Raw genomic sequence first — 249471 nt, 5'->3', positions numbered from 1 at the left:
ATGGAGATCTCACATCAGCACGTCCTCAGATATTTACTATCCAGAAATATTCATAGTTTCCCAAACATGTAGGTTATGAGGGAAAGAAAGTCCATGCTGGCATTTATGTGACCCGGCTCATTATCGTCACTGACTGCTGAGCTGTTGCGTGGCTGGGTGTTATTATGAAAAAGTGTGAGCATCAGAGGTCAAAGGTCAAACGCCTCGGTGTAAACAGCTGGGGGATAATTATAGGCCTCCTTCAGGAGGGGGTCTGCCCGGGCTCGTACCCGCCTCTCAGGGGAGTCTGCTCAGGAAAGAAAAAGATGTTTGATCTGCTCACGCTTTATGGCCTTCATGGAGTGTTTGATCCCGACCAGCACATCTCGGTAAACTCCACCATTCTTGTGCGTGTATGCAGGCGTGTGTGTGAGTGTGTGTTTGTTCTTTATACTTGACAGGCTTCTCACCTAACAGCTCCGCCCCCTGTCGTGCGGTCACTGCTCACGCTACAGTCATTGCCGGGGCAACCAGGATCAGGAAAAACAACATGAAACAATTTAAGAACCATGTCAGCGAGAGAGGGAAAGAGATTATCTTATTTCTTTCACCACTTGTCATGCAAACAGAAACTTTCCCCTCGGCCTGTGGGGGGCGGCAGAGAGGGGGTCAACAGAGATCAGTCTGAAGCAAAAAGTTCACATACCAACGAGACAAAGGATCTGTCCGCCACCCACTCAACAGAAACTGTCCCGCCAAACATTTACTCCTTATTACCTGGCCGATATTTATCTGTTATCTTTTTAAATTCTTCAGACAATCATATCTGTGACATGAGAAGTTCTGATCCAGGCGGCCCTGCAGGTGCCAGACTGTGCTGATGCTGCACTACTGTGAAAAAGAGTTGTGTAACTATTTGCTGGCATATTTAGATGAGAATAAAGACACAACAGATAAAATTTGCCCAGATGTTTCCTAGTATGAGAAGAATTTCCGCACTGGCACACTATGGCCATCCATAAATACACGTCATGCACGGCAGAGCTGTCATTAAAGACACAGTCTGGACGTTTAGATTGTGTGTGTGTGTGTGTGTTTAATATGTGTGCGTCTATATTTGGAGGAATGTGTGTATGTGTGTGTACATGCAGAACTGTGTGTTGGAAATGCATATGTGCTGTTTAATTGCTCGTTCAGTTGAAGGAACACTGTTATTAAGAGCTCTTCTGTTGATCTGCATGTTTTATTTTTCTCTCTGCCTTTCATTCAGAATAACATTAAAATATTCTTCTTTAGTCAGAAAGATTCTGAGTCAGTGTCTCCAGTTATGAGAAAGCCTTGATCACGTTTTCATGTATTTAGGGATTGATAGATGAGCCACCATTTCACAGTATTACAGCAAAGGAAGACGTTTGTCCTGACATCAGTTAACGTCGAGATTTAAGTTTAAGTTAAAAAGAGAAATCAGAAATAAGGTGCATTGACTTAAAGAACGACAGAAGAAAAACAGAATTTTGTCATATTTGAATATTCGATGGGATCATTCAGTCCTGATATAAATTCTCACGTTGACATGAAGAACTTGTGATATTATTTTTATGTGGCTTTCCTGAAGCTTCCCTGAATTCTCACTGTCGCCCCTCCAAGAAACTAAGCAGAGAAATATTCTTCAGTCTTCAAACAGCAGCAGCATGAGTACAGAAAGCACAGATTATTGGACGTGGGGCCCATCTCGGTCAGATCGGCCTTCATCACCCACAGAAATCCCAGATATGACAAAATGATGTTTGGACTGTGGGGCTTCGGGAGAATCTGAGACTAGTCAGTCAGGTTGGGCCTGAACTTCACGCACGCAACAAAATTTTCCCGGAATAAAATTCTCTGAATTTGAAATCTCATCCATCTGCAGGATAAAAAAAAAAAAAATGGGACTGAAATACAAGCAGAGATGAAATGTGATAGTTTTAACGCCACACTAATTAACATTTTTATATTTATAATGGAACAAATTAGAAGGAGTAATGCTAAAGGATTTTCTCTGTGATAAATTCATCTCCACAGTTTCAGATCATATTTCAGATCAAAATTGTTGGATTTTCCAGCAATGCATCAACTTCTGGCAGCTGGCAGTTATTACCAGAAAAAAAACATTGTTGATGCCCTGCAGTTGTGTGTTTTCACACTCAGACCAGGTTCAGGTTTCAGCTCTGCTTATTCAGAGTGGTATAAAATAATAATCAGTGTGAGAAATTGCGTCATAATTGCTGCATGAAGAGTCGTGAGCTTTGGCAAAAAAAAAAAAAACCCAAAAAAAAACAGACTGACAAAGAAGAAGCACAGCTGTGGTGTTATTAGGTTGTCTATCATGGAAAAAACAAAACAAAAAAAAAAACCAAAAAAAAGGGCAACGCACCAGCTGGCAGAGAGAAAGTAGACAACAACCTGACTCTTTGTTATTTTCACTCTGTCATTTGTTGAAATTTGAGATTTCAACTTGACAGGAAGTAGATTTTAGTAGATTTCGCATGCTGGGGCATCTTTCACCTACACGTTGGGAGGGATTGGGAGGGGTCACCAAATATGGCTTTTATTACGATGTGAGAAATTATGAACCACTTAAATATAAACATTGCTCAATCACAGCTGGATGTGATAGTCGGAGGTGACAGAAATGTTTCAGTTTATATAAACAAGTTTAATTTGCCACCATGAGAGCGAGGAAGCCGGCCGGCCGAGCAGGTGAGCAACTGCACGTCCTCACAAATATTTAGGTGTCTCCTGGGTAAGTGACGGCCGTCCATCATCGCTGGGGTATGCAGATGCGTGCAACAAGAAGAGGGTGCACACAAGCTTATAAACATGTCCTCCTATCTAACATGCAGCCACACACGCAAAAACGATCTGCACAAAACGCAGGCATGCCACAGAACACCTGACAGGTGCAGGCGTGGTCTGCTGCAAGACACGCTATCTTGACACGCTAACTCATTCTTAAATCTGAGTTACATGCCTGAGGCTGAGTTCTACGAACTCTAGTTTACTCTCTGAAGCCTGTTCCTCTTCCAGCCCTTGTCTCTTGACACACCTTCTTCCGATTGTAGGCTGACTTCTGTCACTCTCCTCATAATGGAGCTGCTAAGAGGCCTGAGAATCAGAGCTTGTCTGATGAGTAATGGACTTATTAGCCGTGTCAAAAGCACGGCACCGATCCCATGATCAGCATGTATTATCTGCTGTCCGGCAGGTGTCTGCAAAAGGGGCTGCTGGATGAGGCTCTCCTCCTGTCGACACGCTCTAAAAGTCTCTGAGAAGTTCTTTGGTTGAAACACTCAGAATGGATCAATGCAAACATTTTTAAGGTCAAGGGCACATTTTCTCACAGTTAGCAGAACCAAGTGATTTGAGCTGATTCTCCACTTGGCAGAATTAGCGTAAATGCAAAATCACATCTTCCAAGAATGCAGTCAGAGAGTTGTTCTTCTCTGCTTCACAGGACAGTTGCACTTGATTGGCACGGCTATGGCAGAATAGGATAGAAAAATCTGAGAGGGCGGATTAATGGCAACACGCTGTGTAAACTCCCCTGGCCTCGGGCGCTCGGTCTTTATACACCTTGGCTTCCTCTGTCATTTACAAGGTGTTCGCATGCACGTAGCAGAGCCCAGAGTTTGGAAAACCGGACGAGCGAGTCTTCAGAGGGAAGAGAGAGCGGTGCCTCTGGTTGCAGATTGCCTTGCGTGAGGACAACAGCTTCATCTTTTCAGTCTCATTGACCTGCTGACCCGACCTGTGGCAGCAGCATTTTTACAAGTCGTCTTCTTTCTTTAAAAAAAACAAAACAAAAAGCATGCTTACAGGCACACAAATTCAGGCAGACAGGCTAAACATGCACTGCAGGCACCGACTCCGTGACGGATGCAGCTTCGCACTGAGAAATAAAGACGTCCAGCCCCTGTTGTCTTTCTTGTTGAAGCCAATTCTTCGACCTGCTGCAGACATAACTGCATATTTTCATTATAAAGGCCCTTGAGGGTCCAAGTGAGGGTCGTGATTTTCAGTATGTCTTAGAGCAGGTCGATGAAGACACATTTGACAGAAGAGCCTGCCCTGTGTCACTGAATTTCCCCTCATGGCTCTGCTGTGCTGATTTCTATCTGTTGTTCTGTTGTTATGATCGCCGAGATTACAATTTTGTTTGACAGCCACTTTAAGATGAATATCAGCTCAGCTAAAAAGCCAGATATTTAACGGTGAAGAGTTCAAAACATGTAAAAACAGTAGTTTTTGTAGTTGTGTAGTGAAGAGCTGTTTCATGGGGGTGAAAATATTGATTATATAATGCACAATCAAAACAATAACATGCGTTTCCCCCTTTGGGCATCTTTTTAGTTGACGTGGACATTTTTCTGCTGACAAAAATCCCTTAAATGATTTAACTTGGCATCAGTGCTGCAAAGTTGGATCCCCAAAGGCGTTTCAGTCGCAGAGAATTTAGGAGTTTAGAGGCCAAGTGGTGTAAATACAGCACAGGGAGGCACAGCAGATGGGGGGCAGTAGCTCTGGAGGTCACTCGGATCCGACCCGGTGGGGACGGCCGGGCCTCTTGGATGGAGAGACTGTTACATAATCCAATCCAATGGTCGTGACCTAATGCTTCACAAATGAGCAGCCTGAATTTTAACAGCGTGTTTGTCAGGCACTCCCTCCCTCCGTGCACATATCAGCTATTGCTAAATTAGTTAAATTAGCACTTGCTGTGCCTCCTCCTCAGGTCGTCCAAACATCTGTAGGCCAATTTCACGGTGATGACGAACACTGAACAATGTGGGGAAATTAACTTTGTTCAAACAGCAGCCGCTCTGTCACTCATTTTCCTGTCAGCGTGCTTTACATCGGTGTGTTTTATGGTTTAAGAAAATAGCAATATCACTTTAATGATCTGTATACCTGCAGTCTCCACATTCTTCCAAACAAATGCAAGTCGTAACATCTCCTGACATCAGTGTTTGGCTTTGCAAAGGCAGTTAATCTTCTGTGTGCGTCCCAGTCGCTCGCTGTGTGAAACTTTGGGGCTTGTTGATATTTTTGGGCCAAACCACAGCCGGATAGCTGCAACGGCACGAACCACTAAATCAACTGATGGCACTCAAGTGGGCAACGACTCTGTTTAACACACCTGGAGCATTCAATCTCAGTACAAATCACTTTGATTTGAATTTATTTTATTTTATTTATTTTTTCACTTTGAATCACTTTGCCAATGCTGATACATGCACACGCACGCACACTGCAGTATCACAAACTGTTGTTTTTGGCCCAGGCAGGCCGGGCTTCTGGCATGATAATGGTATCTATAAAAGTGGAATTTCCAAATGGCCTCCTTTGGAAAACAGGCTGATAATTCAATTTGAGCTTGGCAAACGATGTGCAGACAGCAGTAGCGTTATGAAATGACTCCCACCATAACAAAGGTCTTGCTTAGACAGCAGTCGCCTGGAACTGACTGGACAGAGACCAGAGAGTCCAGCGTCCTTTTATGAACTGTTATTTATCCAGCAGGAGGCATTCACAACCCAACTGCTGGCCTGGACTTCTCGTCATTGGCAAAATGATACTCAAACAAAAAAAAAAAAAAAAAAGGAAGTATATTACGTTACCTGCTCGACTTGCTCATAATCCGTAGTTGATCTCTGTAAAGTAAATATCTGTCAATGCCGTCAGAAAAAACAAAAAAGTCAAAAAGTTCCTCAATTTCCTGATATCAAGAAGGTCTGTATGTGATGTTAAAGAATGTCAAATGTTTGTTGTTTGGGTTTTTTTTTTTTTTTTATTACTTTCCAGGCAGTTTACTTGTAAAAAAAAAAAATCATCTTGCAGAGACTTGACGTCTGTTTAATCTGGCCGCTCCTTTAGTGAATTCATCTTGTTTGAATTTTCATCAAACGTTGCCTGCTGGCACAATAATTAAAAGAGGATGTAAAGGGGGAATAATGTGAATTTGACAGCTCCTTCAAGGTAAAAGCAGGAACTATGATGCATTTGCTGAAAAGGAAGATCCTCATCGCTTTCATCTGAAGAACAACCAGCATGTTAGTCAGCATTAAATATATTCATATTTGTTTCATGAAGTTGAATTTAGTTGAACTGAATTGAAGTAACTGTCCATCATTACATTATCATGCTTTTACAGTGAGCACACCTCTAAAAAAAGCAAGCTATGATATTGAAGATAGAGAAACATCATTATGTTAACTCAGGCCTCCTGAGTTTCATGTTCAGGTGAAGCTATCACTATTCATGCAATTCAGGCTTTTATTTTGTTAATGTGACCTTGTGGCGTGCAAATGTGCAGCTCTGTGAGCACGTCCTCCATCAACAGGTGTGCAGATTGACTTTCCTGGGTGGAGACGGAGGCACGATACGTTGCTCTTATAAAAATGTGTGACAGACAGTTAAAAAGGAGCTTTGATTTATAGTCCATCATGGAAATCATCAACACCACCAGGCTGTGGTGGCGTTTCATTATGTGCCTTTGATGGATTGTTCCTGAGGCCACAGTGGCATTTCCTCTGCAGTTTGATCTATGAAGGGGTTGACTTTCACACTCAAATTGGAGAAAAATAAAAGTAAATCAGTGCCGTCGGTCAATCAGATGTTCGTGGCTTTCTGTCTTTCTTCCTCTCTTTCTTTCATTTGGCCAAATGTCATACATTGGACCGTATTAGCACTTATTCTCTCTCTCACACACACAGAGAGCTCCTATTGATAATAGTTTAGGTAACAGCAGAGCAGTGCCTGCTGGGTCATGAAAATTTGTTAACAACACAACACTGTGTAATTAAAGCTGGCACAGCTCTCCGTGCTATTTAACCCTCTCTGACTGTTACCGTCATCCCCGTGTGCATTTTTCTGTTTCAGAGCTGAGAATTACTCAAGGTGACGAGAATACGATACATTTTTATTTCTCTTATGCAAAGGGGGCGTTTAGTGGGAGATGACAGCATTGTTGTTGATTTTTTGTGCCTGCATTTTGTTTATTTCCACCTTTAAAACATCCTCAGGATGCGTGTTAGTTGAAGGCTGAATTATGTGAGAGACACCTGTTGTCTTCTCTGCTCCGACACCTCGAAAGCCAAGTCGGACCTCCAAAAGTCTTTTGGTGAAAGGCGGCAGGAACAGAAGAGAGATTTGGATGAATTCATCTGATGAGCACAATATGAGCAGGTTCAAAGAGGTCTAACACTCCAGCTATCCTCATGGATGCTGTATATTTGGAAAACATCAGCAGAGACGCTGAGGCTGTTCAGACATCAGGTTTTCGACACGTCCATGTCACACTCTAACCAACGGGGACCGTTCAAAACAAAACCAAATGCAAAGTTTGCATCAGGACAACCGCTGCCAGTTACAAGTTAAACAGCACAGTGTTTGCTCCGTTCAGATTTTGGTGACAACCAAATCCACATCAGAGTCTGAGTCAAACCTTCAAGTGAAACAAAATACGGATCACTTAAATGTTTCTGGAGAGGAACTTTTTTTCATAAAAACTGGAGGTTCCACATAAAAAACTAAAGGGTATAAGGTCGTTAGGATTCATTCTGAATGCGGATGTCTCCACTTAAAGCCATCGTAATACATCCATTATGCTTTCAGTCTGCAGGAAGGTGATGGATTTATTGGCACATGCAGGTAATATCTTGCTGCAGCGAGACGTTTATTTCCTGAAAGCTGGAAGAAGGAGCTGCTGTATATTTACATTCTTGGCGGGAACTCAGGCATGTGGAGGACGGGGACTGGATTGTGACAAGGATGTCGCCTGTGTCGTTTGTGTTATTGGTGAATAGATAAACAGTCATTTAATTGGAGCAGACCTCAACATGCTGCCATGTTGATGTTCCCTTCGCAGCTGAAAAACACTCATGCTCACCGTTCTCATGGTTTGTGAGTTTCAAGAAACAAAATTTGTCAGGCTCAGTCAGTTTCCAGATCCTGAATCCTGCTGCGATTTGATCTCTGCACATTTCGCTTTCACCATCTGATAATGACACCAAATAAACATGACTTGTTCAATCATGTGTGCCATAGTTAGTATTATATAGTGAGTATTTTAAATGCAGAGTGAGATCTGGGTCCAGTCCTGTCTGCCGGGCCTCTGGCTCCACTCAGCATGACGAGCGGTTTTTGTGGGTGGCAAGCCCAGATGAGAATTTGTGTTTTTGTTGCAGCAGTCACTCCCCACTGCATGGCAAACATGCAAAGGCTCAGCGTTTGACTGAAAATAAAATAAAAGCTGGAAATCATCTGTAATATAGTAAACACTGTTGTGTAATCAGCTGCAGAGAAAGATTTGGGGAAAAAAGCTTCTACAAACCTCCAAAGATCCAGGCGGTGGTGCTAAAACGTCAATATTTAATACATGAAGTTAGATTTCATATATTTATATGCTTAATATTGCATTATTTTTGCTAATTTAATCGAGACTTCTTCAAGCATCTACTTCAAAACAGTTCAGTCTCCAAACACCAAACACCCAAACTTTGGTTTTGTCTCTGTGCTCTGATACACTGCAGGTACTCTGAATTATCTTCAGATCGAATTTATTTCCCAGTTAAAATAATAACCAAGGGTTAGAGGTCGATCATCCAAAACCTGTACGACCATAAACATTTCAGACTCCAGTCATCAGAACAGTCAATGAAAAATAAGTTTGGAGGTGCAAGCCATAGAAATCTCTGAGCTGGAGACACATTAGTCGTCAGCAGTCGACAGAACAGAGCCAACTTTTTAGGAAGAGATTACACTTATTCCACTCAACTGATTTCTTTCGGCAGCTCTCTCCCAGACACACACACCGGGAGCCAGAAGAGCGACGTGTTGGTTTTAAAGTGGTACTGAAATCACACAACAAAGCGGGACCCTGTGTGGTCTTTGTGCGTCTTTATTTTCATGGAGTGGTTACAACACAACTGACAAAAAAAAAAAAAAACAGCTTGTGAAAAATCCTGAGTGACAGACGGACAGAAATGACACTTTGTCATTCACAAAAAAAGCTTTTTCATTCATCTGTGGCTGGGAGTGGCACCGAGATTGTTTATGTGCTCACCACGAAGCCCGGAGAGCTGAGATTACTCACATCCTTCGGTTTAAATTTAAAACGGAAAAGGAAAATGGGAAATAATATGTGATGTATTTTTCCCGGCCGGTGTCAGCTGCACATCTGGAGCTTTTCTCCCGATTCTATTTTATTCATCTATGTTTGTACATTTGTACACGAGAGGCCGAGGCGTATGCTGGTGCTCACCCCTGCACGCACATCTGTGCTCTTGATTCACGTCCAGTAAAAGTTTTTCCAATAAAGGATATTTAATGTTGAATTACAAATATTTCATGGGACGTGTCTTTAAATCTCTCGTTGTGCTGCAGCTGCTTTAAACGTGTGAACCCAAAGGAACCGTTCCAGTCAAGCTAACGTAGCGCTGCTTTAAAGCTGCAGTGTGGAATTGTGGGAGATGTGGCTGGAGTTGCGTCGTGGTATTCTGAATGAACCTCATGCAGCTTCCAGCTCAGCTCAGCGCTGTCACTTTTTTCTGTTAGTCGACCTCTTACACTGTCAAGTTGTGTGATTGTGTCACGTTGCAAAGTGTCGTCGCTGAGTCTGTGGAGAGAGTTTGTGAGAAACGCAGCAATTGATACTTTTGGTGAATCTTCTGCAGTCACGCACAGAAATATTTCTTCATCTCCAAACACGCCATGATGATATTATTATTAAAAAGGGTGACTTTTGACAGGGACATTTTGCAGAAACAGCCAGCGTCCTAAGAAGAACATGTTTTCAGTCAGGGAGAGCGATTTTATCGACTCACCTGAGCCGTAGTCTCCATCTTTTCTGCTGATGTCAGAACTGGATCACCTAAAGGAGTGATGATCACAGCGGAAACCGAAGCCTCGTTACAGACTGAACGGTGGAGAAGAAGATCTTTTGGGCCTGTCTGTCACTTTAGATGACGTAGGCAGCAGACGAGCTCGTCGTGGTATCGACTCGCTTCTTGGAAGCACGTAAACATCAAAGAGGCTGAAAAGCTGCTCTACATTAACCTGAGGACAAGCACTAACATTTTTTTTCTAACTGCTACAATTATGATTGCTCATAAATTACATTTGGAGGATGAGAACTGGCTTGAGATCAAATCAGAGCAATTTCTGACTTGACAGCCAGGGTAATGGGCTGTTGGCAGATCTATTTGTAACCTCATTTGATGAAGCACTGGCGGGCAGACTGTGTGAACTTCACCAAATGGGACATGACAGCTCATCAGATGGTCTTCACCGACCCCCCCACACCCCCACTGACCGGGATTTCCAGCTCCATCGTCGGCTCGGAGGTTTTCCTGAATGCAGACTGTGGACGGATGGATGTTGTGTAAACATGAAGGCGAAGGAGATGAGGAGAGAATTTTTTGGCAGCGGTGTTTATGAGATGCTCTCATCCCAGAGATGGGTGGATGACAGGCAGTGCTGCCCTGCAGGGATCAAAATTTATTTAAGCCAGGTTACACCCATTGGCAACAAACAGCCAGACTCACCCCCCTGTCATTCTCACACAAAACCCGCGTCTCCTGCTCACAGTACACCCAACCGGGCCTACAACAGCAGACAAGCTCGCATGCCGACATGCATTGCGACACATTTAAATGCCCGGCGTGGCAGATCCCTCAGTGGTTTGTGTCGTGCCTCTTTAACATTCCCTTATCATGACCGCCACCTTTAATCTCCTGCTGTGTGAGGGCCTGCAAGCTAACAAGCTGCTGGATTACTGCCCTCACTTATCACACATGCCAGCACGGCACTCAGCAGCCAGGACAGTCAACGCACGTTTTCCTAATTTGTATGAAATATAAAAATATAAAAAAAACCATCCGCTTGTGACGGTTACTATATCCACACTCCTCCTTGTCACTCACTGTGCTGCATAAAAGAGCATGTTCAGACGCAGGGATCAGTTGGAGTGCTTCACAATGCACACCATTAAATCCATTCCCCCTGGTACAAAAGGAGGGCCAATGACTGTGCTGTGCAATTTACACCGCTGTCAAATCAGCATTATTAGGAACTGTGCCGTCATCCCGCCTCTGTTCTGCCACTGTGTGTAATGAATCCAATGTGTCTGCGCCCTGGCATGCACAAACGATCGGTGAATGAACGAGTGGCAAACAGAACTGGCACACGATAGCCAGAGCGCCCCGTGAGTACCTGCATAACCAGAGCTTCCTCACGTGGGGGAATTATTCATCTCTGCCAATCATTCTTTTCCGATCCTTAGACCCTCCACGACATCTCCACACACAGGAGGCAGAACGCTCACAAACATCTGCGCCTCAGAAATGACCAATAGTGGGGAAGATCAGGCAGGATTAAAATCTGCAGCGAGTTCATTTGGGCCACAAAATCTTAAACTGCTTAACGAGACGGAGAGGGAGTTTAAAGTTGAACTTCTTTGTTGAGGGAGGAATAAAAAAAAAAAAGGCTACGCAATACATGCATGAGCTCTGTGTGTGTTACAGACTGAACCTGGAGTGCAGTAAAAACAGATTTTTGGGAAACCAGGAGGCAGAACACGAACTGACGCCAGGTGGGCATTATCAGTCTTTATCAGTGGGAGCGTTCACAGGCTGGAAACAAGCACTGACACTCACACGTGTCCTCTCAGCCCCTCGAAAAGCTGAATAATGCCGAATAATCACCGAGAGGCGAGTCTGGGAAAGCTTCTGTTATGATGGAATGCAAACGTCAGTGATTAATAGTGATGATAGCAGCTGTTGTAGCTCAGTGGGAGTTAAATATTGATACTGTGAAGATTGGAGACTCGGCCTGTGAGGAGTCAAATCACAGGTCAAAGGTCACTGTATTCTAACAGTTGTTAATGTACACCTGCAGGTATTCGTTGGTTTTGCTCTTTTTCACCACCGTGGGGAGAAATGCTGCGTTTAATGTTCTTTAATTGGAATCTGACAGCGTCACAGCTTAAATTGTAGATCATCACTACTCGATAACTGAATCACAGATCTGGACAACATTCCTGCAGACTCATCCTGTTTTCTACAGAATCTTCCAGCAAGTACGGTTGTGAAATCAAGATCACTCGGAAAAGAAGTTCACACCAGAGAGGTTTTGTTTTTCCCATTTTCTGAAACACTCTGCACACCAGCAGTTGTGTTGTTTTTGGCTCAACGTGTGTACAGCAAGAGAACAAAATAGTTAATTGGCTTGTGTGTTCGATCCCACAGCTTTAAAACAAGCTCTGATTTGACATGTTCAAACACACAATTTGAGCTTAGATTTCAGTAAAGAGATGTGATGGATGGAGGAGCAGAGTGTCCTGACTGGAGACAAAAGAACCCCAAACCTCCATTCAGGGTTTTAGTTTGTACGTTTTATTATTAAAGAGGTGAAACATCACAAAGCACATAGATTTCACTCATAATCTTTGTGTTTATTTATTCCACATCACAATGGTCTTCGTGTTCCCTGAAAAGTCAGTGAAGACGTGAGAGAGTTCAGCTACAAAGTGCACTTATTTGTCCTCGAAATGCAAAAGTGCAAACTTTTTTTTTTTTTTTTTTTTGCACAACTTAGCGTGCTGTCTAAAAAAACCGCCGGTTGATTGTTTTGATAGAAAAGGGTGCCCGATACCTCCCTCAACTCTTTCTGTACACAACCTCCCGACCCTTGGCTCTGTCCGAGCAAACACAGTCTGCACGCAATGCACAATGATTAACCCGCAGATCGCCTCTGCAGGGAGGAACCACTCTGCAGGAGAAAAGACTGCTGCAGCCTGAAGCCTCCCTTCTCGTCTCTGCATGTTGCTGTCTCTGATATTTATTCCTCCACGCTATTTCAAAGAGACACTGACTCCTCTGGGATTGGATACACTCCCTCAAACGCCTTAATGACCACCAGTTGTTATCAGTCTGTTTTTATCACTTATTTAACTTGCTTCATGTTTTTGCTGACCTCTGTGGGTTTAGATAACAGCAGGGTGGTGTGTCTTTCACTTTCTGACAACCTGCCAACAGTCTTCAATCACTGACCCTGGAACCTGAAAAGACAGATTAGAAATGATTCCTGTGGATTTTGAGCTCCAGTAATAATAATAACAATTTAAAAAGTTGTGAGCTTGAATTATCATCCACAGGCAGGATTCAGCTCCTTATAGCTCCTGAAAACCGGTCGGAGTGAGACCTCTTCTCTGACATCACTGTCTGTGGATCAACCCTTATGATAGGCTGATGGTCTGCAGTGCAGGGAGAATGAAGGTTGTGGTTGGGGCAATGTGTGTGTGTGTGTGTGTGGAGGGCAGGAGGGGTTAATTTCTCTCATGCATGACTTGTTTTGCGTGCCAAGCTTATCCATATCTTATTTCCCCATTGAAAAAAAAAGAAGAGAGAGATTGGCTACTGGAACAAATTCCATAACAATAAAAAAATGATATTTACACTTTAGAGAAGAAATGATGCAACATAAACAGAACCTACTGACTATTAAACACCTGAAACATCTGATTTATTTTGGGGGGAAGTAAATGCATCCAAAACATTCGTTTTGACATCTTCAACTGCACTGATCCATATTATAAAAATATAAATATATTTATATACAACACCACGCCATTGAGGTGTGTGTGTGTGTGTGAGAGTGTGTGCAGAGTAGATTTATTGTCGATACTTTCTTCCTGCAGTGTGGGTCATGACTCTCCTCAGTCACGCAGCCGTCTTGGGGGATTCCTCTGGGTGATCTCTGGCTCCTTGGCTCAGCTCAGCTGTGACACCTTCGTGCGCCTCCAGAGAGGGAGAGGTGACAGAAAGATGGATGACCGAGATATTTCCACACGCAACTATTGTTATTGCCGCGCAGAGCAAATACTGGGGCTGGGGCTTGCATAAGGCCCGAGGAGGCTTGTTGGGAGTGGAGGGGAAGGAGGGGGGGGGGGCCATTAGCTCAGTTACTAATCTGGTATTCACGCCTGGTCAGGAAGGGAAGGTGATCCAGTGCCCCCCACCCACCCATACACTCACTCACTCACTCACTCGCTCACTCACTCGCTCACACGCACTCCATGAGAAAAGGTCAGGTTTTTGTTTCTCCTCTGGTTGCACACACTGCAGCTTTTGGATTGCGTGTGAGAGTCTTATCAGCTGATTTTAGCTGTGAGGTGTCGACCTCGGCTATTGATCACCCTGACTTCGGTTCTGGTTTGAGTTCAGTCTGTCCTCCAACATGTGTAGCAGCCTGAGACAAACCAAGTTCCATCCTATAATTCAGTTTCATCAATTAGAAATAAAAAAAAAATGACTTTATTCTTATTTCTCTGAACCTTCTCCAGTTGTTTGGTGTCTGTAAATACGTCACGTTGCTTTTTTTGGTATTAAACCTTGATGATCTGTACCATTACAAAAAAAAAAAAAACAAGAAAACATTTATCCCAGGACCGAATCCAGCAGTACACGGACATTATTTAACTGCAGTCTGAAACTGCAGGAAGTGCACATCATACTAAACTTGATTTGTCTTTCCTGAAAAGAGAAACAACACCTTCTGTGTGCGTTCAAAAACCACAAGGAAGCCATCTTCAGTTGTTACATATGAGTTAATGACGGAAATATAAAGTTATTTCAGGAATTTCCAGGAATGAGACGACTCCTACTTGAAGGTTTGACGTCCCAACATGACTGTGCTCGTGGTGGAAAATTGCTAAATATATTGACTCAATTGCTTCACCTCAGCACAGTTTGGTGGTTATTTGCACGTAACTTGAGTATTTTCCATTTTATGCTGCTTTATACTCTCAGTCTTCTGCATTTCCGAGGAGATGTTGTGGCATTGTTCACTTCACCTCAAAATAAGAGTGATGTTGCGATATTAACACTATAGACCTGAAGAGAAAGAATACAACATCAATAATTAATCAAACATAATCAAAGCGACTCCCAGCAGGAGAGGCTGCTGCACGTTGGAGCCACGACGTACTCTTTATAGCTGTATATCGTTTTACTGTCAGGCGGAGGACTTTGACCACAGAGCATGCAAAGTATTACCTAATAACGTGCACACGAAAACAGTGAAGGAAGATTTACAGCTAACAGTCATCCCCATTTCAGCTCCGTTCGAATCCTGCCCCAAAACGCAGTGAGTGGGATATTCTGTAAGTTTTTATTTGGTCATAGGCAACATTCATGTGAGGTGTCATGACCTGCAGCCCAAAATAATCCTATTAAAGTTTGCTCAATGGGCCACACGCAAGGCCAGGAGGCTGGTGAGCGACGTCTGACCGGACGAACCGCCGTCCCCTTCGATGTGTGTTTCTGTTGTTTTTCTGTTTGTTTTGAATTCACTTTTAAATGTGCAATTTAGGCAACAGCAGAGAAAACTTTAAAGCTGCATCAATAATCACTGACTTCACCCAGATTCAGTTCATCAGAGGAGCCAGCCCAGGCCTCTGGCAAGAGATTCATTCATTCATCAACAGTTTGACCCAAACTGGACACAAACAGCTGACACAGCTCAGTGATCACATTACAGACAGACATACTCTCTCTTTCTCTCACTTTCAGCTCAGTACGGTGGCCCGGAAGGTTCAAAGCTCTGCAACGCAGCAAAACAATGCAGGACAGCAAGCAAACACACAAAGGGGGCACAAATAAGTGATGGATACACGGCCATGGACATATTGTAATATTTATGCAGCCAAAAGTGTTTTTCAAAATGCTGGACAACAGGTGCGTCGCTTTTTGTGTCCCCTGGAAACACTTCCGCTGTGTTGAGAGTATTTTCTGCACAGGTTTGTGCTGCCAAATGTTTATATTTATTGAACTGTAGTGTGTTGATCTGTTGAGCTGCTCAGGAATTCCTTCATCCACCAAGTTACAGCGAAGACTGATGGTCAAAGCTCCTGCTGTAACAGGTGAAATAAAGACTGATGCTTATTGTTGCCGTTTTTGTTTTCCCACTTCCTTGAAATTCATCAGTTCACAAACATTTCAACACATAAATGAGTAAACATTAAAATGGCTGTTCAAAAATAATCTGAAATGATAATCTGACCATCTTTTGTTTTTGGTTTTTGGTTCACAGACTAGCGTTTTCTTAAATCTCACATATTCAAATCACATATTTTGAAAAGATTTTAGAGCATATATTCCTTCGTTAGCTGATACTAAATCATGAGAAAAGACTAGAAGTTCCTGACAGCGCCGGTATGCAAACAGAAGACATTCACACACGGCAGCAGAGGAACACACCTGCTCTGAAGGTGTGTGCGTGACAGCCTTTGCGTGAGTAGGAACTAACAGCCTTTACAGTCATTACACCTGCTTTTATGTTCAAGAATTCTTTAAGAGGTAATGGCTCTGGGCAAAACATATTTTTCCTGCCCCCCCCCTCCTCTGTTCTGTTTAATGGACATGGACAAACACTAACAACAAAACTCTGCAGGCCGGTGTCCAGGTCCTGCAGCCTGAGCTCGGCCACCTTGGTGCTCTACCTGCGGTCAGCTCTGGATCAGCAGCCCGGCCGCCAGCTTCCTGTAGTAGCCTGTGATCTCTTCAATCATTTTAATAAGTGGAGAATTGAACTGCTGACTCACATCCGGGCTTCCTCTGCTGCTGCTTCCTGCTTCTCTCTGCGAAAGAAAAGAATCACGATCGCATCAGCTTTTGCTTCCTTTTTCTTTTTTTCATTTCTTCAACCTGCTTTTCTTTTGTCTTGCATCAGATTTAATACCAAGAAACAGACTTTGTCTGGACGGCCTGATAAAGAGACTGATTGGTGCAGTGCAGTTTGGTTGTTTGTTTTTTGTTTTTACATCTCGAGCTGTGAACGCTGCTCACCTGCTGTGATCTGACATCCACTCCTGCAGCCTGAGGCCTCACTGAGAATGCAGCCGGTCTGCACACCGTCACCTTCGTCTTTTATCAGATTCAGTTTCATCTCCAGGAGGACACAATCACGCTCAGCAACAACACAACAACACAACCTTCAAATGCAACCAAGTTTAAAGAGCATGTGTCTAAAAATCTGTAAAATTTCAGGTTATAAACATTTACAGACAGAAATATAACTCACGTCTGCTTAAATATTTCTATCTACATTTACTTTAATCCACAATTGAATCAACACAATATTATAGCTTCTTCTTAAAACGGTGAGAAGTTAACTGAACTTTAGGAAAGTTGATGAATCGGAGTCATTGCTGAGTTGAATATTGAACTAAGTTCTGATTTTAAAAGAGAATGCTCTGCACGTCAAATGAAGAACTGTGACTTTGTGAAAACTGTTTAACTCCAAACCTCCATTATGGTTTTCATTGTTATGACAAGAAACAAAAAGTCAGATACATTCAAAGGCATTTGAAGACGCACAGCGAGTTTACATCATCAAACTACAAAAAAAAAAAAAAAAAACAACACAAAAACAACAACTACAGAGAACTGTGTCTGGACAGCTTCAAACTCCAACCAGTGTGCGCTGGGACGTCTGTTTATGTGATTGTTTTGTTTCTTTCTGTAGAATTAAATGAACATTCAACAGTTTAGTCATTCAGTTCAAAGTCAGAGGAGCTCATGTTGGATCAGCTTGTGTTTCTAAGTTTTAGAGTCTGACTGAGGAGACTAAACACTCAGAGCTGAATAAACTTCAGACGACAAAATGTATATATTTAAATTTGATATATTTAAGTTTTTTAAGAAAAAATGATTTGATTCGATTGAATTGGTGCTTGATTTTTTTTTTCTGTTTGGACCATGTGTAGACTTCAGGTTTATACATGTTCACTACACTTCAGTGAATTTAGTCTGATGTTCTGCCAACTAATCCTCATTTCATTCATATATCTGTAACAGTATCAGACTCCTTTACTGGCACACACCAACAACATGATGTTACACATGCACATCCCAGTGCCAAAAACAACGATTCCTATCATTTCTGAATTATGACATGTGCATTAGCAACATAAACAGTTTTTAGTCAGAGTTATAATGCTTTCTCCGTTTCCTCGTTTCTAATCGTTGGCTGATGTTACACACACAAAAAAGGGAAGAAGATCAACATGATGTGTGCTTTATTTTTTATGTAGCATTAAAATGCATGTGCAGAGAGGGAAACTAGAGTTGAGACGGTGCAGCCACGATCATCCTGACAAACAGTGGATGACAGCGGCTCGTTCCTCGGTGGCTGGCCGGTTCACCTTCTGTCAGAAAGCGCCACTTTTCCGAACTTGTTTTGCTGTTTGGTGGGCTCCCGCCTCCGTGGCTGCTCAGTCCGGCCCCACCGTGTTGCATGACTGCAATGAATGAAGCCTGAGTGGCAGATTGCATGACTCCAAAGCCCCAAGATCCTCGCATTTAGAGAAGCTATAGCGCGCAAATATGTGCACCTTCGTGCCCAGGCAGGGAGGGGGGGAGAGGGGAGTCTCGCGTCCTGCGCTCTTTGTTCTGCAAGTTTAAGACCCTTGTGTCTTTTCCAGAGGCTGCTGCCTTCGCGTGACTTGACCAAGCAGATTTAGGATTGTCCAGAAGACCGGGACCCTCCCCTCCGGACGGCAGCTCCGCTTCTCACGCAACCTGCAGCAGCAGTGGCGCACGGCGAGAGTTCTCCGGAGAGCCGGCACACAGTCCGGGAGGACCAGCACCGCGCCGAGCCGCCGGATTACTCCAAATACACAACTTTTCCTTCTTCATCCAGATCTTCTCCTGACACTGAGCTTTACTGCAGCAGCAGCTCTCTGCCTGCCAGATGGATCTTTATAAGCAGACAAATAACGTTGAGTTCGAATATACATTTCTGTTATACAAAAAAAAATAAAAAATAAAAAATAAAATAAAATAAATGTAATATTCACCCACAATGACCTTTTTTCCTCCTGAATGTGAAAAACATTTCTTGGACACACTCTGGTGAGGAGACCTTATTATAATTTGCTGCTCATGAATCAGGTTCCTCTGCTTTTACTCATCTCAGAGGACTTGGTGTCTTTCTGTCTTTTCTTTCTTTGAATGATCAGATAATACAGAAACTCAGCCACACCAGAAAACTCACAATTAAAAAATATTCAAGGAAAAATCAGGATGGGAAAGACAGTCCAACACCTGCCTGCTCCCCTCAAGCTAATTGTTAATTGGCTTGAACTTTTTATCCAGCAAATGAGAAATTAACATATTTTATTTGTTTTGTTGTAATACAACCTCCATATTTTAAACTTTATTAGAAGTTATTTCCTTCATTTATGAGAGAGATTCACTTTTCAAAACTGGGTGATTGGGTGTGACTGATGTTTTCTCTCAAAGTGACATTTAAATTCAGGAATACTTTAACTTCCATGTGAACGTGGCCTGAACCAAATGTCAAAATTCATTTGAAACACATTTATTGTCCACAAATCCAGTGTGACCAAAACTGGAGGAAACATTAGCTGATTTAGCAGTAAAACTAAATAACTGAATCTTTCTTTTCTAATTCACTCTAATTGATGATTTTATTTTTGAAAATGCATTTACACTTCACCTGTGGCCAACCACATCTTAAGTAAAGACTCTGAAACAATTAGCTGACAAAGACAAGTGTGATGAGATGGAGATTTTTGTGAAAGGAGAAAAAAAAAAGATCGAACTTTTCGCGTAAAAGCTGGTGCGTCCAGGAACATGGAGGAAGAGAAATAATACATGAGTGTGTGTGTCTGGGGTCACATTTCCATCATGACCTCACAGAAACTCATTCTGCCACACACACATCTATGCCGCAGACATAAAACTTTTAAGCTTGATGAAATTAATAACGCTTGTTTGGATAAATATTCTTCTTTTGATTAATGAAATGTTGCGCTGATTTCTGATGATAAAAAAAAAACAAAACAACTGTTGGATTCTTACAACCCATGTCTAATCAAAGCATCAGGAATCCAGCCTCGGAGATGGCACGAATCCTGCTGAGGTGAGGCGGTGCTGCGCAGCGAATACTCGGAAAAAGTTCTCCAGGGTTGAAAAAGGGACAAAGAGGACTGGTATTGAACTCATCTACCCTTGCACTCCAGCAGTGCTGCCCGATTGCCCCACCACCACCACCACCACCCTCCTTCCCTCCCCAGCATCCTCTTCAAAGGGGAGGTGAGGGTTTGATCACTGCGCTCTCACGCAACTGGTCAATCTTTAACTCCAGCGGAGAACCGACAGGTACAAGCACGCAATGGCATTTTACTGTTTTATCAGGACTTAAAGCTGCCTCTCTCTCACACACACAAACTCCTATTCTCACAGCAAACACAGAGAACAAAGCAAATAAGAGTCAAGACACAGAGAATTAAATTAATCAACTTTCCTGTCCTCCTCCTCTTTATGTTTTCAGGAGAAATAAACCTGCCTGGCTGAAATGTCCGCTATTAAGCGATGACCCATTTGACATTTTTCACACACCCTCCTCCCAAAAAACAAATCGACTCAAGCCGGTTTGGAATCACATCATCGCCTCAGCTGAGCTCAACTCACGACTCTGCGTGATTAACAGGAAATCAGTTGAACTCACTGATGAAACTAATGAAGATTTTGATTCTCAGCAGTGGGAATGTCATGCGCAGCTCATAAGATAAGACTTTTGATAGTTTGATTGTTTGAGCAACAGGCAAACCCAACAATGCCACAGATGGGTTCCAGTTCATGATAATAAAATTATATTTATACATTTGTTTATATTGACCTAAACACAAAAGTCTGGATCTCCAAATCCGTTCAGAAGAACCTGCAGAACAGTAGGACGCATTAAACTGAATATTGTTTTATAGTGGAGGGAGTTAAACTCGGCTGTGTTGGCTGTAATGTCTTATCTGCCAATAAAACATCAACCAATGAGCTATTAGGTGCTTTCTAACTCTCCGTGAAGAAAATAAAGTTGTATAAAATAAACACACACACGCACACACACACCCACCCACACACACACCTTCTTCTCTGAATTCATTCATGAGAGTGAGAGAGTGAGAGAGAGGACAAAAAGGGGGATGGCTTACGTCATGCACAGCAGCCAATGAAGCTGTGGAGCGCGCTATAAAGCCGGAGCCCATTCTCTGTTTTGGGGACATGAGGAGAGTAAACTAGGACAACAACACAACTCAGCTAGAGTATTTACTATTATTATTATTATTATTATTAAATTTTTCTGTGAAGCACCTCTGGGACCGCAGCTCCATCCAGTTCAGGTAAGACCAGCATGTTCGACATGAGAGCAGACTGATTTGGATGTGAAGTTTGTTTGTGTGTGCAGACAGAAGTGTGAGAAGACTCGTTCTTGTTCATTTGCCTGTTGCATTTTCATTCATGGCTTTTTCTGTGAGACTCACAGAGCATTGCATTCTGAACAGACTATCACCTGAAGTCATTCTGCATTTATAGTAATCAGCACAAATGATAGCACAGATTGTATAGCAGCTGTCTCTCGCCCTCTCTATCTCTCTATATATTTATATTTATATATTTATATTTATATATATGTATAGGTGTTGCACTTTCCTTCATGATGATGTAGAGCGTATCAAAAAATAATTCAAACTAAACAGGATGTAAATATGAGATCAAAGAAATGTAACTACTCACAGACATGTTATTAATAAGACCAATGCATTAAACCCTACAGAGTAAACTTGACAACAAATACATGGCAGTGTTAAGTTACTCCAAATTTCAATGCTTGTGTAGTCAACATGTTGCACAACACCTCTTTTCCTCCCTGCCTTCACTAATGCTAATGCTCCTCCTATTTAATTTCCAGGTTGCATTGAAGCCAAAAAAAAAAAAAAAAGCCAAAAACCTGTAGGCATCATGGTTCTTATGATACTCCCATTCATCGGATCAGTGTCCGTATCTGAAGGTCTGGTGGCCATAACCACAGTGTGTCTGGTCTATTTGATCCTCAAGTTATTCCACACTGAGATTCCTGAGGGGCTTCGTCGACTGCCCGGGCCAAAGCCCCTGCCAATCATTGGGAACGTGTTAGAGGTGGGCAGCAAGCCTTACCTGAGCCTCACTGCTATGAGCAAGCAATACGGAGACGTCTTCCAGATTCAGATCGGCATGCGGCCTGTGGTGGTGCTGAGCGGCAGTGAAACTATCAGGCAGGCTCTCATTAAGCAGGGGGAGGAGTTTTCAGGCAGACCTGACCTCTACAGCTTCCGGTTCATCAATGATGGCAAGAGTCTGGCCTTCAGTACGGACCAGGCCGGGGTCTGGCGTGCCCGAAGAAAGCTGGCCTACAATGCTCTGCGCTCCTTCTCCACCCTGGACGGAACGACCCCTGAATACTCATGCATGCTGGAGGAACACATTTCCAAAGAGGGGGCGTATCTGATCAAACAGCTCAACAGCGTCATGAAGGACAAGGGCAGCTTCGACCCGTTTCGTTACATCGTGGTCTCTGTGGCCAACGTGATCTGTGGAATGTGCTTCGGCCGACGTTACGACCACAGTGATCAGGAGCTGCTCAGCCTGGTGAACCTCAGCGATGAGTTTGGCCAGGTGGTGGGGAGCGGCAACCCCGCAGACTTCATCCCTATCCTTCAGTTCCTGCCCAGCAAAACAATGAAGAATTTTGTGAGCATCAACGATCGCTTCAACAAGTTTGTTAAAAAGATTGTCATAGAGCATTACGTCACCTACGACAAGGTACACACCACACCACAACATTCCTAAATTCCTTCATTTGTCCGTCCTTGTTGAGAAAGTCTGCAATGAGATTGTCCAATCTTCTTTCAGGACAACATCCGGGACATTACTGACTCCCTCATCGATCACTGCGAGGACAGAAAGCTGGACGAGAACTGCAATATCCAGATGTCAGATGAAAAGATAGTAGGAATCGTCAACGACCTGTTTGGAGCTGGTAGGCTGATCAGTGTTGGCCTCGGCATCAATGCATTTATCCAGGCAGAGTCCTAATTGTGTTGTGTTTCTCTGTCCAGGCTTTGACACCATCTCCACGGCCCTGTCGTGGTCAGTGATGTACATGGTGGCTTACCCAGAGGTCCAGGAGAGGCTTCATGAAGAACTGAGTAAGTCCAGCTATTTTTATTCAAGACAATCCTTTGGGCATTACACATATTTTACACAAGTGATACAAATGCATAGTTTTGATGAACACAAAATATTTGAAGTCTTGCACTCAAACCTAACCCAAGGCCAAACAGCTGACTGTGAGATAGGACAACAGTCTCCATCTTCACCCTGGAGTGCTATTGACAGCACTCTTTATTTTTCAGAGAATAAAGTGGGCCTGGACCGCAGCCCTCGTCTCTCTGATAAACCCAACCTGCCTTTCCTGGAGGCTTTCATCCTGGAGGTCTTTCGCCACTCTTCATTCCTGCCCTTCACTATCCCACACTGGTGAGGTTCATCTAAGTGCTGGAACCACACAAAGACCACCACAAACGTGATTAAAAAGAAAAGTTGTAAATACACAATAGACTGACACTTTGTTCTTTTTCAGCACCTCAAAAGACACATCTCTGAATGGATACTTCATTCCCAAAGACACGTGTGTCTTCATCAATCAGTGGCAGATCAACCACGACCCGTAAGTTCTTAGTTTTTATTATTTAAAATAAAACCAAACTGGAATTTATTATTTAGACATCTCAACCTCCATAGCTGGTTCAGGGTTAGGGTTAGCAATAGAGGAAGGTTAGATCCTGACTGAACCAAAGAGATTAAACCCAAGATTGATCACAATCCACGCCCCATCTTACTTCTTCCTTCTGTCTACTTTTCAGTAAGCTGTGGAAAGATCCATCTTCCTTCATCCCAGATCGCTTTCTGAGTGCTGATGGCACTGAGCTCAACAAGCTGGAGGGGGAGAAGGTGATGGCTTTCGGCATGGGAAAGCGGCGTTGTATCGGTGAGGTCATTGCACGAAATGAAGTCTACCTCTTCTTGGCAATCATTGTCCAGAAGCTGCTCTTCGACTCGATGCCCGGACAGCTGGTGGACATGACACCAGAATACGGTCTCACGATGAAAAGCAAACGCTGCCACCTGAGAGCCACCATGCGAGTGAAGAGTGAGCAATGAACTTATTTACCTGCTGTGATGAGTCAACAGGTGGTTTCAAATAATCAACACTGTCTGGGTCACAGTCAGGTTACAGTACCAGTGTCAGTGGAGGAATTATCTTTCTCAGAATGTAAGGCACTGGAAATGCAAATGGCACCGAAGCAAAAGGAAAAGTGCTTCCTGCTGATATGTCAGAGATGAGAGCGAGAAAAGGAGGGAGGTTTGTGTGGAGGTATCTCTGTCATGTTTTTTGTTCTCTAAGAGATACTCCTGCACACAGTTATCGCTTCTCAGTGACATGAAATAAAATGCTTAATTCTTTTATTGTGCTGTTGTGTAACAAACTGCTCCCAAAATAAACAGAAACTAAGTTGCCTTGTTCAACTGTGGGACAAACCGTATGCTTTCCTGGATAGGCATTATTATTTACACCATCACAACCTATTTTTTTCTGTGACACAGAACAGATATTAGCCATTCCCTTATGATTTATTTTGTAAGCTATTTTTATTCCATTATTATGTGGATCCAAGACACTGAAGATTTATTTGTATCCCAAAATGTGACAATGTGTGTATATCAAGCTCTCCCTATTTTGTAATAATTTCTTACCTGCCTAGCGTTTGTATATATTTGAGGTTCAATGATTTTGCTGTGCATCTGTGCGATTTATCAAGATACCAAATGAACTCCAGTGATTTTTGTCTTCTTTTTTTTTTTTTTGGACTATTTTTAGTAAGCTATAACAATTTTGTATTTTCATCTCTAATGTATCAATGATTGTATGACGTGACTCAACCACACAAATAAAAAAATAAACTAAAATCCAAAAATGATCAACCTGTTTTTTTGCTTGTTTGTTTGTTTGTTATTCGACAGAAAATGAACACATTCACCGATGAATGAGGAATAATAATAAGATGACACACACGAACGTGTCTTCAGGAGGAGGGGGGGACGACAACAAACCCACGTGGCAGAGACGGAAGTGACGTCGCTGGTGACTCAACCCGGAAGTGTGCAGAAACGACAGCTGGAGCTCACCGGGCAGTTTGAGCTCGACTTGGCTGACTTTAACCGGCACCTCGCTGCAGATTTACCGACAAGGTACCGACATCCCTGAATGTACTCGGGCTGGAGAAAGAGTAAACACTGCTCACCTGTTCACAAAAACAAACAAACAAGCGCGGACAGATTGGGAGCTAACGTTAGCCGTTGAGCTAGCTAACGATGCGTACTGGTTGTTGTGATTTTCTTTCCTTTTATTTTACATCTGAAATATTAGCCGTACATGGATATAACATTTAAAGGTATTACAACGCCAAGTTTGTGATGCCATTATTTATTTTTCAACACCATTAATACATTTTGGGCTTCATGTGAAATCCCTCTGAAGGTTAGGTGGCGTTAGCTTTGGCTAAAACAGCAACGTTGACTTTAAAATTGAATGAGAATAATTTTGACACTAAGAAGTTGTTGAGTTAGAAGAGTAGAATATGTTAATTTGAAGTAACTTTAACCGGCCCCCCTTTAATCCAAACCACAACAGTCTTCAGCCTGATCGTGACAGTAGTTGTTTAATTCTCATGGAAGGAAAGCTGAGCGTCATCTGTTTGTGTTTTTGAACCACAGGGAGCAGAATGGCTGCAGACTGGTTGGGCAGCGTTGTATCCATCGACTGCGGCCTGGAACTGGGAGTTTACCAGGGAGAGGTGTCTTCTGTCGATCATGCCAGCCAAACCATCTCACTACGACAGCCCTATCACAATGGGGTCAAGTGTCCTGTTTCTGAGGTCACCTTCAGGTAAGAAAGGGCATCCACTAACACCATCCATCCATCTTCTTTGTTAGACATGCCTGTCTTTGGATGGTGGGAGGAAACCCACGCAGACACCTTCTTATGGTGGGGTGACAGCACGAACCACTACCCCAAATAATACCAGTTTTAATGAATGTCCTTATGCAATTTTTAAAAACTCACTTAGTTTTCTATTTTTTGTTGATCTCTCGACTAAAAGCTTAAAAGAGCATCTGTCTCTGTGCTGTTTAGGGGAAGGTTGGGTCCAACTTTCTAGAGATTTTGACAATTTTTATATCAAATCAAATCAGATTTATTTGTATAGCGCCAAATCATAACAAAGTTACATCAAGGCACTTTACATATAGAGCAGGTCTAGACCAAACTCTTTATAAATTTATTTAAAGAGACCCAACAGATCCCCCTGATATCTCCTACTGTAATTGAGAAGAAAAATTGTGTCAAAGACGCAGTCTTGGCAATTGTAATACTTATTCTGTATAAGATCAAGTTGTAGACACATTAAATTCATCACTGTCAGTCTCCTTTGACTATTATATAAAATTCTAGACAATATAAAGAGGCACACCACACAGTCACTTAGAAACTTGGAGCAGACAGTTCATTGCTTTCCATGAACGTTCTTTTTGATCTAATGAGATTTCGGTTTCTAATATAGATATTTGTTTGTTGTTTTTGGCCTCTTCCTGAACAAGGAACTGCACAAACAGTTGCCTGAAAGAAATTCTAAATATTAAGCCACATGAATCAAATCTGTTTACTTTTGCATTATGACTGAAAATAAATCCATACACCTAAACAATGGCTTATTCAAATACATCATTAAGGTTCAGTACGGTTTATTTTGCTGGTAATGTCCGTATTTTGTTTGCCTTCTAGTGTCATGGATATCAAAGAGCTGAAGTTCCTGGATATCCAGAATATCGTCAGCAAGCCCATTTCTGGTCAGAGAGCGGCAAAACAACCCAGCATCCCATCAACAGTGTGCCATAGCCAGAGTAGCAGAAGCACTCAGCCTCCTGTAACAGGCAGCAGCTCTCACTTCAGTACTGCTCCAATCACCATCTTGCGCAGAGGTGGGTAAATGTTGGAGTGGGGTTTATTGAGCCCTGAATTCTTTTGATTTGGTGAAGACCAAAGTCAAAAAACATTGTGTAGAGTTTCATAGAGCCACTTGTCATGAATGAGGCAGGATTTAATTCTGGGTCATTTTATCTGGTTCAAGGGGATAAATTGTAGGGGCTTAAACTATAGTCTCTCTTATTTAAGATGATCTGGCATGACTGAGGTGTAAGTAATTCATAGATAGTTATTGTAACTTTACTTAGAATTACTGATTCATTCACTGATCTAAACTCTCCAAATACTGCTTGAATTTGGTGAATTCTTCTGTGTGGAAAACAGAAACTGATTCCGCACTAAAAACTAAGGCCTTTTCATTCGCTACACTGCAAATGCCAATCAAATCATCAACTGAATAGAGTGGGACTACGTAATGGAAAATTAAACGATCGACATGACATTTAATAAATTTTCCCGTGTGAAGTTTCATGACAAATAAATGATTATTTGTAGCTTGTGCTTAATCATTATGAAGCTGTATTTCCTAGTTGTGACCTCACACAAGCAGGCTGTTGCAATCGTATTGGGAGTATGATACAATACATTTCTGTTGATGAACAGAAAATATTTATTGTTCTTCCACTTCAGGAAATGTGACAGAGCACATTGTCATGTATTACTCAGTTTTCTTTTCCTATTCAAAGTTAATGCTGAAAAAAGAAGGAAAATGCAAAGTCACCAGACGTTTTGATTGTATAACAGAAAATGGTGATTGCTGCTAATCTTTGGTGTAAAGGCTCAAGTTCTAAAGAACTCACTGCATGTTTAACACGCAGTAACTTGTAACAAAAATAAGCAAAATGTCTCAGACATCATCCACTTACTTCAAATTTAATAGTTAAATCTTCAAAGATGCAGATTTTCTTTGCTCTTACCAGGATGGGCAGGACAGACTCAAAAACATGACCAGGGGCCTTGTTCATGGTAATTAAAGAATGTATTGTATTTTATTGGCTTGGACAATTACTGGCCAGAAATTCCATATTTTCTAATTATGAGTGCACTGATAAAATCATTAATTTAAAAATACACAATTTTGACTACGATGTAGCCACCCACTCACAGATTCATCTGATTGGTTACACGTTAAGAGGCATAACCTATCGATGCTGCAGGCCGAGTCAAAAGTTAGAGAGCAGGAGTCACTGAAATTGTAAACATGATCTGCTGCTCAGATAGAAAATCCAAAGAAAAGTCTTTAAAAATCAGTATTTTTACAGCGAACGTCGGTTCCAAATATCAGTTATTGGTCTCAATGATTACTAATAAACCAGAAAAAACCAATATTGATTGAGCTCTGTTCAGTATGTATCTTCTTCCGGGGGGCTAACGAGAAAAGACTCACACTATCATGCCAATTCATCAATCCGTCTATTATCTATCTGGCTTATCTGTCAGGGTAAGAGGGCAAGAACGAAGTCCGACCCAGAAAGTTCACCAGTCTATCGCAGGGTTCACAGAGATGTACAAAGACAAACAACCATTCACGCTCACAACACCAAATGTGAGTGTTTTTGGACTGTGGGAGGAAGCCTCAATACTCAGGGGGGATTCATGAACTGTACTGTGTCACGCAAGAACAATTCAGTTGGTCTGTGTGCTGCCTCACGTAACATAAAGACGAGTTAGATGAGCCTTGGACTCCGTTCTGCTTTTGGGAACATTCCTTTCTTGAGCACACTGGGTGATGTCATGTTGTGTATGGCTTCTCTCTAACCACAAAAGAGTATCAGGTAATTAATAATGTGACATAGCAAAACACAGTTTCGCATTCTGCCATCGAGAGGCTGATATTATTATTCAATCTGGAGCTTAGAGTGCATTAGAGGGATTGATTCAACTCAGAAATATAATAATAGTAATTTATGTATGTGTTGATGTGCAGTAGTCTTGTCAGGTGTTTTTAAGTCATTATGATGAGGTTCAACTTGTGACCAGTGTTCATCCTTTGGCAAGGAGTCGTGAATCACTTTAGTCAGCTGCCTTAGTTATTTCTTACTTAATGTCAAGTATTTAATACTTCTTTTGCTGTTTTCATTGGTTTGTGTGTCCACACTGTTTGGTTAGGGTTAGGTGATATTTTAACAATAAAATAGTCATAATAATCTCTTAGAATATGATGTTAGTCATGGGTTAGTGTTACTTTTATTAATTTCATTTTTTATATAAAATGCAAATGAAGAAAAAACCCTCATACTCATTAAAATGTGGTCAAATTAAAATAAAAAAGGAGATTATCAGGAACTGCTGCATCACACACAGCTGCAATGTTGATACTGAAAAGCACATCTGCATTCTGCTGTTTCAAGTTGTGCGTGTAGCTGTAAAAATGTGAATGTGTTGCTCAACCTTCCTGATTAGATAAGGGTTAAAAACAGCATTTCCTCTCATCAACATCCAGTCAGCAGGAAGTCTGCTTGGACAGCTCTGTGGCCTCTGCCGGAATCAGTTAAAGTCAGTTCACTTTCACACTCAGATCACCAAACAATGGAAAGGTCAGAGGGCAAGAGAATTGGCTAACATACACTGTCCAATAATCTTCTGCCTGGTTGTAAAAATGACCTCTACCACAGTGCTCTTTCCTGTAGATAGATGATGAAGCTTGAACAATAGGATGCCAGCCTTCTTTTATTGTAGCATTATATATATTATATATATATATATTATATATGTGTGTATATGTAAAAGAAAAATGTTGAAGTCAGAGCTTGTAGTTTTTGTTTGTGTCATAAAGACTGGTAGCCCATTGACCCAGTCTGTTCCTTCTTCCTGTGTGCCATTAGCTCCTGTTTAGTGCTTGAGCATATAACCAAACACAAGTCTGCCCCCCCCAAAGATTCCCATAGCGTGCTAAGGGCTTGTACCAAAGTTCCTCTTTACAATATGTGTGTGACTAAGATCAATAAACATTCCCCCTCCCTCCCTGTGTCTGCTCCTAAAGAGAACGTTATGCAAAGCCTGGCTTTCATGCCTCTGTGCCCTCCTATCCTCTCTCTCCCTCTCTCCCTCCCCATCTCCTCGACCTCCCTCGTTCCTGCTCTACACAGGAAACCACCACCCACACCCACCCCACCGACAGGAAGCCATGTTGTCCCAGTGTGCTCGGAAGGCCAAAGCGATATCAATTGTGGAAGTAATGTTTACCTTTTGAGTTTTTATTTTAATCTCCAGCTCTCAGACTGGTGGCCAGGGAGCCAATGCCCAAATTGCATAGGGGCCAAAGTGCTGAGTGGCTTGGGCAGGGCTGGGGCTTTCACACGCAATGCCATGCTCCCAAGAAGCCCCAAGCCACAAAGAAGGGAAGGCAGGGTGGCCCGGTGCTTATACAAGATCACAAATTCCAGAAACGCTCTTTGAATATCTTTTGCTGATCTTTCTGGGAGAGTAGGATGCGAATTAAGAAAAGAACTGCTTTTGTGATGCAGCGACCTCCAGAAGCAGAGTTGAATTTCATTAGACCCAAATAGATCTCATTAGAAGATGCTTCTGTAAATGGAGTGAAATTGTGTGCAGCCAAGTGTTCTGTGTTTTTGAACTGGTCACTTTATTAGAAGCACTTGTTCACCTGCTCATTTGTGCACTGATCCAGGCAGACGATGGTGTGGCTGCAGTATGCAGTATAAATCATACAGATGCAGGTCGGTATGTTCATTTCATGATCACGTCAAACATCAGATCGCAGTGACATTGATGTAGCACGATGGTTGATGGAGCACTCATGATCTGCCGGTCTCTGGGAACAAAAAGTAAGCAGTTAGTGTTAGTATGTATTAATATTCCCGATAAATTCCACAATGAGTGTAGATTCATGCATCTTCATGCACGCATACTTCAAGCTTTCCTCTTGTGATTGTGGTGCACGTTTAACATCAGCAGTGAGTCAGTCTGAAATATTCCTGGCCACTGACGTTGGACTAATTTGTGGTGGTGAGTTGGTCCAAACTGAAGTCAGTGAAGTTCACTCCGTCTCACTACTTGGTATTCATTAGCCTGTTTGACTTGGAGCCCTGCCCAGTTCATTCAGATGATTGATTCATAGCATTACAAAATGCTTCCGTGTAAATTAAGACATTGTTGGCTTGTGATAATAAGCATGCTGTCTTTTATCTCTGTTCACACAGTTGGGCACACTAACCCACCAACTTTCTGCCTTATTTTCTGGATATTCAATTTCTGTTTAATAGATTAATGGAAATACCCAGTAGTGTAATTGTCTGCAAAATGAGGAACAAAAATGTTAGTTTATGTTTTGTCAGAGCATTGGTGGAAACTTGGACTGCACACTGATACAAAGACTCACTGCTGAATGAAACACAAAGGGGGAAAAAACTGACTCCCGTCCCGTCTGTCCCTGAGTGGCTGGATTGTGATATTGAGGCAGGTCCCAAATTGGCTGACAGCTGGCTAGTGGTTTTGTATCATTGCCAGTGTATGATGACTGAGCCTCCCAGTGTCTTGCGTGAGAGTTTAAGGCACCTTAGCTGTCATTGTGACAGTAGCGTGCGACTGAGTCTCTCTGTCTCCTGGTTAGCGTGAGAGCTCAAGATGATTGGGGTTGAAGGCCAGGTTTTTCCGGTTTTTCTTTCTTTTCTTTTCTCTCTTTCATTTTTTTTGTTCTCAGTTCATTTTATTTTTTGTTTTTGCACACATGTATGTAAACTTTATTGAGTGCTATCCATTGTATGTTTGGCGTGTCAGCTGTGTTTTGTTCTCAGCAGGTTATAGTAACTACCCATGAGAGGATGAGAGGAGTTGCAGAGTACACCCTAGCCAGAATACGAAAGTGCTGAGTACAGGAATTTATTGTGTATGGATTACACCATTAAAACAGGATGATGTATAGTATGACAGCCTGTAGCTCCTCTCAAAGGTGATTAGAATGTGGAGATTTCTGAGTAATCTGTGCTTTTTCCTCTATAAGTGACCCAACGTTTTATGTTATGAATTTAATTTGTACATCCTGGCCTATTGCTTTGTTCAAATATTACCCCATTAATTCTATTCAGAGAAAAGTTAATTTTCTCCAGACCCTTTTCACTACTGTACACATTCAGTAGAATATCATAATGATAGATGAAGCTGTCTCTGTATATACATGCATTTAAACTTCTTTTGAATGTTAATTGATGTGCGGTATTTAATAGGAATTATAACTGCTACTGTAAAGAGATAAGCTTTTGTTATATTATGTTATTAACAGTTGTAGTTGTCCACTAAAAGTTTTAAAACGTTAATAACATGAGATTGAATGTTTTAACTATTTACAATAAAATAATAATTAAAAAAATATGTGCAGTGATTGCAGGAGGACTTATGAACAAAATTTAGTTTCATTTATTTATAATTGAATATATAAATTCAATGATTTTATTTGTGTTTGTGCATCAATATTTTAATTAGTACTCCAACCGCATTCAGTCAGATGGTAGGAATCGTTACCAAAGTAACTGTTTATCTGGCAGAAGTGTTGTAGTAGATGTTAGTCCAGATTATGATTTCTTTTCATCAACTCCCTCACAAATCACGAACATGTGTTTATTTTCTGCTCATTTTCAAATTGAATATTGGCCACCATTGGCCCACACAATACTGCATTTTCCGTGAGTGTTCACCAAATCAAAAAACTCTTTTGTGCAGAAAGTTTCATGGTTTTTGTCATCTCATGAAGTTTTCTCCAAACGTCTACAGGTTCATCCAACAGTAAAGCAGTGTCGCTGACCACAGCAAAGAAAAACAGCGTGCGGAACGGCGGCTCTGGAGGGCAGCTGAGGTCCAAGAATGATGAGTGCTTTGGAGTCGGGCCTGACGAAGACCTGGACACCGACTTTGACTTTGAGGGAAATTTGAAACTGTTTGACAAAGCTGCTGTGTTCTCCCAGATCGATGGAACGAGTAGCCAGAGGAGCAGGACTCAACATCACAGCACAGAGTCCGGACAGAAGCCGCTGTCTTATCGCCACGATGAGAATATTCTGGAGGGGAAGCCTGTCGTATACAGACAGATAACTGTGCCACAGCAGGAGGGCAAGGAATATTATACTGGTGAGAGCAAGATGCATGTTCATACTTGGACACAGACACTACTTCATTTACACAGACTCTTGCAAGAATTTGTTATGCACAATTCATGACAATCCTTGAGGATGACAATTCAGCAGCTTTTAAGTAATAGTGAAAACCTGCAATATCCCTTAGTCCCTGTTAGTGTAACATTAAACTGTAACTTACAGCTTTGATGCTTCAGAAAATGTTGAAAATGTTAAAAAGTTGAACTCACTATATTTGACCTTGTTTTATAGATATAATCTCAGTAGGAATCAAAGTAGGCTTACGGTTGAAAGTTGCAGTTGCAGAAGGTTAATTTTTGATTTGTGAAATTATATTCTTCTGGTATTTAAATATAACCTTTTACTGTTAGCTCAGAATTTACAGTCACATGACTAGTGTGTAAAATAAGGCACCTCTCACCAACACCTTAGTTTGTAGGTGTGATATGAAGAAGGCCAAAGAATATTTAGAGTAGGTCAGAAGGTATTTCTGGACCCACTTAGATGACCTGCCGTTACTCACCTGGTCCTCCCACAGTTTCAAGGATGATTTATCGGTATCTATTCACCATTATTTATTTTCTTACGCAATGTTTAGTATTGTGTTTCTTGTGCTGGGAATGACCTTTAAATGGAGTATCATCCCTCTTTGGAATATGTTATCAGTGAGCATGTTGGTGTTGTGAGCACAGTGTTTGTTTTGGACAGTTTTTTTTCCCAGCGTTGTCTGTTAAATAACGGTTACAGCTGCTGCCAAAAGCTGTAATAATTTAATCTGTTTTCACACTTCAATCTGGGGCTCTGTGGTGTAATGTGCCGCAGTGTCTCTTTTCATTTAACACAATGAGAGAGAGGTCAGCATGGGGCAGGCTGCCTGGCAGTATATACCCATTGGTTGCATAAGGTGTGCAGGAAGGTGACCTTTGACCCACTCCCCCTGCCGTAAGCCAACAGAACCCATCCTTTCTTACTTTTAAGAGTTGCATAACTAGTTAATAGAGACACAAGATAAGTAAACTGCACGCCAGCACAGACCGGCGGGCCCAAGGCCTAAGAGAACTGGCTCGTTCAAACTGGAGCAGTAAGAAGGGGGAGAGTGGGCGGAATTGGAGAAACGACATGTGTAGGTGTTACGGTACAACTCGAGTGATCAAATTCCACCTTTTTCTGTTCTGTTGAGTCGTGTACAGGCCATAAGTGAAGTAATATGGGGCAAAACATTCCCATTGTCATGCTGAGTAAAAGTCCTTCTTTTTGGTTAAAGATGATTTCTGCCGACAGCACGAGGAGGTGGAATAATGAGCCCAATGGATATGTAAAACATGGGGCATGAATTATTTTTACTTTTACTGTGTTGGCATTTGGTACCAAATTAATTTGAGTCTTATTTTTCTGAGCCTTCAGTGTGTCCTGGCTGTATCTCTCTTGTGCTGGGGAATAGTTGGACATTGATGGCAGCAGATGAGCCCCAGTTGCATCATTCCCAGGTTGTGCACAGTAGATGATGGGCAGGCTGTAATGCTAATAGTGTTTCTAGGATTTGCATCCCAGACTGGTGACACAGTGCAGCTCAGCGGGGGCAGCTGTCTACCAATCAGTGGACAGATGCCAAGCTGAGTCTCTTTTTCTTACAGCAGGCAGATCTGCTTCCCAGGGCTGTCATCATAATCCCTATCCACTGCACTCTGTAATTAGCATGCCGCTGTACAGCCTTACGTAAACATCACCTCTGAAGCGGGAACAAACCACGGTGCTCTTGACCTGGAATCTTTGCCAGTAAACAGATAAATCAACAATGCAAGAATAGCGAAAGAAAAACCAAGTGCCCAGCTGTAAGTTAGAGTTGCCATAATGCACCGGCAGGAGCCTGTTTCTATCACGTACTGTTTACTGTAAAGATTGCAGTCTGTGTTAGTTTAGTTTTGCTATTGTCTTGCTTTCCTCTGCAGTGATTGACTCCAGCTGTGCAGTGAAACCTCTCCAGTGCAAACAAGCCAGGCCGCAACACAAATGGCCAGCCTGTTTTCCGCGTTTGCTTTCTGTTTGTTTTATGCTGCATCACTTTGCTGGAAGCAAACTTGAAAATCTCTGCCCTTGTAAAATATTTTACCCAGTTTCCTCCAGTGACCTTGGGACAGATGGGACCACCAAATATGTGTTATGATCTCTTGAAACTGCATGCTGTCAGGTGAAGAGGAGTCTACTACGGGGGACGTGATCTACTGCAGTGAAAGGATTAAAAATGTGCGCCTCATTTACCACCAATCCTTCTCTCCACTTTCATCTTCACCTCATATAGCTAACATTCATGTCGGCAGTGACAAAAAGGTCTGTGACCAGTTTGGCTCCTTCACTCAATGAAGGCCAAATATATCGTAATTAAAGTGACTGTCTGAAGATTATGTTTTTCTTCACAGTTAACTGTTTTTGATCCAACTCAGTAAGAATTTACATTCTCCAAGAAACTTGTATGAAGTTTCCTGCAAAGAGCATCTTAAACTGATAAACTGACACAAGCAACCGTGCTCACTGTGGTTAAAGAAAAAAATTATCAGACAATCCAGAGGCCAATTGTTAAGAGATTTTTACAAAACTGAGTTTAGAGAGACACAATGAGTTTCTGCTAGCAGAGATATATTACCAAAGGAATCTGAAAGATTACCACATTAAGATCCTTTCCTTTGTCTGAGTGAACCTTCTGCTGTTCTTGCGCTGCAGAAAAGGAAGAGCCCCGTCGCGTTCTCCACATCCCAGCACAAGCCCTAAGTTGCACATGGCCCACATCTCGCCAGCATGTATTGCTTTCAGATCCTTTGGTTCTCTCGTCATGTTTGAAGGATTGCTTCCAGCTCAGTTTATTTTAGAGCCGCTGAATGCTGATGGCTACCACGTTTAGTTAGTCTAGTTTGTTTCACACCACATTGTGTGTGTAGAATTGGCAGTAGCAAGTTCAGAGTTTCAGCAAGCGAGTTAGTTAGAAGCACACCTGGTTACATGTTTGAAAAGCAGTTAGTGCATACTAGTGCTACTCCTGCTTCCCGTGAGCTTGGCACTCAAGGCAGCAGTTTGCATGACAAGAGGCAGTTGACTTTCCTGTGCTTATCGCTCACATGAGGACTGGCATGCTCCAGATTTCTTTTGCCCGCTGAAACATATTAGCAGTCTTTGTGTGGTATCAATAAAAGAATAGTGGGAGGGGAGCAGGACCAACTTAAAGATAAGCCCGAATTTCAGTCAGACACGGCATGAGCCTGCTGTGTTTATGCATAGTTATCTGGTGTAAGAGGGTGTGTGCGTGTGCGTGCGTGCGTGCCTGCCTGCCACCCCGTTGAGCGTGTAAGGGAAGATGAGGTGCGTGCGTGTGTGTCAATTTGTGCACGCCAATGAGGCCACCAAGTTCTCAGCTACCAGGACAGATATCTGTTGGAGGCCATTAAGGACTTAACTGCCTCACAGCAGCTTTACTTATCAAAGGGATCCTGAGCCGTGCAGTTCCCCCAGCTTGACTTTCATTACCCTTCTAATATGCCACAGGCAATAGACAGCCAAAGATTAGCACAGGCTCTTTAAAGGTTTCTACACACTTCAGTTTGTATAGTGATAAAAGGCCTGAACTGTAGTTATGTAATAAAGCAATAAAAAAGAAATACACAAGAGACACAATTCGTACAAGGTTCGGTTGCTTGACACGAGCGCACACATGAAAACAAAGAACTGCTCAAAATTTAATTAATTTCTACCTTTCAAAAAGTAATAATAAAGTGAAAGTTCCAGAGGCAGAGAGTAGAAATGTAGAAATGATGAAATATATCCACTCCACATAAAGTCGCTGTGTTTTACCTGCAAAGAACATTCTCCATGCCACAGGTAAAGACCTGCACAATACGTAGGACGGTGTCAGTATTCCGACAGTGAAGCATTTTAAAATGTGGAGTTCAATAATTACATTGATGAAGCAAGATTTCTGCACAAGTCAGCAGTTTAATATCAGAGATGGAACTGAATCTGTTCTTCATGCCGGCCTCCACCATGCCTCCACCATGTTTGGTCCTCCCCCCAATCTTTCACCACAAACCGCTGGGATACAGGTACAGGTGTTCATATGTATATGATGTTTGCCCCCTTTTTTTGTCACGCTAACCTGCTGTGTGTTTTGACTGAGACGGCAGCCAATGTGGGGGGTCCAGGGCAGCGCCGCCCCATCCTTGAGCTAAGGGGTGGGAGATTGGTCAGAGACCATGTGATGGTGCGTGTGAACTCGGGCCCTGCGGGGAATAGGCGTCTCACTCTAGCCGCCTCATGTTTGTCATGTTTTGTAAAGGCTGCCAATCTTTCCTTTGTTGCTGCAGACAGTAGTGACAAAACAGGAGAGGAAATGGAGAATCTTCCGTGATGGGAACAAGATCAGGTCATGAGGAGGAGGAAGGGCTTTTCCCTGGGGAATGGGTTCCTCACATCTGTGTTACTTAAACATAACTTCCACCCCTGAGAACCTGGGAGCATATTTATCTGTAGCCCAGTCTGCTCTTATCTGAGAGGGCAGTTTCTGAGTTTTACCTCTGCTCCAGCTTTTGTTTTTCAAAGTGCACTGATGAAAATAAGTTGCTTATACAACCCAGGAAAAATATTAAAGCAGCTTTTTTTTTTTTTTTTTTTTTTTTTTGGTGGAACTTGAAACCGATCATCCAAATATGTCTATTAATATTCATCAGCCTTTTTTTTTCCCGTTTTGATACATGCGGTTCAGTCTTTCTCAGTTCCAGAGGGAGATGCTGGAGGTTGTGAGATTTAAGATTTATGAATATGTAGCCTGCACATGATTATTTGGTCTGTTCATCATGTGATCATTTCTGTAGGGCAAGACTCTGTTGACTGGGTTGGCTCGGAGCTTGACATGACTTGGATCGTTATGGAGGAATGTTAATCACAGTGCTAATTGCTAATGGAGAAATGTGTGCTTGTGTGCTTTCTGTGCTCGTTTAATTAATGACACGGCATCTCGCCAGATGTTTGTAAGATGAAGGAAGCAGCAGCTGGCCTAATCTCACTTAATGTTGTCCCATTGCAGACTCAGGCCTGGTGGTGCCCAGCATCTCCTTTGAGCATCATAAGCGTCTTCTAGCAGCTGCAGAGCAGTGGGGCCTGTCACCAGGGCGAAGGCTGGAGACCGTCGGTGTCTGCTCCAGTCAGATGGCTCTCACCCTGCTGGGTGGACCAAACAGGTGAGGAGCACCTATCTGGATACTGGTATGATTTATAAGGCCTGAAAGAACTAATAACTGTGTCAAGGCAGAAGGTTGATCAGTGTCTATGATACAGTTCGATGCAACAGAACCTCCGGTGTGTGAAATAGAGAATCCCCTAACTCAAGCTACTCTGCCTACATATTTTGTTTCCGTGTAATGTTTTCCAGTTTCCATGACAATCATCTTTACTGCCATGTTTCTACATGAGTACATTGATGTTGACCTTGACTCCCCTCAGGGTTTATTATGTCAGGAAAGCAGTTCCGTGAGCGGTCACACTGCAGGTCGAGAACATCCTCATCGACTGAATACATCCCATGATTGGTATTGTTTACCTGCACCTTTATGAGCCATGAAGGCGTATTTTAAAATCAAAGGAGCACAGATCAGTGTTTTAGAGAACAAACAGGATTATTGTCTCAAGTTTGAATTCACTGTTCAGTTCAGATCTGCTTTAATTTTGTATTGTTATCACACTTTCACAGGAACTATGCTGGTTTTTCACTGACAGGCAAAAAATCTCTGCAAACACACAACAAAAATGAAACCTCTAATTGTGTGTAAGATGTTTTGTGTCCTGACCTTTAGCCAAACTTTTAGCTTAGCACGATCAATATTGACCTCTAATTATCTTTTTAATGTTTATCAGTCATTTATAAAATGTTTTATTAGCTAGTTTATTGGCAACACAATTTTGCAAGTGCATAGTGGTTGTGTTTTTAACCATCGCAAAGTGACTGAATGAACAACACAGATCTTTCCCAACTGCATAGTCTCAAAAGCTACGTACTTCTGAAGTTATGCAGGTGGGAAAGTGAAGTCCTCGTGTCATGAACCTCTTTTCCAACCAACATTTGCAGTAAAAAAACACCAAAAACATTAAATTGTCTTTAATAGGCTTCGTGGACTTTATTGTGTTATTAAGTGTGAACAAGGCACCAACTGTGACAATTATACATAATCCTGACTCAACAGGTTGAGTACTATTGTCCCCCAAACACACAGCCACACCCAAAAGAGCAATTGGAGTCCGCAAATAGTGATAATGATGATTTTGTTATTTGGTTTAGTTGGCTTTTTGTGGCATAATATCTCTTTTTGCATGTCTTGACTGTTGCCAGACTCACACCAAAGAATGTCCATCAGAGGCCCACTGTTGTCCTCCTGTGCGGGCCCCATCTGCAGGGAGCCCAGGGCATCAGCTGTGGTCGACACTTGGCCAACCATGAAGTGGAAGTCGTCCTCTTCCTGCCCAGATTTGTTAAGATACCGGAATCTGTCGCCAGTGAGGTCAACCTTTACAGCGGGACGAGTGGCAAACAAGTGTTCCAGCATCAAAGGTGAAACACACCAGCAGCAAGTTTGGAGATGATTAAGAGCCTGTGTACTCAGGATTCAGTGGCAGAGATGGAAGAAAGTCTGACTGATTTCCTGTGTAAGCATTTGTCATGTTGGAGCAGACAAGCACAGACAAATGTTGCCCTCTAGTGGAGTAGAGTCATTTCACATGCTCATTTTGTACGTCAAAGCTGGAACCCACTGATGTTTTTGATGGTGTGCTGGTTGAGTTACAGGGAACAGTTACCTGACCAAGTGGAGCTTTGGGTTTCAGCCTGTGCATTATTTTGGACACTTGTTGAGATAGATTGTTTTCTAGTATCTCCAAAGTGCAGCATCCAGCTTGATGAGACAACTTTTGAACAACGCATCCATCATCAGTTTCTTGTTCTTCTGCCACTTTAGACCTTCCTACGAGCCCAGTCGATCTGCTCATCAACTGCCTGGACTGCCACGAGAACCCACTGCTAAGAGAACAGTCCTGGTACCGATCAGCCGCTGACTGGGCCAACCAGAACCGGGCCCCAGTCCTCAGTATCGACCCTCCAGTCGGGCAGCAGCGTCAAACTGTTGAGGCCAAGTGGACTCTCTCTTTAGGACTTCCTCTACCTTTTGCTGACACAGAGAGCAGTCTCTACCTCTGTGACATTGGCATCCCAAAGCTGGTGTTCCAGGAAGTTGGAATCAGATACCACTCACCCTTTGGATGTAAATTTGTCATTCCTCTGCACCGAGCGTAACAGAGTATCCACTCATTTCTTATTGCGGGGTGGTGTTTGTTTTTCCACTGGGATTCTATGGCCCCCTGTATGTGGCAGCTCGATGACCCTGTCCAGCCACAGAGTTTACAGAACTCAATGACATGTTCTGCTGCAGGTTTCTCCTCACACGCTGGATACTCCTCGGGGCTGCAGCACATTGCGTGCAGCACCTCTTGTTTTTGAGAGGGAAAGGTTTCCTGCTCTTTGGTGTGTTATGATAAGGGCTCTGTGAATATGTTTACAAAATGCTGACCACTGTGAGTCTACATGACCTCTGACCCTGTGACCAGTCAGAGCAGCAGAGACTTAGTTCCTGTTTCCTCCTTTAGATTGGAGGTCGAGTTGGGCGCTGAACCGGTGAACTGGGCCACAGATCTAAAGCTGCCATTCATCTGACCCACAGTTTATTCTCACCTGCTGTGTCTTCAGAGCGAATGGAGATTTGTTTTGTAACACAAATGGCCAGTTTTGTACAGCACTGGCTGCAGCATGTTACATTGAAAAGGCAGCGTTACTCAGAGTTTATATTTGTATTTATTTTTAACTACGCCTCAGGAACAATCTAGAGATGAGACTCTTTCTGCACTGTTGGTTGTTTTGAATTCATAACTACTGACATTTAAAATGAGAAGTGGTGGCAAAAGCCCCAGAGGATTAATTTTCTGTATATCTGAAGTTGAGCAGATTGGACAGGAATTTGAAGCACACATTCCAAGAACCCAAAAACCATCTTCATCTCCAGGGATTACAGCGAGGCAGGTGCAGTGAAACATTCTGATGCATCAGATTCTGCCACATTCACTGAAATAACCACTCCAACCACCTTCCTCTCCTTCTGTCAGCATTGGGATCTTGTGTAAGAACTTTGTATCAGCAAATGTCAAGTTTACAAGAACAAGTAAAACAGCCTTATTTTTAGACTGGCAGCTGTGCACTTTTGAAATTATGCAGGTGGGATTTTTTTAATGTTTAGTCCTCATTAACTTTGTTTCTAGCCAACACTTGAAGTATAAAAAAAAACAAACAAACAATGAAAACAGCAAATTTGCTTTAATTGGGTTTCTGGACATTACTGTGTTACTAAGTGTGAACAAGGCAACAACTGTGACAATTGTACTTCATCTCTTACTCAAAACCATAAACTGCCCAAAACCCGGTCTGAAAATCTGGTGGAAGGAAGAAGAAAAGCTTAAACTACTGTCAGTTCTTCATAAGAGACTTATATTATTAATATAAGTGACACAACATTTGTATATGACTTTAAAAAGAACAGCCAAATTATTTTGGAAAATACCAGATTGTAGCTGAACTTTAGGCGTCTTTGTTTGCAGCCTTCTTGGTTAAAGCTGACATTACTGACAGGTCATTTTGTAAAGATGTCCGACTGAAAACCTAAATGAGAGTTGTGGTGTTTTTTTGTTGTTGTAGTTGTTGTTTTTTTATGTATCTTTGGGTAAATGTGAGAGGCACAAAATATCTCTTTGGTAAACATTCAGGCTAGATCTTGATGACAGTAGGTGCTCATTTATATGCAAATGAAATAAAAAAATGGTGGTCACTGAAAAAATGCCACACCTACAGCTGAGTGAGCTCAGTTCTGTTTTGAAACGCTACATTCAACAGATAAATATCAGTTTTTGGCAGTAGTGGGTTCTTCTCACTACGCTGTGCAATCAGATCTGGATTTATCGGGTTATTCACTCAAACTACTCTGATTGGAACCATTTTGCTTCGTGAGTTACTTTACTTCTGATATTTGTCTCAACTTTTTCATTAAACTTTTGTGAGACTACTTGTATCAGAGTTTGTAACACTGAAATAAGTCTGAATAAAAGAAATATGGCCATTACTTTGATATACATGCAAGGTAAGACCCAGGCCCAATCCTTTGGTTTGCAGCAGACATTTAACACAAGCATAATAAGCATCATGAAAACGACTTTGTGTGAAGTAAGTCCGTAAAAATCTCCATATATCCAGTTAAGAGGACACATTCAGACAGATGCATAGATATTGACATCAGAGTCCTTATTTATTTAGCCAGAGTAAAAATTGTGTGGTTTTATAAAGTTCAATCAAACATATAATATGCAACAAATGTTAAAAAATGAAAAGCTCAGCCGTAAGGAGAACAAATGAATCTGAGGCAGTCAGTACACACATCTACTAAAATAGTTCAACAGACCTTTCTAAGTACACAAAGTTAGAGTTCTGTGGTGTTCAGTCCCTTCAATCATCGCTTCAATATATTAGTATGTTTCAAGTCAGTGAGTGCAAACTCAGTTTGAGCTGGTAGACTCAGCACGATCTGGAGAGGAGTGATGTGAATAATATGACGCTGAGCTTACTTATCTCTTTCTGTTGATGATATATCTAATGTTCAGTGATCATGTGTCACTGTAATTGAGGTTTGAAGCCAGTGTCAGTAACAGCATGACTGAGGCTCAGGATGTGCTTTTATTTATTTGTGCTAACTGGTTATACATATTTATGGCGTGCTCATCTTGATATAAGCCCCCTCAGCTGTAATGTAATAATGTATTCCCTAAGAAATTTGCTATGAATATTAACACAAAGCAAGTGGCAAGGCAAGGGAAGTTTATTTATAAAGCACATTTCACCAACAAGACAATTCAGAGTGCTTTACATAAACACATAAGGCATCAGCAAAGCAGTACAACGACAACATTAGAAAATGCAAAGTTACAGTACAGCTTCAATTAGACAGGGTTAGGAAACTAAAAACTAAAAATGAAATATTAAAATATAATAAAAGATAGGAAATGTAAAGGTAAAAGATTTAGTGAAGTGTGTGATTTAATGAAAGGCGTTTTGATTTAAAAGAACTGAGAGCACACCTGCAAGTTTTGTGGGGGGTACCAAGCCGACCTGAGCAATCTGGACTATTCAGAAATAAAGCTTACCATTCACCTCCCATCTGGTAGGAAATCCAGGACCACACATGCCACACAAATGGTTCCTAGACTCCAACCACGGTGCAACACCTCATCTGTTATTGTACATTATATATTGGCTCCAGCATTTATTTTTTTAACTTAAATAGTTTCTTATATTTAAGGTGTTTGTTTTCCGTTTATGATATTTACTGTCAGACAGCAGCGCATTCACAATAAAGCCTATTATGTCTGATGAGCATTTTTCAGTTTATATGATACTGTATTATACTAACACAATGAGGAATATTCATCTGTTTACACGGCTGAGCTAACAGGTGATTTTACCTGCTGAGCTGTAACAGGTGGAGTCTCACCTGTTGTGTCCACACGGCTGCGCTCACACACCGTCAGCCCCGCCGGCCGCGCCGCTGCTCTGCGCATGCGTGCGGCGGTGACGGAGCGGAGACCATTTCCTCCCAGCAGCAGGCCTCCTCGCACACACATACACACACACACTGTCACACACTCACACACACATGCAGACACACTACCGACAACCGTCCAAAGCAGAGCCACGTTTGGGATTGTCTAACCCCGCTGCAAAGAGCCCTGGATGCCCCCCACCCGCAGGAAGACACCCGGAGGGGCCTCCGCCGCTAACCTACCGCCACATCTGGGCCACTCCGCCGGGGTATCTGGGTATCTGTCCGGGGTGAGTTACCCCCCCGGCGCCGTCTCTGTTTTTGTCTCCGTTGTGTTGTTGTTGCTGCTGCTGCAGCGTTCTTAGCCGTGGGAGGTTGTTGTGTTGTTTTGTTTTGTTTGTGAACAGAAAACGAGGCTGGAGATGCCGCCTGTTCTCTGGGACGGTTAACCGTTAAGCTAACGGAGCTAACGGAGCTAACGGTTAAGAAGGAAAAAAAAAAGGAGCGTTAGCCGTGTGCTGCTAGTTAACGCACAATGTAACGTCACGAGTTCCATTATCGGACACTGTTTATGCTAAGCCCTCGGTCGGTCGGCTCCCTGTAACACAGTCTGACATACAACACGGCTGTAAAATGACTATTGTGTGGTTCCTCTGTGTTTATAATTATGGGCTTCCCCCCCCCCCCCCCCCTCCAAAAAAAAAAAAAAAGCCTCCCCCTTTGCCACCCCTTTGCTGCGTCCATAGTCGGACACTCCGGTCGCTGCTAACGCCTTGTGGTCTTTTTAAAAATGATTATTTATTTAAACGCCTTCTTCTGTTTTAGCTTGGACCCTTTGGACTCTCTATCTTTGGTAAATATTTGTTAGCAGACTGTAGCTCAGCTCTCACACTGACAGACTGTCTTTTATAGTCCATTACACAGGGAAAACGTGCAGCTGTGTTTTGGATTTGCAGTGGAAAATTAAACTGAAAATGGAAACCTGCAGACACCGTGGCCTGGCCTCCTGCCTTTGCTTTGTGTTTTGATGCGGCAGGCTCTGTCCGATAATGGACCCACTGTACTTGTAGCCGCCGCCTCCTCCAGGACAGGGCTGGAGCTGGGGTTCAGCCCCTGAGCCTGAGGAAACACTGATCAGTATCTTTCCACCGATATTGGGTCTATGATTTCATTCTTTTGCATTGGTCCCTGTCCCAGTCTTACACAAGAGTTGTCCCGTTCATGGAAACACTGTTGTGATTATGTGAAAGTGTGTTTATCCCAGAGGGGAACCCGTTTCTTCTTACACTGCTCCATGGCAAGGTCAGAGGTCAGGTTAAGTTACATACCACCATCATTGAGCCGGTGAGATCCCCAGTGTCTTGCTCAAGGACACTTGAGCAGGGCGGATGCTCGTAAACACAGATGTTTTCAGGTTAAGGAGCATGAACGACAAACAGCTGTGGTATTTCTAAATGTTGTCAGTGTTTAATGAATCAGAGCCCGAGCAGACCGTGTTCTCCCTGCAGCTTTAGCCTTGTTTGTTAGTGTCCCAGTCAGAGCTTGAAGGTGAAAGTATGACTGAAATGTTGAAATGTGCATACTTTAGCAAGCTGTGGCATGGCTGACACGACCAATGTAGCCTTTGAAGTGTTTAGTTGCTTTCCACAACACCTAATCACTTTCAATCTCACTTCTGGGTTGTTTGGTCTTGCGATTAGTTAGGCTGACTATGACAATTTGTGATAGTTTCATTATTGTTCAAATAGAGATATTAATGACTGGGCAGTCTGACATGAGATATAATTACTGTATGCAGATAGGTTTCATTCACACAGATCAGTTGTTATTGTTGTGTCTACATTGTATATAAGATCTAATATTGGTTCCTAAATTGGGTTTTAAAAGAAGCAACGATCAGCTCTAACAGTTGGCATCGCCTTTTTATTTCTTTGCTACCACATTGTTATCTTACTTTGCAGCCCACCTGTTTTAGCTGTTGTGCTGAGTGCTGATAAAGCAGTGTGGAAGCTTTGAGTTTTCTATTAGAGAAATCTGTCACCAGGACTGGCTGGAGCGAGGTGGGGGTGTGAGGGTTTGGCATCCATTATCCCCGGAGGAATCTGTTGAACCAGACTGCAACATGTTACATATCCGTATGCTGCGTCTGTCAGGGCTAACCTGCTGCCGGTGTGCGAGGATGTCCAACACAGTGGCTTGAGGGTCTGTGCAAAGAGTGACTGCAATTAATACCTTTTTTCCTCTCTGTGCAAAAATTTGTGGCATTTTTATGGAGGGAGAAAAATGGCACATAATTTTTCACTGTAGCACACTGTACTAGTCCTCTAAACACAGCATGACTCATCTCAGGTTTAAGTAGTGAGCCTGTTCAGCTTCAGCTCCATCTGTGAAGTCAGACCCATTCAGTGACGTATCAGAAGACTCAGATTAAATCCTCAGCCTTGCTAAATTCTTTGCCTTGTCTGTCTTCTGCTTGTCAATAGCTCTCTTCCCATCTCACTGACTGAATGATGGTTAGATAGTAGTCTAATAGAGGTGCAGCTTGACAACGACTAGAGGTGACGGGACAAGTCTGGAGGGTTTCGTCACATGCCAAGCCTTTTATTTTTGGCGATGAGTTATTAGGAGAGAGGAAAAAATGGCTCTGATCGATCCTTGGAGCTGCTTAGAGCTGAGCTCTGTTACTGTCTTGTGTTAAGCTCTGAGCTTGGTTTATGGGCTCAGCTGGGAAGTAATGGCTCCTCTGTCTGTACGCTGACCATCTCATTGCACATTTGAAGCCTGTCCAAGGCCCTGCTGACCTCAACACAATGACCGTGTTTAGTTCGTTTTTCTCTTCCAGCCTCTTTTCTCCAGCATCCACTGTCCCTTTAATCAGCAAGAGCAATACCAGAGGAGGGATTTAACATGGTGCCTTTGGTGCAGAGCTTAACAGTATACTGACACTCATGAGCAAAAGGACATCACAGATGGTGCGAGACTTACTCTGCACAGTAGGCTATATCACTCTGCATAGATACATCGACAGCCATTTACTCATGGCTGTCTGCATTTCAGCAGCCTGGGATACGCGTGTTTATTACCTGGAAAGGGAAGTGCACTGAGTTTCTAGCAGTGTGACTCTTTATAGCCAAATGTACAAAGTACAGAGTGTAATGTATTTTGCAGTATCTGATAGGATCTTTGCACACACTAATACAGGTTTACTGTTGCGATTGCAAGATGCAAAGTGGCAAGCAATGGCATGGTCCACTTATTCAGAAATGATGATGGAAAGTGAAATTGGCAACAGATCTGCACTGCACCTGCACTGCTTCCTCTTTTCAAACACTTGCAGAGACACCACTGCACCGAGTTGGCCGTGAGGTCTCAGTGTCTTAAACTGATAAATGGACTCAATGCGATTTGTGTAAATTAGACACTTCCGATTAAAGAACTTACTGTGCCATAAATAAGCTATGTCGAACTTTTTCAGTACTCACATTTGCTGTGTAAAGTCTGTAAGTGTCTTCTCGCTGACAAATACTGCAACCTGTGGTCGTCTATAAGGTTTACTGCAAGGATCTACATGGTGCACTCAAAATGGTTAAAATGAGTGTGGGTGTGTTTGTCGCCATCAATGGTCTAAGGGCAGTGTGTTTTTTTTAATCTTTGTTAATAATATCATTTAGTTTATCACAGAGTGATATAAATCAGTATAAATCAAGTGTTTGTGAAAACACAATTTGCAGCATACTAGTTTTAAGTCAATTCTCTCCCATTGTAATTATAATGAACAGAAACATCAACAGTTGGGACCAAATTTTTTCGTCTTATTTTGTACTTTGTATTTATTATTAATCTTCTTATCTGTCTGGCCCCTGCTGAGCTGTGATTGTGGCTAACTCCCCGCTTCATACACTCCCTCTTGGTGATCATGCTTCCCAGTAGAATAGTGGCATTGTGGCTGCCATCTTGTGTGCAAACTCAGCGGAGGCTGCTCCATCTGGGCAGCGGCTGGTCAGTCAGGCAGCTCCTTGAAGGCGGGAGGCTTCTAATGCCACGCCTGCTGACTAGCTGCACAATGTAGGCAATGAGCAGGGCCGAGGCCCTAACACATGGCTGGTCTTTCACTACACCCACGGCCTCCAGAGAGTCCCCACTGAAAAGCTTTTCACACTATGATTTTGTTAATCCAGTATTTTTAACATTTCCAGAACAAGATATGTTTCAGTCGTTAGGATCACTATCAATGCCTCTAAGTCAATTGTTTTTATTTCCAAGACATTGGGAATACAGTAAAGATATAATACAAATGTCTGAATCAGCAGCTTTTTTCTGGAAAATGTCTAAATTTCTTTCAAAAATTGTGTGGTAGCTAATTTCCAACGTTTACAAGGCAATGATATAAATGGAGCCTGACCTGTCAGATGACAGCCTGACACCCTCCACCCATTCCTGTAACCTACAGCTAAAAGGTTTTATTATCCACATAATTTTTTTCACCTGAGGTGGTCATTTAAGAAATAAGATAGTGAAGAATTCTTCAAAACATAAATCAACCAAAACTGCCAAGTCACCAGTGAGGTTTATAGGCCCCAGCTCGTCCTTCACCAACCACCCTGCTTCTATACCCAGCAGAGCTACCCCACTGTGCAAAACAGCACGACACAATAGCTTCTTATTTAACTGAGCTGGATGACATCAGCCTGCGTTTTTCTCTTTTTTTGGGGGGGGGGGGGGACTGAAATAATGAGCAGAAGGAAAAATTTTGGTTGAGGAAAACAGCCGGACACTTATTCTTTGAGTGGATCCATGTAGAAGAGGTGATGTCAGGAGCATCTGCCTCTGCTTCTTCTTCACCTCCTGCATAGCTGCAGACATGAACTATAGGACACTGCTCTGTGCGTCAGATTCTCACCACCTTAAAATATACAATATATATAATTTTGCTGCACTTAGCAAAATTGAGATGAGATGTGTTTTGTGTTCTGTCTTCTGTATTATACATAATTAAGGATTCTGGCCTGAGGATGTTTATGGTAGACGGCCTCATTCTCTCCAAAATTAAATTGACAGATAAAGTAACTGTTATCTGTACAGAGATGTTGAGCTGATGAATAATTTTAGTCAAATGTGTGAAAAGCCTTAAACACGGGGTTTGATCAGCAGTGGTGCTTGGACTGTTGTATTGTATTTCCACTCTTTGCATCAATATGGTGAAAGGCTGGCCTGATTATTTACTATGGACCAAACTGTATTGATGTCCCGTCAGTCAGTCACAGTGACCTGCTGAAGGGGCATACATACATCTCATTTTAAATATCCAAACTGTTGCCTCGGCCATTTTTCCATGTGAAATAATCCTGTCCGGTTCCTTACATTAGAACAGCAGAAGATGGACAGAAATGCTGACAGCATGATTCATGAATCCATCCAACAGTTCAGGCTTTTGGATGGATTAATGCTGTCACACTCAATGCCCCTTATACCGACCAAACACGGTTTAAATGTCACTGTCTTATCTGAGGGCTGTCATTGACCATGTGCATCCTTCGATGACTGCAGTTTACCGTTGCTAATAGCTTCTACCATGATAATGCACCATGTCCTAAAGTAGGTTTTGCCTCAAACTGGTTTCATAAACATGGCAATAAGTTCAGTGAACTTCAGTGACCTCCCACCCCCACTGACCAGACCTCAATACAAGGCTCAGGGACGTGGCAGGAATGTGCAGCTGATTAATCTGTACACACTGGAGCAGAATCTCAAAGGCAGATTTCAATGAGTCTCAAACTCATCTCCAGCCAACCAGCAAGTAGAAAGAACCAAAGACTTGTGCCAGCATGTCATTTATACCTGTGGCTTTCCCTGCTCACCTCCACCGTGTGGTCAGCCCATGTCCCGGTTCACTGGACCCCTGGATATTTACAGGGGAAGGTGCAGACAATGTGAAGCTGAAAACATTTATAACGTTTTAAAATGTTAAAAGAACATAGAATGGATGATGGTGATGATGAAAATGAATTGTTCCTCAGCAGTGATGCTCCTATTGTTCCTCTTTCATCTGATGTTCAGAGTCATTTCTGTGCAATTTAGCTTTTGACTTGACTTCGAAGATGCAGAAAAGTAAATGTGCGTGCAAATGAAAGATCAAGAAGCTCTCTATAGTACAGGCTGCATGGACATTATTGCAGAGTTTTGTGCACAGAAATCCTACAATAATGTTATCAGCACCTAATTTGTTGCCTGAACCCTTTCAACCACCCCCTTAAATGTTGAAATAGCTCATTTACTTTTTTGGATCTTCTTGAGCTGTCACCATTATAATGGTTGCTCTTCCTTGGGTCCTTCTTGTGTTCCACATGTGCACCAAATGGAACTTGGGTGTTACATCTGTCGATGGAGACTGCAGATGGTCGTAGTGGCAAGTCATTATTAGAAAACAAACAGGTGGATGTGAAATGAACACAGTAGGTGTGTTTGTCAGTTGATTAGCAGCTCTCACCTGTTGTTCAGGGCTCCTAGAGATCGCAGCATCCGGTGAAAGTCTGTCCAGGTTTTCTTGGATGGTAGTGATTTAATGCAGGCAACTCAGAACAACAAAAACTACCAAATGCATTATAATGGCCTGTCCGTGTTCTATTCTAGCCAGTTTTCACCCAACCTGTATTAGTCAGGTTAAAAGAAACATCCTACAGAACTGAAAAGCTCTGATGAGGGTGAGGGGTGTCTTTCCCTGCAAGGATTCAGTCCTCTTACAGTCTGACCAATGCTCACGTCAAACTGTAACGTTATAGTAAAACACAGCAGCAGTCACAGTTTTCACTGTCAGTCTCTTTCCCTTTAAACCAGTAATATGGGAATATACCAACAAAGAGACATGGACATTCACCGGAATACAATGGGTTACAATTAAAATATTCCATTCCCTGCTTGTATTGTTGATTGATTTTGCTGTTTACTTGCCATTGAATGAACTGTTGTAACTAACATAACAAAAAACATCCATGACTGTGGAATAAACTGTTTACAGGTCGTTTCATGCGAATGCTGCATCTCAGTAAAGACCTTATCCAGAGTAAATATTAATGTACATTATCAACACACTCTTCTACTTGGGGCAGGTTTTGCCACTTGGTATAGAGTTTCTCTGGAAAATGTAGAGATAGATGTCAATATTTTTCATTCAGGATTAATTTGGTTAAAAAGCAACAATAAATAAACGACAGCCACTCGGAGCTCTGCCCTTTTCCATAATATTTTTATTTAATCTTTATCTTAAGTGGAGGACTGGTATCAGTCTGTTGAACTAAATTATTGAGTGTTTGTATTGATACAGTTGATAGCGCTGTGCTAACGTGTAGAGTTTAGCTTGTTGTCTTTCAGTCACTCACATCCATTCACACACACACCCCCACTCCCACACAGATTATCTGCTATTCCTGCCGATGTCCAAGCCTTTCACCAGACCACAGTAGGGTCATCAGGGGAGCATACAGCCACCCATCTCAATTTTCTGCAAAGCTCCATCTTGAGTCTCAGGGGAACTTAAGAATTTACCAACCATTTAGGATACGAGGACTCCTCCCTGCATATTCCTCAATTTGTTTATAAGTGTTAACCTCGTAAGGTCAAGACTGTGGCAGAGTTTGGACAAATGTTAAATTGTAGATTATTTTCCCAGTTGGTGCCAAATATACTTCTTCCATTGAGCTCAGTTAACTTAGCAGAGGACGGTGTATTGCTTTTGACATGGGATGCTCTTTTTGGTGTTACCACAATGTTATTGCAGTAATAAAGCATCATTCTTTAAATTAGGACAATTAAAGCTTTTGTGATTGTATTTTTACTGTGAAATGCATTATATGAACAGGATGTTTGCTCTGGTGTCAAGTGTCTGTGGCAGTTCTCTCTTCTAAATAATCCGGTAACTTGATTATACAAGAGAAATCAGCAATTTCTTTTAGAATTATTTGATTCGGTCAAAATATCAGTTTAGACGCTTGTCTTGTTCCAGTTTCTAAATGTAAGATTTCATGGTTTTATCTTTATTATCTAATTGAGTAGTAATTTACCAGACCAAAAGAGATTAATCCAAATGAATAGGCAATGAGATTAGTATTGACAGTCTTGCTTTCATTTGCCATATTGTCTCAGCCTTCTGAGAACAGAATTGGACCTTGGAATGACCATGAATGATGTGAACCTTCCACACAAACATGAAAATGTAGGATAAGTAAGTAAGCAATGGGAACATGCAGATACATGTTTGTTTTTTTTTAGATCATATTCTATACAAATGGCAAATTGTACCATTATAAATAATGGTAAACACTCAAATCTTTGAAAATGTATTAAAATATAATACAATAATACTATAAGATGAAATGAGTGCTTCGTGCAATCAGCACAGGCCTCTGCATGACGCTGCATACATGTCCCCGGGCTGTGAGAGTGAACATGGTTATCACTGCACTCAGTGTGTGTGAGGCTTTTGTGAATTTGCTGAAGAAGTCCCTGAGCCCTGTTCTCCGCAGGCTAGATTTGCAGTTGCTGCCTCTGCAAACATTGGCTCTGCATTAGCAGAAATTCTCCTCTGTGTTGTCTTGTGTGCCTCACCGTCTACCTGAGTTTTCTCACCACCACTATCGCTTTATCACCCAGTGTCCTCATGTTCAGGTGAAAAAAGGCTTTGGCTGTGCTGCCCAAATGCAGTCTTTCTTAACCTACACTACACTCTCTGTGGAGCACACACACTGTCAAATACTTCATTGTAGCCGCACTTTTTAGTCTACGTTCATTGTTCGTTGCAGGCTTTTCACTCTGTTTGCTGTTTTAGCTGATGCTGTTGTGTGTCACTTACTTGCCTGGCACTATAGGCCAGTTGCGGGATGTGTACTGGCTGGATTTGTGTGAGGAGAAAGCAGGTTTGCTTTCCGCTTTCATCAAGACAGGTGTGGAGTGCAGGAGAATCTGTATTCTATGAGAGGAGCTCATTGCAGAAGACGCAAATCCAGTCAATAGTTGGCTATCTGCGTGCACATGAGTGTACTAGAATGTAAATGTTGGCTGTATGTGTGGTGAGACTTATTAAAAGCCTAAGATTCCAGTATTCTGTCTGTAGGAAAGTTGACAATACATGCCCTGGGGTTTTGGCTCTGACTCACACACATCCAGACAGACACACACCCAGCCTTCAGACCTCCCATTTTACGTGATGTGTAACATATTATCAATGCAGTGTGTCCTGTAGCAGATCTCCTTTTAGCTAATTAGGCTACATTTCTTAACCTAGTCTATGAAAAGAAGCTAATGACCTAGTTACCGCCGTCTCTAGGGTTGTACAATTGTGGCTGAAACGGTAACATCTATTAACTAGTCATTTTGCTTGATTTTGAGAGGATAATTGCTCATAGCTTTCATCTCATTTGAATTTGGGGAGCCAAATTCAGTTTGCTTCTTTTTTTATGTCAGTGTGGTGACATTTTCTCCAGAAGGTATAAAAGACCTGTGAGTATTTATCTCAGAGGTTGTGATATGACATGGAAATAAAAGTAGTGTTTCTTATCTATATAAAAAACACTATTGTTGTCAAACAAAATGCAAAATTCATCAGCATCTCTGCAGCAGAGGGATTTTCTAAAACTTGATAGACTGCAAAATCATTTCACTTCCTGTCCTGAGTGAATATGTTTGGAATAGTCTTCATGTGTTAAATGCCTATTCAGATATTGTGCTTGCACACACATGTGGTTCAGTCTAAGCAGGCATATGCGGCTGCACCCCTCAGTGCAGAGTGCCCCACACTATGTGCTAATGCAAGTCTGTGGTTGTGAATTAATAATTCAGGGAGCTGGCATAGCTGGGTGGAGCTTCTATTATTCATGGTTGGCATTGGAACCGACAGATGACTGCTGTTAATATTAAGAACCAGCAGATACAGTCCTCCACCAAGACACTGGCAGTCCTCAGCACTCATGTCTGTCTCGATTCTCCACCCTCTTCGCCCACTCCCCTAACTCCTCCTCCCTCACATATGTCCTTGCTTCTGTCATCTCTGTCCTCCCCATTCCCCTCTCTCTTACTTTGTATCATCTATATCTCTCTTTATCCACCCCCTTCCCACGTCTCCATCTCTCTGTGTTTGGATATATCTATCTTTGTGTCTTCTTTTTGGTCCATCTCCCTGCGAAATCTTAATTCAGATGAAGAATGCATCCTTGAAACAAGCTGTTTCTTACAATGGAAATTCATAATAATGATTATGTTAATTTGCAGTTAGAAAATGTTATGTAACAGGAAACTATATAATTGCCTCAAGAGCATACTGAACATTAGGGGAGCTACATTCAGTTCACTTTATTTTATTTCAGTCATGCTCTGGCTGACAAGACCAAACACTGGTTGAAAGAGACGACATGGCGACTGTAATGTGTATTTCATATTTCATCCAGACTACATCTCTGTTTCTATGTGTCCTTGGGTTCTCCCTTAGATAACCTCGCTGTATTAACTGAATCTGCACATTGTCATTTTTTCTCAATTTAGGATTACTCACTGCTCAGCACATCTCTATAATCTCTATTTTGAAAAAAACTTGTATGTCAGTGTCCTTAGAAATTCCCCCCCCTCTCCCAGTGCGCATCTCTACTCCTCTTTCCCCTGTAGAGTCTCCCCCATGCAGAATTTTCCTCATGGTGTCAGTGCTTCTGCACTGAATGCCTCTTTTATTAGCGAGATTTGGAGCTCAAGTCACCAGTAATGCCACTGCCATATTGTACCAGCACCCTCCCATGGCTGCTGCTAATGACATTCTTTGTGTCTCCATCCCAAATGCTTCGCCTCCTCCTCTGGTCTGAATGGAGGAGTTGTCATGTGTTGCCATCAAAGGAGGAGGAGAGGCCACAAAAGGGGCCAAGCATTTTCCCCCTTCCCTCCTCACTCATTCTCTCTCCCCCCTGGAATGATTGAAGCCACTTAAGTAGGTGTGGAACAGCATCCATCAGGCTTTCGTTGGAGAATCTGTGTGTGTATATGTATGCAAGTGGCAGCATATATTAAGAGGATGAGGGCGTTTTGTGTGTGCTACTGTGGTTGTGTGTATGTTGTCATTGAGTGCGCAACAACATTGACAGGATGAGTGTGTATGTGTGTGTGTGTTTGCCACAGCAGATGTCCTGTCAGAAGAGCACTGAGGCTCCCAGAATCTCCGACACTCTGGCTCTACGCCTTCACCCCCTCCACTTCCCAGCCTTCCTTTCACAGCTCTATGAGCTTCCTACTCTTGTCCGCCTCCACGCACCACTTTGCACTCAGAACGCAGTCGTCCTCAGTCATGCTGTCCTTCTGTTCTACTCTGCATGTTAACTCGGACACACGTATGCCTTCATCAGCAGCCAGATTTCCTCCTCATCTCACTTGTAAAGGCTGAAGAATAGATTGATCCAAGTCTGTATAATTGCACCACCCCACAACCCACAACCCACAAAACAATGTACGTTTCAGATCCCCTGGCAGTACATGTTCAGCGTAGGCCTTTTCTTCATGTCCTGCCATTTTAAAGGTAGTCAGGCCTAATTTTCTGTGAACTATAAACTGAGTCTCCCATAGGTTGTCTCTCTTGCTATTGTTTAACATTGACCATTAAATGATAAGGCCAGTGCTGTCTCATTAGAATTTCCCCTAAAGACACTTCAGCCAACAATAACTTTGTTCCACAGTCAATTTTGCCTGTATCCACAGTCTGATGAAAGAACCATGTTGTTGCACTGGGAGACGTACTCTTTGTATGACTTTCTACGTGACAAGTGACGTTTATTCTCAAATAGCTCTGTCAATCTTCCAAAGCAGCTCCCAACTGGGAGAAATTAGCTGAAATGAATTTTTAAGGCAGGAATCCACGTATTCTAAACATGAAGCTGAGTTTACTCAACATTAAGGGAACTGCTCAACCTGTAAATGCAAGTGAACTGTTCGTTGTGTTTTTTGGCTCTAGGACTAGTCGTCTTAATTCGAGGAACCATCATGAGATATCCAGTTGAGTTGCATCATGGGAAATGTAGTAATCAGTATGTTAGGAGCTTGAGTGCTGCCAGGGAAAAAGACCTGCTTTTCTTTAGTATCATAGCAGGCTGAAACACTGCAGAGTAATATGTGATGTTGATCATGTAGCTCATTGAGAAGTTCTTGTAAGTTGCTTGCATTTTTTTTCTTGGAATACAAAAACCACAGTGTACAGTCCTGGTAAAAATCATCCCAATATAAATCGGGAAATCCTCTTTTGTTTTTTGTTGTTGTTTTTTTTAAGTAGTACAAGCAGGCACACCCCAAGCAGACAGACTCTTTCATGCTGCATCTCCATAATGTATGCAATGATGAAAATGACTGCAGCCTGCCTCTGCCTGCATGGATATTGAGAGGATATAAATAGCCAGGGCCGGGTGAGTGTGTGCTGAGACTGGAACCGCAGCACACACAGCTTAAACAATAAGCCGTCACCACTACCCTTCCTCCCCTCTGCTCCTTCCAGTCCAGCAGCCTCCCACAGCTCCAGAGGGGGGGGGGGATTCTCTCTCCCTCTTCCTTTCTTTCATCCACTTCCTGCCTCTCTGCTTTTGTAATCTGTCATCAGTGGCGAGGCCGTCACTTGTTACGTCAGGAGGGCAGGAAGGCTAGCTGTTATCCACCTGTCTGTCTGTCTGTTGTGGGAGAGGTATGTCTGTCACGCTGCTCTATTTTTCATTCACTTGGATAAAAATAGGGGTTAGCGGGTTTAGATTAGACATGCATATGACTCTGCTGCTCTACTGCAAAGAAATTGTCTTTTATCATCTTTCGCTCTTCCTCAGTTGATAATTTCAGTGATTTCTTGTTAGCAAATATTATTTTTATGGCATCACTTAAAACCCTGCGAGAATAATGACGGCTTTTATTTGCTTAATTGCACTACATAAAACTACAACTACATAAAAAGTCTTTGTGGATTACAAGGCTTTAAACATTTATTTTCATAACTGATGTTTTTTATGGGTGTTCCTGATCACATTCAGGAATTGGAAATGAATGATTTATTGAAGGGCTTTCAGGCTATGTCAAGCTATTATGTGTTAGAAGGAGCAGGACAAATTGGGGTATAATTCAGTAAATACTGTTATGGTGTTTAGTTCAAATCTCTGAACCATCTGGTGAATCTGTGTAAAGGGAAATGCCATTAATCTTGCATTCCTCTTCCAATGATTATCAGTGAGATACCCTTGAGCAAGGCACTGAAATCTAATCCCTCCAGTGCAGCTGCTGGTCTATGCTAGAAGTCTGTGTTTGTGCTGGGCAGCGTTTTACAGAAATAAATAATTAAAAGGCCGCAAAGCAACCTCAACCCGGAAGCCTGCATCCGTCAGTCTCTGTGGGGAAGCGTTTCACTGGGACAGTAAAAAGAGCACTTCAGCTAAAGAAACAGGCGAAGACCTTAAGAAATGTTTAATGTGGCAGATGACAGGGGCAGACACACAGTTGTATTGATTGGTTAAGTCACAGTCTCTCTTAACTTCCTCCGTGCCACAATCATCTCCTTCATTATTTATCATCCCTTGCAGCTTTCTCCCATCTCTGCTCTACTTGAGATTTCCGTCTCTCCTTCATGCTCCCGAATACTTACACAATTTAAGTTTCCCCTTAAACATCTCTCTGGTATAATCCCATGGATCTCTCTCAGGATCAAGAAGTTCTCTTTTTAGTTAGGCCATGTAGATGAACTGACAAGTCATTCGTATGTAAAACAATCACATCAGAATTAGCTCCAAAACTGTGAATTCTAAATGGAAGATGACGAATGGGACTAGTGGGCTGACAGTAAATATCTCATCATTTGGTTTTGCTTCGGTGTGGTGAGTAAACAGTGTTTTATGGTTGTTTTCTCTTAACCCTCCTCTGAACACTGTCAGTCAGTCACGTGGCCTCTGAAGCACGGGAGGCCCAGCAGCGGCTGCCTGCTGTGGTGGAAGACAGCTCATCCAGATGAAAACAGCATGAAACTGGGGACACTGCTTCTATTGCTTTGCACAATATCTCTGCATTTGCATTAATTGAAGCCTTCTCCGTGGTTCCTTGTTGCGCATCGCTTGGCATATAAATGTATGCACACATGCATGCGAGAGAAGTTGTCCACCACAGGGCTCTTATGCCTTTTGGGCAGTTTGATGCACTCCCTTATTTCTTTAATGGCTCTGTATTTTACACACTCCTGATGTTTTGATAAAAGAAGAAATATCTCTATTTTCACAACCCAAAACCATTCTATAGATTTATGTTTCCCCTTGGGATGGTTCTCCCAGGACCTTCATCAAAAACAGTTTTTGTTAGCCAAGGCGATAAACAAGCCTCTCTTCTGATTGGCTGACTTCTTTATAAGTGTCATGTATCCTGGTCTAACACACATAATTAAACACTAACAATGTGCTTTCTCAAAGGGACGGCCAGTCACCTTTATTTTCATATCATCGTGTCCATCTAGATCAGGCTTGCTGGAATGCATATTTAATCAACCAAGTGAAGTCAGTAGTTATAAGTATTTACTTTATTCACATTCATATGCAAGCAGGTCAAACGAAATTAGGCCTGCAAAGATATTAGTGATTGAAAGAGCTGGGGTCATGCATTTACTCAGTGAAAGCAAACTCTCATACACACAGACACACAAACCATCCAGAATGGCAAAGGATTGTCTCCTGCTGCCAAAACTGAGCCGGAACATGACGCTGCCATGTGCTCAGTGATCACTGAGCAGGCGTGCAGAAAACAGAGGACCAGCAATTTTGTCAGATTTTATAGCACACTAGTCAGAATTGGCAGATGGAAGATGGATCACAAACAGGCTGATTTAAATGAAGGAGCAGTCTGACTTGAGCTTATTAACAGTGATTATAATCCCCAGTCCATATTTAGAGCAGAAAACGACGATTTGATTGCAGTCAATACAGTCCTTGTCTGTTCCGTTAAAAATAGACACCTGTCCTGTTTGTGCGAAGTAACTCAGCCTTAACTTAGTCTTTGATGTAAATGTTAAACACAGAGGTATAAATTTTGCTGAATGTCAAACATAGGGAGACACTAAAATGTATTACCTATTTTTTGTGCACAAATCTGTATTTGCATATTTCCCAACCAGGATATCATAGTCTCAGGCACCTCCTGACACATCATACAATGTATGGTCATAATTTGCTGTCTCTTGTCAAGCACTTTACAAAGTGTCCGTGCTTGGGAGAATTTTTTTTTTTTTTAAAGCTCATACTGTACATTTGCATGGCCAGTAGGTCACATTTCCATATTTCCCTCCATTTCTTTTTGCTGCCAATTGAGTCTACAATACAAACTTTGTGCTGTGCCTCAGTCGGGAGTTCAGTCTATCGACTTAAGCTAAAAACTGCTGCAAAACAAAACCATTTTGTGCTGTCTCTGGTGCTCTCTGTCTCTCCACTGCACACAGAACAACTTGTGTGGAATTAATTGACCAACCAGTTTTGGAATATTGGGAATGTTGTTTACTGCTCATAGCTTGGCGATGACAGCGGCTGTTGAAAGCTGGCTCAGTGAGAAGGTCTAATGATGACATCCTCCTTCAAACAGACATCTATCTGCCAAGCTCGATTGTCACCCTAAGTAAGAGTTTTATGCCCTCTTAAACTGTGAATAGCCCTGGGCCTGCCTGAAGGAAAGTTGTTTAATTAACCAAGGAAGGGCTGACAGAGCAACAATGGCCGAAGCAGCTTCACTCAGTTGTTTGCCTTTGGTAGATGTCCAGTACAAACAGCAAGGATTTATTAAAGTATAAAATAAATTAAATAAATGTAAATTAACTAGTAAAGTAGCCTTTTGACTGTGTCTATGCTTTTTGTGATGAGGAGAGCAACAAAGCTTCAGGATTCTGGATGGTGGTGTAATACAGAAGGAAAGTTTAACGCTGTTTTATTGTGCAAGTACAGTGTATAGAAAGAGTTTGTCACAGAGGCACAACCAGCGCAGGGAAAAATTAATGTGGTGAAACAAGATCGCACAGGCACCCAGTAGATAGTAAACAAGCAATGGGACCCCGCTTCACTTTATCACTCAAATCTAGATCTACCACAACAGCTCTACCACACTAGGGTAGTATGAAGCATCCGGGCTTGTGCAGACAGTTCAAGTACGTCATGTCATGATGTGAACTACACAATACTAGTGATGATGGAAATGGCACATAAGATGCAAAAGTAGCTATATTGTTGTCATCTGGCATGACAATGGAAAAGACAAAGGTGCATTTTGGCCACTTGAAAGACTGCTGGTTACATCACTTGCTGTGTTGCCATGACATTGTCACCAGCATCTACTGTTGCACAGAGAGTAATTTAGGAGGAGGGGAGTGGAGGAGTAAGTGATTTCCACTGGTGTGTATGTGGCAGCTGTTGTGAGCTAGAATGTTAAATGTTCACCTTGATGCCTGGCCTTAAAATATTATATTATACTATACAAATGATATGGAGAACATTTGAGCACAACGGCAACATTTACCAGCTCGTATCCACAGCCTTATCTGACATCCAAACCAGTCCAACCACACACCAAGTAGATTTAAGTGCACTAATTAGCATTATATTGAAGTAAAATATTGCCACACTCCTGAGCTGTTAAATCCAGTTTGAAGGATATAAACTGTTGTTTAGTCTTAGCATCTGATAAGCTTTGAAAATAGACGTACTGGTTCAGACTTCATCTTCTCACTGGTAAGTCAGGCAGCATACCAACATATGCAGCCTTTTTCTATTTTTCTATTTTATATTTTAGACACAGTGCTATTGTCAGTCTGAACACAGCCCTTGGTTTATGCACAGATATTAAGGAAGATTAAAATATGTTATACAAGAGTATAACCAGAGGAGAGGTACTATCCATACCTTCTATGGGTATGGACATGTGACAAACTCAGTAGGATTTTGAGCAGTGTCATAACTCTGCAGCTTGCTAGAGAAAGTTGAAGAAGTCTTTTCACTCACTGCCTTTAATGAGTAGCACTTGACTAACTTAAGGGGAGTGATTTGAGAAGTGTGTTGCTGGAGCTCTTGAGTAGCTGGCAGGCATTTATCAACACTGAAGAGCATTAAGAATAGCACTTGTTCGTCTCTCCTGCATTGTCCAGCTAGTGTGGCTGTGTGTTGGTGAGATGCGATGCTCTGTTCCAGCATGAAGAGTGTCAACGTGAAAGAAGCGCCCCTCGGTTGTGCCAGAGCAGCCTGGCCCTGGATATATTTGGCTCTGTCAGTTTGCATACAGCTCTGCAATGGTCTGCAATTAGGCTGCTTCCTGTTTGAACACAGGATATGGCAGTGCATTGAAGCTTGGCCATAGATGCTTTCAGAGAGCCTGCCAGCTAGTAGCTAGGGCCACTGAAGGAGATGCATCGTTTTCATAGATCCAAAATTACACAGTGCACTAAGTTACTTTGAGAGCTCTGGTGGGAAACTGGCTTATGTTCACTGGACAAAAAGGTAAGCTACTTTCCATCAAATAGACAAAAGCATATAAAAGCTATGAGCTCTTTTTTAGAGGACACATTTAGTTTGAATAACTGAGCTATGAATTACACTGGAGTGGTTTTAGTGCTTTATTCGCCGTGTTTATTGATTTATTCTGACCTGACTCTGTTAATGGTAGCTGTACAGTGACCAGAGTACCCACGCTCACGCTGGAGTCCCTTCAACTGCAGCCCCTCCCATCCTCATATGAAATGTTGGAAAATATGTGCGGCTACTTCCTCTTTCTTACTCACCTCCCTGCCCATTTCAGCTTCCTGTTCTGAGCTGGTCGGAAGTGAGATGCTTTGAATGGAGACGACTCCAGGAAGCCTTTACACACTTACTGTTACCCCATCAAGCTATGATAATATTTGCCATGCTGGCCCTGATTTATCATTGTGTCTCTGACAATGCAGGGCCATAATAGAAATCTAAAAGCCTTTTAAGAGCTGCTTGGCATTTAAGATTTAGACACAAGAAGAATCCACACACAGATGGGGGTTAATGGCAGCATTCCAGAGACACACTGTTTTAGGCTCACACCAACTCCCTCTCCACTCTTTGTACACACTTTCAGCCATACACTTTGACACACCCAACCACAAATGGAAACTGAAATGCATACGCGCACTCTCATCATCTCAGTTCTCTCTCACCCTTTTTCTCATCTTTGTCTGCATCTCTCTCCCCCTCTGCGCCCTTTTCTCTGGATCAAGGTCACCTTTAAAAGTCTAGCAGTTGACTGCAGAAGCAAGATGCTCGACAGACAGCTTACACCAGAGATGTCTGCACTCATTTATGCTCTAAGAATTCCAGACTTTTGATCCAGTGACTATGTTATTACTAAAAACCCATAATAATCAAAGAGTTCCAAAGCCACCCCTCAGCTTATCGTCTCAGACATCTTACCTCAGAATACTGTGGCACTGTGGCACAGGAGGTAAAAGACCTCACTGGTTGTTAACATGCATTAGGGTGCACCGATGCTTGCAGCTAATATAATGCAATGTGATAGTTAAAATTCTTGAACCAGTGGTCACAAATCCATATCATAGCACATAGTTCTCGAAGTTTTCTGTTTAGGCCAGTTAAACCACCCACCCTGACTGAAGAGGGTGCATATAGAAGTGAGATACAGTCAGGTCCTTTGGAAAGGTCATTCCACTGCTTGTGTAGGAGGTGAAATGTGGTTCTTTATTTGTGCTTCACTCTGACATGTACTCCAGTATGTACCAGCGTGTCAAGATGTTAAAATATAGAATGAGATAACCATCTTCAACTGAGGTCTATATCTATATATCTTCTAGAACACACTCTTGCACACACATTTTGCAATGATATAGATCAATAATTATCTGTAGCAAAAGATAAACTCATTATTGTTCCTTTTTCTAATGTCTCTTTCCCTCTCTCAACAGCTCTGATGGTACTAGGTGAACACTGACCGCTACCTGCCTGAGGACACCTGCTGCCCAATTCCCTTCATCATGTCTGGGATCCACGTAAGTGAGGCACATTTTGTACAGGTATTTTAACAGGGGCAACAATATGAAAACACTTCACACAATTTTACTTGTGATCAACCAGCATCTGATACATTTTATCCCTCAGCAGCCACACCATCTTAAGGAGGGTAATGTAGTCATAAAGGGACTTCTGTATAATAAGAATTGCATTCGTTCATTTTCTGCAGAAATTTTCTCAATTTTGTTCCTAGAATCTGAATAAAACTGACATCAAAAAACATAAAAAGAATACTCAAACAAAAACCTCTGTTTCATTAGGCTTCTCTAGTTTTAATACTTACTTGGCAGCAAGTCTCCGCTTCTGGGTGACACAAGTGCAGTCTGGGTCCACTGGCTCTCACAGTTACACTCTTAAATGTCAGTTGTAATATTTGTGATGGAAGACTTTATGTGTATTCTTCTGGCAGGCATGTCTTAAGTATGAAAGCTGTAGGTGTAAAATGCATGAACTCTATAAGCAGTTCTTGTTCAAGGTCTTCACTTTAACATCATTGTCCAAATAAATAATCCAAGAGTTTTATTCTCTCTGGCACAAGCAGCCAAGTTTTATTATAGCTCTTAAATGTTGATATGGAGAGTTAGTTCACTCTCTCCAGATGGAAACAGTACTATGCACATTCTTCTGTCAAGCTTTTTGACAAAAGTAATGCTGATGATGACATCCTTTACTAGTTTCAATGTCAAGAAAGACTTAGATGTTCAGTAGTTTGTTCAAAATTGAAAGGCATTAATGTGGGTCTAAAAGGGTTAATTAGATAGAATTCAAAAAGGTAATTTGTTAATTTGGGATGATTATTTCCAATGATGATTAATGAGTAAATTAGCTCATTGAGTGACATCAAATAGTAAAAACCATCCATCATGGTGTCAAGGTGACATTTCTAAATGTCACTCATCAGACTACGTGACTGTATAAATGTTCACAATCTCACACATTACTGCATTCATACAGACAATTGCACACACAAGGAGCTGAAATAAATCCCTATCTCCAGCTCTGCGTTGGAGCACATAGCTGCTGTGCACACATCCATCAAAGTGCTCAGCTCAGGTTTGGTGGTTTCACATTACCAGGCCGTCTCAGTGGTTTAACTGATGCCTCAGAGTGGGATTACTGTCTCTCCTACATCCTCTGCCTTCACATGTACTTATCGACCCTGGTTGTTTTCTCTGCAGCCAGGTAAAAATCTTCAAAAACATCACCTTTTCCAGGCATTTGATTTCACTAAATGCTTTGAATCACACAAAATGCAGCCGGACACATTTGATGAGACCATGAAATATTTTCCTCCACATATCAGGCTGGTACAAGCAGCCAATTCCTTCTTCCTTTGGGATTTCTGATGTTTCCATCAGGTTTTTGCCAGTAAATCTAAGTTGCAAATAATTAATCATGCTGTCATCATCATCATCGTGTTGGATTATTCAGGATATTTGAGCCTCAAGACTCAAAAATCCTGACTGTGGTTTTGTTGTAGCACATTCAGTGTGGTCTCGGCTTTCCACTGATGATGGTGTGTCGCCCACGTCAAACAGTCACTGACCACAAAGATGCCACGATGCCATTGAACCAGAATATTTTGAGGAGCAGAAGTGTCGCCTGTTGGTCGTGTTACCAACCCAAAAAAAGTTCAAAGATTTAGTAGCTGTTGTGGCACCATCAGCAGACCATCAAACTGGCCTCAATGTCATTCCAGAATTAAACTAGTTAGATGGGTGTGTACAGCCTCCTGTTGAGCAATGACAATGCATTTTATGCGGTTGACCTTTGAAATATTTGGCAGCCATTTAAAAGTATTCAGTCATCAGATTCCTGTAAAGCTGAAGGAGTGGGGCCACTTTCCTTTCAGGAGACAGGCATGTGGAAGTCCTCTGTTGTCTCTCAGATGTGAATGTAACATCAGGTTAAATTTAGTCTTGGTTTCTTTCCTCAGCTGCTTGTTGTGTGCAGTATGCTTCATTTTAAATTACTGGAGTTCCTCTAGGAAATGTCTGTTGAGCAAAACCAATTTTTGTAAGTAAAGAGAAGCTCTTTGGTTCAATTGACCACACATGGAAATTAAAATCAGCAGAGAAGTAAGGTTTCTCTGTAACCCTCAGACACGATTGTCAGCAGGGGTCCTATCTCATTATGTCGTATTGACTCAGAATGCATCAGACACATGCAGCTGTACTGTGTGTTGTCAGGAATAAAGCAGCTTGTACCAGGACCCTCCTCACACACTCACATCTGCTGCTTTGTGTTCTGGCTTTTTCATTTCATCTCATTCACTCTATTGAGGCATGATTTTGAACGCACGTCTGCTGTTCTAATGCTGCAAACAGAATGATATCCCTGCCATCATTTACATTTGAATTTCAGGCATGAAGCTGCTGTTTGTATTGTATTCAGAGTGGCTGACAAAGAGGGTAACAACAGTATACTGCTTCAAGATCTTTACCGACTTTCAAAGCAAGTGAGGACTTTCCACTGTGGTGGAGTGTCTTTGTTAAATGTGTGACAGAGACCCAAACCTTGTGTCCTACAAGCTGCTGTAACAAAGCTAACAAGGTTAGAACAAGTTGGAGATGACCACAATTAGCTGAAGCTAAACATCTAGTCTGATAAAGTAACATGTTGATAATTTATTTTGTGAGTCGCTCAACTAAATGAGGCAGCAATAATGATGGAGAATGGAAAGCTTACCAGATTTGAACTTTTGAGCCTACGTTGTCCTTTGAATGTACTTTTGAAAAGTAACATTCCTACAAAATTCCTGCTGACGAATTAGAGACTTGGGCGGAAACATTACCTCTAGAGAAGAGGCAATAATATGGTGAAAAATGTGTGTGAATCATAAAGCTTTATGTTGTGGATCATTTATACCTCTGTGTTTTATTTAGGCTTCTTATAGAGTATTGACTACAGAGTTCCTGTTGGTTGGAACATGTTAATGGCCATTGAGCTGGTGTAATCCTTTCAAAACTTAATCTGTATTTTTACATTTTTTTATTGGGTTTTTACATCGACTGTATGGAATGAATTAACTCAACAGGTGAGAAACCATCACCTTAAATTTTGGGTGAAAACACAAAGAACGTGACAGGAACAGCAAACCCACACAGAAACTAAACTTTCAGTTCCTCTCTTTATATTTCTGTCTTCTCGCCTCTTGTTCTGACTCTGGAGCTATAACAGATAACCCACTTCAGCTCCTCTGGCCAACTTGAGTGGAATCCCTGTGATTAATGTGGCCTCCTCTCTGCCCTGTGTGATCCAGGCTCCATGGTCGACTGGCACAGAGTGTGTGGCCAAGTACAACTTCCAGACTGCCAACGAACAGGACCTGCCCTTCTGTAAAGGAGACGTACTGACCATTATAGGAGTCACCAGGGTGAGTGAGGAGCGCTCTGCTGCTATTGAGGAACATTTATATAAAATAAGGATTGGTGTGTTCGGAAAGAGTCATGTTTCCAAACGCTGTTTAAGGGATTTCATATCTCATGTAGGCAATACTAGAGTTGTCCCAAATAGCCATATCTCATATTGGCTGTAACTTCAATATTTATATGTTAAAGATTTGTCATTTTAAATTTTAATTCCAAGCTCAATGAAGATCCAACACCGGGAAAGTGAAAGGATGCTGAGAGAAAACTAAAAGCTTCCTCCTAATGCTGACGTTCTAATAAATTATTATGATGCTTACAATCAGAGTAACCATGAACAAAACAAACGAGCTGCCTCCAAAAAGGAAAAAAAAAAAAAAACACTAGACATGAGTGAATATAAATCCATCAAACAGTCAGAGGCTTTCATTTTTAGCTGGAGGCTCAGGCTCCCGTTGGTGTTTCAGGTAATGCAGCAGCCCTCAGTGTTTGCAGCGGCTTATTGCCATAAAAACCTAATAGGAGCAGCAGTGTCAAAGTGGATTGCAGTATCCATTCTTCACCATGAAGTACTGTAGGTTTCTAATCCCACTGCTTTACGTCTGCTACTAACTCAGACTGACAGACTGACTGAGGTCACCTGGATTATTAACATCATCTCATTTTTTTGGCTGTTTCAGGATCCCAACTGGTACAGAGCAAGGAACACAGTGGGCAGAGAGGGCACAATCCCAGCAAACTATGTCCAGAAAAGGGAAGGAGTCAAGTCAGGAGGGAAACTCAGTCTTATGCCGTAAGTATCAGAGACAGAACAGGAAACAGACGACTAAACACATCGCTCTAATGATAAATAACTGCTCTACTAACGCCTAAATGTTGTATTTGTTGACCATTGTTGGAAATGCCAAATTAAAGTTCAGGAGTAAGAGGCTATTTTCTGTAGATGTGGTCCTCGTTCACTGCCACATTTAGTCTCCATCTTTTTTTTTTTTTAAGTGAACATTCGTTTCTGTTCCCTGCAGCAAGTGAAGACTGTTGATTTCAAAAGTTAAAGCATCAAAAGATAAAATCTTCACCTTTTTACAGTCTTTTGAATTTTATTGCTCTCTCTCGTTACTGTCTGGCTGCCACAGAGGCCAGGACCAGCTGCACTACATTTGAATGGTACTTTTTGAAACCGCTGCTGTTGCAAACGGAGGGAGATATAACGAGAGGCATATGCAAATGACACAGGACAGGGAAGTCAAGGCCGTAACGGCTGTTACAATGCTTTAACTTTAAAGATTAGTAGAAAGTTTTTGATTCAGTGGTAAATGTGAGGAACTGTGGCATCAGGAGAAGAGGGTAGTTGAACTGCTGGGAGCAGTGCTGCACTATGAGATGCTCTCCTCTGAACTAATCTGAAACATCAAGCTTCCTCTGAGGTGACATGTTTATTTGGGTTTGTCAGTGTTTCCATTCGCGGTCCACTGTGCTTGGCCTTGTTCTCATGAAACAAATATTTTACTGACAGCAGTAGCTTATGTGCATTAGGTACTTAATTAACTACTTTGAAACATTGTGTGACAGCAAGCTGCACCGGCTTTGGTTCCACAGATTAAATCTTTACAATACGAAGGGGGTTTCCCACAGATCAATAGTCATGAGCATGTCAGTTTTCTCAGTATTGTTTATTGAGGTCTTAATAGTTTGAGGTTTGCCACTGGAACATGTCAGACCTTCTTTATCTGGCTTCATCATCTGCAGATGAAAGCCTCTGCCTTTTCCACTCTATGCTGCTGTGCACAGTGAGTGGTTAATTAGGCCCGGCCCAGTGTGGATTACTAAAGTCCAGTGTTAGCTACGGCTCTACTATATCTCTGTTTAGATTTGTTTTAGTTGAAGGGAAAAAAAAGGGTTGATGGATGACAACAACAGTTAGCATATGACCGAATAAAGCAACTTTGTCTCCACTGTCACAAATCTGACTTTTGAAAACATTTATAGGAATGATGAGATTCCTGAACATTTTGTCTGGTTACACATACTGACCTCATATCCTCACTGCATAGTTCAGTGCTTTTATTTCTTTCAAAATACTGAAGTTGCTGCTGTGGACTGGAGGCATCAGCAGTGATCCACAGGGACTTTTTTATTATGTTATGTATGACTAACAGATGCCTCAAAGACGACTTCTCCTTCTCCTCTGGGTCACACAAGGGTTGATTTGTGGTCTTCTGTCCAACACTCACTCTGACTCCTTCATAGCAGTTAATACAGTCCTCATCTCCCCCAGTCTGCTCTCTGTGCTGCCCCCATGTGGCAGCCATCTGTGCCCAATTACAGCAGCAGCCTGAAGATAGCTTGGGTGGTCAACTCTGTTCTCCTTCCCTATTCCCCATTGTTGCCACCACGCCGTTTACTACGAGCTTTTGGCATGACGTAATGTGTAAAAATTGCAGCTAATTTCTGCGGACAGAACAACCAGTGTATATGTGTCTCTCTGGGCCGTCCACTCTTGGCGCTTGGTCTCGGATTAGTGGGAGTTAAGAAGCTGCTGTCCATCGGAGAAGCTGCCTGCACTGATCTAATCAACTCAACCCATATTAAGCTGCTTTGCCGCAAGGGCCTCGCTGTCTGAGGAGGCCGAGTCTGAAGAGGAGGAGTAGGAGGTGGAGGAGGGAGTGACAGAGGCTGCCATGAGAAAATGGGCTAAATCAATTACAGCTGATTACCACCCATTTACTGGCCAAGACGGATAGACACCCTCTGAGCTGCTACTGTTTGCAGCTAACACAACCTTTCACATGAGGAGTGATGGGGTACAGTGGCAGTTTTGTGGTTGAGGTTGCTGGGATGGCAGTGTGTTGGAGCTCAGGGCCACAGATTTGTAGGCGCAGAAAAGAAGGGATGTCTAAACTCTAAATCCTGACAATGACCTAATTCTATTTAACATCCAGTTGCTGAATACAGGTAACAATCAATTTGCTGTCTTTTTTAAAGACTTTGAGAAATATTTGTCTTCGTTAAAGAGATTTGAGAGGCCAGTGGAGCTGCATGACGATGCAATCCATCCTTTGGTAGTCTATAGACGTATCCACCAGGCCATATGGTGAGGGTGAAGCAGGCTTATACAGCTAACCTCTAATTCAGGAAGCTAGAGCTTTATTTGTTCTCAGTTCAAACCAGCAGAACTCTGACCAACATTTTCATTTAGCCCAAGCCTGAGGTTTTTTTCCTCCTTTTACTCCAAAGTGTGTTTAACAGTCAGCCCATCTCTTGATCTCCCTGACCTCAGTCAGCAGTGGGTGACTTGGTTCTATCCCCTCCACCACATCGTCTGGCCAGTTTTTGCTTTTTCCTGTTATTGCAATTACTGCATGTCAGTTTTCGACTCTGCCCCTTGGGGGGGAGGTATGTGTGTGTGTGTGTGTGTGTGTGTGTGTGTGCCAGCAGCACGTTTCCTGTTGTTTGGGTTCAGGTACTTTCTCTGTGACTCCTCAGTACGAGACCCCGCCCCTGCTCCACTCAGGCTGAACAGACTGGAAGTGCTTCCTATTACTGCCCCATTCTTGTTTTTCACTTCTCATATCAGAGCAATGTGGGCTGTGATGGGTGGAAGTGGCTTCTGTATGCTTGAATTTTCAAGTGAGAGTAATGAAAATGAAAACCAGTTGTCATTCCATCTGATGATGTTTTCAGTTTTCCTCAAAAATGGTATTTGACAAACTGCTCTCCACTGATCCAAGTCGTCTCTTAGTGCTGGCTCCTCCATTCTAACATCCTCTTTCCTTTTTGTTTCTCCACCTTTCTCTGTCCCATCCGCTCTCCCTGTAGCTGGTTTCATGGGAAGATAACCCGAGAGCAGGCCGAGCGGCTCCTTTACCCACCGGAGACAGGCCTGTTCCTGGTGCGGGAGAGCACCAACTATCCCGGTGATTACACCCTGTGCGTCAGCTGCGACGGCAAGGTGGAGCACTACCGCATCATCTACCACAATGGCAAGCTCACCATCGACGAGGAGGAGTATTTTGAGAACCTCATGCAGCTGGTGGAGGTGAGGGCCGTTTTGGGAGCGCTGCTGCCATTCAAGCGCCCTTTTTTTTTTTTTACATAATACTCCTGATACCCATAATACCCTTGGCTTTCAGTGCGGTAGCAGTAAAAGATAATTGGCTGTCATTATCAGAGCCGACTGATCGTGTGCTCTAAAGTTAATAACAGAACTGTCAGGGACAAATGTTCAGCCGAACCACAGAGTGGAGGAAGCTTTGTCTACTTCTGACCTCTCAGTCAGCAAACATCCGGCGAGTCGGTGAGATGTCGGGCAGCTCGATCTCGCTGAAAACACTTTCTGTCCTGATCAGCTGCAGGAGCCCAGAGGCCAAATGTGGTTAGTTCATTAAGAGATAAGTTGATTAGCATAAAAAAAAAAAAACAGTCATTAACTGTTTTCATAATTACTCAACTGTTCCTCAAGCCGAGATGTTCTCTCAGTGCAGCTTGTTAAGTGTCAGGCTTTTTGTTATTAAAAATTGAATAGAAGAATTTATTGCTTCAATTTAACTGTGCTGCAGGACAATTACATAATTTCACATGAAGACATTGATGTCTGTGGAGTTTCCTTTAAAAAACAAAAACAAACTGAAGTTTATGTTCACAATCCTCTCGCTGCCTGTCTGTTATCTGAAAGCTGGTTCGGCGTGCAGTGAGGGGCAGACAGGAGACGTGATGGGTGTGGGGATTGGAGGGACTTCTCAGATAAAGAGAGGAGCTGGATTGGCGTCTATCACACTTTTAATTGGACCTCGTCGCTTTGCCTTGCGGGATGTTGGACGTGGACGACAGGAATGTGCCAGCTGGCTCTGAGACCGTCGACATCCCTGGTGCATTCTTGTTATCATCAGCGACCCACAATCTCTTTCTCTCTATCCCTCTCTCCTATTCGCACGCACACACACACACACACACACGCGCACACACACAACTCAGTTCTGCCTCCACTTCCTTTCTCCATCTCCCTCCTGCCATATTCCTGGCATATTGTTTCCCTCTTCCTCTCTTTGTCATCCATTACAGCCTGTTACGTTGTGTCTCCTCATGTTTCTCTTCTACATCTGTTTTCTCTGCTGTCTGCATTTCCCTGTTCTCTCTCTCTCTCTCTCTCTCTCTCTCTCTCTCTCTCTCTCTCTCTCTCCTCTCTCTCTCTCTCTCTCTCTCTCTCTCTCTCTCTCTCTCTCTCTCTCCTCTCTCTCTCTCTCTCTCTCTCTCTCTCTCTCTCTCTCTCTCTCTCTCTCTCTCTCTCTCTCTCTCTCTCTCTCTCTCTCTCTGAGAGGCCTATGAGAGGATTCCATGCATTCTTGTGTGCCTTTTCCAGCTTGCTCACTTTTCCCAGCTCTGTCACTACAGGCTTCACATAGAGCTAAATATAGCCACGCAGCATATATAAAAAGCGTGCCGATGCAAACCCGAGGTTCCTTCCTGTAATGTTTGTCAGTTATATGTCAGTCATGGATGCAGAAATCCTGAAGAAATGAAACAGACATGGCTCTATATCCTCAGAGGTTTGTAAGAACACTGTGAATGTGTTGTCAGCTCCGATGCCTGGCTTGTATTTTTACTCTGTGGTTACACCCCTCTGTGTTCATTTTAGTTGGGAACAGCTTTATTTCTCCACAACCATTGTGTACTGTAAATGTATGTTTACTGCTTTAAAGATAATGTAAAAATACAAACACAGTGTTGTGGCTTCATCACTCTAGCACGCTGAAGACGTGTGTGTCTTCATTTGTCACCTTGAGTGGTGAACAATGGAGAAAATAGGAAGAGCTGACCCTTTCTTCACCATGCTGCTCCCTGGTGGTTGTAACTATAACTCACACTGACTGTGGTCAAATGTGCTGCTGCAGTTGAGTCACATTGGTTTTGTTGGTGGAGAGCGTCTTCCTTTGCATTTTGAATCTGTTTGAATCACACACGGTTTTGATGTCCTGTGTAACTTCAGATGATTCACTGATTGTCAAAGACGTCAGCTTCTTTTTTCTTTTGTACTTGGAAGCACTTGATTTGTTTTCTTTCTTCTCTCAGAACATCACCAGAGCAAAACTCTGCCTGACGTGTCGTTGACGGGTAATTTGATTTTTATGATGATGAGCAGATATTGACCTGTTTTCGTGTCTGGTTTTCTTGTATTTCTGGGGGTGAATGGTCAAATGTACTGACCTCTCCCACACCCACACACTCCTCCCCTGCTGCTGGTTCCCACAGTAAAGGCTTCCTGGTTCCGCACCTCCCAGCAGACTGTCCATCAGATTCCTGACAGCCAGAGTGATCGAAACACCGTCAATCTGCAGCAGAAGTTCATTCATTTTCTTTTTATCTGTGTGATCCTGTCAATGCTGCTGCCTGTGGCATTTTGATGATTGGAAGGTTTCAGCTGTTAGACAAAATTTACCTTGCAGTATATGGTATTTTTAAAGTTTTAATTGCTTCTAATCATTTTAAAGAAGCACCGTCATGTTCTGCTACCACATTCATTTTGATTTTCAAAAGCAACAGCTGACAGTAAAGCGAAGACTTGCTCCTCTGCCTGCTTCATTCCATCTCTTTTATGGAAATCAGCCGGAGATTCTTTTGTCCCTCAAGACAAAACCCTTTAACTTTGATGCGTGTTGATGAAAGTTAAACCTTTCATGCTTTATTTCGCACATATCAAATAAAAGGAGCTGCTCACATCATCTCCCAGCGCAGTGTGACACTTCTTTTCATCAGTGCCTTCATGTTCTTGTGTAGAGCACAGCTGGAAAGATCAGCCACAAGTTCTGCTTTATAACCAAACACTTGCATACAGACTTTATGAACATCAATTTGTCATCACTCATCCAGGTCTGCCATGGTGGAGGGGAGAGTGAGCAACTTTGCTACAGACTTTTTCTACGTTAGCCTGCAATAAAGAGAATGGGGACTATCGTAACCGTGGCATGACGACGTGAAGTCTCTTTGTGTTTTCTAACATTGAAACACGCAAACTTTCTTGACTCTGTGTTGTGTGTTAAATTGTTTGCATGTCTTTTTCTTCTCCTCTGTCTCCAGCATTACACCAAAGACGCTGATGGCCTTTGTACCCGGCTGATTAAACCCAAGTTGATGGAAGGAACAGTGGCAGCACAGGACGAGTTCTCCAGGAGTAAGGACACAAGGACACACACAGCTCATTACACTGGTCTATAGGGACGTGTGAATATTTAGACACAACGTAGAGGCAGAGCCTGCATTCCCCTCTGAGCTCAGCTATCATCCTCGTCATAATAGCATTAATCAACAAAGGGTAATTCATCTTTTGTGTCTGGAGACAACTGCCTGGCTTCACCAGCTCTCAAGGTCAATATGAGTCTTCCTCCACCTCCTCCTTCCTCGTGTACCCATCTGACCCACACCAGGAAACAGAAAAGGGATAAATGTTGCAATAAATCAGGATTTCTCCTCCCAAATGAGAGATCCATCATTCATAGAGTGGGATTTCTGTTCCAGCCAGAAGATAACGGTCATGATGTGAAACTCACTTCTGAATATTTTAAGGCATTATGGAATAGTGTAGTGGTTTGCTGTTTTCAACTTTTCTACTTCCAAACTGACTTTCTTTTATGAGCAACAAGTCTTTCAGTCTTTTATACAACCAAAGTTTTCCCCTGGATGTTGTACAATGACGCACAAGAGCTTGACAATCAAGCAGATTATATAATTCTCTGGCTTTGATGGCTGCTAAGTATCTACTGTCGTCTTTTGGCAGGTGGCTGGGCTTTGAACAGAAAAGAGCTCAAACTGATCCAGGCCATCGGTAAAGGGGAGTTTGGAGGTGAGAAACTGAATATTCAATGATCCCAACATGATCAGAACCATAATAACGGAGACTCGTACTGAAGCTTCACCTTGTCTGGGACTTTCACAGATGTGATGGTTGGAGACTACAGAGGGACCAAGGTGGCAGTCAAGTGCATCAAAAATGACGCCACAGCGCAGGCTTTCATTGCAGAGGCCTCTGTCATGACGTAAGATCCTGCAGCTTCTCCTTTGTCCCTCACACACTACAAAATATGTTTGAATGTACAATGTCCCAGTATCTGTCATTTAAATCTAACTCCATCCTGCTTCTTTGGAGGAATCCGACTGCGATATGGATGAAGAGACTGTCTTATATTATAAATGTTCTTCTCATCACAACATCATATGTTCACCATATCTATGTTTATTTATTTACACATCCTTATCCATATTGTCACTGCCTTTGGTGTAGGTTTGCACATTTACTGCCTGTTTGTAATGTACTACTATGATATATTTCTGTTCCCTGTTTTTATACAGTCCACTTATGTGCACTAAATGTGCGTTTGTGTACTGCTGCTGTCAGCGCTGAATTTCCCCACTGTGGGATAATTAAAGGCTAATCTAATCTAATGTAATCTAGTTAATGTTTAATTTAATATATTTCCACCTCTCTTTCTGTGTTTGTCCAGGCAACTGCGGCACAACAACCTGGTGCAGTTGCTAGGGGTAATTGTTGAGGAGAGGGGCAGTCTCTACATCGTCACAGAGTACATGGCCAAGGTCAGTCATTCAATTCATATTTAAAAGATGAAACTGCTCTGCATCCACTCCCTTGAATTTGAATTCCTTTGAATACTTGAGAATTCAAGATAAAGTAAAGTAAGTGTAACATGGTGATAAAGTCCTGTCTGATTACTGGTCTGAACTGTTACAGGGCAGCCTAGTGGACTATCTGCGCTCTCGAGGTCGGACCGTGTTGGGAGGAGACTGTTTACTCAAATTCTCACTGTGAGTCCACCCTGTCTTTGTTCAGCTACTTATTCCATTTGTTCAAAAAGACAAATGTTTAATCAGCACAGCTCAGAGTCTGGAGCTAAACTGTTGCTCTTTACATGACAGGACTTTGAAATGATTTTCAAAACAACAGTGTTGTGCACTTGATGGGCCAAACCGTCGTGCAGCTTGTTTGTCTCGATTAACGGCTCCTTTATCTGCAAGTGCCTTAAAGTCCTTATTAGTTTTTAATTTAATAGACATTTAACTCAGACGTTTTAGCCCCCCAACCCCTCACAAGTTAAAATGACTGCGAGCGTTTCCTCTCAGATCAGTAGGCATAAATAAATGAATTCACACGGAAGACTTTCATATCACTGCAAGCTTGTGACTGAGGAGTGAACTTGAGAGAACTGCAGGAGAATTCACTTGAACTGGATCAACATAAAAGGGGGGGGGGGGCAATATATTACATCACCTTTTACTAATTTGGCACATGCTCAATCAATAATAAATGAGTGCAGAGTGCAGCTAACTGCACAGTAAGTGTTTCTTTGTTTATCATTCAGAATCTTCTGATTTTGCTCTTTTTCACCGGAAGAAAATCTCTGGACAGTTGAAATCAGAGTTTCCTTCCCACTTAGTTTCCACTGCAGCAGTAATACAGTGAGCCACAGTCATGTCCAGATATGGTCCAGTTGTGGGAGTCACGCAGGCCTCACCCCTCCTCTCTCCCGTCAGTGATGTGTGTGAAGCCATGGAGTACCTGGAGGCCAACAACTTTGTCCACAGAGACCTGGCAGCTCGTAACGTGCTGGTGTCCGACGACAACATTGCCAAAGTCAGCGACTTCGGCCTCACCAAGGAGGCCTCGTCCATACAGGACACTGCCAAGCTGCCCGTCAAATGGACCTCTCCCGAAGCACTAAGAGAGAAGGTGAGGCGGAACAGTTAGACCTGATGACGAGGCTGTTGCTGTTCCTGAGTGGAGACAAAGAAAGTTTTTGAAAAAGGAATCAACAGTGACATTGATCTGACATCTTATTGATCAAAAATTAGACCATGTAAGAACATTTCCTTTTCCAATCCTACATCTGCTTGAACAAGTGACTGTTCGTGATGTTTAGCATAAGCAAAATACCTAATTTGCAATATAAGGCTACCTGTTCCTCTCTGCGTGGTTTCATTTCAGTTTATTCAGGTTTCAGTAGCAAAAGGTTGAAGAGTAAAAAAAGTTTCATACTGCAGAGCAGGAAGTGACAAATCAGCAGACAGAAAACTAAACTGTGGTCACAGGGTTGTCAGTTTGTGTCCTGTTTGGGACTGTTGACACGAACTGGAACAGCTTTTACAGCAGCCAGGCAGATGAAGAGGGAATGCTTTGACATTTTGATAAGTGAGATGCTATGAAACATCTTGTTAAATCAGCTGAGAGGGGAGACATTCCAGGAGATGTGAATGTAACGGAGATGCACAGGAGACTAATAATGTCTGTGACGCTCCACCTGACAGGAGCCTGAAAATCTAAAACTGCCAGGGCGCTCACATGCCAATTATTATTTATTTTTAAACTCCAAACACATTCAAATGGGGCAGACTATCAGGACATGACTCACGCAGTAGATCTTGTGAATTGTGTTTGTATCTCCAGAGGAAATTCAAATTATGAAAACTTGGCAAGTTCTCTTAAACCAGTTCTACGTGCCAATAAAAGAAAATCTTGGCACACGTGCTTCTTGTACGAGGTCCAGTGTGTTTCTAAGATAAATCTGACAGGTTTCAGAAGTTTATTTCTTGTTTCAGATGGATTGAGCTTTCTGAAGCAGCTCAGCTCAGAATTTAATGAAGAGCTTGTTCCTCTTTTTTCTTTTAGTGTTTCCAACCTGCGTGTAGTCTCTCTACAGCATTACAGGAAATGTCATACTTCAATATGTTTGACTTAACTTATTAAATTTTTAAAATAGACTCAGGCAAATATATTTCAGTACTCTCATTCTGTTATTGTCATATTCACATATCCTCACTTGAACTCCTGAAATAGCACCGAACAAATAATCAAAGACCTTTTTTTTTTTTTTGTTTTGTTTTTTTATGGACATGGGAAAAGAATAATCCTCGCTGCTCTCTGTGCCTTTTGATGAATGAGTGAATTTATTCTTCTCTTCTTCTTTGTCCAACAGAGGTTTTCCACCAAGTCGGACGTCTGGAGTTATGGAATCCTCCTTTGGGAGATCTACTCCTTTGGGCGTGTGCCTTATCCTCGAATTGTAAGTACCTGAATGCTAAACCTCTGAGGACCGAGGTATACCAGCAGATGGCAGGCTTTGTTGCTGTTGTTTGTTTTCCTGCTATCATTCTCATTATTTATTTTTTGTACAAGGTGAATGACACGTTGTGTGCTGTCAGAGTTGACCTCAAAATAATTAGATCTGTGCTGTTTGACTGCTGGAGCACATCATGAAAATATGACACACTCTGTACGAGAACATCAGAATAATTATTTCTGCTTCACGTCTTGTTACATTTCCATTATAATAGCTGGTATTTTGTGGTGCAGTTCATGCAGAGACTCTGTTTGCTCCGTGTCTTGTGTCTCAGCCGCTGAAAGAGGTGGTGCCCCGCGTAGAGAAGGGATACAAGATGGACGCCCCGGACGGCTGCCCCCCCGTGGTGTACGATCTGATGAAGCAGTGCTGGACCCTGGACCCCGTGGTGCGGCCCTCCTTCCGCATGCTGAGGGAGAAGCTGCAGCATATCAGAGCCAAGGAGCTCTACCTGTGAAGAGGAGGCGTGGTGGGGGGGGGGCAGATGCAGCCAAGCTCAACTGCAAAGTGGGAGGATGAGGAGGAGAAGAAGAGGGACCACTGCGCCTTCCTCTAACCTGCCCCGCCTGTTGACCTGATGGACTGCCTTACTCTGCCCCCTGCCCCGACCTCTGACCTCCACCAGCCGTCCTCTGCTTCCATACAAGGACTGTTTTCCCGTTTGTGTTGTTTAGCTTTTGCCGACAGTTTCCTCTTCCCTCCTCCTCTTATTCCTGCTGCTGCTCTCTCTCTCTCCCCTCTTGTTTCTCTTCTTCCTTCATCTGGACGATCATTTTCTCTTTCTTATGTTTTCCCTCCTCCTCCTCTCCTGAACATGGCATTAACTGGAGGGGAGGCTGGTCTTTTCCTCCACGTCTGTCAGGTGCTCCATCATTCCTGGTCCTCTGTATCACCGTGTGGCTCTGCATGCCTTTCAGCCCGGCTCTGTCATTCCATCCTTCCCCCCCTCCCTTCGGCGTGGTGTCAGGTGTGGGGCCTTCGCTCTGTGCCAAAGTGCCTCCAGTCTACAGAGCTCCAGACTTCCCTCCAGCACTCCTTTCAATTGGACTGTTGTGGTTTTGTTTTTAAATTACTTTTTTTTTTTTTTTTTTAGTATCTTTTTTTTATTGCTTTATTTTTTTCAGGGAGGTTATCAAACCGTTTGTTTAGCGACGTCTCCCCCACTTCCACCATGTCCCCATCAGACTGGGATTTTTGTTTTGTTGTTTTTTGCTTGTTTTCTTCTTCAAATGTCCAAGAAGAGAGCATGAAAAGGAAGAGAGAGGACATGGGAGCCAGTATCATATTCGTCCTCCAAACATGGCGGTCGGAGGGGGCAGGACAAAAACAGGAGGAGAAGGGGGAGAGGCAGTTCACAAACATGGTTGATTCATCATACGTGGGCTTGTTTTTATATCAAAATATATTTAAAGGATTAAAAACAACAAAAAAAAAGAACAAGGAAAAAACTGACCAGGGCAGAGAAATGAAAAGCGGAGGACTTTCAGGAGCCAGGAGTCTCCTGGTGTCGGGGACGTTCAGTCTGTGAACGCTGGGTCAGTGTGGTGCATGCTATGTGTGAGAGGCCTTGGGTTCAACTGTCAGTGCTTTCAATGTTGATTGTTTTATTATGCTATCATGATTATGAATAAATCATTCCATCTGAACAGTGCGGAAACACCTCCATCATTGTGTGTGAGATCTGAGGGGTTTGTTTGTTTGTTTGTTTGTTTTTTTTTAGATATATATGATTTAAATAACGTGATCTTTTCTCCAGAATCCATCAGGGCGACGCTGAATCTTCGGATTTAATCAATCTTTTAATCAGTTTCAGCTCCTGGATACAATTTTTCATTCTGAGCTTTTTATTTTTATCTTCTTCTGGAACAGGAGTGACAACGCTTTAATGATGTGTGATAGTTGGAAACTGCCACCTACTTTTGACCCCCCTTCAATCACAACCTGAAAATGGTTCTTGGGTTCAGTTTTCAACACTCCAGATTGATCATGAGACCTGAAGCTGCCTGGTCTCCTCACAGATGTACAGCTATAAATAATCCTCCTGCCACCTTCTTCTTTATGAACGGGTGGTGGAGTGTCGAAGACGCTCGTTGGTGTGAAACGGTGTAAATGTTTTTTCAGCTGAGCAGCTCACACAGACCTGAGTTCACTGTGCCGCCTTCTGCTCCCAGAGTAGTGATTTACAGGATCAGAGCAGACCACTGATGTTTTCCAGCCAGTACATGGTGACAAAATCCAAAACGCATCCAAATGCAGTATGATAATTAGAATGAGTTGGAAACGACCACCAGCGTCACACAAGCGTTTCCTGGATGAAGAAGGTTTTGTTCCATTTTAACTCATTCAGCTCTCATCTTTGTGGCCTTTACCAAACAGCCCCCTGTATCTGCTCTGCCTCGTTAGCCGACGGTGTCTGAGGCCCAGTTTCACGTGATTCCTGTGAATTTTAATGGCAGTGACAGATCGACGGGCCCGGTTACATAAGCGAGGCAGTTTGTGCTCATGGCTACGACTGTCAGGACTTATCACGGCAGCTCCGATTTACCGTCCTGCCACGACCTGCTGCAGAGCCCCCCGCTCAGTTTGTCTCATTAGGAGGTTTTCATCTTTGGATGCTTCCTGATTACCAAAAGGAGAAACAGTCTTCGTCTGAAGGTTTGCGTTTGATTTGTTTGCACTTGGGAAGCGCTGATGGTCAAATTCCAAGGCAGGGGTCAAAGGTCAAGGCATTCAGGTCCTTTGTGCATGCTAGACACCGTCTCACTGTTCTCCCTTTTTCACACGCAGCACAGTTGGCTGTGATTTATGGTTTTATATATTTAAGATGTAAAGCTCAACGAGCGCCGTCACTGTGACGGGAGCTGGTGGTGACAGCAGTGAGCGTTAATGCACTGCTCTCCCGCCTGGATGGTTCGGTCTTTGGTTCCTTCTTAAGTAATCCTGACAACCACGCAGCTCTTAGCTCCCAGCCGGCACAGGAAGGAGGATTGACGTGTTAATCAGTTTTCGATATTATGGATCTGTGGGACTGACGCCAGCCAGGCACAACGCCACAGAAACAAATTAGCCCCTGAATTAATCTGATTATGATAAGACAGTTTCTTGGGTGACTCGGAGAAAGATGCACGGGGTTTGTTTTTGAGGGGTGTTTTTTTTTTTTTTGTGTGTGTGTGTGTGTGTGGCGACGACACGTTCCCTCGTCCTCCTGTTCATCAAGCTGGACCTGACAGATCTACATGTGTGACAGAATGAGGCTGAGATGGAGAGCTCAGGTGTTTGTTCGGTTGTTTTCTGTCTCTGGGTGGCCTGTTGAAACCGGACAGATCTGTGTGCTCTGTCCGGATCACGCAGCATTTACCATATATTTGATTTTTGCAGCCAGCCAGTCAGAAAAAAAAAATCAGTGCATTTTAGCAGAGAGTCATTTATAAAGTTTCACTTTCTAACAGCTAAATGTGAATCCTTGAAACACCTGCCGTGTTTATATCCCTGACTTTAGTCCAAAAGTGAGAAAATCGCAGCATCTAAAAAGCTCCTAAAGTGACACGTTTCTGTTCCCTCCTGTTTCTAAGGCGGTGATGCAGCAGATTGTGGGGGAGAAACTCTTGATACCCCTGAATTAGTGACACTGAGGGCTTTGTTTGCTCAGATCTGGAGCTGTCGGGGAGGGAGTTATCCATTTTCAGCCCGTTTCAGTGACGAGGAGTTGACAGGAGCTGAAGGAAATGATATTGACATTATCGGGCCAACATGCCGGCCGGCCGGCTCGTGTCAAACGTGCACGTCGACCTCAGCGACAGCTCTTTTCTCGTGAACTCGTCACACGCCTCCTCTCTGCGGGCGCAGGCCTCGACACCTTCCTCTGCTGCAATTAGCTTCTATTTGGAGACATTTGCACGGGGGGGGGGGGGGATGCCACTTTTCTGTCCTTGGGTGGGACACTGCGCTCAGGCCCCCACCGACCACATGCAACATATGGACTTTATTCCACTGCATGCTCTATTTAGTCCAAAACTCTGCAGTCGTGGACATATGAGGACGTTCCTCTGTCCTTTAGAGCTCCTTCCGTTGTCTGCTTGGTGCTGCTGCAGCGAAGTTTCATACGACCCTCAGCTCGGTGCATTTGTCCTGTCTGACTGCAGGAGGCACGGCCGACCTTGTAAACCGAGCTGCTCATCAGCTGAGCGACAGAGCATAAACTCAGAGACAGAAAGGTCGCGACCTCGGACGCCACCGAGTCGGGGAGCGCCATCAGCAGAAGCCTGAAGCTGCCATGTAGATGCATATTTTACACAAAGGTTGTATTTTCAGATTTGGTGCCTTTTGGACACATGTTGATAATTCCAGAAGTTCTTCTGTATTTTCCATCACAGAAACGCTTTTCTCCTGTCGGTTTCCTTTTTCAGTCAGTGTTCTGTAAAATGAGCCGTGCAGTCTGTCATAGAGAAACAAAATGCTCTCGTCTTTGGCATAAAAACAGATGGAGGAACAAGTCAGATTGTATTGAAGTCTATAGGAAAATGCCCATTGCTTTCTCACTTGACTTGAATTATTTGCTTTGCATGCAGAAAACCAACCTAAACTGGCACGTTTTGAGCAGACAGTAGAACTGATTTTGGATTGTTATTATTATCATCATTATTAAAGTTTGAAGGTGAATCGGGTTCTAGAAAGCAGAAGCTGTGAGGCCGACACATAACAGACTGTCTGACAGCAGCTGTGACGTAGTGGCGAACTAATGTGAAGCAGTTTGTGTCTCCTCTGTGGGCTCAGAGCGCACAAGGAGGATAACAACCACAACAAAGGCGAGCTCCACGTAAACAGTCCCTGCTGTCTGTGATGTAAGAGCGGCCCGCTCTCCAAACCTCCTCTTTAAATAACCCCGTAGTTGCCCTGCAGTGTTGGCTGACATGTTCATTTGACTTTGTGAAATATCAATGTTCCCTGAGTCGCACAGAACATGTTTTCTGCACCGCTTGTCAGCATGAATTTGCATTTTGCTCCTGACATTTCACCTCCCCCCACCGCGGGCCCGCAGCCTGCCGGTTGCCAGCAGGAGTAGGGGGGGTGCCAACACACATCTCTATAAGGAGAGAATGAAGGGCCCCGTGGCCCCTGAGAGCCACCATCGGCACACCACAGCCCTGACTGTCTCCACAGGAGGAAGAAAAAAAAAAAAAAAAGCAACGACTTTACAAATAATGTCACATAAAAATGCATCAGAGCACAACATAACATCGGCCACGTTATCTTTAGGAGTGGTTTTCTTTTTCTACAGAGAGAGAGAGAGAGAGGAAAGAGCGGGAACAGCCTCCCAGGAAATCCACCAAGGAGCCGCCAACACCTCACAGGTTCTCATCAATATGTCATACGAACAATAACCATCATCCCTTTGGACTGTTTTTAGTTTTACAGCTCTGACTCACCTGTTTGTTTGTTAGTTTTTTTTTCTCCTGAGGATCTGAAGAGGTTGGTGGAGACCAAACCAGAGCTGTAAGTCACTCTCTGGGTTGCATCACGATGAGGTTTAGTTGGTAACCATCTGAAAGTTTTTCCCCGGCAAACAAATTGTCGTCGCTGTGTGTGTCTGACACTGAGGACTCGTGATGGCACGAGACGTTTCTGTGAGATGTTTATTTTCAGAGTGCTGAACTTTACTCTGCCCTTTGCATACAGCAGCACATGGAGGTTTGTTACTGAACGCACACAAACATTCATGAACTCTCATCCTGACATTCAGTGACAGTTATCAAGCTGTAACGACAAACTGAGGAGGAGAAATCTTCTGAACATTTCGAGTTGCAGAAACAAAAATTCCTGCTCTGTCTTTCGGGGTTTGGTTTTGGTGTCTTCGTGAGCATCCGCAGAGGACGGACTCTAAACGGTTGTGACACATGAGGAGCTGCAGCCGACCGAGAGTAATGTTAAGGTTCACAAAATGACTCGTGGACTCCAAATAAAAGTGTGCAGTCGAAAGCTTGTCACAACTTCACATTCACAGCTACATTCATGGACTGTGTGGTTTGTTTTTTTTAGAGGGGGCGTAAATTAAGGACAGCCTTGGGGCTCTTGAAGCACATTAGCACACTCCCCCAGCAACAGTTTCTGGATTATTTAGTCTCAGATATCAATGAAAATATAACCCTCCAACTACCCGGCATCACAACTGCTTTGCCTTTTGTTGGTGAGGACAAATTTGTGAAAAGCAAAAACCTCCTCCATCTGCCCACCCCGTGCCCCTGTCACCCAGTGGGGGGCGCACACACACACACACACACAGATTTACTCCTGCAGCCTGGCACAGAAGGCAAAAGGGGGGAGGGGGTGACACACATGAGAGCTGAAAGTCTGCCCAGGGTTGTTCGACCCTCCTGGAAATAGGAGCTGATGGAATCAGCCAGGAGTGAGCGGCGGCTCAGGGCCACCTCACCGAGGAGGGAAACGAACAGGGCAAAGAGGCTCACTGACGACAGCTAAACAACAGAGACTTCACTCAGACGTTCTGTGTGTGTGTGTGTGTGATGTAACAGCCTCTGTACCGTGGGCAGGAATGACTCTGGGCTGCTCCGAGCACATTCACATTAATTAAGTTGATGCATCGTGGCAACTCACATGTGAACAGACATGTATAATCAAATAGCTGCAGCAAAGCAAGCTGTTAACGAGCACTCTTCTTCTTTGTGATCTCACAGCAGCCTTTTGTGTGAACAAACACAAAGCGTGTGTTAATGTGTCTGAAGCTCGACCTTTGTGCCTTTTGTGTTCTCAGGTTGGCGGACTCGCTTGTGAAGCTTTGTGTGGAAGCTGCTATCTAAAATCAGATTGTTGATTGAATTGTTTGCGTTTGCGTGTTTCTCTCTCATGATAATGAATATAATTATCAGCTGCAGCTTCTATTTACATCCAGACTGTTTTCAATCCGATCAAACATTTAAAAACGACACGATCGTTTTCATCATCAGAGCAAAAGTATGAATCATTTATTATCAAAATAAGAAAAAAGTGTTTGATGGGTTTGAGGTGATTGGCGGATTGGCTGATTAGTTGATTGGCGGATTGACAGATTGGTGGATTGGCAGATTGGTTGATTGGCGGATTGGTTGATTAGTTGATTGGTAGATTGGTTGATTGGCGAATTGGTTGATTAGTTGATTGATAGATTGGTTGATTGGCAGATTGGCGGATTGGCTGATTGGTTGATTGGCGGATTGGCTGATTGGCGGATTGGTGGATTGGCTGATTGGTGGATTGGCTGATTGGTGGATTGGCGGATTGGCGGATTGGTTGATTGGCGGATTGGCTGATTGGTTGATTGGCGGATTGGTGGATTGGCTGATTGGTGGATTGGCTGATTGGTTGATTGGCGGATTGGTGGATTGGCGGATTGGCGGATTGGTTGATTGGCGGATTGGCTGATTGGTTGATTGGCGGATTGGTGGATTGGCGGATTGGCGGATTGGTTGATTGGCGGATTGGCTGATTGGCGGATTGGCTGATTAGTTGATTGGCTGATTGGCTGATTGGCTGATTGGTTGATTGGCGGATTGGTGGATTGGCTGATTGGCGGATTGGTGGATTGGCAGATTGGCGGATTGGTTGATTGGCGGATTGGCTGATTGGTGGATTGGCTGATTGGCGGATTGGCTGATTAGTTGATTGGCAGATTGGCGGATTGGCTGATTGGCAGATTGGTGGATTGGCTGATTGGCAGATTGGTGGATTGGCAGATTGTTTTTGATCAGCTTCTATCTGACTCCCAGCTCAGCTAATCTCAGTGAGTCCGCTGAGCCACTTTATGTGTAACCTTTCTTGTTCATGCAGCCTGAGGCCAGTTTTACATCACTGCTTTTGTGCTCTCGTGGCTGCTTCGTGCCAGATTATTCCTGCCGTGACAAACATTTTAGTAAAGAGTCTGGACTGTAATAATGAGCTGCTGTTGATATTGTTGGATTAGCTCACTAAAACAACGAGCAGTGAAACCACAAATGGAGTTGAACCGACTTCAGACGGCTGAATTTTGACTTGTCCTTATCTTTGCTTTGTGTTTATCCTGTGTTATACTAGTTCCCCCCTCCGCTGGGACTTGGCTTCAAAGACTCGCCTCCAGCCTCAGTCCAAGCTGGATTACTCATCAGTCACCCCCCACCACACAGACACAGACACACACAGACACACACGGACGTGGGCAGCGATGTCGTGCATGACTCACGTGGCTCTGGAGAGCGTTCACATCAACTGAGCTGGAATGTTATTAAGGTCGAGGTGAAACTTAAAGAAAGATGTGAGATGTTTGTGGTTCTCTGGGACTTTCCCTGCCCCCCCCCTCACATCGCTCCGTACTCAGAAAGCCCCACTGGCAGGTACCCAGTTCAGCCAGTTAAAAATCCTCTACTTGTTGGTGGTTTATAGAAACCAGCAGACCACCCAGGGGTTGTATACAGGAGGCGTCAGGACTTTAATTCATGCTCCAAAGAGTCTACCAAAGACTTTGCTCTCTCTCTCGCTCTCTCTCTGACAACAAAACCGGCACAAATCATTTTAAAACCAAACAAGCCAAAAAAAAAAAAAGTCTTTCTCTGACCATCGTTTCCTGCTCATGCTTCTCTTTCTGACGATGTTTGTCGTTGTCGTTAGTTGGTTCAGTGAATCAACGACAAATTCACAAAGTCAAAAACCATTTTTAACCAAATAGCTGTCTTCAGTCTGTGTTTCCATTTGAGTCTTTTGAGGTGAATTTGTATCCTGAAGGACAACGACAGAAAACGGTGAAATCGTTCAGACCTGAGAAATAAATTGAGAGAAAAACGACAATGAAAAGGAAAAAGAGAGCGAGCGAGAGTCCGTCATCTCGGATGACAAGTGAAAGGCTGCGAAAGTGCTGCTGTCAATCACATTACACACAGCAGCTCTGCGACACGAGTGTGTCGAGTGTGTGACGAGTGTGCGACATGTCCTTTGTCCTTCACATAAAACAAGTCAGTAGGGCAGCTTTCTTCCACCTGAGAAACACCTCAGGATGATGCAGAAAAACTAGTCCATGCATTTGTAACTTCTAGGCTGGACTACTGTAACTCATTACTATCTGGATGTCCAAACAAATCTCTGAAAGGCCTTCAGTTAATTCAGAACGCTGCTGCAGGAATATTTACAGGAAGCAGGAAAAGAGATCACATCTCTCCTGTTAGCTGCTCTTCATTGGCTGCCAGTAAAATACAGAGTAGAATTTAAAACCCTGAACATCTCTCTCTTTTTTTTAACAATTTTTCTTATTTTTCACATTTTGCTATCTTTTCTTAATTTTCAAATTGTCTTATTCAATGTGAAAATATGTTTATTTAAAAAAAAAAAACTCCGTTCTCAGATGTTTCTGAATCCGGCCTCAGCGCTGCCTCTCTCATTTTGAAATGGTAACTAGCAGGTACAGAATCGTATCAGATGCTGAACAGGACTGTTGTATCGTCTGTGTCGTTCTCAGTGAGACAGTTTTGTCCTCTTGTTGTGTAACTTGCTGTGTTTGTGTTGGTGTGTGACGGGCTGTGTAGTTGTGTGTCGCTCTCTCCCCGGCTTTAAGGCAGTGGTCGTCACGAGGTGGTCGCCTTGGCGAGGACCGTGACTCCTGGGAACGCTGACGTCTTTGGGAAGCCTGTCACATAAATCCCACATCCCATCCAGCCCCCCCCCCGTTGGAGCTCCAACTCAGCGGCCCACTTTGGGAGCTCACCTTACCTTCACCTTCAGCCGGGTGCATTCAGAGACGCTCTGATGGAGCCGGAGTTAATTGAATTTGGTGCTCAACGGTCAGACGGGGGCAAAGAGGGAGGGAGGGGGGCACATTTGTACTCCAGCAGGGATGAAGATGATGAGTTTGCCTTTGGGGTGAAGGCTTGATAATGTGAGGGGGGCGGAGGTTCATCAGAGCCGGCCTCGTGTTGTCTGCTTGGGGGACACAGAAGGTTGGACGGAGACAATAACCAACACAAACGGCCTTATGTAACTCCGCCTGGTGCTTCACCGGGTCAGCGGCCACGGAGACAGAAACCTGCCAAATGTCAGAGGACAGTTCGGTGTTATCAGTCAGTTCAGCCAAAATACAGAAACACATCAGGCAGGAATCTCCCTCTGCTCACAGTTTTAGTTTTATTTGTCCAGGTTAGTAAGATTCATTTTAGTTAGCAACGTTTCGTTCGTTTGTTTCATCAGTTTATCATAATACACAGTGACTCTTTAATCTGATTTGAGCTTTTCATGTCTGTCTGCGTCTCAACTGCTGTGATGTTTGTTACTACTGCGCTTCTTTATGTCTATCGTTACTCCAAATTTGAAATTTCCCTTCAGGGTAAATGAAATCCATCTACAGGGACAATTTAAAAAAGACGCTTTCAAGTTTCAAAGTCTCCTTCGGGCCACATTAATCACGTTAACGCAATCTGATGATACACAAACAGCAGAGTCCTTCTGGGCTGCAGAGTCTCAGGAGGAGTCGGCGGCTTTCGTCCCTCCAACAGCTGTCTGACTTTGAGGTCTGAGGATGAATTTGAAACTGTTTTTTAAATATTTTTTACCGTTTCAGCAGCAGAAATCCTTCTGAGAGCGACTGAGACAGCATGTTTGAATCAGCGTGATGATGAACTGACCGTCTGAACTCTCCCTGAGGTCGGTTATGGGGTTTATTGTTCGTGATAATAACCATTTTCACGTCTCTTCCGCGACAGCTCTGATTCTCGTAACGCTGGTTTCCTTTTTGGACGGACGACTCTGTGGAGCAGCAGACAGGTCGGTCGGTAGGTCGGTCGGTCGGTCGGTTGGTCGGTTGGTCGGTCGGTCGGTCGGTCGGTCACCTGCTCTGTGTCCAGACTCTGTTGTTTATCTGCGCAGAACCTGAGCAGAGAGAGGAACATAGGAAGTGACAGGATGAGGACGAATAACGCACATGAACACAGACACACACTGACTCATGCTCCCTCCTCACATGGGGAACAGCGCAGCCTCTTAGTAAACCATTGTGTGCATGTGTGTGTGTTTGTTGTTTACAGATACGAGGCCTCTAAGGATAACAGGGATTCAGGGGCAGTGATGTGTGAAGGCCCGGATCAGATGAGGTCATCAGCAACGGCAAGCTCAGAGGAGTTTGTCCCAAGCGGCAGCTCAGCGAGGGAGTCGACTGTGTGTTTTTAAGAAAGGTCAAACACCAGAGAGAGGATGCTCTTAGTTCCACCGCAAGTCTGAACCTTCCTGCTGAGAGTCGAAACAATAAGACAATCATCTGGGCCAAACGTGGTGGTTTCGAAGTCTTGCCTGTGTTTATACGACGCCTCACACATGAAACCATGTGCATGAGCAGGAAACCAAACGTTGGATGCCTGCTTTTAGTTCTTGAGGGCACATAAGCTGTCGCCGTGTGAACGTGTGCGTCACCCACCGCCAGCCCAACGAGGCCTCGTGTTTTCACATTCAGCTGCTCTCCGAAAGCTCGTGTCCCCAGAGACGGCGTGAATAAACAGGCAGAAGATTGGAAGGCAGATAAACGGGGGGGGGTTTTGGTGGGAGGTGGGTCAGTGTGGCAGACAGTAAAGGCAGCTTTGAATTAATGGTCTAAAAAAATCCGGAAAATTGCCCTGATTCCCGAGGCAGACGCTTTCTTCTCTGCCCTGTTTTCTTGTGTTCACTTTGAATTTCAGCGTTCACCCTTTCAGGAGGCGTTGGCCGAGGTAAAGAGGGGTAAAGAGGGGAAGGGTGCAGGTTTTCTGAGGTCAGACTGTGGGAGTCGGTGCTCCGAATGTAAACACACCGAGGTTGTGTTTATTTGAACGCAGCTCTGCTGTGACTCAACCGCATGTGACTGAGCCGGGAAACGTCATCACTTCAGTCACAGCAGAGCTGCATGTGTGTGTATGAGACTATAAATATATACAGTATATATATGAGTGTGTGTGTGTGTGTGTGTGTGTGTGTGTGTGTGTGTTTGCAGGGAAAACAGCAGCGAGGAGTGAGTTACAGACTCGGGGTCATAACTTCTGTTGTAACTTCTCATTGTGCTGGTGGGGGAGGGGGCTTATGTAACAAGGAGAAAATGATGTCGCTGGAATGAAAAGCTGTGTGTGTGTGTGTGTGTGTGTGTGTGTGTGTGTGTGTGTGTGTGTGTAATGACATCAGATGAGGACATGAGTATCCTCTGAACATCAACACTCCCATCATGGCTGCCGTTGCTAACGGAGCTAGATGCCAGAAGATGTTTGTGTTGCATCTGTGGCTGCTTCTCAGCTTGTGAGTTTGTGTGTGTGTGTGTGTGTGTGTGTGTGTGTGTGTGTGTGTGTGTGTGTGCGTGTGTGACTGAGTCTATTAAGAGAGAAAATGAGACACAAAATTGAAGAATTAACAGACAGGAAACAGATGGAGCTGGAGGCTTCAGGCAGACCTCGGGGTGACGAGATGCACAGAGATGCGCGGTGCGATGCATCATGGGAAAAAGGAAGTATATACTGTTTATGGTGCAAATGAGTCTGCTGAGAATAGCATCAAATGACGAATGAAGCAGTTCAGCAGAGCCCCATGTTTGGTTGTCAAAGAAACAGAAACAGAACCAGACCAGGACCGGCACCTTCACTGCCTGAATCGGCTCCAGTTTTAGATATTTGGCTCAAATTCTCCTGTTTTGGTCCCGTTTTCATCCTCAGACTTTTAAAACAAAACGTTCTTGACTCCGAGGAAACAGAAGCCGTTTGGCACCTTCTGGGAGAGGGTTACAGTTAGCAGGTTAGCAGGTTAGCGGACTAACCCGTAACCCAGTTTGTGAACATTAGGTAAACACACAAACTGCATAAAACAAAGATTTCCCTCAGGAGTCGGTGGGGACCAAAATCAGAGCTGAAAAAAGATGAATGTTGGACAGATAATTGATATTAAACTACCGCAGGTTGATTTAAATGTTAACGTTAACATCGTTGTTGTCACCAACAAAGACGTTTCTCTAGTTTCAAGACTCTGCTGGATCAAAATAAATGAAGAATGCGTTTTAATGGATGATTACCTAACCCTAACCCTAATCTGTCTTACTCTAACCCTAATCTGTCTAACTCTAATGTCTAACCCTAACCCTAATCTGTTTTACCCTAACCCTAATCTGTCTAACTAACTCTAAACTGTCTAACCCCAACCCTAAACTGTCTTGCTCTAACCCTAAACTGTCTAACTAACTCTAAACTGTCTAACCCTAACCCTAAACTGTCTAACTCTAATGTCTAACCCTAACCCTAAACTGTCTAACTAACTCTAAACCGTCTAACCCTAACCCTAAACTGTCTAACTCTAATGTCTAACCCTAACCCTAATCTGTCTATTTAACTCTAAACTGTCTAACCCCAACCCTAAACTGTCTTGCTCTAACCCTAACCCTAAACTGTCTTGCTCTAACCCTAACCCTAAACTGTCTTACTCTAACCCTAAACTGTAAAACTCTAACTCTAACCCTCCATAACCTTTCCTATGTTGGGCCCCTAATACTCCCACCCGGAGAAATTGACTTCCACCCCCCCCTTTTTTCCCCTTTTCTAGCCCCACCCACTCCTCTTTCCTAAACCTAACCTTCTCCATCCATCTACCAGATTTCACACTCTCCGACCTAACCCTAACCCCAGAGCAGAGTACTTCAGCAGGTCCATTCACGCTGCTCCTGTCCCCGACCCTTACCTCTGCCTAAACCTCCTTTCCCTCTTCCTAATCCTAATCCTAATCCTAACCCCACCACTCCCCTCTTTCCAAAAAAAAAAACAAAAACCCTCCCTAACCCTAACCTTCTTGGGAAACATTCACCAAGACCTCAACTGAGAACCTTAAATAATGAATAAAATAATTCAATTTCTGGAGCCCGTGCTAATTCCTTTTAACCTGTTGGCTCTTTGAATAATGTGCATGATTGCCAATATGGGTCATTTCAGCACTTTGAACCTTGAACTTTATACCACACACACTTACATGCAAACACACCACGCACAAACAAACACACATGTATACACACTCATTTAGACTGACACACACAACCACAACGTATTATCAGCAATTTGCACAGCACTTACCTTTTATAACCCTCCTATTTATTTTTTAATCATATCATTTTTTAATAACTTATTTATTTTTGTTTTCTTGCCCTACAGATTCTGCAAGAAGCCCAAAGTGTTGGTGTGCCCGGTTCCACTGGACCTCCAGCTCTCTTATGGGTTTAACTTGGGTTTATTCATTAATCCTAACCTTTTTTAACAGAGGATCGGAGAGATCTGTTGGTTGGCCCGTCTTTTATTGAACCACAAACCCAAACCCTCAAAGACAGAAACAGACTGAAACAACCAGATTGGCATTTCGTTGTTTATTAGTTCAACTTTCATTTCAACAGACAAACTTTTGGTTATTTCTTCCCTGAAATGTTCAGCTGTTTTAGGGTTGTGTTTTTTTTAACCATCGTAGCAGCTGAATGTCTCACTGGAGTTATCAGGGAAAAGTCAACAAACCAACTTAGTTCCATTTAATCAGCAGAATGAAGCCTAACTTCAGTAACAGGAGCAAAGTTTTTTGTGTTTTGAAGTAAAAGGAAATGTCAGCTGTGTTATTTGTGCTGATGTAATCAGTTAACATGTTGTGTTTTGATGAAGAGACAAAATGTGTTGGACAAAATCCTCCAATATGTTCAGGTACAGTTTGATGAATTTAAACTTCTAATAATGGACTCGATGTGACTTTTGAATCAAGTCTATTGAATTTGATTATCATCTGACATTAATGTGAGATGATAATCATTGACTCAGTGTTAAACACATAACTTCTGTAAATAAGTAAATTAATATCCCCCAGCTGGCTGTTCTCCCTTTTATTGATTTAGTAAATTGGATTACAGTCAAAATAATTTGGCTTTTTGGAAAAGAATTTACCAAAAGAGAAAGTGGAAAAGTGGAAAAAGATTTTTCATTGAACAGAGCTGCAGCCAATTCGTGCTCGTAGCTTCGCAATCAGTGACACTGGTACAAAAAGGGACGTGATCTCCGGTCTGATGGACGTTCACAGTGTGGATGAATATGTTTGTGATGTTCATCCAGCTCTTCCTCTGTTTCTGCTCAATCTTCAAACAGCCAGCACCGACTCCTGGTGCTCTGAGGCAAGATGTCTAAATCAGGCAGGGAAGGAAGGAAGGAGGGAGGGAAGGAAGTAGGCAGTGGTGAAGGTTAGAAAAGGGGAAAAGGCAGAGTGTAAAACAAATGTGAGTGCGGTGAGACAGACAAAGAGCTAAATCAGCTGAAACTTTACAGCAGTCGTCATGATGTTTGACCTCTGACCTTCCTGTTGTCCTTTTTTTTTCTGTCTCCTAAAAGAAAACCGCATCGCTGGACTAAATGACTGTTTAGACATCCCTCAATGTTTATTTCTGCCGCTGTTGAGAATGAAATCCCAAAAAATCTCTGATGGTTGTTGGTCAGTCGCACAATTCTCTCTTCACATGTCAGTTTTCCAACGTGGAGTGTTGCCACAGCATTTTAAAACCACATGGTGCAACCCCCACCTCCCTAACTATCACATGACCTGCAGGAAGGGTGGAACCAAAGTTACCCACCAAACGTTGTGTGTCTCATCTGTGCAGTTCCTTAGTCGAGCTCCTGTGTTGTGTTGCGTCCTTTTAACTTTAACTTTCATGTTAACAGTCGTGTTTGTGAAGAGGTTGACTCGATCTTCTCTTCTCTGCTTCAGCTCTTTTTGTCCTGTTGTCGTTTACACTTTCATCAGAAGGATGGAAGTGTTTTTGTGTGTTTTTCTGGTTTATGCGTGTGTCTGATTGGACTTTTGGAGGTTTCTGACCGCTCCCGCTCGTTTTTCATTCACACTCCATTTCACAACGTGTTTCAGCCAAATCTCTGAACACTTGAGTTTCGTCTTTCTCACTTCTGATCTGCCCATTTTTCTGCTGCTGACTGTTTCTCCTCACAGCTTCTTTTCACACTTTCAGCCATGCCAATGTGGAATTTAAATCCCAGTCTGGTTTCCTGTTTTCAGTTACCTCTCCTCCCAGTGAATGTGTTTTTTGGAGATACGGCTCCGTTTGTGAGGCTGCGCTGGTTAAATCGAAAAAGAAAACCAAAAATATTTCTTCTCAAATTCGATAAATAATTTTACTAAGAATTCGAAATCCGACCAGAAATTAAATCATTGTCATTCACAGCCAACACATCATAGTGATATACAAATGTGACAGTGATAAACATCAGGGAAATAGTTTCCATAGTGGAAACATGGATGATTATTCCTCATCCCAGTTTACTGACATGAGCTGAAAATAAATTCAGATCACTCACAAAGTAAAGAGACGGGAAAATAAAAGACCCTTCCCAGGAATGTGTCCCAGTTACTGCTGCAGAGGAAGCTCTCCTTCTGAAAACGGGCGGTGCAGCAGCAGTAGCTGATGTTAGCTGGGGGGCCGTTTACCGTTCTGACCTCCTGGTCCACCTCTGTTGGCACCATGTGGCTGCTTCCTGCTGAGCCCCCCCTGACCTGAACTCAGCCCAGCAGCGGCCTCAGATTTTCTCCCTCGTACAACAACTCGTTTCCTTTTCGAGTACACGTAGAACTTTTCACTTCTAATGGGATTACAAGTGATGATATTTTGTCATTTCATGAGGGGGGGGGGGCACACCACACAGGCATGTACACACTGTTTTTTGTTTTTTTTTTTTTCTCAACCCCCCCGGATGTGGATATTGTTTGCTCCGGGGCGAAGTGGTGGGATGAATCAAATCCCTTGTCTGAAGAAACAAAGGTGTAACATTCAGCTGCTGAGGATCAGCGAGTGTGAGTGACAGTGTACATAAACCCAGCTCTCCCAATCCCACACAGGCTCCTAATCCGAGAAGATCAAGTGTAACCAGGCTGGAAGCGTGTTGACTCACACTGGCTCACAACAAACAAGAGTATGTCATGGCTGTCTAACCCCCTTTATTTATTTTTAAAAGTCCGACTCCAGTATCTAATATACGTGTGCCGTTTTCTGTTTCTCTCCTTTCATTCATTTTATCTGAGTCTTCTTTCAGGTTATTCATTGAGATGTTTGACGTAGATCAGACAGAAATGTATTTCTGAGGAACAAACACAGATGTTTGTGTGCGAGGGGAGAGTAATGTTCCAGGTTCATGTGCAACCATACGTGACCTTTACAGTTAACATCTGTGCGGAGGCTTGGCACGCACATGTGCTTCATATATGACGTACAAAGACCAAAATGTTAATTTCCACGGTGCAGCGAGACATCAATCAAAGCTGAGTAGGCTGTAGAATTAATTGGGCACAAACAGGAGCTGGAGAGCATTAACACGCTCTATTTTTAAACCCTGTACTGTGAGTAATGTTGTTTTTTCCTGTGTTTGATGATGAAGGTTTCACTCCGCTGCCAAATGCTTTTTTTTTCCAACAAGCATAGCTGATTACATCCTCTTCAACGTTACAACAATTTCACTGTGAAATTGTTTAGAGAACCTTTTTCACATTTATTCCAATGTGCATGTAATAACGTGCAATAACAGTCTGCAGCTTTCATTTTGGGCCGTTAATTTAAAGACGTGTTGTCTATTTAGCAGCCTCTCTGGTCTCACATTCAATCATGTTCCTGGACCTGAAGGGATAAAAAGGGAGCCTGATGCTTCAGGATATCTGTGACCATTCTATCTTCCTCGTGTTTCCTTCACTGGGAAGACATTAGGACGTCCAGAGATGTTTTTAACCAGTAAATGGGGACTAAACCTCTGATTTTATGGGATGCTGTAAGTTGGTAGTTTGGTGGTAAAAGTACGACTTTCTTCACGGTGACTTCTGTGTGTGTGTCTTCATGGGGATGGCAGCGCGGTCATTTCTGAACCTCTGGGATGTCCACTGTGGATGGAAGTCAATAAAAGTCCCAGTAAAATGTGTTTGATTTGAAGCTCCTGCTGCAGCAGTGATCATCAGAAGCAAAAGGATGTAAATTGATGTTGAAACACGCTGCTTAGACAAATTCTTCCTTTTTATTCAATTTCAGAGCGATTACAGTTCTGATCTCATTCGCTGTGTTCCATTTGAATCTATTTACTGGTGGCAGCTTTGAAGTTGGTGGGAGCTTTTAAAGGGAGGCAGGTGGAGGCCAACGAGGCCGCTAAGCCTGTGACAGAAAGACATGCTCCGTCTCTTCTGATCCACAGGGACCGAGAAACTAGGCCAGGCTTGGTGTCAGACCGCTGTGAGGATCAGGATGCTGAAGTTGTTGACTTGTGATCAAAGTTACTTTTCACACTTTAGATGTCAAAAGCTCACGTAGAGAGACAAAGTGAGACAGGTTTAAAATATTCCTCACATGTAGGTCATATTTTTAGCAGCGAGGCTTTCCAGAAGAACGCTGCGTCAAACGGCGCCACCCAGAAGAGCCCAGCTTTTTAATAAATCATCTCCACCGCTGATGAAAGTTGAACTCTTCACCTCAGCTGCCCCATCAAAGACACACAAACACAGAAACATGATAAAGTCCTACAGGATGGCCAATCAGCTCTGATGAACTCCGCTGAGAGCACGAAGGAGGCATGAGTCCTTCTCTTCTTTAGATCCTGGAGGTTTGGAGCAGGACTCAGAGCCGAAGATGGAGAAGCTCCACCAGCCTCCTCATCCGTCCGCCAACATCACACAAACTCTGTCAGGGCAAAGAGTCACTCATCATTTCTGAGCGATTAGACCAGTAAACCCTCCACACCCAGAGAGAGAGAGACATTTAACTAATTGGTAATTGGGGGCTTTTGCTTGTTGACAAACTGAGTCTGACCGTCAGAGAGAGACAGAGACACTGAGGCTGGTCACGTGTCGTTTGTCTGCCCCCCCCCCCCTCCTCCAAACATGACTCCATGCTGTGGTATGATGAGCTCGGGATGCCTGCACACCCAGCCGGGCTGTGGTGGGTTGGGGGGGTTGGTTGGTTGGTTGGTTGGGGGGGGTGGAGCCTCAGGATTGGTGGAAATCGGCGCCAAACTTGTTGACTCATAACTGAGCTCCTCCATCCTCCGCGGAGCTGTCCGGGGCCAGTGGTGCTGAAGCCGAGGCGCAGCTGAATTATCCCCCCCACCACCACCACCACCTTTTTTTTGTCTTCCTCCTCAGAGATATCTCGCCTCCTGCCCCTTCCTCCTCCTCCTCACACCTCCACACCTCCTCCAGACGTCTCTCTGACGCGGATTTTGTGTCCAGGCGCGAATCAAGCCTTCAACTTCCCAGCCGGATCGGACGGGAGGGTCTCCAGAAAGGCGCAGCCATGGCGTTCATGGTGAAGCACATGGTGGGAGGACAGCTGAAGAACCTGACAGGAGGACTGACGGAGGAGAAATCCGAGGGGGAGAAGTCAGAAGCCGCCGCGCAGGGAATGACTCAGGAGGAATTTGAACAATACCAGCAACAGTTAGAGGAGGAAAAGTAAGAAAAACGGTTGGTGGTTGTGATTGAACGAGATGAAAACATCAGAGTGGAGTGGAACCATATTTAAACATAGTGGGGGCTTTCGTGTTTTGTTTGATTGTTTTGTTGTGTGTGTGTGTGTGTGTGTGTGTGTGTGTGTGTGTGTGTGTGTGTGAGTAAACAGCAGAGAGCTCCCAGTGCGCCGTGCGCTTTTTTACGCATCAGTACAATTACATGAGCGCTCCTCACGCAGCTGCTCCTCTCGCCCTGGGAGCTCTCTGTCTCTCAGCTTCGGCAGATTACAACAAAGAGCTGTTTTTAATTTTGGATTCCTGGAATCATTGTTCCACGGAAATGTCCGCGGGGAGAAAAGTGTGAATAATGAATCAGAGCGGGGTCACTGAAGGGGAGCTTCAGTTTGGAGACTCTCAGAGCGGAACAACCAACAACACCGACTCATCTTCATTCACTTTCATCCAAATTAAGAACATATGGCTCAGATTTTGATTAATATGGTCTCACATTCACAGCTTCCTGATAGTTCTTGTCTTGTGCTGTTCATCTCCTGATCCTGTTGGAGGACTCGGTCCAGCAGACAGTAACTGGTTTGGTCTGAAGCCTCCTGAGACTCCACAGCTCATGTTCCCTGACCTGGTCGTGGGAAAAAAAAAAAAGTTCCTGTAGATAAATAATGTGCAAGAAAGTATCCATATCAGGTTTTAAAGAGAACGGTGGTTCCAGATTTCTGAGTGTAGCATGCAGACATTTTGAGAATGAGCAGGAAGCTGGCTGGACGTTGAGCTCCACAAAATGTGACCTTCAGTGGAAATGGATGGCGTTAAAACAGGAGCATAGATCACAGAGGAGCTCATCCTGCTCAGATTAAAGAGGAGTAAGGGTGGTGGTGGGGGGGGGCTGCTCACACTGGCATGTCACATGGAGATGTTTTATCACCCTGAGCAGTCGGGCCATCGTGACAAAACTGATCATCTGATGTCCTTGAAAGACACAAAGAGCTGCTCATCTTAATACAAAGTGAACTCTGCATCTCCAGATAAAACAACCTTCCCCTGACACATTGGGTACAAACACTTCACAGGCCATAGCCCCCACTGCCTTTACACTGAGCTGCTGATTTGATCCTTGTAGGCGTCCAGTCCAACCTCCGCCATGCAGCTTTGCTTTGGAGAGCATCATCTAAGGGGGCTCTTGCTGTTATTTGCACTGTCTGTATTTAAAAATCTGCCCTTTTCTCTGTGTTCATGTTAAATCTGACCTCAGGCTTCAGCAGACAGTTGGAGCTTATGTCATGATGGTAGAAGCATTTCAGCAAATTTAACAATTTCCAAGGAGACAATTACAGTCTACACTGAAGGCATAAATATTCCGGTGCTCAAGCAGCCTGTTGTCTGCCCTCTGCTGGACACACACTTCTTTACAGGAGGGACTTTTCTCCACCTCATCTTTCCTTTTAGACTGGGCAGCTTAGGCTGTAAAAAAAAAAAGAGTAAAATCTGAGTGAAATTCTGATATTTAATATGAAGGGAGGGTGACCTTGAGTCTATAGTTGGAAGGTTTCTTCTGGCAGTCCACATCCCAAAAGGCCTGAATTCCTCCAGAGCGGTCCTGGACTGACGGGATGCCACATCTGGGGCTCCTAAACAGAAAACAGAAGCAGAACATCTCCTCCTGCCTTTTGTCCTCACGGCGTCGCTGCTGCAGCCTCTTCGCCCTCTGCTGGTTTTCTGCTCAGCAGTCAAAGAGAGTCCAAATCCGCTGAGGGTCTAATGACGCTCTTCTCTCTCCATCCTGTGTGGTGGCTGGAATTTTCATTATTAATTTATATAAGTAAAAGTCATAAAGTTGATTAAAAAAAAACTGAGCTGACTTTGTATGAAACCATGAACTCCATATTTTTTCTGCTTTCTTGCAGACAAGAGCGAGAAGCCAGTTTTGCCCAGAAGAAAGCTGAGAGAGCTACAGTTAGAAGTCATTTCCGGGAAAAGTACAGATTACCAAAGGTAAAAAAAAAGAAAAAACTAATAATCCAGCTCGTAGACAACTGGACTGAAAAGCAGAATCAGTAGATTTATTTAAAGGTTACTCTGAGTTTAAACTGAGCTGTTCATGTGTCTTCTGTGTGTCTCCCTCAGAACGAGACAGATGAGACCCAGATCCAGCAGGCGGGGGAGGACGTGGTTCTGCCCACAGAGCTCGCCAAGATGATTGCAGAAGACAACCAGGAGGAGGCTCACAAGCAGTCGGTGCTGGGCCAGCTGTCCAACATCCAGAACGTGGACATGGACCAGCTGAAAGACAAAGCCCAGGCCACACTGGAAGACCTCAAAAAGCAGACGGAGAACTGCAGCCTCATGTGATTCAGCCGAGTCCCAGAAGATTAGCGTTTTACTTGTGCAAATATTTTTCAGAGGCAGAGCTGCTCTAGAGATAGAAATATTCTTGTTGCTTCAGTGGAATGTCAGTTGGCAGAGCCGCATAATAACAGTTTTTCTAGTAAAGTTAGACAGACGCCCTGTTTAAAAGAAAGTAAAAGAGGAGGAAGCTGAGTTTTTGAAATCTGGGGCTCCTGTTTCCAACCTGAGAGAAAAGATGTCTTTGTCCTCTGGGTGAGCTAGTGCACTGAGTTCTCAAACATCCTGTAAGTCATGAATGTCATTTATATTTTTGTTGCACTCTGAAACACTGTCGTTCTTTTGGGCTCCTCAACAAGATTATCTCTGCAGTTCTTTTGGAACAACTCCTCCTCTGAGAAACCTTTGTGATCCTTTCACTCCCTCACGTCCTTCTGACTCTCTGTACCTGTACGCGTGACCAGCGATAACACAATATGATCCTGCAGCAGAAGCCTCAGGTGTGTGTGTGTGTGTGTGTGTGTGTGTGTGTGTGTGTGTGTGCGTGGTCTCACTCCTCCCAGAAGACACACTGAACACTCAGCTGTGTGTTTGGAACAAAAAACACACACACCAGGCAGTTGAAGGAATTTGGTGACTTATTTTAGCTCAGAAACAACGAAGGAGCCGTTTTGGTTTCACATGTAAAAGCACAAAAACTCTGTAAATGTTCAATATTCAGGTGAGCAACTAACGAGGCGGATCTTTGTTGTAAGTAGCCTATTAATGCTGAAAGCTGAAGAAAGCTCCCTGAGAGCTGCGTGAATCTTAATTTAAATCTTTTCCGACACATATTTTCTCCTTCTTCTGTACTTCAGTGTGCCTTGGTAGCCCGAACAAGGTTTTCTCTTTAGAGATTTGTAAGCTACTTTTTACAAAAACTGACCGTTTTAGCTCATTTCACCAACACCAATATCAGCTATGTGAGGAGTAAATCTGTTTGTTCTGCATCCAGATAAAAAACAACAACAAAAGCTGCTCAGACAGACGAGATGGAAACACTTTAAAAGTTTAGATGCCAAACAAAGATGAAAAAAGTGGCATAAATGTGTGTAACTGACGTGTGTGTGTGTGTGTGTGTGTGTGCGCAGATCCATCCACAGTCTGAAAACAAACATTTGTGTTGAATGAGGGTTAATTGTATCTCCTGGTTGCCTATAACGTCAACAGCGAGTCATCACTCACTCCTCGTTCATCAGCTCGCTGGGCCTCATAGTGTTGTCGACCGTCACATGACCTTTGACCCGTCCTCCATCCCGCTGACCCCTCCCGTCCCAGTGGTGCCGTTTCGTGCTGGTGGATTTTGTGTCGTTTTAGACGATGTGATCTGTCAAGTGGTGTCTTTGTAAAAACCTGGTCCTGTGGCTGAGAGTCACCGTGGGCTTCCTGCCGTCTTTGTGTCTATGCTGTTTTCTGGCCAAAAACGTTAAACGGTGGTGAGAGAGAATCCGGAGGAGATGTCGTTGATGTTGTGTCATTTATACGCTAAAGGTTTGCCGGTGTTTGATTTTGTGTTGCAGTGGTGCTAAGGGTGACGTCAGGTTTGATCGCACATCTGCTGAATGAGCTCTGGGGCAACATGTAGACGTTTTGAGTACAGTGCTTGTTGTCATGTGAAATGTGAAGTGTATTCGTAACATGTCAGTAATAGGAAGCAGAGGAAAAGTTGCAATAAGTCCTGACGGTTGGAGCAGAAGCCATAAAAAAGTGTTTGCTCTGTACGAGTGTGTATAACTTGAAACTCAATAATAACAGTACTAATAATAATAATGATAGAAAAATAATGTAATTTTTGTGCTTTCTTCTTGTGCGATACTTTTATTTTTCAGGAAATTACTGCCATAACTTCTTCTTGTTCTTTGTTTCATGATATTGTTCTCAGTCTGTCTCTGAAAGTATTTCAGTGAGTTTTAACTGCAATAAACTGATTTTTAGGATAACACACACACATCTCTGTTTTTGTTCCGAGGCATGAACACCAGGTGGAGACAAAAATACAGTCAGGACTACAGAATTATGGGGGGGGGGGCAGCACACAGCATCACTGAGTGTTAGAATCAGATATAAGATCCTAAATATTCTCTTTCTGAGAACAGTCAAATCATCCACATCTACCTGAGTGTGCTAAAAAATACAGATATTTATTTGTGTGTTTGTTTTAATGTATTTATGTTTTTGTCTATAAATATCAATCACTGTATTTTTTTTTTTTTAACTCAGAAAAGTGGATCTATCTTTCATATTGTAGCGTTGAATAGATATCAGGGTGGGCATCCATCTGGTTTTGTTGTGCAGAACTGGCACAGCCGGTGGGGGGGCTTTGGGTTTGGGGTGGGGGGCATATGCTCTGCAAAAAAAATCAAGTTAGTTACCATTTGAATGCGGGAAGGCCTGAGCCATTGGTAGTTTTCAAGTGTGGAGTGAAAGGGAATAGCTGTAAAATATATTGATGCTGAAACTCCCCTCTATTCACAGGCTGCAGTGCGTGAACAATCCTCAGCCTGCAGAGACAGCGGGCCGCTGCACGGACAGTCTCACACAATTGGGGTGAAACGGGCCAGAAAATACTATTCTGCCCCCCATTCTCCTCCATCAATCGGGACTTAAACCCTCCGCGGAGAGGGAGGCAGGAGAGAGGCAGGAGAGGGAGAGGAGCACAATTAGCGAGAAGCTTTAGGAGGAAAAACCCTCAGGGAGATATCACACACACACACACACACACACACACACACACAAACACACACACACACACACACACACACTTTATGGTTAAAAAGGAAACACTAATTTTGCAGCAGTGAAGTTATAGATGTGAGCTTCTTGCAAAGGAATGCCCCCCCCCCCCTTTCTCCTTTTTGTTGTATTGCTATAAGTGTGTGCGTGTGTGTATGTGTGTCTGTGTGCGGGGTCGGGGGGGGGGGGGGGGGGGGGACCACACAGATCCAGAGTTTCGTGCAACTCAAGTTAGAAACATTTTCATCCAGAGTATCTCGTCTGATGCGGAGATGGATCCCACGGCCGGCTGCTCAGTGAGGACCAATCAGGGGGCCGCGTTGTAAATGAGAGAGAGAGGCAGAGAGAGACAGAGAGAGAGAGAGAGAGACGGAGGGGGGAGAGGGGGAGGAAAAGTTTTCTTTCTCTTTTCAACAGAGGGAGGGGTGTTGTGGGGAAATGCTCGGCGGACCGTGAAGCGTAACAGCAAGAAGGGGGACAAAGACGCAGAAAACGGGGCAGACAGAGAGCCGCTCAGAGGAGGGAGATAAAAAACAGGAATGCTCGGATGGATGTGAGAGAACAAGAAACTAACAATGGCCACAGCGATGAGCTCTGGTGTGCTAACTGAGCTGTGGACCAACTGTTGAGGTCGGACTGCGCGTTAACTCCGGACAGCCCCGCGGCGCCGGGCGCGCCGGCCCGAGGTGTGCACCGGAGGACGGGAGGACATCTGGACATCTGGACATTTGGGCATTTGGGCATTTGGGCATTTGGGCATTTGGACATTTGGGCATTTGGACAGTTGGACATTTGGGCATTTGGACATTCGGACATTTTGGAATTTGGACATTTGGACGATGACTCTTCCTTCTTTGGGAAGGAGTTTCTTCCCGGAATGACTGTTGCTGCCCCGTTTCTCCTTTTTGCAGCCACGCGTGGTGGTTTCCCGGAGCCACATCCTGACTCGGCTTGGTGTGTTGGTGTGGAGGGGGGTGGGGGTGGGGGGGGATGGGGGCGGCAGGCAAACCCAACCAATTTCTGAATAAGGTGTAACTAAATGTTTGGGTTGTTTGTACACTGTCCACATCCCGATGTGCGCCGCACCAAGCATGAGATGTTGGTGCGCCCTGGCCCTCCTGCCCTGGCTGCTGGTGGCCATCGACGCCCAGCTCATCTGCTGGCAGGCGCTGCTCCGCTGCCACGACGAGCCGGAGTGCGACCTGGCCTACGGGCAGTACCTGGCGGCCTGTGAGGGGAACATCAGGGGGACGAGGCGGCAGTGTCCCAGCCACTGCATCAACGCGCTGATCCGGCTCAATCACACCCGCAGCGGGCCGGACCTGGAGACCTGCGACTGCGCTCTGGACGCGGAGTGCGTCAGCGCCAAGCGGGCCATAGAGCCCTGCCTGCCCCGCAGGTACCCCAGCGACGCCGGCGGGATCGGCTGCATGGAGGCCCGGCAGCGCTGCGAGGAGGACAGCAGCTGCCACACCTCCCTCACCGCCTACCTGTCCTACTGCGGACAGCTGTTCAACGGCAGGAAGTGCTCCTCCAGGTGCAAAGCCACCATCCAGCAGATGCTCTTCATCCCCAACGGCGCGCTGCTGAACCGCTGCGTCTGCGACGGAGTGGAGAGGCCTTTCTGCGAGGTGGTGAAGGAGAACATGAGCAAGCTGTGCTCCATAGGAGACCACAACGTCATCTCAGACCAGCCCGACGTGGACGACATGTATGAGGACGAGGACTACGACCCCAGAGGGGACAGAGAGGAGGTGTCCGCCGACCGCTCCTCTGCCGCCCGGGGCCCCCCCGGCTGCCTGGGGCTGCTGTTCCTGCCTCTGGTGTGGATATTAAACTGAGAGAGAAGCTCAGCGTTGTCCTGCTGGAACAGCAGCTGCAGGGAGAGCACAGCGGTGATCTGTGCAGGTTTCCCCACAAAGTAACTCTCACTCAGATGATCTCTGAGTGAGCTGCCAGAGGAAAGCCTTGTGGTGGAAACGGGCAAAAAAAGGAAATACTTCCCAGGTGACAGTGAGATGAACTGCTTGGCTGTGACTTTGTGCCCCCCCCCCCAACCCACCTCCAAAGCTCCTGTTTGTTTGGTTTGGTTTCATTTGGTACTTGGAGTGTGGGGCTTTATTAAGACCTTAGACAAACTTTGGAGCCATACAGTCTGTTTGCTCTGCTCTCCATTTCAGGGGCCACTGCATTGTTGCAGCAACCACACTTCAAATATTTGTGGGAACAGTCGGAGGACAGGGAGGGTGTGGGATCAAGTACTTAAATTAACTGAAGCGCCTCTGTAGCACTCTGTCTGGGGCCCTTCCCCCGGTCCAGATTGTTTTATTGAACTTTTCCTGAGACCCACCCCCCCTTCCTCTTCCTCTCCACTGCCTGCCCCCTTTCAAACTTCCACCCCCCCCCCTCCAATCTGGATGAGTGCATTCACACTCAAACAACAACAACCCAGGAAAACCTCTCGCTGCTGTTGTTGTGTTTGGATCAACACATCAGAAGTCCAGCTTGACGACAGATCCATCTGCTTTGGTTCTGTCATACAAACTGTGTTTCCAACTTGGGTTGTTGCAATGAGATTGCTGAGCAAAAACAGTGAATTTGGGCATCCCAGTTTATTCATGACTACGAGAAGTGTTTCGATATGCATCGTCCAGCACAGGTTGAGTGTATGTTGATGATTTTGTCACGCGGTGTTTGTCAAGAGGTTTTGTTTAGTTGCTAACTAAAGCAGACGTGTGTTAGGCCGCTTCTAAAGATATTTGAACATGCAGGAGTCTCACTAAGTGCTTTTTAAAATAAACTTGCACAGATAAAAGATTAAGGTCAGACTAAGTATGTTATTTAGCTTAGTTCACAAATTCCTGGTGAAGATTCTTCTCCTCAGATAAAGGACTTTATTTTGTGTGTTTTCAGACGGAGACATTGTGTTACCTGTTTGTGTGTCACCAGCAATAATCCAGGGAATCGAACCAGCAGCTGTTCGGTCTCACTTTTCTCTTTTACTGTCCAACATTAAGCTGTTTAGCAAAAAGAGAGCATAAAAAAAGTGTTAGTATCTATCATTCACAATTCAGCTGCCCATTTGTGTCTCTGCCAGTCAAAATAGCGTCACAACTAATCTTCTTGTTTTTGGTGTTGATAAATGTTAAATTATGAATCTAGAATATGAAGAATGTGTAAATATTTTACAATTATATGCAGTAAAATAAGACGTGTGGCCACTTTCACTTTCTGAAAATCGTAGTTAATACAAAATAAACACACAAACGTAGCTCAGATTTGGTCCTCAGAGCCTGACGTGATTTTAGAGTTTCACATTTTTCATCTCATCTCGTGGGAATGTGTCAGTAAACACACCGGAGCAGCGTCTTCCATGTGGGGGTGAATTTTATAATAAAATGTTTATGAGCTGAAGTTGTGTAATGTGTGATTTCAGCACAAACTGACTGATGAAGCTTTATTTTTATGAAACGAACACGAGTGACTCTGAATGTGTTTAATGATTTGTTGAAAGAGATGTGTATGTTTCAGCAGCGGTTGGTAAGGAGGTAACACACTTTTCCTCACAGTTATTCCTTTAAAAGAAGATTGTTTATCCAAACATTTTGTTTATTGGCTGACTTCAATGTGAAATCACTAATAGAAGTTCACATCATGCGATGTTTAGATGACGACATGTTTCAGCAGAGTCTAAAAATAGAGGTTTTGGTGTTATAATGTGACTCGCTGCATGTGGCTGCGTTTCACTGATATTTAAAGGATTAGATCAGTGTAACAGAAACCTGCTGAAGAATCTGAAGCGTCTAGTTGTTGTGTAATTCATCTCCACTGGAGCAAATCATCAAATCATTATAATTCTGTAATTGTATACTCAACAGAGAGTTTACTGAATTCACAGACTCCACAAGCTCTCTTTTCTTAATAATTGCAAATGTGTTTGGTGCTTGTTCCACTCTCTCGCTCTCTCTGTGGAGCTGATAGTTGATAAACAAACTGTCACATAGCGTCCCTGCTGAGGTGCACACACCAGGTTTTGCACACATAAAACAAAAGTGCAGCGGCAAGAAGAGGAAATGAGCCACGCATCCGTGTGTTACCGCAGTTAACAGGTGGTAAGATTTCCAAATCTGTGAGTGAACGTCTGCACAGCTTCTCCTGAACCTCAGGAACTCTCAGACACTTCTGCTGTCTGTCATTAAACACCCAAAGCTGCAGTTTAGCCTGATTCCCTCCAGTTAAGTTAGATTTTTTTTTGTTGGTATAATCCATCTTAACCATCGCCATACATCTTACAGTCCTCCTAACACAACCACTCTACCACCTCACACCCCCCCCACCACCTCCTCATCCCAATTCTGGGAGCAAAATCAAAACAAACATGAGCAGAGCAGACGTGGGGAGTTGAGTGCATGGAGGGAACGGGGAGGGGGCGATACAGAGGCAGCACTGTGCTGGAGCCCATTTTGTAAATTATCTTTATTCAACACTTCTCTGAAACGACCCCCACTCTCTCTTCGCCGCTCCAAAGTGGGAGTGGCCCGAGGATTCAGGAGGCTCTTGTCTCTCGTAGGTACAATGTTCCATTCATGATAGCACGCTGAATGGCTGACCTGCTCTGTTTTCAGGGCAGGGGTTGCAGGAGTCAAGGGCACCCAGCTCCTTCAGGTCTGAGGCACAGAGAATCCTCTTTATGGGTGAAGTTGATGCTGGGGGGGCTGGATGAGAAGCAGATTGGAGGCCGATTAAAGCCACACTGCTGTAGGTTGTGGTTCAGAAGAGCAGGCTGGGGACTGTCTTAGAGGATGAGGTGGTGGGTTCAGTTTCCATCACAGAACCTCCCTTTCTGGGTTGAATTATTGTAATGATGTTCTGTGCACTTTTCTTTGGTGGGGGGGTGGTTAATATAAATTGGCAGCACTCCCAGAAACAAACAACAAAGCACCAGAGTCAAACTTGCATCCAAAGTTTTCCTGGCAGCAACACGCTCCTGCACAGCCACACATGCAGCACTCAGCGGTTCTCCATCCTGTTGTTCCAGGACTGGGGCGGGGGCACGCCGCTCTCCTCCAACCATGAAGTCTGGGAGTGATTTACACCTGGCACGCAGGTGAATGTGATTAACCAGATGGCAGAGCAGAAAGCAAACATCACTCTGAGTCCTGGTCAGATTGAAAAACCACTTGTTAAACCCGAGGCCAACTACAGCCTCGCTCTTTATTTCAGTGATTTTAGGAAAACTTCATGTGTTTTTCTGTGAAGCTGCTGATGATTTTTACAGGATTTTAGTTCCGTGTTTAAAGACGTGCAGAGAGTTATTACTGCACCAAGCTCAGATGAAACTGATTTTAAAAAAAGACTGATCACCCACGTCGTTCAAACTCCATCTTCTTTTCTTCCAGATAGCCCAGATGATGTCACTATGACATCACTGGGGTTCATTGACTTGACAAAGCTCCTTCAGAGGCTCAGAAAAATCCACTCGTTTGGTAAAATCAACCACCACCACTACAGTTTGGGCAAAATTTGAAAGCCCCTTAAATTCGGATGAGTTGATCCAGCGTTCATCCATCTTCATAAAGTTGTTCTTTTTTTTGTATCGTACTGTCATTTGAACAGCTAAATTACTGCTTTAGGTTATTTTTTCTTCTGAGAGCAACACTGTTGGCTCGTCATAAAAATATCAGCAAGAGATGAGGAGCTTGTAAAGATCTACAGCAGCGTGAAAAGAGAGCTCAGCGACATATACCACGTGTTTATAAACTCAGTGTAACACCCATACATTGAGATATGGAAATGTTCAAAATCAAGTTTCCGTAGTTTCCCAGCCCATATGTACCATATAATTATAAAATGTCCTTACTTTCCCCCGCCTGCCTCCCTCTGTGGACCTGAGCCAGCTGTTTCTGCAGAGCGTCCTTCCAGATGATGACGATGGCGAAGGAACAGCAGCACAGCTCCAGCTACAGGACACAAATCTGTCTTCCTGAAAGAAGCCCCGTGCTGTCGACAAAACATCTTAAGAAGTTTCAGGCAACAGAGACTTCAGAGATTAGCATTTTATTTTCCACAGTATTTCTCATTTAATAAATACGGTATAAAATAACAGCTGTATAAACATTCAAATAAAAAATAAAACACACACAGCGTGGTGGAGAGCTTGCCAGGAGACCTCTTCAAACTTTTTTCTTTTTTAACTTTTTATTTACTTCAGGTGTTTCTTATTCACATCATAAAGTTTGAGTGCTGGAGAACATTACCTGCAAGAAATCAAAACAGCCCGTGAAGACCTACAACAGCGAAGGTTATCAGCCTGCTACGACTGCTAAGCTTCTTACCGTTTCACAGCGGCCACATAAGGCTTCGCTTCAGCGCCACAACTCACTGCAGCCCTCAAATACCCATCCACTGCCAAACCTAAGAAAATGCAAGTCTAGTGTAAATAAGGCGGAGGCCGCACCTCTCCAGTTTTCCTCTCATAGTGGTGGAGAGGGCTCCATCAGTGGAGAGAACATGGTGAGCCTGTGGTTGAGCCACAGTAAAGGCCGAGGGGAAGCGGGGGGGGGGGAGTATGTGCATGTTTGCAGAGATCTCAATACAACATACTTAATACTGCAGTTCAAAACTGTTGTGATGTTTAATATCAGCATTCACATTTGAATGTATTCTCGGATTGTCAGTTTTTAAGTGAGCTGCAAAGTCTGATTTGATGCTCCGGTTGAAAACAAAACGCAGCGGCCTCGGTTTAACTCGTTTACCATGACAGTGTGCTATTGTCATACAAGCTGTTTCACATTTACATATCAATGGTGTGCCGGGAGGAGGGATTTGGGGCTAAACAGTGCAGAGAGCACAGAACCGACTTTCACATTCACCAGTGTGCAAATCCAGCAGTTTTTTTTTTGTTTTTTTTTTAAGGATTCCACCAGCCAATTTTTTTCTATCTGCCTAATCATCTGGTAGAAAAACTGTACAGCAACAACCAAAACATTGACCACATTTGGCTTGCGAGTATAATATCCCACCCAGAGAGTGCACACAGTTAGCTGAGGCGAGGTGTGATGCAGGTTTGATTTGGCCTCAAAACAACCAACAGCCCGACCTGACCGCTGACGGGCAGCCTGATCCTCAGAGAGGTGTTCCAGCTGGTTCTCATGGTCGGCAGTGAGGTTACTGCAAACAGCAGGCTGAGGAGACAGAATTAATGGATATCTGTTACTTTTCACCTTTTTAAGACTATCATGCATTTCCAGTTTTAACTTTAAATAGTAAGCAATTCTGACTCCATGATCAGTCTGTCTTTTGTTGCCTTCATAATTACACAAAAAAATATTTCCTGAATGTGAAATTTTCTGTGTACATCGAATTAATTTTAAATACTTCAGTCCTCAAGGCTCAAAATCTTCATCAGCAAGTAGGACTTTATCAGAAATTCTCTGTATGTATGGTATGTATGGGTACAACTGACAAGACTTCAGCTAATAATATACAGATTAGCTGTAGCAAAATGTTGCGCGCAACTTAAAAAGCTAATAAAACTATTACAGCATGTTTGAGTGAAAGCTCCGTCCTAATGTACCATTCATTTCAAAATTAAAAAACACAGAAATGGTAATTGCACGATAATCATAAGCATTTTAAATTAGTGTTTGTATTTGTTATCCAACAGTGTAAGCTTTGTCCCTGAGGCAGAATCAGGCCTTTCCAATATCTGAACAGATTACTGGGGACGCACCGGCAGCATTTAGTGTACAGAGAGGTAAGTGAAATCCGTCTTTCTGGAAAGTAAACGTATCATGCTTTAGGAGCCGCGGAGGCACCTGGAAGAATTTCAAGTGCTCAGGTCTTTCAGGCCCTTAACCTAATCATGACGATGATCCTTTGCGGTCAGCGCAGCCGCTGCCATACAGGGTGCCGCCGTGTGCCCTGTGATGAGCATTTAAAGTGCCTCAGGAACATTTTAACTGTGCGACTAAAACACCGTCTGCAGTTTGACAGCTGAAATGGTTCCCAACTTGGCTGCTTGTTTTTTGTTAAGTCTAAGGCCAGCAGACAGAGCTGGGCCTTGCTGGGACCCTCTCTAGTCCAGCTGCTGTTGGGTCCGAGCCAGCCAGCCAGCACGGCCAACCGTGCTGTGGTTCCATTAAAATAACAGCAGCAGAATAAGAAGCCACGCTCTTCATGAAACTTGAGCAGCCTCTGGAGACATTGGTGCCCTTCCCCCATCCTCATTTCTTTTTTAAATTCATAATTCCCCAGGAATGTCTAACTGAGAACAGGATATTGTCTAGGCTTTAGGTATCCATTACCCATCGTGAAGCTAAGCCCAGGAAAGAAACTTATGAATGTATAAGTTACAGCTTTTAATACAGTTTGGGGCGTTTTATAGAGGAGACATGACTAATAATTGAATCTTAAAATGATACACAGCTCGGGTTTGATATGTGCTGAGCAAATACTGACTCTGTAGTACATAAAAAAATAAGTTTGTATGTGATTGTGAGAACGGAGTGAGGTGTGTGCGCGCTGTTGTCGTTACCCGTGTTTGTGTGTCAGGAGGTTTCTTTTTGTGCGTCTAACTTTCACAAGGTCGGCTTTACAAGAGGGCAGAGGACAGAGCGGCCCAGGGCTGCGCAGAAATGAAATCAAAGAGCCAGGCAGTGCTGGGTAGGAGAGACGGGGGGGAGCGCAGCAAGAGAATGGCTCATATTTTACTAGTGGAAAAATCTCCACTGAAAGGAGATTTCATTGCAACTTTAAAACAACCATTCCTCATTTAACCCTCACTACCTTCGTGCACCAAACCTCCATGGGTCTCAAAAACACCCTCTCAGAGCCAGAGAAACAGTTTACACAACACAGCGGGAAACTCACTGCTTCTAACAGAGTCTGCGAGAGGTTCTCGGTCCAGAGACACGTCTCTCTGAGTCTCCTGCATCTGAAAAATAAACTACAAGTAAAACACCTCAAACGAACAGCAAACAAAAACTTTCTGAGATATAATCTGTGTTCTGAGACTCAAATGAACTCACACAGTTTGAAGCTTTATATGGCATTCTTCAGTTAGATGAATATGTTCTTACCATAATGTGCTTTTTGAGGTATTCAGCTCTGGTCATAAGGCTTTTAATCTGGTTAGAGGACACAAATTTACAATAAATCAAATTTTCCATAAAGCATAAATCCCCCATCATCTACGACAATAATCATGTAGCTGATTTCAATGTTGTGGTTGATGGGAGTATACACATATATATATACATAATAACTTTAAATTACCAAATGTTCTTTCTGAGCTGTGCACGCTCACTGTAATTTGTGGTTTCTCTGTGCAACAAGAAACAAAATAATTTTTAAGTGCACAAGGACATAAACTCCACATCCAAATCTGATTAACTGATGTGTTTCTTGCTATTTTTGTTATTTTTTGAAAGCATTTCATATGGTGCACATGTGCAAGTAGTAACTACTGTCATCGTATGCTTGAGGGTGCTCTTTACTGTGGTAATCAGCCCTCTGGCGATGATGAAGGTTCTTGGCTGAAACTCATACCTAGTTGTATCATCACTAGGTCAGAATATAAAGCACGGTCTCTGGGGTATTACTGCAGTAACTTCTGAGGGTCGTAATGACTGGAGACCTAAACCAATACCCTCCATAATGTCCCTTTAAAAGACTAATCTGTTGTGGTAAATAATCATTCTGACCACAGGTTTTCAGTATCCAGCCCTGACCCCAAACTAATGTTGCCACAGCGCTTTAATCACAATTCCTTTAATCACCAAGTACAATAAATGTGGAAGAAATCTACACGGGTGAGCAATCGATAACTTTCAGACTACCGGGGTACGTATACTGAAACACAGGACAGCAGGACCTCACATATGTTCAGTCATAATGACACTATATCAACATACACTGGTTAGATCAAAGCTGCTGCTCGAACACGAGAAGCCAGGATATAGAATTACAGCTTTGAAAATGAGCTCTACAGTAGATATGAACGCACATGGAGGCCAGTCATGGCAGCATGTGTTGGCTCTTTTGGGTTCTCACATACACACATGCTTTCGATCTAATCTCCCACCCCCGCCTCTCTAATGCTGTGTTGGATTATTACAACCGCATCTGAATTTACTTAAGACAAGCACCCATAAAACTTCAAATAGGGAGGTCTATGAGGCCCTCTCAGAACCCTTTTGGGTTTTGTTGGTGAAATACCGTTGTCTGTTGTCGACTTGTTGCTGGCTAAACAAAAACAAAAAGGTCCTGAAGCTTTAACAGCAGACATGCACACCTCTTCTGCATGTATTCATCACAGCAGAGAATCAATGCTCGGAGTCAGGATGGTGATTCCTGAAAGTTACAGCCAGCAAATTTACTGGACCATCAAAATTTTGGGTTTATCCAAGCATGTTCAGGACAGTACTCTAAAGCAAGTGTGAAATAAACACAGAAAAGGGCTTATTAGTGCAACAAAAGGGATGTTTAGTAATGTAGGTAAGTTATGTAAGTCTAATAATTTCAATATTAAAACCCATTTATAGTTTAGGCTTCAGTCGGTTGAGTTTGAGCTTCCAATAATACATTTCCAATCAGCGCCACATTAGTATTTATTTTGAACTGCGTTTTCTTGTTTTCCACCATCTCTTGATGGAAATGAAGCTCCACACTGTTCGGCAGTTAGATGCCAGTTTTTTCCCTTTTCAGTTTGGAGCAGTATAACAGGAGAGTTTTCCAAAAGAACCAAAATAAATGAGGTGAACGATGCCGTAAAGCTTGCAGGAGCTGCAGAGGTTGGCAGAGTTGGTTGATAATACTACATGAGACTCCTTTCACATTGAAGTGGTCATGTGATCCATCGCTTGGAGCCACTTTAGGAATCCAATTATATAGTGGACATTGATCTATATCTATGAAACAGAAATGTAGGTGATAAATTACATTATTGGCCTTTAGCATCTAAAACACGTAGATGTGACCATGTGAAAAAAGGCTCATTGGTCATGTGATGAAGCGAGTTGGTTGACCAACTGAAGGGCTTGTTGGAGGTGCCACATGAGTTGTTCCTACCGTGCGCTCAACAAGAGGCCCTCCCTGGTCCACTCACCTCACTGTGGAGCAGCTCTCTCCGTCGGCCCTGGGGCTCAGCTGGCTCACAAACAGAGAAAGAAAAAGTAAGACAAAGAAGAATGAGGAGAGGAAGGGAGGAGCAAGTCCAGTACTTAATCAGTTTGTTTGTTCAGGATGAGGTCAGCTACTAGATTGGATTTTACTAGTGTGCAGACTTGGGGGCTCAAGGGCGGAAACGGCTCTAATGTAAGCCAGTGTTTTCACAGTTATTTTTCCTGGAGGGGAGACTGACAGAAAGGGAAAGAGGGAGAATGAGAGAGTGTGGGGGGTTCTCTGATGGCAAAGGCATTTTGGGAAGCTGAACAACAAACAGCTCCCAGTCAAACAAAGAGCCAATGTTTTCCTCCACACAATTCCCCCTGGCGGTTTCTGATGCGCCACACAGCGAGGCTCCCCGATACCAGAGAGAGGCTGCTTATATCATATATTACTGATCCACTGACAAGATGATGGTTTCCCATAAAAACTCCAATATATCAATGTCACTGTTCCATTGGATTCTTTGGAGCTACACGCTACTTAGTGAGGGCACACAAACAGTTTAATCAGCCTAAATGCAGGGATCCAGTGACCTTAAACGTGGATTTATCCCCCCTCATTATGGCGGTCTTTTGCCGTCACGTTACAGACATTCTGGGTACTATAGTCGACAGCTCCTTTTATCTCTCCTTTTTTTGGGCGACAAAGTGGAAAACTCTCTTGGAGCAGCTTATATGTTTTTCCTAGTTTTCCTGGTCAGACATTCACTGTAAAGAGCTGCTAAACCACACAGAAGGGGTTTTAAAATGAAAACGTCTGGTGGAAGATTACTATGAAATATCAGCACCTACTGCATGAACTTAAGATGGAAGTGGACTGAGTTGGATGATTCAAGCACTCGTCCATTAGTAAGATAATAGTTTTTATTTGTTTCCAATGTGTAATAACACAAAGCTTGTCTGAATGGGAAGCAGATGGCAGGACTCATGCCACACACAGGGTGCTGGCACCAGGTCTCACCACATGTGGATCACTCTATCCCACCTCTTCCATTAGGCTGATATTCCAGATGAGCTCATGAGCCCGGGCTAATGGAGTCCAGGCCACAGAGAGAGTCTCTGGAGTCTCTTCTGAAGTTCCTCTGTCTGTTTGTCTGTCTCATTAAGTGTCCCCTATTGCTACACTCTGTCTCTCTCTCTCTCTGTTTGTCTTTCACTCTACTTCACTTTCTCCAAGTAATTTTCCAACTAAAAGCATCTCTCTCTGGTTCAGAGTCCCTCTCTGATTACGCATTCTGTTTTCAGTTAACTCTCTCATCATGTATCTCTGCATCTTTAGTGCCTCCTCTTGTTTTTATGTTTCCAGCCCTCCCCTTGAGGCCCATATTGTATGTTCAGACATTTCTTGACCTGATTCCTTTTCTGTCTGTATCCTGAACTCTAAAAGGATTCGTCTGCTCATTGTGCTGCTCTCTAACAAACTGCATGTGCCCTTATGCCTGTCGCCATTTCAAAATAACTTGTACTATGTTATTCTGTTTCCCTAATCACAAAATTATGAAATGACATGGGACGAAACAATTTTCTGCCCAGTCACCAACTACTGCCAAGATCTCCGTGAGCCGTGGAGAATAGCAGTAAAGAAAAAGATCTGTGTAAACCCCATTTTGGAGGGAAGGAGAGAGTTTATGTACCTGCTAGAACCAACAGTAATTCTCCTAAGCACTGCTGGTACGCATCCAGGGCCACATGATCATCAAGTCCGCTCTCCTCCTGTCAACGGGAATCCAAAAAAATATATATAGTAAATAATTCACGGATTTCTTTACCAATATTGCCGCTCTGTTAGTGTTGCAAAATTATTGTTTACTCCTAAAATCTTTGATCTGTAAATAGCCAAGGCAAATCTATATAAAAGTTTGCACAACTAACACAACATCGAATTAGCGAAATCACAAAACAGATGTTCTTGGTTAACCAGTCGTCTTAAAATATGTGGTTACTAAAGCAACGTGTGAAGTGGGACTGGGTTATGCCCTGTTTTTTTCCTTTCATGTTTATTCCAATTCGCCCTGACTTTTAGTATATGTCTCTTTAACAGTAATAGCCCCAAGCCAACCTTAGCAATGGCAGTCGAGGCCATCTCCAACGCAGCCTGCAGTCGTGGTTGGTCTCGAGACATTTCTGAAATACCAAGACACAAAAAAAAAAAAAAACACCCTACTTTGAGCTGTTATATATCTGTCTAAATTGTACCATCAATGCATTCTCCTTGAAAATAGGCAGTGCTTTGCAATCTGTCTCCCACTGAAGTATGTTTCGACTCCAGTATGTCCGGCTTGACATACTTTGAATCTTAAAGATTTCTTCATATTTATCTTAGGGCAACAGGGTAACGGAGAAAAACACCAAATACCCAAGAGACTAAAAGGCAGCCACTCTGCAGCTGACCCTGACCTCTGAAGGAAGGGAAAAGAAACAGAAAAAGTCATGGAAGATTTATTTGAGAAGAATAATTTTACAGAGGGGAAATTCACTAAAACCCCATTATTCCAAATCATTTCCCACCTGACCATAAAGACCCCCAATGCCTGCATGCAGCAGTCCTGCCTCCGAACTGAGCGGTTGGCTTTACCTCGGAGGACATCTCTGGAGGTCCGAGCCTCCTCAAAGCTCAGTCTGTTGTCTGAGGCCACCAGGGCTTTCAGCTCCTCAGCTCTGGAGACATACTGGCTGACCTGCAGGAAGTCCTCTTACATTGAATCAACTTAATCACATCAACCATGCCATATGCTCTCCATACACGCCATATGGTATTGAAAAAGAATTCATTCCAAGGGTAAGCCACTGGAGTGTAAAAAAAGGCCAATTGAAAATAGAAAGTATTTCAAATGTGAATGGGTGGAGTGTTTCCAGGCCTACCTTCTGCCTGAGGGCATCTTTACGTTGTCGATCTGTCTCATCTGGGGAGGGCGAAAGGAAGAGGATATTTTATTTTATTTTATTTTTAATATTTGCTGGGTTTAGTTTGACAGTTATTTATTTTGGAATAAAGACACTGCATTGCTGAAGGGCTTAAGCCACAGACAGGATATGAGACTGGTTGTTGCTCTTACAGTGAATGGCGGGGACAAAGTGCTCCAGGGCACTGCAGTACAGAGTGAGAGCAGCAGACCTCTCACCCTCCTGGTCCTTCTGAATGGCCTGCAGGACAAGCTCTTTCTGAAAATGAAAATAGGAACTGGCATCACTGGATGCAAATGGATACAACTCTCCATTGCTTATTTGTCCCTCCAGGACCATACACGAAGGCACATGGGGGAGGCATGAACACGTGTGCATGTGCTCAGTCAATCACACACTTGTTATTCATGGCCATCTAGAGTATATACATGGCAACACATGCCTCCCTTTCCACTTATTCTCTTACCGCTTTCACAAGGCTGTCTGCACTTGGCATGTGCTCCAAATCCACAAAAGGGTGGGTGAAGAACTCTGCAAAGGTGATCCGGGCATCTGGATTTCTCTCCAGCAGTCGTAACAGAAGGTCCCTGCAGTTTTTGGTTACCCTGGCCCCAGGAGGGAGCTCATGCAAAAAATACGACCTTATTATGTTGAACTCAATCCACAGGAAAAGCCAAACGAAAAGGACAGCAGATTGTTGCCAAGAACTTTCTAGTCTCACATCACTACCTTCTGTCAAAAGATGACCTTCAAACTATCTATGTGAATCCCTGGGTAATGGACCACATGCTAATGCATTCCAAAGTCTGCGCCGAATGTTTGGCACAAGAATTCAAGTGTTTTGCACGCCCTCATCATTAAAAAGTGCAACTATCCTTCATAGTCACTGTTCCAACTAAACTGCAGTCGTTGTGCGTAGCAGGCATATCAGGACAGAATCCACTTTAATTGACAGCTAGTAGACATCTTAGAATCAATGAAATAATAAAATGAATTTAAAAGTCATTACAATCTTATACCATATGAATTACAGGTATCTCTAAATACATCATCAAAGCAGTTGACTTATAAATATTTGCATGTTTTCTTGATCTCAATCTGTTTTATATGAATTACACAGACCTGCTTTATGCCCGTGTTTGCCAATAAATTAAAACATTTATTTTCATCAGTATCCCCGACTTTAAAAACGCTCAATCTGTTACTAGAAAGGAGCATCAAGTCCTTATTTCAGCTGCCCATGCTGCCAGCCCACCCTCAGTGATACAAAGGTGCACTGTAAAAGGCTGACATCTAGTGGTTTTACAGCAAACATTCACTAAGGAGAAATGTGTTTTCCATTAGTGTGTTTGATAGGGAACAACCACATCTCACATTCAAATAGGGCAAAAAATATATTTACTAAATAATATAACATTCCTAATTCAGTTTAAATACTGATGACGTGTATGCAGTTGGAGAGAATGAATCTATACTGATTCATCCTAATATGTTGTCCTTTTCCCAGAACATATAATAATCTATTAAAATCTTTTCATGTTTTTAACAAACAGTGACTCACTCATATTTTTCTGGTGAAATGTCAATCTTTCACTTATAAGTAACTAATTTATCTCACTTACCTCAATAGGTTGACTACTGCGGATCTTCTCCTCCAATTCAGCATAAGACCTTGAGGCGAATGGCGCTCGCCCAAACAGTGCCTCTACAGGCACACACATACACACAACGTTAAGTGAGTCCACTACCAAAATCAGTGCATTTGAGCTTAGATAGCTTTTTCCTCTCTGATAAAACTAAGCCAGTTGTAATATTTTAGTTTCAGAATTGTTTACATCCACATTTACTTGCTAGAGCTCTCCTTCCTTGCTACATATTTTTGTGATAGTAGAATTAAAGAACAGTATATTAATAGTAATTTAATATAGTACTAGTAATTTAAGTATCTTTTCATAATTTAACTGTATTTTCAGAAAAAAATTTAAGTTAAAATAACACTTTGACCACCTAAGACCTAATAGCGTGGACACCAGCGCCTCAAGTGTGTAAATCAATCGAAAGAGGAAAAGATAAACTACTGACCATAGAGAATGACTCCAACGGACCAGAGATCCACCCTGGAGTCATACTGGCGTCGGCACACCATCTCAGGAGCCATATAAAGAGGAGAGCCTCTCAGGACACTCTGCTCATCCCATGGTGACATGTACTGAGCAAAACCAAAATCTGCAGGCAAATCAGAACATGGACATGTGAGAGAGCCAAGTGACTAACAGCATCATCATAAATGCATGTCGTGTTTAGCAAAAAAGAAAAAATTTACAATCCTCAGAAGACTGCATGGGTATTTACGCACTGGTGTGAGTGTTTGCATTAGATCACCTGCTAGTTTTAGGTCAGAGCCACTGAGAAGAATATTCTGAGGTTTCAAGTCCAGGTGTGAGATGTTTCGCTCATTGAGAAACTGTAGGGCACAGGCTGTTTATACAGACACACATACACAGTGAGAGAAACAGAGCAATACTAACCCTGACACGATGCCTACATCAGAGTGCATACTGACTAAAAGAAATGATCAGATTGCATATTTCCATATTTTTTTAGATCTTGTGTGTGTTCAAATAACAAAATTCTGATTTCTGACTTGAAAAGAAAGAAAACATACTGAACTTTTCTTCCACAAGCTCTTGAGGGACACTTTTAACTGATTTCTTTCCTATCAGTCCTTAATTTGGCTTAGTTGTAAATCCCCTCTGGATTAATTTAAATAACCTTCCTATCAGTGTCAAAGTAACAAAGATTAATTTGAAAAGCACATCCTACACTTACTCACCTATCTGTTGCAAGAAGCGCTGGGCCACCTTTTCAGGTAAAATCCTTCGACTGCGAATAAAACGTGAGAGATCTCCACCAGAACACCATTCCATTATCAGATAAATGTTCTCTGCATCCCACTAATTAAAGAGAAGAGATCAGATTCAGGAGGATTAAAAGGAAGGATGTGATTGTTCCATATAAAAAGAGCTAAACAGTGTAAATGAGCTTACCTGAAAGTCTTTGAGATGGACGATATGAGGGTGACGCACAGTCTTCAGGATTTCAATTTCTGTGAGCAGGTTTTCAGTGGAAGCCTTGTTTAGAGTTTTCTTCCCAACCACCTTCACTGCCACCACCTCTCTGTTGCTCCCCTGCAACATCACAGCCAGGAACTTACAACTTGTATCGTAGTTAATAAGGTATAATAAGGCAGTACAGCGAGCAAAGTCATGAAAGTGAAGGGAACCTCAGCTTAATTTGGATTTTGGCAATGTTTCCCATGACTGTACAAACTCACCTTTCTGTAGGCTTTATAGACTGTAGCATAGGTACCACTGCCCAGCCGCTCAGTGAGGATGAAGTCTGCCAGTTTTGGAGGAGCAAAGCTTGAGCCTGAGGCCATGCTGACAACAGCAACATCAAATTCCCCCAAGCAGGTCTTGGCTGCAATGCAATATCAATGTACTGATGACAACAGCCAAATATTTTGGGACGTCGGTGTCGCAAGAATATGACAGGATTACGAATGATTATGAATTTTGTATTTGTCTGTAACAAGGAGAAGATGCAACAAGGTGCAGGGCGAAAATTAAAACGACAAGCCAATCATTTGACAATCATCCCATAACAGCATGCCCTCCGATAAACAACATACAGAGGCATTTTAGCAGTGTTTAAAGACGTCGATGTGTGGGTTCCACAGTAATTTAGCGTTTACTGCCTTGAACATTAGCTGACACGCATTTGTCCAACAGTTTGGTGAGTTAATGTATAAACTGAAACTGGAATTCATGAAGTCGGCTTTTAGCTACCAGCTAGCTAGCTAAGCTAAGAACGTGGGCCTGCTTTACTTCCTATAAAAAAATAAACTGATGTTATTTCACCGTAGGGGAAAAGTATAAGTGTCTTGTATACACATAAAAGTCGCTGACACTCACCTGTGAGCCGATAAATCCACAGAACATGAATGAAAGTGGATGTTTACATGGACAGTGTGCGTCCGAGCTACGTCACTTCCTACGAGCGTCGCTACTGCGCAGCTGCGGAATATGTGGTTCCCATGGAAACGTACGACGGGGAAAAAAAACCTCTGCCCGGTATTAAGCAATAATTTGGTTAATAAATGAATGTTTTATTATGAAAGTAGTTAGTTCAGAGTAGCAGTGGTAAAATTAAAATAATAATAAGAACAGAAATAAACAAATTAAATAAAAGTCCCGACTATAGACTGTTTACGATCTCACAGTGGAGGAATTACAGATGGAAAATTATAATTGGGACTAATTTTGCGTCAAGTCATTTTTAAAATATCTCAAATGGATTATTCAGCCTCCTCGGGAAGTTTTTCATTTGTCCCGAGTTTGATTTTGACGAATCAGAAATATAAATTTAAATATGCCTTTAGAATAATCTACAATATCATAAATATCCAAGTGGATCATTCATACTCATTACATAAGTAGAATTTATGGGTAGATCTGATTTATCTAGAAGATTTCTGGCTCATTCGGGCTTTTACTCTTGAGGAAGCTCGACCGGAAGTAGTCTGTCACCGTGGTTGTAATGGTCATTTAAAGATGGCGGAGTGCCTGGCTGCACGCCTGGCCGCCCAGGAAGAGCAGATCCGGCTCCTCACCGGGGAAATCTGCTCTCTCCGGGACGGACTGAGCCGAGGTCCGGACGCCGCCGGTGATGCGGTCGTCTCACCGGAGCTGGAGAGCCTGCGGACGGAGAACGAGAAGCTGAGGTACCGGCTGCTGCACCTCCGGAGGGGTCTGCAGGCGGAGCTGGAGCTGGAGCAGCAGCAGCACAGGAGGCAGCCGGAGAAAAACACCAGCACAGAGAGGCAGAGCAACAACCGAGCCGATCAGAAGGTAGCAATAAAGAGCAGCAGGCCTCTGTTCACTGAAGCCTAACTCCCCCACCACTCATCCAGAAATAGCTGTCAGTGTCACGGCGTGTGCACGCCTGCAACACTGAGCATGTGCACCGGCATTCATGACCGGCTCATCATGTGGCTGAAGGGACAGTGGTGACAAAAGCTTATTGTAGGTCTGAAGACTTCCTTTGTTGGCAGGTGACAACTCCAGATACCAAATCAGGGGACCGGAACAAGAAGGAGAAGAGGCAGGACAAGAGACAAGGAGATGGAGGTGTGAAGGAGGTAAGGGTTACCGGCCTCCCAGGTTATTCTGACACGCTGACATATCTTTGTTTTGCCCTTTCCGCTCAGTTTCTTCTTTTTCCTTTTCCGCTGTAGATGAGGCCATGGCCTGAATACATTGCAGAGCGTCTCAGCCTCTATGAGGAGCTGAAGAGGGAAAGCGATGCCCTGCTGGCAAAGAAAGCTGCAGACAGCAGGCCCATTACCGTGGAGCTGCCCGATGGACGAAAGATGGCCGGCAAGGCTTGGGTCACCACGCCATACCAGCTCGCTTGTGACATCAGGTTGGTGCTTTGAAAACTTACTGTGAACTATTAAATTAGCAGGCGCCAATACACAGCTCAGACAGATTCCTTCCTCATACAAAGATTGTTACTCAGTTTTCAATCTTTTTCTTTTTTTAATTATAATGACAGATATCACTGTCAGATGTGGCGACAGACTATGTTGTATTTAATCTTTCAGCCAAGGCCTGGCTGACAATGCCGTGATCTCCCGGGTGAACGGGGAGCTCTGGGACCTGGACAGACCTCTGGAGCGGGACTGTTCTCTTGAGATCCTGCGCTTTGACGACGAGGACGCCCAGGCTGTGAGTACATCAAACATCATCGGTGACATGCAACGCGTTTGGTCTGTACATCACTTCTTCTGGCTTACCTTGACTAAACTTCACATCATGTTCCAGGTTTATTGGCACTCCAGCGCTCACATCCTGGGAGAAGCGATGGAACGTTTTTATGGAGGCTGTTTATGTTATGGACCCCCGATAGAGAATGGATTCTACTACGACATGTATCTGGATGGACTGAAGTGAGCAAGCGTGTTCACTGATGTTGTCTTCTCTGCTCGCACCATATTTCCTGATCTATGTGAACCTTCAATCATTTATGATCGTCAGCAATTTATTCTAATCTGAACATTAAGATGAAGCTAATTCCTGCGAGTTTCAATCAGAGTTTCACTCCTTTTTTAATCATTGATGGCTTTGCTTTGTTGTGCTGACAGCATTGTTGATTTATGATAATTAGAGTAGTAGCAGTTATGAGCGTTTGTAGTGAATGGAACACGTTTGTTGTTTCCAGGGGTGTGTCCAGCACTGAGTTCGGGGACCTGGAGACTTTGTGCAAAGCTGTGGTGAAGGAAAAACAGCCATTTGAGAGGCTTGAGATCAGCAAGGAGACTCTGCTAAAGATGTTCAAGGTGAGAAAGAGAGCGCTTATATCTGCTCTCAGCGCAGGATCCTCCGCTGGTGTAGGAAAAGAAAAAGTGGCCTATTAGCTGTGCGCTTTTAAAAATGTTTGAAGCAGGAAATCTGTCAGGTGAAATGCTTCTTTGCTGCCACTGTTTCTTCGACTGTTTTCATGGATGTGAAAACATTAACTCCAGCGATTTGATGCATATCAACACTTACCTACTCTTATAACCTCTCATTCCCCTGTTTGCCCAAGATAACGTCTAACTTACCTGGCGTATCTTTCAGTACAACAAATTCAAGTGCCGCATTCTCAATGAGAAGGTCACCACCCCCACCACGACAGTCTACAGGTCAGATTGTTATATGTAATAAGTTGTTTATTGTGCGCCTTTTCGTTTTTGTTTTTTTTTTTTTTCTTTTTTCTCAGTGCTTTAAAGAACTAACTAACTCTTGTGTAAATATTTAACTCTTGGTAGATGTGGGCCTCTGATTGATCTGTGTAGAGGTCCCCATGTTAGACATACAGGCAAGATCAAGGCCTTGAAGATATACAAGGTTTGTGCAGCAATATATACACAGTATTGGTTTCATTGTGCACTAAGTTGTGTACAAAATGTTTATATTTCGCTCTTCTCTACCTCGGTCCTCAGAACTCTTCCACATACTGGGAGGGTCGCTCCGACATGGAAACGCTGCAGAGGATCTATGGAATTTCCTTCCCAGACTCAAAGATGCTGAAGGAGTGGGAACGTTTTCAGGAGGAGGCCAAGAATAGAGACCATCGCAAAATAGGCAAAGTGAGTCACTACAGTTTGTCATGTCCAGGCCCACCCTGCAGGCTCTGGTCTAAAAGCCTTGACTGAAACGGGCAGAAAATGAATTTTGACTGGTAATTTTATTATGTAATGACATTTCTTTGAGGTTTTTGGAGGAATTTTCCTCATGAGAGGTCAAGGATTGTGGTTGCATAGATGTGGTAAAACCCTGAAATCAACCTGGACCAAGAATGGGGCCTTTAGACATGAACTGTAAACATTCATGCAACAACACAGGAACAAAATATTTTCTTTCCAATGGGTTGAGTAAAGTAAAATGATCTCCCACGTATAAACCACTAGACAGAATTCTATTACATAAATCAAATAAGTGTTAGAGCCAAGCTTGTCAGCCAAAAAAACTAACTGTACTACATAAACCGAGACGAACCTGATGATTCAGCGATTTGTTGCACATGTAAACATAAAAAAAAAAAACCCACAATGTTTCATGCTAACCTGCCTGTACACCAGCTGAGGGCAGTGTGTTTCTTTTTATTTGCGCTTTCAAGCCCAGCATGAGTCATCTGAGGGCCCCAGCTGGTTTCACAGCTTGGAAGGCAGCACCGCCTCAGTTAGCACTGATTACAACACGACTCAAGAGTTGAGATGCCGCTGATGAAGCCTGTGGTGGCAAGGTGGCAGAAGTGGCATGTGGTTTTAAAGATGTCGCTTTGTGATATGATCCCAATAGGACCCTTTTCATTTTGTGCATCATGGCAGCAAAACAATTTGAAAACCTCCTAGTTACAGTCCAAATGTAACGCCCAATAATATGCAAGTGGGGGGACAAATCCCCAATCAATTATCTGGCTTTGTCAATTTTATGAAACTGACTGAACATGTTGTACATCACAACTTCTTATAGAGGAAATAAAGTTGTCCCCTGGCAGATGTTTTCATAAAGCAGAATTACCAGTGAAATCTGGCTTATTTCAGAAATTCTGTTTTATTGAGGAGGTTACCACGGAAACCTGTCCCTCCAGACCAGCACAGTCCCAGTCTGTTGAGACAAGGACCAGGACAGAGACCAGGAAATAAGGGTGAATTAATCTGTATTATATTCACTCTGCCAGAATGAACCTCTGTGTTTATCCCTAAAGGTTCCTCCTTTGTTCTCTGTCCTCTGTAACGAGAATCAGACTGTTTGTACTTCATCTCCTATCCAAGGCTGCTACTGAAATCGTAGCTCCTGGACCTGCCGACCGCGAGCAATGTTATATTTCAGTTTGTTTTTTTTTAAGGGGGAAAAGAATAAGCTCTCTCTTCAGTCACAGTTGTCCTGCGTTCCAGTTAGCAGGACTGCACCAAACCTGACAACTTCTCAGTCAATTTGATAATTTACTACTGTGAAGGCAGGAGCTTCTTGCTGGTTCATCTCCTTGCAGATAATTAAGGCATATGAAGTGAGTGAAATGTTTTCTTTTCTTTTCTGTTTTTTGCCTTTTTCACAGGATCAGGAGCTTTTCTTCTTCCATGATCTCAGCCCTGGCAGTTGTTTCTTCATGCCACGTGGGGCCTTCATCTACAACACGCTCACCGAGTTCATCAGGGTAGGAGCGGTGGCCAAATGCTGTTCAGCATCTCTAATTTACTGGCAGTATATTTCATTTTATTTTATTCAGGCCCCTTATTTATTCTGAAGGCTGTTATTTGTTTTAATTGTGTTAAATCTCAAGTGACTAAAATGTCAATATTCAAATGCCTTCATTATATTATTGTTGGAGCCAAAAGACAGTTAAAGAGATGTTAAGGTTAGCACTTTCATCACCAATGTGGCTGTTTTACTTTTGTCAGTAAGCAGAACGTAAACTAGACAAACGGTACAGTTTGTTGTTTTGTTATGATTCCAAGAGCAGCGATTCATTTCTGAGAAAAATTTCACCAGCTTCTACATTGTGTTTATGCTTTAAAATAAAAATGACTGCTTTAGTAAGTCCCTCAGGCTCAGGATACACTTGACATTTGCAGCGTCCTTGCAGTGATTGCATCTGTGGCTTAATGGTGAACGCTCTTTGTGGCAATGAGACAGCAATCATAAAGGAGCTCAAAAATGAAGTCTAGCTGGGATCTGAGTACTTCAGCTCAGCTCAGTCAGTTTAAATTCATCTCAGAGCTGAAGGAACATTTGGCTGTGTCCTGACTGCTGCACTTAGTCAATTATCTGAACTTTCCAGAAAGCTTTTTTTCAGTCAAATACCAAATATATGACACACTGAACACTAATGATTTTCATATTGTGATCCTAATGAGCTTGTCTGATAGCACACCATTCTTCACAGTGGAGATATGTTGTGCGTCCTATCAGCCTCATGGAGGGATCATCTGAAAACTGAAAGACAAATAAAGTTTGGGAGGTGACTTAATTTCCATATTTAGTAATTAATTTAGGGAGAAGTTCTCAGAAACCACCCTACCACTAAGTTTATATTTCAGAGTGATTCAAACTCCTTTGCTAAGTTGTGCGACTGCACAGGAAATTGTCTGTGACGTGTTTGCAGATATGTGTTGACATCTTGAAGACTTTCACAGCAGACACCAACACACCGGACGCAGCCAAGAAGGCTTCACATACATCACATAGAAGTAACGCAAGATCATTATCACATCACTTCAGTCTGTTATCGCCACGTGAAAGGGAAAAAAAAAAAAGTGCCCCTCTCCCTCTGTCGACATGTCACTTAAACATTTGACAGTGAGAAGTTGCCATGAAGGATCACATCGGTAGCTTTTGGGAGCTGACTTTTAATGACCAGTCAGACTTTTATCTCCTCTTATAATCAAATGTTGACTGACTGTGCACTATTTCGGCATCTCTCTCTTACAGAGTCACCTCTGAGCTATTTTCATTCACAGTTTCTCATTTGGAGGATGACAAAAGTGTAAATAAAAACCACAGTCTCTGTTTTCAAGTCAAGTAGCTGTGACGTTTGTGCCAGAGGTTGTGATTCAGCTCAGCTCAAAGTACCTGCACAGTCTGAGTGGCGTGTGTAACTTGTTTATGTGGTTTTGGTGTTTTTCTAGGGTGAGTACTGGAGAAGAGGCTTTCAAGAAGTAGCTTCCCCCAACATCTATAACAGCAAACTGTGGGAGACATCTGGACACTGGCAACACTACAGTGAAAACATGTTCTCCTTCCCAGTGGAAGATGACATCTTTGCTCTGAAACCAATGAACTGCCCCGGGCACTGGTAAATTCAGAGCTGTTTGAGGGACAATATTTAAAATGCTTTTCAGGTGCTGCAAAGCTGAAAAAATGCACTGCAGTTTATGAACGTCACATTAATCTGACCTCTGGTTGCTCCTCAGTCTGATGTTCGGCCACAGGCCTCGCTCGTGGAGGGAGCTTCCTCTGAGGCTGGCAGATTTCGGGGTCCTCCACAGAAATGAGCTGTCAGGAACTCTAACCGGTCTGACCAGAGTCCGGCGCTTCCAGCAAGATGACGCTCACATCTTCTGCACAATGGATCAGGTGAGTTTTTAACCCAAAATGAGAAATCTCTTTTTGTCTTTAGGGTTACTCTGATTATGTGAAATACATTTTGACCTACTTATGCTGAGTTGTTTCTTCAACTGTGATCACCATTTTTATTTCCCCTGCAGATCGAGTCGGAGATGAAGGGCTGTCTGGACTTCCTCCGCTGTGTTTATGACGTGTTTGGCTTCTCCTTCCAGCTTCATCTTTCCACTCGTCCAGAGAAGTATCTGGGTGATATTGCTGTGTGGAACCAGGCTGAGAAGGTAAACTGTGTGAAGCCCTGTTGGTATGTTTAATGGTGGAACATGAACTAAGTTATCCAGTTAAAGATCTGACTTTGTCTCCTCAGTATGAATGGGTCTGTGCCACACCTTAGTTTTTAGCTGATAAATGACTTCTCTTTGTGGTTGGCCGAGTTATTTCCTTGCTGTGTAATCAGTCAGTCATATCAGATCACAGAGAACTTCCTTTGAATTTGCGTTGGTGTATCTGGATATCACTCATTTGTTGACTTGATGGGGACTTTGCAATTTGCATGTTGTATTCTTGTAAAATTTAAATGTTGCATTGCCAACTGCAGTCTGAACTGTGTGACCTGTATTTTATTATGTATCTGGGTGCTACTTGGAATGGCTTAGTAATTGCTTTTCATTGTTTAGATTTAAATAATGTGCCTTGTGTTTAACAGCAATTGGAGAACAGCCTGAATGAGTTTGGGGAGCCATGGAAACTAAACCTTGGAGATGGTGCTTTTTATGGACCCAAGGTCAGAACATTTCATCATATTTCCTGCCAAACACAAAATCACTTTAATTCCCAGAAGCCCGGTAAGAGTTCTAAATCTTTCTGTGCCGTTGCAGATTGATATTAAGATCAAAGATGCAATTGGACGTTACCATCAGTGTGCAACTATTCAGCTTGATTTCCAGCTGCCAATTCGCTTCAACCTGACCTTTGTGGGGTGAGTCACTTAATCAAAACATTAACTCACTGCACTGAGGATAATCCCCTCCTGAATAAAAGATCTCAGCTTGCGCACTATGTTCCATGCAATTGTGTGCTAAAGAGGTGCAGAGTTGGGCGTAAATGTGAGCTCACTGATCTCACCACAAACTTTAGTTTGTAAACATGGAATGAGAAAACAATGTGCGTCATACAGAGCAACACTCAGCAGACAGAGTCAGAAGGTAGAAGGTCTGAATTTGTTGTACGGTTGTTATCATTTAAAGCACTTGAACTTTTTGTGACAGCATTTGAAAGTTAAATCAGATTCAAGACAATTAAGTCCATAATATGAAAGAACAAATAAGTGTCGTTTACATTCATACTCAATTCTTTCTGATGCAATGTTTTACAGGAAGGATGGAGATGACAAAGCCCGGCCAGTCATCATCCATCGTGCCATCTTGGGCTCAGTGGAGAGAATGATTGCCATTCTCACAGAGAACTATGCAGGGAAATGGTGAAGTGTTTAGATTTTGGTTTTTTTTTTTTTTTTTTTTTTTTTTTTACTTGCTGCTCTCTTTTTGAAATTATTCGATGACTCATAATCCATCGTGTTGTTATGACCCACCGTCTGAACTTGTCTGATATGTTCAAGGATGTTTAACATGTAAATCAGAGAGCTCTTGTCAGAGCTTTGTGTTGGCGGGCAGTATACTTGTCCTTGAAGTGTGAGTGTTTCATTTGTTCCCATCTGTCCATCCTCCAGGCCTTTGTGGGTTTCTCCACGTCAGGTGATGTTAGTGCCCGTCAACCCCTCCTGTGAGGATTACGCCACAAGGGTATGTCTGCAGCCGACAACAATTCAGAACTATACAATGCTCATGAGACGCACACTAATGAACGGTATTTTTACCTGTCAGGTGTGTAAGCAGTTTACAGAAGCTGGTTTCATGGCAGATGCTGACCTGGACTCCAGCTGTCTGCTTAATAAGAAAATCCGAAATGCACAGTTGGCCCAGTATAACTTTATTCTTGGTGAGTGTCAGCTCTGAGCCATTACTGATTGGAGAGCGTTTTATCCCTGCTCTCAGGGACCCCTGCAATCACGTCAAGAACACGTCTAACTGATCGCACAACTGCATCACTCTATTATAAACATCAAATTCTTCAAATCAACTTCCCCCTAGTAACTTTGATTGGGCAATGAGGTCACTTCAAGTGGTCTAATTTTAACCAGCAGTAAACTATAAGTAGACTTTAAACAGTAACAGGCTGTGGGGAACTTACGGTGGAATAAAATGCCATCGATAAATATCTCTTTCTTATGGTATCCTCCTCCACATATTATCCATTATTCTTTTTTTATGTATTTTCACAGTGTCTAAAGCATAATGTCCTCAAAGCTTTCATTCAGCTTTGATTTACATTAACTTGGATTAAATTTAGAGGTCTCACATAATTTAAAACTCCATCTGCAGTGTGTTTAACCATCCACGGTTTGATTCATGGCTAAGGAGAGCCATGTTGTGCCCTTTTTTTCCCCCCTCCTCAGATTTCCTGTCTGTTTACACTCTAAGAACTCAAATGATAAAGACAATATGCCCAACGAGGGGGAAATCCAACTACAGTTACAGCTGCTGTAAATGTAATAAATACACCAAAGCACATGTGAGTTGGTGCAAATGTCAGAAACTTGGCTTGGTCCTTAAACTGTGGAGTTGTCAGGAGTTGTGTTTATAGAGCAAAGGGACTTCCAGGTTGGCAGTCCCCCTGCAATTGTTGAATTCAGCAGTGTAAATTTGTGGAACGTGTTAGGAAAGCTGTGCGTGCATCAGTGTGTGTGGTGTGACCTGGCCCTTGTCAAGCTGTTGTGTCTTGTGTCTTGTGTCTTGGCAGTGGTCGGAGAGAAGGAGAAGATGACTAACAGCGTCAATGTGCGCACAAGAGACAACAAAGTCCACGGTGAATTGACAGTGGCCGAAGTGCTGGCTCGCCTGACCCTGCTCAAACAATCCCGCTGTCGAACTGCTGAGGAGGAGTTCTGAAGAAGATCAACAACCAAGCAGCCTCACACATTTCAATACCTGACTTTTTGAACTACAGCCATGTGAGCAGTGAAGGGAGAAAAGAGAGCATTCATGAAGGTGGATGAAGGTGGAACTGGGAAAGTGTCGTAGAGCATGTAGTGTGAATTTGGCACTCAGCTGGTTTGTCAAATCTAAGTGTTGATGGGTAATAATGGAAATAAAATGTCTGAGGAATGTGAATGTTATGTCTTTTTCAGTTTCACAACAGAATGGATTCATGTTGTTCTAATAGTGAAATGACATGAGGAAGAACAGTGCGATCCTTCCAGTGATTCCTCTGGGAGGCTTGATGAGTTTAACAGTTTGAGGGATATCATGAAGGTGCAGATGTTTTCAGTTATCTGCACACGTGATGGTACCAACATTGAGATGGCCCTCAGCGGCAGCGCTTTTCCTGCCTCATCCACAAACAGCAAAAAAATTACCGATCAGGGGGCTGAAATTAATTTTCACATAAACACAATACTCTCAAATTAAACATAAAATCTCCACCAAAACATTATTTAAAACAAAATTCAAGTGGACAACATATGCACGTCACAACATTTATCATGTGGTCACACTTGATCCCCAGACACACGTGAATGGTTGAATTAATGTTAAAAATCGATTCTTCTTCAGCCTTTTGTGGACCAACACTTCGGCGCAGAGTGTGTGATTTCCCACAGCACGTGAACGCAGCTGTCGTCGCTCTGTAGCAGCGATGGCCACCATCTGCCAGAAATGGAGACCGGACCGGGGCCGGGACTTCAGGACGTACGGAATAATTACCCTGTTATTCACGGACCTGCTCCTGCAGTGTGCCAACGGTATGTCAACGAAGAGGAAGCACACTTTTTAAGCCGTTTGGTCACCGACAGGAGGCCGTTTTAACGGCCGCTTCCTGCTAGCCACCGAGCTAACACAAACGTTAGCGCAGCTGGTTAGCCGCTAACGGTTAGCAGTGAAAACAGGAGCTTCAGTGACCGGCCCTGATTTTAAAAGTCTCTTCTTTCTCTCTCAAACATACCGTGCTGTTTTTAATGAATTAACTCCACATGACGTTTGATTTGCAGAAGCAAAAAGCTAACAGCTGACTGACTGTCGCTAAATAAGAGTGGAGTCAACGCCTCGGTGGAGCAGAGTTGGTGTCAGGCAGAAGCTCAGACGGATTATTGACTGAAATCTGAAAAATTACATCCATTCTTATGTGTCTACATTTACAGTCAGTTCTATCGATACTTTGTGCCTGTAAGGGAACACCTGAATGCACTAAATGCTTCCTACCATCACCTTTTTACACAGATAACGCCTGATGTGTTAACTATGGTTGTTTGTTTGTATTTTGTATTCAGATTGTGTGTCTTGTTTTGTTGTCAGGATATCTGAGTTCTCCTCACATTGGACAGGAGCCTCCTTACTCCCAAAGAGATGCCCAGCACGGACCGGCCATCACCAGCCCAGTGGTCCCCGCTGCATCCTCGGGTACACAACCACCACCACAACTCTTCACTGCCCCATACCAAGCACGATGAACGTACATAAGAAGGACTAGTGATATGACACAACACGCAATGATTATTATTTAATTATACCAAAAATTTAAAGTAGTGGGCGGCCCAACTGCCACATCCATTGGATTAGTGGAATTTACACACAAGTAGATGTCTTTTCCTCCTCAGTATCATAACAGAGAGAATCCACATTTTAATTACTTTGGAAAATTGAGAACAATTTGGTGGCCCAGAAGCTGATGTTGATGGAATAATCATGACAACATGGCCCTTTGTTAGCAATTGACCATACAAATCATCCCCGAGCTTGACAAGAGGTTGAGAGTGAGAGAGTCATAAGTCTGCTGACTCATCCCTTTATGATCCCAGACATGATGTCTTAAAACAACGTTTTGGTTGATGAAATTGATCTTTATTGTAAGAAACCTGATAATTCTTCTAACTGCAAGTTTGCTGCTTTTCAGTTTCTCCAACAGACGAAAAGAACTTCAAGTGTCCAAGTGGCGGTTTGTGCAATCGCCTACCAGCTGATTGCATTCAATGCAACTACCAGTTTAACTGCACCTACGGGAAACCAGCTGCCTTCACTTGTGAACCCAAAAGAGGAGTCCACTGTATAGTGAGTAGAAGGGGTGGGAATCTTTTACTATCTCATGATTCGATTCGATTCAGATTTTTGAGGCCATAATTTGATTCAAAAGCAATTTTCGGTTCAAAACGATTTAATTCATAATGATTTCTGCTTCAATCTGTAGGTGTACAAAGGATCCTCATGATCTACTCCAGTCTGACAGAATGATAAATAGAGACATTTATTAAGTTTTAAACATTCATCAATGCTTAGATGGAATTGTTGCGTAAAAGCAATATCACATATTGCTTAAGTAACAAAAATAAGTCTCTTTATAAAAAAAAAAAATTGTGCAGTTGAACATGGGTTCCTCATTTTGAAAACCTTGCACACTTTGAAGCTCATGTCAAGCTCTGTCTATCCGGGAATTCGGTAAATAGGGCCCTATAAAATCCGCCATCACAGAATCATGGAATTCAATATAAACACAGAATAACACAGAACTGGCCGACATTTTACATACATTTTTTTTTCCCTGGAGTAAAATGGAACACATCTGCTGGGAAAATGCTCTGAGGGGAGTCACTAATAATGCACGCCCCCCTACCCATGAATGAATGAATGTGGTGCGGTTCGATTCCCCATGTGGGCACCTTAACATGTCCAGGTTAATTTGTGAATTGGTGACGAGTAATGGACTGGGCTATAGCAAGGAACGGTGACCGGACCGGACCGGACCAGACCAAGTTTTCAGTTATAACTAAAGAAATTGCCTATATTTCATGACTTAAAAACGTTGTCTCTGGGTGATAGAATTCTCAAAATTAAAACTGAAAAGAAAGGGTTAGGGTTAAACGAATATGGGAAACATTTGAATGGAATTTGGGAAAAAATTAAACAGATTTTATAGGACTCTAGGTAAAAACCAAAATGAGTCTGAAGCTTTGCCTTCAACAAGGACTGGGCCGGTTGAATCTCTCTTTCCTCCATTACTGGAGTTTCCTCCTTGTTTTGGTGCTTACCACGCATATGTATGTTCCAAAACCGGCTCTATGGTGACATCAGAATGTCCCGCGTACAAAATGGAGGCAGACAGCCTGCGGATTTGTTTTATTTATTTTTTATTGATTTTGGGAAATTTTAAATTGTTTCTGAATCACGATTCTTATATGAATAGTTTTGTTTGCACACCCCTAGTGAGTAGCAGTTAACTTTGTGATGGGTTCATGCTCCATAAAGGTGGAGAGGAAGTGTAAGTGTGGCTGATTTCTACTTAAAGGTGTACACCTTATTTAGCTCAATGATTCAAACAGGAAATGAGACACATAAGGCTGACACAAGTCTCAGAGACAAAGTGTAGCAGTTTGATTTGGGAGTTGTTGTGTAGTGATTATCTGATGTTTTTGTGTATACAGGGAGAGTCGGGACAACAGCAAACCAACTTTACTCTCTCCATCACCTGTCAGTTCTGCTGGCAGCTGGACCCGTCTCAGTACCGCTGCTCAAACTCCACCAACTGTATGACAGTCTCTTGCCCACGCAAACGCTACAACGCCACCTGTGAGGTCTTAGACCACGTGCATTGTTTAGGTATGAGAAAAACTGTTGTTTTACTGCTTTTAGTGGGAAGAGTGTGTCACAGTCAAAGGCAACGTAGATAGTAATTTAGGGAAGGGAGATTACATAATTACACTTTTGCCCAGAACAAAAAAAAGGGGGATGGTGAACTTGTATTGAGAAGAATGCAAAAGAAAAGCAGTTGTTTTTAAGAACATACATATGTGTAGTTATATTCATTTTATATGTATTTCATGTTATTAATTTGTCCTGGGAGAGCTATATTCTCCATATCCTAATTGGTCTTTCTTAAATGTTTGTATTTTTGGTTTGCTTATTTCTTTTGGGAAACGTGATGTGCATGTCTCTCCCCACTGATTTAATGTTGTTGTTTTTTCTTTCTGTAGGCAAAAGGCATTTTCTGAAACGGTTATTTTGTGACTGGACTGGAGGGTACAAGTGGTCGACAGCATTAACGCTCAGGTAAACCAGTTGCCATCATTTGAGATAGGACATTATAAATATTCACTCAGTCAGATACTGTCGTTTAATAGCAGTTTTGACTTTCTACAGCATCACACTTGGTGGTTTTGGAGCAGATCGCTTTTATCTGGGTCAGTGGAGAGAAGGTCTGGGGAAACTGTTCAGCTTTGGAGGCCTGGGTATTTGGACTTTGATCGACGTGCTTCTGATCGGGGTTGGTTATGTGGGACCTGCTGACGGTTCTCTTTACATCTGAGGCAAAGCTCCTGAGGCATGGCCGAATGGTTTGTGCCCTCTTCCTGCTCCACTTGCAGATATGAGATGATGTTTTCTTAGCACGTTTGCCTGCCCGAGTTCGCTGTGCAACACGTCCTCATCCCATCTGCTAACAGGCAGGAAGTGTTTTCCTCATCACACCAGCGACTCAACCCACACAACTATCAGATCTATCCCAGTCATCCTGTCAAGCTTCTGCAGATGGAGCTGTAATAACATCTATCTGGTTGGTTCGACTTCACAAATTAAGCTCCTTCATGCTGTTATATAGATAGATCTGGTGTCCTGCAGAGTTGTGCTTCCACAAAGTTCCTGTCACCCTCTAGCTGTGCGTTGCTCTGCCCCTGTTGCAAGGTTGATGCACGAATGGGGAGGATGCACGGTAACCATGACGACAGAGCTTTTTACCAGGACAAACAGTGTAATATTTATGTCTTGAAAGAAAGCATGAAAAAGCAGAAGGGAATATTTTCAGGCATTTTTATTGATGAGAGAAAGTTACTCCTGTGGATAATTTTGACTGTTGTGTTGCATGTTTTATGTTTTTACAACACTGAGTCAGCAGTTGATGCCCACTGGGCTGCGCAAATGATCACTTGGCCTTCCAAAAGCAATGTAATCAGCATCATCGCATGCTGCAACGTGTTGTTGGGAAATGCACAGCTGACAATCACAAACAACGTTACGTTTGTACACAGTAGATACTGAAACACTTTAAATGTGCTGTACTAGCAAACTTGTGGTTTCCTCTGTTGGAGATTCTGGAGATAGCTTGTGTATTCAACCGGTAATTTTCCACAAACTCATGATTATTCTTGACTTTAGGAAAAAAGGTATTCTCTGCGGAACACTGAAAGATCTTTGCTTTATGTAAATATGTTTTTTGTATTCAGTGTCAGGGCGTCTTAATTTGTTGCAACACTGTAAATGACCATTTTTAAGTTATGTAAATAAAATGATGGAATATGCGTGTTTATTTAAATGGCACTGTCTGCACAGATTGGCAGTAAATCCTGGAGAATTAAGGCTAAATGTTCTGGCTTCTGTCAGGTTTTAGAATAAAACCAGTGAGATGTTGAAGCCATATGAGAGGGTGAAAAGACTGAGTGCAGATTTGATTTGTTTCTGTTGTTCCACAGTCAATCTGAAAAGAACGTGCTCATTTCTTTTCTCTTTGATGCTCTTTCAGTAGCTCTCAAAGAGGTCAGCATTATGTCAATACGGTGAGTGGGACAGATGATTTGCCTCAAGGGGCTGTGAGCTTGTGCTTTCTGCTTGAATGCTGCTCTCTCTGCAACCTCTGACAGGAATGCTGAGGTCATTTTCGCAGCTGTCAGCGATTCTTCTCACATTAAACACGGTGAGTTCTGCCGGAGAACTTGGTTTCCTTTGGGCCTGTTAGAGGAGGAGGAAGTCAGCTGTCCTAAAACAGTGCTTTTGTGCAAGGCATCAGACCTAGACGACACTTCAGTGTGTTTATCAAACAGTTGTTTCATAGTTCATGCTTGTGTTACGTAATATGAGGGGGAAAAAATAATTTCTAGTAGTTTTTGTGTCGACTTTTCCGATTGGCTGCTTTTCTGTTGCTGTTGTAAAATCATTCCACCCCAACTCAAGTTCCTCAAATGTGACACCGCCCTCTCTGAGCCACTACAGCTCCCTCCCACTGACTGATGCAAGTGTTGGTCATGCAGCATGCTCAGAGCTCAGAGGAATGGAAATGGTTGTTTTCAGTTTCCTCTGGAGGAAGAAGAGTGAGTGTTCTTAACCCTGAAACCTGTAATTTATATGGCTTTGAAATCCTGAATCACACTTTACTCGCTGGAGGTCTCAGCGTGACTCAGTATATTTAGACACACGGAGGGTGTGCCGTGTGTTACCTGTCAAGTTATTACGTTTAATGCATAGACTAATGAATGGCTCCATTACTATTCATACACTGAGAAAATATAAATGATTTTCTGATAATGGTGTGATGGAGGAATTATTCTGTCAGGAAAAAAAACTTGTTTTCTAACTTCTACGAGAATGAGCACATAAACTAGAAAACTTTAATAGGTAGTGTCATGGTGTAATTGGTCTCCTGAAAGACCTGAATTATTGTTCGAAAGAAGTTTTTATTCACACATATGTGGATTCTGCCCAATTACAGTGTGCTTGTTGGTGTTATCTCACAGTGATTAATGGCAATTACGTGGAACTTCATTTTCTAAGAATAATACCGTAGATTTGTCTAAATTATCCCAGATAGTCATTACTCACACAGTTGGGGGGCTGAGCCAAAATATGTGTCAAAAACAGACAGTGTCACGACTTCCTGGTTTTGAATTGCTAATCGTGCACAGAGAAAAACAAAAGTTTTTTCATCCCCCTCTTACGTAATCCCACTTAGTCCCTTTGCAGCTCTAAATTTTTGTGCTTCAGCTCTGACCCTCTGAGTCTGGAGCTGCTCGACAGATTTCATCCTCTCGTGTGTTTGTGCTACAGGAGGTAGCATCTCTAACCAAACAGAAAGCTGCAGCCACATGGATTTAAAAGTCTAACGACTGTGAGCTCCTTTCTCCTGCACTGGAACGGTTGCTAAGGAGCATTTCATAGCACCTGAGGACATGGTATAACTGACAGAGTCCATAAAAAAGTATTTATGGCCGTTGGACTGTTCCATTTGTTGTATTTTTCCCCTTGCTGTCACAATGGTGCAATTAGTTTGTTTTGTCACCACTATATGATCTAAGTTAAGTTCTAAATTAAATCTAATCTAAGTTAAAAAAACGCAGAATAATGGAATACAACGCCACCACACCCTTTTCCCAGAGCTCATACATGATCACTGCTGGTGTTTCTAAGCCATTTTCTACAGCTAAAGGTCAACAAAGGAGCTTTCCAGATCTACTGAAAAGCACCAATCAGGCAAGATGATAGAAAACATTTCATTGAACAACATTGAATGGCTGTCCTAAAAAACTGAAATGAGCCACAAAGACGCCTATGGACAGTGAAGAAAATGCACGAAAGCTGTAACTGACTCACATCTGGGTCAAGGTTTACCAGAAGGCATGTGGGGAAATATCTAAAAAACAAAAGTGAGCTTTTAGTCCATCCCACTGAAAACACTGAACCCATGAAGTCTGGTGTGGGCAGCATCCTGCATGCTTCTCTTCAGCTGCCTCTGAGAAAGAGTTTTTATAGCACTTCTTTATGCATCTTTTGATTAATTTGACAGAACAGTGAGACAGAGGCAGGATAGAGAGGGGGAACCACACAGATGTGTGGTCAGGAGTTTTAAAAGAGAACCTGTAGTGGTCTTTGAGGGAGCTGTAGGTAATTTATATTCTAGCAATACCACAACTCCAAATATAAAGTCAATGGACTGTCAGGGGACAACTCCATGTCTCAGCAACATCAGGAATCTGTGGGGAGACTCAGACCGACTGGGATGTCAAAACCTGACAGACCGACCTACGCAGACTGGCTGTGATTTCCAGGGAAGGTGTTAGATTTTGACTACAAGTGGTATGTTGGATACTTATGCAACCAGTTATGTGATGCATTCTATATTTAAAAGGTGAAGCTGGAACATTCCTGGGGTTTTTGGAATATTCTTCTCCAGGGATCAGTCTCAGACAGCCCAATTCAACATGGTCAAATGAAAACATGAGGTTGGTTGATGAACCTCATGTTTTCGAAACATCCTGAACAAATCACTTGTGCAGCAGCTCTTCTACCATTTTAAACATTTTCTGCTGCTAATTCAGGGTTGATATCACTTTTAATCCATCAACATACTCATCACCCTCGCATCTGTGCGATCCTTGAAAAGAATTAAAAAAAAAAAAAAAAAAAAACACACCCCGTGTGCCAGCTCTGCTTTCCAAGTTTCAAAATTCGCTTCCACAGTCTTGGCAAGTCAACCAAATCTCATGTAATCCTGCTTACAAAATAAGGATAAAAATAAGAACTGGATTGTGGTAATTTTGGCACCATCGTGGCCACCACAAAAATGTGTCAAACAAAAGAAGCCAAGCCATTTGCAATTTTTGTGATTTATTTGTACAATAGGAATTGCACTGTACAAATACCCAAGCTCAGATGTAAAGGCAATAACATAAGAGCATCTATTCTGCCAGACCTGAACATCCCCTCAAACCTCATATGAGCTTAGACTGATGAAAATATATGCCAAGAAAAAAATAATAAAAAAAAAAAAAGCTAAAAAAATAAATAAAGCTTCTACTTGCTGAACAAAGAAACATTTACAGGGCTGGAAGGGACCAAACTGCACTGAAAATACCAAAATAATAATAATAAAAAAAACAAACAAAAAAAAAAAACAAAAAAGGACTAAATAAAAACTGGAAAACAAAAACACATCATGTCAACATTTAACTGTCCAACTTTTATGGCATTGGAGTGATTATGGCCTCGGTTTAAATAACATGTAAAAATGGGACTCACAGTGGACAAATACAGAAAAGGCATATGGTGATATCACTATCAGGTCCATGTGCCTCTTACACAACTCACAACTACACACCACACAGACAAATGTGAGGTTTTTACACAAGACAAGACACTTCAATAAAAAAAAAAAAAAAAAAAAAAGAAACGGATTTTTCCTCTCCAATCCACCTCATGTAGTTTAGACAGCAATGGAGGTGACATGGTGTTCGTAAAGTTCCCTTTCAAAACAATATCAATTCACATTCACCCAAACTTCCTTTTGTAAATCACTAATGTTACCATGGTAACACAAAATGTCGTATAAAAATATAACAAAGACTGAAAACTGATGCACCCAACAAAAATTTATCTACACAGTCTCAAATATGGGGCGACACGGCCGAGGACAGCTCATAATGCCAACATCATTTTGTTTCTGGGAAAGTGAGTGTGTGGGGGGGGGGGGGGGGGGGGGGGTAAGGAATCGAACAGGGAATGCATAAAGATGATCCACATATCAAGTCTGAGTCGCAGCAGTCTTTCCCCTCTCACCGACAGTGACACAGTGAAAGCCGCGGGTTCCGTCTGGGCCCCTGGGAAGCCTCATGACACCTGGAGGGAGGCCGTCTGCATTCTGGATCTTCCGGCCCATCATCGGGCTGCCGACCGGACTGCTCTCCTGGGACGCCACCTGCTTGCGCCGCTGCACCCACGGACTCCCCGATGGGGTGAGGCTGCTGTCGGAGGAGTAGTCTGCCCAGCGGCGCCCCGGCTCAGGACTCAACCTGCCTTCGCTGGCTAAGGGAGACTTGTGGGGATGAGGAGATTTGCGCTGAGGACAGGGGCTGCCTCGGGGGCTGGACCAGGGACTATTGCGCGGGGACATGCCGGGACTCAGATGGTTGTTCTGGAAGGCGATGCCTGCAGTGGTGGGGCTGAGCTTGTTGCAGGATTGGGACTTTCTGGCCAGCCTGGGGGACGTGGGGTTGCTCTCAGTCTCTGAGGAGCTGCAGGCCGAGTCCTCGCCGTGGTACTGGAGCTCCCGTACTCTGCTGTTGAGTGAGCGACTCTTGCGCATCCCTCCCTCCTCGCGTGGCCGTTCTTTGGGTACCTTCTTTTTGGGCGGCTTGGTACCAATCAGGACCACTTTCAATCCCAGCAGACTGGCCCCTCCATCCTCACCCCCGACAGATTCATTAGCCTTAACGGCGGCCTCCACCTCTTCAAACTCCACAATGGCACACTCCTCGGTGCCCAGCTGAGTGTAGCGGCCGCTCAGTCTCTTCAGGTCAGCCGGCAGATCCTTTCCAGGCTTCAGGACTCTGACCGAGGCGATGGCGCCGTATGTTCCAAAAGCTTTCAGCAAGAGCTTCATCAGCTGCTCCTGTTGAGTCGCTCCCCCCACGCTCCCGCCATTATCCTTGGTGAGAGCAGCCAGCTCCGGCCACCTCTGCAAATCACTCAGCAGCAGCATGCGACTCGGCAACGACTCACTGGCAAAGACCGGCACTGCCGATTTGCGGCGCACCTTCCGGCCCTCATCATTCAGCTCGAGTATCTTGGAGTGCCTCAGAGCATGAGCAGTTGTTCTCCAGTCACGCGTCAAGTGCTTCACCTAAGAAGAGACGAGGCTCGTGTTAAAAGGGCGAGATACTGAGCTCATAACCAACCACCATGTCACACATTTGATCCTTCTGGCAGCTTCTCCTGAGTTTGTGAAAATCTACACCGACTGACTGGCTTGATCAGCAGTGCTTTTCTTTTCAGTCATACAGTACTGATCTGATGACATCATCTCCATCCAACAGAAACATTCAGACCACATTAGTCAATTTCTCACTGTATAATCTGCTCATGTTTAAAATGTGTCACCTCACTGTTGCCACACGCACATTTGAGTCCTTGTTTATATTAAAAATGTGTGCGTGTGAAATAAGATCACTTGTAGCATAAACAGAAAAAAATTATAAAACCAAACAAATCTGGAGTGTTGAGCCAAAAGTAGCACCAGCTGTTGTGAATGAATAAGAAAATATCACTGCATCCCATCATCCAGTCACTGCTGTTCAGAAACACAAAAGGTTTCTATTTTAACACTCAACTTTGTGTCAAATATCACATTCAGGTCAGTATTCAACATTTTATCTTCCATCATCGGATCTTTGTCTGGTCATAGTTACCTTTTTGAATGATGTCAGCAACTTGACGCTGACGAACCCCAGTTTGTTGCGTCTGACATGCTTGAGCAGGAAGGCGTCGTGCTCCAGGTTCTCGTCGGACAGGTAGTGCTCGATCTGAGCCACCAGCTTCTGGATGAGCTCTGGGTCCGGAGGCTGCCAGCTCTCTTCCTCCAGCTCTCCCCCGCTCGTCCCGGCCCCGCTGTGTGGGAAGCCAACATGGATCACTGAGACAGCAGAATGTTTCATCCCACAAACTGCCAGCATTACAACTGTTACACACTTCACTTTCATTAATACAATGAGCAACAACAAGTTTTTGGCTCATGAGACGGGCCGCTCGCTTCCATCCTTCCAGATTTTCCTCACAGCGGTTCACTGACTGAGTGAGTCTCCGGCCATGGTCACCATGCCTCGGTGCCAAACCTGGACCCACAGAGTCCCATCAGTCCTGGACTGAGCTGCCAAGACCCGTCCATCTGAAGGGCGCACAGTCACAGGCTCTCCCTCCCACACAGAATATGGCGGTTCACCACATCAACTCCACGCCATTTCCAAAAACTATTACCACCACCGTGAAGGGATTTGGGCACAGGTTGATACATCAGTCAGACACCTGGCCGAAGCTGCGGAGCGGTGCAGTCAGGTAGGCCTGCGGATTAGAGCGAGGGTCTGAATGAGATTTAGTGGATGACTCATCAGCTCCTCCAGCCTCCTCCCTAGCACCCCCTCAGTCAACAGCTTTCCAGCCAGCTGACCGCACAGCTGGCTCGAGCCCACAGCTCCACACCAGGACTTCAGATTGAAACAGCCACCAGCAATTTGAGGACGGTACGGTCGCTGTCACCAGATATTTTAAAAACATGAATGAAAAGCAGAAGAGAATTTCTGCTCGGAGGTGATGAAGTTCACTTTCCTGTCACGATCACGTAGTGTACTGTAAAACCTGAGAAGGAATGCTGCAGGGATATTAGCTGAAACTGCCACAACCTGCACTTCCCTCTTCATGACCCGAACATCTCCTGATGGAAGTAAAACATGCACAGGTGTGAAGGTGTGCTCTGACGTGGGGTGAGGTGGCTCATTTATTTTCCACTCTGGCCTTTTTAACACTGACTCACTCTCTGCACACAGTCTGAGGAGGGAATTTACAAGCCAGGGGATAAAAATAGCAAGCCATGACGCGGGGAATTAGATTAAGGTGACGGTGCCATCCTTTATCTGTGTCTCAGGTGAAGGTTTGGCCTACAGGTGTTTACACACTTCATCCAGATAATCACAAAACTAAACATCCCTCCAGTATGTGTGTGAGGATTTACACTCCCAGTTGTGAGCATCTATTGTGTGGCTCACACATTGTGCTGTTGTCACTGATAGGATACACCTGCTGTGTTTGTTAAAGTCTCTCTACACAAACGGCTTTCTGTCAGAAACAATATGACCCGTCACGCTGCTCAGGTGTTGGCAGCCCACCAGCTGAATTTAGAGCCAATTATGTGCAATCCGATGCGCGGACAGACTGATGGGCTTCCAGTAACCTTGACAAGAAGCAAACCTATTTATGTGCATTTTATTTTGAAGCGGTCTTTTGATGGCAGGCAGTGCAGCTGTAACGGGCACCAAAACAAGAGAATCAACTTCCAGCCAAACCTCGATTTGTCATATCTTCCGAGTTCGTCCTCGCTGCAGCTTCCTCCGAGGAAGTCAATGATGTTGGCGGACACTTCCTCGGGCTCCTCGTCCTCCGCCGCCTGGATGGCCACGGTGATGGTCACCGTCCCCATCTCCTGCGTGTGCTGGTCCACGGTGATTACCTCATCGACGCGTGAGGCGTCCGAGGCGCACACCGCCGGGCTCGGACCGGGGATCCCCACGGACCCGCTCATGTCCCCGGAATAAGTGAAGGTGCCTCTTCCGGCCGGCCCTTCCTCCTCCTCCTCCTCCTCCTCCTCCCCCCCACCCGTCCTCCTTCTCCCCCTCCTCTCCTCGGCCGGAGCAGCAGCAGCGCCTCCCTGGAAGCTCCTGATCTGGCTCGGCTCGAAGGCACACACGGGATACGGGGTGCGTAAAGCCGCTCGACGCCGCTTCGGGCACCAGCGATGGCGGAAGAGAACCCAGGGGGCTCCGAAGACGCGCTCCACGGCTCGCCAGAGACCCCCGATCCAGAGCAGAGTCGGTGCGGGGCCCTGAGGAGCAGCGGGGCTTGTAGCAGCCAGCGAGACGCAGCCTGGACCTGGTGAGACCGACGCGCCCGATCCTCCGTGCGCCTCCTCTGCTGCTGCCGCCGCCGCTGCTGCTACTTCCTCATATGTAAGAGGCTTTCTGCTCTTGAAACGAGCTCTGGGATTGGGCCGCTGCAGCGTCTCCTCGCACTCATTCCCAACCCACAAGCAAGAGCTGACACAAAGCCAAGAGGGAGGCAGGAGGAAGGAGAGGCAGCGCATGAAGGCGTTCACTAAAGCGTGCATACTTCTGCTTCTCTGTTTCACACTCACACGTCTGTTTTTGTGTGTGTTTTTTTTTTACTGGGGGCTCGAAAGGCCCGTTTAGATGAGTCTAAGTAGAGGAGCACATTCACGTGTTCATCCCTGACTGGGAAATCGACGTGGCGGGGACGACCCCCCTTCTGTGACGACACTAATTGGATAATTGGCTTTAGGAAGTGTTGCATGTGCTCCGAGGAAGCAGGAAGCTGATGAATGAATCGAAGATGTCATGGTGGGCAAGGAGGGTTCAGAAATACAGCCCAGCTCAGCTGCACACAGGATCCACCAGTTTTGTATTTCCTGTAAATTTGCTGATGCCTCTGTCCACACAGACAGGAGTACAAACTAGCGTGACTGATGTCATTTGCAGTATTACACCATGTGTTGATGGTCATTATAGTTACAGTAACTGGAAAACTTCTTTGTTGGTGATAAACCCAGCTCGTTTCTGTATCAAGCTGCTGGCATCCGTCCTGATATGCCTGTAAATCACCCACACCAATGCTGTCAGCTGTTGCCAGGCCTGCATGAAATATCTTTAGTCCTCCCCACTGGCAAGCCAGAATCACAGCTGGTGGGCAGTCTGACTCATTCCCTGCACCACATGCCATACAGTGCTCCGGTTTGTGTATGATGGCAGACAATGTGTGAGAGAAAGACGGGGGAAAGGGGAAAGGACGAGGCTGCCAACAAATAATCCGAAGATATTTAGTTTCTTATCGAAGGTTTATATTCTCTGATGGAGACACGGTTTTGTTTCAGGGCTGTTTAAATCCCCTCCACTGCAAATAAACTTGTTTCAGGGACGTTCTAGCTTTAACCTTCACACCAATAGAATTAGAATTTAAATGGAAGTGAAAGTGTCGAGGAAACGATCACAGCAAAGCCCTGTGAGCATCAGCAAGTGCTGCTCCGATCCACTTCCTCTTTTAAAAAAATAAAAATCATACTGCTACTTTGCCATAAATAGACTCCTATTCAGCCGTCTTTTAAGCGTGTCATTTTTCTGTACAACTTCAACACACAGCAATTTTCAATACAATTCAATGCAATTCAACAGCACCCACAATGTCCCCCAAACATCAGCAACAAATGGCCACAAAATGAGGCTGTCTGGACAGATAACAGGCTCTTGGACTGAATTTGATTGAATTTAACAAGATGTGGCTGAAGTGTTAGCTGTCGGTACACTTTGGCCTTTATACTGCTGCAGTGAAATCCTTTTTGCTTCCAATTTTCACCTTAACACTGTTCATTTTTTGTATTTAGCCTTTTTCACACTTCTGACATGGATTCACGGTCCCTGAAGATGAATTCTCATGATTAACCATCACCCAGAGCTTGACTTTTTTGTTTGTATAGGTGATCTTTTTAAACAATTATTGAACAGTTTAGCTTTTCTTAAACACAACCCAAACAAATACAGGTTTGGCAATCTGTCCTAATATGCCTGTAAAGGTCGTGGCCGCAGTTTGGGATCTGGTATCCAAACTAAATTGAGTCGAGTGCAACTGGACTCAGTTCTATATCCTTGAATCCTCGGCCTTAACCTGGTAGCACGGCAGCAGATTAGTTCTCTGTCTCATTGCAAAAATTCAATGTAACCTCAGTAGGTTACAATAGGCAGCTGCTGCAGAAACAGCACATCCAGTTCCCTCTGAGGTAGCAACGTGCAGATGAAAGATAAAGGATCAGTTGTCAAAACTTGCATAACTGCCTACATAGTTGTAGTAAAAGGGGACCTTGGTTGCTACTTAAAACGGGGGAGTTGTGAAATCATTGCACAAATTTTAACAAATCATTTTTGAATACTGAAAACAACACTATTTTTTTTTCATTCACAGGAGTCCTCCTTTGTTTGTCTTTGTAAAGCTGGATATTGGTGTGGCAGATGAAGGTTGTCCTTTTCAACCCATCTGTCTCTTTGCATGTCTGAGGAATATTGCAGAAATGGGGGATGGTTGGTGATGGTTGGTCACCCTGTGAGATAATGTCTGCAACCCCCATCTATTACAGCAAACATACTGCTCTTTAGGGATGTGGATTTTTAATGAGTATAAATATAAACTAAAGAGAAATGATGCATTCCTTTCTTTTTAATTTTCTTTATTCTGTGTTGTTACCTGATTAACTGTTTTCTTTAATCTTTGGATTACCAATAAATCTCACATGCTCAGATTTCTGGGAAGATAGCTAGAGTCAAACTAATGGCTGTTATTCTTCATCTGTGAATATACATAATGTTACACTGAAGCCAGCGTTGCAACACTCTGGGTTTCTCCAAGCTTTAGACAGTTTTACACACAGCTGACGCTTGAATCATTAACCCATAATTGTCAAGCACTCTATTTTTTCCTCTGATAGGGATCAATCTTTCCTGCTTCTCTGAATACCACCCCCCCCCAAAATAAATAAATAAATAAATAAATAAAAAATCTAATAAATAAATAAATAAATAATTTCATAAATGGATTGACTGACAGGAAAATCCAATGTCCTCTCTCTCCCAGTTTGGCACACACTCCTTGCCATGTGGCATGAAGCAGGGCAGCAGATCAACAGTAAAAATATCGATTATCATAATTTCATGTGATGATGTTTTCTACAACTTGTGTCTCTATTCCCACAACTCTATGTCTCCTGCCAATCAAATCAAGGGTCATTCTTCACTGCTGCCAACAAATCAGCTCTGCTGGCACAATTACACCGTGTTTATTTTATTCATTTTTACAGTACAAATGTGAGAGTGACACTGAATGTGTTGTTTACGTGTATGAATCGCCCTCATGACAGAACCTTTACACAACTTGATCTAATTACCCAACAAAAATTATGCTGTAATGAACTAAATGACTAAACTAAATGCTAACAAAGTTTCATTTACGATGGTGACTTTTTAAATGGTGGGAATATTTCAGTATGGTAGAATAATGAAGAAATGTGAACCACAAATGAAGGGACACGTAAGATACAAATAAAATGGGACACATCTAGGAATAACTCTTTTTTTGCCTCTGTGCCTTTGTTTCTTCTGCGAAGCAAAGCTACAAGGATCTATAGATCTATACACAGTTGGAATTTATGTTGTACTCTTCCAATGTGACCTGTCATACAAACGACTGATGATTATCTCCCATAATGCGTGCCAGCCTATGCTTTGCATCATGAATAGCTTGTGACAGGCAATGTGTGGGATGTCACTTTTAATGAATCTGGACTTTTGTTCTGTGTACAACTGCTTATTACTGCTGGTGTGAAAATGCTGAAAATACACTACACAATCTGTTTGATCATATTCGGTGTTGTGTAGTGTTACTGCCTGAGGCTGAATGTCACCTGGGGTTGACTGTCAATAGATCAATGCAAGAGCACTAAAAATAATGCACTTTGCAAAAAAAGCACATTTTAACAGGCTTTATTTAATTTGAAGGTCATTTGTGATCTCACATCAATAAGAGTCCTTTTAATGACAAGCCTAAAATTTCCAGAATATCTGAAGTGAGAAGTGACAGTCCACCGACTCACACTATGTCTCCCAGGCACACCTTTCTGGAACTATCATTAGTGCGATTTGCTGCACCTGTGCCTTTTCCTGTAATGACAAGATGTCCTCTGTGAAAAGAAAGGCCTGTAATCACAATGTTCTGTTGGTCATTATCGCAGCATCCTCGCTCATCTGTTGTATCTGGAAAACACATGCAGCAATTAAGTTCTCACATTTGAAGGTACAAGTAGTGACTTTAAAAAACAAATATTTAGCTTTAATTATCTTTAGAAAGACGACAGAAAAAGACTTCGCAGTACTCTGGTATTATGTGTGATTCACACCTGACCTATTAAACCCAGAGTAATCTTCATTTATTATGTCAAATGACGGTGTGAAAATGGTCAGTGTGCGTGTTAGGGATATTACCCTGATGGTTATTAATAATTTCACGGTAATTTGACTGAAAATAATAATTTTAATTCATTGTTATTTATTTTTTAGGGATATATATATATTTTTATTTCTGTTGTTTGGCTAAAGGTACAAATTAAATGACTTGCTTTCAGACGGACTACTTTTATTTTCGTGACACAGGAAGTGAGCGTTACCCAGCAACAGCCCGCGGTTGCCACGGCAACGGCACTTGTCTCCAAACAACTTAGCAGCGCCCGAACGAGCGGAAGTCAACAAATGTTTGTTTGTTTGTTCGTTTTTATTTTAAATCACCAAATCAAAGCGAATAGTCTCAAATGATTTGTTGGTATCGGTTGTTTTATTTAGAATGTTTTTTTTTGTGACGCTGAAACATTTCTCTTCTTAAAGCCAAAGCTGGTCTTTATTTCTGACTTTAGCTAACGTTAGCACCATGGAGCGGAAAACGACTCGCCTTGATAAATGGCTGCTGCTCACTCCCATGGTGAGAGTCCCCGTTAAACAACCAGTTTTTATTTCTGCTGTGCTGCCTAAAGTTCAGGTTCAGCTCAGAAGTGGCTATTTGAAGTTAGCTTAGCTGTCGGTGTTGAACAGTGCCTGTGTGTCGTCTGATGCAACACGGTTGATCGTTTGTGAAAATATTTCTGCAGATCAGCAGCTGCAAGTTGCACCTGACAGGTGTGAAAGCACTTGTACCCGAGAGGACGGTGAGTCATCATGTGGATGGAGAGGTTCTTCTGGGTAATTACTGACAGTTTCCAGTGTTTGTTTATCCTTTTTTTACCATTTTCCTGTCTCAGGATATTTCACTAGAGTCGCACATGACTTCTGCCCAGACAATGAATCATTCCAACACAGGTAAGCATCATACAGTCCACACAATTTCATCATCACTCACCCAACGAATGCCCAAGAGGTCTTTTAGTGATTCAGTATTTAATTGTGTGTTTCACGAGTGGCTAAGGTGTGTAAACAATGATTTGAACTGCGTACTCTTTCCTCTGTAGAATACAGGTTGCGTGCTTACAGCCAGAGAAGACTTGTTCAGCCACCCGTGGTCCCATCATTTGCCAGCGACTCTACAGATTATCCTTCACGCAGTCTAGCCCCACTGGCTGGTGGTGCTCAGAGGAGTGCTGCAAGGGAAGCAAGAGACAAATCTAAGAGACCGACCCGGAGTGCACGGGCTGCTTATCTTCCCAAACCAGCAAGTAAATATGGCAAGGTCATAAAAAATATGGAATTAGGGAGCTGGCTTATTTGTGCTTTTGTGCTTTTCAAATCAATAGCCCTGAGTCTTATGTAAGGCATTATGTGTGCTGTGAATTCAGTGTGTAATGTCTACGTCAGGTTGTTCTGGAGGATATAATTACAACGCTGTTCCTGGTTTTCCATTCACTTGGTTGCCATGTGACAGTTTTGCATCCAATTTTCAACGATTTGACTTGGACAGGTACTTCTGGCCTGTTATTTATTTTCTAACAAAATGGGATGTTTAGCCGGTTTGTAGAACATATTTATTTAGCTGCAGGTCACTGTAAACAGTGTATGTAATCGAAATGCCATGTTTTATGGTAAATCTATGTATCTTGACTAATGTTGTACCCATGTACTGAGATTTTGTTATTTTTATGAACTTTGTCTGGCCATCAACAGTATTAGCTTTTGACCTAATCAGACTAATAAGACCAAACAAAAAAAGCTAGTGTTTCAGACTGCCACCAGGGAGCAGCAAAGTCACATATAATACCCACCATCTGATAATCTAACCAATAAGACAGTCAGTATTCACGGTGAAACACAAAATCTGTAGCATACATTATTAAACTGCATGGCTTTTTTTCTCCTATGGTTGAAAATGAAGTAATCATTCACAAGAAATGTTGTTTTCCAGGCGCTGTCTAGAGGAATGCCCCCAGCTGGGCTTTATGGAAGAATTGCAACTTCTCAACCTCCAACACAATCTAATCAGAAGGATCCAGCATTTGTCACACATGCAACAACTTGTTTTCCTAAACTTGTATGGCAATCACATCTCTGAGATGACGGGCATTGAGGCTCTAAGCTCTCTTAGGATCCTTATGTTGGGGAAAAACAGGTTAGTTGGACAACAAGCATGCAACTACAAAGAAATATTTAATTTGTCTATATGTAACATGTTCTACTGTGCTATGTGGTGGAACTGCATGAGCTGAAATAGGTGATAGTCTACAGACACACTTTACTGTTCTTTAGTCGAACATATTTAAAGGCAACATTTTAGAGATTTGATGTTAAATACACAATTTCTTTAAATAAGCAGAGTAAGTGTTGGTTTTATACCATACAGTACGTTGTTATTTGCATTTAGTGTTTTAAACATGTTCCTATGTTACAAGCCTGAGAGAGTGTTTTCCAGCACGCGCCCGGTTCAATTCAAAAGCTATTTATCACTGTGCTCTCTTTCCAAAGGTCGACAGAGGGAAGATTAATGTCACAAATTACAGTTTGTGACATCGAGATCTTAGAGTTGGTCTACCATTGGTATTTGTTCCACTTTGTGTAAAACATGACACCCTGTATTTTCAGACCTTCTTCCAGGGCCCTGTTAAGTGCCTGAACAGGAAAGAATACCTTTCATACGCCATCAGGACACTGCAGCCTTTCATCTCAACTGTAATTTGATCCAGATCCATATGGACTGTCATGAACAATAAGTCACCATGTGTCCAGCTTTGTTGGAGAATCTAACATCTCAGGGCGCTTGTTGGTTGTCCTTTGCTTTATATTCTCCTAAAATGACCCGTTACCCCACCAGACAGCTGCACTTGCTACAGTCTAGAAGACTAAAATTCTTGACAAATTGTAAGTTATATATTTTTTCTTTTGTTATTTCTTTTTTATATTAGAATCCAGAAGATATCCTGTCTGGGAAGCTTGTCCAAACTGAATATCTTGGATTTGCAGGACAATCAGGTACTGTTCCTTTACTGTACTATCAGCTACACTGTGTGTTTTTGGCTTTGTTGCCTTTTTTTGCTTTGTTGGATGCAGTCATGTAAATGCAGGCATTAAATAGGTTTAACAGCAGGAGACTAAGCAGGCATGAGATTTTATCATGTCATCGTCATTCTATACCTTTTTATCTTAGTTCTCTGACCTCTAAAATGTCCATACGTGACTCTCATTATACCCAAATTGCCCACTCGTTACTGTCAAATAACATTTGAAAGAGTGGGTTGGGTAAATTCAGAGTCCTAAATCCTGTTAAGAACAAATAGATTGTGTCTGGAAATCTGTCTCTGTTTGATGTTGCAATCAGTTATTTAAGCAGAAATCTGATGGGCACTCAAATAATCCTTTTACTCACTGACGTTTGAAGGACTTATCCTCAGCAATTGTTCACAGCATTTTTAGAGGAAAAAAAGACTCATCAGAACCCATCGGCTCTCATGGAGGGTCTACTCCCACCTCCTTTTCCTCAGTAACCCCAGAATAATTTATTCAACAGGAACAGCTCCCCTAGTTTTTCGGTACGCCTTGTGATCACTAATGCAGTCTAATACAGCAGGTGCTAATAAATCCTGCAGTTCCGAGGCTTCTAATGTTTGCAACTATGGCAATGGTTTTGAGCCGTAGCACACTACATTATGTTGCAATTAATTTTAGTAAATGTATTATTGGGGGTTGTTTGCTCAGCTTCCACAGCAGAACCTGGCTCACTTATATTAAAGGCCAGAGAAATCAAATGATGTAAGAATGCTGATGTCAGATGAGGATTTTAGCAGCTCTTGGAAAAGGAAGATAGAATAGAAAGGCTTCCCTTGGTGAAATTAGTGTTTTGCCAGCATGCCGCCTACACTCCTCCTCAGAGAGCTACTCCAGAGCCCTGGTAAAACTCCCTCCCTGTCTAATATTGGCTGCTCTTTACATGAGCAGGCATCCCAATTACTATTCAACAGCTGCTACAATGTTAGGTTGCTTTCCATGACAGTGGCAGCTTTGTTGTCTTTAGCTCTGTTCTATGTTTCCAACATCCCTACGACTACATCACTGCATTTAATTTGCACTGTCCCTGTTGGCAACGCAAGCACATTATATTCCTGGGTAGGTTTTCAATCACTGACCTCAAAGGCTCCTACTTTATGTACTTGTGTAACTATTCGATCACCTTTTACTCAACATTTTCCATGCTCACCAGAGACCTGACCACCCAAATACAGTATGAAATGCTGCACAATGACAGTATAAGCTGATGCAGAGAGTGCACTGTATTCATCTGGAGAAAATGGCTCAATGTGCTAAAACAATGTTGATGTCATGGTTATTGTATGAAGGCAGGTGATAGTTTAGCCACCATTGGCCACAGAACACCAGGTGCTTGTCTTTGTTCTTTTTTTGTGCATACTGCAACCACAAGTTGTACATCACTGTCAGCCTTTCTTCTTCCCATCGCCAAGCAGGGAGGCTCACATCACTCCTGACCTTTTTCCCCCCTATCTTTCTGCACACGTACTTCTGGAACAGGATGCCATTCAAAAGGAGATATTCTCTTTGGGAGAGTGAATCCATCTCACACACGCAGGTGGTTGGGCTACAGTATGACCTGACATAATTGGAAAACCAATTTTTTTGCTAATGCGCTACACATATTGTACACACAACAGAAATTCTGTACGCCCCAAAGCCATATATAATAGAAAGTCACATTTTTCAAGCTTTTATCAAAATGAAATCTTACACATGTTAAATCACCATATGCTGGATGTCTGTGACCTACACCATCGGAAAAAGCACCTGATTCATGATGTGTAACACAACCTCTTCAAATATAAGTTAATCTGCTCCAGTTATTGTGCAGATTCGTGTCTGTGTTTTGACAGAATTCTGTTTTGGTCAGGGATGCCCTGAAATGGGCCCATGATTAACTATGTTAACTCTCATTTAAGGAAGGTTTAGTGGACACACAGCCGTTTTTCACCATCATACGATACACCACCAAATTTGAAAGAGACAATCAGACAAAGATACACAAATGTACCAATAACAGATAGCAACAGTAAAAACATCACAGTAATAATAATTTATGGATGCTGTTGGCACTACAGTTACCAGTGAAAAGGTTAAGTTCTGAACATCTGCATGTACCTAACTTGATTTATTTCAGACATTACTGGCCGAGCGGATGAAAGATAGTGTAAAGGTGTTCCTCTTGACAAGTAACATATAGTGACGATCTGAAAGGGGCCCTGTGTAACCCATATTTGTGTTTTCATGGATCAAACAACAGTCACAGACGGCTTCTCACCACCGCAGATGGTGACACCATGAGGAAAGTTGTTTTTTATTAGGCATGTGTACAGATGTGTAAAGACTTCTGGTGCTTAGCTTTGAAAAATCTGAGAAAAATCTTGACTCAGCAACAACAATAATAGAAAACTACTTAAACGGTGCTTGTCAAGTTTGAAAGACATGAATGTTTCTGACATTTAGGAGCAGTATTTTATTTGTATAATTCCCCCTCAGTTTAGCAGGTAAAATCCTTGACCTTTGACCTGTGTTGGCCTTTCAACCTTCCCCTCATATGTACACTGTGCCCTACAGGGAGCAAAACACATCATTAACACGGGAAAGGCCACTGGGGATTTTCCTGAGGTAAGTCAATATCAGGATGACAGAGGCCCCAGAGAGATGGGGGAAAAGTTAGAGTAAGATTTCACCACTGACTGGCCTGATATACCTGTTTGTTATTCTGATTTGAGAAGTCAAACAGGAGTCAGGCCTTGATGCAGGGCTTAAAGTACTCCAGCACCGTGCTGGATCTCTGGCAAGTGTCGTTGGACTGCGATTAAAAAAAGATCTTCATTGAAAAAACAAACCTGTTGATGTGGGATATTGACCGGTTCGAGCAGTCATTGGAGTTGGCCTATCATTAGAATGAGAATAATGCAGCTTTCCCTCTCAACCAAACTAACATCACTAGCCAATCAGCAGGACAGTAACGAAGTAAATTTGCTTGAGTACTCTACTTAAGTACAGTTTTTGAGTATCTGTACTTTACTTGAGTATTATTTCTGGGGGATACTTTCACTTCACTACATTTGAAGGACAAATATTGTACTTTTTACTCCACTGCATTTCTATTGATGCTCTCTTAATCTTAGTCTAACATTACTCGGTCATTGTTTTGAATTGTAAACGTTTTTCGAACACACACACACCTCTGTGCGTGTTCCAGTTAAGAGTACGGCCACGATGTATAATCCTCATCCTACCTGGATTATTTCTCCATAATGATTGGCTCATTCTACATTATACATCGTGGCCTTATTAATACCGCTTGCATTCAGATGACCACGCATTAGCTTTTAGTCGGACATCACTTACAACACGGTCTAACTCCTCATCACTCACAGCTGAATACAGGTCTGTCTCTCTGCACAACAACAACAAAAAAAATTAACGAGTAATGTCACGTTCCTTGTGTGTGTTGTTGTTTCTGAAGCGGTGGAGTACTTCTAAATTTGTGGTTAATATCTTTGTGCAGAAATAACACCAACAGCTTAAATAAATTCCTCTGCCCTCCCGTGTCCCTCTCTCTGTTACCTGACTCAGCTGGAGCTCTCTCCTTTCTGTCTCTTCAATTCTGATGGAGCTACCAAACTCTGTTTATATCAAAGATAACGTTTTTTGTCGGGCTTTAATACAAGCTGCGCTAATGGACGTTAGCATTAGAGCTGGACAGTTAGCTTACTTTACAAGCTAACTGTGCTCTTTCTTACCTTGCTCTGCGTTTCTTGTCCCAGCTTGACCATCACCACCTTTTTAAAAATATTTGTTTAGAAAAGTTCCTAACCCTTCATTTTCTTATTCCCTTTTCTTTTCCTTTCTGGACACCGGACTGATGCTGACTGGACATTTTCCTACCGAACTTGAGAAAACAGAAAACAGCCTGGCATAGCAACAGTAACCAAGAAGGCGAAGGCTGGTGGCCAAACAATTTGTCGGAGGGGGTGATAATTAGGAAGAACCCTCCAGGACCCCTCCACAGACCGATTCTTGTAGGGCCTCTTTAACTGAAGGCATTTTTGAGCTATAAACATGTCTGTAGCAGAATCGCATCAGTGTGTTGTATAATGACAATAAAGCTACTTTCTTTCCAGTTTTTCCTGAGGTATTTTTATACTTTTACTTAAATAGTAGTAGTGAAATTGTGCACTCTGTCCATCTCTGCCTGTCAGAAGTAGGGTGGGGGTGGGTCTGAGAGAACTTGGTTCCAGCAGCAGGTGACCTGTTGCATGAACACTATGATATCGGAAGTCTGAAACTTCCAAGTTGTAATTTAGAAATTTTGGTTTCCGAGTTTTTGTGAACGCAGCATCCAGCCCTGCGTTTTTTTTTTTTGTTTGTTTGTTTTTTTTTTTTTTTTTCATCGAAGTCACTGTTGGAGATGATAGAGAGTATGTTTATGAAGCCTGGGGAAGACATCCAACAACAGACAAAGGACTTAAAATACGTGGCGCTGGGCGTGGATAGAAGAGAGGTGCTGCAAAGAAAAAGGAGAACTCTTGTATTTCTTTCACCCTGCAACATTAAGCTCTGCGCTGATAAAACCATTCAGAATAAATCTCATCCAATGTCCTTCACATACATGGCTTCATGTGAGCTTGAGCACTGACTGTAAAAAATGCAAATGTGTTATACTGTCCCAGTCCTGCCTGTATGTCGAATGTGATTATGTGAATTGTTGCTAAACTGTCCCCTTCTCTCTTTGTGCTTTCATTCAGATCTGCAGGATAGAAAATGTGTCTCACCTGAGCGAGTTGCGAGTTTTGAACCTGGCAGGAAACAACATCTCCAGAGTAGAAAATCTACAGAAACTGGACTGTTTGACTGAACTCAATCTCAGGCACAACTGCATCTCTTTTGTGGTGAGGGGCCTCTTTCCCGAATACCGACAGCTACCACACAGTCATACAAAGAAAAACTGTACTGTGAACACATTGCTATTATTAATCAGACAAGGCATATGTGGATCTTCTTTAAAGAGCAAGCACGAGTTAGAAATATTATTAACATGTCACAAGATTCCTCAGTAAGTAGGGAATAAGATATGTGAAGGACACAGAAGATGGAGACTTGGCTGCTGCCATTGCAGGATACAGCTCTGGTCTGATGTACAATGAGGCAGCTGTGCTGTGTCTGATTTGTGTACCTTAAAATACATAGATGTGTCCTACACATGATTTAGCCTGAGCTGTTATGGTAATTCAAACTTGGTCCCAGATTGTCAACACTACAGCTGCCCTGTGGTTTGAGCGGAGACAGGGCTCATCTTAGGTATATTATCTCTGCCTGTGAAAATCCTGAAACTGCCAGTGATACATTCCTTGTATTTCTTTGCATTTTGATGAAATGGTCGCACACACACACTCTGACAACTGCTCCAACAGAAAACGTTCCTGGCAAGATTAATGTGTTGGTGGCGTGGTTCATCTTTCATCCTCATGCCAGTCCTTTGGACCAGGTCCTCTGGCTGGTTACTGTTTCCTCTGTTATGGGATCACATGTTGCAGTTTTTGCTGTCACAAAATAATAAACACAGAAATTACATCAATAGTATCTTTGTAAGAAAGGTTGTGGTGAAATGTAGCTCATTGGCGTTACCTAGGGAGACGTAGCTCATTACCCACAACCACCCACCGACTCTCTGGCGCAGATAAAAAGAAACTGGATATTCTAAACACGGAAATTCACTCCCCTTGGTTTCTATAGTTTTAATCTGATAAACAGAACAGTGCATGCCAAAACAGGCCCCTTCATTTGTATGCAAATCCCCGAAGCCCTTTCCTGCTTTTTGGGGTAGAAAATACGAACTGAATCCAACATTGTGTTGGTTCAGACCTCTTCCCATCACTCATCCTGTCCTCTGCCTGTAAATTCTGATCAGGAACTACTTCCAGTCCTAATTATTGGATGTAAGGTTTTATTTTCTCCATGAAAAGAAAAATGCTCCCTCTCAGCAGATTCTCCAGTCTCTGTCATTAGTGGTATTTGCTGCCAAGTGCTTGTGTGAAGCACAAAGTAAATAACCGCCCTGCAGGTATCCAGGTTTTTCCCAGTCTGTAAAGTGAAAGCGATTTGGAAGGATAAATAATTACTCAAAAACAAGTTTTAGACGTGGTTGTATTTTGGTGATCTAATACACAAAAGTACAGTTTTCAACACATCAGAACACTTGTTGCATTTGTTTACTGTATGAATGTAATACATCACACAATCATCACATTTTATTTCATCATATAATGTATTAACCTATCTCACATTTGGCCGTGTGGGGGTTTTTTGTTTTGTTTTGTAGCGCTTATTGATAAGAATATCAGTAAGCTCTACAGCAGCTGGTGGTGATATAACCTATTTACATTTTTACCCTTCATCTCAAGTGGGTCTTTTTGTTGAGAAATCTTGAGACAGGTGGCGTCTGTCTCAGCAGAACAGTTGGAGGAGCAAAGTTGTCTGGTCAAACAGTGATTGTAGTATAAAAGCATCATTCAGGTGGAGATAGGCCATATGGCTTAGCAGTGTGTGTGTGTGTATGTGTGTATATATAAGCTCAGTACTGTGTGTCTGTACATGTTTCAGTGCTTTTCTCTTTTTTGCGTACTGTGTCTGAGAGGATCTGGAGAGGATGTGGATGAATGAACACGTTGCCTCAAAGTTATGTTGGAAATAATCTAATTATCTGGAGCAGACTAACTTCAATAGTGAGTAATGCCGGCGTTGCCAAAGTATGACCTTAAAGGATCGAAGACATGGACATGCTGTCCTCAGAAGGAGGAATTTTCACTTCCATAACCAAAAAACTAAGACAAGAAAATGACATTACTGGGAAAACATTTTTGGTTGACAGCTGATCTCTGTGAAGTACAAGACCAACACAGTGATGTGCACCTCACAGCATCTGCAATTCCAGCCCAAAAAGCAGAGGCCAGATGTGTGCCGACTAAGCTCACATCACAAATCTGTGCGATTCAAAGACCAGCCTTAAAACAGCTTAAAGTCTTTGTAACCCTTGCCCCAGTCAACATGTACCTGTGTTCTTATTTGAGCAGCTTTTATCCTATTTTGCGGTGTGTGTTTTTGCATGCAACTCAGACAGTGGTGATGAGAGGTTGTTCTGTGTTTGTGGAGTAATGCCTCTTTCATAGTTCAGTATGAGTGTGAAAAATAGACACGCAACCTGTCAGGAAGAAGAGGGTGGAGCTGAGATTAAAAGGTGATGACACAGGCAGACACAAATACACTCATGCAGACAAACAAGCACACACACACTCAAACGTAGCGACAAAGTTGTACCCAATCAGAACCTGTTTACTGATTGGATTTGATCAATCAGGTCCTTCTCAAAAATACACCACTTTGGTAGGCGATTGTTATGCAGCGCACCAGCTCAGTGGTGACATCATTCTGTCTGAGACAGGGTTGCTATATTTAGTCTCAGACAGCGTGCAGTGGCTGCTGCTTCACCAGCATCCATACAGGAGATGGCAGAGACAGAAACTCTAGGAGTGCATTGGAGTGCCAGTATTGCCTAGAAGAACATAGCCGTATATTGCAGACATACACTAAACAGCGTTACATAGGCAATAAAAGGAATAACGGCATGTGGGTGCAAATTCAGAATGCAGAAAAAACAGAAAGAAAAAAAAGAGTCAAATGAGTCTTAACACTGAGGCTGAAATATTTCTTGGAACTCACTGTTTACTCATGTTTGAAGGAAGATTTTAGATGGAACCATATTTTTTTAACAAGTAACTTTATTCCATTACATTTAATGCACAGATCAAGTGTTGGTGTAACTCAGCAGCCACATAAAACAGACGAAGGCTCTCATTAGAACTTCTCCTGGCGTCGCAGTACCACAGTCAGCATGTTGCCTGTTATAGATGAATGAAGAAGTTAACTGTGCACTGTATTTATATGTTTTTGTGGAGCTCTTCAGCCCGATGAGCTAACATAACCTAAATGCTAGGCTAATATCTCATTTGGATGGAGACTGGCAGCAGTGCTGAACAAAGCTGTGAGCCGGTGGCTGCAATATGGGCGTCTGCTGACGCAGCTCATTCAGGCTGCTGCTGGGCGTGTCCACTTTTCTTCCAGCATGTGAACACTGTCCATCCTCACAGACCTTGACACCATTGAACATGATATCCCTCTGACGCTGTCATCTGATTAGTCGTTGGGTTTGTGACATTGCCTACATCCATGTTTGTCCTCTTCAGCTTGCCAGTTGGCCAGCTGCTGCTCTCCACCCCCCTCACTGAATTCTGCATTGATTTTTTTTTTTTTTTTTTTTTTGATGCTGTGCCTTCCCAACAAAGAAACAAACCCCATTCCAGTCAGTTTTCATTTCATCCAAGTTATTGGTCTAGCGTTACAAGGTGCAGTAGGCAGGGAGCTGCTCGATGCGTGTGAATCTGGATATATATGTGTTCCGGTGAGCGTTTTGAGTCAGCCTCCTGCAGCAGGGGATCTCTGCATTAGCGCAGCACACACTCTGCTCACCCTCCCCTCCCCCTTTATTCCTCATGCCTTCTCTCTCACACTCTCTCTCTCTCCTGCCCCTCCTCTCCATGTGCAGAAAAGGCAGCGTGCTGGATGTGTGTGTGTGTGTGTGTGTGTGTATGTGTGTGCATGCGCAGGGTGGATGGGGATGCTGTGTACTGAAGCCGAGAGCTGCAAGGTGACTGAGGGAATGGAGAGGGATACAGGGCTCTGACAGTGACGATGCAGTGCCCTCTTCCAGGCCACCTTCTCCTTTTCACATTCCTCCATCTCTCTCTCTCCCCTCTCCCTTTTTCTCATTCTCCTTCTAGACTGAGGTGGACCGCCTGCCCTGCTTGCAGCGCCTCTTTCTCAGCTGCAACAACATCACTAGGTAAGAGCTAGCACCGCTTAACTCCTTCCTGCCCGCAGTGCAGGGACTGGGTTAGTAGCTGGACAGTGCCACGTCCCTTCTCTTGGTTCTTGGCAGGGCCTGGCCAAAAAGCTGCAGACAGGGCACATAAATACATGCACAGCCACACTCAGGTTTGTCACAGAGAACAGTTTCTGTTACCTAGAAAACATAAACCTGGATGAGATGTGTATTGTGAGTAGTTAGCATGCTGCTACCTAAAAATGGGTGTGACAACTCTTTAAAGTTATACAGACAGCAGAGAAGGTGGCTGATTGAACATGAGCGGCATTAAATGAGAGCATTAACCTGTCTTACACAGTCCTTTAGTAGTCCTGTAGGCCATTTTCTTTGCTTCTCCTTCTGACTCTGTAAAATCAGCTTTGCATGGAGGAGAGGCCTGTATGAGGATTCAGGGTGGGACAGTGTTCATCACCCTCCCAGACCATAGCCACCGTGCTGTGATAGATCTGACATGACGTTTCAAACCATTCTTACTGTACGATGGGAGTCTGCTGACACTGTTGCAGAGAAAATCGTGATAAAGAAATAAGTAACAAATAATCAGTTTGTATTCTTCTACTCTCTAGGATTTACAAATGGACAATATATTCTATGTACAACATGTATTTAACAAAATATCTTAATGTGTAAATGAAAGTTATTTACATCCTTTGCTGAAGGCGTTTTAATCAAAGAGACTGTCTTGAATAAATGGTCATAATGGCCATCTTGAGAGCTGGGTCGTGCATCTTTTCAAACTGCAATCCTGATAGGAGAGTAGTTGTGCTCTGTTGCTAGGTGGAGGGACAGATCACACTCGTCTACTTGGTGCAGTCTGTGTTCTCAGTAGAGGATGTTGGAGTAAAGAATCACAAATCTTTGAAATTATAATCATGCGCACCATACTTTTGTGTTCTTGACTTAAACTGCCTTAAGTTGATCACCAAACTAAGGATAAAAAGTCAGTAAGAAAACGTGCTGTGATTGTAATGCTACTATAGATAAAGTTGGAAGCTACCCAGTTTTCAGCCACACCCCACTCTGCACAAAATGTGTTAATGTGCACTTCCTACTGCACCTCTTATAGCATCCAGAGACAGGTGTAAAAAGACTGTTATTGATCAGTTTTATCATATTAACAATTCCCCTGAGGGTGTTGGTGGCAATGGTGAGGAATGCAACAATAATGCAAAATATGAGTTCAGTTCAGCACCAGTGGGATTTCACAGGTGACAGTGTTTAAAAAGAAAAACCAACAAAACATCCCTCAGACATCCCTCATCCTTTTGGATGTACTTCACATATGGCAATATAGGTCCATGTATTGACACAAAAGTTTACATACATGGGAATTAATATCAAATTAAATGAGCTGTTACTCATTACTACTGCAGTTTTTCTTTGCCACATTCCAGACATGAAGAAAAATAATTGTTCAGGCTTTCCAGACTACAGGAGTTCATATTTGAATTGTAAAATGTTGCTTTGTATTTGTTAGAGCTCCAGTCGTGTTCCCTAACGGTTGTGCTGGCTTTAATAGTTCATCAAAGGTTATTATCCAGCCCTCTTATGCATCCAGAGGAACCTCTGCCTCGAGACAGTGACAGTGCAGTGTGGTAGGTCTGTCGGTAGTTCCAGGCAGTGAGTCATCAGGGTTATTATCACAAATTAGCAATGATAGAATCTGTACTCCCCAACATGGCTTGACTGGGCCTTTTCATGTCTCCTTTTGCCAATGGGTAATATCAACAGTGTAGCGGATTTTCCTCTCTCCACTGCCCCATGAGTAATGTCAGGCTGCCAGTGAAATTACCAGTTTTTCATGTCTTGTTTTAGCTTGGCTCCATTCTGTCAATATTCTGTAAAACCAGATTAAAGGTTCAAGAAAGCAAACGTAAATGGGGGAATTTGTCTTGTTCAACTTGCCCTGTGAATAACTCGCTTCCAAATACATATTTAGGTCACAATTTCTGACTGTCTTTCCGTCTCTCTCTTTGCTTCGATTCTAGTTTTGATCAGCTAGCCTGCCTCGGAGAGTCGCGCTCCCTTTCTGAACTCACCCTGGATGGGAATCCTGTAGCCCTGGAGACATGGTACAAGCAGGCCGTCCTGCGCTGTGTGCTTCATCTGAGACAGCTGGACATGAAGCGCATCACAGTAAGACTTAAGTTGTTCACTGTGTGTGTTCACAAGTGGGAAACTGGCCACTAGCCAACTGGAGCTAATTATAGCTGGTTCATGGCTGGACTATTTTTTATCCAACAAGTATATTTGTGGTGGTCCAAACCTATAAATCACTGTCTGATCATATGTTCCTCAAGGCCCTCTACATGTTGAATCTTGAGGGCTGTTGTTCAGATTTCACAGATCAAGCCTTACTACTTCATAGGTCTCCCATTCACTGTCATTGAGGCATCTCCAGCCTCCTCGACATCTTGATGATGGCATTCTCTTAAGTCTTTGTTCTTACATTGGTGCAGCATCATCTCTGTTTCATATTAAGGGAGAATCCATTAGTAGCATAACTGTGACTGTAAGCCAAACATTTACATCTAATATATGTGTGATCTAACAAAACAATGACATAAAGTCATTGTATTTACACACTGTCAGCAAAGTGCTGAACTGAAAGATCCGCATGCTTTCAGAGGCTGTCAAGCAGGGAGCACCCAGGTCTGAGCTTGTACTTTAAAGGAATCTGAATCTACCACACACCTTGCCCTCAGAACATGCTGCTGATATGGTGAAAAAAAAGCTCCCATCATAACTGGATTTCAACAATTTTCAAGTTTTTACTTGAATTTTTAAGGTACATATGGCCCTCAACCGGTTGAGCAAGTTTCATGATCCAGTGATCCATTAAATCCCCCTCAACAGACTACTGTCTGTAGCTGTCAGTCCTGAAAACAGGGCTGTTGCTTTATTTCCAGAAAGTTTACTTTTGGGATATATGAAGTTTGAATTGGACAACATAAATGTCTGCACTGAAGCTTCAAACTGTGTCACGGTATTGCTGCAGGGAAAACATAATAGTTGCCACCGAAGATCTCAATTTTCCCCTCCAACTGATTTGGAAAAATTTCCCTCCCAGTGCACTCTTCAGTGAGGTGAAGTGTCATCAGATTAAGTGTGATGAAGTCTAATTCTGACTTCTAAAGGTTTGGCTATGAGATAGTTGTTTCTGTGGGGATATACTATGTGTGCCAGAGGTTTTTGGATTATTTAAAAAAACTTAGTAGGTGCAATAAAACCAATATACACAGAGTCGACTGGCATGACTATAGATTGCCTTACATTAATAATAATAGCAAACAGCTTTATTCGTTAAAGGGAAATCTATCTTTATATCAATTTTAATATAGATGTATTTCACAGAATAGCCTATATGCTGGACATTTATCCATCAGGAACTCCTCCTACAGCTTCTCAATCTCCCTCCAAACCTGACATCAGTGTCTTTACTTTAGCGAGGTTAGCATTTTACCTCTATTGATCAGACTGAAGCATTGTCTCTGCTAGTTTCTCACAGACGGCTGAATGTCCCATAGCTTTTAGCTGGCACCCTCAGATTGTGTTGGCAGCATTGCATTCTGGGAGTTTTGGCTTTCCCCAGCAGCTGTGCTCAGTTGATCTCAGACTGAAAATCAGACAGATAATCCTGTGATGCGTCCGGCTGTTGTGTGAATTTCTCTTAGCCTCCACAGTGGTTCAGTTCTGGTGTAGAGAATAGTCTCTCTGATGGCGTCTTTTGTGGTTCCCCTCTCTCTTGAATAATTCAGCACTCATGAATGGAGAGGCACTCTGATTGCACTAGCTATCTTTTTCAGGACGAGGATCGGCGCATGGCTGGTGTACAAGCTCGAAAAGAGGAGGAGAAGAAGAGGGAGAGTCACAAGCAGACCATTCATAAGGTACAACGCTGATCAGCCTTGTTCGCATGGCTTTGTCTGCCTGGATTTAGAGTTCAAATATAGAGCAGAGGCAAAATGATGGCCTACAGCTCAGATAATACAGTAACACGTGTCCTCTGAAGTAGCTTTTTTCCACTAAATCTGTGTTGATTTGGCGAGGAGGAAGATAACAGGCTGCAAAGGTTCAAAGTGCTTGGCTGGGCTTTGATGACATCAAAGCTTTTTACATTTTAAAAGTACCACGTATTAGTGATAAGATGTGATTAACTGTGTTTTTACCAGCTGAATCAAAAATACAGTACAGTATAATTCAAATCCAAAGCACGCATAATTATAATGGAATATAATCATGCCTAAATTCAATAAATGTAAATTCTATAGGTTTACAATAAGCAGCCTCTTCAGTCTCTCTGTAGTACTTTTAGCAATAAACTGAGTCTTTGTTCTCCCTTTTTTTTTTTTTCTTTTTATTAGAAAGCTCTAAATCATTTAGGTCATATCAACTTTTTACTTCTCCTGATTTGCAACTGTTGGACTGTGTTTTATTGGGAGATTAAAAACACATTTTTAGTGCTGAAGTGAACTTTCAACCCTTCAAATTTATTCACGTCAGTTCTACATAATGCAAAAGCCCTTTGGCAACATGGTGAAGGGGTATACTGTCCACAGAGGTACAATATCTGTACACGGGTCCGTAAATTATGCCTCATTTCTTTGAATGGTCTAAGACATACACAGGCAGCTCTTTTGCAGGAATGTGTGTGTGTGTGTGTGAGTGAAACTACATATTGATGTGCTTCTGCTGTGTCTGTGCTGCAGTGCTGTTTGCTGAGAGATGGTTTCTGTGCATTGTGTCTCGGTAACCTAACTCCTGCTAATCTCTGGCGTTGAGAAAATGTTATATTGAATGTCGCAGCCGAGGGTTCATGAGGGCAACGGATTCACTATGACTTGATACTGACTCACCCCTGCATCGGGGAGTGGCACATTCCATAACTGAGCATCACGAAACTACAGCTTGGCTAGAAAAGAACAGTTGAAAGACTGCAGAGGAACAGAAATATCTTTTCTCTCAGGGTGGTTGCCAATGTTTTCATCAAAAGAGTAAAGTACAATGAAATCAGACTGGTGTTATATCTGCTATGGACACAATTAGTGAGTAGTTTCATACCCTCCCAAAATTCTATCTGAGGCACAAGCAAACAAGTTACTAAGTCAAAATGGACAGTTTCCATCAGCTTAGTATAAGCCCACTGTGTCCTGCTTGGGAGAATCATCACTTGAAACTGTCTCTGTCCTCTGGTTGTGTGTCTGTGTTGTCTTCATCAAGGAGAAGCGGCGTCTGGCAATCCGTAATGCAGCGCAGCAGTGGGAGGGTGTCAGGGCCTGTCTGGAGCTGCCGCCAACAAATGGCTCAAAAGAAGAAGTCAGTCCGGAGAACAGTCCTGCTCACAGTCCCGCCCAATCCAATGGCCTCACACAGGAGCCTTCTCCAGATGAGCCGAGGTACACAGCAGTGAATGTTGAGTTAGCTAACGAATTACACTCAAATATGAGTATGGAGAGATGGAGAGTCTGTAATCATACCTGTATGAAAGAACACAAAAACAATGTTGATGTGAAATAATGAAATAAAGTCAGATGAACTGTGAAAAGGTCTGTTAGCATGTGTAACAGACATTATTAACACATTATACTTTCATCTTTTAAATACCCTGGTTATCTTTGATTCTGATATAGTGCGAGAACCTGATCAAAAGTAAATTACGGGTCCATTAGTGTATCCTTGGTTAGTGTGATTTAAACCCGCACCATGTATAAATCTTGGGTCAATTATAGAAAAATACAACACATCTGGGCATTTGTAGAGTTTAGCCAGCTCTGCCAGGATACTGTCTTTTTTAGCCATGATAATAACATGGCTCTAGAAATGGTTATTTAAGATTTATCACAGATTATATTATTTAGTATTTTCTATTGGCCAGTTGCATCAAGAATGAAGGTTTCAGCGGAATGTTTTGATCTGCTGTCTATCTGCTGAAGAGGGGAGACCAGCATCCTGGACCCCTGGCTTGCATGCTGAGCTGTGGCTAGCAGGCTGAAGGCTAGCTGACTGAGATACAGACGGGAAACTGACTGTCAGTGGTGCAGTTTGGGCTCACAGGCCTTATTGTAGCTGACTGGGAGGTATGAGGCTGAAACTAGTAGACTGAAGGTGAATCTTTAAACCAGGGTCGCTTTGAAACTGCCTCGTGTGGAGCTTACAGCAGCCTCTTTGACAGTTTTTTCCTTCCAGGCCCCAGAGAGACACGCAGGATCTCTAATAAATCAAAAATCAAATACCCCAAAAGTAGAGTTTTGACGTTCAAAAATCTTTTTTGCCAGAGTCTCACTATGCAGGTGAAACAAAAGCCAATCTGGGGCACCAACAAATGCAAGGATGCAAACAAATGCAAAACTCAAGAACCTCAAAGGAGTAACCAACACAAACATGAGACAATCTGAGCAGAAACCTAAGGACTCCAACTGAAACAGTCTTCCACACTGATAAGATGAACAGATGAACTGACAAGGACGTTAGGAAAGTCTTTAATACACAAGGGAGCGAAGGGCATTTGAACACAGGTGGAACCCATCAGGGCTGGGGAGGAGGGGCAGGCTGGATAAAGACAATGAGGGAAACATCCAACAGATGCATAAATATGAACAATTTAAAAAAAAAATGGGACATGAACATAAGTCCAAAATAAAGTCGAACTAAAGCCACTGTGGGAACAAGTCAGAACTGGAGAGAGAGAGACAGAATCATGTGGAAGAGTAACACAAGCATGTCTGGTGATATAGTCATAAAATTTTGCGTAATGTGTGATGCAGTTATTTGTAATCCTCTGATTGTAATTAAAGAGCAGGGAGCTTATAAAATGCATAATTATCTTTTTGTAATTGGAAAGCAGAGAGGGTATAAAGTATATTATTATGTGTCATTTAGGTTGTTACCGCCTTGCTTTTTTTGTTTCTTCTTCTGAGAGTTCTGAAAACAGGCTTTTATTTCTCTTTACCAGGCGGGTAAGCCCAGGTTCAGGACCCGAGCGACCATCAGGGGGAACTGAGAGCAGACTCCGCACCAACAGCCGTCCAAACAGCCCACGAGATCCCAAGTAAGACAATAATTAGATACGTGTTCACCCACTGATTTCCACACATCGTACACAAGTTTCAGCCCAGCTGATAAATTATTGAAGTTATCTGAATTAACCGATAAAGACGCAGAAAATAGCAGATGTCACAAAATACCTCTTGTATCAATAGATTGATATCACACAGACCAATAAAAAGAAAGTGTTTGTGCGTCATGGCAGATGGTTCCAAAATTGTGCCATACTGCAACTGGACATGCTGTAATTTGCAAGAATATATTCGATTATCATTGGAGCATGAGGTTTTCCACCAGGTCCTCTATCATTCTGACACCTTCCCGAAGAAAAAATTGGTTTCAGTTCCACCTATCTAATGCAGTCTTCTGCAGTATGTATGTTCTCTTTCATCTCCCCACGAGTAATTCACTACCGTCCGTGAGATTCGAGCTTCTCATTTTCACACTTACTGAAATGCTCTGTGCTGTCGTCCCCAGATGATTGTTGCTGTTTACTATTGTCATTTTTGTACGTCACTGCCTTTCTCACTTAGTGAGTTCACAATGTGCATGCTCCAACCTGTTGGTCGTTCCTCCCTACCTGCCCTCTTGTCCTTTGTATGGGGGTTGGGGCGCAGTTTTCTGGATTTGGTAATATTTCTAGCAGCTGCCGACCCTTTTGTTTGTGTATCAATGGGCAGGATGGCCTTGGTGTGACATGTACAAAGAGGATAAAGCTCTTTCCAGTCATTGATTGGAGTATTATAAATCAACAGTCTGTGTCTAAATCTAATGATTTGCGTGGGACTCAGCTACAGAAAATGTGATCCAGGCCTGGATGAGTTATGAGGTGGGAGGGCTGAGATGAAAGTGGGGACTGCGTCAAGAACTATTATTACACGTTTCAAAGATGGCTTTTCCTTCCTGCAGCAGGATATGAAGCATGGCCCTGAAGCATAATCCCTCTATGGCAATGGCCTCCCTTTACAGGGTCTATTATAACTTCACTCATGTGGCTCAACAGGTGATGGTGATGAAGAAATGTCACGCAATTCAGAATACCACGAACTTCTGAGCAGGGAGTTGTCATGCTTTAGCTTGCATTGTGCAGCAGAGTAAAAAAAATGGCGCTGCTAGCAACTTGAAAGACAAACAAGATCTGTGACTGAAAGGTCGAAGGGTAAAATGTGTTTCTTTATTGGGGGGGGACGCATATTATCAACACAGGGTACCCACAATTCTCCCAGAGAGCTGCTGAAGAATTACATGCTGGAAAAAATTAGACTGTCCATCCTCCCCTGTGTGGAACATGAAGGGACAGATGATGGATGAACCTGCCTGTGTTGTTGAAGCCCTGTCTCAACATTTTCAACTCTCTATTGCAGGACATTGAATATCGAGTGAGTGGGGGTGTAAATTCCCAGGAAATACTAACAACAGGAGGTTTATTCCTTTGCATCTCGAAGAAAGCACAGCATGGTGTTTTACAGGTCATCCATAATCCTACTATTGCAGGAATCTGAACAGATTCTTGGTTTGTCGGGCAGGTCGGGGTCTTAACCTGCCCCATTCACACATCTGGATCTGCTCAACGGGAGCCAGGGGAACAGAGCAGCCCATTGGTGCTGGTGCATGTACATGTCTGTGTGTTCTTTACTGTCGAAGGTACAGCACTCATAACACATTTAGAAAGGCCATAACACTGAGTGGGATTGTTCTCAAATTTTCAATATTCTTCTTCTTACATATAATTTGGGGAATTGGTGGGTAATTTAAGAGTTTTGTCTAGACCTGCTGTACAGTAAATTTAGAGAATAAAATTTGAGTTGATTTTATCTTTTTCATATCTAACTTCCCATTGGGATTGGAATCTGTAAAAAGATGTAATGGGAGTTTTGCTTTTAACAGTTTTTCATCCTCACGCATTTTTGCCCTTGTTCTTTTTCTTTCATATTTAAAAATCATTTTAGCTGTGTTCAGTTTTCCCCTATTTTCCACTGACACAACTTTTTTGGGAGAATTTAGAAAAAATATGACATCTAAGATAAATGCATCTTAATTAAAACCCATTAAACCAAAGTTATTTCCATTAGCGCAAAGAATTACACAATCTGTTATATTAAGCTTTCATTTCAAGGATCAGCTTCCAAAGGTAATTTTTTTTACTATTTTCCACCAGATGAAGCTACATTTCTCTTATGGAGCAAATAAGGGTATGCTGCTCTATTATGAGGCACAGAAGGCCACTGAAATATATGTATGTCACTAAAATCGTGTTTGTGTGTTGGTAAGGATGTTGGAATGTGCTCTGTGTGCGTGCATACACTTAAATTATATTGTACTGCAAATCACAACCCCCCCCCACCCCCCTCTGTTTCTCTCACACGCACGCACGCACGCACGCGCACATGCGTTTCAGCTTTGAAGTTGTGTTTGGTGGGGTTGTGCACATCTTGTACCTGTGTGTATGATTGCATGTCCATATGTGCTAACAGTAAATGGTTTTCATGGCATCGTTTTTTATGATAATCCAAACAAAAGCTCTCCTTTTCATATTTACTAATGGAAAGTGTGAAAATAAAGTCGTTAAAATTATGAAATACTTTCTAGCTATCAAGACTGTTTAGTTCAATCACTTAGTGAGAGCAAGAAATAACTTTATCTCAATAAGTGGACAACTTTGTCCTCAAGGGACTCTGACCAGTGTTCAGGAACATGGAAAGAAAAAAGGATGTGTACTGCATGAAACCATTTATTTTTTAAATTATTCAAACCCAAATCGGTAATGGATCAGTGTGGCTTAAGCAAAAGCTTGTGTCACAACGGATTTTATAGAATAGCTAAGCTAAGCTGACATCTTTATACACAAAGGCTGAGCTGCACTGCCTGCTGAATCTGCTTCTGTGCATAAGCAAATCAGTTTATCTTCAGAGTGCGTGAAGTTCAACAGACTCTCTGTGATGTACCCACCCAAGTCAGTGAACTCATGCCCTAAAGGGTTTTGTTGGCTTCAACAGAGCAGAAGTTAAGATAACTTTTCACACTAAGACACAATAAATGCACAGTGTAACATGTCATGGAACTGTACGAAGGAAAACTCATGCCACCTCTAGTGGTCCTGGTTGGTGATGGCCTTTGTACATTCATTCATTGAATGAAGAGTTTTATGAACAGGCAGTTTTGCAGCTATTTGTCTTAATATCCAATTTAAATCTTTTCTGTCTTTTATCCTACTTCAGTGTAACAGTTTAACTTTAGCCTGTTGTGGTGCAAAAGTTGTTATAACTGGAGTTATCATTATCATTCTCAATAGCGTCATCGCTGTGACATCACTTTTTCACTGCACTGGCTGGAGTGATTGTTTTCACTTTTTCTCAGCATGAAATCTTTAACTGTTGGTTTGTAATGACGGCTCAGGCTGACGCTTCCATGTGTCACTACCATGCTGAATTTATGCTATCGGAGATGGAGCAAGTTGTCTCTTAAGGCTTATTAAGATGTTGAGTGACGACAGGTTTCCTTTTTTTAAACTCCTGTCGGATTAAGTGAGATAGCTCTAATTGAATTAGATTCTGAGACTAATAGGCCGGAGCAGGATCCACGTAATTGTGACAGAATCCCTCACTCTGTCTTCTCCGCCTTGTTCACTTTTCCCTCAGCGTTTGTTGCTGTGTTCATGTCAGAGGGGGATTCATGACCACCTGGCAGCCTTTCAGCTGTGATTATGACGGAACAATATGGGACACAGTGCAGAGTGTGTTGATGGCACTTTTCCAGGCGAACAGAAGTTGCTCCCATTCTTCATGTGACTTATCTACATGCTACGCTCCATCTCCTGCACTGCTCCCCAACACTTTCTGACTTATTGCCTCTGGCAATCTCACAGAGAGGAGGTGTGGCATAGCTGGACGTTACATTTGCCTTTCAGTGTCCGGTGCCGCCCCGTCTGCTGCAAGCCAAGACTTATGTTTGTGTCCGTGAGTGAGTGGAACAGGACACAGACTTTAAGACGCAGCATTTCTTAACCACATTTGCCTTTAATACTTTAAATACTAAACGTTTTTCCAGTTAGTGCTGTTTCCATTCAAATCCACATTTTATTATCTGGTGGAGCACACACATTTTCTCAGAGGTTGATACTTATACCTGTGTTTTTGCTGCGGTCACTGCAACAATTCACTGTCCCGAGGCCTCTTTGACATTTGTCAGTTTGAGAAATGTTGCAAAGCCCCAGTTTCCTCAACGGCCTGGTTCATAGGGTCTCTTCAGCCGTTGTACAGATGAGTGGTTTGTAGTCACAGTCTCTTTCTATACTTTCGGGGATTTTTTTAAGTCCTAGTTCAGTGTTGGGCCATTGGGGGAAAAACAACTCCTCACTATGTCTCAGTGTATCTAGTTCTTTTAATATTCCTTTGGGATCCCCCACAGTCTCCAGTGACCATCCCTCGACATTTAATTAAGATACGCTTTCTTATGCAGTGCTCTGCCAACTGAACAGAACTCGGAGTCACACACAGTCTCTGATAAGATATTGACTTCCACCTATTACAAAAAACACATGCACACTATAATCTCTACTTGTATAGACACTTGCAGGCCAAAGACCACACACACTCAAGTCTTCCTACAGGTTTAACAGCCACAGTCTAACCTGGTGCTGCATGTTGCCATGTCCTGAGGCTCCTTTCACCATTCACCTGTCTTTTACACAAGAATGAATTGGTTAAAGTAACTGGAGGCCAAAAGTCACCCACGGAGAACCTGAGGTCAGCAACATATCACATTCCTGCATCTGCTTCAGCACACGGTTGGTGGAAATTCCACTTTTGTCTCGTTTTCAGTTGTGAGAATGTTTCTGACGCCTTTACCTCATGAGAGCGGAAAGCAAAAGCAATATGAAGACTTATATTGTCTAATATCAATAAGAAGCACGCTCTATTTCTCCTCTAAATGTTTCTTATCTACCTGGACATTATTTACTGTAGCATGCTCATTTTAGTCTATTTATAGTCCCAGTGAATTATTGTGAATTATGTGTAATTCTCCAAATGTTCAATCTCCTTTTTGTTTCTCACTTTGAAGAGGAATGTGAGCCTTCTCCACTGGACAGAGAGGAGTCTCCTCTGGGGAGTCAGCCTTCCTGTACCTCCAACAAAGGCACAAAGCTTGAGTTACAGTCTTCAATATGTCTACCTACCTTTTTCATGCCATTTTCATTTTTTCTTTCCGTCCCCAACTGACTGATCTCTCTTTTATGACTCAAACGCTGCACACTTGATAAAAATTGGTTTCAACAAGAATTTTGGAGTAGAGTTTTGCAATCAAAGGATTAGGCTTAAAACTACTATGGCTTTCTGTTGCAACTAGATTGGGTGGGTGTGAAATATGAATAGGGGTGATTAGTTTGTTGGCAGGCTTGACCCAAAATGATCAGTGTTAAGTAGACAGCAGCCACTAGCCATCTGATGCCCTGCTATGCTGAAAAGTCCCCTGAGTGTCAGCAGACCCAGATGGCTGAGCACATGGGCAGCGAGAGGAGATTATGTCTCCTTGAGACTTGCCCAGATTCTCAACTCTCACGACTCTTTTATCGAGAAAGTGCACTTCAACCGTCGTGTCAGAGAATAGAAAGCAATTACACAACATGAATGGGACGCCGACCAATGTGTTGAATGATCTGTAGTGATGTTGTCCTCTTTTTCTCTGCACAATGACTGCATTTTCCAAACAAGTTCTTTTATTTGATATGCATTTAGCATAACAAGACTTTGTGTGTGTGTCTGTGTGTTTGCTTTGCAGGCTTCTGGATTCAGGCAGCGGCAGTGTTCAGAGCTTGTCCCTGTCTGACAGTCACCTGGCAGAGCTGGATGGAGACACCCTGCGTTTATTTGGACTTGGAGCCCTGGAGGCCCTGGAGAGGGGTTGGGGAGTTCAGACTGCTGGTGCTGTCACTGTAATAACCTTCCGCTACATCAACTTTGACGCTATTGTACCAACACTGCCGCGAATACGGGTCAAGTTTCCCAATCTATCGGTGAGAGCACCGGCCACATGTCATATAAGTCTTGGCAGGGTTGTGACATAACCTGCTTTTGCAGGATTTGCAGGTGTTGGTTTGTGGATCACAGTGAAATAGTCCTTGTTTGCAGACAAAAAGCCTTTATATACTAAACTATTTCCTATATTTCACAATGGCAGGAGTAGAACATCACTTTAACCCAATTGCACTTTCCGGAAATACCTTTCAGTGAGTGTGACATGCATTGATGCAGACAGAGAAGCAGGGCTCGTCGTGACAGATGTATCTATGTGAGCAAGGAGCGTCTCTGAACAGAGAAAAAACTGTTTTGCTGGTCAGGAAAATAACAAATATACAAACCCTCTACCTCCCTGAAACTGACTTGATACTTTCCCGTGCTTTCAGCACCTCATCTTCTTGGAAACCAACATCAGCCGTCTGCCGCAGTTGGCAGCCCTGGCTCAGGTGAGGCGTCTGGATCAGCTGACTATCCATCCAGAGGGCAACCCGGTGCTCCGTCTGACTATGTGGCGCTCCTTCGTCATCTACCGCCTTCACCACTTCAACCTGCAGAGGATCAATGGCCAGGAGGTGAGAGGCTGATGAATTTTTAATGCATTACTCCAGTGGCATGGCCTGTTGTTTTTGTAGCAGCTTAATGAGTTGTTCTGTGGATTTTTTTATGTACCACTTTAGAACCAAAACATGGTAAATAAGTATGTTTTGAATGGTAAAGAAATAGGAAAATGTGCACATCTGCACATTTGTTTGGAGTTATTGAGAAGACTGATGCCTTTATCAGCTGCTTCATGCAGCTCACTGTATAAAGACTGCAAACAACTGACCTGGTTCTGTTCACAGATGTATATTTCTACCAGACAAGACCACATTTATGTTGACTGTGTCCTCATAGAATTATGGGATGCTTTCAAGGCTCTGAGCAGTAACTTCCTGCAGGGTAGTCTAACGTGTGGATGGTTAGCTATGACAGTGCTATTGAATGTTTCTAAATGAAATGTTTTTGTCACAACAAATAATGATGATTAATTTATATCTACTTTGATAAAAAAATCTTTTCTGACATATTTTCTGAAGCTCCAATTTTTGACCAACTCAGAAGTTAAGTTTTGTGTTTTCAGTTGCACTCTGATATCAATCAGATGTCTTTGGCTGTGTGTATCTACATCAGGTGACTATGAATGATGTGATCGCTGCAGAACGTGTGTTTGGAACTCTGGGTCATATAGCAGCCACTGAAACTCCACGTTGCCGACTCCTGCTGCTGCTGGAGGAGTCCAGGTGAGAACTTTATCACGATACTGAATTACAACGTAACATGAACTACACTTTAATGACAGGTGTGTTCTGTGTCCTGGACTGTGCTTTAAATATGTCAAGAATGTGCGGACTCTTAAAAGTGTATATGTGTGAGTTACAGCTTGTGAATGTGTAGGCTACTGTACGTGTATGTGCATGCCTGTGTGTAACGTTTTGTGTGTCTAAATTGTGTGTATGTGTGAGTGTGAGAGATGGAGCCTGGCACAGAGGAGCCAGGAGAATTAGCCTATGTGTCTCAGAGTAAGGGTGGGTTCTTGGCACCTGCACACAAACATTCCTCATTCTCTCCAGCCAAAAGCTCCTCAGGTCTGTCACTCTGGGTCAATATAAAACATCCTTACAAAGCAAAAAGTTCTAAATCGGTCCGCATTGGAATATGTGTCTTTAGACAAAGGCAAAGAGACAAAATCTAAAGCACAGACTTCACTACTCCTCGTAAATTTATCGCAAAATACTCACTGAAAAAGTTACATAATCAGCCAACAAATGTGTGTCGTATCATTTCTATCACCCACGCTCTACTCTAAACCAATTTGCACCCCTCAGAGAATATCAGCCAAAAACATTGAAATATCTGGCTGTCGTTTTGTTACAACACAGATAACATCCAATATCACAATTATAGAACAGCACTGGCAGGGAGTTAAGCAATCATTATGAGCTCAATCATCTGACTGGTTAAGAGAACAATATCACATATTGTTCACTAAATACTAAATTAATTGTAATTGTGTGATCGTGTCAGGTGCCAGTGTTGTATTTCAGTGACGGGCTGAAGAAAGAGAAAGCATGTTGCATTACACAAAAATCACATAACCAAACTTCAGGACAGCTAGCTCTTGGCTGCTTCCCATTCTGATTCATACAGACCTTGTCATGAATAGATAATACACCACAGCCGAAGGCTGAAGATTACTTTCATATGAGTGTTTAAATTTCAATTACAGTTAGCTGAATGCAGACTTGTTTGCCCTGAAGTCAACTATATCCATTCATTATGTTACATGCTGATAGTTTTGACATCTTATTAGTTTTTTTTTATGTGATATTCTCCCTCATCACCCTGCGTTTCCTGCCTCAGCTAAAGAACACAATACTTCTGTTCACTGTTGTCGTCATAAAAACAAGCTTTGGTTGCAAGATTGACCTTGCAAGGTCACCACCTTTTTTTTACATCAGTAAGTGTGTTTGACCATGTTACGATCTGATAATTACAACTGTTCTCTCAGGGGACGTTTACACCCAGTTATAATTCACAAATCAAAACTGTTTCATGGATACACAAAACACCTTTTTTTGTCTAAGTACCAACCAAGCAAAGTATCTCAAGGACCTTCCTTAAGCGTGTTGCACCTTGTTAGTCAGCGTAATGTGTGACACTCACACACACTTTGCAAACTGTCTTGTCCGATATGGAATGATTGCCTCCAGCTTCCTCTTCAGAGACTTCAGCAGCATCCTGGCACTGGCCTGTGGAACATGTCGGTGCAGTATAACACACGAGATTTAATCCTGAAAGACGGAAACATTTGGTGCATTTTACATCACTGGGAAAGTTGTGTACTCCTCTACATTTATGTGTGCACACCCTGTTACTTATAAGAGTGAAATTAAAACACCAACTTTATTATTTTATTATTTTTTCTTTATGGAACTTCATTCAAAGGTAAAGAACTGGTTGATCATCTGTACTTTATCTGCCTTCAGTTCTGATGGATTTTGAGAAAGTTTTTATTTCATGCCACTCACTTCCTGTCGCAGTTTTCTTCCCAGATGTCTGATTGTCTCTTCATTCGGTCTGACTCTCTCATCTCTCTTCCCCTTGAAGGAAGCGTCAGCTGCGATTCCTGTTGGAGGGGCGTGGCCGGCGAGCCGGGCTGAGTCCGGAGGAGCTACGAGACAACGGGAAGCTCCTGGGTGAAGGCCTGAGCAGAGCGCTGTTCAATTACCCGAGCAGAGACTGCAGTGCAGACAGCCCTGAGGTCAGTCCTGTTTCTTTTACTTCAGTTTTCTCACAGCAGCCCAGTGATGTTATTCACATTAATTATCACTTGGCCTCCCTTTGATCTGAATACCGCCTCAGTTCTTGGTGATGTTTATTCAACGAGATGTTGGAAACCTTCCTTTGAGAGTCTCCTCCATGTTGACATGATTGTCCAGAGTTATTCTGTTGGATTAAGGGTTATGGTTAGGGTTAGGGTTAGGGTTAGGCTGAACTCATTGTCACATTTCTGAAGCTTCATAAAGCTGTCGGCATAAAAAGCATGCACACGGTCACCAATGATTGATGACTGATTCTCCTCCCACCCACTGCTCTTCACCTTAATGTCACTGACCTGCCTTTTCCTCCCAGGAGGGCACAGTGGAGTCTTCAGAGCATGCCACCATGGTAGAGCAGTACCTCCAGGAGCTGGTCCAAAGAGCATCAGACACCAATCTGAAGGGCGAGGCTCTTCACAAGCTCTGGCCCTCCATGTTTGCAGAGATGGTGAGAGACTGTGTGTTGGACATGAGGGACCAAGCGGCCTTCCGCCAAGCCAGCCTTGCAAAGCTCTCCAAGACCAAGTGACAAGCACCAAAAGGGTCGCTCTCTAACCACACACACACACACACACACACACACACACACACAAGCACATATGGATATTGTTTTCCTGGCTGCCTCCAGTATCAAATGCCATCTGTAACACATCATCACTTAGTGACTTTATCAGTTATTGAAACATTTTGGAATGAAAGGTGTGTTTCCTCAGTTCATGGGAACGCTTCCTTAAGATGGATGTAGACTGTTATGACAAAGGGATATTTGATTGAATGTAGATCTTCTCTGAAGTGGCACTGTCTGCGTCTTCAGTGTGTGGAGCTGCAACATACTTGAAGAAAGTTAAAGGGACTTTTAGACCCATAGTGCATCACGGTCCCTGCGGAGCCTCCCTGCACTTTAAAAGCCTTCTGAATGATCCCTCTTCTCCATTACCGCCATCAGCTGAAAATGACCCGCGTCTCTTTTCTCGAGACCAGAATGATTTTTCTGTGGCTTGAATTTAGTTTCATGGATTGGCCTCTCACATTTTCCTGCCTGACATAAAAAGAAGGGCACAAACAAGGGAAAGGACGTTCTTTTGTTTACCACTGATTTTCTGTATTGTACTTAGTATTAAACTATTCTGTATTAACACTCCAGTTGTTTCTGTTGTTTCTTTGGTTGTTTTACGTAGAAATGTCTTCAGATTAACAGAGAAATCAGGCATCAGATCAGTCCAGTTTATCTCTTCTTGTTCCTTCCCTCAGCCATTTGATGGACAGGCTGCTTTGTGAACACCTCACAGACCCCCAGCCCGCCATGAGGTGGAGGCTGTGTGTAGGGTAGGTGTCCTACATACTGTGAAGGGTCCTCTAGGTGATGTTAGCTCAGACTGGAATGTCCCTGAAGGTAACGAGGCAGCACCAGTTTCTCCTTTTAACCTTCAGTTCATCAGGCAGGTCAGGCAGAAATCGCAGCTCCAACCTGGAGGAGTCACTGCAGGGGAACCTGGAGAAGTTGACAGGTCCTGCTGTCCAATGTCATCCACTTCACTGGAGATGAGTGCCTTGCTCAAAGGTGTTGGACCTGAAAAGAGCACTGGGCTGCTGTTCAACCAGATGGACATGTGAAAGACTTCTTTTGTTCAGTAAATTGGCCACATATGTACAGTAAGCATTCTTTTACTTTTTAAAATCTGAATGTTTACTCTTTTTATTTTTATTCTATTTTATTTAATTTACTAATGTACTACTTTAGTTTTCTGGAAGTGTGCTGGCCCAGATTTTTCACATACTTATAACCCACCTACTTGGATTTTTGCTGCAGCTGAGTAGAAAAAAACACTATCACTTATTAAATTAGAGGACAGAAATGCTGTGTTGGAAGTGTGACTCCATATCATGTAGCTTTTTGGAGCAGCTTTCCAATGAAGAGCCCTACAAACAGGAAAAAAGTATTTATTTCTTTTTTTTAAAGAAACCCATCTGCCATCAAAAAGCTTACAGCTAGTTTATTTGAACAACATTGCTTTGTTTTACGGGTCTGTGGCTGTCATCGTGCTGAGAGACGTCTCGTCCCAAAGGACCGCCTGAACTCCACGACGAGTGATAGCCTGCAGACAGAGGGACAGAGTAAGAACAATGTGTCATCGCTGGAAAGCAGTTTATAAGTCCAGACAGTGTAGCGCTTCCTGATGCCCACGCAGTTAACCGGCTGAGCACTTTAACCTGAAGTCCATATGTCTGGGTGAGTAAGAATCCACAATCAATCTGTTGTAGTATTTCTCTCTCTCTTTGTAGAGCTGTTCACCGGCATTCATAATACCATTTGTTTTTCCGTGGAAGGCAGAGAGTGTCAACAATGCTGCTGACAGCAACATAAATGAGAATCAGTCACCACCCAACATAGTTTCGGGTATTTTTAAAACTCAGTTACAAGTATGACATTCTGCAGAAGGATTTTTTTCAAGTTAGGTTTACTTTGTGAAACTGAGCACACTTTAAATAATATGAGTTTCCAAACTAATCACCAAACTCTCCAGTCTCTCATGACAGTAACATGACAAATCAGTGTTTCTGATTCAGTCAGAGCGGCCCCCCGTTGGCCAGAGATTGTCCAAGAGTAAGTTTATATGAGTCCGCCTTGAGTATCACTGTCTCAGCTATTTGGAACCGTCCGGAGAACATACCTGATCTTTTATCATTCAGCAATAACTAACAGATTAATGTCATTCCAGAGCGTTTTTTCACATAGAGGAGGTTAGAGTAACGGCATGAGAGCTGCACTAATGTGGATTTACTGGGAGGCTGTGGCCGTGTAATATTATCTTCACAATTTGTGTTTGGATGAATGATGAGCAATAAACCTAAGAACTGGTTTGGAGGTTGCAGCGTTGATGTGCTGGGCCCGCTGATGGTCTGGACACAAGGCTGCCAATTTGTTCCACCTCACAGGACCAGCTATTAGTTTCTCCTGGAATGAACCATCAGCATTGTTTATTGTAAGTCATGCACTGCAAAAATCTTAAATTGGAGTTGGTTTTTGTTCAAACTAAAAAATAAAGATAACATCAAAGAGTAGCATTTTGCTCTTATTAATAAATCCAATGGAAATAATAAAAAATTATGTTATGATGTCGCCGCAAACAATTCAAGTTTGATCTATTCACACATTATAACAGTGTACAAAATGTAATCTTGCTGAAGTGAGTTATAGATCAATTTTTCCAGGATAGTTTGTGTTCCGTTACAGCTCATTTTTGTCTCGAGCTGGTCTGCAGCAGCTTCCAATGAGTCAACCGGAACGGTTGTTCATTAACGACGCTTTAATTGGAGGCTTGTTTGTCTGTGAAAAGTTTGAAAACACCGAGGTTAAAGGCACATTCCTGAGCAGCATCAACATCTACACACCAGTGAGGAATAAGAACCGGCTCTTCTGCAGATATAAGAAGAGAGTCATACGTTTAAAATGGCTTTTACTGCACAGATCGATAAATCGATGCAAATTTCCATTATAGACAAATCCATACACTGACACATTCCAAAATATTGACAGATGATGTTGGCTACACAATGAAACTACTGTCAGGCCGTAATGAGTTATACAGCATGTGTCACAGTACAGTGTAAACCACTGAACCATGCATCGCTAGCTTGTGTCAACTAGAACAAAGAGTCTAACAAGAACGACAGCATCTTTAACAGTTTGTGAAAACTGTAAATAACCATGGAGTGAAATATAACAACGCTCCACTCCTGTGGGCTGCATTGAAGTGTGCAAAATGCTGGAACCACTTTTAGAAATTAGATTAACGTGAACATGCTTTTTTTCTTTTTTTGTCTCGTATTTTTTACATTTAATTCTGTAAATCTGAACATTCTCGATGGACTTTCCTCTGGTGATGCGTCAGCCGTATTCTTTGGATGTGTTCCCAGATGAATTTATAATAAATGCAATGCAGTACTTCTGTTCTCACCCCTGTATACACAGTATAGACCAAACGTATCAGCAGCCCTTTTAGAGGATACTGGAGAGAGTTTAAGGATTTGAAAATAATTCAGCATTTACACAAAAAGTCCCATCTAATCAGTGGGGGCCTTGATCTTTATCGCTGGGGCTTCAGCTGTTCCTTTGTTGTGAAGACATTCGACCTCTTTGTGCTGAAAGTGTTCAGGATCGTTGTCCAGCTGAACTATAAAATGTAGTTTTGTCACTATGAAAATGATTTTCATGAACAATGCTCTCTGGTCTGCCATTCTCCAGTTTCCCTGCACACACCTGCAGCGATCAAACAGGCCCATCTATTGATTTTAGCAAAAAAACTGCTTTCATCTCTGATCAATTTAGCTTTTTTTTTTTATTATTATTCCCTAAATATGTTATCTACATAATGAGTCCTCTACTAATATTTTATTGCTGGAGTTCCTGTAATGAACCAAATAAATGTTTAGTGTTTCTGATTCTGACCTATTGAAGTTTGAATTGCAAAAAAAGTGTGACTGTCCAAAAAGCTGTGGTGAAATGTGTTTCCCTTTAATCCTGCTGCAGAGTGCCAATCATCAGTCTTTATGTTCTTGGAGTGATTGATGCTCCATCAGAGCTGCTGGGTGGAGCTCTCAGCTCTCAGCTTTCTGAAATCATTTATCTGTCTGTGGCTCCACTTCTGCGCCCTCACTCTCTCCTCCATAGGCAGACACATAGGAGCTGCAAAGGGAGACTCACACACCTACACACTTACATGACACACAGACACACACCCGGTCCCAGACACGGGTGTGTAGCTGCAGCAGGGGGCGCAGCAGAGGTGGTTTTTCTGTCTGCCCGGATCTGGCTCCAGCTTTTCTGTCATTCTCAGTCTTTGCGCGTAAAACCAGAAATGCCGGAGTCACCGTGATGACCAAGATCTCAGCTCTGACCTCGGATTCTCTGTCTTACCTGGTTTAGTCTCTGGAGGTGGCGGGAAGAAGGCTGGATTTCATCTTGGATCACCGTTTCCACCATGAGGATACCTGCGCGTGGAAATGGATCCGTGAAGGCGACGGTGTAGGATCCACCGGAGACCGAGTCCAAACCCTTCAGCTCAGCAGCACCAGGTTTATACAGGTAGATCACTTCTGGGCTGATTTCCTTCAGCTTCGTGCTGAAAACAAGCAAACAATGATAAATACATGCACAGGCTAAACCAAATGATCGACTGTGAGTTGAGGAGTGTTTATTGCCTGTACTGTTGTTTTTTTCTGGTTTGGAGACTTTGGAAGAAAGTCTGCAGGACTCGGCCCCCCTGTCTGCTTCAGTTCTAAGGTCTGGGGTGAGGGGTGAAAGTCCTGCCCTGAGTGGTCCACACAGGGCTGGCCCCTCATTAGGAGCCCGGGGTCAGGGGGGGTCAACTCACATGGTCAAGTAGGGCGAAGCCCTTCACATTTTTGTGACATTCATGGGAAAGTTGTACGTTCATGGCTGCTTAACGGGATATGATTTATATTTTTAATACCAGTCACTTACAGAACTCTGTCATTTACTTCTCTGCAGATGTGAAGTGATAAGACAGTTCACCCCCCCCCCCCCCCCCCCCGCTCTGTCTCTGAGCTCCAGCCATGCAGACAGCAGTTATGTTGAAAATGTCAGTCTTACTCAGGTGTATGCTAACAGATCTCATCTCTTCATGTTTTCAGTGTCTGTGTCTAAGAATCCAGAAGCTATGCAGGAGTCCTGTGTCTGGACTGTCAGGTAGATCCTTTCATTGATGATTACATTATCTATCCCTAAATGTAAAAAAACGTAATTATAATGACATTACAATGATTCTTATGTTTGACCCAATGATGCTGTTTCGGTAAAACTCTTCTCACCATAATCTGTGTTTTCTCTGTAGGGTTTCTGTGCCGCTGCTGCTGCTGTTGCTTTGGCCGGACCCCCTGGACTGCCAACACATGACAGACCACAGGAAGGTGAGCAGCCGCCGTGTAGCAGGTGGTGCTGCTGCAGCCGAATAAATCAGTTCAGACGTATGTGATCTGTTTGACACGCTCGCTCTCACAACAACTGTAACGCCGTGGTTGGCACAGGTGAGCGAATCGCTTGTGTAGGATGGCGTGCATGTTTGTGCCTTGTTAGTTTGGCCAAACAGCATCTCAAGTTATAAACTTCAGTTTCAGCAGCTCTTCTGTTGCCAGTGTGTGTAAATGGTGAGAGTATTTCCAGGAGGAATCTGACCGGGGTGCTAATTTGTTCGGCTGAAATGCAAGAGAGTGAAAAGTTGTGTTGCTTACAGCGAAAGCACAAAGGGCTGATGTCGGCAAGACTCCTCTTGAACTCTGGAGCAGCAGGCGCAACATGGATGCAAACAGAGGGTGCACCAAGTGTGGAGCTGATTGACAGTCAGTTTTTCAGGGTTGGGCGTGAGTCGGCTCCAGGAGGAGTCCAGCTGTGTGACCTACGGCTGACACGGGAGATGACAGTGGCGTTGGGTTACAAAGGCTGAAGCAGGGAACAGGAGCAGGAGGGAAGTCTGGGGTCTCTTTGAATAGCTGCACAGTCTGATTGACAGCAGAGGAGCTTCCTGCCAACTCTCCCCACTGCTTCTGTATTCTCTTTCCATCCGCTAAAAGTCAAAGGCAGCGGAGCTTTTACTACAGCCGTGTGTTTGCCCAGAGAGGTCGCAGTGAATAGAGACAAAGTGCTCCTTAAAGAGCAGGATTTCCACGCGGCTCCACGGATAAAGCCGGCTTGGCACAGGACTCCTGCTGGCAGGTTCCTCAAACAGAGAGCACAGTGATCGCTGCTAATACGTCCCTGGCAGAGCTGAACAGAGGGATAGAGTCAACAGTGAGAAATGCAGGTAGCCAATAGGGGAGAGGTAACTAACAGACACCCACTAATCAGCCAAATCAGGGCTTTATGATGGTGAACAGAAGTCTGTTTCAGGAACAGCAGTGGGAGGTTGGAGGAGCAGGATCGTCATGTTGATGAGATGAGGTCACTGACTCCAGCTTTTATACACAGCCACGATCTGCGGAAATTAAAAGCTCGTTGAAGGAAGCTCTCCATCAATCCTTGGCACTCGCGCCTTGTGGCAATGTCCTGTGTCTTCACACTTGTCTTTGTCAGTAATTGTGGTTGTTTTGTCTCCCTACAGGTTCCTCAGAGGGCAGAGACCCAGCAGGAGGTCAGGGCAGATCATGGAGAGGTTCAGGGCTCCTGGGGGGCCTGGGGATCCTGGTCGCCCTGCTCCCTGAGCTGTGGAAGAGGCGTTCAAGAACAGAGTAGGCCCTGCCTGCCTGTTTACGCTCCGTCCCATTACCCCCCAAGAAGAGCAGGAGGTCATCCCCAGCAGCCAGGCCACGTGATCTCAGTTCCTCTGCACCGCAACACGGGAATTCCCTCCAACAGCAGCAGGCGAGGTGGAGTGATGAAAGAGATCCGGCCCGGTGGACAGAGGTACTGTCATCAGTCAGGGTGATGGATTCTGGCTGAGAAACAATCAACAGTTTGAAATTCTGTACTTTCCAGACCTTCAATAGGCTTTGCTGTGTTCCACTGTAGATACAAACAAGAGTAAAACCCTGAATAAATGAGCGGAGGAAAATGAGAGAGACGATGATGTGCACAAACTTGAAGGATTTATAAAATATGAATGATACAAAAAAAATGCTTCCCTTCGTGACAAACAGGATGTCTGTAAACATGGTAGTGAAAGAAGACTAATTATTTCCTTTCAGAGTGTTCAGTGATTGCTCCAGATTTACCTTGATTCACAGCCAAAGTCTTGTTAGAGCTGGTCTCTGGCGTCTTACTGACTCCGCCTCCGTTCACCACACAAGTCATGAAAGAGCTATGACCGGTCACCATGTGTGTGCCTGTCAGGTCTCCTGACCAAAAATGTCTGCCACATTTACTTTTTAGCTCTCCTATCAGCATGCATTAACTGATCTTTATTGTCTGAGGAAGCGTTAAAAAAAGTTCACTGTTCAGTGGAGAATATTCTGTGTTTGAGTTCTTGTCTCTGTTGAGGTCCTTAAAGAGCCTGTACGTCTGTGCTGCATGCTGAGCAGGCCGATCTAAATGTGACTCTTTGGAGCCATCACTGTGGGCCATCTGACTGCCCTCCAGTGGAAAACTAGTCTTTTATGTGTGGAGTCAAAGGCTCGGCTTGTGCTTGGCAGCTTTGTGACCCCCTTCCTGTTGTGCTTGCCTTTAAAACAAACAGCACTGACAGCTGAGTAATGGGGGGCTGTTTGAGTTGGAATCTAAGAAGCCAAATAACAACGAAAGCTCCCACCATACTGCTACTGGGATTTTAATGCTTCTCTAGAGTTTGAGTCGGATGAAGCTCCTTGACAGTCTCCTCCATCAAAGAGGACGTTTAGCTTGAACATCCCCTATTAGTCAAAGAAGAACCTAATCCAAATATACTGATTGGCCACGACTGTGTAGTCTGTCTGTTTGAAAAGGGAAAGCAGACAATGTATTCCTGAGTGAGACAGATGGGGGAGAGCTGCGTTCAGGGACATGAGTTGGTGTCGACATCGAGGTGATTCCGTAGGTACAGAAGTGTCTATGTCTTAATTGTGGCTCTCCTCGTGTTTCTGTTTTCAGGAGGGTCAGTCAGATCGTCCCAGGACGATACGGCTACGGCAGAGCTCCGTACGTTGCTCCGTTACAGAAGGACCCAGGCCACGGCTCTGGGACAGCCCGCCCCCACAGACAGAGACGCTCCCCTGCGGCCGATGCCCACCATCCTGCTGCCAGAGGCCGCAGCGGCCACAGGTCAAACGGCATGGACGTCTCCAACAACCTTCGTCGCTACAGCAGGCCCTACGTGCAGCCCAAAAATAACCAAGTCTGGGCCTCCCTCTACCAGCCCGGTTCAGTCCACCAGGCTGAGGAACAGGAGCTGCAACCAAGCAGCCAGTCCTCCGGGCCCCACCAACACCTCGAGAGACCCTACAACCCTTTACCTGCTTCCTTCTGTGCAGGAGAGTCTGCTCACTACAAGATCTGCAACAGTAATGTACGCAACATTTTCTTATAATGGGTATGTGTGCTGTTGATTTATGAGGCCTAATGAGCGTCTCATTATTCTCAGTATTCTGATATCACTTCTTGGTGATCGGCCTAAACACACAGCACTTTAGTCTTACCATAAAATACAAATGCACTTTTCCACAAAAACGTAAGAGGTGTAGTTGAACAGGAAGTAGACACTTCCTTCCTGTCACAGTTTAACTTTCTCTGCCAGACCGCATCTGCAGAGAGATTATTTTCTGACCAGTGAGGGAACTTGGATATTATAATGCGAGTCCCAGCCTCTTTAATGTAGTTCATTGACAAGTAGAATAAAAGAATGGCACACGCGTCGTTCATGTTGGGACAAGTGTTTTATTTTTACAGTCTTTGGAAGTGACTTCTTGTGATGTTTAACATTTCTAAGGTGTGATATTCTCACTAATTATACACTTTGGCACGTTGTCAGTGATACAAGCAGCTCATAGTTGACTAATAATAATAATAATAAGGATAATTCACAGGGAAAAACATTAGTTTAACTGTATGTCAGGCCAGTGTTGAGCTGTCATTATTTGGACTGAATTGTTTGTTCGACTTTAATGTGATTTAATTCTGACCCAAAATTTCTTCTGTTGGCAGCTTTGGTGAGAAAATATTGTCAAAGCTTTTGTCTTAGGAAGCCTTAGGAATTAAACCCCGGCTGTAATGAACAAATGTGCGAATGAGCTTTGCTTATCCAATTCGCAGGTACAGATTCCATCCTGTGCATTAAAATAAATTTAAACAGTGTCCGGTTCTGTATATTGTCTCTGGTGTGCGATGACACAGATATTCAAGCAAAGTAAAGCAGACCGGGGTCTTGTTTAGACAAAGGAGATATGAAGAGGCACGTGGGAGATTGGGTTTCCCTGGCGAGCCTTCATAAATACTGGAATCTGACTTCTTTTGGCAACAAAGGATGAGCTGCAAGTGGAGAGTTAAAGCAGTTAAAACAGAGGAGGTTGACTCCAACAGTCAATGAGTGGCTACGGAGCATGACAATGAGAAATGTGAGCTTACTGCAGTAACAAAAGGATTAACGTACACTCTGTATCTTTGTGGAAAATAAATGTGTGTGTGTGTGTCCGTCCTCAGGCCTGTCCTCCATCCAGCAGACACATCAGGGCTGTTCAGTGTTCTTCCTACAACAGCCAGCCCTTCATGGGCCGACAGTACGAGTGGGAACCTTTCAACGAGGGTAGGTTGGACATATTGATGCACTGTGTGTTCGTGCACATGCATGCAATCTTACTTTTTTGTTTTTGCTAAAATCGCATAGTTATATGAAATTCTGAGTATTTTTCCCCAGTTTCTGTTGCACTGTGTGCTCCATGTGAGGAACTAAGTCTGGCTGCGGCTGGCGACAGAAATCTGTGAAGGAGATCAAATGAATTACCAAAAGCCAATCAGGAAAACAAAACAAGAAAAAGGGGAAGAGTGACACTGAAACTTGAGCGGACGAATAAAGGATTTAGTATTGATCTGCAGGCGAGACTCTCTGCTGCCGTTTTTCTCCTGGGACCGGACTGAGTTAAATATAACCTTTAATGGATGTTTTGTTTTGGCAGCGCTCCACCAGAACAAAGTCCACTGTTAATCCAACACAAGTCACTTTGTTAACCTGCAGTTGGATGCCTGGGCATCTCCTCCTGCACTGACCTCTGCTGGGCCGGGGTCACATGCTCCGGGCCATTTTGCGGTTGTTCTAGAAAAACTTCTGTCAAAAGAGCATAACATTTCTTCAACATTTAATTATGCTGCTGGTCCCGTATTCAAGGATACAGTTTAAAAAACATACGGCTGGGAGTTTAGAGGTATTTACGTGTTTTCAACGTGTTTTTAGGAACAACAGAGGGTCCTGATCAAATGTCAGGGACAGTTTGTGTCCCAACGTCAAGGTTCTCCATTAAAATTGGTTGTTTGGTGGCACTTTCATAGTTTTAACATTATCCGCTCCCTGACTTATGACCTATATTAACCAAAGTGTGAAATGATGTCAGGCGTGCAATATATCAACTGTCTGCAGCCTCATAAATAAATGTTCATTCATCTCCGACCTCACTCACCTGAAGTATCCAGGCAACAGTCAAAACACCTCCTGAAATGTCATTTATCTGAGAACACTAATGGAAACAACAGCCTCTAAATTAATATCCTGTCAGACAGATGTGTATTTTGAGATCATTTCTCTGTGTTGCTGCTTTGACTGATGGGTAATACAGATGTAAAGATTAAATAACTCTTGATAAATGTGTTAGTCTGGATTATTTGACACCGATCTAGAACAGTGTTTAAACATACTCTTGTATATCTGTCTAAGAAATGTCTGGCATTTGCACTTTCAGTGTATCTAATTTGTTAAGAAGCAGAATCAAATACAAAGAAAAGGGATCAGGAAGCGTTTTTGATTTGGCATTAGTGGAAATAAAAACTTGTTTTCAAACCAGCAGCTTCTGTGGTAATATATAATTTGATTTGACTCACTTCTGACTGAAATGAAATGTATTATTTGACTTTGACAGAGTCCAGCTCCAGCATGCTGGTTTTATTAGAGTCATAGAAATTTAATGTCACTCTGCAGCCTGCGTGATCTGACCTCTGTTTAAGTGCTTAAGGACCTGGACTCCGAACAGCTCTGTCTACAAAAGTTCAGCTTCAGACAAACTCAGCTAAGTTTCCAGTGTTGACACAAGATGTGTGGAGACGCGTAAAGATGATTCATTCGTTTAACGCACTCGTCCATCATGTGTCTCTTTTTCATACGCTTCTGCTTCTCTTCTGTGTTTTGTCAATACATGCTATGAAACACACATGTTGTCAAAATGTCTTTGGGTACATACAATACAATTGTCTCATGTATCTCCTGTATCTCCACCTAGTTCCCGGGGATCAGCATTGCGAACTCAACTGCCGGGCCGTGGGGTTCAGGTTCTACGTGCGGCAGTCCGACAGGGTGATTGATGGGACGCCATGTGGACAGAACGATTCCTCTCTCTGTGTGGCGGGAAAGTGTACGGTAGGCCCTTTATCGCATTCCTCCAGAAAAATTTCCAGAAAAGGCATTTTGTTTTTAGTTGACACTCTTTTTACTCTTCGGCTCTACGCAGTTTGTTTGAAGCCATTTAGTCCCAAACGCTCTTTAACGTGCTTGATGGAGAGAATATTCAGTCACAGCTGCTTCCTTCATCCTTTATCCAGACTGTCCTCATTTCTGAGATCCACGGTCACAGTTCAACTTCCTCAGAGGACAAAACATTATTTAGCTCCCTTTCGTATAAACAGACCAAAATGGAATTGATGAGCATGATTTGATACTTGATCATCACACTCTACTGTATAGTGGATTATTGCTTTGGGCCTAATTTCATCCATCATTGAGCAGGTGTTGCAAATATTTTGGTACACTTTTGGGTCTTCCATTCTGCAGTCTCGTTTCATTCATCATGTGTTTTATCTCTTATGAACTAAGCAACAAATGATGAGACCCAAACATGAACTCGGGCTCAAGGTTGAAGGGGTGTTTGACGCTTCCTCCTGTGGACAGCAGAGGGCAGCACAGCATCAGGGTGATCTGTGATGTGGAGGAGTGAAGTGAAGGTCAGGAGGAAGTTTCTACACCCTTGGGCCAAAGCAGGAGATCTGGGATCTCAATGCAGCACATACTTGCACTTTTGACCCTGTATTTAATACACACCATGAAAACACACCTGTGAGCACAGAGTTGGACAGACAAGTCGCTGTGTGTTCCTGCTCAACGCTGGCTATGCATTCAGTGTGCCGGATTCACGTTGCCGTTCTTTTGATCGGGGTTTAACTCGGAGAAATATGTTGATGGTCATTTCCAGGAGGTCCCATGCACTGTAATCCAGCAGCAAAATTAAGATTTAATCAAGATAGAAAACCCTCTGATCTCTCATTTCGGCCTTGATCACTTCTCCGCTGTTATCGGGTTCGACACTGTGATCCTTCACATGAGTTGGCTTGAATTAATAACAGAAGCTAAATTGTGATTCATGAGTCCGCCTCAAACAATTACACAAAAAGAAATTATGTACTTTCCAGCCTTAGACATATTTAAGAATTTAAACTCATCAGCAGTTTTTCAGGAAAGGCACATTTTTTTCTTGACTGTTTCCCCACGGAGATTTTCTCAGCTGGTCTAGCCATTTGAACCGGACATCACCCCACGTTAAAGCCGAGAGATAATGTCAAAACATCTGGATAATTGAATTCAAAGCATGATGCTGCTGAACTGCAGCAGCATCTTCGTGGCAACTATTGATTAGACAAAGACCATAATGGAGGGAGCAGCAGCAGCGTGGAGCAGGAAGGAGCCCCGGGAAAGAATGAAAGAATGAAGAGCTGGAAGCGTCCGTCATCATCAGCTGACGGTCAGCTGGTTTGGCGTACTCGTCAAAAAGCTGCGATAAGTTTTGAACAGAGAAAGATTTTCGTGCTCAATAAAGACCTGTAGCCATTTAAACAGCGCGTGTCTGAGGACGGCTTTCTTGGTCTGACTAAGATATTTAAACTGCTTTTTGGAATCAGTATACTTTTTCTGCATCGTATTTTAGAACATTTTCGCTGCATTCATCGTTGGTTTTCAGTTCTTTCTCCACTGTAGGAACAAACAAGAAACCAAGTTGTATTTTATGCTTTGGTTTATATTTAAGTCTGGTTATATTCTATACTAGTGTTCGAATAATGGGAGGATCTGGCCCCAAAAGAGCTGAACCAACTGAAGAAGCCGTCACATTCCTCGACCCTGATGTTGGCTGAATGTCTCTGAAATAGTTCAGTCATAGATTGGTTTAATTCAGTTTGATACGTCAGACTTAGAGATGGGAAGGAAACCTCTCCCATCACAGTTTGTATGAACTACAGTGGATATTTATTAATTCCATAAGTATTTATGAGCCCAGTTGTTCGTTACCTTGCTGCTAGGTTTTGCTGTGGTGCCAATGACCATGAGCTGTTGGCTTTTGTTTTATTGGTCCATCTACTTTTTGAGTTGAAAAATCAGAAAGATGAAGTGCTGGATCTGATATCACACTCTTTGGTACTTCCTTCATGAGTCTTGTCTGGAGGTAATCTGTGGCTCTGCAACAAACAGATGTTTAGACACTCAAATGTGATAATGAAATATGAATTCAACACGTCAGGCCTGAGCTGCGATGATCCACAGCTGCTGTTTCCCACCAACAGTTTGTGCGGTCCTCATGCCTCTCCCTGGCACCTTCTCTGCAGCATGAATAACAACCTAGCTCTGTCCATTTGACCTTTGACCTCCGGTGCCTCCGTCTCATATTTGTGAATGTGACGCAGTGACACCCTCAGATCGACCCGTTCGAGACACTCAGGTTTTAAAATAACGAGGCTCAGCTTTTCTGACATGACGGACACAGCGGCCGTCCTGAGCGCCTTGACGGGGGAAGAACCAGCGAACTGATGGTGGTTTATCAGCTGAAGAGTTCAGACCCTGTTTGAGTGTGCCCACACACATTTGAGTGGCCTGCCAGTGTTTTGTCATTCCGTTTCATTGCTTGTGTTTGTGTGCTTGTGACGAGGACACTCATCTCTCTTTGTTTGTAGCTGCTGGGGCTTTGCCTTCCGTCGTCATTGTCTCGGCTCAGATTGGTCCACGATGCCTCAGAAGTGCTGAATACTGCAGTCTTTATTAGGATGCTCAGCAAACAAATGATGAAATAAATGGGTTTGGACACAACAGACATGAAAGTAAGAATATGTGTCTCAGCGGCCTGCAGGGATGATTTCAGTGTGGGACTGAGCCACAACTGCATCTTCTAGTTAGTTTCTCACTCTCTGTTTTCACATCAGCATGAGATCCTGGTGAGAAAATGAAAGCTTAATCTCAAACGCTTCCCTTTCATTACCAATATTTCTTTGCACTCATATATCTTAATATGAATTCTTGATATAAACATACTGTATTTAGAAAAAGAACCACAGAAACAGATTGACATGTTGTGAACACAATTTGACTCCATTCTGGTTCAAATACACTTCAGTGCCAGTTCATATTTGGGATGTAAATCTCACCATGTAATGTGATTTACTTTTGTTTCTGCATATAAGCAAAGCAGGAAAACTACGTCAGTCAGTAAAAGTGTAGAACTCAGCTGAACACATTTGGCGTTTTTTTATCTTATTTTATTCATGCTAACTATTTTATCGTTTTAAAGTACTGAACATTTCTTATGATTCTCTTGTGTGCATGAGCACACTGAAAAGCCCACCTCTCTCTGAAACCCCCTTGAATGTGGTCGCTCATTTCAGATGAACAGTGGAAGAAAGATCCCTTTATGGTGGGAATTCCATTCAGCCACAACTTCTCTCCCTTTATACCGAGGAAGTGCATTTGAGAAGGGTGTGTGTATTTTTAAAGGGCGCTCACTGACCGCACACTTCTCTGCTGCCGGCGGTGGGCCCAGCTGAGGGTGAAAAGGGTCTGAGCAGCTAGCTTCGGGCACGGACGATGATGAAATAACAGGAAATGGAAGCTGAAGTTTAAATCTTGTCGATTTATGTGGGTGATAAATGTGCCAGATGCAGCATGAGCCTGTAAAATGTTTTCATTGAAGTATGGAGGCAACACTGACCTGACAGATTTCGGCACATTGAGGCGGCAGGTGGAGCGCGGCCGCAGCCACCGGCGTGTTTCCCAGGACCCCGAACGCGGCTCTCAGGCCCGAACCCATCAAACAACAGCCACGGCTGCTCCTCGCTTCTCTTCTCTGACAGCTGCATCTGTTTTATGCGTTCCCCACTGAGGTGGACAGACTTGTTAAAAGGGGGATGAGTGCTTGATATACAGCTTCCCAGGCACAGACGGGTGGAGATACCTCAGTCCCATCTCTGTCACGACAGGCTCCAGCTGCAGACGCTCAGCGTGTTCCCCATCATTACCCCTCAGCGTATGGATTCATGTCAGCAGAGCCTGCCTTTGGTTATGTTGGTTATATACGACGAGTGTTTGCTGAAGTCGAAAAATTCTGGCTTTGCTCTTCGTGCTTGTTATATCAGTCTGGGGATTTTAACTGATTTTTCGCAGAATTTTTTAGAGTTCTCTTTCTTTTTCTTCTTCTTCTTTAAGAGGAGACTCTTGTGGCTCCCACAAGTGTTATGTGACTGACAGGAATAGCTGAACATATCATTCAGAGGAAGATTTCCACATGTTCAGGCGGAAATTGAGTCAAGACTGATCATCAATCTGCCACATTCACAAAAATGCAAATCCGTGATATGAAATTAGATACCAACTTTAATTACCAGCCCACACGGCTTCTTTGTACGTCATGTATGGTTCTTCTGTTTACTTAGCCACTTCTTCCTGAAAGCGCTCCAGGCGGCTTACAGTCCCTGAGAAAGATTTGCCATCCGATCATAACAGCAGTCTGGGTGTAATATGCCAGTAGCTGTGAGAAAGCAGAAAAGTCTTCCCTATAGTCTCTTTATGTATAAACATTTGGGCAGAATATAAATTGAATTTTTGGGACATAAGCGGTGTAGCAGAGAATTGGTCGATTTCGGGTTTGGGCATTGCCTGAAGTTAGTTTAGTGCCAAGAATTCCTTTTTGTGAAAGTATGGCTTCATCTGTAATGTAAAGAAAACAAATCATAAATGAAGTAAAGTATAGGCTTTGAAGGAGTGCTCGCTTTTTCCTTGGAAGAGAGCTACTGCGTCTTCCCCTCCCTCCACAGGGAGCCAGAAGTGATACAGTATCCTGCTTAATCACACTCATTAGGGCATTTGTCCAGTTGGATGACAGTTAAGACTTCCTGTCCCTCCTGCTGAGGGTTCAGAGGTTAGACACTTGTTCTGCACTGTCACACTTCAGGATGTGCCACAGCTCAAAGTCTTTGTGTTTAACTCTGAAAGTGGGGCCTTATTCAAGCTGTGAGGAAGGATAGTGTCTGCATTTAATGTCCCATTTGGGTCATTTGATGTGTTTCCAACATACTTGTGGTTTCTCTGTTCATATCCTGCATATTACATTTGGTTTGTTAATTTCCTGTAAATAACAGCTGTATTTGTTCTTTTTTCTGTCTTTAAATTGTTTTCTCCACAAACACACACACACACACACAGTGAGAGAAGCTTTTTCATACATTGTCTGGATTATTTTGGTGTTGTCACAAAGAGACCTCAGGAAAAGCAGAGAAGACAAGCCAGCTCTGTGTTGAACTTCCATTTCCTGATCAGATTCTGGCAGCTCAGCACAACAGCAGCTCTCGAATATTGATGTCCGCCGAAATGAAGAAAGTATTTGCACCAACAGATCTGGGCTGAAATCAATGAAGGAGGTCGAGCTCAAACCTACAGTGATATCATTAACTGATCTGGTTGATGGACAGACGGCCGTGATTGGGGGACAGCTGATGTGCATTTCGCAGTAATGGCTGACACCCAGCAGGTCCCGGCGTCCGGTCTCTGAGGCAGATTTACGAGGCCACACTGCACACATACAGGGTCGTATTTTTAGCATTCAGCAGTCACACGGGTCTTCCTCAGACAGACGGCTGTTGACAGTGAATGGGTGCTATCTGGGTGGCTGTCAATTGAAGAGACAGTTGAGGCCATTTTACGTCCCGTCGGTTTGTTTGGAATGTCAGAGATCTGGATTCGTTGATGTGTGGTCCGCGCTTGCTGGGCGCCTGGAATTAACGGTCCTCTGGGAGGAAGATAAGTAATGAAGGTGTGTTGTTGACAGTGAACTCGGACCGTCGGTGTTTGACAACATATGCCTCATAACAATTTGTAAATATGCGTTTCCATATCAGGATGTGTTACTAAGAGAGAGTTCCTGTCCGTTGGTTTCCTGTCGCTCAGGGTCAATATCGTAAAGCTGTGTTAACCAGAGGCAGCTCAGTAGAGACATAAAACAGTGTTATGAAGGAGTTTTGTCCATTTGTTCCTTGTCTCGTCAGTCAGTCACAGATTTGCGCCTCTTGTTGAGGTCAAGTCTGGTGAGTAACTGATGAGGCCTGGAGCCGTTACAGGCCACAGTCTGTGTCTGCTCGCTCAGTGAAAACAAGACAAGGTCAGAACTCAGAGAATGGATTTGGATTCTGCTGTGTCCTTCTCTCTGTGCTCACATGTTCGGTATTTTAACACAGCTGAATTTCTGTTTTTGTTTGAAAACTATTTGAAATACTGACTGAGACTATGTGTTAACTTCCAAGCTGTTCTCAGCAGGTAGCTCAGCAGGACTCAAATCCTGCTTCATGACATCCAAGAAGAAAGTTAAGATTCATGATAATTGCGTGGTAATTTCATCTGAAACAGAATCCAGTCGTCTTCGTGTTCACACTATAGTTCCTCTGGAGCTCTCAGACCTTTATAGCTTTGGATCCAGTTTTGGGCAAACTACTCTAAATTCATAGCTTCTCAATCTGGCAACTTCTCGAGTTGAACTGCTGCAGATCGACACCAGGGATAAATCCTGTTTAGTTAACTCAAGATGCATAAAAAAGTAAACCAAAATTAGGAAATTTCTAACGTACAAATGGTACAAAAATATCATAAAACATATAATATACAGCGATACAGAAAACCTCGGGTCTGGATCGACCTGTTGGGAATTTTCTTTTGCCGCAGATGTGACTTAGATCTGTAATAATAAATGACAAGTGAAAATAAAAGGCGTGCTGACTACTTTTACATATAAAATCAGTTTATGCAACATGTTGCCAGCAAACCTGTGAAAATATCACATGCACGCCTTATGTGGCTCTAGATGGAGTCTTTAAAAGTTTGATGTGGCGTACGAAAGGCCGAGTAGTTTACAGGCTCTAATGACAGACAGAACAAGAACTCCTGACTCCCAAATGTTCCAGGAAAAGTCGATGATAAATAAATCATTTCATTTATTGTGTAGTTTTATTTTTTGATTTTGAGGTCTGCAGTTGATTGATTACTCATTTAACTGTAACAAATCTGACTAAATGTAACTTCAGGAGCAAAAATGTATTTGTTATAATAAAGCAAGATGTCACTTGTTGGGTTAAGCTTCCGACTGCTGACGTTATTTGGCTGCTCGTGTGTTTTGCTGAAAGTGATCCCAACCTGTGCAGGTGTTCCACCTGGTAGGAGGCCTCTCTGGTGTACAGTAACTATTTAATATCTTCCTCTGCAGACTGTCAGCTGTTGAATGAAGCAAATAGAAAGAGGAGTCCTCCTCGGCCACACCTTGCCCCTCCCAGTCCAAATCCCTTCCCGACCTGCTTTATTCATCAGCTCTCCTCCTTCATTCCTCTGCTGCCTTCTTCACTCAAAGACATTGCTCGAAGGGAGCAATCATAGGACCTACATGCCTGGCCTTGCTCTCTAATATATATCCCAGATGCACAAAAATCATTTGTTTTCTCTTCCTACTTTCTGCCTTTTACTTTTCCTGATCAAGTTAACAGATTAGACTCTGTGCAGGACGTAGACAGGCATGATTGGAGATGTTGGCTTAAATATTTGTGGAAGACTGTATTTTCTGCTACATCCTCTTCCCTCCTGTGTATGGAGCATGATGTAAGGCAGATTCCTGACAGAAGCGTTGAAGCTGCCAGGTAGAGGGTTTCCCACTGAGGCCACACCTGCTAAAATATTTGCAGTCCTGTCTCTGCTAATGAGTTTTGGATTTAGACGTCCACCAAACGGCAGGAAATGCTGGAGATGTGACAGTTTATGAAAAGGAGAGTGAGTGTTTCTGCCGGACGCTCGCAGTGAACGTTCCTGTCGAGCCCACCTGCTGTAGAGCACGACTCTGACGTGTGTGAGTCGGAGACTGGGCTGACCCCCATGTTGGAGGAAACAAAGACCCCGCCCGACCTCTGGGTGCTATGGCTCCGTAATGAGACCTGTCCAGATCGGAGGCAGAAGACGGGCAGCAGGAGACCACGTCAGTCGGTTCATCACAGCGGATGTTGCTGCTCCCACACGTCTGCAGCTGGGCCTCGTTTCACGGGAGAGTTGTTTCTTAGCTGCTTACTGTGCGTACTGTATATTATGATGTCTGCGTGTCAGCTGAAGCTGAGCCAGTTACAGATGTGGAGGTATTTGTTTCTTCTTCGGACTCAGCGTCTCTGCTCGCTCTTGCAGATTATTTGAAAAGGTGGCAGACTGTGACAAAACACCAACATTCAAATATTTGACTGCTCGTCTGTTTAATCACAAAAACTGCAACAACTAAGCTGCAGCTGGATTCTGTGATAAGCTGTGGTTGTAGTTCTGTGAATTTCAAATGTGTATTCATATTAATGTGAGCTGAATTAATTGAATTTTCTGTTTCAAAAACAACTTTTCTTACAAAAGTTCCAATTGACTGTGACCAGTTAAATCAACCTAAATTAACTGATCAAAATAAAATATGATAAACAAACATCTCTCAACACTCATACACAGCTTCATATGAAATCAGCTGTTTGGCTGTTAAGAAGCATTATTTGGTTAGAAGTGAGATTTAATGATCTCAAAAAAAAAAAGAAAAAAAAAAAGCTGTGTGATAGTCACAAAGCTGAATGACCAAAATCTAAGTCAGTCCCACATACAAAGAGGGTTAGGGTGGTTTGATTTCCTCTTTCTGTTTCTCTGTCAGACCATCGTGCCCATTCACCCCCCCCCCCCCTCAGTGAAAATGTTCGACTGCAGCAGCCTGTCGTGGTTTTTGTGTGTTGCTTCAAAACAGAAACGTTTTCAATTATCAGCCGTTTTTCCAGGCCCGAGCATGAAGAACCGTCTTTGTGCAGGAACGGGTCCAGCCACAACATCCCTGATGGGCTCAGTCTGTCACTTTGTGAAAAAATAACCGTCAGATAGGAGGATGAAGAACTGTCTCCTGACTTCAGTATTTCTTGTTGAATTAGGGTTCAGTGTCGTGGAAACAATGGTGGAGGCGATATGAAAACCATATGATGAGCCGGCTCTGAAAGGGGGGAGTCGTTGGAAGCGTGTTATTTCTGGTGTGTGTGGTTGTCGTATTTGGAACAAGGGTGAAGGCTTTTTAAGGTTTGTCCGTCTCATCGCTGGCATCCTGGATGATGGCAGAACCCACAGCTCTCATCCTGGAAGAATCCCCTTCCTGTCTTACTTCTTCTGTCACAATGAAAATGTTCCTGAAAACTTCCTCTCTGACGTCTAACTTGCTCTCCGCTCTGCCTCCTCTCCCTCTCTTTATCCCCCCTGTTCATTTTCTACCTCTCCCTCTCCCTCCTCTAAAACAGCTCCAGCCCTCTCACTACCTTCCCCAGCTGCACCTCCCCCAGCTCAGTTTACGAGGGGAGCTCGAGCAGATCAGCTCTGTAGTGAGAGGGTTTGGGTTTTTTTGGCATTCCCAGAGCTGCAGCGGTGAGGAAGAGGCTGACGGCAGCCTGAGTGACTGCTCGGACATTTCTGTGGCCACATGAGAGAATGCTGTCAGGACTGGCTCTTCTGCTGCTCGTCTGCCTCCAGGTGCGGGTGCAGGGGAAGCCGCGGTCACAGGTAGGACCCGCTGGGATCCCCCCGGATTAAATCTGAGGTCACCTCAGATGGTTCTCGTTCCCATCCAGTTTGTCGTTTTTCTGCTCAGTGGGCTGTCAGTGCAGCTCCATGATCCTGAAGTCGGTGGGGGGGTTTACAGTAGAGCTGTTTTCACTGTAGCTCTGCTGTTTATTTTTCCACAGCACATTCACGGGCTGCTTGTGGGATTAGATTTCCCTCCTAGTGGAAGTCTTGGTGAGCCAGGCCTGTCCTGGGACTGTAAAGATGCACTTGGAACGGCAGGCCTGAATTAGCCTGTCGCTGCCTGTGACTCGGCTCAGTTGGGTTTAGCTCACCTGTTTGCTGGTGATTAATGAGGCTGCTGCGAGCTGCCTGAGGGTGTTAATGTGAACTGGCGCAGAGCCGAGGTCCTGATGAGGATGTCTGAGCCAGATTTATCAGGCTTTAAACGACACGGCTACCAGTTTCATGTAAATGTTGGAACATAGAGTGGACTCAGCTGCTCGTGATATTTTAGATGTTAGAAAAAAAGTTGGAGTCGAGTCGATGGAGGTCGACGTGACATTCACATCAGGAGCCCGAACGAAGACTTTAATGCTGCCTTCAGAATGACGACAGCTGTCTTCAGCTCCTGTAAATCAGCTGTGTCTTCTTTTATTTCTATTTCTGTGACGATATTTAGAGTTCTGTCTGCTGTTATGTGCTAAAGAGAACCGCTTTGTAAATTTACGAGTATATTTTCATTGTATGATGTTGGAAAATACATTCCTTTTGCCTCAGCGAGTTTGACATTTGATGAAAAAGTTTTTATACCAACTAAGAAAAATAGTTTCATGTTTAATATGTTGTTTTGACTACACATGAAAAATATTGTGTTCATTTTATTTGCCAAAAGGGCATTGGTGATGTTTTCTTACACAGTAACATGCGAAGTTTGGAGCCAGTTGGACTGCGGGGAGGTTGACCTGTTAAACCACTTATGAACAGACAACAACTCCAATAGTGGAAATTTATATTTGGGATCTAGAAATGATGACTGGTGTTGAATTAATCATATTGTCGGGGTGGAACTGATAAAACAGTCAGGACAGAAGACTTGTGTATAATATGTCAGAACCATCGTTGGTGCAGCTGCTGTCAAAACAGAAGTGAAACATCATGAGTTCATCATCAGTTGTGAATCCCTGTCAGAGACTTTTCTGTGTCTCTGTTCCCCAAACAGTCCACATCGCCGATGTCAGGTGAAACTCAACGCGTTTGAGTGTAGATTCACTGTGCTCAGCGCTATTTCTGAGAGTTTTACAAGCATGGCAGGCTTTAACGAAGTCGCTGTGCCCTTGGCCCCGGGCCGGGTTGTGGTATGGATGTGGCCCCTTTTTACGGTCGGGATCAAAGGTCCAGCCACTCAGGCCTGCGTCTGTCTTCATGGCTGCAAACGCTGATTCTCACATCTTAGAGATAATCAGATTTCAACCTCTGCCTGCAAAATCATCCGTAGAATACAGATATAAATTTAAAAGGAGCAGCAAACTGAAACAGCGTAACACAATAGCACAATTTGTAAACTTGTTGGAGCCACAGTTTCCTCTTTTGTCCTCAGATTGTCTCCCTTTAGTTCCATCTTGTCTGGGTTAACATTTTGGTTTGACACAAGCTGCTGTAGATGCTGAGAAACGCTGTGTTGTGGAGACAGAGAGCTGAGTGGGTCCTGTCCAAGGACCAGGACTTTTGCTCCTATTTGTGGTCTCAAACCACAGCTAGTCTTCTAGTTAGCGTTCCCATTATAGCGTGGCCAGAATGAAATGTGAAGGAAAGGAACGAATTATATAAATCTGAAACGTCTGAGCTATTAATGAAGTCACTTCTTCCATACTCTAAATGCATCAGTGGCAATCTTTTGAGTCAGGGGGCCACCTGCATTTAAATAAAACTGGCTGCATCTCTCCTTTGACAGAATTTTGATAAAGGTTTCTCTTTTAGCCAAACTTTCAATTCAGCGCTCATTATTTCCAGCTGATGGTTATATTTCAGCGTAGTTGAATATGAATGGATGGACTACAAATTCAGCTCTTTTCACTGCTGAAAGAAGAACAATGAGAAGACGGTAGAAAATATTGCCTGTGATTGACTTTTTTTTTTTTTTTTTTTATGTTTTCATTTTATTTTGAAAGGGGAGACTGCACAGAGTGTGGTGAAAGACCAGAAGCTGCTTGTCCTGGGCAAAATGTCAACACTCTCACTGGTTAATGATCCATGCAGAAGACATGGAAATAGAGCAGCAGCTATTATTCTGCTATTATAAGTATGGAGAGTACAACTGTAGGAGCAGACTGTTATTTTGTGTCAGTGTCACTGTTCATTTCAGGTAACGTTGGCCAGAGTTGAATCTGGTTTCCATCCAAATCCAGACGGGGCCTTTTTGAGCGTAACCGGTAACCACATAAACGAATGAAATGGATGATTTGGAGGTGAAGTGGTAAGCTGACAATTGCACCTCATGGTAGAGCGATAAAGGCCCTCGTAGGTGTAATTACTAGGCTGTGATTGGACAATCGCTGTTTGGGAAAGGAGTTACGAAAATTGTATATTGCATTGAAGCTAAAAAAAAAAAACCAAACAAACATGTTTTTGGCCATATGATACATTTATCCCTCTAATGTTGGCACCGTCCTGAGAATATCAGCACAAATAACAGATGTGTCCTGAACCGGCTCCAGCGTAGTATTCTGTTCTCGCAGTACAGTGTGCACAGTGAAGACAGTAAATCAGAGCCGGCCGCCGGTTCAGTTAGTTTATTACTGAGAATGTCAGATGTGAGCTCGCTGGCAGCTGCTTCCATACATGCAGATGCGTTTGAAGTGCTGACTGAAGTAAAAGCAGCATCGCCTGCTCCTGCTCATTAAAAGCAGTTAAAGACCTGCAGCATCCCAGCATGTGGGAGGCAGATGCTGGTAGCAATGGCAACCACATTTTGCATGTCATATGAAAGAGAGGGCGGTCGATTGTTGTACCGTAGTTCTTTATTCTTCATCTAAACCTAATTGGAAAGTGTCAGTTGAGTTTTTTTGGTCTTTGAGATGTTTGTGAGATTTCAGTAATGTCATCTCCAGACTCGGCGTCGTTTCTTCAGGTCAATTCTACTATAAATTCTTTGTCTTTGGGAAGAAAGATGTTGCCTCCGTATTCTCAACGTGGAAGCCAAGTCGGCTTCTATTGCTTTTCCAGATGAGCCGATTTCTCACAGTTAACCAGTTCACGATAACTTTATTGGCCGTTTTCCAAAAGAACTCTGCAAACTTTTGATGTGTGACGAGCTGCAGTGTTCACCAAACAGCCCCATTTAACTGTACATTTATCAAAATGGTGTTTTAGTATGAGGAGGAGTGCTGCTGCCCCGCTAGCTTTGCCTGCAATGGAGCTTTTGTTCATTTTGTTTACAGTAGTATAATTGGTACGGGACATTTGGATTTAGTAAAAACATCGTTGTTTTTTGTTTTGAATTTTGTCGTCAGTAGGAAAACTGAACTGGAAACTGCCAAGACTCGAGTTAGAAGGTGCTGCAGGGATCTGAGACTCAGCCAGTGTGGACTCATGTGGATTCAGACTTGAGGGGGTTTAACCACTGCACCCTCTCCAGACAGAAAGAAAACATCCTTTTATTTGTAACCTCCTCGCTTCGTTGTTCTGGTGAGGCATTTAGCTCTGTTAGTTATTCAGATACCTTTTGTTGTTGGTAGGAACAGAAGTCATATACATTTTTATTTTTTTTATCTATTTCGAGGCCCCATAAGTCCGTATGCTGCCCCACAGCTGATGATTTAGTGTTATCTGCATATGGGACACTTTATTCTTAATATTTATGAAGGATTGTTGGTAGTTGACCAACAAAATGTTGAAAGGAAAGGTGAACCTTCTGGAGATGTGGATAAATGATGTTCTGTTGGATCTACATCAGTGTGCCTGTATGGTCCAGAACAGCTGCCCACATCTGGACGCAGCATCAGCTGGTGTTAGTGGAACTGTCAGCTGGAGCTTGATGCCTCTGTTAGCTGCTGATTATTGTGTCTCAGCAGCATAAATGTTAACTGACAATCTGCACATGCTGGATACAGAAACTGGAGCCGTGGCTTTCCAAACTGTCTCACATCGTCTTTATTTTACAGGCTCTGCTCTAATACGCAGCCATTCCAGCAGCCCTGCACCACAAAAACAACAAACCGCTGCCAGTTATGTGACAAAAATTACGCAAATGAAGCTGAATAAAAAAAGCTCTTAATGAAAGTATTATTAGGTCGCAGAATGACCCGTCCTGGCCGAGGTAACGACATCGAACACGCTCCGTATGGACAAACAAGTTCACAGTACGCTCACATATTCAATACTTCTTTTGACAAGTTCGACTAAAGCCAACTGAAGTCTGCAGTGCATTAAGTAAAGCCCTGAACTTAATTTACTCCAACGAGGAGGAGCTAGAAGCCTGCATGCTACATCCATCACTGCTCTAAATTTAAGCATGATATCATTTGGAGCATTAACTTTTTATTCATATTTGCATTCCTCATGTGGAGCCACAAACCAAACCTCCCACCAGGATAAAAGCTTTATTATTGCAAGGTAATTGTAACATTATGGCAGAGCTGTCGGGAGGAGATTGAGTGTCTCTTAGTGTTATTACTGTTCAGAATAATACCGATGGTTGATGTTTGCCACTTTCTCTCCCACACGCGGTGCGATGTTGGTTTAGACTCTCTGCCTCTACGGTAAATCTTTATTTTTGAGAAGAGACGCCCCTGCACATGTGTCGAGAAACACACTGAGAATATGATCAACAGACGCATCGAGGAGCCTGTAAAAATCATCACTCATATCTGAGCCACAGTGTGAAGCTCAGTATGAATGTGGCCTCGAGGTTGTTCGAGGTGTATTCGGTGCAGTGTGATTTTTTTTTTTCTTTAAAAGCATAAAAACCACCAACACACTTATTGTGTTTGTCTGTTTGTGTATCTTTATTTCAACAAGATCAACACACACATTACATAAAGAGTTTGGTCTAGACCTGCTCTATATGTAAAGTGCCTTGATGTAACTTTGTTATGATTTGGCGCTATACAAATAAATCTGATTTGATTTTGATTTGATTTGATTTTTTGATTTACATGTGTGTCTGTCTGTCTCGGCCTCAGAGATGAACTGATTAGATTGTAACTGATTAGACTTAGCGAACCCCCAGAAGGAGTTTTTTTTTTTGTCCCAGGGTCACTTTGACCTTCCAAAACATGTTTCATACACTCACTGTGACACAAACTAACGCTTATCAAATCAAGTGAAGCGATCCATCCAAATGGGCCAAGGTCAACGTCGCCATGAAATCCTGATGTGCTGCAAAATTCCCTTATCCTCTGCTGAAAGTAACCCGAAGGGAGAGATTGTGACTGTGAGTCCTGTGATTTGGTGGAGAACACGACCGTCCCACTTTTTGATTAATTTCATTAACCAACGCACTCTGTTACAGTTAACACTGAGCCCTTTGAGTTACAGTGTCAGAGCTCACTGCAGTCCGCCATGAGAAGTGCTGCCGTCACTAATCTGAAGGTTGAGGTGGGGGTCTAACTCTAAATTGTCTAGTTTTGTTGTGTTTTCTGAGAGTCTGACGAGCGCCTTCGGCAAAACGGTGTGTGGGTTCAGCTTGTTAGAACTCTGCAGTATGATGAGTTTAACCCAGCTGCATCTTGTGGGAAAATACCACCAGGATTTACTCTAAGATGATGTTTTCAGTGGTCGGGAGTGGACTCCGATGTCCTGACACATTTAACTGTTTCCAGACGAAGGTGGGCTTCAGCGACATTTTTTAAATCCTCTCAAAGCTCCTCTGAAAACAAGGCGATACCCTTCAACGGCTGGCACGAGCCACCCACGGAGAGAAGGTGAAACTCCAGCGAGGCTCCGAAGCCGCCTCCTCATTTATCAGTCTGTGCCGAGGAGAGCCGGCGAGGCTCTCAGCCAGTCTGTGGTTTCAGTCATGTGTCCCGACACCAGCGACACCTCATTCTGATGAGTTCACTGGTGAGGTCACGTTTGTCAGAGAGCGCCTGGCGGGCAGATGTGACAATCTGGGGATTATTCAGGGCCAGATTAGGAGGCTGGAGTTTTGTGCCGCATGCTACTGCAAGAATGAAAAGTTTGTCTTGACAGTTGAGGGGTTTTAATGGTGCAACTGTCCAAATCAATAAATGTCAAGTTGTCCCTTAACTCCCTAATGCCTTCCACAGCGGTGCCATAAAACCTCATGGCTCTGCTCATATCAGAGGAACGAGATCGCTGCGTGTGCTGCGTGTTTTTAACTGCACCGTCACATGATATTAAATTGAGAATTCAGATTCACCGCTCGTTCTCCTCTCCGACATAAAAATGCTTTGATTCAGATGTTTTCCCGTCCAAGTGGCCACAGATAACCTTTCACCGTCTCAGTGTCTGTTTTATGAGAGGAACATTTTTCCCTTTTTCAGGCAATTTTTGCCTCGCTGTGATAATGGTGTTGTTTTAGTTTGAAGCTCGGTGCTCGTCATGTCACCAACAGCCCTTCATGACTGCCTTTTTATTTGTTTTCCATCGTGCACTTACTGAAGCTAGTTAAAATGTCCTCCTGCAGGTTTTACCATGCATTATACATCCCTTTATTGTTTTATATTCAATGATGTGTAAAATGAGATGGTGAACTGCAGCGGTGCTTCCCTGGATGTTATTGTGTTGTGTTTGGTGATTGTTATCCTGGCTTTACTCAGCCCCATGCTGGACTGCAGCATAATTCCACACTGGCCACAGAAACGTTGGGCACTTTTATTTTGTTATTCTGGGTGCTCTCGGTTTGCTGTTCTTTTCTCTCATCACTTATTTCCTGCGTGGAAGGAGACACTTGCTGTTTGTTTTGGCCCAGGTGGTGTTTTGTCTCAAACCTCAGCAAGCTGTGGCGGCTTGGAGAGAGCCAGAATCCCTGAAAGTTCACCCCGACTACCTTCGCCCACCCGTGGCCACCATTTCCCCTTCCATCTCTCCTCTCTCCTCTTTTTTCATTCCTTTCCTTTCACCTTATTCTACCTTCTTCTCATCTCTTTGCCACCTGTCTGTCTTTCCCTGAGTTATGGCTGAGCTGCTGCAGTTAAACTTTCATCATCCATCACAAACACATGTCCAGTCGGATCCAAAAGTCTGGAAAGACATTCCCAGATGAGCAAAAAGGACAATAGTCTTGGACTTTGGGACTCAACAGCCACACACACATATTTAACAAGCGTTTTAGTGACAGGAAGCCGTGTGCAATTAAGGGATCGACACGGACAAGCAGGACGTCATGGAGACCGGCTGCTGTCACAGCTCTGCGTCATTACATCCTTTCCCGGCACGATGCCCGCTCCGCTGGTTTTCCTTGGTGGTGACTGTGGCTCTGTGATAGCCATAGTCCTGGATGCCTGAGTGTATGGTGGCCCGCTGGGACCAGTTTTGGCTGCTCCACCACCTGTTTGCACAGCAACTAACTTTTACTGCTGGTTTGAGTGAATTTATGGACTGCTGATGTTAACTGTTCTATTTTTACTGTGCCCAGGTTTCCTGTAATGTCCTTCTGCCAAAGTCACACAGAAAACTCACACCCGAGAGACTCGGGAAAGGAACAGACAAAAATGGTGCCTTCTGGAAAGTAACAAGATCCCTGCAAATTAGTTATTCTATTGAAGTTAATAATATGAGATCATTTAGCAGATGAAATTTGACTTAGTATCATCTTTTCTACCCGATTAGCTCTTTGGGTTTGCCAAGAACAGTTTGTGTGTGTGTGTGTGTGCGCACGGCCAGTAAACCTAAAAAAATGGTTTTATTGAACTCTTTTTTTTTTTTAGTGCACACTTTGATTCAGAGGATGTAGCTGTTTCACTCTGCAGCGCCCACCAATCTTCATTTTTCCCTCCTCTTTGTGACAGAGTCTAGGCTGCGATGACTATCTCGGATCAGGAAAGGTGATGGACAAATGCGGTGTGTGTGGAGGTGACAACACAACCTGCAGGCTGGTCTCCGGAGTCTTCAAACACAGTTTGACCAAGATCGGCTATCATAAGATTGTGGAGATCCCAGTCGGAGCCACCAAGATCAACATCACAGAGCTGGTGAAGAGCCGCAACTACCTAGGTGAGCAAAATAAAACGGCTGTTTTAGATTCTGGTGACTTTTACTGCATTAAGCTACAAACAGCCACTTCAGGCTGTCTGCTGCTCACACGGCAAACTTTCCTCTGCAACATGTATCCAACAAATCTGTTATCCTGTGTGGGCGTACTTAAAATGTCATCACTTTCCTGCCACATCACTCAGCAGGCAGCTGTGGCTCCCCTCTGCTGCTTCCGTATATAAAGAATTTCAAAAGCTCCACGTTCAGCCGAGCATCCACCTGCAGGCTGTGAGCTCCCTCGCTGTTGTGCCGAGCTGAGTGAGGAGGTCAGATTGTAGACGCCGACTGTCAGTGCTCTACAGATTCTACATTCATATAATAATCTGCTGCAGCTGAGCGAACCGCTTCGGAAGATGGAATGAAACAGGAAGTTTCTCAGCAGCATGTCAATAATACTGACTGTCAGCTGTGTGTCTGCTGCCTGATTTCTGCTTTCTGCTCAGACCTGATAAATCTTGTTTCATTTCATTTTTCACTTTGAATATATTCTGGAATATGGAGCTGTGTTGGCTGAAATCTGTGTGTGTTGTCAGGGCCAGGTTTAAAGTTTCATCAGTTGTGGCCTGAGGCAGAGCTTTGCTTTCATTCCAGTTCAAAACACACGTAGAGGAAATGGATACCTCCATTTATCCCCTACACATACCATGATGTTCCAGATTACAGCGGAAAAAACGTCACCAAAGAAACGATCACATGAGCAGCGTAAAAAATGTTTTCCATTCAATATGCTGCCGTTTGACAGTTTAACGAGTCCCAGCTGCGCCGGGAGCAGCAGGTAGTATCTGCTTGTAAATTTAATTAGATTTGTCTGATTAAAAGACAAATTAACGAACTGCGGCGTCACGTTTTCAGTTTCTCTGTGCAGCATGTCGCCTTTATTACCACCCCCCCCCGCCCCACCACAGCCCTGCTGCCCCCTCCGTGTGAGGCGCACTCTGCAGATAATTGGTGTCTTTATGGAGGTGCACCAGGGGGACACGGTGGAGGGTTATTTTCAGAAGTGACTGTTGGAATGTCAGACATTGTTTAATGAGAGCCGTGCCTCAGCTAAACCATAGGCTTGGAGGAAGAAGGGAACAGCCCTGACCCCCCCCCAGCGGCAGCTTCCCTTGAGGAAAGTGCATAAACATGCTTTCATTACTTTCATTAGAGGATCTTACCCCTCAAGCCTCACCATCCTTTTTAATTACGGTGTGGAATTTTACCACTCGGTAAAAAAAACACGGGGGCGGGGGGCCGTTCAGTGGCCTTTACCTTTTCAACTACTTGGATGACATTCACGTTCAGCTTTCTCTTCTCAGGTTCATAAGGAGCCATTCACTGTCACAAAGACAGACGGTGACATCCTCGAGGATAAAATAAACATTTACTATTTTTCCCAGATGGCAACATTACAGCGAGAGACCGACTGCATCCTCACTAAGTCCTTCATTTTCCCTCAATAGGCCTCCGTTCCACTCTCTGCACCTCTAATAGCACTTTTAGTTGTCCAAACACTCTTTTACAAGTCTGTCTAATATTACGCTTCTAATGCTTTTCTAATGGCTTCTTGTACTTAATCCATGAAATCAGTGGAAAACATTTTGGGAGGTTTCAGTTCAGGATTTGCATGAAAAATTTGCCAACACAAACAGATTGTCACGTTTATAAAACACACCGCTTTGAAAGTGCACGTGAGTGCGTTTATTCACTTAGCTGTAATTACCTTTTGGGTTTTCTTCACTACAGTTACTTCTGAATGCTTTTACATTAAACAGGCTGTGCTGGTATTTTCCTTTTCAGCGCTCTGGGCTGTCACAGTGATTGCGTGGTCACTCTCTCTCTCCCCCAGCTCTCCGAAGCCGATCGGGGCGGTCCATCATTAACGGGAACTGGGCCATTGACCGACCCGGGAAGTACGAAGGCGGAGGGACCATGTTCACTTACCGCCGACCCAACGAGATCACCAGCACAGCGGGGGAGTCCTTTCTGGCTGAAGGGCCCACCAATGAGATCCTGGACGTTTACGTGAGTAAATCAGTTTAGATACTTCTCCTCTTTTCATTCAGACCTCAATATCTTCCTGCTTTCTCTCAGATGATCTTCCAGCAGCCAAACCCCGGCGTCCAATATGAGTACATCGTCCCCTCAGAAAAACCGGTCGGCCCTCAGCAACCAAACAGACCAGAAGGTGAATGAAACCCGCCTTCTAACCCATAATATTCCAGAGCTTCATCCATGATGTACTTCATACACAAATCAGTAGCAGCTCTTCATAGATCCATCAGCTCATACAGTCGATATTTCTTCACCTTTAATCCATTTCTCGATATCTGAGTGAATTCACCTTTCCGTGTCTCAGAGGGCTCTGTGAACGGACAGGGAGGATACGACCATCACGGCAACACTCACCAGGAAAACTTCAACCCACCTGGCGGGGGGAGGATACCTCCCCGTCTCCCTGACAACCAGGTGCCTGCCGCGCCGCCACCCAGACGTGAGAGGGATTACAACTGGAAACTGACGGGCGCGACGGAGTGCAGCGCCTCCTGTGGTAAAGGTACGGAAACACAGCTACGCCTTTAGGTGTAAAATTTGGGTTATGACACGCAGCCAAGTCAAGAATCTCTGAAAATAAGTGCAGTTAAGTAAGTTAAGTGTGCAAATTAAACCACTAATGTTTTAATGTCTAATGTCTGTCACCTCGTCTTGTACCTGAGTGTTTGTTTGATGATATTTCAGATTCAACTTAAATTAAAAGTTTTGATTACTTTTCAGGATTCAGATACACGATCTTTCAGTGCGTCCACCGGCTGAACCATGTCCAGGTTTCAGATGCTCAGTGTGACAGCAACAGCAGGCCGAGTCCGCAGGAAGAGGCCTGTAACCTTCAGCCCTGCCCGGCTTTGTGAGACGCCTTCCTTCACATGCAGAAATAAAAGCTTCACACATCGAGCCAAATCTTGTACAGCATATCTAAGAGCAGCTCCTGTGATTTCCCCCTGAGCAGCTGGGATATTGGAGAGTGGTCAGAGTGCAGCAAGACCTGCGGCCTGGGCATGCAGCACCGGCAGGTCCTGTGTCGCCAGGTTTACGCCAACCGCACCCTCAACGTCCACACGAGCCGCTGCCGACACCTGGAGCGTCCCGAAACCGCCAGTACCTGCCAGCTGAAGATCTGCAGCGAGTGGCAGATCCGCTCTGAGTGGTCGGCTGTAAGTGTCACAACTCCACTGGATCCCAAAGTGTTGACACAACGTCTGTGTGACTGCAGTTAATATTCAGCGTTTAAAACTCTCACAGAGAGTTTATGGCTTTCCTTTCAGCACACACTCAAAGTTCAGTCTTTCCTTCACAGTACAGCGTTAACTGTGTTGCCTGTGTCGCCTCAGTGCTCAGTGCCATGTGGGCTGGGTCAAAGGTCACGAGAGGTACGCTGTGTCAGCAACGTGGGCGACTTTGTTCCCGACGAGGAGTGCAACATGAATCTGCGGCCTGTCGACATAGAGAACTGCGACATGGGAGCTTGTGCCAAGAGCTGGTTTTACACCGAGTGGGGCAAAAGGGTAGGTGTCAACTTTTCTTCATTTCTAATAAGAGAAGTTCATTGTGTCAGTCTGACTCGCCTCAGAGCCGCTGAACTTTCATAAAGATTTTAACAGGTTAAAAAGACTAGACAAAGCTTCAGTAGGAGGAAATTATTCTCCTTTTCTCATCATATGTAGATGCTGCTCTCATTTATAATGACTAATAACGACAGCTGAAAAACTTTCACTGACTAAAAAACTAACTGGACAGAAACTAGTTAACATTCTAACGCTGTCATTGTACAATTAAAATCAGCATTTAGAAAAAATAAGGTTTTTAATGTGGAATAACAAAATGTAGAAGATCTGTGGGCGGTTTTTGTGTCTGTAGCTGTGATCCCATGACTGTGGAGGATACGCAGGGAAGGAAGAGGGAGGCAGATGTCAGGAGCAGGAAACTATGTAACCCAGAAAGAGAAATCACCGACACCGATCTGACCAAATCCACTTCAGATTTAAAGGAGACGATGACAGAATCTGTTTTCTGTGTAAATTAGTGAATGTATCTAACTCTGACTGTTGACTGTGTTCCCTCCGTAGTGCTCTGCTGAATGTGGGATGGGGGTCCGGACCAGAGGAGTCCTCTGTCTGACCAACCACATCAGCAGCCTCCCTCTGGAGGGCTGCGGCAGCGAGCGGCCTGCAGATTCTCAGGTCTGCAACAACGGCCCCTGTGACAACCGCATAGAGTGGTTCACCGGCCCCTGGAGCCAGGTACGGGGTCACGCTGCGTTTAGGGGACAGTCTGGAGTCGTTCATTCAGCAGCTTTATGTTGACATGTCCAGGTTTTTGCTCCTGCCTCTATTTTGTGATGTTTTTTGTGTGTGTCTCAGTGCTCTGCCGAGTGCGGCGCAGGAAGCCAGCAGAGGTTGGTGGTGTGTCTGATGAAGTCTGACGAAGGATTCACGGTCATGCCGCCGTACGAGTGCTCCTCCCTGGATCGGCCGCTCAGCCAGCAGAGCTGCCACCTGAAGAGCTGCGGAGCCAAATGGTACCACACCGACTGGAGCGCTGTGAGTTTGGACTTCTGTCCTTTTTCCTGATCAGCCCGGGTCTATAAAGGACGACGCACTGTCATAATGTCAATCACTGGCTGCCGTTTGCATCAAAGTGTATTGGAAATTATCTTTTCTGTCACTTATTTGATTAACAGAAGATGTCAACAATAAATTACTAACTGGGTGACGTGACAGAAGTCTGTGAAAATATGATGTAGACTTTTGCTGAAGTACATCCGGCCTTTGATTAGTCAGAACAAGCTACACCAAAGAATCACTAACAGGATGAACAGTGGTCCTTTATTGGTCAGTGGTCCTAAAATATCGGACAGTAGATGAGAAACTATTCTGTTTAATAAATGATATAAACTTTGATCCAGACGACGTCACTGTTTTCAAACTGAGCAGCTGACATGGAACCGGTGAGAACCAGAGAGAGAAAGAAGAAATACAGTGACAGGCCATGTCCCATCACAAACACTGTCGAACTGAGAAAATTCATTTTCAGGGTTTAAATATCAACATGAACGTTGTTTGTGGAACCAACTTAAGGGGGGAGTTTTATTAACCTGGTGTCCGTTTCCCTCCAGTGCTCGAAGTCCTGTGAGGGGGGTTTCCGTGTGCGGGAGGTGCGCTGTCTTTCTGACGGGATGTTGTCCAGTGAGAGCTGCGACGAGCAGCTGAAGCCGGCGCAGAGGGAGGACTGTAACCCCGAGCCCTGCGTCCCCAGCATCGGTCAGTCCTCCGCTAACATCTTCTCCAGATCGTTAGTGACCAGATGGTTTTAATGCTTTGGCCTTTAACGTCGATAAAAAGGCCAAACTGTGTCCCACGTTTGCAGAACTGCAGAGCTCAGCTATGAATGTTGATGCGTCTTGAATCGCTCTGCTTTATTCTTCATTGTTCCTTTGCTTTAATGAGCCTCATCCAGTTTTTAAGTATGAGCTGAAAAGGTATTTTTGTTTCAGATGAGAACTGCAGGGACAAATATTTCAACTGTAACGTGGTGGTCCAGGCTCGTCTGTGTGTGTACGACTACTACAAGACGACGTGCTGCGCTTCCTGCTCACGAGTGGCCCACAGACAGTCCCACCATCGAGGACGCAGCTAGCACTTTGCAACGGCGTCCCTCAGTTCCACGCCAGGCCAGACTCAGTACCTGCCACAAGGATTCTGGTGGAGCACCAGCCAGGGGAGCGGACCAGCCGGACCCCGCCGAAAACGGACGCTTGTTTTGTTTTCCAAGGGTGGAAACTGAAGTAGGAACATTGCTGCTGGCTCGTTCAGAGACAGCTGTTGGGATGAAGGCATACCTAAGAATAGAGGACAGGAATCCAGTGACGGGAGGAAAAGAGTCCTGCTGAGAGAGACCGGCAGCAAACTGAGGAACCCACAAAACACTTTACGGATCATAACCGCAAATTCTAATCATTGTTTTAGTTTCATGGGAAACAGTTTGCAGTGGTCTTTCACTGAAAATGGCTCTTGAAGTGGATTGTAAGTGGTTTAACAGGAGAGCGCCTGTAAACTGTTTAACATGGACTGTATAGACTGTTTATGCTCTAATATGGCTCTTTACTTTGCAACGCTCAGATTTAAGGCATGACGTCGTATGAAGTAGATCCTGTCTCACCTGTATTCAGCTTTTTAGCGCCCACTTTGTTGACCAAAGATATATAACCTCATTAAACTGAAGACAGCGACACATTAACACCTTTTTTCCTCCTAAGAATCGAGTACTGTGTCTCAACCCTCCGCGGTGCTGATGCTGTATGTTTTACACAGAATGGATTCACGGGGAAAACAGCACAGTCTGAATTCCTCGTGGTCCAGATGAGGTCTGTCTGATTGCCTAATCATTCTCCTTCCTGGGAGGGAGGTGTAAAAGCAGCCTCTGTAAAATGTTTGTATATATGTATGTATGACAAAGTGAATGATAAGGTTGTTTTTTTTAGGCTTCTCAGGCAGTTCTTCCAGCAACTGAAGAGAAAAAAAACCCTTAATTTATTTGCATGGCCCCCACAGGGAGGAAATCGGTTTACCGACCACGGCCGGCGCCTTTTTTTGGCTGCAGGGAAGAAACCCTTATTGCCTCCCTCCACCAATCACAGCCTCCAAACTGAATGTAGGCATTCCACAGCCTGTTGGATGGTAGAAACAGATGGAGTAGCCTTCTCCATAAATAATGCATAAATACATAACAGATACACTTTACTATATATCTATTTATATCTAGATACAGATATAGATATGTACACTGTATATATAAAACTGATGTGGGATTTGATCATTCCACGGCTGTACAGTTCCTGATGAATTTCCAACTATCATACCTGCTTAGAATTAGCCGTAACATATGACTAACATTTGAATGTAAAGATAAATGATGACAGTATTGACCTGGTATGTAGATAAATGCGATAAAAAAGGTTTACATTCGTAGTAAATCCTTCTGCCATAACGCGCCTTTTTGAGTTTCATCCATCGGTTCCCTCCAGCCAATATGAACTTACCTCTGATCCATAAGTACTGTATTTGTATCTATATTTAAGTTCTTAATGAATCTAGTCTGCATTTAAACTACGATCCTGAATGTACCACCATGATGGCGTGAAGAGAGTCAGGACGAGTGGAGCAGAAACACCGGAATCTTTCAGTATTCAACATGTGACAAATAAAGTGTCTTTATTTGCCTTATTTTACATTTCAGCTGTTCAACAGCCAGTTCTAATGTAGTGTTCTTAAGATTTTCTGAAATAAACAAATTACTAATTATTTGTACACTTTACAACCACTTGTCCTTGTGTGATTTCCAATTTGATTTAGCGTCTTCTTACAGAAGTTTAAGGAGTGATGTATTTGAGCTCAGTCGTCCATCTGGAGGAGGATTTAGGTATTACAGCAGACAGCAGAGTCCACGTCCTGTTGGTTTTATAATCTGAGGATCGTTTTTTGTGGTGCAGGCACAAAAATGGGAATAAATCTGTAAATGTCTCTCCTATTTGAATTGTCAAACTTTGTGGTAAGTTGCTTTAGTTTTTTGGGGTTTTAGGAAGTTTTCTGAATCTAAACTTTTGTTGCTTTTTAAACTCCAGCACCTTCCTGAACTTCTTCACACAGCTTGACATTTTGCTCTCTCACTTCTGCAGAGAGTAGAGACCAGACCAGAGACCGGACCTCCCCAGGAACTAGACCAATGACGGCTCCCCTCCAGAGACCGGACCTCCCCAGGGACTAGACCGGTGACGGCACCCCCCCAGAGACTGGACCAGACCCCTGCAGACAGTAGAGACCAGACCAGAGACCGGACCTCCCCAGGAACTAGACCAATGTCGACACCCCTCCAGAGACCGGACCTCCCCAGGAACTAGACCAATGCGACACCCCCCCCAGAGACTGGACCAGACCCCTGCAGACAGTAGAGACCAGACCAGAGACCGGACCTCCCCAGGGACTAGACCAGAACTAGTCCAGAGACTGGACCAGACCAGACCCCCTAACTAACAAATTAATGCAAACATGTGGAAGTGGCCATCTGAGTCAGATGAGAGTCACTTAACACAAAGGTTGACGATCACGTACTTCAATGGAGACATCCGTAATCGGTGGAAAACCAAAGAGGGACAGAAGAAATGAAAAAGTTTACAGTGGATTTGGTATTTCCACCAAAGCTGTGGAACATATGTTTCATCGTTTCATTGTTATGTTTTCAATATGTTTTTGCTTATAATAGGAATAGGAATACAGCTCAGTTTAACAAGAAAACATGATGTACAGAAGTCTGGCTGTAATAATAATTTTTAAAAAGTCAGCGTTTCATCCACCTGAAAATGTTACAACCTTTAATTATTTAAAAGGTGAAACTCTGCATACTGATCAAAGATCTGTGATTCCCTCCCACAGGCAGGTGATGCTCATCCTGACCAGAAACCAGCTCTGGTCCTCCAGCTGTCGAACCACAACAGACCTGCAGGTTTAGTCCAAACTGAATAATTAAATTGAAAATGTTTCCCTCTCTTTAAAAGATTTTGTTAAACTTGAAACTGGTGTTCTGCTCCTGTTATTCAGTTTTAGCTTTGAAGGACATACGAGTGTCGCAGGTCAACAAGTAAACAATGCCCCCTTTTTTTGGGGATGCTACATAAATAAATGAATGTGTTAGTCTGCTCATCCAAAACTCCTCCACCTGCCTCCATTTTGTCGCTGGAAGCTCCAGGATGGCCACAGAACATGACAGAACAATTATTGGCGCTGGTGGAGAATAATGTCGCAGACATGAATTAAAAACGATCTCTGTCACTTTGTGATGTGATAAATTATGAACATACGGTTACGTCCGGACTCTCCTTTTCCTGTGATGATCAGGCCTTCATCTCGCATGCACTGACCACTAATCCCGAGAAAACTCATCACAGGTGACCTTTTCTATGAAAGGTTAAAGATGATTAATAACAAATCTAAAAATTCCTCATCTGTTGTGATGAAGAAAAACAAAACCCTTTAAGCGTAGCAGAGATCAGGGAGACAGCAGAGAGCTGAAGGACTTCCAGTGCCCTTTTTTAAATAATTCATTCTGCACTCATTCTTTAATCGTAGAGCACATCAGACACTTTACATTTTGAAAGCATCACAGCTCACTTTAGGGTGTGGCGAACCCACATTTCCTGATGCTGACATACACATTGAGTGCCACTTTCTGAACAACAAAAAAAAAAAAAAAATCCATCCATCCACGCTTCATGACCTACAGAGGAAATTTGTTTTATCACACCAGCTTGTGCTTTGTGAAAATACAAAAATGGAAAACTACTGTGCTAGCTCTCAAGAGCCACAGTCTCCAATTAGCTCATTCTCATTTGCATGATTAAAGCATCTGGCATTTTCATTTATTCTTATGGCGCTGTTTTTGTATTTGGAGAGAGACCACAATACCGTTTCATAATATGACCACCTGATGGCGCCAAAGTAAAAACAATGGAAGTTTGGAATCCACAAGGTGAGGGAGAACCTGCTCTGAGCAAAATACACCATTATATTACAGCATTTTATGAGATTTAAGATGTTTTAGGCACTTCCCCCAGCAACATATTAACCTAAAGCAGAAAGCAGCAGAACAAGAAGTGAGAAACTAGAAAAGCCTTAAAAATATCATTTTTTCATTTCAGAAAGTGTCCTCTCTTCTGGATGGTCAATGTGGTGGAATATCTCTGGATTAAAGGGTTCATTCTCAGATGGTTAGGTTCACATTTATGGATTACAAATCATATTCAGAGATTTTCAGAGTCTGACCAAAAAAAAAAAAAGTAATAAAATGAAACATTGACAGTTAGCTCACAGTGGTGATGTAAAATTCATAACAATAAATTATTCTAAAATGAATCGCTGTTGAATTAATAAGTGAATAAAAAAATAGTTTTAGTTTCACAAACACAAATAACGACAAATCCAACATTAAATCAAAGAAAAGATTTAAAGCAGTTGTAGTAAAATAAGACTGAAAAACAGCACAATAGTCCCTCAGACTCCTCCCCCTCATCAATCACCAGGTGTGCTCACCTGATGGATATGGCGTATTTTTATTTTTTTTTCGTTAAGGTGCGCTCGTTTTGCTCACCTGCTCCTCCGGCGGTGACCTCTGCAATCACTCAGCAGGAAGGCACCAATTTATGGAGAATAAATTAAAATAAAACGAGTTTACCCCCCTTTGGGACCGGAAGGAGAGGGAATTAATTCAAAATCCCTAAAACAGCCATGACAAGACTTCAGAAAGTTTTGAAATGGTTTTAACAGTTAAAGAAACGGACAGAAAATACAACTTCACACTTCCCTCAAACCGCCTTTACTTCTCTGATTTTATGAAATGTTCTCTTTGTATTCTGACCCAAACCCAAAAAGGTTTCACCTGATGGGAGTTTGGCCAGTACTTTATCATTAAATTCATGCTTTAGCAGTCAGGAGAAAAAGGAACGTAATATCCTTTAAATCCGGATTCTTGATAAATATATAGGTAAAGTTTAACATAAACAATAAATGAAAGCACTCAGGTCAGTCCTTATAAATGTCTGAACCATCCCAGATAACAACATGTTGATTTTACACCTGAAACATCAGAAAGGTTTTCATTTAAAACTCAATACAAGATAAATTAAGATTTCTCGTTCTCCTGATCGGTTGGCTGATTGTTTAAAAAGTGTCTGAATCCACTTCAGGTCAGAATCATTTATCTGATCTGACTGATGTCCTTTACTGTCCGACTTTACAGTTTATTCACACCGATCAACTGATTTATTCACATTTTTGGTCAACCATCTGCCAGATTGTCTTCAGCAACACAACGAGTTCCACTAAAGCTCTTTGAAACACACAGAAGCTGTGAAAAGCCTTTGTTCACGGTTCATTTTGTTGTAAAATTAGCTATAAACTAGAAAATTCCAGGGAAATTTTGAAGTGCCACGGGACCCGGGGCCCGTCGTCCGTTGCCCGTTGCCCCTTGCCCGTCGCCCCTCGCCCGGACGAGCAACCCGCGTACCGTCATGCTGTCGAAAGCCTTCCTGCTGAATTTTCCGTTCGGAGAACCGATTGAGCTTGATTCAATGAGTGTGTCTGTATATCTGTCTCTTTGTATGTCTGTGTATATGTGTGAGTGTGTGTCTATATCTGCCGCTATTTCTGTCTGTGTATATGTGTAAGTGTGTCTGGATATCTGTCTCTATTTCTGTCTGTGTATATGTGTGAGTGCATCTGTATATCTGACTGTGTGTGTGTCTGTGTACATGTGTGAGTGTGTCTGGATATCTGTCTCTGAGTGCGTCTGGATATCTATCTGTGTCTACATCTCTATATCTCTGTGTGTGTCTTTGAGAAGAAATCATTCAAAGTGATGGCCATAGGCCACAGACAGAGTGAGATGAGACCAGCGTGACAATTGATCTGTGATTGTGTAGTAAGCGTAGGAGCTATCATAAAGCCTTTTGTCACAAACAGAGTTCAAGGTCTTCTGACCCGTTTTTCTGGTTTTTTGGGAAGAACTTTGGGGAAAATCGGAAAATCTTCTCGCCAGAACTTAGCACACTATTCCCGATCGAGCCGCACATTTTGATATATATATTGTTGGGGTTCGTTCAGCGGTACGACCCGCATTAACTGCCGAAAATGTGACGGAATAATAAGAATGAGTATGGAGAAGATTAAGTAGTGCCTCTCTGCTTATAGCCCACGGTACTAAATAAATAAACAGGACGTTCTCTGAACAGATGGAAGCTGCTGAATGTATGCGTTAGCATTAGCATTAAGCTAACTTAGCGTTAGCTCCAGGGTAATCTACGTTGATAACTGTAGATAAGTTTAAGGTGACAATAGTTCGTTTGTCGATATTATCGATCAATTTAAAACCAATGGGCTAGTTTACAAATACTGTATTGATTACAAAGCCGTCGGAATCGATACGCTCACCTTTTTCCTGATAGCTAGCATGTTAGCTGTACGAGGTCAGCACTCCGTTGCGATGGTTACTCGTCGTAAATGTCGGCCGCGGCGCATTAATCTGGAGCAGTGATCAGGCTGGAACTATTTGATGGGTTCAGTGTGTGTCTTCTCATTGGAGTCTGAATCTTCACGTCAAATCCTGAATGACAGAAAAAGTTTCTGCTGAAGAATGACTTAATGTTGGCAAATGTTTGAATTAACATGGTTTCAGTGAGTCATTGCTATCTGAGATGTGAAGACAAAGTCCTAAACCTGACATCATGCTGATGTTTTCATATTTTGGCCAAAGACAGCTGGTACAGTGTTTTAATAATAATAATAATAATAATAATAATAATAATACATACATACATGATAACTGCAACTTATTTTTAAGTTGCTGCAGTAATTTGCTACATTTAAATTTAATAGTTGTGATGTCAAATGACAGGACACACAAAAGAGACAACATTCACATGTCCAAAGATCATTCAGGGAAAGTTAGAAATTTCTTTCTTTTCGGTTCTTTTACTTTAATTAAGAGAAGAATGTATGTCTTTATGCAATGTGTATAATAATCATTGAGCTAAATCGTTGAAGTTGCATACAAATTGCAGAATGAACATTGAAGCGTTCCATGTTTGATATTTGTAATGACTGTTTCATGCAGAACACGTTTTTGGATTTTTGTTTTTAGATTTTTGAATATCATCTGCTTAATAAACAGAAAACAGCAATCTGAACTCTACTTTTCTGTTGTTTTTGTTGCCTTTCCAACTAAGCATGAGAGATTTAAACCTCCAACCATGAAAAGTATTCATGGCCACAAGGTAGAAAATTAAAATAATAACAGGTATTTTTGATAGCTGATGCAAATAATAAAACAAATATAGCAGTTGTTGATATTTTATAGTAATTGAATGGCAAATTGCAACACAAAAAAAAAATATATATATATATATTAAACTAAATCAGAGTAAGGTGTAAAAGTCAAATAAAATACCAAAACAGAATTATTATTTAGACAAGACCCTTTTAAATTAGTTTTAAAGTTTTTTAGGGGGTTAATTTATTTTAAATGAAAATAGTTTCAGCTTTTAATGAAATTAAACGTAATCCCTTTTTACAATTTAACAGAAATGTTCATTCAACTACTATTCAGTATTCACTGAAGATCTTAAGCAGGGGTGTTTCTCATTCAGAATAGAATTAATCCCCGTTTCCTGCGTTTGCTTCCCGTCTGTCAGTCACTCACACACAAGAAGAGATGCAACTTCCCTTTTGGATCAGATTCTGGTGATGACTATGGGTTTATAAGTGCAGAAACTGCAGCACAACATACATTTGACTGAATACTTCCTGAATGTATCAGATATCAAACTCATCTATCTGTCAGAGCTTTAGTCTTCTTTCCAAACAAGCACCATCTGCAAGCTCTCACAATATCTTTGCTGGTCTAGGTGCAAATTTCACTCAGGTCATTGTGGACAACAAGACCATCATGAAGTCCAATATATGTCTCCTCCCAGGCTGTTTGCTCTGAAGGGGTTAAAAGCCAGAAATAGAAAAGCTCCTGTTTCTTAATGATTGTGAATCTGTAATTGCAAAGGTTTGTAAGAATTTAAAAGAAAACTTTTAAGGCAATCGAGGAGGGTGCGAGAGTCTTTATTCCCATGTTGATTGGGATGTTTCAAATATATTTAGTATAACAAATATTCCGCAATGACTGGGCACAAATGTTGTTACATTGGAAACAGATCAAATAAAACAAAGTAACTTTTAGAATTATAATAACAAAGAATAACTAACATTGGTTTTAATTGACAACTAAAATGCAAGAGTAAGTATGATTCTTTGCCAAATTATGTTCAAAATTAGAATCATGAGCTATGATCTTTATGCACGAGAGTCTTATCATGTTCATTCAAACTGATACCAATTAAACACAGACTAATTCCTTCAAAGGTTTCCTGGCAGATGCTCCAACTGTTTGTGTTCTGTTGCTTGGTGGGAAGAAAAACAAGCAAAAAAACAGAGAGAAATGAAAGTGATTCCAAATGGTAATACAGTGCATCCAATTAGTTTATTTCCAAGCTGATAATCAAATCCAATATCTGAAATGAAAAGTCTGGCATGTCGGCTTCAGATTATTTTAGTCATCTGACATAAAATGAGAATTGTTTTATTCAGAGGAACCTAAAGTGATGTGCTGTCACCACCACAGCATTATACTCATGGAGGAAGCGAGTAGTTCCTTAAATGCAGAGAAGAAAACAGCCGTGTGACGAGCACTGCAGGTCTCAAATGGGACAGCACACCAACAATCTGCAGACAGGGATTAATTAGCAGGCACAAAACAACAACCACCAGTTTTCTGCAGAGTAAAGGTCATTCTGACCGGAGTCACTGTGACTTGGTGCCCTCTCTGGAATAATTACCACAATTGATATGATTAGATACTGAAGTGGTAACTGCCTTAATTATTAAAATGCTGCGATTAAATTATTACCCAAATATCTTAACAATGATACAAAATGAGTCCAGTAGCTGCAAAAATGAATTCAGTCTGTAAGAAAAGAGGCTGCTTCAGTTGACACTACAGCAGATTATAGAGCTCACATGTGGCCCTAAAAGAGAGTTTGTTCATGGCAGAATTTAAAAAAATATAATCAGACTGAATGTTCAGATGAGGTGAACTAAAAGGAGTTAACCCACTGAACTCATACATTTTTAAAAGGGTGAGGAAAATGTTAGCTCTCTGCAGAATGCTGCATTCAACGATATAAAAGGTGAACTGTCGGCATGTTAAGTGGGAGAATGACTGTGAAACAATAACTGCCATCTCTTTGTGCTATATAACCTGGTTTGATTTAAAAACTAAATTAATAAAATAACATAAATATTCTCTATAAATTGGTTCTGTCAGCAGAGTGCCAAGTGAATGCACTGAAGTGATCTGCAAAACTAAATCATGTAAACCCAGAAGAACAGTGTGGATAATGACGGAGGTCGTGACTTTGTCAAGCCTTTCTTCGTGTTTGAATTGTCACTGACGAATGTTGGCCATGTTCACAGTTCTTTGAGGATTACAGCGACTCTGTCTCCCATCCAAGTGGCATAGCTTTCAGGCAGTTTGGAAACAAAAAGGATTTATTTCGCAGAGTCCACATCAATGGCTCCGTAAGAGCCAGAATGGGTTACTCCGAAAGCCCAGTGGAAGAAAGACAGAACTACCAACCATAGCATTATTAGAAGGAATAATTCTAATCAGATAGAAGGAACCCATCAGTATATTCTGTTCAGATTATTACATGAGAAAAAATAAGACGCTGTTTCTTATCAAACCTGTTTTTTGACTGAGGTGAATACAAAGCAGAGCAAAACCAACAAAAAAAAGCTATTATAGACACAAAATAAACTAAGTGTCAAAAAAAGCATATGCCATTTTAAATTATTAGGAGAAATCAGATGTGATTTGTAGGAATCACAACAGAGTCGACCTGATTTGGTAAAATAACCAGCTTAGAAGAGATGAGTCCAGGACGGACTGAAAGGACTGTACCCCCCTCCTGGTCGCTGACCGCATGTGGCTTCTTAATCTACAGATGAATGAACAGATGTGTGTAACACAATCCGCTCAGGTCATACCTGCCTGAAATGGAGGTCTGTTTATGTTCCTCCTCCTTTAGACTTCTGCCCTTCACACAGGCATCAGCAGTTTTCAACAAAAAGGGCAGGACTCCCCCCCCCCCCCCCGGTCCATTCCCAAGCCAGTCGACAGAAAAAGACAGGGAGGCATCTGAGGGACTCAGACTGGAGTCGTGTCTGGAGACATTGTTGTATTTGACATTATCAACAGGATTATATGAAGCTCAAACCAGCACAGAACAATTTTCTTTGTTCTCTTCCTTTCATCATGCAGCTATTTTCTGAACAGTGTATTCCTTGAACTTCTCTCATTTGCAAACCTTTTAAGAATAATGACAGTTAAAACTAAAAGCTTATATCTCCCAAAACACAGGAACTGCATTGCAATCTCATCTGCTGAGCTGATTATGTTGTCATTTCAACTAAATGAACAATTTGGTCACCAAAAGAAAACCAAAGTGCAGCACTGAGGCAGAGTGGATTTACACATCAGTAACCTGCCAGTAATTCCACAGCCAAAAACAGCACAACTGTTGTCTGGCACTTTTACGTTGGTCTAAATTGTTCATCATTCATTTTATTCATTTTATTCTTTACAACAAACAATCGCTCGACATTGTTGGGGTGTTGGGCAGCAGATCAAACTGTTCTGTAGAAAAATTACATTTTGTCAATATTTTACAGTTGGATATATTTTTTGTATTTACAGGTTACTTATGTCAGCACTGAGGGATTGAGTGTTGTTCTGTGGGCTTGTGTATGTGTGTCGTGCAACCCCCCTCCTGAGATAGGTGTTAAATTCTACTTGGGTGAACGCTCAACAGGGAGGGGAGTCCTTGGTTATCTTTAGATGAATTACCTGGGCTTCGATTTTTATGTTTGTCAATGTATGCTGTTTATGATTACAGGGTCATGAGGGGGCTGACAACATGTACAGATGCCTTTGGACTGTGAGGGGAGGGAACCCACACAACCAGAAACCTGTTTGTTCTAACCACTGAATCACCATGCCACCCTTTAAAAGGTGAGGCTAGGAGAGATATTTTCATGTCATGACACAAGTGGTCGACTCATAACTTATAAAAACAACACTACAGCTGCAAAATTAAAAATGTTTATTATACTTTCACAGTGTTTTTGATTATCTGTGTTTAGAAGAGATGAACATGGGGATTATTTTTAATAATTAAAATCTCTTTCCCAAAGAGGCACGGAAACGTAATTGTACGAAGGTAAAAGTCGTCCATTAAAGTGACTCTTGGACTTCACATCAAAATTTTATAAAAATGTTCATTTTTTAACATCATGCTTTTGCTTAGTTATGCAATAATGCTTTTGATTGTGTACATGTTTAGTGAGAGAGATAAGAGAGAGTGAAATATGCTTGTCTGTATGGAGTGATTGATGATGAGATGCCGTTCAAAACTTCTCACTGCTGACCACGGGGCTGAAGGTTTTTCCACTGTCAGCCATGAAAGCCTCGATCTCCTCCACGGTGCGAGGGACGCAGGTCAACAGCTCGATGCCATCAGCTGTCACTGCTATGTCATCTTCAATACGAACCTGCACATATTAGAACAACAGCAGTCACTTACACATGTTGATCAAAGAAAGAAATATCAAGAGGCGAATTCAGGTGACACATTCATGACTTAACATGCTGAATTAAAGTAATATCAACAAAACCAGATAAAAATTATCAGCAGACTGACCCCTCCAAAGCCACGGAAACGAGTCAGCACGTCTTTGTTGATGAAGCAGCTCTGAGCAGGATTGGCCAAGGCCTGATCCAGCAAGTGGTTGATGAAGTAGATACCAGGCTCCACGGTGAGGACCATCCTCTCCTGCACCAGGCGGCCCATCCTAAGACTCTTGAGTCCAGGCTCATCGATGCGCTTTACCCCCTGAGCAAAGATACAAATAGCTGAACTCAAGAAACACACTTATCTTACACTTATCTTAAATATCTTACTCCTAAAATACTAAAACATAATTTTACAAAATCTGACACCATCGGTCTTCCTCTCTGTCTGCCCTGTTCATGCAGCTGAGCCTTTTTTTTTTTTTTTGGTTCCTCTGTCACTCCTGTACTGGGAGTCTCTCTATTATTGATGACATATCAATACTGGAGGACCAGAAAGTGCACTTTCTTTTTCATCTTGTCTACTGGATAGCTGTGATGTGAGCAATAAGTCTTGTCTGTTGTCACCTCAGGGTAACCTCCCACATCGTGCACATCGATGCCCAGCAGGTGTCCAAGGCCATGGGGCATGAAGACGGCACCGATGTGGACCTTCACCATGTCCTCCACTCTGCCGTTCAGAATGCCAATCTTCACCAGCTCCTCCAGGTGAACCCGGTCAGCTAGACGGTGCATGTCAGTCCACTTCACACCTTCAAGGTAAACAAACAACTTTGTGAAGACTAACAGAAAACTCTTTGACCTGATAAGTTTCGAAAAGAAAAAAATATTATTTGCAAAACCCCAGAAATGGTAATTCAACATAAATTAAGAGGAAAAAAATACATAAAAAACAGTTAATCCTGAATTGGTACTTCTGAGTATTTAACTTTTAACTTACTTAAGTTCTTTTCATCTTACTTTTATCTGGGTCAGCGCACACACTCATTTAAATTGTCCACAAGATGATAACCTGGTTTGATGGCAGCCATGACGGCTCGGGAGGACTTGAACACAGCCTCGTAAATGGCCCTTTGGTCTGAGGTGAATTTGCCGTTGGCTGGGAAGGAGCAGGTGATGTCGGATGAGTAGCAGTAGTACTCCCCACCCATGTCAAACAGACTATAGGAGACAGCACATTGACTGTTTTTGAGCGGTGCTTTGGGCTTGAGAGCATTTCACAGCAGCTCCTGGTACAGGAGGATCTGTACACTAGTTTTAAAACTATTGAAAGCTACTCACCACATGTCTCCATCCATAATCAGTTTGTCATTGGGAGCCCCAGCATGGCCATAGTGGAGGACAGACGAATTATGGCCTCTGGCATTGAAGATGTATTGCAACAATTTAAAAATTAATAAATAATAAATAATATCACTGCATGGGAAAAATAACTCCACAAAAATTGTCTGACTGCAATGAATGCGAGTTGTGAATAATAAAAGTTGTGAATAACCTTTTTGAGGACAGCATGCTCCTTCATTTTAACCAAACAAGAAAATAGCACACATCCTTGACAACTAATCCCCCAAAGGTACACGTGGCCTTTAATACAGAAGGCCATTGTATAATAAACAACATCCCACCATGCCGTATTCACATTGATGCTGCTGGTTGGCAGCTTCCCAACAACAGGAATATAATGTACTGTTTGAAGAGGCATGATGTCGCTACCTCAACTTCCCAAACTGATCTGTGCTCAGATCTTTGAGGATATTGCAGGATATTGCAGTGCCACAGAGGCTTAAAGGATGTTCTGGATCCCCCCCCCCAATATATATATATATAAAATGTATTTATTTTTTGTGAAACACAGGATTTCAAGGTTTCTTATTGAGATTTATCGACTTGTAATCACTGACAACAAAATCCCTGTTGTGTAACTGAGCACATAAATGAAAAATTTCAAAAGCAATTTCAATGAGGAGAAATGACATGGATAAAGAATGGATGGCAGAAATCTTACGTTCCACAGATGCAGGTATATGAGGTGTGGCGCATCCCTCCTTTAGAGTAGCAGTAGTGTTGGAACAGGCTAAAAAAAGAGGAAAAGTACATCAATTTCAGCACAACAGATCAACAAAATGACCCACATTATAATCTGAAATGTATAAAACACTTTAATGGATGAAGACAGCTTCACATTTCTGTTTGAAGATGTTTCCTATTTCTTCTAATACAACAAAATGACTGTTCAAAATATATACGGAAATATGTTCAATTGTGTCTGTATTACTCTGATTTTCACTCAGATTTTCTTATTGAACTTACCTCTCCATTTCATACTCAGTCTGTCCAGGTTTCACATGCTTCATGACCTACAGTGACAATGTTGTTATATGCTTAGAAAATGATAAACAGCCACAGTTTCTCTGTATGTAGCTGAGTCCTTCTGTGCCTGAGGCATGTACATGCAGCATGTGAGCTAACTGGAGCTAATGTCATGTAAACGAAGCCAATGCTCCCTGACTGAAACTAATATCAGCTCAATAAAGCTAGCATTCGCTAATACAAGCTAAATAAAGCCAATGCTCCCTGACTGAAACTAATATCAGCTAAATAAAGCTAACATTCACTAACTGAAGCTAATACAAGCTAAATAAAGCCAATGCTCCCCGACTGAAACTAATATCAGCTAAATAAAGCTAGCATTCGCTAATACAAGCTAAATAAAGCCAATGCTCCCCGACTGAAACTAATATCAGCTAAATAAAGCTAGCATTCGCTAATACAAGCTAAATAAAGCCAATGCTCCCCGACTGAAACTAATATCAGCTAAATAAAGCTAACATTCACTAATACAAGCTAAATAAAGCCAATGCTCCCCGACTGAAACTAATATCAGCTAAATAAAGCTAACATTCACTAACTGAAGCTAATACAAGCTAAATAAAGCCAATGTTCCCTATCTGACGCTAATACTAGCCAAACGAAGCTAATGTCGGCTAACTAAAATTAGCTAAGCTAAAGCCTGCGAACTGACTCTAACGGGAGCTAACTCCAGCTAATTGACGCTAATGGGAGATAAGGTCGGCAATACAGCTAGCTGATGCTAATAACAACTAAGTGAGACCAGAGATCAGACTAACATTACTTATTATTATTATTTGTAGTTATAGTTATTACTGGACCAGGACGGGTCCATCTCCACGATTTTCACACTACAAACACTGAATAAAGTTGGTTGCGTTTGTCCGTGCCGTCACCATGGAAACCACCAATCTGACTGTCAACGGCCGCCATTTTTCAATATTCGGCCCCACTTCTGCTTTTAATACTAGAAACGGACACATGAAGGTAAACACAACTAAATGAAAATAATGTACGTTAAATGAAGCTAAATCCTTAGAAATAAACCAGCTAAGGGCCGCTAATGTGGACAGCATTAGCTCTATACAGCTAACTGAAGGAAGCTAGTAGATAGATTGATGCTTTATTATGTCCTGTAGTTGATACAACATCATGTGAATGAAGCTAAAGCCTTCAAACATAATCTAATTATTCCCTGAAACACGGTCTGCAGCGGACAGTCCTCACTGAAAATCTACATAAATGGGTTCTTTTCTGGCCTCTGGGTAAATATGTACCTTAAGTCCAATGATTACATTTGTAACAATTTCAGTTTAATTCCTCATCAATCACTGAAGTTAATTAGCCGTAATACAGTTCAGTCGGTATGCTGTAATGATACATGTTGTTGGTTAGTGGCTATCTGTGCTTGTCTGCCTCCAAGACACTGAAGAAGTTACAATAGCAATTAAACGCTTTGCAGCCTAAGGATCCTTGCATCTGTGAATTCTTTGCACAAAATTTAAATTTGATAAACTTTAATACTTTGTGTTTTAATTCAAGTGCTGAACTTTCCATTTTATCTGTTTCTTTCATTTAGAACATAATCAAGAACATCCTGTCTGGCAAAGAAGGACCTCACCATTTTGTGAGCCTCACTGGAAATCCTGTTGGTGTAGCGCAGGACCTCCAGCTCCATGTCAGTCTTAATCAGGCGGCTGCAGACAAGTGAGACGTCAGCCAGCTCCCTCTCTGATCATCACACTGTCAGTTCATCGATGCCCAATATGAGGTACAGTCATACTATACAGTAGCTGATGCAGAAAACCAATGTTGAGCAGATTTCCTGTTACTTTTGAAAGAAACCAACAAATTTCAGAGCTGGTGGAAGTTTGACCTTCAGTATGATTTTGCGAATGAAGGAGTTTATTCCTGCTTCTTTATCCTTAGTAACTATTTCAAGTGGAGCTGTTTCAGGTGCAGCTACTTTTGCCTCTACTGAGACCGTTAAAAATTTCTACCAATATAGAACCAAGTAAATAACATAAGGCAGTGGTAACCAACAGCAACACTAATGAAAGCTAAATCAGTCTATCAGGGCTTCCTCTCCAGGAGCTGTGCCTGCAAAACATTCCTCCTTATTTCAGAAAATGTCAATTCATTTGGAGGGTGCGCACTAATGCCAAGGACAACCAGGCAAGCACGAAGTCCATTACACCTGTGTGCGCTGGCTTCTGACTCTAAGAGGGGAATAAAAACAACCTAGAAGCCAGAGTTTTTGATTGTACACACACAGTTACCTGACTGGGCAGGTGTAATTTGTGAGGGTTGTTGTATTAATAGAATCCGACAGAAAAAAAACTGAGAGAGAGAGACTACAGTCTTCATTAATATCTTGGGTTGGTGAAGTCGACAATGATGTGAAACCTGTTTGAATTACTTACCATTCCACAATGACTGGGTGCAGAAGGGTGTTGTTTACTTGGAAGCTAATGAAAAGAAAAACCAACATGAAGCATCAAGCTGCATTCACTTTTATAAAAGGGCTGCAAATTGGTTATATGACCTTTGAGATAAGAATAAATCTTTTTTTCAAAGCTGCTGGGGTCATACTGAGGAGTAATAAAACTGGATGATAATCATAGTTAAAAAACAAAGCGGTGCTAAGGACAACGGTATCATCACTATTAACTGACAACTAACAAGCAAGAGTAAGATTCCTTGCCTCATTAATTCCATTCAGAATCAGGTTAATAAGCAACAATCAGCATACACCAGAGTCTGGTGTATCCTTGGTTATAAAAAGAAAAAAAAGAAATCAATAGTTTCCCCAAACGAAGTGTAATTATGTTAATGCAAATAGATGGCAATTAAACACACCGACTAATTCCTTCAAAGGAGGCCTCGCGGCAGATGCTCCCGCTGTCTGTGTTCTGTCCTCGCTGTGTGGAAAGAAAAAAAAACAAACATTCCCTTCAAGTGCATTCTAATGTCAATACAGTAATTTAAGTCGGGTTCTATTTATACTGATGATCTATTCTGGGATCTTGAGCAGAACATAATATAATAATCTGGTTTTTGCAGGCTGACACCGTCAAAGATTAGGATGTTTGTTGCCACTATAAACACTTTACACACAAGTAGACTAAAAGGATTCTGCCTTTTTTTTGTTGTTGCTAAAAAAAAACTCCCATTTGTCATCATCTGTCAGTCTCTCCAGGATTTCAGTTTTTTGTTTGCCAATTGGCAATAAAACGTAGTCAGAAAAAAAAAAAAAAATCAGTCTTTAATTCTCGCAGTAATGTCAAAGAATATAGAAGAATATAAAATGCAAGCTTCTACAAATATCATGGCGTTGGCTGGAAATTGTGTTAATGAATGCAATCTTGGAGGGACTGTTCATATTTCAGTGGCTGTAATCAGGTTGGAATAAGTCATGCATACCAGTGTTAGGAGCACTGCTGGTCTCATGTTGGAGAGGACATCAGCAATCTACAGTCAAGCAGACAGAGAATCATTAGAAGATGGAGAAACAGCAAACACCATTTTTTTCTGCTCAGCCTGCAGATTAAAGGTCACTCTGACAGGAGCCATTGTGACTTTATGGCCTCTCTGTACTCAGGAGCACATTGAACGACAAAGCTCAGGCGACATTATTACTCCTCTGCTGGCAGCCTGAATGTCAAAGAACAGATCCTTGACTCAGTGTTCCCAGACACAGTGGGGATATTGGAGCAATGTCTATATTATAAAAACTGGCTCCTTAAAACATTAACTGTATTGTGTCTGCCAAGAATTCCATAAAATAAAATCTAAATTGCATAGTGGAATAATTGCTATAACTGAAATTATTTCATATCAATATAACTACAATTGAGTACAACAAAAATCATTATGAACACTTTCAGTTGACGAACAGCTGCCCAAAATTAATTTGAAGGCAAGTGTGAATATTAGGGGTGGGAATCTTTTACTATCTCACGATTCGATTCAAAACTATTTCATTCATAATTATTTGTGCTTCAATCTAGAGGTGTTTAATGGATCCTCGTGATCTACTCCAGTCTGTTTTGCAAGACAGAATCAGAAATGACATGACATTAAAGTGTCTTTTCCACATTTATTAAGTATAAAATATTTATCCATGCTTAGATGGAATTGTTGATTAAAAGCAATATCACATATTGCTGAAGTAACAAAAATATAAAGTGTTTCTTTATAAAAAAAAAAATAAAAATAAAAAAGTAGTGCACTTAAACATGGGTTCCCCTTTTTGCAAACCTTGCACACTGATGTTCTTGTCAAGCTTGGTCTAACCGGGCATTTGGTAAATAGGGCCCTATAAAATCCGCAATCATGAAAAAACAGAATTCATTATAAACATGGAATAACACGGAACTGAACATGTCTAGGTTGATTGGTCACTTGATGTACATGTATGTGGTGATCTGAGCAGCACAGTGGGCAACGGTTAGTGCTGCCGCCATGCAATAAGAAGGGCGCGGTTCGATTCCCAGTAGGGGCACCTGAACATGTCTAGGTTAAAATATCTTAAATATCAGCAGGATGAGTCGTTACAGGGTAAATATAGAAATGATATGTCACCATTTCAAATGCAAAATTCTAAGTGATTTATTTGCCAGTTAAATTTCAATTAATCTTATGGGCTGAATATATTATATTAATTAGAAAACATGCATTTTCAACCCTCCAGTGTAGCTCTTTTAATTCTTTTGTATAAAACATTTAATTGAGCAGATAAATGACTCAGGTCTGTTTCGTACTAAACTGTATCTGGTGCCACCAAAGTCATTTCCATTTTGCCAGGAGGTTCAAAGAGGAGACGGATGACTTTCACCTTTAAAAACAGTCTATGGAGGCACCAATGTTCTTTTCTGGAACTGCAGAGCTGGGTGACTTAACATCAAGGTTCAGTTACTGCACAGGAAAAAGGTCACACACGCTGTACACACACACACACATACACACACACAATTTCACAGACTGACTTACGTCACAAGCGTATTGCACCTCATCAACAGCATACTTTGCCTTAAAGTGCTCCTTAGAAAAGATCCTGACAACAGATACAAATGAAACAGCTGGTGAGGAAAAGTGCAATAAATTTCTTTATCACATCTCACATCTCTTTTAATCTGCAACTGATCCTCACAAAGGAGCCAAGAGCTGGATTTTCTTTGTCATTTATACTCGATGAGCAATTAAAAAATGCTTAATTCTTAACTAATTTTCTCTGACACTATGTAGCACATGACTGTGTCAACCCTTTCTTCAGGTTCAATTCAGAAACAGTTGCCCTGTTACTGAATGCGCTTAATGCCCACAGCCCTTTGAGGATTAGAGTGACTCACTCGCCCATCCAAGTGGCATAGCTTTCAGGCAGTTTGGGAACAAAAAGGATGGATTTCCCAGAGTCCACATCAATGGCTCCATAACAGTCAGCCTCAGTTACTCCAAAAGTCCAGTGGAAGAAAGACTCCTGCAGAATTGAAACAGCCAGAACATGAGTGAGAGAAATTTTAATCATCAGTTGAAGAAAGGAACATGTCAACATAGAAGAAGAAAAAACATGTTGTCCCTTATCAGGATAAAATTACTGCAGTGAATACAAAGCTGAGAAACCAAAGTTTCTGCAGGATGACTTTAGTAAAACTCAGAGGCTCTAAGAGAAGCAGTTTATGCAGCACTTCAATGAAATATTTTTTGGTGGCTTTTACAGTGAGGTATCATGGATGGATGGATCAGTAGATTTTAGCAGAAATACCAGAGTCAACTCAAGACGACCTACCTGTCTGAAAAGGAGGTCTGTGTCGGTGCAGTACCTCTGCCTCTGCTCTCCTCCCTGCAGCACCACCACTGACTTTAGCACCAGTCCATCTGTGGCTTTCAGCTCCGTGCACAGTCTTCGACGGTTCTCTGCAAAAAGGGCAGCAGACACCCTCAGGGTGTCATTACCCAGCCAGAAGACAGGTCTGAAAGGACAGGGAGATGGGGATTGGGTGGCACCGGCTTTGGTGCACAAGTCTACATCAAACATAAACTGATCCACACTGTTGCACCATCATTCAATGATTTTCTGACATCTTCCCTCATTCGTGTACAAGTAGCATCCTAAACCGAACTGTGTCAAATGACACAGTGGACACTAAATAATCAAATCTGAGATCGGAAGTCTTGACGCTTGAGATGAGCTGGTGATCGATTCACTTCATGACAACTTTTCTCCTTTTTTAAATCTGACAGAAAGAAGGCTGCAGTGAAAAAAGCTGATCCAAGCTTTTATAGAAAGGAAAAAGCAATGTGAATGAATTCAGGAGCAGTATTTTTCCACTCAGCAGGAAAAAGACAAACTTTATGTTCCCTGCTCTGTCTGGAGGAATTTGAGCCTGGAGTGCTGAACTAGAACCTTCAGACTGAGTTAAGATAGAAAGACCTGTTAGTGAAACGTCTGGCTGTGTCCTTGGTGATAACAATTACAACAAAACTGATTAAGTCTGGAAGGTACCAAAGGTTAATCCATAAACTCACAATATTTTAACTGTGATTCCAGGTTTCAGGTGTTTATGAAGCAAAATTCATGACTTTTCACTGGATTACAAAATATAACGTGTTGCAATCTGAGAAGATCTCTGACTGAGGTTTCCTTAGAGCTGCTGACTGTTAGATTTTTGTGATTACTACAGCCAATTCTCTTTTCCCTTTTTTTTAATCTCCTGATTACAACAAGATAATATGGATTGTATTGTGATCACAAGGTGATAAAACTGTTCCACTAAGATCATGAGATATACCTTCAGAACATAAAGTGCATAATTATACTGTATGATAATAAATGTATAATTGTTTTAAAGTCAGTGGATGGTTCCTATCAGTGTCACAAATAGTCATATGTTAATATATACACAAAGATTACTGAGTGAACTAAATTATTTTAACTTTTTTTTGTTGTTCATGGTGAATCATTAGATAAGTTAATTTCTTCAACTTAAACAATTCAGCCTCTCCTTTTTACCCCATCTTGAAAAGGTTTTTCTGATTTATATATGCTTTATTTCGAAAGTTGTCTCTTTACTGTAGAAAGTAAAACAGCTGCAGGTGTTTTAAGGAACTTCCTGAATATTTAAAACTTCATAGTTAAGTCTTAAGTCCTGTTTTTACTCTCATGATGGGAAACTTCACCACATGCTGAAATAAATGAAATAGTCTGCTGATAATGACAAAATATAGTTCACAGTAACGTTATATTTTTATATTGAACGGTATTTTTTCATGGTAAATTTAGCGAACTGACTGATTTCTTTCCTCTTGGTCTGGCAGTAAAAATGTAAACACGGGTCTTTACGCTAAAATGATGACCTATAAAAAGTAAGTCTATTTTAGACTGAATAATTTTACAGTCGAAGTCGACTCACTGCGGTGCTGTGGCCATGTTGATTGCAGCTCCAGACTGTCATGTGGTGCCCGGACTCACGTGACTTTAGCAGCGATTTGTCATTGACGTGGCATCGTGAGGCGTTCATGGTTTTCGGAGAATTTAACTTCAACCATGAACTCATCTTCACAGCAGATTCACACACACATATATATATATATTAACTTTGAGGTTTCAGCCCTGATACAGCTGAGGAAATGATCAGCCAGCATTTAGAGCCCTAACTGAGGAAATGGATATTGTTAAGATGTCAGGCGGTAGGTCAAACTAAACTACAGAAAATGACATTTGGTTTATAGTATACACATCCAAATAATTTGTGTGTTTAGCTCATGTTCCAACTTTCCAACTTGTTTTTTTTATTTTTATTTTGATAACATCCCTCACAAAGTCTCTAAATCTATGCTGTTTATGATTACAGGGTCATGAGGGGGCTGAAGGGCTGTTCAACCGCACAGAGACATGTAGAGATGAACACACCCAGAATCCTCTGTGTGCTAACCACTGAACCACCATGCCACCCCTTAAAAAGGTGAGTGGAGGAGAGTATTTGCACGTGGCACTAGGGGTTGACTCTGGCTGTCTGGTTCATAGAAACCTTGAACACATCGACTTTTACAAGAACAACCACATTGCTGCCAAATTAAAAATCTTTAATTCAATTTCACAAGGTTTTCTTTAATCAATGCTTACGAAGAGGAACAAAATTATTATTATAAAAAAGTGTAAAAAGTTAGATCTCTTTTCCAAGTAGGTAGAAGTTGTCCATTAAAGTGACTGGTGCACTTCACACCAAAATTTTCCAACCATTGTAAAACCTTCATAATGATTCTGTATGAAACCGGTTGTGCTCTTTATTATGTATCTGTTTAGTATGAGAGATAACAGTGAAGACTGAATAATGCTTGTTTGTAAAGAGTCAATCATATTGCAATCAGACTTTGAGAGATGCTGCTCAGAACTTTTGCTGTCACCTATGTAAGCTTCGATCTCCTCCAAGGTGCAAGGGTCAGTAGTTCGACACCATCAGCTGTCACTGTTGTGTTTTCTTCAACATGAACCTGCACGTATTAGAACAATAGCAGTCACTTAAACATGTTCGAATCAAAGAGGGAAATGTTAAAAGGCAGAATCAGTTGACTCACGGATGCCAATTTGCTGAATTAAAGCTGAATCTGTCAAAGATCAAGAAAAGCAAATAAATGGTATCAGCATATGAACAATTCTTACTTCTAGAAAAGGTCAATGGCATGCTATTGAAACTCTCAAGCCGCTTGGACTCTGAAAATTACTGCTTGTAGATATATTTCTGATTCATATACTTCTAATTATTATGGATAATATTAGAGTAAAATATCTGCAGCCACATCAAGCAGCATGGTCGCAGCTTTGAGGAAATACTGTGATTGCAGATGAGTCTCAGTCTTGATGAAAACAAATGTTATTTTTTTTTCATGCATCTATAAAAGAGGCTTACTTTATTCATATTCAGCATGTCCTGCCTCACAGTGCACTACATATAGGTCTGCAGGTTGATTGTACTGTATGTAGTTGTCAGAAGAGCATAACTTGACAAAACCTGACACCATCTGTCTTCCTCTCTGTCCTGCCCTGTTCATGCAGCTTGGCCTTTTGTGGTTCTACTGTCACTTCTGCACTGAGAGTCTCAATTATTGATGACACATGTATACTGGAGGACAAGGAAGGGCACTTTCTTTATCTTCTTCTATCTACTAGGTGGCTTTGATGTAAGCAATCTCAGATTGTAAGTCCTGCCTGTTGTCACCTCAGGGTAACCTCCCCCATCGTGCATGTCGATGCCCAGCAGGTGTCCAAGGCCATGGGGCATGAAGACAGCACCCACGTGGACCTTCATCATGTCCTCCACTCTGCCGTTCAGGATTCATGTCAGTCCACTTCACACCTTCAAGGTAAACAAACAACTTTGTTAGTGAAGAAAAGCAAACTATTAAATGCAGTTCCTCTCCCCACCTTACTTTTATGTGCATTAGTGCATGTAGTCTTTTAAGTTGTCTATAAGATGATGACCTGGCTTGATGGCAGACGTGACGGCTCAGGAGGACTTGAGCATGGCTTTGTAGATAGCCAAAGAGCATTTCACAACAGCTCCTGGTGAATAAGGATCTGTAGACATTGTGTGTGTTACATGTCAGTGCCAGAATATATGAACTACAGAAAGCTAAAGAACTATTGAAAGCTCACCAAACTCACCACGTCTCTCCTTAATCAACTAGTCATTGGAGCCCCAGGGTGGCCATAGAAGATGACAGAGGAATTATGGCCCCTGGTGTGTAAGATACATTGCATGAATAAAAAAGAAATGCAGAGAATAACCAAATGTGAATCATATCTGTTGAATGTTTTTCTTTATTGTTCTATTCTTATCAGTGTCAGGATTTTCACTGAGTCTTGAAAATGTTTTGGTTTTTTTTCTCGTGTGTGTGTGTGGAGCCAGTGGCATTGAAATTTCGTTCCACTTTGTAAATGTCTGGTATATATGAGGAAGGACAATCAAGAAATCTTGAATAAGTGCATTAGGAGTTGTTAACTGCATTGAAAAATATAAAATTCTCATAACAACCTGAAATGAATAGCCGTTTTCTGGACAGCATGCTCCTTCATTCTAACTGAACAGAAAAATAGCATACATCTTTAATAACTCATTTCTGAGAGGTACACATGGAGAAGGCCAATGCAGAATAAACAACATCTCACAATTTCTTTTCCACACTGATGCTGCTAGCCGGCAACAACCCAACAACAGTAAGATGATGTACTGTTTGAACAGGCATGATGCCGCTACCTCAACTTCCCAAACTCTGATCTGTGTTCAGATCCTTGAGGATACTGCAGTGCCACAGAGGCTTAAAGGATGTTCTGCCTCTTATTTTTGCCAATAAGCGTTCAAGGTCTTTCAGCAAAATTTGGCGACTTGTAATGCTGAAACCTTTTTTTTTTCCCACTGATGACAATATCTCTATTGTGTAATTGATCAAATAAAACATTTAGAAAGGAATAACAGACTGGAGAGACTAAGTCAGAAATAAATGGATAATGAATGGTTGGCTGAAGTTTTTGTTCCACAGATGCAGTTATGCATGTTAAGTGTGGCGCATCCCTCCTTTAGAGTGGCAGTAGTGTTGGAACAGGCTAAAAAAAGTCAGAAAAGGGAGACTATATCAACAAAGAGGAAACATTGGAGAGATTCAGCCACATCTTTTAGCCTCATCCAGACTTTGGGATGGGTTTTCTTTTACACTGAAAAAGGCAACTTGATTGATAAACATACTTATTTGCCTATTTGTCTGACACAGTGTCGTGGTTCTTTTGCTCGCTGCACTGACAAAGTTTTTGGTGACCAAAGAAAGAGCAGTGCAGAACAGTTAGCATACTTAACGTCTTCTGTTTGTTAACAAAAGTTATCAGTCTATTTTGACCTTCCATTCCCTATGAATCCTGTAAACTGACTACCTTGCGCTTTATTCTGTCCTTCATGAACTCCATTGGTTTTAATAAAACCTGAAGCACATTGTTTAGCTGCACACTGGGCACAGCATGACAGTGCCAGATCTACCTGTATCATTCAAAGCTTGTGAAGCCATTACGAAGTTTACTGTTGTGATTGTTGGTGTAAGGTCTGAGGCTGAAGCCAACTGATTCAACTTCCACAAATGCAAAAGTGTAGACAGACCGTTTCTGTCTGCCCCCAAACATCAACGCAACACTTCCTCTCCATTTCATATTCCATCAGTCCACGTTTGACATGCTTCATGACCTACAGTGAAAATCTTACTATATGTGGTTCTCAAACTAAAAACAGCTCCAGTTTCTCCCCTGATAGTGCCATTAATTATTTGCTGCTCATTGATTATATTTTCATATGTCAAACAATGATTTAAGAAAATCTTTTTTTTTTACTGAGGACAGCTGTGTTTATTTTTCACTCCTCCTTGATGATCGTGCTTGTCATATGTCATCTCCAATTTTATCACAACAAGATGAGTTGTGGATTCTTCCCTGAAACATGGTCTGCAGCTTTTAAGCAAAGAAACAATTCAAAAGTCAGCGAGTGCTTGCAAGCACTTTCTGTATTTTCCATTTTTATCTGGCACTTATAGGGGAAGTCCTAACTGAAAATCTGACTCCTTTGCACAAGTTCGAAACTTGGTGCTATTGATAAACTTTATTCTTTGGGTTTTAATTCAAGTGCCTAACTTTCTGTCTGGCAAAGAAGGACCTCACCATTTTGTGAGCCTCACTGGAAATCCTGTTGGTGTAGCGCAGGACCTCCAGCTCCATGTCAGTCTTAATCAGGCGGCTGCAGACAAGTGAGACGTCAGCCAGCTCCCTCTCTGATCATCACACTGTCAGTTCATCGATGCCCAATATGAGGTACAGTCATACTACTCACACATTATGCTAAAGGAACACTGTTTTTATTGTAATGGCCACCAAAATCCATTTCTTTAATACAGTAGCTGATGCAGAATACCAGTGTTGAGCAGATTTCCTGTTACTTTTGAAAGAAATCAATAGATTTCAGAGCTGGTGGAAGTTTCACCTTCAGTGTGATTTTGCAAATGAAGGAGTTTATGCCTGATTCTTTATCCTTAGTAGAGGTGAAAGTAGCTGTACCTGAAATGGCTCCACTTGAAATAGTTACTGAGACTGTTAAAAATTTCTACCAATATAGAACCAAGTAAATAACATAAGGCAGTGGTAACCAACAGCAACACTAATGAAAGCTAAATCAGTCTATCAGGGCTTCCTCTCCAGGAGCTGTGCCTGCAAAACATTCCTCCTTATTTCAGAAAATGTCAATTCATTTGGAGGGTGCGCACTAATGCCAAGGACAACCAGGCAAGCACGAAGTCCATTACACCTGTGTGCGCTGGCTTCTGACTCTAAGAGGGGAATAAAAACAACCTAGAAGCCAGAGTTTTTGATTGTACACACACAGTTACCTGACTGGGCAGGTGTAATTTGTGAGGGTTGTTGTATTAATAGAATCCGACAGAAAAAAAACTGAGAGAGAGAGACTACAGTCTTCATTAATATCTTGGGTTGGTGAAGTCGACAATGATGTGAAACCTGTTTGAATTACTTACCATTCCACAATGACTGGGTGCAGAAGGGTGTTGTTTACTTGGAAGCTGATGAAAATAACAACCAACATGAAGCATCAAGCTGCATTCACTTTTATAAAAGGGCTGCAAATTGGTTATATGACCTTTGAGATAAGAATAAATCTTTTTTTCAAAGCTGCTGGGGTCATACTGAGAAGTAATAAAACTGGATGATAATCATAGTTAAAAAACAAAGCGTTGCTAAGGACAACGGTATCATCACTATTAACTGACAACTAACAAGCAAGAGTAAGATTCCTTGCCTCATTAATTCCATTCAGAATCAGGTTAATAAGCAACAATCAGCATACACCAGAGTCTGGTGTATCCTTGGTTATAAAAAGAAAAAAAGAAATCAATAGTTTCCCCAAACGAAGTGTAATTATATTAATGCAAATAGATGGCAATTAAACACACCGACTAATTCCTTCAAAGGAGGCCTCGCGGCAGATGCTCCCGCTGTCTGTGTTCTGTCCTCGCTGTGTGGAAAGAAAAAAAAACAAACATTCCCTTTAAGTGCATTCTAATGTCAATACAGTAATTTAAGTCAGGTTCTATTTATACTGATGATCTATTCTGGGATCTTGAGCAGAACATAATATAATAATCTGGTTTTTGCAGGCTGACACCGTCAAAGATTAGGATGTTTGTTGCCACTATAAACACTTTACACACAAGTAGACCAAAAGGATCCTGCTTTCTATTTATTTATTTTAATAAAATATATTCACATACATCATCTTGTATTAGGTAAATCTCAGTAGCCGTAATCAGGTTGGACTAAGTCATGCACACCAGGGTTTGTTGATTGCTGATGTCCTGTTCAACATGAGACCAGCAGTGCTCCTGTCAAGCAGACAGAGAATCATTAGAAGATGGAAACACAACAAAGCAGCAGAAACAACAAACACCAGTTTTTTTCTGCTCAGCCTGCAGATTAAAGGTCACTCTGACAGGAGCCATTGTGACTTTGTGGCCTCTCTGTATTCAGGAGCACATTGAATGACAAAGCTCGAGCGACATTATTACTCCTCTGCTGGCAGCCTGAATGTCAAAGAACAGATCCTTGACTCAGTGTTCCCAGACACAGTGGGGATATTGAAGCAATGTCCATATTATAAAAACTGGCCTCCTCAAATAAATCGTGACAGTAAACACCTGCCAGATACTTTACAGAATTAAATACATCCCTCCTTTAGCTTTTCTCTCAACAAGCTGTTGCATTTGAGAGGATTGGATGTGAACTCTTCACATGTTAAGCAGAGAAGTGCTGAGGAAAGTGTGTTTGTGCATAAATCATCTTCTAGGTCTTAGTGTTTGAAAAATAACTGTGTACTGAAATATTCATGACTTTCCTCTGATAGAAAACAAAGACATTGTTCTCTCTTTGGTCCATCTGGAGGCAGCACAGCCAAATGACTGCTCAACCACATCAACAGGTTTTTGTGTCCAACTAGATGACAGAATTGGTTAAATAAATGCAGAAACTGTCATTTTGTGATTGAATGGTTTCTAATAACATACTAACTGGAGACTAATTAGGAAACCTAACACCTCAGGCAGGTATAAAATACCTGAAAGCAGGATGAGTCATCACAGGGTTACAAGGTAAATATAGAATTTATGCCCTCATTTTAAATGGAAACTTCTAAGTGATTTATTTTCCAGTCAAATGTTCTATCTTATGGGCTGAATATATTATATTGATTAGAAAACATGACTGTTGAACATAGCTCTGAAGCTTTCAACCCTCCAGCGTAGCTCCCCTGTGAATCTGCTGTCAACATTCACTACATGTCTGTTTTTGCAAAGCCACCAAATATGTAATTTGAGCAGGATTGTATTGTCTCAGAATAAATGGTTAAAAGAAGAGGATGGAGTTGTGGGATGCAAATTTCAGATATTAAAAATATGTGAAATAACTCCCTGGAGTTTCCATTAGTTGAATTGTGTCAGAGGGGGGCAAACTGCTGTGGCTCCAACAAACGCAATCTTAAGTACTATGATAGTGCTCCACTACCTTTGTGTGAGCACTACTCAAATGTAAACACACACAGGCCACAGAGACATGCATGATAAATTCTCATTTAATTCTTTTGTATAAAACATTTAATTGAGCAGATAAATGACTCAGGTCCGTTTCGTACTAAACTGTATCTGGTGCCACCAAAGTCATTTCCATTTTGCCAGGAGGTTCAAAGAGGAGACGGATGACTTTCACCTTTAAAAACAGTCTATGGAGGCACCAATGTTCTTTTCTGGAACTGCAGAGCTGGGTGACTTAACATCAAGGTTCAGTTACTGCACAGGAAAAAGGTCACACTTGCTGTACACACACACACACACACACACACACACACACACACACACACACACACACACACACACACACACACACACACAACTTCACAGACTGACTTACGTCACAAGCGTATTGCACCTCATCAACAGCATACTTTGCCTTAAAGTGCTCCTTAGAAAAGATCCTGACAACAGATACAAATGAAACAGCTGGTGAGGAAAAGTACAATAAATTTCTTTATCACATCTCACATCTCTTTTAATCTGCAACTGATCCTCACAAAGGAGCCAAGAGCTGGATTTTCTTTGTCATTTATACTCGATGAGCAATTAAAAAATGCTTAATTCTTAACTAATTTTCTCTGACACTATGTAGCACATGACTGTGTCGACCCTTTCTTCAGGTTCAATTCAGAAACAGTTGCCCTGTTACTGAATGCGCTTAATGCCCACAGCCCTTTGAGGATTAGAGTGACTCACTCGCCCATCCAAGTGGCATAGCTTTCAGGCAGTTTGGGAACAAAAAGGATGGATTTCCCAGAGTCCACATCAATGGCTCCATAACAGTCAGCCTCAGTTACTCCAAAAGTCCAGTGGAAGAAAGACTCCTGCAGAATTGAAACAGCCAGAACATGAGTGAGAGAATTTTTAATCATCAGTTGAAGAAAGGAACATGTCAACATAGAAGAAGAAAAACATGTTGTCCCTTATCAGGATAAAATTACTGCAGTGAATACAAAGCTGAGAAACCAAAGTTTCTGCAGGATGACTTTAGTAAAACTCAGAGGCTCTAAGAGAAGCAGTTTGCAGCACTTTAATGAAATATTTTTTGGTGGCTTTTACAGTGAGGTATCATGGATGGATGGATCAGTCAAGTTTAGTAGAAGACAGGTCTGAAAGGACAGGGAGATGGGGATTGGGTGGCACCAGCTTTGGTGCACAAGTCCACAACAAACATAACCTGATCCACACTGTCACACCATCATTCAACGATTTTCTGACATCCTCCCTCATTCGTGTACAAGTAGCATCCTAAACCGAACTGTGTCAAATGACACAGTGGACACTAAATAATTCATTCACAGCGGCTGTAATGGGAAGTTCTGAAGCTGCAGATGTGGTGGTGGTTCACAGTAAATTCTTATAAACGACGATCACAACATACATACATTTTTTGGCCAAAGAGTTTTCTAATCCTTCTGTTTCAGTTTGACTATTCATATCTGTCTTAGATCTGAAAGAAGGCTGCAGTAAAAATGTTCGTATAAGCTTATAGAAGAGAACTAATTATTTTCTAAAAGCTAGAGGTATTTTTTTTTTCAGGGAGAAGATGTTCCCTGTTCTGTCTGGAGTGGGTGAACCAGAAGTTTCAGACTGAGTTAAAACAGATGGAAAGATGTGTCCTGATAACAATTATAACAAATCTGATTGACTGTGGAACGTTCCAAAGGTTAATCCATAACCTCACAGTAATCTAAGGTTCAATGATCTCTGTTTCATTCACTGGTCTAACTGAGAAGGCAGAACAGGAGACAGACTCTAATAGAACCTGATGCTATCCCCAATGTGTCAGTGAGGTAGTTCATTTTTAAAGTGTCTGATGGTGCACCAGATCACATAATATCATAACATTTATATATATATATATATATATATATATATATATATATATACAGTTATAGTCCCTGTTATATCGCCCAGTCCATTTACTGTAGAAATTAACGTGAAAGCAGTTTCAGGTGTATTGAAGTGTAAACTTCAAACTTCACTCTTAGCATAGGAAAGTTCACCACATCCTGAAATACATAAAATATTCAGTTAATAAAAACCCTTTTAGTTTTGTCATCACTATGAAAAAGTTCACAATAACGTTATATTTTAATATTGAACGGTATCTTTTCATGGTAAATTTAGCGAACTGACTCTGGTTTATTTTCTGTTAGTCTGGCATTAAAAATGTAAACACGACCCTTTAAACTGAAATTACTATCGATAAAAATCATTAGATTTTAAACTGAATAATTTTCCACTCCGTGTCGTCTCACCGCGGCCATGTTGATTCTAGCGCCAGACTGTCACGTGGGTTAGCACTCACGTGACCTTTGATTCCATGTGTCGTAGACGTAGCTTCGTGATGCGTTCAGGGTTAAATTCAACCGTGAACGCGTCTTGACAGCAGATGCAGAGGGTGGTGTTTCCTCTCCCCTGAAGTTCCAGAAAAATATCAACAGGAAATATGTCGATAGAATACATATATCTGAAGTACAAAGGTATATCTGTCTGTCTATCTGAAAATGTTTCTAATTCAATCTCTTGAATTTAAATGAATTCAATTAAAAAGTCTTATCACAGTTCAGACATCTGACCTTCTGGAGTCATACTGTGATTCTGTTTCCAGTTCTTTTTGTGCTGAGGAAGTGAAATTATAAAATTATCCACTGTGCTGAATATGAATGAGCTCACGCTGAGAGAATTAGAGCTCGTTCCATAATCTACTGGCAACAGACAACGTCTTTATACTTTAACATGTGTATGTGGTGAGTTACTTATTCATGATGTTTTTCTCCCCTCTTTGTGCTGATCTTTTCAAACAAAGTGGTTCAAACAGTGTTCTGTGGTGGAGAAACACAATCAACATGTCAGACAGGCTTCAGTATAACAATTCAGCTGTAAATTTACGTTGCAGCAGGTAAAACAGAGAACCTCAATTAGTAAAATTAATACAAGGCTTTAATTTTCTAAAAGAAAGTGAGACATGAGCTCTCCCTGCGTCTTGATTTGATACTGAAATGGTGATTTTACCACATTAACAGCAGGGGGAGATGCAAGCCTCTTTTGACACAATGCAGAGGAGACTGAGAAATAATTAATCTTTATCAGCGACTTCAGATACACGAGGCAGGTAACTCTAGACAATGTGTCATAAAAGACATCATCCAGGCAGAGATGACAGACTGTCATTAGGGTTGGCACACAAAACATTTCACTGCGGAAGATAGATGTCTGATTATAGCATATATGGTAAGAAGATATCTTAAAACCAGCCTTCCAAATAAAGATTTTTAATTTGTTCTTTTGCACTTCAAATCCAGGAAATTGAACCCTCCTTTAGTTTGATCATTGTGGATGGGGAATAGTTTATTGGTTTATTCATTAACTGAATATTGTGGCTTCTAGATTACCATATAGATTAGAAAGCAAGTAAAAAAAAAAAAAAAAAGAAAATATAATTCGTCCAAGTGTGCCTTGTCTATATGGGCTTCATATTTGGCTGAAAAATGAACACAACCTATTTAAATTTGCAGATATTATTTATAAGACTCTCTAACCTTTCCACCACCCTTTCCAAGTGTGGTCTGTACTAAATGAGGCCATTGCTCTCAGTAAGTTGTTCCTGATTTAAACTACAGGCAGTTTTACTGAGCGCTCATTATATTCATGTGCATACATTTGCCACCTTTAAAAGGGCAAAGTAAAATCCAATTATATTCATCCTTGTTTTTCTTTCCAAATTCAATAAACTTGCAAAAAAGCCATATAGTTCATAGACTAATCATTGACTTTATTCACACATTGTCCTGAAGTGCCACAAAATATATCTTTATGTCACACACTCATAATTTTGCTGCCCCACCCCCAGTGGCCCCCTGGCAGGGAGGAAATGTTTCTGCTGGTAGTACAAAGGAGGACTCTGGGACACCAGGCGTCAAGCCACCACTGTCACTGCAGACTGAGTGCCAATTCCCCTGCATCCTAAATTTTATCTCTATTGCCAGCTGTAAGTTGTGCTGATACAGTTGAATTGCAGGGCTTTGAACTCAAAACTTTGCCCCTCACGGGCTTTGGACATTTGCAAAGGAAGGAGGAGCATCTTCAAAGACACTAGGCCTTTCAGGACAAAAACAGGCCAAAATAAACACATGTGTAGGGCACAGAGGAGGAACGGTGGCCAAGGATGCACTAGCACGAATTGTCTGGTGAAAGGTGTGAGGAAGAGTGTTTTTTTTTTTTTTTTTTTCCTGGAATGTATTTCAAACTGCTACTCTGAATGCAGAAACTGGCTCCAACATTTAAGACAGCTTTGTTTCCATGTTCTCATGTGATAACTTCCCATGGGCAAGGCATTTATCTGAGGGTCTTCAGGGCAGCTCCCAGTCATCTAGACATCACCCCTTTGAAACTGCTTACCCAGATTATTTCTGTCAAAGTCAACATTTTCTATATCAACAAGCACCATAGAATAAAGACTCCAGCGTTTTCATTCAGCCTTTAATCCTTAGAATAATGTGGCAGGTTTCTGTATAGTTCAGTGAATACAGAGGCAAACAATGCACCACAGCAGCGGCAGCAGCAGAAGAAGGAACAGCAGTTGTCACCACTGGTGCTGCTCAGCCACATCTGAGCAAATTAAGACAATCAGCATATGAATGGAAAACAAAGATTTGAATTATGATCATTTGAAAACTCGATGCTTGTTATACTTGAGGCCCTAACTTCTGTGTACGAAGCCCAAAATAACATACTCAAATAAAATCATAAGTCCCATCGCCTTCCGAAGGTGATTTTAAACTTTCAACCAAAACCCAGGCTGTAGTTGGAACATATTGTGATGAAAACCACAAATACGAACCAGATATGTGGAAAGAGCTTTCGGTGAAATTGGAATCCTGAAATGCTTTGTAGGTTCATAAAAAAAAAAAAAAGAAAAAAGAAAAGATGATTTATCAAGGTTGTGTGAAAACAGCGTCTGGCCAAAGTGTCCCTGGGGTGGCAAACTGTATTTTAAAAAGTTAATCCAGGCGGACCATTTTACAGACCTTTCACAGCCACTTTTCAAACCAAATGAGTTTCATACCGAAAAGATAGATAAAATACGTAGCGTCCTCCAGAAACTAACCCGATTCCTCTACTCTCCCAAAATACTTCAGTCAATTAGGCAGATCATGAAGTGTGGCAAGAAGCACTATCGACTCAGATTATTTACTCGCTTCAGATGACCAGAAGAGCTTTAATTAAAACACAAAAACCTGCCTGCAGGCGGATAGATTCCTCTGAGTGGACTCTTACTGTAATACCTTCAGGTGAACGTGTCTCAGACACACATGCACCAAACTACCATACAAACTAAGCGCTGATTATTCAAACATGCTGATTACTCCTTGAAAGCACTTTGTTTCTCAAAAACCAGATCAACTTGGAGTCACTCTTCTCCTGATAACTTTAGATTTTTGCCTGTAAATAATGCAAATTTATTTATTTCAAATTTTGCTAGTTTTTTGAGCTCTCTCAATGATGAAGGGGTTTAAGTTAATCAGTTTAACTTTGGCTCTTTTCCACCTAGTGTATATGAATACATTAATTTGGATAATAGATGAAAGGTTGGGTAAAATATGTACTTGTTTTAAATCTGTATCTTTTTTTCACCTATCGTGTAAAGATGTTATTTCACTGGGTGGGCTTACCAGCAACAGTGTACATCATTAGCTTAAACAGACCAGTAGTAACTGCAGAATATGTGAGAATGGTATGCATCTCTTTTTTGACCTCTCTTATGTATAATCAATCTACCTTAAGCAACTTTTATTTACTCATTTATAAATATATTGCTCAGTTTTATATCATGCAAGACCATCAGCAATTGGAAATACCAACTGCAGCTTTTTCCCAAGCTGCTGACTAACTGTGTACAGCTTTCCTTGTACTGGAGAGCTCAGGTGTGAAGGCAGGCATGGGAATGAATGTGAATGAGGAGAGCTGATGCTGATAAAGAAACAAATGCACAAAAGTCTACTTGAAATTTAAAATAGCTGTTGGGCATAACTGCACTACTCTACTGTTAAATAGCTATGAACAACTGCCTTTGTTAATTAAATTAAGCTGTAACCTTATCAGAGACTTAATTATGAGATTTTCTTTCATTCTGTATGTGATAAACTGAGCAAGTGGAGCAAAGGACTTTGAGATTATATGAATTTTGGTCTGAGTTTCAGGACACACTTCAAACTCTGTGTTTATGATGACAGCAGTCAAAGATCAGAGGAAATGCTAATCAGTTCTGAGCAGTCTTATGCTCCACGTCTTCATCATCTGAAATGCTTTCTTCCTTTCTTCCCCATCCTTTCCTGATCTGCAGCTTTTAAGATTTTACAAAGTGTTCTCTAATCATCACACAAGTAGCCAGATCAAACACCTCCCCTGTTCTGACCGCTCAAAATTAGTGTTACTTTTTCTACAGGATGTGAATGAATGAGTGATGTGCAATATTCTTGTGGCGTTCAAGCTGTAATGACCTTGACTTTTTTTTCACCAATTAAAGGCAAAAAATCGGTTTCTTCTGCATTAGTTAATGACTGTTACCCCGATTGCAATCTACAGAACAGTTTCGTGGCAAATCAAGGGGAGCTATCACAGTGGGTTTACAGCATGAGGCAAAACAGCTTGTAGGTCAAGGCTAATTATTGAGATTAGTTACACTTACAAATCTCTTAACACAACATTTACAGTCTCATTGTTCACTGATTTCAGAATAAGAATCTGCCCCACATAGAGTGAACAAAAGCTCTGTTGATTTGAATATTGTTCCATGGAATACATAGACATGTACCTGTAGAGAAATGCTGATTACTATCCAGACAACCTCACAAACACAAAGAGCTGAGTCAACAGAAGAAAAGAGTGTAGCGAAGGCTCTCTCAGTAGGGGGTGTGTTTAAGATAGAGCTACACTGATTAGTAGATCCTAAAACAATGAGTATTAACAATACCCTCCAGTCTGTGGAAATTTGAAACAAACTTGTTTTGAAAAAGCAGCAGAAAAACTCAAATTTCTTACTAAAGGGGGGCTGATTATTTTAAGAGTACCTATATTTGGTTTAGTGTATACCAACCAACTGTAAACCAACTGTAGATCATCTTGGAAACTTTTTGGTGTGGTTTTGCTGTCTCATTAAATGTGGGTATCCCACAGGAATTAGTACTGGGACCACTGTGATTTGGTGCAAGCAGTCAGTGCAATCTCTGGATCTGAACGTATAACATAATTTAGCTCAGATACTTATATACAGTGATAACAGGGGGATATCCAACAATAAATTACCCCATATATCTTTTTTTCTCAAGCATCGCAGCTCATAGTTACTGTTTGTTTTGCTTTGGCGTCCTCTAGTGTTCATATTAGGTTTGACAAGGACAGAGTTGAAAGGGACTGTAGGTGATGTAGAATATATATAAGTAAATTGTGCATCATGAGGTTGGTTGGCATAGATAACCCTGCCTGCAACAACGTGTTCATTATTGTAACCATGACATCATAGGTCTGGTAAGCATCTTAGGGTTGGGGTCTACTGGATCATTTGTTGATGAGCAGAAGTGGCTTTAAAAAGTCCAAGAAATAAGGCGCCATCAAGTGTTCGCATACAATTATACACTTAGGGAGGTTTGTGCTGCTTCATTCAGCCTCATGCAGGCTGTTTGGATGATGGGGACATTATTTGTGGCCACTTACAGAACAGCCTGAATCAGTCTTGCTTTGGCAGATTGAATTGATATATTTGGGTCACATGCGTCAAGGTCAGTGTGCTTTCATTTTAATGCCCCTGCAAAAACTCTTCCCTCATTTATGGTATGTCCACATAAATGAAGTGGCTTTATGTTTTTATTGTCCTATGGGGAAGAATTTTCTCAACACACAAGGAGACATTAATGATCATCTAAAACCTTTAATGAGGTGATCTTGACCATCAGCTGGCAGGATGCAAAGGCACAATGCAATTAAGTGAAATGTAAAATCAATACTTAAATTTTTGAATTTAGCAAAAACAAAGTTTACTTCACAAAAGGACTTTTCTCCTTCACTGTGTTTGAATCCCCGTGGGGGCAGTGCTGGTGGCACAGGTATGATATGTCAATTCCTTTCCATCTGCCAAGAAGCTGGAGCGAGAGATGAATGTTCCAATAGAGACGACTCTGCTTGTTTCCATCTTGTTAATATGCCTCTGAGGGGCCGATGTAGGCAGGAGACTCACTAGAGGCAGATCTCTAGAGAGCTGAACAAGATAAACACAGCTGTAGAAGGTAGTCGAGACCTTCACAGCAATGTAAATAACCCTGAACAGAGTAGAGGACAAGTTGTGCTGGGTTTTTTTTGTGCAATGGGAACAAACTGAAGCTGCATTAAGCTGCAAATCAAATAAAGTAATACGAGCCAATCAAATTCTTATGAATCCTGAGCAAGCACCTGTGAAAAAGAACATGATAAACAGTTCTGTACGTTTTTGGGGCAATTTGAGTCATTGAGGTTCCTTTAACCACTTCATGCTGAATAAATAGTTAATAATTATGTTGTGTTAAGTTGTTATTTGGAGCAGCTGCTTGCAGTTTCCTATGAACCAGCATTTTGTGGTTTACTGGACCACGATAATGAGCTGAAAGAGCTTAAAGGTGCGTAGATGTGCATAATAGGATTGTGGTTTGAAGTTGGTTCAGTAGTCAGTAGCCTTTCATTCGTGAGAATCACTTGTGTTTTATGTTGATAAAAATATTGCACAATGCAATTCATGCTGCCGTAGCGACGTGATCCACAGATACACAGTACGTTGTGTCAGAAAATGAATTGCCTCATCTATATTTGATCACTTTTAATAAAAGGAATGTTGACTTATGTCCTTCTTAGGTTTACCATTTCTCTATTAGCGCGGGGTAAATGTGAGATGACTGAATGCATTTTTTCTCCTCTTTACAGAACCTGATTAAACTCTGTTATTTACTGTAATGAATGCTGGAACAGAAAAAAAAATATCTCCTCTCTCACTATTAAAATCACTTTGCACAGAGCCACAAGCACATCTGATTATTCTCTCTGTAAAAGCTGTTCAAACTGACCTTGTTTTCTTAATACCAGACAAATCATATGTTGAATGTGTTAGTGCATTGTAAGGAAATGATATTCGTAGTTGACATTTGTAGCTGTAGATAAAACATCCAGTGTAGAAGGAGATGGTGACTCTGAAATGGCGAGCTTGAGTGAAGTAACTCCATGGTATGTTTTTTGGGTTTTGGCATTTTGTAGTGTTGTTGCAGTGAACTGCGGTGAACCATTAATATTTAATAAACTTTGCAAAATGTATTGTTGACCTGAAATCAACATTAGTTCTTATATTAGATGAACTTTATGAATTGTGTCTTTGTTCATGTGAAGTATTATTCAGGCTTCAGGTCCTATCAATTCGTTATTGTTATCAGATAAGGAAATGGAACCCCGCCATGTCCAAAAACTTAATCTCATCCTGAATTTATGAGCACTGTCAAAATGGAAAAAGAGACAATATGTGGAGCAATAAGTGTAGTCATTTGGGAATATTGCACACCTCCAGTATGAAGCTCTTAGTTTAATGGTGGGGTTATTTCACCTGAATGCAAAATAGTGTAATTGAATGCAGAGTGCATTATGATGCATTTGTTGCTGCTTGAGCAGGGGAATGAATTATGTCAGGATCATGTTCACATTCACATGTAAATCCACAGAAGAGTCTTTGGGGTAAATTCCAACCTCGACCTTCACACATGTAAACACTGTGTCAGGCCAAAAACAATTAGCTCAAACAGCAAAACTGTTTCCCCACATGTTGTGAGAATTGGCATATATTTTACCATTCTGTAAGTGAGCACTCAGCGTCACCCAGATGCCGGTGGCTGCAGCTGTAACATCCAAGATAATTGTGTGCGCCGAAAGCAAAGGTAAAATAATAATAATAAATAAAACCTTATGAAAGAATAA

General features: G+C 42.6%; 12 protein-coding genes and 1 pseudogene across 20 annotated transcripts; 9 read left to right on the top strand and 4 right to left on the bottom strand.

The window, feature by feature from the left end:
* The first annotated feature begins 21095 nt into the window (after positions 1-21095).
* Positions 21096-24839, top strand: cyp1a (cytochrome P450, family 1, subfamily A). Its single transcript, XM_029497451.1, has 7 exons — positions 21096-21220; positions 21790-22679; positions 22770-22896; positions 22976-23065; positions 23273-23396; positions 23500-23586; positions 23783-24839. Exons 2-7 carry the CDS (start codon positions 21840-21842, stop codon positions 24078-24080), a joined length of 1566 nt encoding a protein of 521 aa, XP_029353311.1. The 5' UTR covers positions 21096-21220; positions 21790-21839; the 3' UTR covers positions 24081-24839.
* Positions 24840-25034: 195 nt separating this feature from the next.
* On the top strand, positions 25035-41480 carry LOC115041544 (enhancer of mRNA-decapping protein 3-like). The gene is given in 8 exon segments (XM_029499074.1): positions 25035-25169; positions 25695-25866; positions 26761-26957; positions 32692-33045; positions 38119-38272; positions 39418-39622; positions 39624-39636; positions 40040-41480. Coding segments are annotated over 7 exon segments (1422 nt in total). The 5' UTR covers positions 25035-25169; positions 25695-25702; the 3' UTR covers positions 40375-41480.
* A 2296-nt stretch (positions 41481-43776) lies between these two features.
* cskl (c-src tyrosine kinase-like) lies at positions 43777-78709 on the top strand. The gene is made up of 13 exons (XM_029498900.1): positions 43777-44004; positions 62664-62747; positions 66032-66145; positions 66818-66930; positions 69954-70173; positions 73209-73302; positions 73906-73971; positions 74065-74164; positions 74630-74720; positions 74875-74948; positions 75675-75870; positions 77114-77200; positions 77532-78709. The coding sequence occupies exons 2-13, from the start codon at positions 62733-62735 to the stop codon at positions 77712-77714; spliced, it is 1353 nt and encodes a 450-aa protein (XP_029354760.1). The 5' UTR covers positions 43777-44004; positions 62664-62732; the 3' UTR covers positions 77715-78709.
* A 17845-nt stretch (positions 78710-96554) lies between these two features.
* On the top strand, positions 96555-99072 carry cplx3b (complexin 3b). Its single transcript, XM_029498360.1, has 3 exons — positions 96555-96712; positions 98628-98715; positions 98848-99072. Exons 1-3 carry the CDS (start codon positions 96555-96557, stop codon positions 99070-99072), a joined length of 471 nt encoding a protein of 156 aa, XP_029354220.1.
* Positions 99073-102852: 3780 nt separating this feature from the next.
* On the top strand, positions 102853-105246 carry LOC115041069 (growth arrest-specific protein 1). The gene has a single exon (XM_029498359.1). The coding sequence runs from the start codon at positions 102912-102914 to the stop codon at positions 103677-103679; it is 768 nt and encodes a 255-aa protein (XP_029354219.1). The 5' UTR covers positions 102853-102911; the 3' UTR covers positions 103680-105246.
* A 2639-nt stretch (positions 105247-107885) lies between these two features.
* On the bottom strand, positions 107886-119966 carry ulk3 (unc-51 like kinase 3). Of its 8 annotated transcripts, none has more exons than XR_003840618.1 (17): positions 119885-119966; positions 119245-119390; positions 118958-119098; positions 118744-118864; positions 118293-118388; positions 117993-118136; positions 117533-117615; positions 116377-116532; positions 116063-116168; positions 115869-115909; positions 115582-115684; positions 115066-115130; positions 114641-114719; positions 112946-112986; positions 108861-109022; positions 108174-108252; positions 107886-108095 (listed from the first exon to the last, which is right to left on the bottom strand). XR_003840618.1 is itself a non-coding variant. In XM_029499028.1 (17 exons), the coding sequence occupies exons 2-17, from the start codon at positions 119347-119349 to the stop codon at positions 109006-109008; spliced, it is 1410 nt and encodes a 469-aa protein (XP_029354888.1). In that variant the 5' UTR covers positions 119350-119390; positions 119885-119966; the 3' UTR covers positions 108873-109005. The 8 variants fall into 8 exon arrangements, 5 of the variants coding, with proteins under 5 accessions (XP_029354887.1, XP_029354886.1, XP_029354885.1 ...); XM_029499028.1 differs by lacking the exons at positions 107886-108095; positions 108174-108252 and adding exons at positions 110710-110773; positions 110919-110966 and having other exon boundaries at positions 108873-109022; XR_003840619.1 differs by lacking the exons at positions 107886-108095; positions 108174-108252; positions 108861-109022 and adding exons at positions 110756-110773; positions 110919-110966; positions 111115-111162.
* Positions 119967-120522: 556 nt separating this feature from the next.
* tars3 (threonyl-tRNA synthetase 3) lies at positions 120523-129804 on the top strand. The gene is made up of 19 exons (XM_029497824.1): positions 120523-120820; positions 121024-121110; positions 121207-121394; positions 121576-121699; positions 121796-121920; positions 122193-122310; positions 122591-122655; positions 122782-122860; positions 122956-123102; positions 124575-124673; positions 126145-126311; positions 126430-126592; positions 126724-126861; positions 127287-127364; positions 127459-127559; positions 127956-128060; positions 128310-128382; positions 128464-128578; positions 129440-129804. The coding sequence occupies exons 1-19, from the start codon at positions 120524-120526 to the stop codon at positions 129586-129588; spliced, it is 2418 nt and encodes an 805-aa protein (XP_029353684.1). The 5' UTR covers position 120523; the 3' UTR covers positions 129589-129804.
* Positions 129805-130315: 511 nt separating this feature from the next.
* On the top strand, positions 130316-134995 carry tm2d3 (TM2 domain containing 3). Its single transcript, XM_029498434.1, has 6 exons — positions 130316-130439; positions 130990-131094; positions 131588-131742; positions 133110-133284; positions 133659-133734; positions 133825-134995. The coding sequence occupies exons 1-6, from the start codon at positions 130334-130336 to the stop codon at positions 133988-133990; spliced, it is 783 nt and encodes a 260-aa protein (XP_029354294.1). The 5' UTR covers positions 130316-130333; the 3' UTR covers positions 133991-134995.
* A 3048-nt stretch (positions 134996-138043) lies between these two features.
* larp6a (La ribonucleoprotein 6, translational regulator a) lies at positions 138044-142927 on the bottom strand. Of its 2 annotated transcripts, none has more exons than XM_029499082.1 (3): positions 142278-142927; positions 140631-140829; positions 138044-140065 (listed from the first exon to the last, which is right to left on the bottom strand). In XM_029499082.1, exons 1-3 carry the CDS (start codon positions 142511-142513, stop codon positions 138968-138970), a joined length of 1533 nt encoding a protein of 510 aa, XP_029354942.1. In that variant the 5' UTR covers positions 142514-142927; the 3' UTR covers positions 138044-138967. The 2 variants fall into 2 exon arrangements, with proteins under 2 accessions (XP_029354942.1, XP_029354943.1); XM_029499083.1 differs by having other exon boundaries at positions 140631-141279; positions 142278-142412.
* A 5224-nt stretch (positions 142928-148151) lies between these two features.
* Positions 148152-176516, top strand: lrrc49 (leucine rich repeat containing 49). Its single transcript, XM_029498464.1, has 14 exons — positions 148152-148243; positions 148927-149130; positions 149921-149987; positions 154799-154942; positions 158888-158949; positions 160980-161127; positions 162798-162881; positions 164212-164387; positions 165944-166039; positions 171814-172048; positions 172439-172624; positions 173223-173332; positions 175200-175353; positions 175725-176516. The coding sequence occupies exons 2-14, from the start codon at positions 148961-148963 to the stop codon at positions 175938-175940; spliced, it is 1848 nt and encodes a 615-aa protein (XP_029354324.1). The 5' UTR covers positions 148152-148243; positions 148927-148960; the 3' UTR covers positions 175941-176516.
* A 3578-nt stretch (positions 176517-180094) lies between these two features.
* On the top strand, positions 180095-212499 carry thsd4 (thrombospondin type 1 domain containing 4). The gene is made up of 18 exons (XM_029497885.1): positions 180095-180497; positions 181067-181121; positions 181267-181342; positions 182530-182831; positions 183990-184404; positions 185535-185637; positions 187319-187455; positions 204906-205110; positions 206981-207156; positions 207226-207319; positions 207491-207688; positions 207907-208036; positions 208139-208343; positions 208521-208694; positions 209256-209429; positions 209550-209729; positions 210305-210449; positions 210683-212499. The coding sequence occupies exons 2-18, from the start codon at positions 181093-181095 to the stop codon at positions 210823-210825; spliced, it is 2886 nt and encodes a 961-aa protein (XP_029353745.1). The 5' UTR covers positions 180095-180497; positions 181067-181092; the 3' UTR covers positions 210826-212499.
* Positions 212500-221924: 9425 nt separating this feature from the next.
* On the bottom strand, positions 221925-232293 carry LOC115041274 (xaa-Pro dipeptidase-like). The gene is made up of 15 exons (XM_029498620.1): positions 232230-232293; positions 230606-230789; positions 230169-230296; positions 229810-229873; positions 228241-228288; positions 227677-227738; positions 227241-227285; positions 226439-226514; positions 224779-224825; positions 224474-224542; positions 223750-223827; positions 223481-223629; positions 223036-223220; positions 222539-222730; positions 221925-222389 (listed from the first exon to the last, which is right to left on the bottom strand). Exons 1-15 carry the CDS (start codon positions 232244-232246, stop codon positions 222246-222248), a joined length of 1488 nt encoding a protein of 495 aa, XP_029354480.1. The 5' UTR covers positions 232247-232293; the 3' UTR covers positions 221925-222245.
* Positions 232294-232996: 703 nt separating this feature from the next.
* On the bottom strand, positions 232997-241769 carry LOC115041275 (xaa-Pro dipeptidase-like; annotated as a pseudogene).
* Positions 241770-249471: the final 7702 nt, after the last annotated feature.

The sequence above is a fragment of the Echeneis naucrates genome, chromosome 3, assembly GCF_900963305.1.
Source record: "Echeneis naucrates chromosome 3, fEcheNa1.1, whole genome shotgun sequence".
Lineage (NCBI taxonomy): Eukaryota > Metazoa > Chordata > Actinopteri > Carangiformes > Echeneidae > Echeneis > Echeneis naucrates.
The sequence above is the reverse complement of the archived record's forward strand: the minus strand, read 5'-3'. Positions and strand labels throughout refer to the sequence as shown.

Excerpts from the sequence above, each read along its gene's own strand:
- cyp1a (XM_029497451.1), top strand. The coding sequence starts at position 21,840 with ATGGTTCTTATGATACTCCCATTCATCGGATCAGTGTCCGTATCTGAA. Across the intron at positions 22,680-22,769 it reads ATTACGTCACCTACGACAAG|GACAACATCCGGGACATTAC; the intron begins GTACACACCACA and ends ATCTTCTTTCAG. Across the intron at positions 23,066-23,272 it reads GAGGCTTCATGAAGAACTGA|AGAATAAAGTGGGCCTGGAC; the intron begins GTAAGTCCAGCT and ends TTTATTTTTCAG.
- cskl (XM_029498900.1), top strand. Across the intron at positions 70,174-73,208 it reads ACCTCATGCAGCTGGTGGAG|CATTACACCAAAGACGCTGA; the intron begins GTGAGGGCCGTT and ends CTCTGTCTCCAG. Across the intron at positions 73,972-74,064 it reads CGGTAAAGGGGAGTTTGGAG|ATGTGATGGTTGGAGACTAC; the intron begins GTGAGAAACTGA and ends GGACTTTCACAG.
- cplx3b (XM_029498360.1), top strand. The coding sequence starts at position 96,555 with ATGGCGTTCATGGTGAAGCACATGGTGGGAGGACAGCTGAAGAACCTG. Across the intron at positions 96,713-98,627 it reads CAACAGTTAGAGGAGGAAAA|ACAAGAGCGAGAAGCCAGTT; the intron begins GTAAGAAAAACG and ends GCTTTCTTGCAG. Across the intron at positions 98,716-98,847 it reads AAAAGTACAGATTACCAAAG|AACGAGACAGATGAGACCCA; the intron begins GTAAAAAAAAAG and ends TGTCTCCCTCAG.
- LOC115041069 (XM_029498359.1), top strand. The coding sequence starts at position 102,912 with ATGTGCGCCGCACCAAGCATGAGATGTTGGTGCGCCCTGGCCCTCCTG.
- ulk3 (XM_029499025.1), bottom strand. The coding sequence starts at position 119,349 with ATGGCCTCAGGCTCAAGCTTTGCTCCTCCAAAACTGGCAGACTTCATC. Across the intron at positions 115,685-115,868 it reads AAGATGCCCTCAGGCAGAAG|GTCAGCCAGTATGTCTCCAG; the intron begins GTAGGCCTGGAA and ends GACTTCCTGCAG. Across the intron at positions 109,023-112,945 it reads GAGAGCTGCTCCACAGTGAG|CCTGCTGTTTGCAGTAACCT; the intron begins GTGAGTGGACCA and ends CTGTCTCCTCAG.
- tars3 (XM_029497824.1), top strand. The coding sequence starts at position 120,524 with ATGGCGGAGTGCCTGGCTGCACGCCTGGCCGCCCAGGAAGAGCAGATC. Across the intron at positions 122,656-122,781 it reads CCCACCACGACAGTCTACAG|ATGTGGGCCTCTGATTGATC; the intron begins GTCAGATTGTTA and ends AACTCTTGGTAG. Across the intron at positions 126,862-127,286 it reads TGTGGAACCAGGCTGAGAAG|CAATTGGAGAACAGCCTGAA; the intron begins GTAAACTGTGTG and ends TGTGTTTAACAG.
- tm2d3 (XM_029498434.1), top strand. The coding sequence starts at position 130,334 with ATGGCCACCATCTGCCAGAAATGGAGACCGGACCGGGGCCGGGACTTC. Across the intron at positions 130,440-130,989 it reads GCTCCTGCAGTGTGCCAACG|GATATCTGAGTTCTCCTCAC; the intron begins GTATGTCAACGA and ends TTTTGTTGTCAG. Across the intron at positions 131,095-131,587 it reads GGTCCCCGCTGCATCCTCGG|TTTCTCCAACAGACGAAAAG; the intron begins GTACACAACCAC and ends GCTGCTTTTCAG.
- larp6a (XM_029499082.1), bottom strand. The coding sequence starts at position 142,513 with ATGAGCGGGTCCGTGGGGATCCCCGGTCCGAGCCCGGCGGTGTGCGCC. Across the intron at positions 140,830-142,277 it reads GGAAGATATGACAAATCGAG|CGGGGCCGGGACGAGCGGGG; the intron begins GTTTGGCTGGAA and ends CTTCCCACACAG. Across the intron at positions 140,066-140,630 it reads TGCTGACATCATTCAAAAAG|GTGAAGCACTTGACGCGTGA; the intron begins GTAACTATGACC and ends GTCTCTTCTTAG.
- lrrc49 (XM_029498464.1), top strand. The coding sequence starts at position 148,961 with ATGGAAGAATTGCAACTTCTCAACCTCCAACACAATCTAATCAGAAGG. Across the intron at positions 154,943-158,887 it reads ACAACTGCATCTCTTTTGTG|ACTGAGGTGGACCGCCTGCC; the intron begins GTGAGGGGCCTC and ends TTCTCCTTCTAG. Across the intron at positions 166,040-171,813 it reads AACAGCCCACGAGATCCCAA|GCTTCTGGATTCAGGCAGCG; the intron begins GTAAGACAATAA and ends TTTGCTTTGCAG.
- thsd4 (XM_029497885.1), top strand. The coding sequence starts at position 181,093 with ATGCAGGAGTCCTGTGTCTGGACTGTCAG. Across the intron at positions 184,405-185,534 it reads ACAAGATCTGCAACAGTAAT|GCCTGTCCTCCATCCAGCAG; the intron begins GTACGCAACATT and ends GTCCGTCCTCAG. Across the intron at positions 208,037-208,138 it reads CTTCAGCCCTGCCCGGCTTT|CTGGGATATTGGAGAGTGGT; the intron begins GTGAGACGCCTT and ends CCCCCTGAGCAG.
- LOC115041274 (XM_029498620.1), bottom strand. Across the intron at positions 224,826-226,438 it reads CCAGTGAGGCTCACAAAATG|GTCATGAAGCATGTGAAACC; the intron begins GTGAGGTCCTTC and ends TTGTCACTGTAG. Across the intron at positions 222,390-222,538 it reads GTTTCCGTGGCTTTGGAGGG|GTTCGTATTGAAGATGACAT; the intron begins GTCAGTCTGCTG and ends TAATATGTGCAG.